Genomic DNA, 239,653 nt, shown 5'->3' with positions numbered 1-239,653 from the left:
GTTTTGTCTTCCAAAATAAATGTAGACTACATTAAACTTTGACGTTTTACAATTTTTTTATTATGTAATTATATTTAATGAGATAGGTACGGTGTATTTATTATGTTAATGAACTTTATGTAATGTTCCGCTTTTTTATTTCTCTTTTCAATTCGTATTGTAGGTACATGTTCGTGTAGGTATAAAGGTCCTATACCTATTTCGCGGAGGTCTTATACGACCTTTTTTGTTTAAATACCACATTAATTGATTATGAAACACGGCTAAAACTCACGTGATATTAGGTCAGAGTTTGCCCGGGGCCCTTAGTCATGAGCTGGTTCTTTCATCGCGGCACGATCCAAACTCCATGAACCAGCTCATGACTAAGGGCCCCGTATGGGTTGGAAACTAGTCTGGCATACTCCGACGTAATATCACGTGAGTTTTAGCCGTCGTTTCATAATCAATTAATATGAATAACACTCACGATAGTTTAAATTCTAAAATACTACATTGTTCAATTGATATAGTGCCGATTTCTGCTAATTTTATCCAAAACAAAATTAGCGTTTCAGTCTAGTTGTCAAAAATGGGAAGCAAGTCAGTGGGATTATAATGGCTACAGGTCAAAATTGCCAAGCAACAGTCAATATATAGTTAGTAAAATTGTATTAGCTACCTAAATAAAATAATTACTAAATAATTTCCAAATTTGAGCTATCATTCAACGATTACAGACTAAAGAAAAAGTACAGACGAAGTATCCGTTCCATCTATTATGCCTATATGCCTATAAACACCAAAAAAAAAAATAAGAACCCAATTCATATCGCTAAATGCACGCTCAACGCTACTAAACTAATTTACATGAATACATTTTTTGCAGAGATTTAACCTCGTTTTTTTAACAGCAATCAAAGTGTATCAAACGTAAATGTAAACACTCAGTTGGAATAAGTTTCGTTTGTACTTTAAAGTTTAAATTCAATTCACTAACCTATAGTACAGCCGTTTTGTTCGACTATTTTTGACATTTCCCATTTTAATTTGACATAACGCAAAAACGCCATGACACAAAAAATACTTTGCATAACGCCATCTTGTGTGTGTGTTTTAAAACAATTTTAGTTTTTTTCGTTTGAACATTTAATCATTTGCTTAAAAAGAAAAATACACGAGCGATGCTGATAATTTTAGAGTAAAATGTCAAAAATAGTATATATATACCACCTTAGAAAGCTTTGCTTTGTATGAATACTAGTACATAGTATGTATTTATGTGTACGAATATCGAAAGTTGGAGGGAAACATTGTCTGAATTCGGATAGTTAAGTACACCAATAAGGATTCATCAAACAACAATAACATACAACGCAACTTCAAAGTTTCTTCATCCAATGGAATACCTGTGAAGAACACTTTTAACAACCAATCAACAACTAGTACGAATAGTACTGTAAAATACAAAATTTCCTTTTAATTGGCAGTGGACATATTTTTGAAAAAAAAAATGTGGACAAAACGCCTTTAAAACATTGCTGCAAATCAAAAACGGAATCGAAACTAACTTTTTTTTTTCAAGTTATGACAGTTATAATAGCTTCAAAAGCTTCAAAAAATACTAATATCTTAAGAACTTTAAGTATTTATATATTCGTTAAATTATAATTGTACGCGAATTGCCTTTGTTTATTTTTCATAACAAGTAATGTATTAAATTAAACTAAAAAAAAAATTTAATATTTATAGTATTAACTATAATTATTAAAATAGAAAATCAACGTTTCGCCTTTTCGATTTCGCAGTAGTCTGGTTTACAAATCTTTGGTAATATACAATTCAAAATAATATGAATTTAAAAAAAATAACAAACTATATGCCTATAAATAAAACATAACGTGTATAAAATAGATACAGATCTAAAAATAAATAAATAAATATAAGATCACATAAAAAGGAATGTTCAGTTGCGACCTAAGACAAGATAAATGCTTGTAAAACAAAAAAAAAAAAAAACACTACAGTCCAACCATTCTAGTAAGTCACTTTTGACATAATTTGTTTGTATATATGAGTGTGTTTCCTGAGAAAACGTATAAGATATGTTAACAAAAACCCTTTTTTTTTAAAGCATCACCTCTAAAGATTAACTTTAAGGTACCTACTTCCATCTACTCGTAATATAATACTGATACCTCAAAACTCTTAGAATCTTCTATAATAATACTACTAATACATCGGTAGTTTATTTTCAAACGCCCGCGAACTCGACCAAATCATTGATTTTTCCGGAATAAAAGTAGTAAAAGTTCAGGATATAATGTATCTCCCACTCTTTTGCGTGAAAGTGTAACAAAAAATTCTCATTTATTATATTAAGTGGAATGGTTTCTGTCTATAGTTTGTCAATTTTTAATTATAAATTCACAAATAGGTATATAAATTACTGTCAAAAAGGGACCTATTGTAATGGCCGGACTATAGCTAAAATGCATCTAAAAATTGCAATCGACTTATCAACAGGAGACTTGTATAGCGTTAGTCTCGGAGGTTTCTTTGGTTGCTGCCGTGGTTCAGAGTCACTAGTTTTTAGGGTAAATGTACCCTGTTACAGCCCTTTGTTGAAGTAAACTTCTTTTACTTTTGGATAGTTGCTCTTGACTTTTGTCTGAAATAAATAAATTAAGCAAATTAGGCAATTAGTCTATGAAAGATAGTCGGAGTTAGTGGCGTAACGAGCCTTGAGTTTGTAACCCTGTAACAAAATTCGCTAGGGGGCCCAATAGACGAGCGGCAAATCCCAAAAAATTCTTTACTTTTTGATTTACTCCTAACTATTTCATCACGAAGTAAAATTGGTACCAAAATGTGTGTTGTAACTTATCCGCATATTTACAACATTTAATTATTTCTTTTGTATTCGTGTGTGGGAAACTTGAAATAGACAATGAAAATGCCTACATTTCGAATAATCAATATTAATAAAATTTTGATTTGTACTCTCGTTATCTCACTTCGACGTCATCAACCCACATTCGGCTCACTCGAGCTCGAGTCTCCTCTCAGAATGAGAGGGGTTAGGCCAATAGTCCACCAAGCTGCATACTAGAGAATTATGTTAATTTTCTGGTATGCAGGTTTATTCACGATGTTTTCCTTCGCCGATTGAGACACGTGATATTTAATTTCTTAAAATGCACACAACTGAAAAGTTGGAGGTACATGCCCCGGACCGGATTCGAACCCACACCCTCCGGAATCGGAGGCAGAGGTCATATCCACTGGGCTATCACAGCTCATATCTCACTTACGTCGGTTTAAATATTTCGATTTAAAAACACAAATCAATATCAAAGACTTTCACACGTAAGGGGCCCCTGAAGTCCGGGGACTCCGTATCACTGATACGGCTGATACGGCGGTGGCTACGCTGGTCGAGGAGAGCACGTTAACCTCGGTCTCGGTTATTATTATGTATTAATATCAGATAGTGATCGTTAGAGAGTACAATTATATTTGCTATCACTTTAAGCCTTCCAACGTGGATCCAAATCTCATCTCCGATACAGCGGATTGGAACTGTAGACGATCATTCAAATGGGTTGGTATCGATGAACCTGTGGAACTGAAGTATTCGGATCTTTACTTGGATATTCTTTCCAGAATCTCAAGACCCATTATTTTTAATTAGATACCTTCCACACAATACATAAATTATTTAGTGTAGGGGATGTGGATGTTAATGCATTCTAAAGGAATCCCTTAAATCACACCCAAGGTCACAAGTCCTGGGACCTGCTCGAGGTGTTTCCTCTACCACAAAATGATGACTGCTACCAGTCACGTTAAGCATACGCACCCTGAGTTCGTCCTCCAGGCTGTCGACGGCGAGCGAGGCGCGCTGCTCGAACAGCGCGCAGCAAAGCGGCGTGGCGAACGTGACGCAGAGCCCCACCAGCAGCAGCTGGAACGGCACCACCAGGCGCGGCCGGCGGCAGAACACGCCCTTGTTGATCGCTATGTTCGTGATGATGGGCGTCACCGCTGCCAAGCAAGTGGACGGTTAATGGGCGTTTTACCTTATTGTTGCACTTTTGTACCGAATAGTTTTATATAAAGTGTTCTTAAACAAATTCAGAGGCGATTCACCGATTCAGAGGCGTCTTTACTTATAGTGCAAGGGTGCGTCACACCCGGGCGCCGCGATCTCAGGGACGCCCGAGCGCCACTATTTTGTTTTCGAATTAAACTTTTTTTTAAAGTTGTGTTCAGTTATTTTTGTTTTGTTAACCTTTACATCCATAAAGTTCATTTTATCCGTGTAATTACAGTGGGTGTTACATAACTTACATCTATCTTCCAAAAGTAAAACTATCACAGTTCCAAAAATTTGCTACCTGCGAGACCTAGTGTACCCACCCAGTTGTTTCCAGACAAATTATTGAAATTTACTTTTGAAAATAGGTGACCACAAAGGAATTAGTTAGTTACACTGATAGTTGTAGTAACTTGAAGTGCTGTTTGTATGTATATAGGTATTCCATTTTAACACGTGTAGGTACTAGAGGGCGCTAGGTGATGATTGCACCCGGGCGCTACGTTAGCTAGAGACGCCTCTGCACCGTTTTTTTTTTTTATTTTATTTTAATAAATAAATATACTTAAACAATACACATCACTATCTAGCCCCAAAGTAAGCATACAGAGTAGCTTGTGTTATGGGTGCTAACAATTAATATACAATTATATACTACATACAAATACTTATATAATGTATAAATACACACAGACACTGGAAAACACCCATGCTCATCACACAAATATTTTCCAGTTGTGGGAATCGAACCCACGGCCGTGGATGTAGAAAGCAGGGTCACTACCCACTGCGCCACGCGGCCGTCATACCGATTATTATTATTATAAATATATTTATCAATGTTAAATATTTTCAATGTATGAGTTTACTTCGTCCCCCTCAAAAATGACAGACAATTTTGTTGCCGAGTTTGTTTGCTGTACAAGTCCACACGCATTTGGTCCGAGACACTCACTCATGCCGGGCAGCGCCATGAGCACGCGCGAGATGACCACGAGCCCGATGCCGTAGCGCGCCGCAGTCTTGGACTCGCCCACGCGCGCTCCGTCCGCAGTGAACACCGGCGTGCCGTTTAGAAGCTCACTGTCAGTGAAAATATGGTCAAAATACTCGTAGTCGTCATTATCAACCTATATACGGCTCACTGCTGAGCTCGAGTCTCCTCTTAGAATGAGAGGGGTTAGGCCATTAGTCCACCTCGCTCGCCCAATGCGGAATGGCAGACGTCACACGCAGATAATTAAGAAATTCTCTGGTATGCAGGTTTTCTCACGATGTTTTCCTATTAATTGATTAAAACTCTAACGGCTAAAACTCACGTGAGACCTAACCTAACCTCCAAAAAAAAAATTTACATCAAAAATTTACTACAGTCAGTTAATTGTTATTTATGCCACTGTCATGTAATGAGGGCCATAGCACAAGTGGTTTTTGTGCAATGACGCGAATAATTGCACAAGAGACAGCGCGAGTGCTACAATGGCTAATTACGTGCAGTGGCATACAATACTCTTTCTACGACCATGATGAAATAAACTAAAAAACATAACAAAACTTTGGTAAATAATATATAATTGGCGTTGGGCATGGCCTTCTCGATTTTGTACCGTCTAGATTTAGTCTCTTATAAAGATGTACCTTCTGATCACTTTGAAGGCGGTGCCACAACAGTGATGCATTAACTAAAGCCGATTAAATCATAGAGTCACTGGCTTGGTACCGTCTTCAAAGTGATCAGAAGGTAGCACAATACAATGTCATTTTTCGCTTTATAGTTCTTGTGATTTTGAGGTCGGTTCAACTTCTTTGTTGAAACGTTTTTTTTTTGACTGGATGAAATAAATAAATAAATAAATATACTTAAACAATACACATCACTAACTAGCCCCAAAGTAAGCATACAGAGTAGCTTGTGTTATGGGTGCTAAGATAGTTGATATTATAATATTAATATACAATTATATACTACATATAAATACTTATATAATGTATAAATACACACAGACACTGGAAAACACTCATGCTCATCACACAAATATTTTCCAGTTGTGGGAATCGAATCCACGGCCGTGGATGCAGAAAGCAGGGTGAAAGAAAATGCGATGCGAGATAAATCGCTTATATTATGAGTATCTTGGCAACGCCCACCTCTTGCCCCACCTACTTTTTGGTCTATAAAAGACGAAGCAAAGGTCGAAAACGACACTTTGCAATTGCACGTTGTAGAGTCAACATCTCCTGAGGATGCTCCGGTTTCGGGATGAAACGTACGTAGAGAGTATTTTGTCGGACCTGGGTGACGTTGTCGCATGGGTTCGCCGAATTTTCGTGGATGATAGCAAAATAAATAAATCATTATATAATCATGATGAACTTCCGCAAAGTAACGCCTGCTTCTATCCAATATTTAGAAAGCAGGGTCACTGCCCACTGCGCCACGCGGCCGTCATGAAGCTATAAGATCAGCAGTGTGAGATACATACGCGCTCCTCATCATGGGGATGTTGATGAAGTTGGCGCCGCACACCGCTGCGAAGGGCACGAGCCGGGCGAAAATCGGATTCATGTTCTGCAACGGAATACGCACCGTCATCACTACTGGATGGTGGTGGTGGTGGTGGCTAGTGGTGGTGATGTTGGTGATGGTGACTGGTGGTGGTGGTGATGGTGACATTCAAGGTGACGTTTGGGCGGTATCGAGACGTGCGGAGCGCCTTTAGACAAACATTAAAAAGAGATAGGAAAGTAATTGTATCTATAAGTATCTATACTAATATTATAAAATTTTGGTTGTAAAAGGTTGAAAGTTTACATTGATTTCCACGCGGACGAAGTCGCGGGCGTCCACTAGTATAAATATATAACTAATCTCACTGTCACATCATACTCCCACTAATATATAATAGGATAGTAAAATTGCTAGTGACAAGTAATGGGGATGATGACTAGATTTGAATATATTGATTTATATGATACATTCGGGTAAATAGGGTCAATTTTAACTAATTTATACATAAAAAGCAAAGATTGACTGGATATTTGCAAAATAAATAAGATTATAAAATTTCAAAATCTATTAAATTTTTTTTATCGTAATTAGATGAAAATTCATACAGTTTTAGCTTCCTTACATTAAATGTGACATTTTTCAATAAATAAACTATAAACATAAACGCACAAATAACAAAGATATTAGTAATTTTGTTTGAACGCCCATACAAACCTAACGATCAGCGAGTCAACGACGTCACTAAATCGTGCCATTTTGTATGGAGCGTTTTTCAGGGATCCGCGGCAGCGCCGCAAATCTGACCCTTTAAATCTCTGTAGCTCCGAAAGTAATGATCGCAGATACCCTGTTACTTTAACAAAATTGCTTTGCTATTAGTATACTCTTAATTTATATAAAAAACTGTCATCATCCCTATTCCTTATCCAACTATGTATTCTGTGGTATAGGTTTGTATTGAGCCTTTAGGGTAGGCAGTACATTTTAGCGTGTATGAAGTGCACGCCACTGCTACTGGATGGTGGTGGTGGTGGTGGTGGTGATTGGTGATGGTGACTGGTGGAGTCATTTAAGGTGACGTTTGGACGGTATCGAGACGTGCGGAGTGCCTCTAGACAGACGCGTCTTAGATAAACATCAACAAATATTAAAAAGAGATAGGAACGTAATTATATCTATCTATAAGTACTTATAATAAAACTGTAGCAGGATCAATGGGGGTGATGACTAGGTTAGAATATGTTGATTTTTATGAAATAATCGGGTAAATAAGATAACTAATATATACATAAAAAGCAAAGATTGTCTGGATATTTAAAAAATAAATAAGAATATAAAATTTCAATTTCAATCTATTAAAAATCTTTTATTAGATATTTTTATTAAATATTATATTAGCTGAAAATTCATATTGTTTTACTTCCTTACATTAAATGTGACATTTTTTAATATTTGAACTATAAACATAAACAAATAAATAACAAAGATATTAATAATTTTGTTTCAACGCCCATACAAATCTAACGATCATTATGTACCTACGACGTCATTAGTTCGTGCCATTTTGTATGGGGCGTTTTTCAGGGATCCGTGGCATCGTTGCAAATCTGACCCTTCAAATCCCTGTAGCTCCGAAAGTAATGATCGCAGATACCCTGTTACTTTTACAAAATTGCTTTACTATTAGCATACTCTTAATTTATATACAATTTAAAAAACTCATCATCCCAATTGTGCACTCACCTTGACTTTACTGTTGAGGTAGAGCGCCGTGCTGAGTGCACCGCCGCACGCAGCGCAGTACGACGCCAACAGTTGTCTGTAACGTACAATAGTATTGTCATGATTTTTATAAAAAAGTAGTCTTTGTTCTCTATATTTTTATTCTGTGGATAAATCTGTAGTCTGTGAAATGAAAATGACAGGTCCGATGTGATTGGCTGTTACAAAAGGCGCCATTTATTCTAAGACCAATAGGAACGTTTGGCGGCAAAACGAGGGATTGGAGGGGTTGGTGGCGTGAGCAGTGTAGGAAGGGAGAAAAAAAAGAGGATTATTCGGGGAAGTGTGGTGAAGAGAGGTGGTTTTGGTGGAGTGTAACAGAAGAGATATTATTATTTAATTTGTAATTGAAAAAGGTGGAATAAAGTGTTGTAAGAACTAGCGAAATATAATTTTCATCACAGTACCATTGGATAAATTAGGACCATAGACATAGGCGTATATAGAGGGGGCTGGGTGGGCCTGCTCCTGTGCCCACCCTATGATTCTGGGCTATCAATTTGGAATTCTATTAGGGACTTTGTCCCCACACAACGTACACAAGTGCGTGACTCCATTCAAGGTCATTCTCTCTCATTCTATGGTCTCATTTTGCTTAGTTTGATTTGTTAATTAAGTTATCCTGACAAATGTTGTGAATAACCATTGTCAGACATAGGTTTTCTTATTTTTGTAATCCACTTCTGTCTCTGCTAAAAGTAGATAATATTTAGGTATTATTTGTTTATAAGCGACTAAATGAGATTAAGACAATTATGCACATTTGTCCTCCTCAGTTTTGATGCATTAGTGCCCTATCTCTAGTGTTAAATATCGTTGCAGTGTACTCACGAGGTGGGCATGGGCGCGTCGCCAGATCGGTTAGTGTAGTTGACCACGGCGTTAAAGGTCTGATTGACCCACTGCCAGAATGCTATCGCACTAGTCGACTTGTAGAACGTTATCATACCTGCAAATTAAAAATTCAAAATGAAATAGACTTATTCGTCAATAGATATTCTGACTTTGGACGTGAAATAAAGTGAAATAAAATAAAGTGATCGTATTTTTTTTAAACATTTTTATTATTTAATCCTTAATTTCTTTCATTCGAAAGATAAAGTTCAAATAAAACGAAAAAAATACATTTGGTAATTGTATTTAATCATATTGTATAACTGACATTTTTAAATTTAATTATTCTTAATTTTAATTATAACTAGCGGACGCCCGCGACTTCGTCCGCGTGAAACTCGATGTAAACTTTCAACTACCCCTACCCTACCCCTACCCTACCACTACCCTAACCTACCCCTACTCTACCCTACCCTACCCCTACTCTACTCCTGCCTTACTCCTACCCTACTATATAATAAAATATCAAATTGTCATCCATACGTCATTACATAGGTATCTGTCATTATACGTCAATTACATAGCTTTCATTTGCGTTTTGCGTTTCATGTCAAGTCACACGGGAATGCTGTGGAACGGGATAAAAAGTATCGTATGTCCTTCTCCTGGCTCTAAACTACCTCCCTGCCAATTTTCAGCTAAATCAGTTCAGCCGTTCATGAGTTATAAGTGGAGTAACTAACACGACTTTTTTTTATATATATATATATATATAGATTTTACTTAAAATAGTATTTACTTCTCTTCTAGAGACTTCTCTTTTAGAGACTTCTCGTGCCAAACTTGTAATATATTGTACCTATAAATTAAATTATTTGCATATTAATTAAATTACTTATTAGGTACTTTTGTGAATCAGCTTATTATTGTGATTTCTATATATACCTACTTGATATCTTAGATTATGTTGTACTTATGAATTAATGGATATCTATAGCTAAGAAGTGTACATAATATGTAAAAATTGAGAAAGTTGTAAAAATCTTTTATAACTAAGCAATAACCTAATTTATCAATATAATTAAATGTAAGCATGAATTTAATGTATTAGCGGCTGATTTCCTTAATAAATAAAATAAAAAAAAAATAAAAAAACAAATATTACAAAATCCAATTGTATATTTTTCCTAAACCTCGTCAGGTTACCTCACGATGTTTTTCCTTCACCGTTTGAGACACGTGATGTTTAATTAGTTAAAATGCACACAACTGAAAAGTTCGAGCTGCAGGCCCCGGATCGGATTCGAACCTGCGCTTTCCGGAATCGGAGGCAGAGGTCATATCCACTGGGCTATCACGGCTTATTTATCATCATCATCAATCATCATCATTATAACTCACAGCCAGTGATGATGGTGTTCATGGGCGCCTGGGCGGACATGCGTCCCACCGCGATCATCTTCTCGCCGGTGTCGGGGTGGTACGCGCTGTCGTACAGGTACTTCGCGCTCCACAGCTTATCTACGTCGTAGCCCGCTGGCATTTTGCGCGATTTTCTGTAACAAACAATCCAAACTTGTATTATTATAAAGTCAAAGTCAAATTTTATTTATTTCAATCTAGCGGACGCCCGCGTGGTATTCAGTTTATCACAAATCCCGCGGGAACTATGGATTTTTCCGGGATGAAAAGTAGCCTATGTGTTAATCCAGAGTAAAATCTATTTCAATTCCAAATTTCAGCCAAATCGCTTCAGTTGCCGCAGCACAAATGGGGGAACAAACATACTTACATACTTACACACACACATTTATATACATACTAGTAGATGCCGCGCGGTTTCACCGGCGTGGTTCCCGTTCCCGTAGGAATACAGGGATAAAATAGCCTATAGCCTTCCTGGATAAATGGGATATCTAACACTGAAAGAATTTTTCAAATCGGACCAGTAGTTCCTGAGATTAGCGCGTTCAATTAAACAAACAAACAAGCAAACGAAACAAACTCTTCAGCTTTATAATATTAGTATAGATTAGTGTGATGTGATTAGGCTTCGTTTACAATCACTTTTGAAACTTCAGGTAATGCTATGAGCATAATATAATGCTGAAACTTAGGCCTCATTCGCACGAGAGTTAAGAGCGCGCAACGCATTGGTACGATATAGATAAAATTCGCAGCGCGAACGAGACGCCGAATTATGTTTTTCACGTGAGTGAAAAGCACGGAGCGATTGACGCGCGACGCAAATTTTATGACGTGAGCGCCAAAACCATTTTTACCTAATTGGAAGTGAATTAAACAACATAACGAAAAACAAAATGGCCATGTTCATGATATATACCTAATCTATACTAATATTATAAAGCTGAAGAGTTTGTTTGTTTGTTTGTTTGAACGCGCTAATCTCTGGAACTATTGGTCCGATTTGAAAAATTCTTTCAGCGATAGATAGCCCATTTATCGAGGAAGGCTATAGGCTATATATTATCCCTGTATTCCTATGGGAACGGGAACCAAGCGGGTGAAACCGCGCGGCATCAGCTAGTTTTCTATACAAAACAAAAATATAAGAAAATAAGTTTGCTTTTCCTGAGATTGAAAACAAAATGTGAGCAAAACGTGTACTTTTCAAAAAAAATAAGCTATCGAAAAAAGTTTTACAAATTGTGTATTTTGTGTAGTCATAACGAAGCTAACACTTTGAAATATCATTTACCCAAATATGAGGTTCCTAAGTTTTCCAGAATCTGAGATCCAGAACAATTTGTAACCACCAAATTACATATTGCACACTCTTAAAAAATGATGAGACAAATGATAGGCACCTGAACTCTGTAACAACTCGCTTGGCCTCCTCCAGGTCGGCGCTGCTGGCGAAGGCATTGATGGGATTGGTGAGACGCAGAAAGTGCTTCGCGCGCCCAGAGTACGTACTCTGGTCGTAGAGGGGCTTGTCCAGGTTTATATCGCCCATTGTGAGGAGTTACTTGACTGGAAAATAAAAAAAAAATGTTAATTAAAAAAAAATATGAGTCGTCACGGGACGCCTGGCAGATGTGAAACATCGACATTATTTTGTAAAAAACATACATACAGCCGAACGTAGAACCTCCTCCTTTTTGGAAGTCGGTTAAAAAGTTATACAACACTGTATACACTATAGGTATCAGAGCTCAGTGTAGCGAGAGAGATGGCTTAGCGCCGGATGGAGTGGTATGGGAGGGTTCCCATAAGAAATTAATTTTGAGAAATAAAAAGATTGAAGTGAAACTTCAGTCTATTGTTCCTGCTGTAACATAAACCCGATCACACTTTTCGTAACGCTAGTCATGCATTCACCAATTTACGTACTCCACAAAACAAGCGTACGTACGTTCAACAAGTCTAAATAAAAAAAATAAAAAACCCGACTGCCTAACCTGATCGCACCTATAGTCTCTGAGACTCCGCCTCGCGAATTTTGTATAGCGATTAATAAATAACGTTTTTCTTATTCCCTTAATGATCCCTTGACTTTGATACCCATATCGCATATGGGTATCAAATATCGCATTGATACGCGTTGTAAAATACAATTAGAAAAACTTTATTTATTAATCGCTATACAATGATGGAATATGGAATGAAGTATCATAATCAATAGTGTCCAAAAGTCAAGTAAAGAGTACCGCAAACCAAAGATTTTATATTATTAGATATGTGACTAACGCGTCGAAACTGACGCGCAGAAAGTGGATAAATTGTCTTAATTAAATGTCGCATAGTAAGCAACGAAAGTTATTCAAACAACAACAAGTTATTTACCCAAATATTGTATTAAACGTCGAGTTGTGTGTTCAGGAATTGTAAAAACTATTATTATACATATATCCGCAGGTTATATATATGTCAGAGAAAACGGCTTGACATCAGATTTAGAGAGCAAAACAAAATCAAGTGGCAGAGTATGACCTTGAGTGAAGTCACGGACTTGTGACCGTTGTTTGTAGGGTTAAGGACGTCTTTGACAGTTAACTAACACTCCCCTTTTTCACTCAAGTCACTCTCCCCGCCTATACCAAAACAATCCCTAAAGGATTATTATCCAACGATAGGGGTGGATGAATAGAGCGCCACGACAAGAATGAGCTAGACCGCCCGAGAGGTCACTTATATCGCCAGCAGTTGGCCCCCCACTGCTCCCCACCTATTTCACGGAACACTTCGCATTATCTTGGCTCATGACGTCATGAGCCGACCGATCGAATGACTCACTCGCGCCGACATATACATAAATATATAATGTAAGTAAACACAAAATTGTACATGTGTACGCTCAGTGGAGTAGCTAAATTCGTATCAACTTTTTGCAATGATTTTGTAGGCACATAACACAACTATTGTATAAAATTTCGTTGCCCTAAACCGACAAGCGTGTTTGAAAGAACTGATAGGAATGAAAGAAGCAAGGAAGATCGTATGAATTGGAAGGACACAGTTATTAAGGAGGGAGGCTTTACCTTGTAGCGTGTCATTTTATAATAACGACTTAATACATCTACTTGACGATTTTTTTAATGACAAAGTAATTTGGAGGCAATCTGATTAACCTTCGGATAAATAATCCAAAAATATTATTAATATCATCGTATCTACCAAATCTTATAAGACCCCGCGATGCTCGAGTAAACCCTCATTTAGAATCACAGTATCACCTACCACAAGGTTGGCGGGGCCTTGAGAGGTTGTCCCTACCCTGTCAACCGATAAGATTTCAGCCGTATACTAGTAATCAGTTTCATTATCAACCCATATTCGGCTCACTGTTGAGCTCGAGTCTCCTCACAGAATGAGAGGGGTTAGGCCAATAGTCCACCACGCTGGCCCAATACGGATTGGCAGACTTCACACAAGCAAAGAATTAAGATAATTCTCTGGTATGCAGGTTTCCTCACGATGTTTTTTCTTCACCGTTTGAGACACGTGATATATTAGTATATCAATATTATAAAGAGGTAGAGTTTATTAAATTGTAAAGTTGTATTTCTGAACTGATTTTGAAAATTCTTTTACCAATAGAAAGTCACTTTATTTAAGAATATCGACCCCCCACCAGGTGGACTGACGACATCAAGCGAGTCGCAGGGATTCGCTGGATGCAGGTGGCTCAGTATCGTGAGTATGGAAGTCCCTACAAAAGGCCTATGTCCTGCAGTGGACGTCCATCGGCTGATATGATAATGATGATGTATATAATGTTATCGCCGCGTTGCAACACTTGCGGTACAGGCGGCTTCAGTGTGCTCGTGGTGTTCGAGCCCTCCACATCTCTTGTTGTATGTATTGTTGTAATTCTTTATGGGTTACTTGGGATAGGCGGGGAGAGTGACTTGAGTGGAAAAGGGGAGTGTTAGATATCTGTCAAATGATCCTTTAACCCTACACACATCGTTCACAAGTGCGGTACTCTACTCAAGGTCATTCTCTGCCATTCTAGGGTCTTATTTGTTACAGTTTGATTTGTTAATTAAGTTATCCTGACAAATGTTGTGAATCTTAACCTTTGTTCGACATTAGTTCAATCAAGATAATTGGGAAAATATGATACTTCTTTTGAAAATTTTAAAACATTAGTTAATAATTTAGTTATTTATTTTAATTTCAATATAATTTTTTATTATATATTAAGAACTACGTACACTTCATATTATAAATTTATATTTAACAACATTGTCATTTTTCATTACATACTCGTATCACATTATATCTATAGTTTAATTAATAATTATTTATTTTAAATTGTAACACATATTTGCTGCTTATTTTAATTTTGTTTATTTGAATGTATTCATATTAACTGTGACGTCACACGGGTCTCAGCTGAAAATCAGCGCCGTGTAATTATGCTTGTATGTAGTGCACGGCATATGCTGAGCTGTACACCCTTTCTTGTTAAGGGTTACAGACAGACATGCTGTCATAAGGATAAGGTATTTATTGACTGTCTGTAACTTTTAGTTATGAATAAATTTATTTTCTTTCTTTTTTTTTCGTTCTTAGTTTTCTTATTTTTATAATCTCCTCTGAGTCTGCTATCTTTTCCATTACGACGTTGTTTTCATAACATTATGTACAGTTTCAATTGGTGTCAATGTGAAAGGTAAACACGCTAATGCCGTATCGTGATACAATGGAAACGGCTTTCGTAAACATTTGTTTGATATTAGTGAGTCAAACAATTATATCATGATCAACGTCTTCATCATTATCAGCCAGATTTAACGGACTCCTTGTAATGGAGGGGATAAGGAGCTTAGACCAGTGGCGTGCACTTCATAGATGCATAAATGCAGTGCATACCCTGAGGATTCATTACGTCCCTGTATTGGAGGAGGAATTTCCCATTTTGTACAATTTATACGTATAGTGCATACCCTAGTTAAATGCCTTGTGCACGCCAATGGCTTAGACCCACCATGCCTTAATGTTAGATTGACGGGCTAATGGTGATAATGTTTCTAGCGATCGAATATTTAGATACTATCCACAGAGTGAGTCTTTACAAGCAGTGTGATGAGGCGGTGAAACCCATAAAACCCCAAACGTCACGCGTCTCCTTGACATCCGCTTAAACGAACTTTTTTCATAATTACCGACTTCAGAAAAAAGGAGGAGATTCTCAATTAGACGCGTATGTATGTTACATTTTTTTCCCTCATCATCATCATCATTCCTATTTCGTAAATTAATATAATAATCAATAATTATTAATAAAAAATACTCTTACTTATTTCTTTAGTTCGATGAAAGGTTGAGTATCCCTGAGGAAATCACGTGGTTTTCTCAAGGATACTCAACCTTTCATCAAAGCAGTTTAATACATATTGTCTGACATTCTATAAAGGTTCGTTATTATTACAGGCTCGTATCCTTGAAAAAATAGTATAATAGGGATAATTTAAATTGTGTATAAATTAAAAGTATGCTAATAGTAAAGCAATTTTGTAGAAGTAACAGGGTATCTGCGATCATTACTTTCGGAGCTACAGGGATTTAAAAGGTCAGATTTGCGGCGCTGCCGCGGATCCCTGAAAGACGCCCCATACAAAATGGCACGAACTAATGACGTCGTAGGTAATGTAATGATCGTTAGATTTGTATGTGCGTTCAAACAAAATTTATAATATCTCTGTTATTTGTGCGTTTATGTTTATAGTTAATTTATTAACGTCACATTTAATGTAAGGAAGCTAGAACTGTATGAATTTTCAATTACGATAAAAGAGTTTTAACAGATTTTGAAATTTTATAATATAATTTATTTTGCAAATATCCAGAATATCTTTTGTTTGCTTTTTATGTATAAATTAGTTAACATTGACCCTATTTACCCGAATGTATCATAAAAATCAATATATTCAAACCTAGTCATCATCTCCATTGAGTTTACTGATAACTGATATGTCGTAGATGTGATCTTGTTAACTTGCTCCAAGCAATAAAAACGCGACACAAATACGCGATGTGTTTGTGTATTTATCGTGTATCATCAATCAAAAACATACGTGTACACATATCTGTGTGTATCAGAACAGCGTACGTTGATAATAATCGCGTAATTTCAATAATTTATTATGTTCTAGGTAAGATAAGTGATATGGGTTGCGATTTTCATAGAGGCGCGTCAAATTTTTACTGATAACCAAGATAATGAGCAAAAATACACAAAACATGTGAGGAAAATGAGTATACTGTGACGTAAGTTTGCTCATCATCATATCAGCCGATGGACGTCCACTGCAGGACATAGGCTTTTTGTAGGGACTTCCAAACATCACGATACTGAGCCGCCTGCATCCAGCGAATCCCTGCGACTCGCTTGACGTCGTCAGTCCACCTTGGTGGGGGTCGACCAACACTGCGCTTACTAGTGCGGGGTCGCCATTCCAGCACTTTGAGACCCTAACGCGTAAGTTTGCTACGTAGCATCAATTCGTGGTTACGAATCCTGAGTCATTAATGATCTTAGAAAAGATCGTTAATGACATATTCATTATATCATACTGTATTTGATTACCTATAGGTAATAAATGGTCAAACTTATTAAAAAATTATTAGTATTAATTATTATTATTAGTATAATTCGCTTTTTTTACTATTGTTTGGGGGCCCCATATCATTGATAAGGCGGATTCGGTAGCTACGACCCTGGAGGTGGCTTAGGCGATGTCTACGTGGCATCTTACCGGAAAGCGAAATCGCTTAGCTGTCGATAGGTCGTGGCTAGGTTACTAGACAAGGCCGATGCGTCCCGCCAGACTAGAGCTAAGCCTATTTAGTAAATAGGTATAAAATGATGAAAAGCTTATATCAAGATTATAATTTGATCAGTAATTAATATCTAGAAATCTTTGAAATGGAGGTCGCGAATGCTTATAGCTAAAGAATTAGCAATTTATTCGTTCTTAGTTTTATACTTAGTTCTAAGTGTTTATGGATATTTTAGCGGTAGGTACAAAGTCTACCAAGTCAAATAGTTTAATAACAAAGATACCGGTCAAGTCCGTGTCGGGCCAAGCGCAGTGGAGGGTTCCGCATTTGTACGCCTCCATTAAAGACTTAGGTTATTTAGGTAGACTTAGGTAAATCCGTTTTTGGTTAGTAGACTCTTTTAATTTTAATGTCTACTTAAATGTTAGTTTTCCTATTAATTTAATTATACGTACACAATAATAGGCCGTGATAGCCCAGTAGGTATTCCTCTGTCTTTGATTCGGAGGGCATAGGTTCGAATCCAATACGAGGCATGCACCTTTAAAACTTATCAGTAATTGCATTTTAAGAAATTAAATATCAGGTGTCTTAAACTATGAAGGAAAAACATCGTGAGGAAACCTGCACACCAGTGAATTTTCTTAATTATTTGCGTGTCTGTCTGCCAATCCACATTGGGCCAGCGTGTTGGACTATTGGCCTAAGCCCTCATTTTGAGAAACTACTCGAGCTCAGCAGTGAGCCGAATATGGGTTGATAATGATGATAATAGAGTGAGTGAGTGAGAGTGAATATGGGTTGATAATGATGATAATAGAGTGAGTGAGTGAGAGTGAATATGGGTTGATAATGATGATAATAGACCGGTAGAGTGGTAACTATTCACGACCGACGTCTGCAAGACAATTTAAACATATTTTTATACATAATGAGATAGATAAACGTGTAGGTATGTCGGTTGAGTGAACTGTGAGCAAATATCTGAACTGAGATAAGTATAATTAAGACGATAAACACTGGGATGTCACGAACAAAGTCTTATCACGAAACTTGTGCTTGACCGATGACGGAGGCACACGATAACGATTTAGTATACATGTTCAAATAACTGGGTAATCGATATATTTATTAGATCATTGTGACACTGAGATGAGATCCTGGTATGGTATGACTTTGCAGTGGCGTAGCGTGCTTTGAAAGGGCCCTGTATCAAAATTACTTGGGGGGAGGGGGAGAGACAAATGAAGGTACCTAAAGATTACTCGTACTCGAGCATTTTGTTGTTGTATTTTATCGAAAAGCCCGTCTTGAAGAAGCCGGCAGTCAGGGAATGCGGTTTTAATCTACCGTTGTTAGCCATTTAAAAAATCTTTATATTCCTCTATCGCGCGGAGCATGATACTGTGCTCGCCTAAAGCCCTTAGTTTACTTTATATTTTTTTACATGTCACGTAACGGATACGATGGGCGACCGGTCGTCCATTTAGGAGTCAAGTGGTTAAAATAAATATGATACGATGTATAATAATTTGTTTATTTTGCTATTATGCGCGATACTCTCTATGTAGAGAGTATTTTGTCGGACCTGGATGACGTTGTCGCATGGGTTCCTCGGCTTCTCGCGGATAATAGCAAAATAAATAAATTATTATATATTCATGATAAACTTCTGCAAAGTAACACCTGCTTCTATCTATTGATAGGATGTTTCTAACTTGTGGACGCTTAAAAACCCGGAAAATAAGAGATTTCTTTTTTGACTTTTGTCATTTCTGAGGTGAAAACTCTGCAGTTTTTTATGTTATTTTCCCGGGACCAGATTAACGGCCACTTTCTTCATCGTAAGTAACCGTCAAAGTAACATCATAAATCAAAAGTGACGGTCTTATCACGGAAAAATAGTCTTTTTTACTACTTTTACTGTTACTTTAGCTTTACATAAAGAAACTGGCTGTAAGTGAGATTGTGGATAACATATTGCTAATTTTTGGGAATATCGGTAATATCTGGAAGATATGGCAAAAAAAAAATATGAAAAACATTTATATATGACATATCTTTTGCCGGCTCAGCTAGATACCTAAGTATAGTTTACTGTTATTCTAGACTTGAGTTTCTTTTACGTTATTGATTGCTCGTTGAAACCAATCAATCACTTATTACCGTGATTTGTCAACTGCAGGAGGATCTATTATCGTATTCTATAAATAAAAAATGTATCTAGACAAAATTTATTGCCCCCAAAGCAATCGTGAGCTTGTGTTATGGGTGCTAAGATAGTTCATAAGTAATAACTAATAACCTATATTCAGCTCACTGTTGATTGCTCTCAGAATGAGAGGGGTTAGACTAATAGTCCACCACGCTGACGCCATGCGGATTGGCAGATTTCACACACGTAGACAATAAGGAAAATTCTTAGGTATGTAGGTTTCCTTACGATGTTTTTCCTTCACATAACTGAAAGTTGGGGCTGCATGCCCCAGTCCCTAGACCGGATTCGAACCTACGCCCTCCAAATCGAAGGCTGAGGTCATATCTACTAGGCTCTCACGGCTGTAATTAATATATAATACATATAAATACCTAATTATAATACACATACAATTCCAACTAGATACTAGAAACAAATCATCACACAAATATTATGCAGTTATGGGAATCGAACCCACTACCCACTGCGCTACTCGGCCGTTACCTACAAGTAAATACTTAGTATTCATAGGACGCAGACAGTACTTGTATTTGCGAAAACGTAAGTATTTTGTGACCATTTACCCTTGGCATTTTAGCAATTTGCTTGTTTAATTCATTATGTTTTTCTTCGACTTGTCCCCAAAGGACAAGCAAAGGTCTTTAACCATAGAGTCTGTTCAATTTTGTTGAATGTCATTTATTACTTAGTAATTTAGTAGACGTCCCGCGGCTTCACTCGCGTAATTCCCATTTCCCTTAGGAATAATGGGGATCAAATATAGCCTATGACACTCGCAAATAATTTCAAAATCGGTTCAGCAGATCCTGAGATTACCCCCTACAACCTCATGCTTTACCTATTTATAATATTAGTCGGTACCTAAGTATAGATTTAATGTAGACCAGAAATTGAGTTTGTCTCCCAATCATTGCGAGCAAAGCACAGGGCAATAATCTGTCTATAATATTAGCCTACGTTAATTAATATAAGTATTGTGCTTAGACTAATAACCTATAGACTCGCAAAAGCCATCAAATTTTCACCTCAAACGTAAGCCATTTTTGTGACAATGTGAGCGTAAGAGCTAAGCTAATTACCCTCACCCACATACACACAAGCGTACTTAGCGTAGCGTAGCGATGCGTCAAGGGCTCCCATTTCAGGGCACATAAAACAGCTTATGAATTCTGCGACTACACACTATCTATCTTCTACTATGTGTTATAAATCTATGGTAGGTATTGTGGGGTAAATATCTATCGCAATTTTAGATATTGTAATTAATTGGCTTAGTCAAATCAATGAATGATGTAACCGGCCTAAACTCTGCAAATCAATAATTTTAACGCACGAGTTACGTAAAACATTGGATGTTTTTGGTTCAAATTCAAATAAAAATATTCGTGTATTCGTGATCACCAAAATTATGTTATCAAAATTAAACAATGATGCATAATTTGTTTTGACGAGTTCTTTAACATTGCTTCCGTTGTGATAAGCAAATTTGGGTATCTAGTCAGGGTCATTGATTTTTTTAATTATTAAAAAATTAAGTTAGTTTACGCGTGATCAATAATATGAACAATACGTCACAATTATTTTAAATTAATAGAAAAATAACGTGAATTGATCAATAAATTTACGAATTTGGTAGCACATTTTAATATCGATGAGTATTTATCGTTTTTTATAATATTTTGATGGAATAAACGAATGCAGAAAAACGAATATCAAAAATATTTCTTACTTACCACTTATACACTAGAACAATTTTTATTTAATAATAATATAATTTGTAAAATTTTTTTGAACACTACAGTGGGATTGCTACACTCATGATTTCTTGATTTCTGATCTTCACTTACGAATTTATAGTAATTTTAAGTTCAAATGTTGCGCCGTCACAAGACCTTTACAAATGACGTAAAAATCAATTTTACTGCCTTAATCTGCCACCGACAGCGCTCTTTTCAATGTTGACAGCATTTAAAATTCGGTTAATTTTTTCCTTTTTTTTAATTTTATGATTTCAGTATTAAAAACAGTGACAAAAATATATAATTTCAATTCTCAGATGATTAATTCTATCATTTCAATAATACCAATTAAGAATCAAACTATTAAATTTTGATTTAATGTACGTGTTTTTTCATTAATGGCAAGTTAATTTCTTCGTTCCGTTGCAGGCTGCTTGTCTTTTTTTTATGTAATTCAAAAGAATACCCCCAAAAAAAACAGGGATTGTTTGTATTATAATTTTTAATGTTTGTTTGTGAACTATATATATTTATTTTTTTCATAATTGTTCCATTCCTTATGTTGTTGTATTCGCCAACTTAGTTTGGACCGGAATCCTAGGGAAAGGTGGACCGTGAAATGGAACATAATTTTCAGTTGTGAGGTTGTCTTATCACTGTCATCTGTCAGTGTCACTGTCAGCTGGGAACCAGGGAATGTCAGACGCAGTTCCAAAATCCAAAAATACTTTGCTGAAAAAAATTAGCCCTGAAGGTTTCTAGAAAGAATTAAGCATGTCGCTTATTACTAGAAATGTTTTCCGTACATTGATACAGGTATCGTATAATTTTTTAGCTAACATCTATATAAAAACCGTGAAAAATCTTTTTCCGAAAACTGTTTCGTAACTACTTGTTATTATCCCCATACTTGATATATTTATACAATAATGTGTCGCTTTTCGTCTATAATGTGTTAAAATTTGATGTTTTTTAATTTAATTTCCGTTTTACCAATAAATCCTTGAGGATATCAAATAACCTCACGTGATCTTGTATACCTACCAGATTCATGTCATCCATATTATATTGAAGACAATGTATTACTGCGTATTTAAATCCGGAAACAAAATCGTCAAGCATGTGACCATAGGATAACACAATTAACTTCTTTATATTAATTAATTTATGATTAATATATTAATTACATATTATATTGTTTAAATTAAATTAAATAACATATTAATTAAATTAACGAGAAGCATTACATGCATAACTCGAGTTTAGAATGATACAATACTCATTTTTGTTATTACTGCAGTAATTAATCATAACATAATTGTATTTTGGCCGTAACACCAAACGATTAAGTGTTCCGATACTATGTAGTGTAGAAACCAAAAGGGCTGTGGATTTTCATCCTATCCCTAACAAGGTAGCCCACTTCCATCCTAGATTGCATCATCACTTACCATCAGGTCAGATTGTAGTCAAGGGCTAACTTGTAAAGAATAAAAAAAAATGATTTTAAAGACATTCTTTATTTTTTTCAGGGATCCCAACATGTAGGCAAAGGTTTGCACACAACATCGGTAACAGCTGACAAAAACGTATGTTTCGCGCCCCTTTCAATCAGCACCCTGGTGAGATACTAACTAACTAATGGTTGCACCCACATTGATGCAATAAAGCAGTATATATGTGCTGAAAGTCAGTACTGCAAACTTTTTTTTTATTGAGAGTATGTAGATAAATATGTAGAGTTATATAATTTTTTTTGTCACTCCTTCCTTCTGGGCCGTTTCTGCACTTGGCCATGTAATTGGCTGTTGTACATGGGACCTTTGGTGTAGGTTAAGGCTAGATTCACTCCATCAAGCCAAGCTCGTTCCAGAAGCTTAGTAGGCTGCCCAGGTCGTCGATAACCTCATAGAGTATCAATGAGTGACCAATGTAGGTAGTTTGTTGTTCCGTTACACTTCTGCAACTAAGCATAAAGTGTAGCAGTGTCTCGTTTTCCTCCATGCAGGCTCTGCACTTTTTATGTCTCACATTACAAGCTAATTTTTTTTTAAATATAAATTGGTAATTCAAATATTGTGGTGTGTGGCAAAACTTATAAAGTGTGTTTTTTGGGTATATCTTCCTAGGTCTTTTCCGCACTCCAACATGATGTTGGCTGTTTTGCATAAGTCTACTGGTTCTGGTCCCTGCCTGAGGTACTCCAACCAAGCTAACTCCAGAATCTTAGCAGGCCACCCAGGTCACCCCCCCAGGGTATCATTTAGCCACTGAGTGTCGAATTTAACCTCTATTTGTTTGAGAATTTGACACTCAGCGCAGATGATCCTCTGGGGTTGCCCCTAGAACGTCTATGAATTCCACTGTTAGATGATAAATGCATAACATAACTTGATTTTTCAACTACTGCTTTATTGCATTAAATCCTTAAATGTATTTCTGATAATATATATTGTTAGTTTCAATGCAAATCATTCAATGTGTTTGACCAGTGTCAATTTGATTAAATAAAACAAAAAAAAAATAGATGTGCCAAATTAATTTGCATTAATTTCAAACAAGCCTTATTAGCTTTTAAGGTTTTATCCTTGTCTCCTGTCACTCTTAATAAAGGCCCTTTGCATATCTGGAGGGTAAGAGAAATATTAGTTATTGTAATTTATAATAGCTAACATTTTTTTCATAAATTATGAAAAATATTTTGCATTGAAACATACAATATATTTACTTGAATATGCATTGGCAACCAAATTTTCATTATAAATATAATTTAATTTATAATTGTGTGAAATTGGCATCAAAATTATGTTATGAAGAAATAAAACTTATAGGTATTTCTAAAGTGATTTTTTGTCAGGAACAACATTTATAAACCAAAATGTAAGTGAAATGTTTTAAAACTTGCATGTATTTTATATTTTGTATTGTAATTATATGCCATTCTATTCAATGCAAGAAGTAATAACAATTTGTTAATGATAAAATAATAATTGTTAAAATAATTAATAGTTAATGATATTCTTTATAAATAACACAACTGCTGAGGACTTTCTTCAGTAGAATCTGCTTTTCAAACTTGTAGTGATTTATACTTTCACTATAAAGTGATAGGGAAAGTTGTCTACTATGTCTACTTGAAATAAACTAATTTAGATTTGCAATTGTATAGGTATTTAATAATTTCAACTACAAACATACTATATGTATATTAAAGAAGTAAAATCACATTAAGATAGTTTAGATAAAATTACTAAATTTAATTTATTTAAAAGAATAGAATGGCTTAATATGATTAGCATGATCTATGGGTTATAATAACAGTAATCATGTACCATTATCCCATCATATATCTCAATTGATATAATATTAGGCTTAGGTTATATGTTTGCAAATATGTAATAATTAAAATCATGAAAATTTGTGCTCTACCAATTTTACAATAATAGCATAGCATAAAGTTAACAATTAGTCTTTTAAGTCTATTGCAGCTGCATAATTGCATTACATGCAAACATAAGATTGATAGATATTAAAATATACAGACTAATATTTTTAAACTCTAATAGCCAGCATATATCTGGCGTGAAACACATCAAACAGTTATTTGCCATTATTAATACACAAAAATACATAACACCAAAAAATACAAACTGCAGCAAATATACCAAGTTCTTTTGCTTAAAAAATTTAATTGAGTTATAATTATACTCGTACAAGCAGTAATAGTTAAGGATACATATGTTAAATAACCAACACTATGGAGAATCAAAGACTATTATAGAGGCGCAAGCTAGTCTAAAAGTGATGGGAAATTTGATATTATTATTAATAATCTTTTTAACATGAAAATTTAACTGACTTCAATAACATATTTTAGTTATTTTGACATTTTTGTTTAACACAAAATTACTAAACCAATTTTCATGAAAATCAAATGGGACCAATCTGGAAGTATACTCTTTCAAACAAATAAATAATTTTCAAATTTGGTGTAAAAATGACGAAGTGATGAGGTAACGCACATATGAAAAAAAAATCATACACGTAGAATTGAGAACCTTTTTTTTTTAAGTTGGTTAATAAAAGCTGCGTCTCGCCAGATATATGCCAGCCTTTATTGTTAACTTCTCAGTGCTAGTTCCGAGTGCATGAATCGATGTGTCATGTTACATGCAAGCATTTGTGTTGTCCAATGCAATGTAACAAATAACACATGTTGTGTTTTGTCCACATTCATGAATAAGCACATATAAATGTTACACACAATTTGTATTTTTGTGTTAACTATTAGGAATTTATTATTATAATTTCCCTAAAGCATATTATGTAAGATGTGTATTATGGACTGAAAACAGTGTTCCCGGATCTTCTTGTTTTTTGTAAAATCTGAACGTTTTTCGTTTATCAGCCTCTCACCATAGGTAAGTATGAGCAGTGGCGTGTACAAGGTTATTAACTAGGGTAAGCACTGTAAAGACTATTCAAAATTGATTGATCTGATCGTGTAAATGCCGTAAGCTCCTTAATGGGACCTTAGCGGCATCACCGGGGGTTTTGAGCTAGCTCAGAAGCATCATCTGATGGAGTCCGAAGGCAGAAGCAGAAGAGATGGACGGAACGACTCTCGTAAGGGCGTCAATTCTCCAATATGGGTTCATAACGAGTCCTCAAGATATGTAGTGTTTTTTGCATCTATGAAGTGCACGCCACTGAGTACGAGCAATGATGCCTTGATTCCATTGGATGATAGCCCAAAAATTAACTTCCAATAGGAACAGGGGAGTGAAAAAAAAATATAACACACAGCTCTTGAGGTCAATATCTGCCTGTTGAACTAATGCAAAAATAGTTTTTAGGACTAGTTGAAGAAAAACGCGAATAATCATATTATATAAAAAAATATAGCAAATTATCCCGCCAACTCGCATCATGGTGGGTTTAAGCTCCATATCCCCTCTTGTAAGGTGGGCTGTTCTAATAGGCCGATAAAGATAACAAATATTCTAATACAGAGGTAACTAAAATTAGTAAAGATTTATTGTGCTAAGTTTAATGTAATATTTTTTTAAAAACAGCAAACTAGCAAGGAGGGTCGTGTTAAATGCACCCTCATTCCTGGCGATGGCGTCGGCCCAGAGCTTGTCTATTCCGTTCAGGAAGTTTTCAAGGTAATCCCACGATTATGATTTCATATTACATCTAAGTAGTTTATGCCCACATTTATGACTTTGCAATATATTATTTCTAGGTAGCCCATAGGAATGGTTACTATTGATTTTATTCAGGTGGAGTGAAAAGTGTGTTTTGTAGACACCACTAGTTGGCCAGACATAAGATATTAAGTGGATTGAAGTAAAAAGAAATAGGTACATACCTACAATGATTATTGAAGTAATCTGATTTTCAAGTAATCAACATATTATAAATAGAATTTTTCTAAAATGGACTCTAACAAACATTTTAAGAGATCATTTAGATAATACCAGTTTTTTTTAATTAATTTTTCGTTTAATTTTCAAACAGTGCTTAAGTGTAAGTTTGCCCACGATTTTGGCACCTTTGAATTTCATATTTAAAACAAGTTTATTTTAGATTAAAATATTAGCCATAAAAGCTTCTTCTTGTTCAATATCTTGCTATGTAAATATGAGAATATTATTAAATTCTATCGTACATTACTTAAATAAAGTCGTACTTTTAATGAATTTATTTATTATTTAGTAGTCCTAAATTTAAACATGTAAATTTTTAATTAAACTTATGATTAAATAATAAATAAGATCCATATTTAATAGATATAGTTTTAGATTAACCTACCTTGAAATTTCTTGTGCCTTTTTAATCATTAAATTCATTCATGTTTTCAGGCAGCTGGCATCCCGGTGGACTTCGAGTCATACTTCTTCTCGGAAGTTAATCCCACGTTGAGTGCGCCTCTGGAAGATGTCGTCGGTTCCATCGCCAGAAACAAGATTTGTATCAAGGTATCGGAACTTTTTAATATCATCATCATATATCATAATTGACGAATGTAACGACTAGCAAATTCAAAGGGTTTCACCCGCGTAGTTCCCATTCCCGGGACAATACGAGGGTATAATGTATCCTATGCAGCTCGCTGATAATGTAGCGTTCCCTTTTATTTATTATATCGCACAAGGTTTTCCACTTGAGTATGCACTGTTGGGTATAATTTGTACAAAATGGAAATATTTTTGATCAATACAAGTTTCCTGAAGACTCATTAAGAACTTATTTTGTACTTGTAGACAGTGCCGACGACATGTTGTATTTTCTAGTCCTTGGTTCGATTTTCTTAATTGGTCCAGGGCTGGCTAGTTAATACCCTATCAGCAAAGACGTACCGCCAAGCGATTTAGCGTTCCAGTAGGATGTCGTGTAGAAACCGAAAGAGGTGTGGATTTTCATCCTGCTCCTAAAAAGTTAGCCCGCTTACATCTTAGATTGCATCATCACTTACTATTACTTGTAATTTTTTTTTGTAGGGCATTTTGGCGACCCCTGACTTCTCCCACACTGGCGAGCTGCAGACCCTAAACATGAAGCTGCGCAATGCTTTAGACCTGTACGCTAACGTCGTGCACGTCAAATCTCTGCCGAACGTCAAGTGCCGCCATCACGACGTGGACTGCATCATCATCCGAGAGCAGACCGAGGGCGAATACTCTGCGTTAGAGCACGAGTCTGTGCCTGGTTAGTGTTATACAATTAAAAGTGTTCTGTGTGTTACTTTATATAGCTATCGTTGTCATCAACCCATATTCGGCTTACTGCTGAGCTTGAGTCTACTCTCAGAATGAGAGACTGCTTTTGTAATAATTTACCGAAGAGTCCCAATCACATACATGACAGATCTTGAAATGCTTTTTTGTAATGTTTTGATTTAGACTTTATAAATCATCATCATCATTATCAACTCATATTCGGCACACTTCTGAGCTCGAACCTCCTCTCAGAGTGAGAGGGGTAGGCTAATAGTCCACCACGCTGGGCGCTGGCCCAATGCGGATTGGCAGACTTCACACACGCAGATAATTAAGGAAATTCTCTGGTATGCAGGTTATCTCACGATGTTTTTCCTTCCTTTTTTGACACACTAGCTAGCTAGTTACACTAGCTATTTATCACCCTGCCGACAAAGACGTATCGCCAAGCGATTTAGCGTTCCAGCACGACGTCGTGTAGAAACCGAAAGGGGTGTGGATTTCATCCTCCTCCTAACAAGTTAGCCCGCTTCTAACTTAATGACCAGTTATTTCGGACGGCAGGCGTGGTGGAGTGCCTGAAGATCATCACAGCGGCGAAGTCGGAGAGAATCGCCAAGTTCGCATTCGACTACGCCGTGAAGATGCGCCGTAAGAAGGTGACCGCGGTACACAAGGCTAACATCATGAAGCTGGGCGACGGGCTGTTTCTACGCAGTTGCGAAGAGGTAAATTATTGAATTGTTTATTGAGCTTTTTAGTATCAAAAGAAAGGGCTTGGTAAGGACATTGCAAATATGTATATTTGTTTAAGTCAAAATATATCTATAGAATGCGGTCGTAAAGTTCGCGCGGTCCAATCATTGCACATCAGAATGCGACGATGTAGATATTGCACGGCTAGTTTATATTCCCAATCGGGAAATAGAAAAGTATTGAATATTTTTTAATAAGTTAAAAAACTATAACCCGGCTCTGTAAATGGGGTCTAAAAAGGACGAAACAATAAAATAATTCAGAGAGAAATCGAGAAATGCATAGGTACAAATACAAAAATGGTAAGAACAATGTTACCACTTGATTTTAAAACTTTCTTTATCTATTCTGCAAAAATAGGCTTTTGTATTTTATAAAGTATGCATCAAACATAAGATTGGTCGTTTTGGAAAAGTTGATTTTTGAATAATAAATAACACAACTTATTATCATTAAATACAGATGGCAAAGCTTTACCCGCGCATCCAATTCGAGAAGATGATCGTCGACAACTGCACGATGCAGATGGTGTCCAACCCCAACCAGTTCGACGTCATGGTCACGCCCAACCTGTACGGCAACATCGTGGACAACCTCGCCAGTGGGCTGGTGGGCGGCGCTGGTGTGGTAGCCGGCGCCTCTTACAGCGCTGACTGCGCGGTGTTTGAACAGGTGAGTTCTACAGGTTTGTGGTAGAAAGCAAGATCGTGGGCAAAAATGGAGATTTTCTTTTCGAGAGGAGGAGTCTCATTTCTATAATGAACATATTTTTCTATCCAATATTAATTAATTAGAAATTATATGTTATACTGAAAAAACGTTATATTTGTTAACAGTAATTAGAAATAAGCCGTGTTGAAAATTATTTATGTTTGTATTCGGTAAATTATTCTCGTAGTTATATTAAAATTTTATAGTTATGAATTATTTATATATATTTAGTTTACTTTTATTTGTGTTATTAATTAACTTTCGTAACATTAATCCTCATATCATGTATCATTTATTTTTAGTTTGGTTTTTGGTTTTAGTTTAGTTTTATGTCGCTATGTGACTACGCACTTCGGTGGTCTCACCTGGTTCAAGGTTGTCAGCTGAGAATCAGCGCTGTATGTCCAATATTTCCTTGGTACATGCAGCACAATGCTGAGCTGGATCCTTTTTCAAGGTTGTGCCAAATATAAGATAGTGATGTTCTGATGCTTAGACGGTGAGTATCAGGCACTACAATTAATTATATTAAGTGGTTAAGTGTGGCACAATTTTTAAAATAAATGTTTTTTCTTTCTTTCTTTCTCCCGATCCCACGATTTTCGAGATTACCACGATCTTGCCCAACGGCCGATTTTGATATATATTTTAGATACTAAAAGAAGTGTGTACTCAGGGCGCGCGGCACATCTTCTCCGGCGCGGTGGGCAAGAACATCGCCAACCCGACAGCCATGCTGCTGTGCTCCGCCAACCTGCTGGCGCACGTCAACCTGCACTCCTACTCCAAGATGATCAAGAACGCCATCAACAAGTTTGTACCACTTCATCATTATCATCATCATCATCATCATCATCATCATCATCATCATCATCATCATCATCATCATCATCATCACCACCACCACCATCACCATCATCATCACCTTCATTATTATTATCATTATCACCATCATCATCATCCATCATCGATCATCGATCATCCATCATCATCATCGGCATCGTCATCATCAATATCATCATCATCATCATCATCATCATCATCATCATCATCATCATCACCATCATCACCATCGCCATTATCATCATCATCATCTTCATCATCATCATCATCATCATCATCATCATCATCATCATCATCATCATCATCACCATGACCATCACAATCACAATCATCACCATCACCATCAGCATCGCCATCATCGTCATCATCCATTATCATCATCATTATTAACACCTGATTGATGTCCACTGTTGGACATAGGCCTCTTGCATGGACTTCCAAACGGTCTCGAACCGCCAGCATCCAGCGGCTCCCTGTAACCCGGTTGATGTCCTGGGTCCATCTAGTGGGGGGGAGGGTTGACCAACACTACGCTTTCCGGTGAGGGGTCGCCTTTCCAGCACCTAGGGACCCCAACGTCTATCGGCTTTGAACTAGGTGGTCTGCATATTGCCACTTCAGCTTCGCGACGCTGACCTATGTCAGTGATCTCTTCATTTCTGATTCCTCATTCCAGGGTACTGACGGACGGCAAAGTGAGGACCAAGGACCTGGGCGGTCAGTCCACTACCAAGGACTTCACCTACGCCGTGATCCACTCCCTCGCGTAAATGTACTCAGTAACACTTAGCTCGTGCTGTGAAATATATCTGCGTACCACGGAATAATATTTAGCTAGAAGCCGCTCGCATTTTGAAATATATCTGCGTACCACGGACTTATATCTAGTTGGAAGCCGCTCGCATTTTTAAATACATCTGCGTATCATGGACTTATATTTAGCTAGATGCCGCTCGCACGAGTATGACTGCGTACGTACCACGGACTTATATCTAGTTGCAAGCCGCTCGCATTTTGAAATACATCTGTGTATCATGGACTAGAAGCCGCTTCAACATCAACTTTCACACATTTTTTTTTGCTATATTCTACGACGTCACGAGAATTTTACAGTTTTAACTATTGAGAAAGTTTTTCATAATCTATATATACTACTAACGTTATAAACGCGAAAGTTTTTATAACTGCATAAATATTTGTTAAACATCATTATCAGCCTATTTCAATGGCCAGCCAGGCTTTCTTCCTTATAGTTATAGGAATGAATTTGGCTGTTTGGTATGGAGATAGAACGTACCCTGGATTAACATATAGGCTTACTTTATATACTTTCATCCTGGATTAATCCATGGATGAAATCGCAGGTGTACACTAGTATAGTATAATGAAATTTATTGCTTTACCCAGTGACAATAATATTTTTCGACTATAATATAAAAAAATGAATCTTATTAAAATAAAGCGTATTGCGCAAATACAAGCTCGTAGGAACACGGTAAGTTTAAAACTGATCTATCTTACACGTTATCTAGCTAAATATGAGTCCGTGAACTAAACCGTATTGGACTAAGCAAGTCGGTATGTTTAAAAACGAAAGTTCATTTGCCATTCAGGTTCCAGTTGTTAAAAGGTCAATTGATATCCAATAGTCCTAGGTTCAATTCTCGTTCAGTATTTGCAGTTGTATTTCACAGTGCGTACTTACCCCGAGTGCAAATACGTATATAGAGATAAATAAAATCATCATGACGGTTAGACTGTTGCTTAGTACCATGTAGTCTGAGAGACGACCGCAAAATATTATACACATTATATTATATATTTTTTTTGTACAATGAAGTTGTTTAATGATATATTTACTTCAATTTTAAATAATTAAACCTAACGGTACCTAAAAATAATATTGGTTGTCTCTTACACGGTATTATCAACTTACTTTGACACTGAAATAATTTATTTATTTATTTAAAACAAGTACTATAATTTTTTTTCCAAAATTGTCATTTTAAATACAAAGGAGTAGATGACGTAGTAAACAGTTTGTCATATAAATTTATATCATAGAATAATACGTATGTATTGCTTTAAAAAAATGGGTAAAAATTATTTCATGATCCATTCTCATATTTAATCATAATTTTTTCATCATTATCAACCTATATTTGGCTCACTGCTGAGCTCGAGTCTCTTCTCTGAATGAGAGGGGTTAGTATACTTACATATATCTTACTTAGTTACTATATATCTACAAAAATGTCATCAAAATCGGTCGATTCTTATCCTCTTTAACAATTGATAAGTTTTCAGTGTCATAAGTAAAAATGTGTTTTTAAACATACCAAATTTAGTAAAATTTCCTATTAGAATACCTATACTAAGCCTTAAGCGTAATTTATTTTTTATTATTAATAATTTTTATTTTGAAAATTATGTGATCTGCAATCGAAATTAAAATAGGAAACAGTATTGTATAAGTATTTAATGTTACCATATTTAATAAAATAATGACAATGACATTTTTGTTTAATTTGAAATTGATTTTTACGGCCTCTGTGGCGCAGTGGTATTAGCGTGTATTTACAAGATGGCTCCTGGATTCGATTCCCGGCTGGGCCGACTGATGTTACTAATTAGGGTATTATTAGGGTATTCTTAATTAAGGTATTCACTATAAGTAAAAATCCGAAACTTGTAATCTATGGTCAAACATAGGTTTATATTGAATCTAGTGGTAGGCAGTGCTTTTTTGCATTTATGAAGTGCACGCCGCTACTAGTTACCACCCGACCAGCAGAGACGTACCACCAAGCGATTAAGCGTTCCGGTACGATATCGTGTAGAAATTTAAAGGGGTGTGGATTTTTATCTTCCTCCTAACAAGTAAGCCCGCTTTTATCTTCATACTACGTACAATGACGTTATGAGGATTATAGAATTTAAACTGTTGCATCGTCACTTACCATCAGGTAGGACTGTAGACAAGGGCCAATTTCCAATTAGGATAAAGAGAACAGCCCCAATAAAGCGGTCGGACTCATCACCGAGGGGTGGTGGTTCGATCCCCGGATGAAAAAAAAATATGGCAAAATCTTTTTTTCATCATAAAAAATAAAAGAGATACATTGGACTTTGTAGCAGTACCTACTTCTCGGAAACGGGCGAGCTGATTTTGATAAAATTCAGGGCCAAAACTAGGTCTTCAGAAGAATATACCTAGAATATCATCACCATAATTTATAAACGCATATTCGGCTCACTGTTGAGCACGAGACTTCTCTCAGAATTAGAGAGTTAAGCCTTAGTCCACCACGCTGGTCAAATGCGGATTGGCATTCACACACGTTGAGAATTGTCAAAATTCTCAGATGTGCAGGTTTCCTCACGATGTTTTTCTTTCACTGTTTGAGACAAGTGATATTTAATTTCTTAAAATGCACATAACTGAAAGTTGGAGGTGCCTCGGACAGGATTCGAACCTACGCTCTCAGAATCAAAGGCAAGAGGTCATACCCACTGGGCTACCACGTGTAATAAAAAACAAATGGAATGTTTATAAAACTTTATATAGCTGATTATGGAAATAATTATTGAATGAATGCTTCAGTCTTAAGTTCCTTTGCTTTATTCTACTAATCGTAATATCGATAATATATCAATAATATATTATATATCGATACTATATTGTTGAGTTGTATAAAGTAAATATGACTGATTAATGTACTGCACTTTGGACCGAGACGTAAAAAGTAGAATGAATGCGGGATGGATGAAATGGCGACAGGTCTCAGGTGTACTATGTGACCCGCGAATGCCTCTTAGACTTAAGGGTAAAATATACAAAACGGTTGTAAGACCTGTCGTGCTGTATGGATCAGAATGTTGGGCGGTGAAAGGGACGGATAGTAAACGAATGCATGTGAACGAAATGCGTATGTTGAGATAGATGTGTGGTGTGACAAGAATAGATAAAATAAGGAATGAGTAGGTATATAAGAGGAAGTCTGAAGGTGGCGCCAGTGACAGAAAAATTGAGGAGTAGAAGGTTAGCTTGGTATGGACATGTAATGCGTAGAGAGGAAAGTCATATTACTAGAAAAATATTGAATGTGCAAGTGGAAGGTCATAAGAGGAGAGGAAGGCCAAAGAAGAGATGGTTGGATTGTGTGAAAGAGGACATGTGTGTAAAAGGAGTGGATGATGAGTTGACGAGAAATAGAGACGAATGGAAAAGATTGACATATTTTTCCGACCCCACTTAAGTGGGATAAGGGTAAGGAGATGATGATGAAGTCGTTTTGAATTATTATACTGTTGATGTACAAATAGATCATTCGGCCTGCGGTATAACTCTTGGAGTAGCTAGCTTCTTCACTCGGTCCGATATTACGTATTTCAGCGCGTTTGGTGGTACCTGAAAATTAAAAAAAAAGTATTAATATTAATTATAAAAAAAAACACATTTATTTATCTATACTTATAATAAATCTGTAGAAAGGTCAATTCTGTACATGAAATATATTTCCAAAATAACTATCAGGGGGTGATTAGTGATCGATACTGATGCCTAAAATGCAATCAGTAAAATTTTTGTCTGTCTGTCTGTCTGTATGTTCTTTATAGAAACAAAAACTACTCGACGGATTTTAACGAAACTTGGTACAATAATTGTTCTTCATACTCCTGGGCAGTATAGTATACTTTTCATCACGCTACGATAAATAGGAGCAGAGCAGTGAAGGGAAATGTTGGGATAACGGGAGAAGGTACTCCATTTTTACAGCGATACTACTGTAAGGACTGGATTAAAGAGGTTAAAATGTCGGTCGGGAGCATATTATTATATCAGTATTTTTTTAGTTAAACATGAAATTATTAATTACACTCGATCAACTCGTCAATATTCTTTTTCAGCGCGCTTTCATTTGAGACCCCACTCGAGTATATTTTCAGACATTCGGTTATTTTTCGCCAATTACACCCAACACAACTTTTAAACGGCTTAACAGATTTTCACCAAACATGTCAAAGAACACTCGCACTTGTCACCTTTAATACAAAAAAAAATAGAAATACAGTGTAAACTCCTGGCTTTTGGTCCTGGGTTCGATCCCCGGCTGGGTAGATTGAGATTTTCTTAATTGGTCCAGGTCTGGCTAGTGGCGGGAGGCTTCGGCCGTGACTAGTTACCACCCTACCGGCAAATATGTACCGCCAAGCGATTTAGCGTTCCGGTACGATGCCGTGTAGAAACCGAAAGGGGTGTGGATTTTCATCCTCCTCCTAACAAGTTAGCCCGCTTCCATCTTAGATTGCATCATCATTTACCATCAGGTGAGATTGTAGTCACGGACTAACTTGTAAAGAATTAAAAAAAAATACAAAGTAGGTACCTTAATGGGATCTCTGTACCATGCCTCTTTAGACAATCTTCTGTACCATTTGAATTCTGGTAGCATGGAGATATTCTTGATTCTCGGCAAAAGTTTCTCTAAGGGTTTGCATTCACCTCTCTGCGAAATTAAAAGAAAAATAATATCATTAGCTTTTAATTAAATATCACGTGTCTCAAACGGTGACGGAAAAACATCGCGAGGAAACCTGCATACCTGACAATTTGCTCAATTCTCTGCGTGTGTGAAGTCTGCCAATCCGCATTGGACCTGCGTGGTGGACTATTAGCCTAACCCCTCTCATTCTGACAAGACTCGTGCTCAACAGTGAGCCGAATATGGGAACTGATGATGAAAGTACTCGGGAATCCAAAATATAAGTAACAATCAGACGCCGCGTGGTTCCCGTTCCCGTAGGAGTACGGGGATAAAATACAGTAGTAGTAGGTACTACTAGTACCTACTTATTCAATGCAAACAAACAAATCTTTCCTCTTTATAATATTGGGGTCAAAGTTGCTCGCGTCCGTACATCCCACCGAAGTTAGGTTCAACCCTCAATACTGTACACGTGGCCCCTGGGTAGTGCAAAATGAGCAACCAATTAATAGGTGGTAGGCTTCGGCCGTGGCTAGTATGACCACCCTGTGAGTAAAGACGCCTCGCCAAGCAATTAATTAAGTGGCCCGTGCCATGCTATTGATTGTGTTCCGGAGCGATACTCACAGTAGCTGTTTATGGGGATTGAGTTTATGCAGTTGTGCTGCACTCGATGTTAGGTTCTGACTTAAGTTTATGAGACGCCGGATGATTCAGCTCGAAGATCAGCGGGATCCGAAGCACGGTGCACCGCTGGCCGACCGCAGGTAGCAGGGGGCCCGATCATACGCTAGCCACCTATGATTGGCTGCCCCGCCAACTGGCGAAAAATCCTGGGATGGCTTCCATCGTGCCGGTTGGCAACCGGAGAGAGGACGCGATGGCGATTTCCAGGGGGGTTCGGGTGTCCCCGCGGTCTCCAGCTGAGTCAACCATCAGCGTCTCAGAGACGAAAGTCACGATTTCTAGATTGCAGCACCTCGTATAATTACCACATCCCCATACCTATTCACTCCTTTTAAATTATCCTATGAAACGCAAAAGAACAAGAATCAGTTATACACAGCGGTTGCACATCCTCTCTTTTTCAGTGCACCTCGCGAACATCCGAGGTCTGCACTCTAATCTCGTTGCGGTCCACCACCACCTTGAGTCCGAAAAGCCGCATTTGTTCTTCCTTACGGAGACGCAGATTAAAAGTCCAGCAGATGTAGCATATTTGCAATATCCGGGATACTCGCTTGAACACAATTTCAAGCCTCACGCTGGTGTTTGCTTATATGCTCGTGACAACATCTGCTGCCAGCGCCTCCGTAAACTGGAGGTACCAAACTTCTCTGTTCTGTGGTGTTTGGTTGACAACGGCGTAGAAAAAACCGCGTACGCCTGCATTTATCGTTCGCATAGCAGTGATCAGGAGACCACTCAGTTATTTAATTATTTAGGTGAAACGGCGGACATTGTCCAACGACGTTATCCGTGTGCTCGTCTGGTTTTTTTTGGGAGACTTTAATGCCCATCACCAGGAGTGGCATTTCCCATTTTTAAAAACTGACCACGCTGGGAGAGAAGCGCTTAAATTTGCGCTCTCACTGGACTTCTCTCAGCTAGTTCGAGAAGCCACACGGGTACCGGATGCCGACGGACATACTCCCAACTGCTTAGACCTTCTGCTGACTACTGATCCAGATAGTTTCTCAGTGTCCGTTGCTGCTCCCCTAGGCACTTCCGACCACTGTTTGGTGAAGACTGTATCAAATTTTTATCCTCCCATCCCTAACCCTAATGCTAAGAGGCGGGTGTGGCGATACAGGTCAGCAGATTGGGATGAGATGCGGCATTTCTTTGCCTCTTATCCTTGGCAGCGAATTTGTTTCTCTTCCAACGACCCCTCGACCTGTGAAAGCGCTATATCGGATGTGATTCGTCAGGCAATGGAGTACTTTATTCCTTTTTCTGACGTGTCACCTGATAGCAAGGTCTACCCATGGTACAATGCTGATTGCGCCGCTGCGGAAGCGCAGAAGCGTTCTGCATTTGTGACGTGGGTTAATGCGCGCGCTCACAAGGCTCCAGACGTCAAAAAACTAAAAAAAGAATTCAACTTGGCTGCCAAGTCACGCAAAAGGGTTTTAAAAAGAGCTCGTTTTGACCGTACTAATCGCATTGGACGTAAGCTTGCTACGTACCCCAGTGGTAGTAAAGCTTTCTGGTCCCTCGCGAAGTCGGTCGAATCGAATTTCTGTCGTCCTTCTCTACCGGCCCTGCAAAAACCTGATGGGTCTCTGGCTGTCACTGCAACAGACAAAGCTAACTTGCTAGCTTCTCTGTTTGCAGAAAATTCACGACTCGATGCTGGGAATACTCCACCCCCGACCCTTCCTCTCTGTAACTCAGTTATGCCGGAAGTTCGTATTCGTCAGCGTGAGGTTCTGAAAATACTACGTAACCTCGACGTGAATAAAGCTAGTGGCCCAGAAGGCATCCCTGCAGTAGTTTTACGGAATTGCGCCCCTGAACTGTCTCCTGTCCTGACACGTCTTTTTCGCCTTTCTCTGGAAACTGCTCAAGTCCCTCGGTCCTGGAAGGTTGCTAATGTGCAGCCGGTACCCAAAAAGGGAAGCCGTGCCGAACCGGAAAACTATAGGCCAATAGCCATTACGTCCTTACTTTGTAAAAGTATGGAACGTGTGCTCAATGGCAAACTCCTTGCATACCTAGAAGAAACCGAACTTTTATCCGACCGTCAGTATGGCTTTCGTACAAATCGGTCCACTGGCGATCTTCTAGTATATGCCACCCACATCTGGGGTGAAGCCATTGAGAAACAAGGCGAAGCCCTTGCTGTTTCCCTCGATATTTCCAAGGCTTTCGACCGGGTATGGCATGCTAGTCTTCTTAGCAAACTACCGGCGTACGGGATACCTGATGGCTTCTGTAAATGGATTTCTGACTTTCTGAAGGAACGGTCATTCCGAGTAGTAATTGACGGATGCTCATCTGACCTAATGGCTGTCAATGCCGGTGTACCTCAGGGGTCTGTTCTCTCCGCTACACTGTTTTTGCTTCACATTAACGATCTGCTGAATCCCGGTATCTTTGGGTACGCAGATGACAGTACGGTAACGGAGAGATACATGTCCAACTCAAGAGCCAGCGGTGCTAAAGTCCTAGAGCTTAGAAAGGCCCTGGTTGAGCGCGTTAACTTGAACCTGGAGATGGTGTCTGACTGGGGTGACGCTAATTTGGTTCAGTTTAATGCAGCAAAAACTCAGGCGTGTCTTTTTTCTGCTAAAAGGAGCCCTTTCACCTTGGCTCCCACTTTCCAAAGTATATCCATTCCCATCTGTGATAGCATCGAGCTATTGGGTGTTAACATATCCTCCAATCTCAACTTCGGGAAATGCATCGAGAATAAGGCCAAGACAGCAGCTAAAAAGTTAGGCATCCTAAACAAGGTAAAGCGGTACTTCACATCAGAACAACTTCTCACCCTATATCAGGCACAAGTTCGAACCAGCATGGAGTACTGCAGTCACCTATGGGATGGCTCTGCTAAATACCAACTCGCTGCATTAGACTCGGTTGATCGTCGCGCTAGGCGTATCATAGGTGATGAACCGTTGACAAGGGCAAAATTGCAAAGTCTTCAACACCGACGCAACGTTGCCTGTCTATCGGTCTTTTATCGCATATACTTTGGAGAGTGTGCACAGGAACTTTACGATCTAGTTCCTCCGTCCCCATTTTACCACAGAACAGCGAGACGCCGTGAAAAATGGCATCCTTTTGTTGTCAACGTGCAATCAACCCGCACGAAACGTTTTGCGTCAACGTTCCTAATAAGAACTGCCAAAATGTGGAATGCCCTTCCGGCGTCTGTGTTTCCTGACACGTATAATTTGTGCACCTTCAAGGCAAGAGTGAATAGGCATCTTCTAGGCAAGCGCGCTTCATCTTAGACCTCATCATTGCTTTCCATCAGGCTTGATTGTGGTCAAGCGTAAGCCTATACAACATAAAAAAAAAAAAAAAAAAATATTAGTACCTATTAGATAGTATAGATAAATTGAAATTCACTAACAAAATTGTTTATCTATACTAATACTAGCGGACGCCTGCGACTTCGTCCGCGTAAAATGTAGTTTTTCACAAATCCCTCGGGAAACCATGATTTTTTCGGGATAAAAAGCATCCAGGGTCCAAACATCTGTACAAATTTTTGCGTTTATAATATTAGTAGGATAAAAAAAAGCTGAAGAGTTTGTTTGAACGCGCTAATCTCAGGAACTACTGGTTCGATTTGAAAAATTCTTTCACTGTTAGGTAACCCATCCATCGAGGAAGGCTGTAGGCTATATATTATCCTCGTATTCATACGGGAACACGAATCACGCGGGTGAAACCGCGCGGCGTCAGCTAGTAATAATATAATAGATTATAATAATTAAACAAAAACCTTTAAAGGTGGTGGCTTGAATTCCCGCCTAGGTCCCGCGATCTGTCCTATATAATCCATGTGCTTCTTCCACTCGCTCTCAGTCCATCCTCTCTTCTTCTTCATATCCTTGGTATCTTGCTTCTTCAGGTCTAGGACGCAGTTGGCGAGCTTGGCGTAGCAGGTCACGTTGGTGGCTTCGATCATACGGTTGATTCTTTCTAGACGCTCTTCGCTGAATTTATTCTTGTATGCGCGTTTTGTTAGCAGGAAACGGCTAAGTTTATTAAAATAAATAATTAACTAGCGGACCCGCTCAAGCTTCACTTTGACTTATTAATTTATTTATTTGCACTTCTTCCCTATCCCTACTTTACACTACCCTACTCCTACCCCTACCCTACCTCTACTCTATCGCTACCCTACTCTACAACTACCCTACTCCTACCCTATCACTATACCATAAACCTACCCTTCCCCTACAAAAAAAAAGTATCCTATGTCCTTCTCCTGGCTCTAAACTATCTCCCTGCCAATTTTCAGCTAAATCGGTTCAGCCGTTCTTGAGTTATAAGTGGAGTAACTAACACGACTTTCTTTTATAAATATAAAGACAAACAATTAGCAATAAATTAAAATTGCGACTATGATTTGAGATTTAAACTATCCTATCTCTCAAGTTGGATCGAACTGCACATGGTGTGCGAATTTTATAATAATCGGTTAAGTGGTTTAGGAGTCCATTGAGGACAAACATTGTGACACGAGATTTATATATATTAAGATGCGACACATTCATAGAATAAAAGCCGTGATAGCCCAGCCCTTGTAGCCAAGTGGCACGTCGATTCTATTTCTAAGATCGCAAACGCCTTGAAAAGTAGAAAAATGTATGGGACTGACATTTGCTATCGACAGGTCACGTGATCAAGATCTGTCATTCCCAAGGAACATATTTACTCAGGAGGTCATTCCCATCGTCCCATCAATCGTAGAAAGAGAATTGACATGCCACTTGGCTACAGGGGCAGTGGATATGACCTATTCCTTCGATACAGAGGGCGTAGGTTCGAACCCGGTCCGTGGCATGCACCTTTAATTAAGTTGTCCTGACAAATGTTGTGAATTATAACCTTTATTCCTTTATTTTTGTAATCCACTTCGGAGTATGCTAAAATATTATTATTAATATTGGTGAAGAAAAAACATCGCGCGGAAACCTACCAATCCGCATTGGGCCAGCGTGGTGGACTATTAGCCTAACTGGCTATTAACTCTTATTCTGAGAGGAGACCCGTGCTCAACAGAGAACCGAATATGGGTTGTTAATGATGATAATTCCTAGAATAGCTACTACACGAAAGTTAAAGATCCGTTAGGTAGAGTTTACAGGCCTCTAGCGAAGAGTTCTTAAGCTAGCAAGAAACCATGATAATCTGGTTAAAGCTGAAAAGGAAAAAGTATCAAAATACTTGGACCTTGCTCACGAGTCTGCCTTTTCCACGATTGTAGAATGTTGAGTCAACTATTATTGTTCCGATAGTCGTTTCAGTCAATGGTCTTATAGCGAAAAGCTTCGACCAACAACTTAAGAAGCTTGCGCTAAACTGCTGGATCAAGAATCAAATACAAAAGGCAGTTATTCTCGAAACGGCGCGTATAGTGAGGAGGTTCCTCACTCTGGAACTCTGACCACCGGTTGCTTGGGCACATAAATGTTTTAATAGTTTATTTTAAAAAAAGGATAAATCAATAAGAGAATTTACAACTGAATTACTAACTGAATGTTTTTAAATGACTTACCGTACGTAAGGCCAAGCGGCATCATTGACTCGATCAGAAATTACACCTCTCAATGCAGACTGCCTGATTCCTCTAGGATTTATTGCCGGCATCCCCTCTCCAGTGTCTATTATATACCTTCGGGGTACACTTAGTATGTTCAACCTCTTGGAGATTTTGTATGGAAACGTAGCGGTTGGGATATCGTATTTCGGCTTGCCCATTTTGATGTTAACGCTAGCTCATCAAAGAGTTATACTATTTAGGAGGGGAGATGGTTTGGGTGGTTACATTTTGTCTGTTTTGTTATTATTTCGTCATTTTTTTACTGTTTATTTGTCGTGTTGTGACAGATTTTCGGGTGAGACGAGATTTGACAATTCTGTCGAAGTTTGATTTTATTTTAATTTTTGTTGATTTTAATGGCAAAGGGTAAAATAGATATTATGCTAGTATCCACTTTAGAGTTTAGTGAGTGCATTTAAGTAGTCTTTTCTATGACGCCTTTTGTGAGTAGAAATAAAAGATTTTTTTATTGAATTAATACCAAAATATCTAGGCGGCAAAGCAGCGCTTAATTTTTTGTTAAACCGTTATTTTGTAGCACAGATTAGTCAATAATATACAGATGGAGCGTACGGAATACGACAGTGTCGTACCCGTCACAAATACAAAATTCAAAAAGTAATACATTCTCGAGTCGCCACGGAGGCCGTCAAAATATGGTGATGAATTATCACTGATAATGTATCATGGTGAACGAATTTTGATTTTGATTAAAATAAAACCACTACATTTCCTCCAATATTTGTATTTCCACATCCATAAAATCGATATTACATAACAAATACTGATCTCGTTACAACCATTTGTACATAACAATGTAACATAACAATCTATTCACATCTGTTCCACCTATAAAACCAGTCATGTGAAATATACCAACAATATTCTACAACAGAGATCCATTTACATTAGTTTCTTGTTCTAAATAAAGTTAATAGAAAAAGTTAATTAACTAAAAGTGCCAGAAACTCGGTTTGGGGTGATTAGAAAAAGTTAATTAACTAAAAGTTGCCAGTAACTTGGTTTGGGGTGATTAGAAAAAGTTATTTAACTAAAAGTTGCCAATAACTCGGTTTGGGGTGATTAGAAAAAGTTAATTAACTAAAAGTTGCCAGCAACTTGGTTTGGGGTGATTAGAAAAAGTTAATTAACTAAAAGTTGCCAGCAACTTGGTTTGGGGTGATTAGAAAAAGTTAATTAACTAAAAGTTGCCAGTAACTTGGTTCGGGGTGATTAGGAAAAAGTTAATTGACTAAAAGCTGCCAGTAACTTGGTTTGAGGTGATTAGAAAAAGTTAATTAACTAAAAGTTGCCAGTAACTTGGTTCGGGGTGATTAGGAAAAAGTTAATTGACTAAAAGCTGCCAGTAACTTGGTTTGAGGTGATTAGAAAAAGTTAACTAACTAAAAGTTGCCAGTAACTTGGTTTGGGGTGATTAGGAAAAAGTTAATTGACTAAAAACTGCCAGAAACTCGGTTTGGGGTGATTAGAAAAAGTTAATTAACTAAAAGTTGCCAGCAACTTGGTTTGGGGTGATTAGAAAAAGAGTTAATTAACTAAAAGTTGCCAGTAACTTGGTTTGGGGTGATTAGGAAAAAGTTAATTGAGTAAAATTTGCCAGTAACTTGGTTTGGGGTGATTAGGAAAAAGTTAATTGACTAAAAGTTGCCAGTAACTTGGTTTGGGGTGATTAGGAAAAAGTTAATTGACTAAAAGCTGCCAGTAACTTGGTTTGGGGTGATTAGAAAAAGTTAATTAACTAAAAGTTGCCAGTAACTTGGTTTAGGGTGATTAGAAAAAAGTTAATTAACTAAAAGTTGCCAGTAACTTGGTTAGAAATAAAATTAGGTCTCAAATAGTTTTGTTAAACCGAAAAATATCGGCTAAAATGCATTCTCAAATTTTGAAAATCCCCATTTTTGTAAAACCCCAAAATTTAATTTTTAATTGCAGAATTAACAAAACTCAATCATTAGACTACGATTTATAAAGAAAAAGTTAAAATAAAATTCTTCAACCTCTTACAAATACATAATAATAATAAGACATTCAATAAACATAACCGCAACTCTTTCAAAATTTTCTTTTGTATATTTGTATTTTCCCGCCATAAAACAATTTTAACAAATAAATAATAAATAAAAAATTTAAAAATATATTATGTCCAATAATTAACAAAAATGTTAAACATATTCACCGACATTTTATAGATGAAATTTTATGAAACCAATTATCTAAAATTTTGTAAGAGCGCATTCACATTAGCGTACTTAATTTTATTCATCTTTTTTGCTGTATTTTTTTCATTCTTTACAAGTTAACTCTCGACTACAATCTGACCGGATGCTAAGTGATGATACAATCAAAGGTGGAAACGGGCTAACTCGTTAGGCGTAGGATGAAAATCCACACCCACTTCGGTTTCTACACGACCTCGTACCGGAACGCTAAATCACTTGCCGGTAGGTCTTTGTCGGTAGGGTGGCCACGGCCGAAGCCTCCCACCGAAATGAACGAAATTTGAATATATATTTTTTTAAAATAGTAAATTTGAATTTTGACTGATTTTTGGGCAGGATTTAACCCTGGCCGTAGGTGGAACATACTTTCAGGTGTATAAAATTGGGACCTTATCTTCGACCGACGACGTCGTACAAACAATGCAGACTGTGTTGCCATGAGAGCATTGTCTATGGATATGTCAGCGTCTCGACTACAAAGAGATAGGCCAGTGTGAAAGGGCTCTTACAGTTCGCTTGATATGCAATAAACGATATGTATAAGTAAAAATGTTTGTTTTTTACCAATTATCGTATTATGCCAAAACATATGAAGGCTTATTACGAATTTAGCATTTCTTGAATTCATAGTTACAGTTTGTTAAATGAACGCGTCTCAAAATACCAGATTTTTTGTAATATTTGTGTTTTATAAATTTAATAAGTAAGTTAATTATTATTTCGGTTGAATCTTTGACGTTAATTATTATTTATGATGATGTATTAATGTACCTTCATACCAAAATAAACCACAAAATCTAGAAGTCCAATAAGGCTTCTGATAATTTTCAAAATGGGTCTAAAATTTGTTAAGGGTACAGACGAAAATTTTTCAAAAAATCATTTCCTTGTTCCAAATCTGGCACCTGAGAAAACATCCCCTATAGCCTCCCTTATCTCAAAGATATATACCATAAAATATAATATAAAATTGTAGTACATACATTTGGAAGCATTAAAAAATATACTTCATAGTAAAGGTGTTCAAAAATCCCCAATTTTACAATTTTAAAGTCTTAGCTGTCAGGGAAATTTTAAAAGTAGTTACAAAATTGGACGTAAATGAAGCAGTGGCATGCACTTTGTATGCAAATGCACTGCATACCCGTTTTTAAACACGTGTATTGGAGAAGGAACTTTCTATTTTGTACACTTTGTTTAATGCCTACCCTAGTTAGAAAACTTGTGCACACCACTGAGTAGAAGTAACGCTTTGAGACGCTTACAGTATCATTAATTACTATTTATATTTATAATATAACTAATCCTTTGAGCCAACATACGAAATTATTTATGAAGATGACGACCAATTCTCCTCCTGCGGAAAGAATAAATAAAAAAGTATTAAGTAACTACGTGGCACATCGATTCTCTTTCTACGATCGCTAACGCTTCGAAAACTAAATCAAAATCAAAATTCATTTATTTCAAGTAGGCTCAATTTACAAGCACTTTTGACACGTCAGTTGACTATTTGTAAAGATTCTACCACCGGTTCGGAAGGCAGGTTCTGCTGAGAAGATACCGGCAAGAAACTCAACAGTTGCTCTTTTGAAATGAAAAAGTCATACAGTACTATAATTTAAAATTGATAACAATTACAATATCTTATAGTTTTACTTCCTGTGTGAAGGTGGAAGCTGATCCAACGGCCTCCAAGCATCTTTATCGTTAAGGAACTCATCAATAGTGTAGTAACCTCGACTAAGTAAATGTTTTTTAACACATTGCTTAAAGTTGTGCATTGACTAGAAAAAAATATGGGAATGACAGATCTTGATCACGTGACCTGTCGATAGCAAATGTCATTCCCATACATCTTTCTAGTTTTCGAAGCGTTAGTGAAAGAGAATCGACGTGCCACTTGGCTAGGGGGGCTGGGCCTGTAAGTACGTAACACGTCAATTCTCTTTCTACAAACGCTAACGCTTTGAAAATTTAAAAATTTATGGCAATGACATTCACTATCGAGAGGTCACGTGATCAAGTTTTCGATAGGATCTGTCATTCCGATAAATTCTGTTAGTTGTCGAAGCGTTTGTAGAAAGAAAATCGACGTACCACTTGGCTAAGGTCCCTGGCGGTTTACTGCTTTATTAGGCAGATCTCACTGACCTCTGTTATGGAACCGACGTCGTCTCCCACGATTTTTTTGTGTTCAACACAAATGGGGGGTTTAATTTAACCTATATTATTCGCTAACAATGAAGCTTTCTATTGGTGAATTTATTAAATCGATAAAGTAGATTTGGAGCTTATTCACTACAAACAAACAAAACGATCTTTGCTCTTTATTAATAAACTTCTCATGTTAATGAGAATGATGATGATGCTGATGATGATGATGATGCTGATGCTGATGATGGGGATGTTAGTGGTGGGGAGGATGATGATGGAGGTGATGGTGGTGGTGGTTGTGATAATGATGATGAAGATGATGGGGATGTTAGTGGTGGGGAGGATGATGATGGAGGTGATGGTGGTGGTGGTTGTGATAATGATGATGATGGATGATGATGATGATGATGATGATGATGATGATGATGATGATGGTTATGATGGGGATGATTATGATGATGATTATGATGATGATGATGATGATGATGATGATGATGATGATGATGATGATGGTTATGATGGGGATGATTATGATGATGATTATGATGATGATGATGATGATGATGATGATGATGATGATGATGATGATGATGATGATGATGATGATGATGATGATGATGACTGACCTGTTTATTTGACATCAATGGTAGAGATGACGCCGGGCTCAGCGGTCTCTGACGCGGGTGCGACGTCGTCTCCCACGATTTTCTTGCGTTCGGCAGATCGGTTTTTGATACTGCAACGTTCAATATGAAATTTATTTAATCGCACTTGACGTTGATACTGTTGGCCCAAAACCCATCACCTGATATCAACAATTTAGTTTTAGATTCTGTAAATCTAAAAGTCACTTTCCTATTAAATTTTTTTCACTTTAAAGTGATAGTTAAAATATATGGGCGGCAAATTTACTAGTCGGCTAGCGTCTACAATGACAGCTCCAAGTAGATACGGGCCTCATTTCTTGTGAAGACTAAATGACATATTGTCAACAAATAGCCGCCAAACCTAACATATAGTTAGGGCGCTGGTAGACTTCCGTTTTTTTTTCCACCAAATATCGGACCGTGTTTTTTATCGGATTCGCGATAGTGTATGGTTTATAATAATTAATGTGTGTCCTTGTGCATGCACCGGATATCGGTCCGGTCATATAAAACATACAACACCGCGGATCCGGTAAAATCACGGTCCGAGATCTGGTGAAAGAAACCAAAGTCTACAAGCGCTCTTAGAGCTATATTTTCAGTTCAGCCGCTATTTGTCGACTATGTCTTTTTCTCTACACTACAGGCTAAGGCGCTTCTTAGGTTCAATTAAAATATGACGATATATTGTGGAGAAAAAATCATTTTTAGTTTTTCCTCCATCACACACAATCTTGACGAATAATATACCTACGAAAACCTTCGTCTTGAAGCTCTCTATCTATTGGTTGGTGTAAATGGCATAAAAATCCGTTCAGTAGTTTTTCAGTTTCTCGCAAACGGTTAGACACACAGACTAGGACTAGGCGTAGGACTTTGGTTAATAATAAGTAAACTTATAACGATTTATAATAGATTCTAAATGCACAGAGTGAGATTACTCGAACAATATATTACAGCTCTTTTTACTAAATTGTTGAAGTATAACATAACATAAACCTCGTGCGCCCAGTAGTCCTAACGTGTGACCCACGACATATGTCGTGAAGACAAAATGACGAATGAGCGACCAAACCGGAAATGTCACACTCCCTTTTTTCGACGCTATTAGTCGATAATGTCATTATGTCTTCAAGATATATCGGGGGCCGCATGATAGGCCTACAATTGTTCCATAAGCGACCAATTGCGTTTAGAGAGAAGCGTCAGCCGCAATAATGCGTTACGTGCGTTAGAGTTGCGTTCACGCGTGCGTTGTATCAATCAATAACAAGGTCTGATACGCTGGTATGCTATCAATTAGGACTTTAAGGCAGATTTATACTCGTCTAACGTGTTGTGTCGAGATTATGTTTTTTTTAAGCAGTGCTATTATGTTTTTCTTTTTATTTTAAAATAATGTATTTTTTTTATTAAATATTATTCATAATATATTTACTATCAGCTGACACCGCGCGGTTTCACCCGTTTGGTTCCTGTTCCTGTAGGAATACGGAGATAATATATAGACTACAGCCTTCCTCGATAAATGGGCTATCTAACACTGAAAGAATTTTTCAAATCGGACCAGTACTTCCTGAGATTAGCGCGTTCAATCAAACAAACAAACTCTTCAGCTTTATAATATTAGTATAGATATCTAATTGTTCTAAGCTTATTTGTTAATCAATTGACAATAATTTAGGAATAAGTTAATAGAAATTAATATTAGGATTTATACACTCATTTTTAATTTGTTTGTTGATATAATTTCTCATCGAGTTTGGCTATACTCGTACTATAGAAACTATATAGATACTTTAGTTGAGGAACCCAAATATAATCCGAAGGCGTCAGAACATAACACGTTAATGTCTCACAAGTATAACTTACTAGCGCCACGGTCAAGACACCGGATTTGTACGAAAAGGCGAACATTGTTCATATTAAAATGAAACATAACCAGAATTCCTTAATTAAAAAAAAATGCGTGATTGAAGCGTGCCCCATTATTGGTGGGTCAGGCCTAGTTCGGACTACTTTAGTTTAGTCGAGTAGAAACAATTTTTGGATTTACAGCCAAAAATTGTTCATACTCGACTAAAACTTAGTGTTTTAGTCGAGTACGAACGAGTACGAGTAGTCTGTACGGCCTCTCAGAGAACGCAAACTTGAACGCAACACTGGAAACGCAAAATTGAACAGACGATTTAGGTTTAAAGCAAGACGTTGACTACGTTCCACTTCGGTATCTTAACGATCACGCTTTGACCAGGTTTTCCCCTTCCCCTAAATAATACAAAATGGCGAGTTTAAAAAAAAAGATTTTTTTTACAATTTTTGATTTTCCATTAAAATAATTTTAATAATTTGATGTTTTTAGACTGGTTATTTTGTATAATTGAATTTAAAAACTGCGTTTATTGTTTTAACGTCCACAAATTACTAGTAAATGTATCAAATATGAACGACCGCGTTGATCCATCTCTTGATATAGAAAATGTGAGCCTTTCTTCAGCGAAGTAAATGACGTCATCAGTGACGTTTTCGCTCACCAAAATTTCGACCAAATGTGGATCCCAAGTGGAACGTAGCCGTTTCGTCACGTTCTTCAAAAGCCATTAAATAAGCGCAGAAGCTAAGCACCGCCACCTCCCGTGTGTGTATACGTACGATTACATCCCCAGCTATGACGTCATGGTAACATGATGGTGACATTATATGGAAAACGCAAAAATACACACTCAGTGAAATAGAAAACATTATTGTAATTAAACGGTTAAAATATCAAGTTTATTATACTTAATAAAGCTATTTTTAACTTTCAAAACACTTTTCAAAATTATTAATTCTTCTTTTGCATGTTAAAAAAGCTTTTGTAACAGAGAATATGCATGTAAATCGTAAAAAACAAAAACCAGTTATTCTTATTTTGTATACTTATTATCCTTGGATTTTAATTTTTAATAATAGATTAAAATATTCTAATCATAATTCTGTTATATCAGAAATCGATTAAAAATATAATAAAATATGCATATTCTCTATTATTTTGACAAATTACTTCAAAGATTTTAGAATGATGCAGTAAATAAACCAATACTAATTTAATAGGTCAATGGAAAAGTAGACATTTCCTGACCTGAGGTCACTCATAAATGGTATATTATATCTATTATTACCCATGATTTTAACAAACCATATCTGAATTCTATGGAGTAAAACATAAAAATCACTTCAATTAACAGTCCATAACCATCGATCTCCTATTAAAAAGTGGATGCACAATCAGCGACCAAAAAACTTCCCCACTCAATGAGTGCCAAACACAACTTCTTAGCACTCAATTCATAGTAGTCAAATTTGCAAATTGTACCTTAAGCTCAATCCTTAAGGTTAAATTTGCTCTGAATTTGGGATTTTATCGAATATTGGACACGTTGATTACGTATAATTTTCTTTACCAATAATTCTAAAACTGTCAAAGCGAAATTGGCCAGTTTTTAAGTGAAATTTTCTACATGATTGTGCGTCCTTTTATTATAAGAGGTCAATGTCCATACGCGACAATTTCATTTATCTTTTTATAACATTGAGTACCCAAAAACGACAAACTCATCCATTATATTATCCCTTATATTTCGACAATGGAAAAGCAAAAAAATCAACAATTTGCGTCATAATTATTGTTTTCTATACAACATATAAAAATCAGAAATCTGTGTCTTTGAAAGTTTTAATAGTAAAACAATGAATTTTGTTGTTGTTGGAATAAAGTTAAAATATTATGATAGAATCACACTGAATACGTACCATGCTTTCACCCTCTGGTATATGAATATGCATATCATGGGTCCGGGGGTCATGATAGCTATTGACACTGGAACCACTGGAAAATAACACAAACAAAATAAATTACTATTAAGCCGGAGGGTGTAGGTTCGAATCCAGTCCAGGGCATGTACCTCCAACTTTTCAGTTATGTGCAAGAAATTAAATATCATCTCAAACGGTGAAGGAAAAACATCGTGAGGAAACCTGCATACCAGAGAATTTTCTTTGTGTGTGAAGTCTGCCAATCCGCATTGGGCCAGTGTGGTGGACTATTGGCCTAACCCCTCTCATTCTGAGAGGAGACTCGTGCTCAGCAGTGAGCTCAATATGGGTTAATAATTATAATTATCAATAGCAGGAAACGTCGAAACTAACATGGTGATGATGATGATGATGATGATGATGATGATGATAATGATGATGATGATGATGATGATGATGATAATGATGATGATGATGATGATGATGATGATGATGATGATGATGATGATGATGATGATGATAATGACGATGATGATGATGATTATTATTATGATGATGATGATGACCAGCAAGTGCTTTACCTGTGGTGATGTCGGCCTCGGGCTGCGGCAGCGCGTAGCGCAGCAGGAAGATGGCGATACCAGTGTTCTGTATGCCGGACTCTATGGAGATGGTGATGATGATGATGATGATGATGACTAGCAAGTGCTTCACCTGTGGTGATGTCGGCCTCGGGCTGCGGCAGCGCGTAGCGCAGCAGGAAGATGGCGATACCAGTGTTCTGTATGCCGGACTCTATGGAGATGGTGATGATGATGATGATGATGATGACTAGCAAGTGCTTCACCTGTGGTGATGTCGGCCTCGGGCTGCGGCAGCGCGTAGCGCAGCAGGAAGATGGCGATACCAGTGTTCTGTATGCCGGACTCTATGGAGATGGTGATGATGATGATGATGATGACTAGCAAGTGCTTCACCTGTGGTGATGTCGGCCTCGGGCTGCGGCAGCGCGTAGCGCAGCAGGAAGATGGCAATACCAGTGTTCTGTATGCCGGACTCTATGGAGATGGCGAGCGCGTCGCGGTGTGGCTGACGGAACAGCCGCGCTACCGTGTAACCAGTCGCATAGCCCAGCCATGGCACGCCCATACCGGCTACCAGGATCTGGGAAACGTTTGGGGTGCTATAAAAACCTTATATATAAATTTCTCGACCTGCCAAGTTATCAACTTAAGCAGCATTACAATTGGAATAAAAGCTTTGTAGCTTAGACACCAGCTCCAAAACCCTCACTGCTATTAACTACAGTACTGAACAATTTAAGAATGCAGACTTTCAACTAACCTGCTGAGTTATCAGCTCAAGCAGCGTTGGATCAAAAATTTTAGACACAAGCTTCAAAACCCTCTGTGCTATTATTTAAAGTGAGTCCCAAATAATTTAAAAATGCAGACATCCAACTAATTTGCTAAGTTATCAGATTAAGCAGCATTTGAGAAAAAATTTTAGACACAAGCTCCAAAACCCTCTCTTATAATAATTTCAGTGAGTCCACAAAAAACTAAAGAATGCAGCAACCCAACTGACCTGCCAAGTCATCAGCTCAAAGATGTACACGTTGGTGACGATAGCGAAGGTGATGATGAATAGCAGCAGCAGCGTGGAGAAACCCTTAAGGATGCGCACCATGAAGGCGGATATGCGCGGTGTGAAGCGCTGCATGGCCAGCCCGATGGCCAGCGGGATGAAGAGCCCTATGACGAACATGGCGATGCGGAAGTACGGGACCACTATGTTCGCATTTGCAAATACCACTTGGCCCAATGAGAACAGCCATGCCGGCATCAGACCTGAGGAGATAAGAGAGGATATATCAAAAGGGAATGCCTATCCCCGGTTCAGGCCAACTCTAATCACTCGGCAATTCACATATTAATTGATTATGAAACACGGTTAACTCACGTGATATTAGGTCGGAGTATGCCCGACTAGACTGAAGATCACGATCCAAACTGAAGTTGTCTCAGTTTGGTGCCGCGGTAGAAGAACCAGCTCATGACTAAGGGCCCCGTATAGGTTCGAAACTAGTCGGGCATACTCCGACCTAATATCACGTGAGTTTTGGTCGTGTTTCATAATCAATTAATATGAATAACACTCACGATAGTTTAAATTCTAAAATTCACATAATAAAAAAAAATCTTGATAATTCTACTTTAATAATGAAATCATTACTTTATCAAAAAAAGTTTGCTAAAACGTTTCACGACATTAATTCATCTTTAATTTGTCCACAATGGGGACGGTTAAGAAATAACATGGTGAGGAAACCTGCATGTATTTCAAGTAGGCTCAGTTTACAAGCACTTTTGACACGTCAGTTGACTATTTGTAAAGATTCTACCACCGGTTCGGAAGGCAGGTTCTGCTGAGAAGATACCGGCAAGAAACTCAACAGTTGCTCTTTTGAAAAAGTCATACAGTATTACAATTTACATTTGATAACAATTAAATTACAATTTCTTATAGTCTTTAATTATATATGAGAATTTTCTTAATTATCTACGTGTCTGAAGTCTGCCAATCCGCATTGAGCCAGCGTGGTGGACTATTGGCCTTGCCCCCCTCATTCTGAGAGGAGACTCGTGCCCACTAAGCCGAATATGGATTGATAATGAATGAATGAAATGGTCTTTCAAAAAAGGTTGATAATGAATTCTCACCAAACGCAGCCAAAGTGGATATAGAGGTCATGGCCAGGGACAGGTCCAGGTTGCCGCCCAGGATGAAGGTCCAGATGTTGGAGGCGCCGCCAGCGGGAGACACGCCGGAGAAGAACATGCCCAGACGCAACGCGGGCGAATCGGGGAATATGAGGAACCCTAGCCCGAATGAAATCTGAGGAGGAAATCGTTAAAACCTGACAGTTTCTTTTCATAATTAATCGTTATTAGCCGCAGATCAATTCAAATTATCCAATTACTCTTCTGTCAAAAGTATATGATCACGATCTAACGGGTCTATACAAACTGCGTCTATTGGATCGATGTTTCGTTGTGTGACACACTTGTGTGTATTACGATTAAAAGGAGATGGTTCATTTCAGGTCCACTCTTGTCGTCGTCATCAACCCATATTCGGCTCACTGCTGAGCTCGAGTCTCCCCTCAGAATGAGAGGGGTTAGGCCAGTAGTCCATCACGCTGGCCCAATGCGGATTGGCAGACTTCACACACGCAGAGAATTAAGATAATTCTCTGGTATGCAGGTTTCCTCACGATGTTTTCCTTCACCGATTGAGACACGTGATATTTAATTTCTTAAAACTCTTGTACCCCGTATCATTAATATTTAAAAAATACAAGGATTTTATTAAAATCTAAATAAGTGAATAAATCTAACTAAATAAAATTAAACCCCATGTTTTTGATGGCGCCCATAAAGCAACTATGACATGACAATTGACAGCAAACTTCAAATCGACTTCTGCATTGAAAACGTCATCAATCCGCCATTATTACCCATATTAGTGTTGAATTTCTTGGGAGAGAATGAATATTATTTCGAAAGAATTAAAGTAAATTCGTAGATTTGTATAATCAAAAGTAGTTAAAAAAATATTTTCTTTCATTTCCGCCAGGGTGCAATGACTGATCCTGGGCTTCATACAATTTTGGACCATTTTATTTGTGTGTAATGTAAGGACACGCAATATATTTATTGGTGTGAAATATTTTTTTTAATTACACACCAAAATTTACCTCTTCCCCCTCAAAAAACGACAGACAATTTTGTTAGTGAATTTGAGTGCGATAAAAAGTCAAAGTCAAAGTTCAAAAGTCTGAGGTATCAACCTATAGCAGACGACATCGAGGCAGTTAGTCTTTACGACAAATTGTAGAGGAAAGTAATTTGATTAATTTTATTAAAAAAAAAAGAATCCTACCAAAGGCATGAAGAGGTACTGTCCAGCCAACCCTATGGCGGGTCCTATAGGCTTCTTGAGGCAACCCTTCACGGTGGGCCAGTGCATCGCGCACCCGAAGTTTATGAAGATCAGGGACACCTATGAACATACACAATCATGAATAAGTCAGCAGAAAATAAAGACAATTAGCGCGTCACAAGAGATTTATATATTTTTATTAAAGTCCGGACGCTCATAGATTTTCTAACAGGTCGTGATCGAATGGGACAAATATCATCATCATTAACAACCCATATTCGGCTCACTTGTTGAGCACGAGTCTCCTCTCACAATGAGAGAGGTTCGTCAGACTGCCCACACGTAGAGAATTAAGAAAATTCTCATGTGTACAGGTTTCCTCACGATGTTTTTCCTTTACCGTTTGAGACACGTGCTATGAGGCAAACAATTTACAATTGCCTCGTTATTTTGTCTCACAGTTGGAACACAAAGACAAACAGTTGGCATAACCTTGAAACAGCGCCGTCCAAAACTTTTGTACGCCAGTTCGAAGTAACTTCGAATTTTAACTTCGTAATTCGATCAGAACTTGTCAGAACCGCAATCTCTGAGCGGCCGGACTTTAGTCTACGTGTGTTTCTGCCTTTGAAGAATAAAGATTAAACGCGTGGACTGATTTTGTTGATTCTTACGGTATTCGATTCCTTTTAGTCAGTCACGCGAGTGTCACATGACAGTAAACACAATTCAAAATGGCGGCACCAAGACGCCATATTGATATTCGAAAATTAATAAATGTACGGTAATAATAATAATAAAGCCCTTTTAAGCGATTAATTAATTAATATTATTATTATTGCTATTGCAGCAATAATTAATCAAGATGGCCAGAACGTTGTGGTCTCTTAATAGTTATAGAGTGGTTCACATGCTATTAAAAAAAAACTCGCCTGCATAAATAGCTTTAGCGTTCTGTTATTACAAACATCAGTGCAAACAGTGATGATGATGATGATGATGATGATGATGATGATGATGATGATGATGATGATGATGATGATGATGATGGTGATACTCACAAACACGGCGACGCTGGTAGTGAAGACAGTATCCACCACCCTCACGGGTCGTATCACTACTATGGGGAGGCTACCATTGGTTATGGGGCTCGACTGACCGTCCCGACGTCTGCCCACTGTTAAATCTGTTCTACCTAAAAATAAGAAAAAAAATATTAATAAAAATTAAAAATAAAAAACATTTATACATAGAGTTCATTTTTGCAGTTCACATTGCAGTCAGTGACCGCCGTCGACCGCCGCCGAGAGTCGACTGCAGTCGGCGACCGCCGTCGCCTGCCGCCGAGACGTCCCTGACTGCAGTCGGCGACCGCCGTCGACCGCCGCCGAGAGTCGCCGACTGCAGTCGTCGGTAGCAGCTGCCGCTCGTGCAAATGAACACTAAGTCATTGCTTCCGATCTTACATGATATTAAGGTGACGATGAAGTTTAAGAAGAAAGTGGACTATTTATAATAATAAAATGCTTTATTTAGCGTACATACAACTGAGCTGAGCTGAACTGAGCTGAGCTGAGCTGAACTGAGCTGAGTACATACAACTGAGTAAAATACAAAAATACAAATTAAGTAAAAAAAAATAAAAAGGGACTCTTCGTACATGCCATTGAATCTAACTTATAATAGTAATTACATTATGATATAAGTGCGGTAAGTTGAAAATTACAGCCGAGGCGATATTGCAGCTCGAGCCGAAGGCGAGAGCTATAGTAAGGAAGCAGGGGCTGTGTTTATCAAAGCGCACGTATGTCATACAACGTTTTATAACACACTAGCCCACGCCCGCGACTTCGTCCGCGTTAAATTCGATGTAAACTTTCAACTATCCCTACCCTACTCTTACCTACCCCTACCCTACCCCTACCCCTAAACTAAAAAATTCAAGATTTTTTAATAAGAAAATGGTTGTTGTGCCTCACTCGACATAGATTGGTATAGTGTGTCGCGGACTTTTTTGTAGATATTTATAAGATCTACAATTAATTTGAACATTTTATGGTTTTATCTTTTATAGTTTAGGCAGCGTACGCAAAACAAATAACTTTTCTGGTTGAATTTTTTCCACCTTATGTTCGAAAAACCCAAATATCTTACGTATCTAGTATATCCTATTTTTTTTTTAAATAAAATTTAGCCTATGTTACTTGTGGATAATGTAGCTTTCGAATGGTGAAAAATATTTAAAATCAGTCTAGTAGTTTTTGAGCCTATTCATTACAATCAAACAAACAAACATACAAACTTACAAACAAAGTTTTCCTCTTTATAATATTAGTATAGATATAAAAATCCGTGGATCCCGCGGTATTTAAAAAATATATATTTCACGCGAACAAGTCGCAGTTGTCTGGTTTACCTATCTATACTAATATTATAAAGCTGAAGAGTTTATTTGTTTGAACGCGCTAATCTCCGAAACTACTGGTCCGATTTGAAAAATTCTTTCAGTGTTGGATAGCCCCTTTATCGAGGCTATAGGCTATATATTATCCCCGTATTCTTACGGGAACGGGAACGAGAACCACGCGGAAGAAACCGCGCGGCGGCAGCTAGTATTTACCTAAAAAGTGACAGTCGACTCGCAGCTTCCCATCAAACTGGCCCTTATCCAAGTGGTCATTGGTCAGATTATAGGTAGAGTTCCACACGGCAGTTGCCACGTGTGTCTGCTGTGTCTGCACTGTGAACTGGTCCCCGGCGAGCAGGTCCGTCCCTGGACAGATAACAACTTTGTCATTGTGTGCTGAGGTAAAGGTACATTGATACATGGGGCACATTGATACAGTCAATATTCAACGAAAACAAAATATCTGTCATTACATTATACAGACTTAAAGGACATGTCCCAAAATGTCCCAAAATATAAATAATAAATATTTATAATTTACAAGCGGTACGTGTACATATGTTTTCTGTGCAAGCGGGTTGATAGTGTTTTTAACGGATAGAAAACACAAATTATTGCTTAAAAAACAATTTTCAGAATTTTTGGAAGTTTGTTTTCCAAAATCAAAATTCATTTATTTCAAGTAGCCTTAGTTTACAAGCATTTTTAAAACGTCAAGTTTGACCCAACCCAAAAAATTACAACAATTTTGAATTCGTTCAAAATCGATATCTGGGCACTGCGTGCAACATGAAGACAGATTCTCCAAGCTTTTTCCATTAGGAATGTATTATGTGCTGCCTTGGCATAACCAAATGCCATTAAAAAAAAAAGAAAATCAAAATCGAAAATATAGTAGCTGTCGTCCATATGCATCTCTAGAGTGTCTGCGGAGAAGGTGGCTAGCAGTTCGGGCGCTGCCTGGCACAGCACCAAAGCGGGCACAACACCAGCAGGTATAGGATGATCAGTCATATCTGTTCTGTGGTACACACCTGTCACGTTGACGTACACGTAGTAGCTGTCATCCATGTGCATCTCCAGGGTGTCTGCGGAGAAGGTGGCTAGCAGTTCGGGCGCTGCCTGGCACAGCACCCATAGCGGGCACAACACCAGCAGGTATAGGATAATCAGATGCAGCGGCCATATTGGACACATTTTGCTTGGGTACACTGTAAAAAATAAAAAAAAAACATAGAATCTTCATTTTTAGATGAAAATCAAAATTTGTAAAACCGGTTCGGAAGGCAGGTTCTACCGAGAAGAACCGGCAATGCACCCTGTATGACCGGTTCAAAATGAACATTCTCTTTTATACTTATAACAAAACTGGTCGAATTCTATACACTTATCAGTGTTACCAACTCTCCAAAATATTTATCCCTAAAGTTTGTGTCAAAGACCCCTAAAATCACCTTAATTATTGAGTTGTCCCCCTAAAAATATAAATTCATAATAATTTAGAAATAAAATGCTGTAATTAATATGTTTCAAAAGTCTATATTTAACACAGACAAAATATTACGTCTACATCTGAAGATTCAGATTTTTTGAAATCATACATGTATAGGCAAATTTCATTGAATAAGAAAAATTGTTAAATGAATAAATTTAACAATTTTTCTTATTCAATGAAATTTGCCGCCAGTTTCCTCAAAGTGGTTGTAGAATAACTTATTATATATCGTTATAAGTCGCTAGGTCAAGAAAAAAATATTAAAATTATCATCAATTTAAAAATATCAAAAAATCCCTGAAAATAGGTACCCCTAAAAATTTCAGACCCCTAAAAAAATCCCATTTTACTTATTTGCCTCCTAAATCTGGGGGGAAAACCCCTAAGTTGGGAAGCCTGACACTTATTCGCAATTTGAGATTTTACTTATACCATTTGTAACAACACACGTTAGCGTCGTGGCATAACGGACGACAGCGCCATTTAGAATCTGTACTTATAATACGAATTCTGTACATTTTGTACATTGAAGATATTTTGAAAATTTTTGTTGGGGGGCATTATATAATCGATATTGAAGCTAAAAATATTTTTTTTCGATTCTTTGTCTGTCTTGAAAATTTTTAAAATTCAAACTCTAAAGTGGTGAAATAGGGCTTGAAAGTTTACATTGTTTTCCACGCGGACGAAGTCGCGGGCGTCCGCTAGTATTGAATAAAGGATTTTTGATTATCATAGATTAAGGATGGTTGAAAACTTGAAAGTGAAGTGATTCAGATGAAGATGATTGATGACCTTTTCCCATCTATACTAATATTATAAAGCTGAAGAGTTTGTTTGTTTGATTGAACGCGCTAATCTCAGGAACTACTGGTCCGATTTGAAAAATTCTTTCAGTGTTAGATAGCCCATTTATCGAGGAAGGCTATAGGCTATATATTATTCCCGTATTCCGACGGGAACGGGAACCACGCGAGTGAAACCACGCGGCGTCAGCTAGTTATACAGCTTAGGTAGAGTTTTCCGCGGGTAGAGTCACGGGCGTCTGCTAATGCTAATCTATACTAATCTTCTATACTAATATTAAAAATGCGAAAATAACTGTTGTCTGTCTGTCTGTTACCTTTTCACGGCTAATAGGCTGAACCGATCAAGATGAATTTTGGTATGATCGTAAATGGGACCTTGGAGTAAAACATAGGATACTTTTTGACCCCAAAATAAAAATAGAAGGGGGTGAAATAGGCGTTGAAGGTTTGTATGGAAAGTCCTTCATTTTTAGAGTTACTCTTTTAATTGTTCATCCTACGCTCCTACTACGAGTTACTCTTTTAATTGTTCATCCTACGCTCCTACTACGAAAGTTTCTATGGATGTTTGTTACTCTTAAACACCGAAACTACTAAACCGATTTCGTTGAAATTTGGAATGTCTTTTTATCTCGGAAAAGTTCATGGTTCCCGAGGGATTTGTGAAAAACTAAATTTCACGCGGACGAAGTCGCGGGCGTCTGCTAGTATAAGTATAACAAAATACTGTTCGATGCGGACAGCTTTGTCCTAAAACAAGATTTTGAAGGACTCTAAAGGACTTCGAAATATTTTGCATTCTTTATTCATATATAAGAAAGGTCACCAAAAATTCACTAAATGCTCACTGTTTTAATAAGAATAATCCTCCTTTTATACACTATAATTTTTAAATAATTCACTATAAACTAAGTTAACTTTAATTAAAAATTAGTTACAAGTTAATTAAAAATTCAATTAATGTTTTGTTAAAAAAGACTTCTTGAGTGTCCATCTGGCTTGAGCGCCAGGCTTAAAGAGATACGCAAAATTTAAATTTTCATTATGTAAATACTAGTGTAAGAGCACACGGACAATATCTGTTGTTTATTTATACCAGTTTAAATAGTGCAAATGTATCAAGTAATCTTGCTAATTAGCACTTTAGTTTAATCCTAAGCTTATTATTATACATTTAGTAATTTTGTCAGAACCTTTGGATTTGTATCGCCAGCCTCCGTGGCTCAGTGGTAAGCGCGGTGGATTTACAAGACGGAGGTCCTGAGGTCGATCCCCGGCTGGCCCCGGCAATAATAATAAAAAAAAACTCAAATTCACCAACAAAATTATCTGTCTACTATAAAAATTTTAATAAAAAAAATTCAACCGACTTCCAACTTGAAAATTAACCTAAACTAAAAAGCAAGAAATAACTTCTTACCTATGTGCTACCTTCTGATCAGTTTGAAGGCGGTGCCAAGCCAGTGATGTTTTAATTCAAGCCGTTTAAATTACAAAATTTCTGTGGTTCTTTCAGAAACGGCTTTAATTAAAACATGACACTGGATTGGCACCGCCATCAAACTGATCAGAAGGTAGCACATAGGTAAGAAGTTATTTGTTGCTTTTTAGTTTAGATTAATTTTCGAGTTGGAAGTCGGTTGAATTTTTTTTATTAAAATTTTTATTTTTTAATTTTTAGTGTCAGCATAGAATATCCAGAAAAACGTAAGAGGTATCATAACTAGTGAGAAGTGGTCTTAACCCCTATGCAGTCACAATCTTTATGGGTGGAAAGTTCTTATCAATATAAAATTAATCAAGTCCAAACACAAGGTAGCTACTGTGAACCGTCGAGGAGTTCCCTTAACTCTCCTTCATCTTCATCACCAGACCCCTAATACAGTCACAACCTATCCAGATGGAAAGTTCTCATCAATACAAAATTATCAAGTCAAAACGCAAGGTAGCTACAGTGAACCGTCGAGGAGTTCCCTTAACTGTCCTTTGTCTTTATCACCAGACCCCTAATACAGTCACAACCCATCTAGGTGGAAAGTTCTCATCAATACAAATTTATCAAGTCCAAACACAAGGTATCTACTGTGAACCGTCGAGGAGTTCCATCGTCTGTGTTTCGGCTCCATCATCAGACCAACTCCAGACCTTCATACAATTGTAGTGGTTTAAAATACCTTATGGAAACACTAACAAACGCACTAGCCATCTCTACGATTTTTGAAAGTTTCCCTCAATTTCTCCAGGATGCCATCATCAGACCCTGACGTGAAAAAAATGGGACCACCCTGGAATCAAACCCTTCAAAACAAAAAAAGAATTTTTAAAATCGATCTATAAATGACGGAATTATCGCTGGACATACATAAAAAAAAAAACATACATACAGCCGAACGTAGAACCTCCTCTTTTTTGGAAGTCGGTTAAAAAATCATAAAAATCGTAACACACACGTGTAATTTTAACATAATGAAACGTCGATTCTATAGACGCAGTTTGTTTATAAACACGGTAATTCGTGATCATATAATTTTGAAAGTGTAGTATCGTGTAGCTAGGCAGGTTCTAAGGTAATTTGGTCTGACAGTATTTTAATCTAAAAATTGTTGTGTAGACTTAATTTTTCTTAAAATCGTACTGGCACGAAAACATTAAAGCATTCTCATTGCAAACTTGAACTCTCAAAATTTGGTTTTTCTAGAGAATTATCTAGAATAAGGAAAATAAGAACAATTTAATTTCAATATCATTGATAAGTAATGATGAATATAAGTAGGCTGACAAACTTCAAGCTTTTAGAAAACTGTACAAAGATCTGGACAACACGGGCTTAAAATTTAAATAAATTACCTTAAAAATAACTATTAATTCATTTTGAATTGTCAGTTTTAAAAGAAAATATTTACAAGTAATACCCAATATGCTATTACACCTCTGGATGGCGAGGCTTATCAAGTTATCCTTTGGTCCAAATAAGCGCTAGCTCTAGAGTCATCTAACGTATGGATCAACTTTTCAGAGACCATGTTTTTTAAATACATAGAACATTATCACATGACACTAACATTATAAAAGCGAAAGTTTGTGCGTATGCATGTTTGTTACTTCACGCCAAACCTACTGAACCGGAAAGTAGATAGGTAGAGTTGACGGAGATTAACAAAAAGGCTACACGTTATCCTGGAAAATCCATGGATTCCACCGTATAGAAAAACTAATGTGTAAAATTTTTGTCGATTGAAATCGAATAAATAACCACCGGCTCTCCGACTATCTCGCAATCAACTTTCATTCGACGATCAATCATTAGACACTAAGTCAACGGTATAAGGTTCATAATCATAACAAAAGCGACGTATATACCCGTGGCCGGTGTCACGTATTGATAACCGTAGATAACCGTACCAAACGGAATTACATCACTTAATTAATTGCCGATTAAGTATATCTATCATTTGCAAATTTTGTGGGAAAAGAAATTAAAAAAAAAACTATTTTAAGCCTACCGGCAAAGATTTAGGGTTCCGGTACGATGTCGTGTAGAAACTGAAAGGGGTGTGGGTTTTTATTATCATCCTAAGAGAAAGCCTCAATAGCTCAACGGTATGAGCGGTTGGATCATCACCGAGGGGTGGTGGTTCGATCCTTACCCCGTTGGTCTATTGTCGTACCCACTCCTTGCACAGTCTTTCCGACTAGTTGGAGGGGAATGGGAATATTGGTCATATTATAAAAAAATATGGCAAATATTCTTTTTAAACTAATAAAAAAAAAAGTTAGCTTTGATCATACTCTGTCGTCTCGTCACTTAACGTCAGAAGACATAGCAGTCAAGGGCTAATTTCTCATTGAATCTATACTAATATTATAAAGCTGAAGAGTTTGTTCGTTTGTTTGATAATAGGAACTACTGGACCGATTTGAAAAATTCTTTCACTTTTAGATAGCCCATTTATCGAGGAAGGCTATAGGCTATATATTATCCCCGTATTCCTACGAGAACGGGAACCACGCGGGTGAAATAAAAAATAAAACTGTACGCTTACGTAAAGGATCGGCGACTTCTTTAGAAATTAATCTTAATTTAGATCGTTTATGCGCCACTATGGCGTCCTCCCAAAGTCAATATTATTAAAACGAATATCTACTGACGTAGGGTAAAAGAACCGATTTGGGCAACAAAATAGTTTTTTTCATCGATCGTAGATATTTAGATGGGCCCCGAAGCGTCCCGGAATTATCATTGGTTTCGCAAATACTTACGCATGAAAAGTAACAAAATTCGTAAATCGTATTGAAGCTAGTGTTTTTACATACTTCCAAAATGAACACGCAGGCATAATTAAGGGATTAAACAAGAAAAAAACAGTGAAATATTTTTTTAGGACCAAGTCCACTTACAGCATGCGCTTGTTGCGTACTAAGATGAGATGTGCGTGCACGTCTTTTAGTAATGACATAACATTGAGCGTTCTTTAATATGGAGGGGCCCATCTAACGATTGATATCGATGGTTTTTTTAACCTCCGTACTCAGATCAATTACTATATGACCTGCCTCGCTAAACGTTACCCCTCTGTCAAAGTACATGATCACGATCTAACGCTTTTGTTATTAGTTAGTAAGGGGTTCGCTGTCACTTGGAAATTTTATCGGGGGTAAAATACTATACAGAGCCGAGCTGAGAATCCACCCAGGACCTCTGAGTTGAGAACAGTACACACAGTACTACCAACTACGCCAGAGGTCGTCAAACTCACACTTGTCCGGTTTGGAGGTTACGGACCCCTAAAAACGGTCAAAGGCAACCTCCAGAGATATTTGAAAATTTCTTTCATTTGAAAGTTACATTATTCAATGCGTCGTCTGTAGTCCCTCATAAATAATTCCGAGTTTGAACGGCAATAATAAAATTTGCCGTGCAGAAAAAAAAAATATTTTATACACGACTAGGTGTCGAATAAATGAATACAGATTTGGAAAAAATAAATGGCTGCACGTTGGCTTGCTAATTCTAAAGACGTTTTGGATTTGCTTTCACAAAATTTCAAAAAACGTGTCTAAATCCATTTACTAGGTCGATGTTACTATAGTTATATTTATATTTTCGCATGTGATATATATAAAAAATACTCCACTAATCATTTTTAACCGACTTCCAAAAAGGAGGAGGTTCTACGTTTGGCTGTTTAATTCCAGGGTGGTCCCATTTTCTTCATGTCAGGATCTGATAATGGCATCCTGGAGAAATCGAGGGGAACTTTCAAAAATTGTAAAGACGGCTAGTGCGTTTGTTAGTGTTTTCATAAGGTATTTAAAGCACTACAATTTTATGAAGGTCAGGAGTTGGTCTGATGATGGAGCCGAAACACAGACAATGGAACTCGTCAACGATTTACAGCAGTTACCTTTTGTTTGGGCTTGATTAATTTGTATTGATGAGAACTTTCCACCTAAATAGGTTGTGACTATATTAAGGATCTGGTGATGAAGACGAGGGACAGTTAAGAGAACTCCTCCTTTGACGGCCTCCGTGGCGCAGTGGTATGCGCGGTGGATTTACTAGACGGAGGTCCTGGGTTCGATCCCCGGCTGGGCAGATTGAGATTTTCTTAATTTGTCCAGGTCTGGCTGGTGGGAGGCTTCGGCCGTGGCTAGTTACCACCCTACCGGCAAAGACGTACCGCCAAGCGATTTAGCGTTCCGGTACGATGCCGTGTAGAAACCGAAAGGGGTGTGGATTTTCATCCTCCTCCTAACAAGTTAGCCCGCTTCCATCTTAGACTGCATCATCACTTACCATCAGGTGAGATTGTAGTCAAGGGCTAACTTGTAAAGAATAAAAAAAAAAAAAAAAAACTCCTCAACGGTTCGCAGTAGCTACCTTGTGTTTGGACTTGATAAATTTGTATTGATGAGAACTTTCCACCTAAATGGGTTGTGGCTGTATTAGGGGTCTGGTGATGAAGACAAAGGACAGTTAAGGGAACTCCTTGACGGTTCGCAGTAGCTACCTTGTGTTTGGACTTGATTAATTTTATATTGATGAGAACTTTCCACCCATATGGATTGTGACTGCATAGGGGGTCTGGTGATGAAGACAGAGGACAGTTAAGACTTGTGGATAAAGGGGGAGTATTAAGGTAGTATTTTGGGATTGTAGGACTTAGGTACTTATCATAAGAAAATAACGTTTCAGCTAATTGCTTATTAATTTTTGTTCACACTCAGTAGGTATGCTAACACTAAAAATGAAAAAATAAAAATTTTAGTAAAAAAAATTCAACCGACTTCCAACTCTAAAATTAACCTAAACTAAAAAGCAAAAAATAACATCTTACCTATGTTCTACCTTCTGATTAGTTTGAAGACGGTGCCAATCAAGTGTCATGTTTTAATAAAAGCCGTTTCTGAAAGAACCACAGAAATTTTGTAATTTAAACGGCTTGAATTAAAACATCACTGGCTTGGCACCGCCTTCAAACTGATCAGAAGGTAGCACATAGGTAAGATGTTATTTTTTGCTTTTTAGTTTAGGTTAATTTTAGAGTTGGAAGTCGGTTGAATTTTTTTATTAAAATTTTTTACACAACTATAACTCAACACACCTTTTTAACTATTTCATTATCAACTTCTGCTCACTGTTGAGCTTGAGTCTCAGAATGAGAGGGGTTAGGCTAATAAACCACCACGCTGGCCCAAATCGGATTGGCAGACTTCACACACGTAGAGAGTTAAGAAAATTCACTGGTATGCTGGTAAGTTTTCTCACGATGTTTTTCCTTCACCGTTTGAGACACGTTTTAACTATTTATTTGAAAAATCTTGAATGACATCATTTTTAGTATTTTTTTTGTAGCAATAACATTTTACCATTACCATTTTACAAAATGTAACTTGAAAAAAATCAAGGACTAATTAAGGAATTTTCATTGACGTAAGAAATGTGAACAGTTTTTGATGTAATTAATTTCCATTTTCAATTTTGTTATCATCCATACAAATAAAGTCACTTATTACAATGAAACACGTCGGTATTCATTAAACAGTTTGGAGACCTTGAGCCGCATAAGACAATAAAAAGTAAAAACGATACATTTACTTAATTAAAATAGTTAATCATTGAATAAATTTTCCATCTGTATCAATAATAAGTAGGTGTGTAGTGTAGACATTTAAAAAAAAATTTAAATAACCAATATTACCGTTTCTGTTCTAATTAGTCGGAAAATTGTTAAGAGTGGGTACGAAAATAGTCAAAAAGGCGGGGATCGAACCTATGGCATCTAACCGAGTCTGGTACCTTTACCGTAGAGCCATGGAGGCTTATAAAAATAAAAAAAAACGATTAAAAATTTTTTTTTGGTCAGGTTTTTTTCAGTTTCATGGGATGGCTGGTGGGAGGCTTCGGCCGTGGCTAGTTACCACTCTGCCGGCAAAGACGTACCGCCAAGCGATTTAGCGTTCCGGTACTATGCCGTGTAGAAACCGAAAGGAATTTGTTTCATCTTCCTAATAAGTTAGCCCGCTTCCATCGTAGATTGCATCATCACTTACCATCAGGTGAGATTTTGTTAGCATAGTAGAGGAGACTACAAGGTCTCAAAGAACGGTACTCAGAATTGGTAAGCTTTTAATACATTCATAAGTATCTTGAAATCGATGTTGTATAATTTGTGTAATTTAGTGATTTGTGACTAATCAGTGCATAGTAATTAGCTACATTTACAGCTTTATTAATGTACTGTTATCAATCAGCAGGTATTTGATAATATATCACGTTTCCTCCTGCAAACACGTGAAGATATGTTTTTCAAACAATAATAATTACTGATTTATACTGATAGCCCAGTGGATATACCTCAGCCTTCGATTCGGAGGGCGTAGGTTCGAATTCGGCTCCAACTTTTAACTTATATGCGTATTTGTAAAAGTATCACGTGTCTCAATCGACGATGTAAATTTTCCCAATTATTTGTGTGTTAAGTCTGCCAATCCGGATTAGGATTAGGCGTTGGTCGACCCCCCACCAGGTGGACTGACGACATCAAGCGAGTCGCAGGGATTCGCTGGATGCAGGTGGCTCAGTATCGTGATGTTTGGAAGTCCCTACAAAAGGCCTATGTCCTGCAGTGGACGTCCATCGGCTGATATGATTATGATGATGACTCATTTTAAATTAAAAACTTTATAGTAAGTATATAAGTAGTATAGTAATAGTCTAATAAATAAATAAATATACTTAAACAATACACATCACTATCTAGCCCCAAAGTAAGCATACAGAGTAGCTTGTGTTATGGGTACTAAGATAGTTGATATTATAATATTAATATACAATTATATACTACATATAAATACTTATATAATGTATAAATACACACAGACACTGGAAAACACTCATGCTCATCACACAAATATTTTCCAGTTGGGGGAATCGAACCCACGGCCGTGGATGCAGAAAGCAGGGTCACTACCCACTGCGCCACGCGGTCTAATATAGTAAAGCTTTACATATATTTTAGGTGTTATATTGTTTGGACTATAACTTAACAATAGTTACATAATAATTGGCATGGCTCTGTTGAACTTTGGAGATAAAGATATTAGTTTATTATTCGCGTGTGTGTAATATTTTGATAATAAGACAAAATGTCAATGCATTTAAATATTACGATATTTTTTACAGATTTGATTCGTGTTTGTTACGAATATGCTCCGAATCTACTGGACCGATTATAAAAATTCTTTCACCAATGGAAAGCTTTATTTTTTTTATTTTTTTATTCTTTACAAGTTAGCCCTTGACTACAATCTCACCTGATGGTAAATCTCACCAGTCTAAGATGAAAGCGGGCTAACTTGTTAGGAGGATGAAAATCCACACTCCTTTCGGTTTCTACACGGCATCGCACCGGAACGCTAAATCGCTTGGAGGTACGTCTTTGCCGGTAGGGTGGTAACTAGCCACGGCCGAAGCCTCACCAGCCAGACCTAGACCAATTAAGAAAACCTCAATCGGCCCAGACGGGGATCGAACAACCTCCGTCTTGTAAATCCACCGCGCATACCACTGCGCCACGGAGGCCGTCGAACTAGATTATAAAAATTATTTCACCAATGGAAAGCTACATTATCAGCGAGTAATATACGCTATATATTATCCCCGTATTCCTACAGTAATAGGAACGCGAATAGGAATGCGGGCGAAACCGCGGGGTAATAAAAGCAAAAGTGTTGAAGGATTGAGCAATATGTAGTAAAGAACCGTGTGCGAAGGTACGTAGCTACTAAAATAAGAGCATTGCAACGTCATTGCAAACTAGCCCTTATTACTATAAGTTTAAGGTACAGAGAGATGTGGAAAGTCGGCACCTTGAGAACCAGCCTTTAGTATTATTATAGTCTGCTTGTTGAATAGTTGAATACCATAAATGGCAATGTGCGAGTCATTTTATATACTGTCAATGTTTTTTTTGAAGTGATTACTTCTTGTGGAAGGGTAAACGTAACGTAACGCGTTACAGCTGAAGTTGGCACGTTTGACACTTGCACTTGACAGAGCGAACTTCGGACTGACTTTACGAGCACAGTCCACGGACTATTTTGAAAATTTCTATGTCATATCAGAATGTTTTTCACACCAAACACATAGTGATTGTCTCGGTTTTATTTTGTCGATGTTAGAATCGTCGTCATCAACCCATATTCGGCTCACTGCTGAGCTCGAGTCTCCTCTCAGAATGAGAGGGGTAAGGCCAATAGTCCACCACGCTGGCCCAATTCGGATTGGCAGACTTCACATGGCCAGAGAATTAAGATAATTCTCTGGTACTCGTATGCGGGTTTCCTAACGATGTTTTCCTTCACCGATTGAGACACGTGATATTTAATTTCTTAAAATACACACAACTGAAAAGTTGGAGGTGCATGCCCTGGACCGGATTCGAACTCACACCCTCCGGAATCGGAGGCAGAGGTCATATCCACTGGGCTATCACAACTCATCGAGGTTAGAATATGGTTTAAATTCCATCATATATATTTTTTTATAAAATTTATATTAGCCTATTTATATAAGCCTATGTCTCAATTTGTAGTAATACGAATCTTTTAACACCTTTTTCATTAAAATCTGTTCCGTAGTTTAGGCGGTACGGTAGAACAAACATCCATACATAGACTGCCAAAAGCATTACCCTTCCTTTTGGCTTCGCCGTAGTCGGTTAAAAAAGTCAACAACTGATTATTTTTTGCAATTAAAGTTGTAAATAAGTAGGTACTTGCCTACACAATCAAATCTTATCACTCTCACTTCACGCTTGCCTAACCTGCCATATTTATTTAAGAAGATAAAAAATATTATGTACTTAAATAATAATATTGCTACAGAAGATAATTATTGCTACTTGAATCAACGAAATTTTACACTAATAGATACACTTAAGACTTCACTCAATTAAGAAAATTCTCTGGTATGCAGTTTTCCTTCACCGTTTGAGACACGTGATATTTAATTTCTTAAAACGTACACAACTAAAAAGTTGGAGGTGCATGCCCCGGACCGGATTCGAACTTACAGCATCCGGAATCGGAGGCAGAGGTCATATCCACTGGGCTATCACGGCTAAATGGATGGACTAAAATCCGAGGTCTTAGATTTCATCTCCGCCCTTGTACTATTTTCGTATGCACTCTTAACGCGAGCTTTTCGCTTAGTTGGATTATTATGTTCACTATAAAAGTGAATAAATATTTTACCATAACAAATGAACTAAGTAAAAAATTTTAAATTTTGAAAAAACGCCCAAAATGTCATGAAATTATTAATTACACTCTCGATCAAGTTGTCAATATTCTCTTTCAGTGCGCTTTCATTTGACACCCCACTCGAGTATATTTGCAGACATTTCGGTTAATCTTCCCCACTTTCACCCCCACAACTTTTAAACGGCTCAACCGATTTTCATCAAACATGTCCAAGAACACCACCACGTCACCTTTAATACAGAAATAAAACTGAATTGAAATCGCTTCATCCGTTCGGGGGCTATGGTGCCACATACAGACAGACACGTCAATCTTATAACACTTTTTGCGTCGGGGGTTAAAAATGGCTACGTAGGTACCTAATCTATACTTATTATAAAGCTGAAGAGCTTGTTTGTTTGATTGATTGAACGAGCTAATCTCAGGAACTAGGTACTGGTCCGATTTGAAAAATACTTTCAGTGATAGATAGCCCAAAAAATTAGGTATCCTTCCTGAAACTCCAATAATGTAACCCAAGGTGTACAAAAGTTTTGTTTACATGGCGTGCGCTGCAAAAACTATTGATGTTAGAATAACATAATGTACTACAACTTTGCAGAACACATCATTTTCTTCTAAAACGTCGGGGGCTACGTAGGTACCTAAGTACTAAGTAGTTTATATGCCGTAGAAGTGGGTGCGATAGGTATACCAGTATAATAACTTGCTTAAAGACCTTGGCCTTTCTAGAAGCGCAAGAAGTTCTATAGTAGAACAGGTAGGTATCCAAAGCTGCTATAATAGGATAATACCAAATTTGGCTAGACAGGGAGAACAACACGAGCGGAGAATGGGAGTGTTTAACTGGTTTTAAACAAGCTCCTTAAGCCTACACCTGCAGTGGCACGCACTTCGTAGATGCCAAAATACACTGCCTACCCTGAGCACTCAAAACGAACCAATAGAGAAGGAAGAATTATCCATGTTTTTCCATTTTGTACGTATAGTGCCTACCCTCGTTGGAAACTTGGAAACCTTGTGTGTGCTACTTACACTCGTGGTTAAGAATCCCGGGTTATTAATATATCAAATCACACTAATATTATAAAGGCGAAAGTTTGTGTGTAAGTATGTTTGTTTCTCTTTTACGCTGCGGCTACCGAAGCGATTTGGCTGAAATTTGGAATGGAAATAGATTTTACTCTGGATTAATACATAGGCTACTTTTCATCCCGGAAAAATCCATGGTTCCAGCGGGATTTGTGAAAAACTGAATTCCACGTGGACGAAGTCGCGGGCGTCTGCTAGTATATAATATGTATAATAATCGTAATATTTTTCTCACATCTACCGGAGCTGAAACCGGCACGGTGAATCCATGGAATAAGATAATCGTCTAATTAAAAAAAAAACAATAACTTAAGTGCTAGCAATTATAAAGTCATGTTTCATACTTAACAACAATTATCTCTACCTACATATAAGCCCTATAACAGGATATTTGCAAAGCAAATATTGCACATTGGGAACGGATGCATTGCATCGAACAAATACCTAAACATAAAAACATTACGTATCACAAAAAAAAGGTTCTTATCATGTCATTGAACTCACCTAATCGAGTGACGTATTAAAGAAACAGGCTCCGAATTAAAAGAGAAAGTTACACTATAAAGGAGCTAGCAATACGCGAGACGGCAAGCGCCGGCTTGCATCACGTCACTGGTATGAAATAAAGTTCGCAGTAACGGATCGCCAATGCGATCGTGTTGACGCAGTTTAGCAAGCGTACAGTATGGTCAAGGTTTCGTCGGAGGAGTTCAGACACAGTAGAGTATGAAACGGTATACCTATATGAATGAATTTGTAAATGCATATTTTCGTTTATTCTGTTCTTCACAAATCCCGATTTTTTCCGGGATAAAGTAGCTTGTTTTCTGTCCCAAAATTAATATAAATCGGTTCTACGGATTGGCCATGAAAATGTAACAAACAGACAGACTTAAACTTCATTTTTTTAGAATTGCAAAATCAGTAAGTAAACAAATATGGCTGTATTCATCACTGACATTAGTTGTGACGTCATCCTAGGGATGGGCCGTTGATGAACTATATCGAGAATTAACTTATACTAATCGAATTTTATATCAATTGTAAAAAAATCACTTTACTTAAAAACTCACTTCTAAGTTGGCAACACTAATCACACAGTCAAAATACGCGCGATATTAACTATCTACCTCTTTCTGTTGCATATTAATTAATACCTATCAAATAACATTTTTTTCACTTGTATCTGTTTGTTATAAATTAAAAGAGTACTAAAAAATTTAGGCAGTACTTGTTAACGCATTATCTTTTTTTAACATATAAGTACGTAACTAACTAAACAGCGCTATGAAAAAAATACTTTATTCAAATTACTCAATTACGATATCGATACTGAACGGAATACATTCGATATTTACAATCGGTATCGTTCATTTTTAATCTGTGGTGACAATTTTACTTGGCACAACCTTAGAGAGACGAAACGTCAAATTAACATTTAAATGTAATCTGTGTGCATAATATCGTGTTTAATTTCGTTTATTTCTAAAAATTTTGATTAAACCCTGTGTAAATTAAAAAAATGTTACGTTTGTATGATTCTCCATAGGTGGATTGTAAAGAACAAAGTGTTTGTGCGTGTTTTAATAGTTTGATGGTTCTGAAAACTATTATGAAAGTTTGGCATCGACAAAAGGGTTTGTTTATTTACCAAATAGCGCAATTCAATCTGGACATGGTATACTATCGCATTCATACCTAATTGGTTATGAAATATTCAGCTGATGAAATTTTATTCTCTTTTATAATCTATCATAAACAGAAAGTGAGAAAAGAAAGAAAATTTGGTTGTCTTTGCGCTATTTAATTTTGACAAGAATTTCCAAGAAAACAAAAAATGAAAAATAATCTGTTTTATTGGTTAACTGTATTTTAACTAATCTGTGGTATTTACCGGTCCCCTCGCAAGCATCAAGACACCAAGGCTACCGAGTATTGAGTATTGTAGTCCATTCCAGTGCCGAGAAACTAATGACTCAGGCAGACTTGGCGAAAAACCCCATACAAATGGTTGCAAACAAACTGATTGTGTTGTAACAAAACATCAAAAATACCTATGGCTTTGCAACTTCGTTAGTAACACTCCCGATGGTCCACGCGGGTCGGGGGGCATGTAGCGATGAATGCACGATTTCACACCCGCGCAGTCATTCTCTCCCGTCGCCCGCATATCGGGAGTGAGGTGCATCAGTCGTGGGTTTTTCATTCATCGCTACACGTCCCCCGACCCGCGTGGACCATCAGGAGTGTTACAAACAAATTCAAAATTCATTTATTTCAAGTAGGCTCAGTTTACAAGCACTTTTGACACGTCAGTTGACTATTTGTAAAGATTCTACCACCGGTTCGGAAGGCAGGTTACCAAGCTACATACGTACATACATAGGTAACGAAGTTACCAAGCTACATACATCATCAATTTCAACATAGGCATTTTGTTTGCCATGCATTTTGTTTAATTGGTTAATGTTAATGTTCACTCATTCTATGTGGTCCTGTCACTTGAAGTTTTTACAACAAGATATTTTAGGGTTTATTCAACTGAGTGTGGTTTTTGTTGCAGTTAATTGAAACTGTTGAAAAAATTAATTCATTAAAAAAAGTTATTGAACTGCTCTAAAGAATTTAAATAACTTAAACAATATCTTGGAAGCAGTTTAGAGTTAATACATTTATACCTACAGTAGTGGACTCCTTGCAACTTCACCCACATACTTTCTGATCCTGTGTAAATATGAGGATGAAATATAGCCTATGGTACTCACAATAGAGTACCGTTATATTTTATCCTCAGTAAGTAGACTGGTGGGAGGCTTCGGTTGTGGCTAGTTACCACCATACCAACAAAGACGTACCAAGCGATCTAGTGTTCCGGTATGATGTAATATAGAAACAGAAAATGGTGTGGACTTTCATTCTCCTCCTAACAAGTTAGCCCGCTTCCATTTTAGATTGCAGCACTTAAAATTAGGTGAGATTGTAGTCAAGGGCTAACTTGTATAAAAATAAAAAAAACAGAGGTTGCTTTCTAGTGGTAAAATCTTATTAATATGTTTTAATAAAAAGAATAGTAAGATACAAATAGTGGATATATGTGACTTTTGTTTATTATAATCCATCATGATAGCCCAATATGGATTGCCAGACTTCATACACATAGAGAATTGAGACAATTCTCAAATAAATGCAGGTTTCCTGTCAATGTTTTCCTTTACCAATGACATTTAATTATTTCTTAATATGCACATAACTGAAAAGTTGGAGGTGCATACCCCAGACTGGATTCAAACCCACACCCTCTGTATCAAAGAGATCATAACCACTGGGCCACAATTTGTGTTATAGAATACTGTATACATAATATTAGATTATTTTTCATGGTCTTAATATAACCATGTACGGTAAACAAGAGAACAAGTCTAAATAAAATATTTATATAATGTAATAATAACCAGAAGTTTTAAATGTATGTAACAAAACGTTCGAGTTAAAGTTTGACAAATCGATTTATTCCTATCCTTATCCTAATTTAATTACAAAATTAGGCACAAGTTATGTAAAAGATAATCCTATTAGGATCCTAATTTTAGATAAGTAGTTAAACTGGGTTATATCATCAAATACTAAGACTTTTGTAAATGAAATACACAGTAAAATTGCGTCAAAATAAATATTATAGCTTTAAAATTAAACTTTATTTAGAAAAAAAATTGGAAAGTATAATTTTTATCACACAAACTTACCCTAAGTTTTTCCAATGCTGTAGATGATTAAAGTCACTGTACTACGTGTATATTTTAATTTACACTTACGTAGGCACAAAGTGTTATTTACGCTAACATTATGCACTTTTCAATTACGTTTGTTTATCTAAAATCAGTTAATTATTGCGAAATTATAGAAAATCACGTAAGTGTACCTAAACTTTGCAAGTGTTAAAAACGACAACGTCAGTCCGCAGTCCTCAATTTTTAATGTCAAAATCACCTGATGACACTGACAATAGGGTTGGCACCTGTCAAAGTGACGTTATAATCGCTGGTTCTTAGTGACTGTAACTAAATCTACGACAGAATCTTTACAAGCGACTGCAAAGTCCAAATTCCAAATTCATTTTTAAACCTTGTCTATTTACCTGTCTCACACCTAAATTCACCAGCAAAAACTCTGACGTCTTTTGGAGGGGACGAGGTAAACAACGAAAATATTTGACATCAATAAATATATTTTGTATCCTTACATGATTCTTACCTTTGACGAAATAGATTATATATGACTATCTATGATCCTTACAACACAATTTTATATCGCATTTAAACGCGCTACTTCTTTTAAATTTCCTGCTATAAAACGCCACATACCATAGTATACTAAGGAACCAAATTGCAGAAGCGCCATCTGCGATTAGCTATTAAAACGCAAATATTGCTTGAATGGGGTTAGCCGGTGAAGGCTAACCCCATTCAAGCAATATTTGCGTTTTAGTAGTCTGTGGATGTGTGTCAGTAGATTGTTATCTGTCAAATTCAAAATTTGAAACATCACTCTCCTTTGTCAATGTCACCAAATGTCAATGTCAATAAAATTGTCAAAACTCAAATTCAAATAGTGATTTGGAAAGTCGCACTTACGGCGAATGACGAAAAAAATTAACAGATTGATTACAAAAGTAAAGTAACACATCACAGCTTGCCTTTATTGATGAAACAATTTTGTTGTCGTTGTGATACAGTTGTACCTCCGCATTCTTGAGACGCGTACATAAAACGATAGTGAGTGAAAATCAAAACAAGTTTTCTGCTTTCGTAAGCAGTGAGCAGTGTTTGCGACTTTGCGATGGCTAGTGAGGACAAAGTTGGAGCGAGTGCTAGTGCTCTACAACCTACTGATGATGAGAATTCGAAGTCCTGTTGGGTATGCTTTGCCACTGAGGCGGACGACAGACTGGCCGCTTGGGTACAACCTTGCAAATGCATTGGCACCACAAAATGGGTAAGCTGTCTATGTAATTGCTTATTAAACCAACGACTTCCACAACTCAGTAGTACCATGCTACCTTTATTGAGGTAAAATTATCCAGTAACTTGATTGTTATTAACTATTCAGCATGTATATTTACTAATATATAATAATATTATGAAGCTGAAGCGTTTGTTTGTTGGCTTGAACGCACTCATTTCAGGAAATAGTCTGATTTGAAAAATTCTTTCGTTGTTAGATATTATTTATCGAGGAAGGCTGTATGCTGTATATTATATTATCCCCATATACCTACGAGACCGGGAACCGGGCGGGCATTATAATAATAATAATAATAAAAAAGGCAAAAAACCAAAAAACAAATTATAAATGCAAAGGAAAGTTTGTTATTTCTTTGTTTCTGGGCTTTTTCCCTCTTCGTCATGATATTGGTTGTTCTGTGTATGTCCTTTGATGCTGGTCCCTGCTGCAATCACTCTGAACTCGCTTCATAAGCTCAGAGTTTGCTTATCACAGTTTTTTTGTTACACTTTTACTGAATTACTAAATCATCATCATCATCATCATCTCCTTACCCTTATCCCACTTAAGTGGGGTCGGAAAAATATGTCAATCTTTTCCATTCGTTTCTATTACTCGTCAACTCATCATCCACTCCTTTTACACACATGTCCTCTTTCATACAATCTCTTCTTTGGCCTTCCTCTCCTCTTATGACCTTCCACTTGCACATTCAACATTTTTCTAGTAATATGACTTTCCTCTCTACGCATTACATGTCCATACTAACCAGTAAGTAAGTTAGTCCAAGCTAACCTTCTACTCCTCAATTTTTTCTGTCACTGGCGCCACCATCAATTGTCACAAAATTTCACATACTTAGATAGGATTCCCGTTTACCCCTATAAACTGGAATCCTATCAAACTATGTGGGTACTTATTACTAATATTATATCTTTGAACTACAATATTCATATTTATTTAGGAGCACTGCTGTAACTATTAGCTACTTGTAGTAGTTGTAAAAACAATCTTAAGTAAATAAATATTTACTTAGATTGTTTTTATAAATTACAATTTTCTTGTAAAATATCATGTTAAATAAACATAAATAATAAACAAACAGTCACAGATGTCATTTGCAGTATGTTTATGAATGATTTTATTATCCATTGATAGGGTTAATTAGTTAGTCATATTTATTAAGATGGTGCTAGAATATGTAGGAAATGAACAAGTTAATAAAAGACACAGTTATTCTCATTATCTTTCAATTGCTTAGTGCAAAGTACAGATTTCTACTTTCAATAGAGAGGGTATTTAGAACTGATTTATTCAGTCGAATCAAGATAATGTACCACACAATTTGTAAGATATTATGGCTATTGTATAACTATTAATTAAGCAACAGTAAGAAAAACATCTGGTAGTTAGCTGGTGGGAGTCTTTGGCAGTGGCTAGTTACCACCCTACTGACAAAGACGTAACGCCAAGCGATTTAGCGTTCCGGTTTGGTGTTGTGTAGAAACCGAAAGGGGTGTGGATTTTCATCCTCCTCCTAACAAGTGAGTCCACTTCCATCTTAGACTGCATCATCACTTACCATCAGGTGAGATTGTAGTCAAGGGCTCACTTGTAAAGTATATAAAAAAAAACAACTTTTGGTAAACTCCCCTCCCAACTTGTATCAATAACAAGGATATCAATAAAACTTGTATCAAAATCAAAATCAAAATCAAAAATCATTTATTTCAAGTAGGCTCAGTTTACAAGCACTTTTGACACGTCAGTTGACTATTTGTAAAGATTCTACCACCGGTTCGGAAGGCAGGTTCTGCTGAGAAGATACCGGCAAGAAACTCAACAGTTGCTCTTTTGAAAAAGTCATACAGTATTATAATTTACAATTAATAACAATTACTGTTTAGATTTCTTATAGTTTTACTTTCTGTGTGAAGGTGGAAGCTGATCCAACGGCCTCCAAGCATCTTTATCATTAAGGAACTCTTTTAACTCAATAAAAGTTGTCCCCACTTGGACATACCCCATGTTCAGTGTGGCATCATCAAAATGAGTTATCATCGAGTCAGCAAAATATGTCAATCTTAACTTATCATACACATGTCCTCTTTCAGTGTATCACGCGCTAATTTATTGTTGGCTAAATGAAAATATTGCACCATTATTTCGATATCTAGAAAATTATGTAGAAGTACTGACTCTGGTGTAACAAATTAAGCAAAATTACGAATAAGTATGTGTAATGTGTATTAAGTAATGAACTCAGCAGAGTTTTTCAACGGGTGGGCCTGAAAGTGAATATGAAAAAAAAATAAAAATAATGTGTAATGCTCATGTATCGCTCTACCTAGTTTTAGTTGAGGACACTGCACTCGAAATTGTAGACAAATACATATATAGGTCCAGTTAGGTAGGTCCAATTTCGAGAAAGAAGTGAACCACCAAATCCAACTCGACTGGGCAGCATTTGAAAAGCTTTTGGTCAGCAATCCCTCAGTGCCTGAAGACAAAAGCCTTCAAACAGTGCATGTTGCCTGTGATTCTGAGACTTGGTTGTTAACTATATAGGCCTCATAAGAAGGCTCAGAGCCAGCTATGCTTTGAGTTTTTCTGTGAGATTGAATCAGGAATGAGGTGGCATTGGGCAGGGCACATAGTTCAAAGAGTTGCTGGATATTGGGGTCCTAAAGTGCTGGAATGGCAACCCCGTACTGGACAGCACAGTGTTAGTTGATCCCCCACTAGGAGGATATCAAGATAGCCGCTGGATGCTGGCGTGTTTTGTTTTGAAATCCATTTAAGAGGCCAGCGGTAGACGTTTGTCAGCTGTTTAGATGATGACGAATCAGTTTATTTGCGAAATTAAGGACTATCAAGATAAGACGGCGACTCATAATAACATTTATAAGTAAATCAAGAAAAGGGACAACTATCAGTCCCTGATAATCTGAAGATTAAAGCCATGTAGAGTGCTGACTCATCAGCTTATCTGACAGTTGTTTTTGTCTTATGGTGAAGCTTTGTTCTTTATTGTTAAGAATGCTGTTGACCCATGTAATGTAATGTTAAATGTAGCTTCCTAGCAGGTTTCGCCTGTGTAGTTCCCGTGGCAACACGGGGAAGAAACATTCGCTAATAACGTGACTTTCTATCGGTAAAAGATTTTCGAAATTGGTTCAGTAGATCCAGAGATTAATCCCTCATTAGCATCATCATCATATCAGCCAATGGAGATCCACTGCAGGACATAGGTCTTTTGTAGGCACATCCAAACATCACGATCCTTAGCCGCCTGCATCCAGCGAATTCCTGCGACTCGCTTGATGTTGTCTGTCCACATGGTGGGGGGTCGATCGCCATTCCAGCACATGGGGACCCCAACGTTTATCGGCTCTTCGAACTTTCTTGAAATTCAATCTACCTAACTGGACTACGAGTATATATGTCCTAGGTATATGTATTCGTCTACAATTTCGATATATACATGTTGATACAGTTGAATATGTAGTTTAAAAGATCTAATACTACTAATATTATAAACGCGAAAGTTTGTATATATGTTTGTTACTCTTTAACGAAGTGATTTGACTGAATTTGGAATGGAAATAGATTTTACTTTGGATTACAAAGGCTACTTTTTATCCCGGAAAAGTCCATGGTTCATGCGGGATTTGTGAAAAACTGAATTCCACGCGGACGAAGTAGTGAGAGTGCGCTAGTAAACATACAACAGAAACAACTTCATGTATTCTATACAATGATACGTTGTTTACGAATTGATAATTATAAAACGCACACTTTAAATCACTGCCGAAAAACAGATTATCAAGTTGTCGATAATTGCGCAGAATTCTGATAGTTTCCATGTTGATGCGATACCTACTTCAATACTGAGTAAGTTTTTTTATTGTAATTATTTTATTAATTATGGCAGACGCCGCACGGTTTCACCCGCGTAGTTCCCGTTCTAGTGGGAATACGGGAATAAAATATAGCCTATAGCACTCGGGGATAGTGTAGCTTAACAACAGTGAAAGAATTTTTCAAATCGGTTCAATAGTTTCGGAGCCTGTTCAATGCAAATAAACAATCAAATCTTTCTAATATATATAGTTTAGCAACTTCGTTACACTCCCGATGCGGGCGGGCTGGGGGGCGTGTAGCGATGAATGAAAACCCCTCGACTGACGCACCTCACTTCCCCGCACGCACGAGTTCATACCCGCGCAGTTTTTCCGCCCGTCGCCCGCAAATCATGGGAGTGTTATTAACGAACTTCTAGACTATAAAGTTACCGCCACGATATCTTTACCGCATGACCCTGTAGCTGGTTAGAGTCTCGGATGAGACCCTTGGAGTGTCAACTTCAAGCCTGTTATCTTCTACTTTTGGGCCCTTCCAGGCGATGCTTCTGTGCTCGCACAGACCCCTGGTGACGCCGCTGAAGTCCAATTAATGCTAGCCACTCACCATCCAATGAGCCCACATGCCTGTAACTCTAACGACTTGATATCCGATAAAACTGATCGTGTGTTGATCGCGATACGCATGACATCATGCAGATGGTGATAAACACACTATCATTTTTGTCGGATGTCCTACCGTTAGCGCTGCTCGTGGGCTTATTTGACGGTGAGTGACTAGAATAAGGAGCTTACGGCAAAAACACGAACAAAAAAAAGTGTGTGTCGGTTCCGACGCACGAATGGTGTTTACTCTTTCAGATCGACTGTCAAATAGGTGTATGTTGCCCCGCAGCATACTATGTACGTCTCAATATTGACGCCTGAACAGTGAAAGGTGCCAACGCCAACAGCGTGCACTATTCAGCGCACGGTGAAAGGTGCGCAAAATAGGTTGCGCATAAAAACGTAACGCTGTCATTCGTTCATTGAATTTGACTACCCATATTTTTTTCATACCGGCGGCTATATATGACTCTAGCTGGCGCCGCGCGGTTTCACCCGCGTGGTTCCCGTTCCCGTAGGAATATGGGGATAATTTATAGCCTATAGCCTTCCTCGCCGGCCTTGGTTCTTCTGACCAAGGCTTACCGCTCGAACAGCGCCGCTGCGCTCGCCGTTCTGGCGGGCGTGTTGCCGGCAGATCTCGAGGTGATCCGTGCTGCCAGGCTGGATGCGGCGCGTAGTACCGCGGCCAAAGGGGAGTGGAGCAGGCGTAAGCTAGAAATCGGGTCGGCCATGACCCGCGAGTGGCAGGAGCGATGGGCGAATGAGACGAAGGGAAGTGAACTACGTCGATTTTTCCCGGACGTGGCTGGCCGACTCAGGGCGACCTGGGTCGCGCCGGACTATGAGACCTCGCAGGTCCTGACGGGTCACGGCTGCTTCCGGAAGCGCCTGCGTGACATGTGCCTCAGCGAGACTGGCGACTGTGTGTGTGGGCTGGCGGAGGAAGACCTCCACCATGTCCTGTGGGAATGCGGCGAGTACGAGGACCTCCGGAGTGCAATGTTGGAAGGAATCGTCAGAGAAGAGGAGGGACCGGTGTACTACCAGGATCTCGTTAGCTCGGCGGTCAACTTCGGCAAGCTACGGGAGTTCGCGCATCGGTGGCACGCGAGGCGGAGCGCTCTGGACCGTTGACCACCGGTCGAAGGTGATGCATGGACCGCGGCGGGCAAGCGGATCTCAACGTCGTGTGTCGTCCAGCCCCAGAAGGGGGAGAGTGAGTATCAAGGGACAAGGAGCGAAAAGAGAAAATAACTTGTAGGGAGTCAAGAAGGCGTCCCGGGAACACGCAAAGAGCAAGTACCGGGTTCGCCCTCCCTCGATTCGGCCCAAATTACCGAGAGGTTGAAAGGGCCATGGGAGGTGGTGGGTTGTCCCTATAGCCTTCCTCGATAAATGGACTATCTAACACTGAAAGAATTTTTCAAATCGGACCAGTAGTTCCTGAGATTAGCGCGTTCAATCAAACAAACAAACTCTTCGGCTTTATAATATTAGTATAGATATTGATTCATACGAAGTAAACTCCAAAAACTATAAACTTTAAGACTATTGTGAATACACAGTTTGTTCTAGTTTACGCAGATAATAGCAAGTTAAACTTGTTTGTCATTTTAATAAAAGACTATTCAAAAATAATTAACATGTTAATCTAAGACATTACATTAATTTAATTTACATTTAAATTATTGTTGAAGCTATTTAAAGAATATTTGCCACATCCCGCACCGGAAAGCGCAGTGTTGGTTGACCCCCCATTAGGTGGATTGAGGACATCAAGCGGGTTGCAGGGAGCCGCTGGATGCTGGCGGCTCGAGACCATTTTGTTTGGAAGTCCATGCAAGAGGCCTATGTCCAGCAGTGGACGTCCATCGGCTGGTTAATGATGATCATGATCTCTTATTTTTAACCTCTGGCGCAAAAAGAGAGATGTTATAAGTTTGACGTGTCTGTCTGTCTTTGTCACCATAACTCCCGAGCGGATGAAGCGATTTCAATTTTGTTTTTTTTTATATTAAAGGTGAATAATGCGGGAGTATTCTTAGACATGTTAGATGAAAATCGGTTGAGCCGTTTAAAAGTTGTGGGGGGGTGAAAGTGGGGAAGAATAGCCGAATGTCTGCAAATATACTTCGAGTGGAGTCTCAAATGAAAGCGCACTGAAAGAGACTTGGTCGAGAGTGTAATTAATAATTTCATGACATTCAGGGGCTATCAAAATTATCAATTTTACTAGTAGATGCCGCGCGGTTTCACCCGCGTGGTTCCCGTTCCCGTAGGATAATATAATATAAGAGATAAGTAGGACAAGAGGATAAAATATAGCCTTCCTCGATAAATGGGCTATCTAACACTGAAAGAATTTTTCAAAGTAGTTCCTGATTTTAGTGCGTTCAATCAAACAAACAAACAAACTCTTCAGCTTTATAATATCATTTATTTCAAGTAGGCTCAGTTTACAAGCACTTTTGACACGTCAGTTGACTATTTGTAAAGATTCTACCACCGGTTCGGAAGGCAGGTTCTGCTGAGAAGATACCGGCAAGAAACTCAACAGTTGCTCTTTTGAAAAAGTCATACAGTATTATAATTTACAATTAATAACAATTACTGTTTAGATTTCTTATAGTTTTACTTTCTGTGTGAAGGTGGAAGCTGATCCAACGGCCTCCAAGCATCTTTATCATTAAGGAACTCTTTTAACTCAATAAAAGTTGTCCCCACTTGGACATACCCCATGTTCAGTGTGGCATCATCAAAATGAGTTATCATCGAGTCAGCAAAATATGTCAATCTTAACTTATCATACACATGTCCTCTTTCAGTGTATCACGCGCTAATTTATTGTTGGCTAAATGAAAATATTGCACCATTATTTCGATATCTAGAAAATTATGTAGAAGTACTGACTCTGGTGTAACAAATTAAGCAAAATTACGAATAAGTATGTGTAATGTGTATTAAGTAATGAACTCAGCAGAGTTTTTCAACGGGTGGGCCTGAAAGTGAATATGAAAAAAAAATAAAAATAATGTGTAATGCTCATGTATCGCTCTACCTAGTTTTAGTTGAGGACACTGCACTCGAAATTGTAGACAAATACATATATAGGTCCAGTTAGGTAGGTCCAATTTCGAGAAAGAAGTGAACCACCAAATCCAACTCGACTGGGCAGCATTTGAAAAGCTTTTGGTCAGCAATCCCTCAGTGCCTGAAGACAAAAGCCTTCAAACAGTGCATGTTGCCTGTGATTCTGAGACTTGGTTGTTAACTATATAGGCCTCATAAGAAGGCTCAGAGCCAGCTATGCTTTGAGTTTTTCTGTGAGATTGAATCAGGAATGAGGTGGCATTGGGCAGGGCACATAGTTCAAAGAGTTGCTGGATATTGGGGTCCTAAAGTGCTGGAATGGCAACCCCGTACTGGACAGCACAGTGTTAGTTGATCCCCCACTAGGAGGATATCAAGATAGCCGCTGGATGCTGGCGTGTTTTGTTTTGAAATCCATTTAAGAGGCCAGCGGTAGACGTTTGTCAGCTGTTTAGATGATGACGAATCAGTTTATTTGCGAAATTAAGGACTATCAAGATAAGACGGCGACTCATAATAACATTTATAAGTAAATCAAGAAAAGGGACAACTATCAGTCCCTGATAATCTGAAGATTAAAGCCATGTAGAGTGCTGACTCATCAGCTTATCTGACAGTTGTTTTTGTCTTATGGTGAAGCTTTGTTCTTTATTGTTAAGAATGCTGTTGACCCATGTAATGTAATGTTAAATGTAGCTTCCTAGCAGGTTTCGCCTGTGTAGTTCCCGTGGCAACACGGGGAAGAAACATTCGCTAATAACGTGACTTTCTATCGGTAAAAGATTTTCGAAATTGGTTCAGTAGATCCAGAGATTAATCCCTCATTAGCATCATCATCATATCAGCCAATGGAGATCCACTGCAGGACATAGGTCTTTTGTAGGCACATCCAAACATCACGATCCTTAGCCGCCTGCATCCAGCGAATTCCTGCGACTCGCTTGATGTTGTCTGTCCACATGGTGGGGGGTCGATCGCCATTCCAGCACATGGGGACCCCAACGTTTATCGGCTCTTCGAACTTTCTTGAAATTCAATCTACCTAACTGGACTACGAGTATATATGTCCTAGGTATATGTATTCGTCTACAATTTCGATATATACATGTTGATACAGTTGAATATGTAGTTTAAAAGATCTAATACTACTAATATTATAAACGCGAAAGTTTGTATATATGTTTGTTACTCTTTAACGAAGTGATTTGACTGAATTTGGAATGGAAATAGATTTTACTTTGGATTACAAAGGCTACTTTTTATCCCGGAAAAGTCCATGGTTCATGCGGGATTTGTGAAAAACTGAATTCCACGCGGACGAAGTAGTGAGAGTGCGCTAGTAAACATACAACAGAAACAACTTCATGTATTCTATACAATGATACGTTGTTTACGAATTGATAATTATAAAACGCACACTTTAAATCACTGCCGAAAAACAGATTATCAAGTTGTCGATAATTGCGCAGAATTCTGATAGTTTCCATGTTGATGCGATACCTACTTCAATACTGAGTAAGTTTTTTTATTGTAATTATTTTATTAATTATGGCAGACGCCGCACGGTTTCACCCGCGTAGTTCCCGTTCTAGTGGGAATACGGGAATAAAATATAGCCTATAGCACTCGGGGATAGTGTAGCTTAACAACAGTGAAAGAATTTTTCAAATCGGTTCAATAGTTTCGGAGCCTGTTCAATGCAAATAAACAATCAAATCTTTCTAATATATATAGTTTAGCAACTTCGTTACACTCCCGATGCGGGCGGGCTGGGGGGCGTGTAGCGATGAATGAAAACCCCTCGACTGACGCACCTCACTTCCCCGCACGCACGAGTTCATACCCGCGCAGTTTTTCCGCCCGTCGCCCGCAAATCATGGGAGTGTTATTAACGAACTTCTAGACTATAAAGTTACCGCCACGATATCTTTACCGCATGACCCTGTAGCTGGTTAGAGTCTCGGATGAGACCCTTGGAGTGTCAACTTCAAGCCTGTTATCTTCTACTTTTGGGCCCTTCCAGGCGATGCTTCTGTGCTCGCACAGACCCCTGGTGACGCCGCTGAAGTCCAATTATTAATGCTAGCCACTCACCATCCAATGAGCCCACATGCCTGTAACTCTAACGACTTGATATCCGATAAAACTGATCGTGTGTTGATCGCGATACGCATGACATCATGCAGATGGTGATAAACACACTATCATTTTTGTCGGATGTCCTACCGTTAGCGCTGCTCGTGGGCTTATTTGACGGTGAGTGACTAGAATAAGGAGCTTACGGCAAAAACACGAACAAAAAAAAGTGTGTGTCGGTTCCGACGCACGAATGGTGTTTACTCTTTCAGATCGACTGTCAAATAGGTGTATGTTGCCCCGCAGCATACTATGTACGTCTCAATATTGACGCCTGAACAGTGAAAGGTGCCAACGCCAACAGCGTGCACTATTCAGCGCACGGTGAAAGGTGCGCAAAATAGGTTGCGCATAAAAACGTAACGCTGTCATTCGTTCATTGAATTTGACTACCCATATTTTTTTCATACCGGCGGCTATATATGACTCTAGCTGGCGCCGCGCGGTTTCACCCGCGTGGTTCCCGTTCCCGTAGGAATATGGGGATAATTTATAGCCTATAGCCTTCCTCGCCGGCCTTGGTTCTTCTGACCAAGGCTTACCGCTCGAACAGCGCCGCTGCGCTCGCCGTTCTGGCGGGCGTGTTGCCGGCAGATCTCGAGGTGATCCGTGCTGCCAGGCTGGATGCGGCGCGTAGTACCGCGGCCAAAGGGGAGTGGAGCAGGCGTAAGCTAGAAATCGGGTCGGCCATGACCCGCGAGTGGCAGGAGCGATGGGCGAATGAGACGAAGGGAAGTGAACTACGTCGATTTTTCCCGGACGTGGCTGGCCGACTCAGGGCGACCTGGGTCGCGCCGGACTATGAGACCTCGCAGGTCCTGACGGGTCACGGCTGCTTCCGGAAGCGCCTGCGTGACATGTGCCTCAGCGAGACTGGCGACTGTGTGTGTGGGCTGGCGGAGGAAGACCTCCACCATGTCCTGTGGGAATGCGGCGAGTACGAGGACCTCCGGAGTGCAATGTTGGAAGGAATCGTCAGAGAAGAGGAGGGACCGGTGTACTACCAGGATCTCGTTAGCTCGGCGGTCAACTTCGGCAAGCTACGGGAGTTCGCGCATCGGTGGCACGCGAGGCGGAGCGCTCTGGACCGTTGACCACCGGTCGAAGGTGATGCATGGACCGCGGCGGGCAAGCGGATCTCAACGTCGTGTGTCGTCCAGCCCCAGAAGGGGGAGAGTGAGTATCAAGGGACAAGGAGCGAAAAGAGAAAATAACTTGTAGGGAGTCAAGAAGGCGTCCCGGGAACACGCAAAGAGCAAGTACCGGGTTCGCCCTCCCTCGATTCGGCCCAAATTACCGAGAGGTTGAAAGGGCCATGGGAGGTGGTGGGTTGTCCCTATAGCCTTCCTCGATAAATGGACTATCTAACACTGAAAGAATTTTTCAAATCGGACCAGTAGTTCCTGAGATTAGCGCGTTCAATCAAACAAACAAACTCTTCGGCTTTATAATATTAGTATAGATATTGATTCATACGAAGTAAACTCCAAAAACTATAAACTTTAAGACTATTGTGAATACACAGTTTGTTCTAGTTTACGCAGATAATAGCAAGTTAAACTTGTTTGTCATTTTAATAAAAGACTATTCAAAAATAATTAACATGTTAATCTAAGACATTACATTAATTTAATTTACATTTAAATTATTGTTGAAGCTATTTAAAGAATATTTGCCACATCCCGCACCGGAAAGCGCAGTGTTGGTTGACCCCCCATTAGGTGGATTGAGGACATCAAGCGGGTTGCAGGGAGCCGCTGGATGCTGGCGGCTCGAGACCATTTTGTTTGGAAGTCCATGCAAGAGGCCTATGTCCAGCAGTGGACGTCCATCGGCTGGTTAATGATGATCATGATCTCTTATTTTTAACCTCTGGCGCAAAAAGAGAGATGTTATAAGTTTGACGTGTCTGTCTGTCTTTGTCACCATAACTCCCGAGCGGATGAAGCGATTTCAATTTTGTTTTTTTTTATATTAAAGGTGAATAATGCGGGAGTATTCTTAGACATGTTAGATGAAAATCGGTTGAGCCGTTTAAAAGTTGTGGGGGGGTGAAAGTGGGGAAGAATAGCCGAATGTCTGCAAATATACTTCGAGTGGAGTCTCAAATGAAAGCGCACTGAAAGAGACTTGGTCGAGAGTGTAATTAATAATTTCATGACATTCAGGGGCTATCAAAATTATCAATTTTACTAGTAGATGCCGCGCGGTTTCACCCGCGTGGTTCCCGTTCCCGTAGGATAATATAATATAAGAGATAAGTAGGACAAGAGGATAAAATATAGCCTTCCTCGATAAATGGGCTATCTAACACTGAAAGAATTTTTCAAAGTAGTTCCTGATTTTAGTGCGTTCAATCAAACAAACAAACAAACTCTTCAGCTTTATAATATTAGTATAGATTTAACAGGAGGCAGGAGGAGGTTCGATGTCGTGTAGAAACCGAAAGGAGTGGATTTTCATCCTCCGCCTAATAAGTTAGGTCGCCTCCATTGCGTCATCACTTACCATCAGGTGATATTGTAATCAAGGGCAAAAAAAAATTAAAAAAAACAATGGCTCAAAAAAATAAAGAGACTTGCTCAAGTTAAAAATGTTTTATAGGCATTTTAGTTGTTCTTAATATGAGAGTTCTCAAGATTGAAACACTATAAGATTATGTTTTGTAGTGGGCTGACTCACCTTGACTTTCAACGGAGAAAGGTCAATTCAGATAAAATACTATTGACTATTAAGAAGCGAATGGACTTTAACAAGAAAGGCGATTTATCTAGAGTACTTTAATCTCGAGAAATCTTTATAATATTGAGATTTATTTGTACAATCCATCGATCAATCGATCGATCATGTTATAATATTTTTATGGTTCCGTACGTACGTGATGGTGCGCTGGTGGGAGGCTTCGGTCGTGGCTAGTTACCACCCTACCGACAAAGACGTACCGCCAAGCGATTTAGCGTTCCGGTACGATGTCGTAAACCGAAAGAGGTGTGGATTTTCATCCTCCTAACAAGTTAGCCCGCTTCCATCTTAGATTGCATCATCACTTACCATCAGGTGAGATTGCAGTCAAGGGCTAACTTCAAAAACGGAACCCTAATAAGACCACTCCCGCACATCCGAAAGTCCGTCTGTCACAGTCAATCTACTGAACCAATTAAGTTGAAATTTGGTACACATATCAATTTCTATGACCCAAACGCAGAGGTGTACCGTGAAAAGATGAGATCTGAATATTAAGCAAAATGGAAAGTTGAAAAAAAAAACTTGAGAGGCGTCAAGGGACACCCGCATGGAACGAATTTCGCTATCGCTATCGCTATAGCTGTCATCGCTACCCTGGTCCTTACCAGCTGTCTTCAGGTCACGGTTTACATTATAGTAAAAACATTACCCTCCTTACGCAGTCGGGTAAAAAGTGTCGTTACAACTTTTAGTCTTAACTTTTTCCGTCTAGCCCTCTTTTGCAATGCGCGAATAGGATAAGGATCGTTCCAAAAACTCTTGCAAACTGCTTGATAGGAGAATCTTAAAACGATTACAACAATGAAACATCGTTTCTATAGAAACAGTTTTTCTAAACGTCTTAGATCATTGATCTTTGACAGAAGGGACACGTCTAGCGAGGCAGGTCCCTAAAGTAACTAGTCTGAGCCAAAGAACGATAGTTTATGAGAAAATTTTCAATTTTCAGGTGCACCAAAGTTGTCTCCAACGCTGGGTGGATGAGAAACAGCGCGGCAACATCACCAGGAAAGTGTTGTGCCCACAGTGCAAGGCGGAGTACATCGTTGTGTTCCCATCCATGGGCGCCTTCGTAGCGTTGTTGGATGCGCTGGAGGAAATCACGCACAAGATCAGCCCCTTCATAGCCGGCGGGGTTCTACTGGGGTCTATATACTGGATCGCGATCACGTATGGTGCTGTCACTGTTATGCAGGTTAGTGATATCTATCCTTTCATTCTATCGTCTTATTACCATCCATGGGCGCGTTGGTAGCGTTGTTAGATGCGGTGGAGGAAATCACGTACAAGATCAGCCCCTTCATAGCCACCGAGGTTTTACTGGCGTTTATATAATTAGACTAGCGGACGCCCGCGACTTCGTCCGCGTGAAACTCGATGTAAACTTTCAACTACCCCTACCCAACTCTACCCCTACCCTACCCCTACCCTACCCTACCCTACCCCTACCCTACCCTACCCCTACCCGTACCCTACCCTACCTCTACCTTACGTTGAAATTTTTCCTGAATTTTCTTTGCTATAAACCTCACGGAGCCTGAGACCTTTCCAACGAATGCAAAACCGTGGAAATCGGTTCGTGCGTTCTGGAGTTATAGCGTCAGAAAGGAAAACCCGACTAATTTTTATATAATTAGATAGCGATCATGTATGGTGCTGTCACTGTTGGTTAGTGCTATCTATATTTTCATTCTATCGTCTTATTACCAATCATGGGCGTCTTCGTAGCGTTGTTGGATGGAAGAAATCAAACATAAGATCAGCCCCTTCATAGCCGGCGGGGCTCTACCGGGGTCTATATATGGTGCTGTCACTGTTATGCTGGTTAGTGCTATCTCTCCTTTCTTTCTATCGTCTTATTACCATCCATGGGCGCCTTTGTAGCGTTGTTAGATGCGGTGTAGGAAATCACGTACAAGATCAGCCCCTTCATAGCCGGCGGGGTTCTACCGGGGTCTATATATGGTGCTGTCACTGTTATGCTGGTTAGTGCTATCTCTCCTTTCTTTCTATCGTCTTATTACCATCCATGGGCGCCTTTGTAGCGTTGTTAGATGCGGTGTAGGAAATCACGTACAAGATCAGCCCCTTCATAGCCGGCGGGGTTCTACCGGGGTCTATATATGGTGCTGTCACTGTTATGCTGGTTAGTGCTATCTCTCTATCGTCTTATTACCATCCATGGGCGGTTTTGTTATTGAATAAGATGTACCTAAGTTATATACTAGATCTGTAATGTATAGTTCTGTCACTGTCATGCAGGTTAGTGCTATTTAACTTATCTTTCGTCTTATTACCATCCATGGGCGCTTCTGTTGTTAGATAAGTTATAGAGGAGATATTATTAGTTTTGTCACTGTCATGTAGATTACAAGGCTATCTTTGCGTCATGGTTAGGCTTAATTAAAATATGTATTTTGTAGAATAATAAATCTATATCTATACTAATATATAAAGCTGAAGAGTTTGTTTGTTTGTTTGATTGAACCCTTAATCTCAGGAACTACTGGTCGAATTTGAAAAATTATTTCAGTGTTAGATAGCCCATTTATCGACGAAGGCTGTAGGCTATATATTATTTTTTGTTTCACGTTTTGCTACGGGAACGGGAACCACGCAAGTAAAACCGCGTGGCGTCAGCTAGTAAGTTAATAAAAATAAAAATATTCTACCTTATCGCATTATAGTATCCCCATCCATGGGCGCATTCGTAACTATAAAAAGCTTTAGAAGAGATCATATGAGACTTATTATCAATGTCTCAGGTCGCGGGGCTCTGCAAAAAATACTAACGGCTTGTACGGTTCATTATCAGTTAGAATCTCAGACCAATTATAGAAGGACCTGCATCACACTCATAGTCACGAACAAAATTGTCTGTCATTTTCTGAAGAAAACGAGCTTAGATTTGGTATAAATCTTATACTAAACTAGAAGTTTTTTCCCGTTTTTTACACAATTCAATTACACAAAAAGATATTTTTACGGAGCTCTTTAACCGACGAACACGATTACAACTATTTAACATCGACACTATAGAGACAGTTTCTATAATCACATTAGATCGTCGATCATATACTTTGACAGAAAAGTAACGTCTAGCGAGGCAGGTCCTATACAATAATTGGTCTGAGGTTAGAATAGAACTATAAGATTTTATCAAAAATATAATAATTGTTAACTCGTAACAATGGCCATTTAACGAAGCAACGAGCCGATGTAACAATAGTTTACAAAGTCATTACACACTTAGTATTCAAATGAACTGTGTTGAGAATATAACAGAATGGCTTTAATAGATAAAGATACATTTGCATACATTATCAACCTATTTTAACCCACAACAGGGGCAGGCCTTCCTCGAGAAGGGATATAGAGCACCGACCACGCTGTTCCGATGCGGGACGGCGGGTGATAACTTTGTAGTTATTTATGCCACTGTAATAAGGGCCATTGTAGCTCGAATGTCGCCCAATGAGACGAAACCGAGTTGCACAATAGACTACAAGAGTGCTACTATCGCTAATTACGTGCAGTGGCATACAATAATTTTCTACGACCATTATAAGAAAGAAAAGAATTAACAATAGTTAATAAATAATAATTGGCGTTGGGCATATATTCCTCGATTTTTGTATCTGCATTTTTGTAGCCATGGAATGGGACTATTTAAAAAAAAAAGACCTGAAGGAATGAATGAATAGCTTTGTTATATGGTTTGAGGTTTTATATTGAGAAATTGGAGTAGAAAAAATTCATTAAAGACCACAATCACTTTTCACTGAAACAAGATTATTATTTATTGACCTCAATGAATGCTCGCTCCTATTATCTACCTAAATCCGATTTTGATAATAATTATAATAATTATATTAGTGATTAAATACAGACATGATTAAGTTAGGACAAATACGTACATATAGGTTTAGATACTTAGATTTTCGACCTACATTCGTAAAAAAATTCTTATCAATGAAAAGTAATTTTGTCAGTTGTCAGTCGCCAGACCGTTAGCTTCGTGGCAACCAGGGGTGTACAAGGTATTTAACGAGGGTAGACTTCAAACTCTGTAGGGATATAAAAATCTACATTATTTTTACAATTAATGTAACTTGAAAATTGAAGGACGTTCCATTCAAACTTTCAACCCTTATTTTACCCCCTCCTCATTTTATTTTCGCGATAAAAAGTCTCCTATAACCTTCTTCTCAAATCTTGTTTCATTTGAATTCATTTAGTAGTTTCAGCGTGATGCCCAGTCAACGAAAAGACGGACAGACAGACAAATAAAAATATATATATAATATCTTCAGTATCGATTATGTAGCCCTCCAATAAAAATTTTCAAAATATCTTTAATGTCCAGAATTTGACCTGTTACAGTTTTATTATAAGTATAGATTGCCTCCTACATTATTTGAAAAAAAAAGTCTGTAATTGTAAGGAAATAAAGCTATTTTTTTATTATTATTATTATTATTTTATTTTATTTTACTTCCTACAATGTCTCGAACTGTGTATTATACTTAAACAAGGACCTCATTCATAGCTTCACCATATTGTCATGTTGATTAACAGGCAGACGACAAAATCTAGACAATAAGTTTAATTTTAGACAGACATCTATGTGAATAGGTACGAATACGAAGGTCACTTCAACACAAAACTCGAGGTTAAAAAAATTTGTTTCAGTTGACATTGTTGTTAATAAATTCTTATAACGGTAGGGGAGCCCATGAGACTAAATAGGGATTCACTTGAGCGTCGCGCTCACGGGGATATAAGAGATTTGGTAAATTAGATGATATGAAGAAGAAAAAAAAGCTAGGAGAGACCATGATGGAAATGGAGATGGACTCGAGCGTTGCAGAGGCCTATCAGATTATAGGAAGAATAAATGGTTATTTTTCATTATTTATTCTTCAAAATTAAAATAAATTAATGAAAAGTAGCTCTAGAATAAAAAGATGACGGTTTTATTTTGCAACTTCGTAACCTCCTTTAGAGTACGCTTCGTCAAATTCTCGAAATATTTAATTTTGAAATGCATAGAAGAAGAAGAAGAAAGAAGAAATATACTTTATTGTACATTAAAAACAAAAATAAACAATAACTTATAATAACACTTAGAAACTAATGTACAAATGGCGGTCTTATCGCTAAAGAGCGATCTCTTCCAGACAACCACTGTGGAAGAGAAAAAAAAAAACGTAAGCACCGATTCGGGTATACGCACACAAAAATAAGAAAAGTTAAGTAATTTAAATACATAAATATTAAGCAATAATACATAATAATAATACATAGACTATACTTAACTACATCATACATATATACAAAGAAATACATATATACATACATACATACATACATACATACATACATGAAAACCTGCAAAACAAGACGGCATCTAAGGGAAGACAAAAGAAATTAAAAGATCAGGGAGGAAAAAAGTGCATGTTTACCAGCCGTTTGAAAGAGGTTAGAGATTGGGCACGCCGAGTGTCTAAGGGCAATGAATTCCAGAGCCGAGCAGCTTTAACAGAAAAAGATTTAGAATAGAAGGAAGTATTATGGGAAGGAATTTTTAAGATTAGGTTGTCTTCAGAGCGAAGGGAGCGACAGTGAGTATCACTTAGAAAGCTAAAACGCTCTTTTAAATAAATCGTAGTCGTAGGATTAAACAGGACATTATACAAAAAAGACAGAATGTGAGTATTCCTGCGAAGGCGGATCGAGGGCCACTTGAGTTTTTCGCGAAATTCGGAAACATGGTCATATTTGCGAAGTCCAAATATGAATCTAATATGCATACATTCTAGCTAGTAACTAGTCTCGTCTCATCTATTCACTTTTGTGTATTTTTGACTTCACGCAGTCTGTCTGATTTTTGGAACACCTCCTCCTTTGTGCAGCGGCTTCGGAAGCGATTTGGCTGAAATTTGGAATGGAAATAGATTTTACTCTGGATTAACATCCATGGTTTCCGAGGGATTTGTGAAAAACTGAATTCCACGCGGACGTAGTTGCGGGCGTCCGCTAGTTTATAATATTTTAAACAAAGCCAGACCGCCCCAGTGTTTAGTACATTGCCTAGGCATTGTATAGTATACCTGAATTATACACATTGCCGGTAACATAATAAAAAACTACTATTTTTTATATTTTTATATGATTAAATATTGTAAAAAATTACAAAGGTATGTTAAAAATATGCCTTAAAAAAATAATAAAAACATAATATTTTTTATTATTATTAAAAATGAAAATAGTAAAGACTTCCAACGCTTTTATGTCGGTTAAAAACAAAACTATAAAAAGCTAACCTAACCTAAACCTAAACCTAATTAAATAATAACTATAACCTAACCTAAACCTAAACCTAATTAAATAATAACTATTTTGTTATTTGCCAACTTATGTATTATAGGAATTACTATTTCAAACTCGTAGACTATTTATACAATTTATTAAAGAAACGTATGGTTATACAAATCAAAAATTGGGGTTGTTACTAATATATCGTAATTAGTGCACTCGACCCCGAGTACGTATGTTCACGTATCAACGTTGTGGTCGACTGCCTAATGCCTATGCGCGACGCGCGGTCGCCGCGGCTTATAGTGTTGCGAAACGTTTATAGTGATGTGCTATAGTATATAATTAAACATTTTCGTTTCCAGGTAGTTGGTCACAGAGAAGGGCTGGAGATGATGGAGTCTGCGGACCCGCTGGTGCTTCTGGTGCTGTTGCCCACCATCCCAGTCACGCTCATCAGCGCCAAGATGTACAACTGGGAGGACTCGGTGCTGCTCTTCTTGCGCAAGTACTGTGCGAAGATACCAGCGCTGGCGTATATACTGCCTTTTGGAAAGTAAGTATTTTTTTTCTCTCATTTATTTATTAGTTCTTTTTTTTTTAATTTGAACAATGTCAATATAAATATAAAATACAAAACACTATAAAAATTAAAAAAAAAATCAATCCTCCCGCTGCGGGACATTTGAGTGCCCAAGCAACCGGTGGTCAGGGCTCCAGAGTCCGTCTCAAGAATCACTGCCTTCTGTATCCGACTCTTGATCCAACTTTTTTTTTTATTTTTAATTTGTTTAATTTGTGGATAAAGCCACTAATATAGCTTAGCGAGTCGCGAAGTATCGTTCGAAGAGCCGATGGACGTTGGAGTCTCAAGGTGCTGGAAAGGCGACCCCGCACCGAAAAGCGCAGTGTTGGTCGACCCCCCATTAGATGGAAATCAAGCGGATTGCAGGGAGCCGCTGGATGCTGTCGTCTCGAGACCTTTGTGTTTGGAAGACCATGCAAGAGGCCTATGTCCAGCAGTGGACGTCCATCGGCTGATAATGATGATGATGATGTAATCGTGGATAGTGTTTTTGTTTACAAATTTAATATGTACATGCTCAGACCAATTATAGAAGGACCTGTATCGCACTCATAGTCACGAACAAAATTGTCTGTAATTTTCTGAGGAAAACAAGCTTAGATTTTTTATATATCTTAAATTATACTAGAAGTTTTTGCCTGTTTTTTACACAATTCAATTACTCAAAAAGGTATTTTTACGGAGCTCTTTAACCGACAAACACGATTACAACTATTTAACATCGATTCTATAGAGACAGCTTTTATAATCGCATTAGATCGTTGATCATATACTTTGACAGAAAAGTAACGTCTAGCGAGGCAGGTCCTATACAATAATTGGTCTGAGTGTACATGTAATATGTAAATGTTTTCTGTCATGGGTTCACCGTGGGGGTGCTGGGTCCATCGTCCAGATAAAAATCCAGATAGTCAGGTCCAGATACAAAAACTCCGAGCAGACTTGTGACCAACGGTTGTATGGTTAAGCAGCTTGTTTGTAAATTATCTAGCGGACGCTTGCAACTTCGTCCGCGTGGAATTTAGTTTTCACAAATCCCTCGGGAGCCATGGATTTTTACGGGATAAAAAGTAACCTATGTGTTAATCCAGACTATATCTCTCTCTACTTCAAATTTTAGGTGATTCGGTTCAGTAGCCGAGGCATTAAAGAGTAACAAACATCCAAACATCCATACAAACTTTCGCGTTTATTATATTAGTAGGATAGGATAGGATTTTATAGCCTTTAGGTATAATTTGCTTTGCCAATAATTCTAAAACTGTCAAAGCAAAATTGGCTAGTTTTTGAGTGAAATTTTCTACATGATTGTGCGTTTTTTTGTTATAAGAGGTCAATGGCAGTTTGTTTATAAATTAATAACAAATTTTCTTTACAGTGTTGAAGGTGACAGAGGCGCCATAGTATCCGGACAACACAACAACACAAACCAAACCACCACCCACCATTTATCCCCCACCAGGATATTCTGTTCCGCCCTCCTCCTCCCCACCATTTCCACCATAATCGGCAAAATATTCTTCAGGTCCGTCCAAAACAACCTCCACAGAACAATACTCGGAGGTCTAACATACATAACAATAAAGGGTGCTCTCAAAATATACCACAAACAAATGTTGTACATAAGGCATTCTAGTAGAAAAATTCTAGATTACACTGAAACAAATTTGAAATTGTATAGAAGTAATATTAGTAGTAATGAAGCAGTATCTAATAATGATTCTGAACAGGTGATATAGTTGTGGGTGTATATGTAGGAGTGAAACTTCTATGGTATGCTATTCGTGGATTGATTGTATATCCAATGATATTTTGTACTATTAGATATGGCATTACCGCGTCGTAACTGAGGCGAACGTTATCAACCCGTATTCGGCTCACTGCTGAGCTCGAGTCTCCTCTGAGAATGAGAGGGGTTAGGCCAATAGTTCACCACGCTGGCCCAATGCGGATTGGCAGACGTCACACACGCAGAGAATTAAGAAAATTCTCTGGTGTGCAGGTTTCCTCACGATGTTTTTCTTCACCGTTTGAGATACACCGTTTCACCGTGTGATATTTAATTTCTTAAAATACACACAACTGACAAGTTGGAGGTGCATGCCCCGGATCGGATTCGAACCCACACCCTCCGAAATCGGAGGCAGAGGTCATATCCACTGGGCTATCACGGCTGTAACTGAGGCGAACAATGGCGCCTAATTGACATTTAGTCGCATAGTAAACAATTAATATTGTCTACAATGTCGAGTTGTGTATTCAGGAAGTGTAAAATCTATATATACATAAATATACAGGGTGCTCGGGAGTATTTCCCATAACTGCATAACTAATATTTTGTTTATGATTTATAATTTTTGACGGCCTCCGTGGCGCAGTGGTATGCGCGCTGGATTTACAAAACGGAGGTCCTGGGTTCGATCCCCGGCTGGGCAGATTGAGATTTTCTTAATTTGTCCAGGTCTGGCTGATGGGAGGCTTCGGCCGTGGCTAGTTACCACCCTACCGACAAAGACGTACCGCCAAGCGATTTAGCGTTCCGGTACGATGCCGTGTAGAAACCGAAAGGGGTGTGGATTTTCATCCTCCTCCTAACAAGTTAGCCCGCTTCCATCTTAGACTGCATCATCACTTACCATCAGGTGAGATTGTAGTCAAGGGCTAACTTGTAAAGAATAAAAAAAAAAATGTAATATTAATATGTAATTTTTATAGTGCAAGTAAAAAATAAAAACTTTTTACGATTTCATACAAAGTAATTCAAATAATTCCATCTATATATGTAACACACGCCTTTATCTATCCTTGCATTTTAAAATTTTAAATTTTGGCTACGTCATAATTATAAGGGACACATTTTAAGATCTGTTAATAAAATGAATATTATTTACTCTGTATATATTAATTTTAAAACACATCTGTACTAATATTATAAAGCTGAATAGTTTGTTTGTTTGTTTGATTGAACGCGCTGATCTCAGGAACTACTAGTCCTTTCTTTCATTGTTAGAGATAGCCCATTTATCGAGGAAGGCTATATATTATTCCCGTATTCCTACGGGAACGGGAACCACGCGGGTGAAACCGCGCATTGTCAGCTTGTGTCCTTTGAAAATTTAAAATTCATTTTTGGTAGAATGTTATGAGTTATGGAAAATACTCCCCAGCATCCTGTATAATGTAAGTAAACGCAAAACTGTGCATGTGTGCTCAGTGGAGTAACTGAGTTCGGATCACTTTTTGCGGTGATCTTGTAGGCACGTAACATATCTAATAGTATGAAATATCGTGGTGTAAATCTATACTTGAATAGATATAAAACTATAAATGCTACATTTATAAACATTGAATAAGATTAAATATTTTTTTTTAGAATTCAAACTATTGTGAGTGGTATTCATATTAATTAATTATGAAACTAACTTGATAAAACGTCGGAGTATGCCCGACTAGTTTTGAACCTATACGGGGCCCTTATTCATGAGCTGGTTCTTGCATCACGTGAGTTTTAGCCGGGTTTAAAATTTACTATAAATGGTAGTGTTTTAGTCCACTTTGCTTTGATGAAAATTTAGGTTTATTTTTAATCCATGTTTATAAATATGGCTGTAAATGTATTATTTGAAAATTAAAAAATAAAAACCAGGCATCGTGAGAAGTGAAATTATTATTATATGAATTGGAAAAATAATAAAAAGCTTTATTCTTGGACCGAAAGCCTGCGTTAGCCACACATATCTCATTTTAGGAAAGCTAAACCCAGTGGAGGGTTAACTATAGCTGATATAGTTAATATATACCATGAGATGCGGGCGACGGAGGGAAAGTCTGCGCGGGTGTGATATCGTACGTGCGGGGAAGTGACGTGCATCAGTCGTGGGTTTTTCATTCATCGCTACACGCCCCCCGGCCCGCGCGGGCCATTGGGAGTGTTATGAACGAAGTTGCCAAGTTATAACACAATTGTGACAAATCTTCAGCGTTCATAATATAAAGTAAGTCTGAAGAATTAAATGAAAAATTTTAAAAAATATTATTATTTAGCCTTTAAACCAAAGAAGTTTCATTTCGGGAAAGTATCATGTATTTTAATTGTTATAGATATACAGGAAGAAAATTTTTTTAGTGCGGATATTTTTATATTTTGTACATAAACAAAATTTAATGATCACGTATTTTTTCTTTTTTTTTTTAACTCAAAAATAACAAAATTATCATTAGCTATTTACTTTTGAACAGAATTTTAGGGTTTCCCTATTGTGCGTTTATTTTATTTTCGTTTGATACCTAAAGGACGTCACCAGATCACTTTTAAGCTGAATATATCTTGTTTAGTAATAATATGTACATTATTTTGTTATTTTAGAGACATAAATTAAAAAAAAAAATTACATAAAATGTATCGAACTGTTTGTAGATTTATATTCTATTAATGATACAGAACCACGAAAAAAAATATCCGCACTAAAGACCGAATCACCCTGTAGATAGAGCTCTACAAAAAAATATGTTTCATAGTAGTTTATTGATGAATTAACCCATACTGATAATATTAACCAGACTTTTCTCTTTTTGTAAATGATCAAAATTTGTCAGTCCATGTACTATTAATAGAAGATTCGTATTAGAAACGACCTTTACCCACCTGTTTAATGAATGAAAAGTGTTTTATACCTATATCGAATTTTATCCATAACCATCATTAATGATAGTTTGATATACAGGGTGCTCGGGTAACTTCAAGGTATTAAAGACACCATTTATAGGAAGTGCCGTGATAGCCCAGTGGATATGACCTCTGCCTCCGATTCCGGAGGGTGTGGGTTCGAATCCGGTCCGGGGCATGCACCTCCAACTTTTCAGTTGTGTGCATTTTAAGAAATTAAATATCACGTGTCTCAATCGGTGAAGGAAAACATCGTGAGGAAACCTGCATACCAGAGAATTACCTTAATTCTCTGCGTGTGTGAAGTCTGCCAATCCGCATTGGGCCAGCGTGGTGGACTATTGGCCTAACCCCTCTCATTCTGAGAGGAGACTCGAGCTCAGCAATGAGCCGAATATGGGTTGATGACGATTATAGGAAGTGAACTGCATAACTAATATTTTAGTAACTACAAAAAGATATGTTTTTATACAAAGTAATTCAAATAATACCGACCATGTAACATACGCCTTTAGGTAACAAATTGACAATGTTGTATTTTAAAATATAAATACATCATTATTATAAGGATGCGTATACGGGACAGATTTAAGATCTATTTACAAAAGAAATATTATTTACTCCGAAAATATTCATCTTAGAACACATGTTCCTTGAACAATTTGAATTAATTTTTGTTAAAAAATATAACCCTGATGATATGGGAAATACTGCCGAGCATCCTGTATAGTTTGAGAGCCTTTCTGCCTCCGATTCCGGAGGGTGTGGGTTCGAATCCGGTCCGGGGCATGCACCTCCAACTTTTCAGTTGTGTGCATTTTAAGAAATTAAGTATCACGTGTCTCAAACGGTGAAGGAGAACATCGTGAGGAAACCTGCATACCTGAGAATTTTCTCAAGTCTGCCGATCCGCATTGGGCCAGCGTGGTGGACTATTGACCAAACCTCTCACATTCTGAGAGGAAACTCGAGCTCAAAAGTGAGCCGAATATGGGTTAGTAACGATTAATGATAGTTTGGCCACGAATTTTTGAGACAATATACTAAATTTGATGTAAAACATGGTATGAAGGTCGTTTCAAATACAATCTGAGACTATATTGGTAAATATGGTTGGTATACAACTATGGAGTATGGACCATGGTGGCCTTAGGATGACCTTAATATGAATTAGGTTTAGTCTATGCCTATTTATTGTCCAAGTATAAAGAATTAACCTTTACGGGTCAGCAATTCCCACCTCCCAAAGCCACGATGGCCTAAACATAGTTGCCTATCATATAGATTGCGGCTTCTAGATAAATATAAGTCTGTGCATTGCTAATGACATCTATATATAACGACTGGTGCGTACCCGAATTTTCTAATTGAACTGTATATATGCAGCGTTTTAAATATTTAATAAATATTCACCGTTTCGACGGTAGAAAAATAAAATTAAATAAATGACATGAAGATAACTTACTTCAGATCAGTGGCTTAAGTTTTCATGCACAGGGGTTTAACAAGGGTATGCTCTAAATGTACAAATTGTACAAAATGGACAATTGCTTCTTCATAATATCTTCGTAATATTTATTTAGGCTTGGCAATGCATTTCTGTATCCATGAAGTATTTTTAAAGAAAATTAATATGGCGACTGTGTCATAGTATTTTTTTTCTTTTTTTAAACTATATCTACTACTTGTGATTGTAATTTCTATTGAATGATTAACTTGATGACGCAAATTGTCATTGTCGCTTGATTAATTTTCTCTAACTACCGTAGATTAATAAAAAATTGCAATAATATGTACCTACTAAAGTATTTTCTATTCAATTTCGAAAATGAAATTATTGTTAGGATTATTTTTTACCGCACATGCACATTTTACTATATGTAAAATACTCTAGCCCAATCGGTTTGTTCAGCATTGCTGATAGCTCTTTAATGACGTGTATAATATAATGTACTAGGTATTATAACAACAATGAGCTATAACTTGAGACCGCGGACTCATTAGCGAGACCACTGTATGTATGTGCTATGACGTCATTGATTATTAAATGATATAACTAAAGCAAATTATTTCTATCAGATCGCGTCAGTAGGGATGATTGGTATCGGTATTATAAAAAAAATCAATATCTATAAGAAAAGCGCTTAAATAAACCGCAAACTAAAATATGCGCTTCGCATTCATTTTTCGGGCTTGCGGTGTCTAGCTAAATATGAGTCCGTGGTCGAGACATTTGTTTGAATGTGAGAAAGGAATACTAATGAATACATTGGTATGTGATATGTATTGGACTGTATATTTTTTTAAATTAATTTTTTTAAGGTCAATTTATATTTGTAGCGGTTATTGTTAATGCGCTAGTGTAATTTAATGGCAATATTTTTTTATATATTCACATACGACGTAGACAGGGAAAAAAATAGACGAATGATTGGTATGCCATTGTCAGTCAAAGGATTACACTGATCCAAATATTTCAAACTAGCATAGCCCCATGGCTTCATCCGCGTAGACCCATTACCATGAGAATACGTTATACGGATATAAAATATAGACTGTTACTCGCTAAAAATGTAGTATATCCGTAATAAATCCTAAAATCTTACCACCTTATAAAAAACTAGCAAACGCTGCGAGGTTTCACCAACGTAGTTCCCGTGGGAATACGGGGATAAAATATAGCCTATAGCCTATAGCCTATAGTGTAGCTACCAAACAGTGAAAGAATTTTTTTAATCGGTTCAGTAGTTTCGGAGCCTATAGAATGTAAACAAATAATCTAATCTTTCCTTTTTGTAATATTAGTTTAGAACTTTAAATTCGTCACTTAAAATTTGCAAGAAGTTGGTGCTGTAATTTTATGCTCACATTACATTACTTTTGTTTTATATACTTTTTTAATAACAAAAGCATAAAAATATTTTACCTACTAATTGACAACACTTGTTTGACCCGTAGCTGCTGGCCTATTCACCATTTTGGTCTTTATTATCAACCTATTGAAGTGGACAACAAAGTGTCATCTACATACTATACGATATCCACCTTAAGCACTGGATGACATTTGTAATTTGTATCATAGAATGTGGATGACATTTTGTCAATTGAATTGTTTTTTATTTTGATGGGTTGACAATAAAGACCAAAATAGGAAACAGGCCAGCTGGGCCTGAAAAAAGCTGCACGCGTCCTAATACAGAGTTTTTGAAGTGATAACTTCTTAACTGAAGGTTTTCCGCTTCGTAACGTAACGCGTTACGTCGCCACTCTGGCTTCCCTTTCTCCCATACGGTAGCTTTAAGTTATTACTTCTGTCGAGCGTCCCGAGGTGCACACGTTTTTTCAAGGAATGCGACTGATGCTGTCTCTTCGTCTATTACTTTCTCTGTCTACGCGGCAAGCGAACTTGCGTTTAATTTTTCATTAATATGGCAACTTTAACAATAAATCTGATAAATATTTTTGACATTGTCTTTTTTTTTGTTTTTGATGTACCTTGCCTTGAAAATATACTTTTCTATTTTTAACCGACTTTAGAAGCGGTGGTTGTGACTAGTGTATGTTGGGGAATTTAACAAAAGTACTAATTCCTTTTGGAAGGGGTTTTCGTGCATATTTTTCATAGAATATTAAGCATTTAAGATATTTACGAGTAATTTCGATCTGCCAATTTGCTAAATTGGAAGAAATTTAAATTACAGAATAGTACCCAGGACCTCCATGTTTACAACTTGCTTGGCTACTCCGTTCGTAACACTCCCATGTAGCGCGCGGAGCGGAGGGCGTGTAGCGATGAATGAAAGACCCACGACTGATGCACGTCACTTATAACACGCTAGTTAACCTTTGACTGCTATCACACCCGATGTTAAGTGACGATGCAGTCTAAGATAGAAGCAGATTCACTTGGAAAGAGGTACAAGTTTATTCTACTCATACCTCTAACGGTTTTTACGGGGCATCGTACCGGAACGCTATATCGCTTTCCGGTACGTCTTTGCCCGTAGGGTGGTAACCGAAGTCTACCACCAGACAAATACAGACTAAAACCAAGTCTTGGAATCGAAATCAGGATCTTCTGGTTATGAAGTAAAACATACACAACTACACTGGAGAGGTCCAAGCCAAGCCAGTGATGTTTTAATTCAAGCCGTTTAAATTACAAAATTTCTGTGGTTCTTTCAGAAACGGCTTTAATCAAAACATGACACTGGATTGGCACCGCCTTCAAACTGATCAGAAGGTAAGATGTTATTTTTTGCTTTTTAGTTTAGGCTAATTTTTGAGTTGGAAGTCGATTGAATTTTTTTATTAAAATTTTTATTTTTTAATTTTTAGTGTTAGCACACCTACTGAGTGTAACCAAAACTGATACTAAAACCCTCGAGAAGTTCTCTTCATTGTCCTTCGTCTTCAATACCAGACCCTTAATTCAGTCACAATCCATCTAGGTGAAAAGTTCTCAGCAATACAAATTCATAAAGTCCCAACAAAGGTAGCTACTGTGAACCGTCGAGGAGTTCCCTTAACTCTCCTTCATCTTCGTCACCAGACCTCTAATACAGTCACAACACATCTAGGTGGAAAGTTCTCATCAATACAAATAAATCTAGCCCAAACACAAGGTACCTGCTGTAAATCGTTGACGAGTTCCATCGTCTGTTTTTCGGCTTCATCATCAGACCAACAACCTTCATAAAATTGTAGTGGTTTAAGATACCTTATGGAAACATTAACAAACGCACTAGCCGTCCCTACGATTTTCGAAAGTTCCCCTCGATTTCTCCAGGATGCCATCATCAGATCCTGACATGAAAAAAATGGGACCACCCTGGAATCAAACCCTTCAAAACAAAAAAAGAATTTTCAAAATCGGTCCACAAATGACGGAATTATCGCTGGACATACATAAAAAAAAAAAACATACATACAGCCGAACGTAGAACCTCCTCCTTTTTGGAAGTCGGTTAAAAATACAAAACTGACCTTATGGCGCCATTATATACATTATAATCGCAAATAATAACTAACCTCACAATGATAATCTGAATCTTTATCACAAAGGAACCCTTTATCTATGATAACTATATCAAAATCTTTGAGTAACACATTTAAGAGAAGACGTTTATAAATGCTTTATAGAAGTTTAGGTGTTATTGAAAAAACACTCAAGATAGTAGTAGTAAAAAAATTTAAAAATCTTTTAAATTTTTAGGTTTTCGATAAAAAATCAGATTTGTAGTTAGGTCCGGCATTCTTGATGAAAAGTATAGTGAACCAAAAAAGAAGAAGTATAGATGACAATTGAACATGCAGGTATCATACAGATTATTTTAATTTTGACTAATTTCACAGATTAAATATATAAAATACCTTCCTAAGTTACGTAGTATTTTATTTTTGTTATAATATTAAACTGTATCGCCATACTAGACCATTTGGACGTATACTTTTACAGTTTGAAACAACATCCCGTCTCGCTTCAAAAAAGTTAACTTATCATTATCAAGGAATATCACTTGATATGCTAAATCTAAATGCAGTATACAACAGTTAGCAATTGGCGCCGGTTGTTATCAGGTGCTAAAATACTGCATTCTCAAACAAGCTTATCATTATCAGTACAGAACGTCGCTAATTAGACGCGTTACAGATTTGTGTGTGTTTACGTAGACTGCTAGAGATTTTAGTGTTTGTTTTGTGTTGGTTTTTATAAAAAGAGTGTTTAAAAGGATCCCAATTGTAAGTATCTTAATCATTATCATTATATCAGCCGATGGACGTCCACTGCAGGACATAGGCCTTTTGTAGGGACTTCCAAACATTACGATCCTGAGCCGCCTGCATCCAGCGAATACCTGCGACTCGCTTGGTGTCGTTAGTCCAAACTGGGGTCGACCAAAACTGTACTTTCTAGTGCCCACCTAAGTATCTTCGGTAGATTATTATTATTGTTTTTTTAAGGATGATGGACCTTAGGCTAAAGTGGACAGTGACGTATCGATATGGGGGCAGGGGAGAAATGCCCCGGGCGACAAGAAAAGGGGGCAAGCACCACGATTTTGTCAATTCATACTAATATTGGATATGCATGATATAATATTTTGACGGCCTCCGTGGCGCAGTGGTTTGCGCGGTGGATTTACAAAACGGAGGTCCTGGGTTCGATCCCCGGCTGGGCATTTTGAGATTCTTAATTGGTCCAGGTCTGGCTGGTGGGAGGCTTCGGCCGTGGCTAGTTACCACCCAACCGGCAAAGACGTACCGCCAAGCGATTTAGCGTTCCGGTACGATGCCGTGTAGAAACCGAAAGGGGTGTGGATTTTCATCCTCCTAACAAGTTAGTCTTAAAAGTGCTTGTAAACTGAGCCTACTTGAAATAAATGAATTTTGATTTTTGAAATTTAGTATATTATTATTATTAAATATATATTATTTAAGCCCAGCGTAGGCTACATTTTATCCTGAAAAAACATGAACAAACGGAATCGCGGGCGTCCGCTAGTTGAAAATAAAAGAATTTGGGAAATCCAAATATGCACGCCTCGTAAAGATAAAAACTAGCACAAAAATATGCTTCAAAGCAGTAGGTAATGCAAATCGCTACTTAGCGATAAGGCAGCCTTTTGTATGCTGATCTCTTCTTAATATGTTTTTATTTCACTTGTATTTGTCTTTGTGGTGTGCAAATAAAGTATATCCAGTCCAGAATCCAGTCAGTCCAGAGTCCAGAATTAGATAGATAGATAATCTATCTAATTCTGGACTCGCTCGGTTGGCTATATTTTCTCACAGATAGCCCAGTGGATATGACCTCTGCCTCCGATTCCGGAGGGTGTGGGTTCGAATCCGTTCCGGGGCATGCACCTCCAACTTTTCAGTTGTGTGCATTTTAAGTAATTAGATATCACGTGTCACAAACGGTGAAGGAAAACATCGTGAGGAAACCTGCACACTCGAGAACTTTCTTAATTCTCTGCGTGTGTGAAGTCTGCCAATCCGCATTGGGCCAGCGTGGTGGATGATTGGCCTAACCCCTCTCATTCGGAGAGTAGACTCGAGCTTAGCAATGAGCCGAATATGGGTTGATAATGATGATGGTTTTAAGGAAAGCCCAGTGTTGGTCGACCTTCCACTAGGTGGACCGAGGATATCAAGCGGGTTGCAGGGAGCCGCTGGAAACTGGTAAGTACATACAACAAATCTATGTCCGGCAGTGGACGTCCATCGGATGTTAATGATGATAATGATGATTTGAAGGACATTTTACCAGTGCCTGCCCTAGTCAAAATCCCTGTGCACGCAGCTTAATAAATGTTCTTACTTCCAGAAAATTAGTTGAACAAGTAGAGAACTCAGGGCATAACGCCCTAAGCTCTATGGCGAAGTTCATAAAGTCATTCTTCTCGGCGGATCGGAGGAGGTCCCGCAACGAAGAGTGCGAGGAGGACAAGAATATCGCTCTGTCTTTGGACGGAAGGAGAAAGCTGTCTCTTTCGCGGTCAGGGCGAATGAAACAGGCCAATAGGAAGCGACAATCTCTATCATTGGATGTTTATAATCATGTAAGTATCCATAATCAATTTAATTAATTTATTTTTGAGGGCCTCCGTGGTGCAGTGGTATGCACAGTGGATTTACCTGGAGGTCCTGAATTCGATCCCCGGCTGGGCCGATCGAGGTTTTCTTAATTGGTCCAGGTCTGACTGGTCTGGCAAAGGCGTACCACCAAGCGATTTAGCGTTCCGTCACGATGCCGTGTAGAAACCGAAAGGAGTGTGGATTTTCATTCTCCTATCAATAACTATTTTCAACATTTCCAGGATATACAAATGTCAGAGAAACCAAAGACAACAGAAATCCAGACCGCTCAACGGAAGTCAGTCATAGAGGAAAACAAGACGGAAAACGTGCGAAGAAGTCTCAACGCCGAAGAGGAAATAGACACCGCTTTCGAAATTATCAACAAAACTATAATAACTGACTTATAATAATTAGGTGACTGTTATATTAAGGAATTCTAGTACTATAGACATCGATCCTATTAAAAAGTGGAGCGACCAAAAAGTCCCCACTCAATGAGTGCCAAACCCACCTTCTTGGTACTCAATTCAAGTAGTCGCATTTGCAAATTCAACCCTAATCTCAATACTTAAGGTTGACTTTGCTCTGAATTTGGGATTTTATTAAATATTGGACTATATTTAAAGAACTTTAGGTCTAATTTTCTTTACCAATAATTCTAAAACTGTCAAAACAAAATTGGCCAGTTTCTAAGTGAAATTTTCTACATGATTGTGCGTCTTTTTAATATAAGAGGTCAATGACTAAGCAGCAGACTAAGACTTATACAGCAGGCTAATTTACTAAGTTTGACGTATGTTGCTTGACATATACGAAATTGAGATTCTATGCAACAAATATCATCCGGTGCCTACTGGTGGATATCATACAGTAGGTAGATGACATTTCTCAATTGACTTGTTGTTTATTATAATAGGTTGATAATAAAGACCAAAATATATGTATTATATAAAGTTATGATGAGTGAGTGAAAATAGATTTTATACTATTACATATGTCACTAAAGTCCAGCCGCTCAGAGATTGCGTTACTGACACCTGTTAATGTCATCTTTTATATTTGTTAATTAATGCATTGTTAATAATTTTGGCCCAAGACTTTTACGTCTTTTACGTTTATTGTAGGTAAGTTGGCATGATTATTCAATTTTTAATGTTATTACTCGATATTAAGGTTAATAAAAGATATTTAAATATCTAATAGACATTGATATTATTTCTCTCATTGACATTGTCATTGCCAGGTGTCAGAAACGCAATCTCTGAGAGGCCGAACTTTAGCGCGTCGAAACAAATGTGGCTAATTGTCTTAATTTCATTTAGTCACACATAAACGACGAAAGTTATTTGAGCATAATAATATCTAAATTTTGTTCTACAATGTCGAGTTATGTATTAGTGTATAAGTAAAAATTATACATAAATATATAATGTAAGTAAACACAAAATTGTGCATGTGTTTATTTTAATTAATTCAAGACAAAGTTAATTATAATAAATATTAGGTGTGGAATGACTAGTGACTTATGCCCTCATGTTTGATTTGTTTGTTGGTAAACAGTACTCATCAAGAAAGGCTATATTATAGTAGAGTAGCTGAGTTTAAAACACTTTTTGCGGTGAATTAATAGGCATCTAACATATTTAATAGTATAAAATCATTTGTTTTAAGTATTTTTAGTCGTCCTTAATTTGAAGGTAGTTGGATGATAATGGTATTTGATAATGGTATTTGAAAACAATTATTTATTTATTGAAACATGGGATTTACCTAATATCGTTGTAATATGTTTCAAGTGGCCGTAAGCAGCCATATTGATTAGTTTATCATGCTTATCAGGAATTGATTGTATAGATTTAAAATAATAATAGATTATGTTCTTTGGAACCATTAATGGTGCCCTTGAATCAGTACCTAAGTACTAATAATAACTTTAATGATAGGTTATTATTAGAAAACTGTATTATTAGCAGTAGCGTGCTAAAGGTTTTTAACTAAATTTTGGACGCTCAGAGATTGCGTTTCAGATGGGTCGTGCGAATCATCATCATCATGATCAACCCATATTCGGCTCACTGCTGAGCTCGAGTCTCCTCTCAGAATGAGAGGGGTTAGGCCAATAGTCCACCACGCTGGCCCAATGCGCATTGGCAGACTTCACACACGCAGAGAATTAAGAAAAATCTCTAGTATGCAGGTTTCCTCACGATGTTTTCCTTCACCGTTTGAGACACGTGATATTTAATTTATTAAAATGCACACAACTGAAAAGTTGGAGGTGCATGCCCCGGACTGGATTTGAACCCACGCCCTCCGGAATCAGAGGCAGAGGTCATATCCACTGGGCTATCACGGCTCTAATAGGACAAACATATTCAATTACAGTTGCCTTGTTTTTTGTCTCTCTTGATTTTTACTTGTGGGAATACGGAAATAAAATATAGCCCATATAATGTAGTTTTCCATTGGTAAAAAAACTTTTTAACACGTTCACTGCGGTACGAGGTCAATTAATCTCGTACCACACCACAGTTTTAGTGCGAGGTCAAAAAACCCCGTATTGTACGGTACGAGGTCAATTAACCTCGTAACACACCACAACAAGTTTTAGTGCGAGGTCAAAAAACCTCGTATTGCACGATACGAGGTCAATTAACCTCGTATTGTATTGGTAAAGTACTGAAAAATCAGTGACGCAGCAAACGTGTTAAATTGGTTTAGTGCTTTAGGTGTGAAGTGAAAGTGAAACAAACATAGTCATCTTTCACATTTATATTATACGCATAGATATTTTGTTATAATTGAATTGTCATGTCCAAATGAATTATATAGACATCTGATAAAACTCAAGTATCATTTATCTTCAAATTGATACTGACATTAATTTTAATCTAGAGAATCTTCAATGGAAATCATACGTCTATACTAATATTTAATGTGAATGTAAGTTTGTTTGTCTGTCTGTTACCTTTTAAGATACATACAAAGTAATTCAAATAATTCAGACTTTATCTATCCTTGTATTTTAAAATACGTAAAACATCGCTACGTCATAATTATAAGGATGCGTGTAAGGGACAAATTTTAAGATCTATTTACAAAAGAAATATTATGAAAATGAATATGAAAATATTATTTTTTAGGACTCATGTTCCTTGAACATTTTTAAATAATTTTCGGTAAAAAAATATAACCCCTGAGTTATCAGAAATACTGCCCAGCACCCTGTATGTATATTTTGAAATCTCGGAAACGGGACGAAAAATTATTATCAAATGCATTTCAATGATTGGTTTACAATTTTATTAAAAAAAAGTATATACCTACCAGTATTTTTTTATAATATAAGTAGATATATACTTATTATATATTCAACAGGGAAATATAACATTTTTCATTTTAATTCGATAGTTTATTATGAAATTGTTCAAAATTATCAACATAGCTCATACAATGAATAATATATTGTTATACTTTACATACCAGGTCTGGCTGGTGGGAGGCTTCGGCGGTGGCTAGTTACCGCCCTACCGACAAAGACGTACCGCCAAGCGATTTAGCGTTCCGGTACGATGTCGTGTAGAAACCGAAAGGAGTGTGGATTTTCATCCTCCTCCTAACAAGTTAGCCCGCTTCCATCTTAGACTGCATCATCACTTACAATCAGGTGAGATTGTAGTCAAGGGCTAACTTGTAAAGATTAAAAAAAAAACTATAACAATATATTAACCTTCAAATATCCTGTATGTAATAAAATCGGAAAAATTCTTTGATGTAAATAATAAAGACTGAATGAATGATAAATTGTATGCATTTCTCTTATCATTTATAACCTGATAAAAAATAAATTAGCTGATAAGTGTCTCTACCTAGCAGAACATAACTTGTATATTTATAGTGTATTTAGGTAATAAAATGCATTGCTCTAAGCCAAAGTCAAAGTCAAAATTCATTTATTTCAAATAGGCTTAGTTTACAAGCTCTTTCGAAACGTCAGGTAATAATATAATGGTGATAATAATCATTCGAAAACTTAAAATGAAAGTAACGAGAAGTTACGAGAATTAGCATTATATCTAGTTAATCAGCTGGCAGCTATACTTAAGTTGAGTTTTTCACCAATTGATACTTAATTGATTGAATTGATATTGTCCGACCAAACCAGTTTTTCTGGCCTAAGCCGAAACTGGATTTCAGATTCAGCCTCAGTTTAGGTTTCGGCCGGTTTTCAGTCGAAACTATTATTTCTTAAGTAACCGGTCGCTCTGCTAAGGAGGGCAGCTGCCCTGCCAGAATTTTCTTAATTCTCTACGTGTGTAAAGTCTGCCAATCCGCATTGGGGCAGCGTAGTGGACTATTGGCCTAACCCCTCTCATTCTCAAAGGAGAATTGTGCTCAACAGTGAGCCGAAAGTAGGTTGCTAATGATGGACGTCCACTGCAGGACACAGGCCTTTTGTAAGGACTATAGTCACTAGGAAATGTCATATCTTGATCACGTGACTGGTCGATAGCAAATGTCATTCCCATACATCTTTCTAGTTTTCCAAGCGTTAGCGATCGTAGAAAGAGAATCGATGTGCTACTTGGCTTAGGGGGGGGCTGGTTAATTAATTGGCTTGAAAAAAGTATGTTCCATGAAGAAAAATACATTTTTTTATTACTCTCCTAGGGCAAAATGTTCGCCAGTGTACCAAAGCGGCGAAGTAACATTTGAAGCTGTATTATTGGTTTCTGTTACCAACAACCTCAACAAACTTGAAAACGAACAAACAAACCAATCGTTTCTTAAAAAAATATTGTAAATCTCAGGTTGTATGGTCAACGATCTTAGCTTGTCCCCGTTGTGGACAAATTAAAGATGAATTAAAAATGTCGTAAAATGTTGTAGCAAACTTTTTTTGATAAAGTAAAAATTATTTCATTATTAAAGTAGAATTATTAAGATTTTTTAGATTTACGTAAACTGCTGGGTGGTTAGGAGGCCTGGGCCCTTTCATCTTTATACGTCAAGCGGTTTTCGATATTTGGTGTGATTTTGTGACATTTTGTTTTTGTATTATGTAGATTTTAAAAAGAAAACCGCAAGAAAAGATGGTAAAAAAACACAAAAAAATATTGTATTTTTTTATTATTTATAAATAAGACTACTTTCTCCACAGGAGACAATAAAACAGAATACTTCTTTACACAATCGGTTAACCAAACAAACACATACATAAACAATATTACCATATTTTTGAGAATAATTCTGTACAGTGAATGCATAAAAGCCTAAAAGTGAGCCGTAAAATAAAAAAAAATACAGGGAAATTAATTAATACATCGAATTAAATACTATAATAAGCGCAAGCTAAAAATACAATCTCAAGATTTCGAGGTATTACAAGATGGCGACCTTCAAGCCATTTGTCATTTTTGACATGTAAGTGTTACCAGAAAACGTCAAGTCATTATTATCTATATTAGTGTTGCACTTATAAATAATATAATAATAAAAATTATAATATCTTCAAATTAAAAGTAAAATCGTAGTTTTCTATAATCAAAAATACTTACTTTTATTTGTTTTTTGTACTCCACGCGAGCTTCATGCAAATATAGACACACTTTATTAGGCTTTTCGTAGCCACAAAATAGTACTTGTATGTAATATTTTTAGTTTGGTAAGAATTTTACAAATTAACTCTATTTTACCATGTTTACCACCACTATATACAATGTTCGAGTTAAATTTTCATTTTCTTCTTTTTCGGCTTGATCGCGAGCGGTCCGGCGATTTTGAAAACGGTACTGAAAAAAAAATATTAATTTAAATTAGTTGCTATAGTGACATACGTAAAATATTTGGGAATATGGCTCGATAAAAGCTTGGAACTTTAAAAATATTGAGGAAGTATCCTAAAAATGGCCTACAAAATGAGCGGCGGTTGGTACTTTGGGGCCTAGGACGGCCCAAGACTACAAATCCACTTCTGTTTCACTTCGATAGATATACCAAAAAATAACACGTTAAATTGTAATCAGTATGTTCAGTTCACAATACATCGACAGGTTACAATATCGCGAGTGAGATTATAAAATAACGTATTTTATAATTTAAAGGTAAGATATATAGATTACTAACAGACCCGGTCAAGCTTCGTTTTGCCTTATGTGTATTTGTTCCCTATCCCTTCATCATCATCATCATTATCATATCAGCCGATGTTCGTCCACTGCAGGACATAGGCCTTTTGTAGGGACTTCCAAACATCACGATACTGAGCCGCCTGCGTCCAGCGAATCCCTGCGACTCGCTTGATGTCGTCAGTCCACCTGGTGGGGGGTCGGCTAACACTGTGCTTACTAGTGCGGGGTCCATTCCAGCACTTTGGGACCCCAACGTCCATTCGCACTATGTGCCCCGCCCATTGCCACTTCAGCTTCGCAACTCGTTGAGCTATGTCGGTGACTTTGGTTCTTCTGCAGATCTCCTCGTTTCTGATTCGATCACGCAGAGATACTCCTAACGTAGCTCGTTCCATCGCCCGCTGAATGATTCTGAGGCCCATAGTTAGCGACCAAGACCAAGTCCTTTTTAAAAACTATCGTCGTATTTCAAGGAATATTATAAAAAAAGAAATAGCAAAATCGTTCAGCAACACATTTAGCGATTAATTTTTATATTATAGATTATATATTATAGATAGATATAGGATGTATACTCACTGACAAGTCGTACATATTGGGCTGAACTTGCAGAACACTGAAATAAAAATACATTTACAATTTAATATATGTGAAATATAGACATCATGGCTGACAGGCGTTTTGGATCGTATTGTCAAAAACTTATTTAAAAACTAAAATTTTCATGCACTCACGTCTCAAAAAAATAAAAAAAAAATCAATGTACAACGATAATGAGCTATTTAAGACCAATAAAAAAAAAACTGTCAACTAGCCTATTATTATCCGGCGGTTTTTCAACAAATCGTATTTAACAAAATGAACAACAATATTTGACATATGTCAAATACGATTATTCATCGAAATTTACTTTTTCCCATTTGATGGTTGATTCTACGAGCTAAGTCGACGACGATATCGCCCAAAAAGACATCCAAATTCACATAAATCTATTGCAAGCTTTGAAATCCGATAGTGTACACTTGTACAGTATAACGTAACGGCTAGCGGCGATAGTGATTGTAGTCAATATTTTGTAGTAGAGGAAACACCCAGGACTTGTTTCCTTGGGTGTAGGTTTAACTCCCCCTACATGCATTAAACCATCTCCCTTGCCCACAACAATTTATGACCAATAATTACAACACAAAACACTATTGCACAAAATCACTAACTCGACTGGCAGCGTGACGGCGTGCACGCTGCCTAACAAAGAACTGAAGTCAAATCATCAAATACCCTTTTATTTATATTATCACTTCCGTAACAACTTTCAACTTTGTAATATCATCCAATAGTATCTCCTTTTTATCTATACTAATATTATAAAGCTGAAGAGTTTGATTGATTGAACGAGCTAATCTCAGAAACTACTGGTCCGATTTGAAAAATTCTTTGAGTGATAGATGGCCCATTTATTGAGGAAGGCTATAAGCTATATTTTATCCCCGTGTTTATACGAGAACTACTTATAATGAATGTCAATACCATCCGAACTAGAGGAACTCGAAACAATAACTCTTAAAAGCCTCACTGCGTAGGCACACACACACGTTGCCTATAGTAAAGAGCTCTCTGTGACTAGAAGCAGGCGGCCCGGTAATACCAGCTCCTTGCGCTCACGAGCCTCCGGGAGGAACACCCACTCAATTTGGGTACGATACTGGTCCTCCTATAATTGGTCTGAGGTATTAAAGGACTCACCGCTCACGGGAGGAACACCCACTGAATTTGAGTACGGTACTGGTCCTCCTATAATTGGTCTGAGGTATTAAAGGACTCACCGCTCAAACACACGGAGCACACGTAGCCTATAGTAAGCAGCTCTATGACAGAAGCAGGTGGCGCGGTAATACCAGCTCCTTGCGATCACGAGCCTCCGGGAAGAACATCCACTAAAGGAGATGGTCTATTTCATGTCCACTCTTGTACCCCGTATCATTAAAATATTAAAAATACAAGGATCTTATTAAAATTTATTAAAGTGAATAAATGTAAATAAATAGAAAGAAATAAATAAAATCAAAACCCAAGTTTTTGAGTTTTATCAAGATGGCGCCCATAAAGATACTATGACAATTGACAGCAAACGTCAAATCGATTACTGCATTGAAAACGTCATCAATCCGCCATTATTACCCCTAATAATGTTGCATTTCTTAGGAGATAACGCATATTATTTCGAAAGAATTAAAGAAAATTCGTAGATTTGTATAATCAAAAATAGTTAAAAAAATATTTTCTTTTATTTCCGCTAGGGTATAATGACTGGACCTGGGCTCCATACAATTTTGGACCATCTCCTTTGAGTACGATACTGGTCCTCGTATAATTAGTCTGAGGTATTAAAACACTCACCGCTCAAACACACGGAGCAAACGTAGCCTATAGTAAGCAGCTCTCTGTGACAGAAGCAGGCGGCACAGTAATACCAGCTTCTTGCGTTCACGAGCCTCCGGGAGGAACACCCACTGAATTTGAGTACGGTACTGGTCCTCCTATAATTGGTCTGAGGTATTAAAGGACTCAGCGCTCACGGGAGGAATACCCACTGAATTTGGGTACGATACTGGTCCTCCTATAATTGGTCTGAGGTATTAAAGGACTCAGCGCTCACGGGAGGAATACCCACTGAATTTGGGTACGATACTGGTCCTCCTACAATTGGTCTGAGGTATTAAAGGACTCACCGCTCACGGGAGGAATACCCACTGAATTTGGGTACGATACTGGTCCTCCTATAATTGGTCTGAGGTATTAAAGGACTCAGCGCTCACGGGAGGAATACCCACTGAATTTGGGTACGATACTGGTCCTCCTATAATTGGTCTGAGGTATTCAAGGACTCACCGCTCAAACACACGGAGCACACGTAGCCTATAGTGAGCAGCTCTGTGACAGAAGCTGGTGACGCAGTAATACCAGCTCCTTGCGATCACGAGCCTCCGGGAGGAACACCCACTAAAGGAGATGGTCTATTTCATGTCCACTCTTGTACCCCGTATCATTAAAATATTAAAAATACAAGGATCTCATTAAAATTTATTAAAGTTAATAAATGTAAATAAATAGAATGAAATAAATAATATTAAAACCCAAGTTTTTGAGTTTTATCAATATGGCGCCCATACAGATACTATGACATGACAATTGACAGCAAACGTCAAATCGATTACTGCATTGAAAACGTCATCAATCCGCCATTATTACCCCTAATAATGTTGCATTTCTTAGGAGATAACGCATATTATTTCGAAGGAATTAAAGAAAATTCGTAGATTTGTATAATCAAAAATAGTTAAAAAAAAATATTTCCGCTAGGGTACAATGACTGGACCTGGGCTCCATACAATTTTGGACCATCTCCTTTGAGTACGATACTGGTCCTCCTATAATTGGTCTGAGGTATTAAAGGACTCACCGCTCAAACACACGGAGCACACGTAGCCTATAGTGAGCAGCTTCTTTGACTAGAAGCAGGTGGTAAGCAGTAATACCAGCTCCTTGCGTTCAGCCTCTGGGAGGAACACCCACTAAATTTGAGTATGATACTGGTCCTCCTATAATTGGTCTGAGGTATTAAAGGACTCACCGCTCACGGGAGGAACACCCACTAAATTTGAGTACGATACTGGTCCTCCTATAATTGGTCTGAGGTATTCAAGGACTCACCGCTCACGGGAGGAATGCCCACTGAATTTGGGTACGATACTGGTCCTCCTATAATTGGTCTGAGGTATTAAAGGACTCACCGCTCAGGCACACGGAGCACACGTAGCCTATAGTAAGCAGCTCTCTGTGGCAGAAGCAGGCGGCGCGGTAGTCTACGCGCCCGCGCCCTGGCAACACCAGCTCCCTGCGCTCACGAGCCTCCGGGAGGAACACCCACTGGACAACATAGCAAACGTCATTTCGTCACACTCACACCATTGTCCACACACGCATATTCACATAATATATATTGTAATTATTTTGAATTATATAAACTTAGCACTAACTTACCACCTTTTTTTTTTTTTAACGTGGGGCAATCTAACTTAACACCTAACTTAACTTTACTACCTAATTTAAATTGTTTGTCACACACTTGATAAACTGTTATATTCTTGTTTCACTACTGTGGAAGAAAGTGATTACCACAATACAGGGAATTCTAGTGTGGAGATCACAGACTTATGTAAATTATTTTTATGTGTACTAGTGAATCAATAAATATTATTCTTATTTTTAAATATTATTATTATTATTGTAATCTCCTGTCATCATCATCAGCCTTATCCTTAGTACATGCTGTTAAACAATAAGTGGGTCTGCAATAATTGGTGTCCTATTTAAATAAATAACATTTTAAATAGGTTAAAAAAACTACTTTTTTTTTATTCTTTACAAGTTAGCCCTTGACTACAATCTCACCTGATGGTAAGTGATGATGCAGTCTAAGATGGAAGCGGGCTAACTTGTTACGAGGAGGATGAAAATCCACACCCCTTTCGGTTTCTACACGGCATCGTACAGGAACGCTAAATCACTTGGCGGTACGTCTTTGCCGGTAGGGTGGTAACTAGCCACGGCCGAAGCCTCCCACCAGTCAGCCCTGGACCAATTAAGAAAATCTCAATCTGCCCAGCCGGGGATCGAACCCAGGACTTCCGTCTTGTAATTCCACCGCGCAAACCACTGCGCCACGGAGGCTGTCAACTACCTACGCTTTTAGCACGCACTAAAAATTACAAATATTGGATTTAAGTCACGTGACGATTTTTTTCGTATTCTTAACAGCAAACCCTTTCATTTGACATCCATATCATGGGGGTGGATTTCAAACAGCTAGTACGCCATCTTTGGGAGGCCGCCATATTTTTTATTTTATTTTCGCAATAAAAAGTATCTTATAACTTTCTCCGTATTATAGTCTTAAATCGTGCTAAGTTTCATTTGAATTCATTCAGTAGTTTCAGTGTGATGCCCGAATAACAAAAAAACATGGACAGACAGACAGACAAAAATCGAAAAAAAAATCTAAATGTATAGAATTCGACCAGTTTTATTATATAGATAAGATATAGATAGCTATAGATGCTAAGGAGCCCCGTGTGTGCGAGGCCGACTCGCACTTGGCCGGTATTATTTCCTTAAGGTCAAACTCACCAGTAAGTATTGAAGCAGTCCATCCAGCGAAGGTACCTTCAGGTACAGACCTCCTGTGATGTCACAACCCTGCTGCAATAGACTCAAATGCTTGTCCAACGAACAAACATCCAGTAACACTTGCTGTTTCTGTAATCATTTATTGACATATTTTAATTGCAATAACACAATACATCTGTACTAATATTATAAAGCTGAAGAGTTTGTTTGTTTCTTTGTTTGATTGAACGCGATAATCTCAGGAACTACAGGTCCGAATTCAAAAATTCTTTCAGTGTTAGATAGCCCATTTATCGAGGAAGGCTATAGGTTTATATTATCCCCATATTCCCACGGGAACGGGAATCACGCGGGTGAAACCGCGCGACGTCAGCTAGTTATCACATATGGGAGTCTTTTAATTTGATACCCATATCAGACAGGAGGGAATGATATGGGTATCAAATTAAAATGTTTGCCTTGAAGAATATAAAATACTAGCGGACGCCCGCAACTTCGTCCCGCGTGTAACTCGATGTAAACTTTCAACTACCTCTACCATAACCCTAACCCTCCAATTTTTAATTTTTTTTCTGTCATATGAACCTTCTCCTGACAATGACAATTGACTTAAAAAAAAAAAGAGTTACACCTTATACCTACCCAACAAATATAGCTGGAATTAGTTCCCTTATTTTAATTTTAACACAAAATTACTGTAATAATTCACCGATTTTCATGAAAATTAAATGGGACCAATCTGAAAGCTTGCTCTTTCAAACAAAAAAAGAATTTTCAAAATTGGTTAAGAAATGACGAAGTTATGAGGTAACAAACATAACAAAAGAATACACGGCGAATTGAGAAACCTCCTCCTTTTTTTGAAGTCGGTTAAAAAGATTTTCTGATATTAAAAACACAATAATTAAATTATATTAGCACTGCTATAAAGGCCTTACAGAGCGGCATAGTCCAAAATGGACTCTGTTCTGGAATGGAATAAAGATTTATAAAAACCTCAGACTAATTATTGTATAGGACCTGCCTCTCTACTTTTCTGTCAAAGTATATGATCAAAGATCTAATGCGATTACAAAAACTGTCTCTATACAATCGATGTTAAATAGTTGTAATCGTGTTCGTCGGTTAAAGAGCTCCGTAAAAATTCCTTTTTGTATAATTGAATTGGGTAAAAACCGGGCAAAAACTTCTAGTTTAGTATAAGATATATGCAAAATCTAAGCTTGTTTTCTTCAGAAAATGACAGACAATTTTGTTCGTGACTATGAGTGCTATACAGGTCCTTCTATAATTGGTCTGAGATAAAAACACAATCTGTGCACCTGTGCAGTGAAGAACACATTCATATAGTTGATGTACTGTGCAGCTGTGTCCGAGCTGCCCGTTATCACCAGGATGCGACTGCACAGGCGCAGGCCGGGCGGCGCCTGCTTGCGCATCTGTGCACACGTTATACATAGATATATTCTTTATTGCACATAAAAAAAATATAAAACAACTAGCGGACCCAGTCAATAGTCCACCACTCTGGCCCAATGTAGATTGGCAGACTTCACACACATACAAAATTAAAAAAAAACTCAGGCATCTAGGTTTCCTCATGATTTTTTTTTCTACACAATTTTCCTACACATATTAAGACATGTTAAATTTCTTATAATGCACATATAAAAGCTGGAGGTGCATGCCCCAGAATATATTCAAATCTACACTAAAGGCAGAGGTCAGATCCACTGGGCTATCACAGCTTTGAAGGGACAATTAAAAGTCAGATACAGCCTAAAAATCAAATATAAAAAAAAAACACTGAGGTCACCATCCATAAAACATTTTCAACTTCTATAAGGACAGAATTCTCATTTCCTGCCTCTATTTGGGGATTCAACAGCCGTGACAGCCCAGTGGATATGACCTCTGCCTCCCGGAGGGTGTGGGTTGGAATCTGGTCTGAGGCTTGCACCTCCAACTTTTCAGTTGTGTGCATTTTAATAAATCAAATATCACGTGTCTCATACGGTGGAGGAAATACATAATGAGGAAACCTGCATACCAGAGAATTTTCTTAATTTTCTGCGTGTGTGAAGTCTGCCAATCCGCATTGGGCCAGAGTGGTGGACTATTGGCCTAACTCCTCTCATTCTGAGAGGAGACTCGAGCTTAGCAGTCTGAATATGGGTTTATAATGATTTGGGGATTTAATGCTGCTGAAAATACCATATATAAGATTTTTTATTTTGGGATTGATGTGGGAACCACAGAAGAATTTTTTATCTTTTAAATATGACCCATTCTCTTCCACTTGGTAAATTTGAATAACATTACCCGTGAAATGAAACAGAGTGCCATAGCCAAAGCACCTGCCAGTAAAGACTCCCCGGGCCTCTCCTCTTGTGGCTGACTCTTTATTAAGTTTACTAATCTGTAACAATCAAATAAAATGATGAAATAAAAAAAAATAACCATTCTGTCAAACCAGTCTATAAAACTTTATTTTATCATGTTCCCTTGGGGATATACTTGGATAACCATGTTCATCAAGGAGCCAGAGGCATATACACTGGGCTATCACCACTTTTTGTGGGATACAGCTTGTAATAAAATAAAATACAGCACAACCACAATGTCTAAATAGCTACTTCACACCAGAAAGCCCAGTGCTAGTCCATGGATCCATTGGTGATAAAGATGATGATAATATACAAAAGTTTTATTTTTTTGTTTTTATTTTTTTCATTTATTTATTATCTACAAAACACACATTTAAATTAAGCCTAACCAAAGTGCAACACAAACCACAGTTGGTTTTACTGTGCACTGGTTATTATTACATAACACAAAATACAATATTTAAGAACAAAAATAATTAACAAACAAAAGAGAATAAAATCAAGAACAATCATTAGCGGGTAGGGTTAATTAAATATCAATTATAAAACTCAGAAGTGGATTAAAAATGTTGAACAAAGGTTCACGATAATTGTCAGGACAACTTAATTAACAAATCAAACTGTAACCAAAATAAAACAAAGTTCATTACTCAAGATAGAGAGAGATTACTCCACATGAGCTGTTGACAGATGACCGCCACCAGAACACTCTAATGGACCGTACGGTGAGCGCCTTATGTCACAAGCCACTCCTGCCAGTTTATTCTAACTCATTATTTCCCACTCATAACGGAAACAGCACCTAGCATCAGCACAAGCCCACTGAATGATTCCAACAATAGTCGAATGACATCATATCCTTCTCAGACTTATTTTTTATTTTATTCTTTACAGGTTAGCTCTTGACTACAATCTCACCTGATCGTAAGTGATGATGCAATCTAAGATGGAAGCGGTCTAACTCGTTAGGAGGAGGATGAAAATCCACACCGCTTTCGGTTTCTACAGGACATCGGACCGGAACGCTAAATTGCATAGCAGTATGTCTTTGTTGGTAGGGTGGTAACTAGCCACGGCCAAAGCCTCTCACCAGCCAAATCCATTCTAACAAAAGAGAGAGAGCTTTGTCTGTGCAAAACAAGCTGTTTGAAAGGGAGTTGAATAGGATGAAAATTACTATTTTAGCTAATTGTTACGAGTAATTTCTTTGTTAGCAAGAAAGATGAAAGATCTTAGAAGATAATTTTCTTTAGCTTACCTCATTTTGATAGTTTTCTCTACAAGTGTGAAGAGTTCATACTGGCCATCAACTTGTCGTACATCCAAAGGCTTGCCGGGAGATGGGTACAAGTATTCACTGGAAAATATAAGATGTTTTTGAATGACAAACTCTAGGCTTCAATCAAAGTCTTTTTACTATTTTATAATGCAATTATAGGCTACTTATTACTACTAACACCCAGTTTCTTTAAAGCTAAAGTAACAGTAAAAGTAGTAAGTAGTAAAGAAGACTTTATTTTTCAGTGAATAAGACCATCACTTATGATTTATGACGTTACTTTGACTGTTACTTGCGATGAAGAAACTGGCCGTAAGGAATGGACATAGATGATTAAGCTGCAGCAGGAGGAGCAATAAAAAAAATTTAAAATAAACAAATTTCCATTCTTCTTCATCTTCTTCTTGTACGGGCTCTGCAGGTCTTCTAAGACCTATTATCTCTATTATGACCTAACAAATGAACTAACTAAAAACGGCTATGTAGTTAGTCTGTACGCCGTAGAAGGTGGTGCGAGAGGATTACCAGCAAAATCTCTCTATAACTTGCTTAAAGACCTTGGCCTCCCTAGAAGTGCAGCCAGTTCTATATTAGAACGAGTATCCAAAGCTGCTCTAATAGGATCTTACCAAATTTGGATAGGTAGGGAGAACAACACGAGCAGAGAAGGGGAGTGTTGATTGATCGTCAAGGAATTCCTTAACCCTACATCCAGTAGTCACAAGTCCTGGACTTTGCTTGGTGTTTTTGTCTCTACCACGCGATGGACCCGGCGACCGCACGGTGAATCCATGGAATGCTAAGATATTTGTCTCCCTCTAACATATTAATCGTCCCCTATCGATTGTGATCACGACTGACTAGATTTCCCCTCCAACACTGGTTGCCGCCAGGTACAGCGGTTGTTTAACAAATAACCATATCTCAATATTGTTTTCACAGCTCATGCCCACCATAACCCTAGTCTTTGTAGGCAGTGCTGCAGACTTCTTCAGTAGCTGGTGTAAGTAGACAGACTATAAAATGTTCATACCTTTTATGAAAATGACAACCAATTACCGCTAATTGGTTCCTAGATTTCTGCATTAAGTGTGAGTTGGCAAACGCAATGATGGCATCAAGACATCCAGTCAGCACCTTCGGGTCTTCAGTGATGTAGCGCTGGTTGGGGTTTGTATCCACTATTATTACCAGTAGACTGCTGTCAGATGGAACTGAAATATGAAAAATTATAGTGATAATTTTGACAGCCTCTGTGGCACTGTGGTATGCATGGTGTATTTACTACTGTCAGTTCCGGTCCTGGGTTCGATCTCTGACTGTGCCAACTGAGGTTTTCCTAATTGGTCCAGGTTTGGCTATTGACTTTGGATTACCCTATGGCCAATTCATTTTTTATTTAAATGACAGTAAGGTCAAGTGATTCACTTTTTATATATATAAATACTAGTAGACGTGTTCGTTTTCGTTAGATTCCCGGCTAGTCTCAAAATCCGTTTATTAAACTACTCTTTTTGTAAACTACGACTTTTAAAATTTTCATCTTTGTACGTCTAGCGGTTCGCGAGATTTTGCGATGAGTGCTTTTGATTTTAGCTGAAGAAGATAAGCAGAAGGACTTCTTTATTTTATTAGTTTTACGGTTAACTTTTTGTATTATTTATGTACAAGTGAGGTTATAAAACAAACATTTACTAACCATCATCGTCCGCCATGGTTAATTACTATTTGCTATGTCGATTAAACCACTTTAAACAAGATAACACAGATTTTATGGGAGTTTCCTATTTTGTTAGATTATTTTCCATCACAGTTTAATGTTTCCATTTCCAATTCCATTTTTTGGTAAACACAAACAGTGAAACAGAAGCAAAAGAAACGTTACATTAAATGTCAATGTCAAAGTCAAACAGACTTGACACTTGAGCACAGAGTCATATAAGTATTGGGGCACAGTATAAAATGTGAGACCCCAATCAGAGTAAAGATATACTCTGATTGGGGTCTCACATTTTCGATTGAAATTAATTTTAGTTAAACAGAACATTTTCGAGTTTTATACCTTGTATTTTGTTGGCTCATCTCACCATCTACTAGGACTAAGTAATTTTAATCTTAGAAAGATTTCTAAATTATACCTACATTTTTGTAAATCGCCTCAGGTATTTCGAATTCATGTGATGCTTATTGAAAGATTGCTAAAGAATTTTCGAAGGCGTATCTATTTATATAGGTATTTAATTCAGGTGCGTAGCTACCGCCGTATCAGCCGTATCAATGAAACGGGGCCCTCGGACTACAGGGGCCCCTTACGTGTCAAAGCAAAAATTAGTAAAATGTAGATAATCCACTATGTCACTTAATCTGGTGCTTCCCGGAAAAAAAAGCAGCCTATAGTTTCACTTCAGAAATGACAAAATTCAAAAAAAGCAAATTTTTTTCCCGGGTGCAGCCAAAAACATGGAAACATCATGGTCTAAGAAACATCCTACATGGGTTAAAAAGGGGTTAAATCACTGTCATATTTATATTAAGCAAGCATTTTTGTTTGAGATTTAATTATCAACCTTAATAAACTTTAATTGCAGGTAATATTAAAAAGCTTAGGTAATATTAAAAATCACATTTGTTGGGAGCCCTTAGAATATTTATTTTAAGCTGATTTTTAACTAGCAGTATTTGTTGTTAAAGCGGCAATCTAATTTGTAAAAGTCTAACTAACATGGTTCTTGAGGTACAGCCGTGGCATATCTACGGTAAGATGAACGGATGGATGGACAGATAGTAACAATTTTAAATCTCCAACCAAATTTTTCTAAATATTTTCAATGTACACAATTTGACCTTACGCTTTATTGTGAGTATAGGTACTCGTAGATCAGGGTAGGTATCTACCTGACGCTGTTAGAGTTTTTATGTTTTGGTTTTGCCCTTTAACTTGTTCTTCCGAATCCGTGTGCTTACGCATCAATACAGAATAAAGAAAGCTCAATATGAGCTCAATCAGATATGGATAAAACAAACTGTTGTACAAGTAATAAAGGGTAACAACCGAACATCATCTAATTACAAGTTAGAAGTTGGTTCGATGCTATCTAGCACGAGGCACAAGTCCATGCGACGTCGTTACATGATGGATTCGTGCAGCTAAAAGCGTTTAGATTATATAACTTAGGGTTGGCATTCATGAATTTTTGGAGTTAAGAAACGATATAAAATAAAAATAATAATCGATTGAATCAAAAGTATTGCATTTTAAAAATAATAAGTTAATCATAAGTTTGCATGTTTGATTAGGTAGGTACTTACTTTTTCTGACACAATGGATTTCTGAGAAACTGAATTTCACGAGACTTCGTCCGCGTCATCGGATGGTAAAATATTATATCTTTTTAGATCGAATAAACAAAATATAAAGGAAAGAAAGAGAGAAACTCATCAACTAGATGCCTCTCTCCTTGGTTATAGGAAAAGGTTGAGAAGTTTAAGAAAGCGTGTGAGCGGGTTAAAGGTGATTTGAAAGTTAAACTCTTCTACGATCACTATCAGATGTTTAAGATGTTATCTGGGACCAACGTTTCAACGTGTTAACCGAAGCTCCAACTCCGGACTGAAAGTTTCTTATAAGAAGCACATTATTTTACAGCTAGTCCTAGGACTCCCAGGATCCAGGACCTCGTTATCTAAAGCCACATAGGCTAACCACTGGACCAAAGAGGCAGTTACTTATCAAGGAGATGTAGGTACAACAAAAATAACAAGAAAATAAGAAATTATTAGTGACAACCCTAGTTCTAAGCCTTTGGTTGCGTGGGCAAGAATGTTAGGAATGACCATTTGACAAATATGAATCTATGACACTATGACATCTGTCCACAGGCGGCCGTCACACAATTAATTATATATTTAAATTCTTAGAGCATTGAGACCTCAGGTATGTTTTGTTAAGATCTATAGAAAAAAAAATTATTTATTGACATAAAAAAGCTCTGTGGTTTAAAAAAAACCACGAAACAAATGAAACAGTGGGTGCCACTCCGTACCGACTCTTCAATCTATGGTGCCAACATATTGACCTTGGCTACTATGCCGAGCGTCTTTCACATTACCCTTATTTCGCGGCTGGACAAAAAATGAGGCGGTGCAACAATCAAATTTTAAAATAGAAAGCTTTATGCTATCCCTCAGTGACTAAAATCCCTAATGTACTAATTTTAATAATAACTATTTATTAATAAATACTAGGTAATCTATCATTCTTTTGAGCAAATTCAGAAAATAATTAAAATAAACAGCTTTAATTCGAACATCACACTTCCATTTAAAAAAAATCGAAAATATTAACTTTCGAATGATTGATGACCCTGGAAAAAAAATTATCTTCTAATTAGTATTAAAACATGACGAAAATACTATTAATTAAGCAATAACTCATTATATCAACAATACGATACAATGGTTCGGTAAATAATATTTTTTAAAGTCCCCAAAAGATCCCGTTTTGTTTCTTTAAGCGAGCCATTAAATTGATTTACCTTACCGCTTTATCAGACGTAAGACAGGAGCTTATTATTGCTTTCAAATTGTATATCATCGGGCCCGATGACGCGAGGAGATATGACGCAAACTTATGTCATCTGTCAAAATACATGTTAACAGTGGGTATACTGATGACGACGTTTGATAACGAGAATGTAGAGTCGCCATGTTTTGTTTATCGAACGTATTAAACGATTTCCATTTTAATAGTTTTAAGACAAAGATCGAAAACCCTACAGCCTATTTTGTCAATGAATTATTCTGTCTATAACTTATCTCCAAAATTTAGCAGTAAGTAGATTCGGAATAAAAAAAATGAATGGGAAATCCTTTCCGATTTCTATTCAGAATTTTCCAAAGTTTTTCTGCTATGGCCCATGCTAGGCCCTCAGAATACAGTGTTTTTCTCTATTCTGAGGCTGGGCCCATGGTATAGTTTGCATTTTAAGACACAGTTCTTAGTTGCCTACAATAGCTACGGCATTAAGCAGTTAATTTCGTCCGTGGTTGGTTTTGGGAAGTCGCATGATTCGAGTTTGGATCAGCTTCCACCTTCATAAAGGAGGTGAAACTAAAAGAAATCGATTTTTTGGATTTGAATGTTTTTTGTTAAAGAGCCACTGTTGAGTTTCTTGCCGGTACTGATCAGCAGAACCTACTTACTTGAAATAAATTAATTTTGATTTTGATTTTGAAAGTTCAGATCCTCTACCGTAGAAGTTAAGAGCGTATTTTTTACATTTTCCTCTGCATAATATTAGAAATTATGTCCACTATCACTTACTCGTAGTTTTGTTTCGAACCCTTGGAAAAACACTTAGAAGGGTTGCTAAGATTTATTAGCATGATAATTATAGGCATAGGAGTCATATACTTACCATTAGGTAAATTAATAAGAAATATCCTACAGAGTCAAGTTACCTAAAATTAACAACACGGTCACCCTACAACGATATAATATGGGATTTTGACAAGCACTGGCTGCTGTCATTTCATAACATTGTGTGTACAAGGCATTATGTTTGTATCCTCCGAGGTTTAATGATATGGCTCATTTCATTTGAATGCGCTGGTGGTCGGGTATAGAAAAAACGTCTCCGTTACTTAAATATTGCTAAGGAATTGGTTTTAGGTACATTGATTAAACTGAAGGTTCGTTTTAAGATAAAGTAAGCTATTAAGTAAGCTATAAAGTAAGCTACAGAAATATATCTACAGAAATAAAGTTTTTTTTTATTCACTGACAAGTTGGCTGCGATCTCACGATGACTGATGTTGGGTGACAATGCAGTATATGATGGAAACGGGCTTACTTGAAAAAGGTAGGTAGAAATTGATTACTTTATTCTACCCACTTTTAAAAGTGGGCACATTTTGGCTGTTCGCTATCTGACCTTTGCCTCTCCGTCTCCCGTTCCCGTCTGGATTTAAAAAAAAAAGGGAAGTGCGTCTGCGTACATTTAGGTAGTGTTTTATAATTTTATTGTAATTTGCATGCAAAAATAATTAGGTAACAGTTCGCGATTTATCTCTTTGTGAAGCCTATTAAAAGTAGTATTTCGTCGGTAATTGAATGAAATTTTATGAGGACATTGTTTACACTCATTTACAATGCTCCGAGTTCGTGCCAAAGGCCAGCGTCGCCACATTAGCGCGCGTTTTCGAAAATCGAACGCCAGGAAAAGAGAGAAAAAAAAGAAAAAACCGGGAACGAAATAATTATGCACGTTCCGTTTCGTAATGGCGTCGCGCTACCGTTTCGATTTAAAGCTGTGTTTACAATGTGTAGTTACACTCGTCATCTAAATTAATCTATATTTTGGCATAGACTAATAAAATAGGCAGACCGTATCTCCCTGTCAAACAACTGAAGCAACTTTATATACCTACATTTTAAGAAATTAAACATCAATTGAAAATCAATTGAAAATTTTGCCTCGGACTGGATTCGAACCTACGCCCTCCGTATTGAAGGTAGAGGTCATATCACGTGGGCTATCGAGGCTATTCTAATCACTCCGTAGATAGGAACGTACTTTAATTAAGCGTGTTTTGCGTCTTAGTTTTTTATACATGACATTAGGTACTTATATTGTGAGTATGACGAACTGAACTGAATTCAGGGGGAAATTCCATACCAAAGTGATACTTAGATAGCATGTAGGTATATAGTCGCCTGTATGACGTTAATAATACGTAGGTACTATTAACGTGAATCGCGGCAAACTTTCAAGAGTGAAACTGGTGAAACTAACTTTCACACGCACCATCCTACATGAAATGAACTGTAGTATGGAATTTTCCCCCGAATTCTGCCCCCCTAGCCAAGTGGTACGTCGATTCTCTTTCTACGATCGCTAACGCTTCGAAAACTAGAAAAAATGTATGGGATTTCCTAATTCTCACAGGTTAGGCTGCGGAAGATTCTGTAATAGACATTTTTCTAGGTAAGTGCGTTCCACCTTAGACCACATACACTTACCATCGTGAGATCGTGGTTAGGCGCAAGCTTATTTAAAAAAAATGTTTTTTTTCAAAAAAAAAAAAATCAAAATCAAAAATCATTTATTTCAAGTAGGCTCAGTTTACAAGCACTTTTGACACGTCAGTTGACTATTTGTAAATATTCTACCACGGATTCGGAAGGCAGGTTCTGCTGAAGAAGAAACCGGCAAGAAAGTCAACAGTTGCTCTTTTTAAAAAATCATACAACATTGTAATTTACAATTGATGACAACATTACAATTTCTTATAGTTTTACTACCTGTGTGAAGATGGAAGCTGATCCATCGGCCTCCAAGCATCTTTATCTTTAAGGAATTCAACATTGTAGTAACCTCGACAAACCTCGTTTTTTTAAAGAGACTTTGTCTTTGACACACAGTGTGTACCATTGCTTACAACCGGCTTGTTCTGAGAATTTAATTATGCCCACAGCCCAGATTAGCCGGCGCGCGTTCGTTTTGTTAATAACTCTAATAATGGATGACGCGGCCACTTTTATTATGCCTTTATTATTTGTGTTTAATTAAAATTAAACAAATTTGAAATTTAAAGTTCTGTTGATTCTCTGGTATCCGTAAATTGAGCTAGAAGAAATGTGCCAGAAATTCATCATAATTGAAAAACATCAATATCTTCGGATTTGCTTATGTAAGATACATCATGATCGGTCCATACGTATAATGTGCTACAAACTTATATGACCCGGTGGCCTAAACTGGAAGTCGCCTTTTGCAAATAATTATAGAGTCCTTTTCATAAAAGGAGTCCCGCGGCTAAAACCAGAACTAAAATTGACAGCGCCTTACACAAATGACAATAATACCGCCATTACCAAATGACAATGAGCGGCATTATGACATTAGCGCCGTGTCTGGGGGACTTTTTTCATGAAAAGGACTTTACATAAAGTCGCAGACGTTCGGCAGACACGTCAAACTTCTGGGGAGGCTAAAAACAATATTCTCGAGTATGTAGGCAAAGTAGTAGGCAAACCACAAAGGAAATCGAATAAAATTTAGATTATCGGTTTGTCGTTGTAATCGAAATGCGTTTTGGCTTTTTATTCTGTCTGTTTTGCAATAGGACTGCAACAACCAAAAAAAATCATAATTCATTTATTTCAATTACGCTTAGTTTACAAGCACTTTTGAAATGTCTTCGCTTAGACGAGACTTTTTAAGGAGGTCTGCTTTGAGATTACTGATATCTTAAACGAGTTACAGGGGCTTTGAAAATAATAACTTTAAATATTAAAAGAAAATAAAAAACACGCTTTTAGCTCGCATTAAAAATTACAAATATTGAATTTTTTTTCGTATTCGTATTCCTGACAGCAAACCCTTTCATTTGATATCCATATCATGGTGGATTTCAGGCAGCCTGTCCACCATCTTGGTGAGGCCGCCATATCGTATTTGTAATGACGTTACTTAGCTAGTCATGTATTGTTATCAGAACTCAGAGCGTGTGCAAAATTTCATCCTAATCGAAGACCGGGAAGTGGGTCAAATTAATATTCCAAGATTTTCTAATGGTTACAAGTGAAGCTAATATAAAGCGTGTAAAAAGCACAAAATATCTTGGTAGGTAGTCTATATTAATATTATAAAGAAGTAATGTTGTGAGATTGTAGAGGGTAATATCTGTTTCTACTAAACCGATTTTAAGAATGTCTTACCTTTAGACAGCCACATTATTTGCGAGTCACAGACTATGTTTTATCCCCGCATTCCTAGGGGAACGGGAACAACGCGAGTGAAACTGCGGAGCGTCAGCTAGTTCTTTATAAATAGCAGTTTAATTCTTTACTTTTTAATAGCTTCAAGCTTTTAAAATCCTGTATTTTATTGCCTAATTATATTAACTTTCCTATATCGGCTTACAGTCAGACGTTGCTAATATAAATTATTCAAAAAAGCGACTCACCAAAAACAAATTGCGCGTCCGATAAGACGTCCAAATGCAAAACAAAAACAACCGATCCATCCTTAATAAGAACCGGGAACCCGAGATGAACACAAAAGAAGAAGATAAAGGGGCCCCTATTGTTTTTTATCATGTCAATATCACGCGGCCAAATTTCCTATATTGGAATGCCACGATTCGCCAATACAGCCAATAAGAAGCGGGGAAGAATTGATTTATTGTCCAATTAGGGTCGGTCAGGTGTGCCAAATGCCAAGATAGGCATCGGGCTGGCCAAACGGGCTGGCCAACTACTAGCTGAGTATTTCTTTTGGCATTCGTCTTTTGAAATGGCATATTGGAACTAGTCAAGGAGCCAGTGGTTGTCAAGTCTTGGCTGCTGTTCCAGATTCCGTTTTTGACGCACACTTATCTGGGGGAGTAAGCTGGTGAATGCGTTACGAAAAATGTAATCGGGTAAGACGAACGGACTATGAGAGAGAGCTAAGGAAGTTTTACTTCAGTCGTGTGGTGTAAAAAAGCACACTATTTTTTTTTCTGATTAGTTTGTGTGATCGAAATTGGTTAGGAAGCTCTTTTAATTATAGCCTAAATAGCCACGGTATAAAGTGTACAACCCATCTAACACAGTGAGGTCATGCATTCAAGCAAAAAAAGGCAAATATTCTAAAACAGCAAATTGAATTGAAGCAGGTGTCGATCATAAAAAAAAAACTTTAAAATGAAGGTGAACTAGGTGAGGTGACACTTAGGTATACAATCATGAAAGAGGTAAACGGAATTCCCAAAATATACGAAAACAGAACAGGGCCTGTAGCTATATAGCATGTCAATTTTCTTTCTACAAACTCACTCGCTTCGAAAATTTACAAATGTAACTAGAAAAAGGATCACGTGACCTGTCTATAGTGAATGTGGGATTGACATTATTATAAGTGGGATTGTCGATAGTGAATGTCAATCCCACATTCACTATTACGTGATCAAGTTGTCGATCACTCACAACTTACTCACTCGCATACATTTTCTCAGTTTTCGAAGCGTTAGCGTTTGTAGAAAGAAAATCTACATGCCACATGACTAAGGAACCAGTAGCTCAATTGCGAAATGCCGATTTTAATCTCATATTACATCCTGTCAACGTCAAAGTATGATTTTCGTTTCGCGAGTTTGTGTTGCAATCGCTATTAGAGCAATGCGGATAATGCCACAGAAGAAACATGTTTCTAATGCGCCTAAGTCTAAGAAGAAACCCATTAAATTCTCTAGCCACTAGCTCTTGTATCAAATGCTAATAGAACATTTACACGGTACATCCACGCAACCTGTCGAGGGTACATTTAAAATTCTGATCGCTCGCCAGTTTGCTTGAGTGGAAATCGATTTGAATTAATTGCGCGCCATTTTTTGTCGCTTAGGAACTTTAATTTGGACGCCATTGTTAAACTTTATTACGTAATGCTGTAAAACTGTAACGGGTCCGTGTCTGGATTCTGGATTTGACGGTAGATTTGAAAAACTAAATGGAATCTAAAATATGGAGCATAGAGGTTAGAAATTTTTATCTCGTGTGGGAATTATAATCTAAAAAAAGTGTCCATTTCTAAACAATAAATTAGAGTACACACAAACAGAAACATGAGAATGACAGATCTTGATCACGTGATCTGTCGATAGCAAATGTCATTCCCATACATTTTTCTAATTTTCGAAGCGTTAGCCGTTGTAGAAAGAGAATCGACGTGCCATTTGGCTAAAGGGGCTGTTCTGGAGTTCGTCTGCGTAACATGTTCTGTGTTCCGCGTTCTTTAATATGTTTACCTTTATTAACCGACTTCAAGAAAGGAGAAGGTTATCAATTCGTCGAAATCTTTTTTTATGTATGTTCACTGATTATATTAAAATAATTTTAGTTACTAAGACATTTCCTGTTTTTCTGGCGTTTAAGCCTAGTTACGTACTAGTAGTAGTAGGTAGTTACTACTAGCATTTTAGTCGAGTAGCGTGCAATTAGTAGCTACTAAACATGTCTCAAATGGTGAATGAATTTTCAAAATCAGTTCAGTAGATCCAGAGTAGAGCAGATTTGGCTGGTGGGAGGCTTCGGCCGTGGCTAATTACCACCCTACCGACAAAGACGTACCGCTAAGCGTTTTAGCGTCCGGTATGATGTTGTGTAGAAACCGAAGGAAGTGTGGATATTCATCCTCCTCCTAACAAGTTAGCCCGCTTCCATCTTAGATTGTATCATCACTTACCATCAGTTAAAGGCTAACTTAAAGAATAAAAAAAAATACCTCCGACAACCTCACAAACTTTACCCCTTTATAATATTAGTATAGAGTGCAACTCAATAAAGATAGCCTTACTAGCCATCAATTAAAGAAGGTGTCGACTAGCCCCTAGCCAACGGACAGTGATTTCATTTAGCTGTCCCCTAGCCTTCTTAAGTTACCGGCTAAATGGCGTCACTCAATTAAAGCGTGGATTACATGTTGACACTCTTACTCATTTACTCGATGACACTCATCACTTAATTGATTGTTAATTCTTCCTGTAGGAATACGGGGATAGAATATAGCATATAACATTTGGGGTTAGTGTAGCTTCCTTAATAGTGAAAGAATTTTTCAAATCGGTTCTGTAGTTTACGAGAAATTAGTATCGTTATCAACCCATATTCGACTCACTGCTAAACTCGAGTCTCCTCTCAGAATGAGAGGGGTTAGGCCAAATAGTCCACCACGCTGGCCCAATGCGGATTGGCAGACTTCACACACGCAGAGAATTAAGAAAATTCTCTGGTATGCAGGTTTCCTCACAATGTTTTTCTTTCGCCGTTTGAGACACGTGATATTTAATTAAAATGCACACTACTGAAAGGTTGGAGGTGCATGCACCGGACCCGATTCCACTGGGTAATCAGGGTGATTCTATTAATAAACACAAAAAACCAAAATCACATTCGTCGTCATCAACCCATATTCGGCTCACTGCTGAGCTCAAGTCTCCTCTCAGAATGAGAGGGGTTAGGCCAATAGTCCACCACGCTGGCCCAATGCGGATTGGCAGACTTCACACTCGCAGAGAATTAAGAAAATTCTGTGGTAAGCAGGTTTCCTCACGATGTTTTTCCTTCGACACGTGATATTTAATTAAAATGCACACTACTGAAAGGTTGGAGGTGCATGCCCCGGACCGGATTCGAACCCACCCTCCGGAATCGAAAGGCAGAGTCATATCCACTGGGTGTAAGTTGTATTAAATAATACACCATGTTATAGTTCACTATAGTTGTACTTTATTACAATATTAATATTTAATATAACACACAGTATAACCATCCCATCCATTTTATAATTCTCGACCTCAGGCCTTCTGCCACAGACTACACCTCTACTCCCAACCATAGACTATATAATAATGTCGTAGTAACTACTCTTACACTGGGCTACAAAAAACCAAAATCACATTCACATTCATAATATTTAATTAGGATAGTAACATAATATTCCTACGACCCCTACCATAATAATATTTAATCCAATAGCCATAAAACGGTCCTTCGTAACATTAAAACAGTCGTAACTGTTCAAAAATCATCTCGTTTTGGGACAGGGAAGGTAATCCCCTCAGCGCCCTCATGAATAACACTAACTGTGAAAAAGCAGAGGCGTAGCTTGTGGAGTTTAGTGGAGGGGTCGGTATCCCATTTACAAGCAATTTAATATGTTTTTAAACAAGACAAAGTGCCAAAAATTAGATGATAAAGAAGAAGAAACACTTAATTGTATACATTAGATGAAAAATATGAAATGAAATGAATGAATGAAATGAATTCTACTTTATTGGATAGGATTCATTACATCAATAAGCCAATAGGGATTATGACAGTTTTTTAAATTGTATTTAAATTAAGAGTATGCTAATAGTAAAGCAATTTTGTAAAAGGAACTGGGTATCTGCGATCATTACTTTCAGAGCTACAGGGTTTTAAAGGGTCAGATTTGCGGATCCCTGAAAAACGCTCCATACAAAATGGTACGAACTGATGACGTCGTAGGTAATGTAATGATCGTTAGATTTCTATGTGCGTTCAAACAAAATTACTAATATCTTTGTTATTTCTGCGTTTATGTTTATAGTTCATGTATTAAAAAATATCACATTTAATGTAAGGTAGCTAAAACTGTATGAATTTTCATCTAATTTCGATAAAAGATTTTTAATAGATTTTGAAATTTTATAATCTCATTTATTTTGTAAATATAGAGACAATCTTTGCTTTTTATGTATAAATTAGTTAACATTGACCCTATTTACCCTAATGTATCATAAAAATCAATATATTTAAACCTAGTCATCATCCCCATTGTGACCGAACCCTCATGACAATCATTATGTGGAGGAAAATCGCATTTATCGGGCATCTGCAAAGGGGATCCTATGAGTTTCCTAGGTTGATCCTAGAAGGTAAGATACCGGGAAAACACCAGGAAAACAGCGAAGAAAGTGGATAGATGATGTCAAAGAGTGAACCAAGTTAACATACACACAGCTTGAAAATATTGCAAAAGATCGGATGAGTTTTTTATACATGATCGCCAAACTTCAGCTGGAAGAAGGCACCTAATGATGATGAATAAAGCTGTCTTCGCATGCCTTTTTCAGTGTTTATTTTGCCCCATATTCATATTCATATTCATTTTCATATTCATATTCATATTCATATTCATATTCATATTCATATTCATATTCATATTCATATTCATATTCATATTCATATTCATATTCATATTCATATTCATATTCATATTCATATTCATATTCATATTCATATTCATATTCATATTCATATTCATATTCATATTCATATTCATATTCATATTCATATTCATATTCATATTCATATTCATATTCATATTCATATTCATATTCATATTCATATTCATATTCATTTATTTGTTGTACACAGATAATTATGCATTTGACCATTTCTGGCGTACAACAATTTATAAAGACACAATTAAAATTAAATTAAATTAAACTTAAATTGTGAAGGTACCTATGTTCAGAAATTATATTATAAATGTCAAATATAAAAGTAATTGTATATCAAAATGTCATAAAAATAAAATATAATAATTGAATTAATAAATGTACCAACATATATGTATAACAATAGAGACTAAATCAAACTTGTGAAGGTATGCTTAAAGAAATATTTTGAATGTCAAAATATAAATGTACCTTCACAGGAATGTGCCTTAACCACACAATACATACAAGACTTAACCCCCCTTACAAAAAATCTCAAGCTACATCTACGTCTCAGCGTATAAACGCGTATAAATTCAAATTTCCTCTCCGCCACACGCTCATTTCCATATCTCGGCCGCCCCCTATGCTTTATTAAAACTCCGGCAAAAACCGACACCCCAGTTATTCGCTATCTACATTCGGAAATAGCATTATCGGCCGAGCGAGCGAAATCGCACACGTTTCAGCCAATAGGGCATTCTTATCAGAAAATGACTCATTTCAAATGACAGAGTGTTCTAAAGAGTTCCTGAACGCAAAACGCTTGAAACCATCACTTTTCGCACACCCGATTTTCTACCCTAAATTCTGTAACAGAAAGTAAAATTTTCTGTACTCGTTTACAAAATACTTATGTCTTGTAATTTGGAGGACGCTCGTAGCAAGAGGAAATTGGAATAAGAAAATTTGGGGTGTAAAATGAAAGATAGACGAGTGCTAATTTCCGGCTATTACTACGTCTCTTTCTTTCCCGCACATTTATTGCGGCGACGCGTTTGTGTCGCCGTCCTTGTCCCGCGTGGAGAGTGCGGTGAAAGGGGTGTTTTGGGAAGCAAAACAAGTTTTAAAATGGGACGCGAATGAGCAAATTTTGATTTCGTTTTAATTCTCAACTCAATGTTATTGTCGTTTCTGTTCATAGAGTTTTGTAAGACTTGTGTAACTTTTGTGGAATTTTATCGAACGATTTAAATAATAACAGTCCACCAATTAGTCGGAAGAAACTATTAAATTCTATTGAGTGGGTTTCTAGTTGTCGAAGCGTTTGCGATCGTAGAAAGAAAATCGACGTGCCGCTTGGCTACAGGGGCTGATCTTCTATTATTTTTAGAATTCTATTCACTCAGAGTCATTTTTTATGTATTGTAATATTCATAATCAAAATATTCATAATCTGATTGTCTTTGAAGGTACATACTGGTCCCGATCAGCTATGGAAAGGACACAATGGAATAGGAAGGGGGAGGCCTTTGCCCAGCAGTGGGATGAAATTTAACTATTTAGCATGTAGTATATATTATGTAATTTAGATTGTGAAAGGCTTAAATAAATAAATAAAATATTCATAAATAAGTAATAAGTATTCATCTATTTATGAATGAAGCCTTAGGTATATATTTATGATTTATTGTAATATTCATAATCATATATTTATGATTTATTGTAATATTCATAATCATAATATTCTTAATCTGATTGTCTTTGAAGGTACATACTGGTCCCGATCAGCGATGGAAAGGACACAATGGAAGAGGAAGGGGGAGGCCTTTGCCCAGCAGTGGGATGAAGTTTAACTATTTAGCATGTATATTATGTAATTTAGATTGTAAAAGGCTTAAAAAATAAATAAAATATTCATAAATAAGTAATAAGTATTCATCTATTTATGATTGAATCCATCTGTCCTGCCGATTTTTAATAATTCTCACACGAAGTCTACTTTAGCTTAAAGAATAAATTGCAAACATTGATATATTCTATCATATCCCAAAGTTAAATGGCGCGTAAGAAATCAGTGTACTACAAACGGATTCCCATTCCTTCCCACGCTGTTGAAAAGTGGCCATTTTATAACTCCACCTGTATTGTAGAATTGAATGGAAATGTCACAGTTCATTTAGATTATATATATTTTTATAACATAAATAATCTAAACATCCTGTCAGATGGGAAATTGCAATACAATAAATTTTAAGTAATATTCACTAAATAATAATAACTAATATAATAAATAAATAAAAACACTATAATTAAATATTTCCATATTATAAAAATATATACTTTGTACAATTGTACACAATTATGATAAAAACAGCAAAACATGAAATATACATAACATACACCTACATCTACATAGATACATACATACATACATACATACATACATACATACATACATACATACATACAATATACATACATACATGCATACATACATACATTTAATAAACACATATATATTACAATGATAGATAGTGATTCCTTACACGATTTTTAAAAATAGTCAGGAATTTGGACCGTCAATGGTGGGAATGGTGGAGGTGATCTTTTTAGTTGCACACCCATTGGACCCTATTGTAAGTACTAAGTAGGTATAGTGTTTTTTTATTTATTTATTCTTTACAAGTTAGCCCTTGACTACAATCTCACCTGCAAGTGATGATGCAATCTAAAATGGTAGCGCGCTAACTTGTAAGAAGGAGGATGAAAATCCACACCCCTTTCGGTTTCTACACGACATCGTACCGTAACGCTAAATTGCTTGGCGGTACGTCTTTGTCGGTAGGGTGGTAACTAGCCACGGTCGAAGCCTTGTGTGGAGAGGATTTTTTTATTTTTAATTAGGAAACAAATAGCATTAACATAAAAACATTAATTTACACATTTAATAAACACTAAGCCAATTAAGTTTCCATAGAAAGATCGTACATACACAATTTAGGGAGTTGGCAACAAGACATAAAGAAGACAAGAATAGAAAACAAATAACATAATAATAAAAAATAAATTAAACAGTTGGTAGGTAATTTACGGTCTAAAATCAACATCCAAATTGATTATATATCTTTATATTTTATGTTTTCACAAAAAATACAAAATATTGCTAGCCATTCTAATTAAATTGAACCAATAAATATTTTATACGGAATTCACAGCAAAGCCTATATGGCATATTTCTCGCCATAGATGCGTCACAAATAAAGACTGCGTATAAAAGCTAAGCCATAAATAATAAGACTCTTAACAAAACAAATTTTTATAGTTTGACGACTTCATAGCACAAGTGGGTGCTTTCGCTTCATTCACTTCATTCACGGACACTTCATTCATTTGTGAAATGCAAAAAATGACCACTGTTCATTTATTTTTATAGTTATAACACGTTCTGTGCGTTCCACCATTCCATTTAAACGACTTCAAAAGTTCTGAATTTATCGCAAAATCCGTTCTTAGTTGGCATCGTTCTCCTATTAAAAAGTGGATGCACAATCAGCGACCAAAAAACGTCCCCACTCAATGAGTGCTAAACACAACTTCTTGGCACTTAATTCAAGTAGTCGCATTTGCAAATACAACCTTAAACTCAATCCTTTTGAATTTGCACTGAATTTGGGGTTTTATTGAATATTGGACTACATTTAAATGCCTTTAGGTATAAATTTCTTTACCAATAATTCTAAAACTGTCAAAGCAAAATTGGCAAGTTTTAAAGTGAATTTTTTTGCGTCCTTTTATTCATCATCATCATTATCAACCCATATTCGGCTCACTACTGAGCTCGAGTCTCCTCTCAGAATGAGAGGGGTTAGGACAATAGTCCACCACGCTGGCCCAATGCGGATTGGCAGACTTCACACACGCAGAGAATTGTGAAAATTCTCAGGTGTGCAGGTTTCTTCACGATGTTTTCCTACAGCGTTTGAGATTTGATATTTAATTTCTTAAAATGCACACAATTGAAAAGTCGGAGATGCATGCCCCGGACCGGATTCGAACTCACACCCTCTGGAATCGCAGAGGTCATATCCACTAGGCTACCACGGCTCCTTTTATTATTAGAGGTCAATGTTGGTGGGACACCTACTAACTATAAACTGCCTGCCTGCCAAATTTCATCCTCGGAACGTCAAACTGTTTTCGTGATTTCGTGACGAGTGACCTTTCGCATTTAAAATATTTTAAGCAAATATTGAAATATATTGTTCTCTCTCTCTAACTTTCAATGATACGACTGTACATGTTGCGCGATCCGTTCTGTACAATAAAATCTCGACTAATGGACAGTTGAAGGTGTCATTCATTGTGTAGAGTTAATCTATACGTCTTCATTCTGTATCCCGTGGGACCCCACAGTGATGATGCACGACCATTTGTTATTTCACAAACCATGAATTTAATATTTATACGTGTGAGCATTGCTTTTTATAAAGAACCTTTTTTATAATACTAGAAGACGCAGGCGATTTCGCCCGTGTAATTTTTTTTTTTATTCCTTACAAGTTAGCCCTTGACTATAATCTCATCTGATGGTAAGTGATGATGCAATTTATAATGGAAACGGAGGAGGATGAAAATCCACACCCCTTTCGGTTTTGATCTTTCTAGTATCCAGTATCAGAATTAGTTATGGGGCCCAAATAGACGGGCGAAAAATTTCGAATAACTTCTTTAGTTAAAAATTTTACTTTGCGGTGAAAGCTTTAAGGTAAGGTTTAGATTAAAGGAGATGGTCCAAAATTGTATAGAGTCCAGGATCAGTCATTGTACCCTGGCGGAAATAAAAGAAAATATTTTTTTAACTATATTTGATTATACAAATCTACGAATTTATTTAATCTTTCAAAATAATATTCATTATCTCCCAAGAAATACAACATTAAAAAGGATAATAATGGCGGATTGATGACGTTTTCAATGCTGTAGTCGATTTGAAGTTTGCTGTCAATTGTCATGTCATAATAGCTTTAAGGGCGCCATCTTCATATAAATCAAATACTTGGGTTTTAATTTTATTTATTTCTTTATAATTAGTTAGATTTATTCACTTATTTAGATTTTAATAAAATCCTTGTATTTTTTAAATTTTAATGATACGGGGTACAAGAGTGGACTTGAATAGGACCATTTCTTTTCACTTGTACAATTTTTTTGTTTCACACGTAAGGGGTCCCTGCATTCCGGGGGCCCCGTATCATTACCCCGATACGGCGCGCCTGGTATCTATACTAATATTATAAAGCTGAAGAGTTTGTTTGTTTAAACGCGCTAATCTCAGAAACTACTGGTCCGATTTGAAAAATTCTTTCAGTGTTTGATAGCCCATTTATCGAGGAAGACTATAGGCTATATATTATCTCCGTATTCCTATGATAACGGGAACCAAGCGGGTGAAACCGCGCGGCGTCAGCTAGTCTAATAATAATAATCGATGAAAAACAGCATCCAAATCGGTTCAGAGCTACTTTAGCTCAGACGTAGATACACATAGCGGTAAAACTTATCCAATATTTTTACATCAGAGGCTAAAATAAATATATTTTCTCTTTCAGTATTATAAATAAATATATTTTCTCTTTCAGTATTAATGAATTTACATACCAAGTTAATTATCTTTTTAATATGCAATGCATTACGACGTAACATTAAAAACCAATTTCGAGAAATTAAATGCTAAGGACATTCAGTGCAATTAATATTTGCTTATGGTCTTGCAGATGTAATTAATATTTGTTTATAATTACACTTTTTGTGGCAATCTTAATTAGTGTGTGTTTTAAATGCCTAATTACCTTTATCCAATTATAAAAGCTCGCGGCGCCTAATTGGTCGAGTGAACTTTTAGGTAGACTATTAAGTGGTATGTTTTACGACTGGCTCTTTTGTCCAAAGGTTAGAGCGGATTCAGATCACGAGGTCCTGGGTTCGACTCCTGACGGAATAATGAGATTTTCATTCGGGTATAAAATTTTCTCAGCTGGAGTTGGAAAGAAATTATCTAACATAGAAAGAATTTTTCAAATTGGACCACTAGTTCCTGAGATTAGCGCGTTCAATCAAATAAACAAACAAACTCTTCAGCTTTATAATATTTAGTAATTAGTAAAATTAAAATTTCACAACAGAAAAAATGGAAACTTCCTACAAAGGTTAGGTTACTGACATTTTTATTTCAAGCAAGCATTTTTGTTTCTTTTGTGAGAAATTTTTACCCTGGGCCCCTCCGAAAGATACTAGCCGACGCCGTACGGCTTACCCCGCGTAGTTATGTGTAAATACATTTGAACAGATTGAAAATTATTTTACCAATGGAAAGTCACGTTATTTTTTAATGTAATAGGCTATATTTTATGTGCTCATTCCCACAGGAACTCAGACTACGTGGGTGAAACCGTGGGGCATGTGTTAGTTACAAAGAAACAAATTATCCCGCTATATAATATTAGTATTGACAGCAATAATGGTTACCACAAAAACGATTTTCCGACCCAATTAAGTCAATGCGTACACACAATACAACAAATAGATACAATTAAATCATGTAAAAACGCAAACGCAGCTCCCGGCAATTTCACAGCGCCAATTTTCCGTCAACGGTGCATCTAATTCTAAGAACTTTAGTACTAGCACACACTTAAGACTTTAAGACTTTTTGTTTTGAAACTTAATGTCTATGTATTTATTTTGTTTTTTTTTTTAATATGGCGATGTAATAGCCAGATCTAAAGATTGTCAGCCAATGGATGAAATATAGGTAATCTATACTTATGATATGTAGATAGGTCAATTCTGTACATGAAATATATTTCCAAAATAACTATTAGGGGGTAATTAGTGATTGATACTGATGCCAAAAATGCAATCAGTAAAATTTTTGTCTGTCTGTCTGTTACAGAAACAAAAACTACTCGACGGATTTTAACAAAACTTAATACAATTATTCTTCAAACTCCTGAGCAGGTTATAGTATACTTTTCATCACGCTACGATCAATAGGAGCAGAGCAGTGAAGGGAAATGTTGGGAAAACGGGAGAAGTTACACCATTTTTACAGCGGTAGTTTTAAATATAAATAAAATTAATACACTTAAACAATACACACATCACATCACTATCTAGCACCAATGTAAGCATAATATAGTGTAGCCTATGTTATAGGTAGCATATGCTCCTACCATAGTACTTAGTGACTTTTAGAGGATGTTTTCAACTTTTGGGCGCATGCTGAATCCGGAAAAACAGATTGTTATATCTGAAGTGTATGAGAATAAAAAAAAAGAAGTGTAAAAATAACACACAATAAACAGATTGTTTTTATTTTTGTTATTTCAAAAATAAAGGTGAAAACTTTACCTGTAGACAATATTATTTTTATAATACAGTATGTTTTTTTTCGGGAAGCATCAGATTAAGTACAATTGTAGATTACCTACATTTCACTGATTTTAGCTTTCCCTCGTAGTCCCTGTAGTCCCAGGGCCCCGTATTATTAATACAGCAGATGTGGCGGCAGACCTACGGCCTAACCTAACTACGCCCCTGTCAATTACCTACTATTGTCTTGCGTCTCGTCGTCCGTGTATCCTTATGTCTATAGCCGTCGTCATTGTGATCGTGCCGAGCAAAACCGCGGGTCGAATGTTAGCTAATGACTCTGAACACTCGCATTCTTTGTTCACCTCTATTATTAAGATGCCGGGAACGTCTCAGTTTTATTAAATTAATTAGTCTGTTGTTCTCCGTAGGGTTGCTAAATATGGGGATAATAATAATTGATTGCTCGTTTGTTTGTACACATACTGTTGTTTGTAGTAGTGAATACATTTACTGTAATAAGTAGGTGTTTTATTTATCAGCATTGTTAAATAAAAAAAAAACTTGAGAGGTGGAACGAAGTACGCTATCGCTATCGCTATCGCTATCGCTATCGCTATCGCTATCGCTATCGCTATCGCTATCGCTATCGCTATCGCTGTTATCGCTATCGCTATGGATATCGCTATAGACATCATTATCGCTATCGCTATCCCATTCTATCCCATTAAATGGGGTCGCGGGGCTCACCAGCTGACTTACAACTATAGCAAAAACATTACCGTCCTCCTTACGCAGTCGGGTAAAAAGTGTCGTTACAACTTTTTGGTCTTAATTTTTTCCGTTTAGCCCACTTTCGCAACGCGCGATAAGGTACTACATTCCAAAAGTTATAGTAATCTTTTTAAAATAAAAATGGAACCGACTTCAAAGACGTGTATCAGTTATATTTATTTTAACACAAATTTACTAAGCCAATAAAAATGAAATGGGACTAATCTATCAATCAAAAGTATATTCTAGCCAAATAAAAAAAGAATTTTCAAAATTGGTTTATAAATGACAAAGGAGCCGCTGGATGCTGGCGGCTCGAGACTGTCATGTTTGGAAGTCTATGCAAGAGCCTATGTCCATTGTCCAGCAGTGGACGTCCATCGGCTGCGACTATGTGTTATAAATCTATGGATATAGCTCGATTGTCCGCTGAGTGACCATTTGCATTATAGTGCCTACTTAAACACCTCTTGCACGCCAGTCGACGCTTACACAAGAATCCTCATTACACAGACACATTAAATTAATTAATTGTTTATAATAATAAAAAACGCCGCAGGTGCAACCCTATCTCGAGGAGGGCTGAAAAACAGACATTTCCCAGCAAGAATGTTAACGACAACGTCTGCTCGGTGGCGATCTGCTAACGAGAATCGTTATCGACTGACTTTTTGCAGCATCTTCTATACAATGACACAGCTAGGTACAATGATATATACTTTTTTGTAATGACAAAGAATTAACATCACAGTATTAAAACGCTTCACGCTAATATTATACGCTTGTAATTTGTGTTTGTGTGTGTATGTTTGTTACTCCTTTACGGCACAACTACTAAACCGATTAAGCTGGAATTTGGAATAGAAATAGGGCATACCCCAAGTACCATTTAGACAGACCCAGATAAAGTCTATGGTTCCCGCGGAATTTGGGAAAACTTGATTTTCGATTATTTAGTAGTGTTTGCTGTCACTTGGAAATTTTAACAGGGGTCCGTGGAGCCGAAAATTTGAGAAACCCTGGATACATTGGCCCTGGATTAATACAGTTCCCACGCGGGATTTATTAAAATCTTAAACGAACGTCACTGGCCTCCGTTAAAGATTATAGCTTGGTTTGGCAAATGAAAAGATAGTTTTTCGTGTTATCCCGTAAAAATTACGTTTTATATTCGGACAATTGCGTATCTACACTGTGTAAATCATAATATGATGTTCCAGTTATAGCCCAGAAGCAAAAACTATTGTGGACTATTAATAGTTCAGTGAAACGAGTTCATCTTAATGTGTACTGCCCGCTGTGGTATTGTGATGCGCGCTCATTCATACAATCGTTTTATATACGGATCGCGTAGTCTTGATATTTGAATTTATTTAACTTTCTTTTTTATTTATATTCCTAATTAAGCCGATAAGTACCTTAATGGGACCTCAGCGGCGTCACCAGTCACCTTTTTTAATAATTCGTTATTGATACAAGTTGGGAGGAGGGTAGTTTACCAAAACATGAGTGAATGTAATGAACACGGTTTAGCAATGACTTCCGGTTACGAACGAAGACCAATAATGGCGGCAGACGCCATATTGGTGTTTACACAGAGTGGGTATTTATGACGATGATAGCTGTCATTTTTTGTGCAACTGTCTTCGCGGGAACAACTATCTATGGTTATAGTACCTAGGTATGTATTGCAATATTATTAAAATATCAAGAAACATAGAAATTATAGTGTGACAAATTAGTTTGATTCAACACAAATATCCAAACATCCACGTTTGTGGATGTTTGGATAATAGGGATGATGACAGTTTTTTAAATTGTATATAAATTAAGAGTATACTAATAGCAAAGCAATTTTGTGAAAAGAACAGGGTATCTGCGATCATTACTTTCGGAGCTACAGGGATTTAAAGGGTCAGATTTGCGACGCTGCCGCGGATCCCTGAAAAACGCTCCATACAAAATGGCACGATTTAGTGACGTCGTTGGCTCGCTGATCGTTAGGTTTGTATGGGTGTTCAAACAAAATTACTAATATCTTTGTTATTTGTGCGTTTATGTTTATAGTTCATTTATTGAAAAATGTCACATTTAATGTAAGGAAGCTAAAACTGTATGAATTTTCATCTAATTACGATAAAAAAAAAATAATAGATTTTGAAATTTTAAAATCTTATTTATTTTGCAAATATCCAGACAATCTTTGCTTTTTATGTATAAATCAGTTAACATTGACCTTATTTATCCGAATGCATCATAAAAATCAATATATTCAAACCTAGTCATCATCCCCATTGTGTGTGTTTTTATTTTTTATATATTTTATATTTTATTTATTTGATTTTGATATTTCCCGTGTTTGTTCCGGATTCGAACCCACACTCCGGAATAGGAGGCAAAGGTCATATCCACTGGGCTATCACGGCTCTTCCCCATACCTACCTATAATCTCTCCTGGCAATTATCATCATCATATCAGCCGATGGACATCCACTGCAGGACCTTCCAAATATCAAGATCCTGAGCCGCCTGCATCCATCTCGTTTATTAAATTTGTTGAATTCATTGATCAAAACTATTTATTCACTCTATAAGGATCACCAGTACAATATAACCGTATTTATTGTCGCAAACACTGAAGTTATTCTTAAACCGTTTCCAAGGAATGGTTAAAGTTAACCAATGTTTTGATTATGCCCACACGCAACTATTTTGGGTTATCACTTACATTTTGACAGCTAACCTATTTATTGAGAGACATCTAAAGTACCATTATTGTCATGTACTTATTGGACAGTATGGGTGTTTTGTATTGTAATCTATATTATTATTTTACCTAGAAGAGCCGTGATAGCTCTTAAAATTTAAATGTAGCCAGTATTTTTGCCACCATTCTACGAGGGCATGATGTGTAGTTATTAGGATAAGTTAGCTTAACTTTCCTATTGTATTCTTTCTCTATAAAAGATAAAATAAAATACATGATTATCTTTAACTACAACAAACGAATAACTACAAAAAAAAAACAGATTAACCATTTGACTCCTAAATGGACGACCGGTCGCCCGTCACGTGACATTTAAAAAAAATATAAAGTAAACTAAGGGCAATAAGCGAGAACAATATCATGCTCCGCGCGATAGAGAAATATAAAGATTTTTTAAATGGCTAACAACGGTAGATTAAAACCGCATTCCCTGACTGTCGGCTTCTTCAACGCAGACGGGCTTTTCGATAAAATACTCGCGGTCAGCAAATGGTTAAAATTTAAATGTAGCCAGTATTCTTGCCACCATTCTACGAGGGCATGATGTGTAGTTATTGGGATAAATTAGCTTAACTTTCCTATTGTATTCTTTCTCTGTAAAAGGTAAAATAAAATACATGATTATCTTTAACTACAACAAACGAATAACTGAAAAAAAAAACAGATTAAAAGCCTTAAAGGTTTACCTGTTTTCCATACCACTCCATCTGCAATAACTCGGAATAACAAGCGAATATACTTGTATAGTTTTCTCACGATTTGCATCGCGTAACGATCTCATCCCGGTACGTTTTTGTTTGTACAACATTTGCATACGAGCCCAAAGTCTACCTTATTTGGATACGTCCTATAGAGCCTGTGGTAGCTAGACCTTGGGGTAATGAAACATCGAGGACCGAAAAGCCTACCTAAAATCTCTCCTGGCAATTATCATCATCATATCAGCCGATGGACATCCACTGCAGGACCTTCTGCAGGGCGTTCCAAATATCAAGATCCTGAGCCGCCTGCATTCAGCGAATCCCTGCGACTCGCTTGATGTCCACAGTCCACTTGGTGGGAGGTCGACCAACAATGCATTTTTAGTGCGGGGTCGTCATTCCAGCACCTTGAGACCCCAACGTCCATCGGATCTTCGAACTATGTGCCCCGCCGGTTGCCACTTCAGCTTCGCAACTAATTGAGCTATGTCGGTGACTTTGGTTCCTGCGGATCTCCTCATTTGTCTACCTCTTGCATAGACTTCTAAACACCGCGGTTTTGAGCCGCCAGTATCCAGCGGCTCCCTGCAACCCGCTTGATGTCTTCGGTCCACCAAGGGGGCCGACCAACACTACGCTTTCCGGTGGGGGATCGCTATTCCAGCAACTTAGGACCCCAACGTCCATCAGCTCTTCGAACTATATGCCTTCGCAACTCGTTGAGCTATGTCAGGGAAGTTTGTTTTCCTTATTTCTGATTCGATCATGCAGATAAACTCCAAACATAGCTCGCTCCATCGTTCGCTGAGTGACTTTGAGCTTTCTCAAGAGGCCTAACAATAATTTATTTCAATACCTTTTCAAGCAGTTTTGAAACGTCAGGTAATTGTAATAGTGGTGATAATTCAAGTCGAACGCTTAAAATCAATTTTAATACAACGAAGGTCTGGTCACCACAGGCTCTGACCTCTCTACAGACGTTAAATATACACGGTAGCTGAATTGTAAAACGAATGTAAAACACACAAAAAACTGCTTTTTAAAACAGATTTCCGAACGTTTTATTAACTGGGTAAAGGAAGTTCGAAATTAGATACATAATGACCTGCTCCCCTAACCAAGTGGCACGTCGATTCTCTATCTACGATCGCAAGCGCTTCGAAAACTAGAGAGATGTATGGAAATGACATTTGCTATCGACAGGTCACGTGATCAAGATCTGTCATTCCTATACATCTTTCTAGTTTTCGAAGCGTTAGCGATCGTAGAAAGAGAATCGACATGCCACTTGGCTAGGTGGGCTGCCTCGCTAGACGTTATCACTCTGTTAAAGTATATGATCAGCGATCTAAGACGTTTTTAAACCTGTCTCTACAGAATCGATGTTTCATAGTTGTAATCGTTTTCGTCGTGTAAAGAGTTTCGTAAAAATGTCTTTATGTAGTTACTATCTGACGCCGCGCGGTTTTACCCGCGTGGTTTCCGTTCCTGTAAGGAAACGGGGATGATATATACCCTTCCTCGATAAATGGGCTATCTAACACTGAAAGAATTTTTCAAATCAGACCAGCACTTCCTGAGATTAGCGCGTTCAATCAAACAAACAAACTCTTCAGCTTTATATATTAGTATAGATTTTAAATAATGCCATTAAAGTTTTTCCAAAATTCTATCCCTAAAGGGTTAAAAAGGGGATAATGTTGTCTATGGTATGGTGTCTTCTAACCTGTGGTAGGTTAAAAATCACGTACCATAGACAACAAATCGGATCTGTCAAAACGAAGGTTCTGAGAAGCGATTCCCATCTCTACCGCCTTCGAAAAGTCTTCAATTAATGAACCAGCACCCAGAGATCGGTTCGGCCTCTAGAGACGCCATAAACAAAAATGTCGCTTTATTTAAATTCCAAATGCGTCCTTAAATATATATGCTTTCGAAATACGTACTCGTATGTTTGCATGCTGATATCTACCTACTCGTACAAACTTTGGAGGTAAGTTTTATAGAATAATTTTTTTTTTTATACAGACATCACTTCATCATATCAGCCGATGGACGTCCACTGCAGGACATAGGCCTTTTGTAGGGACTTCCAAACATCACGATACTGAGCCACCTGCATCCAGTGAATCCCTGGGACTTGCTTGATGTTGAATAAAAAAAAAGTATGCACTTGACCCAGTAAAGGTTAAAATAGGCTTATAACGATGAAGAATCGAACTCCGAACCTTTCGTTTAACTGCACTAAAGGTAGTCAACACATTAATCCGACACGGTTTTTTTGACTCCGACTTATCTCGAGAACCGATCAAGTGTGAACAGTAGCATCCGATAAAATAACGGGACAAGACATCCGACAAGTGGATACGCGTCTGCTACAGTGACTTTCGTGAAGAGTGTATCAAAATTAATTAAGGGGAAAGAAAGAAAAAAACAAAGTGTCTTTCAATAACAGTGTATCAAAATCAATTAAGGGGAAAGAAAGAAAAAAAGAAAATGACTTTCATTAAGAGTGTATCAAAATTAATTAAGGGGAAAGAAAGAAAAAAACTAAGTGTCTTTCAATAAGAGTGTATCAAAATTAATTAAGGGGAAAGAAAGATAAAAAGAAAGTGACTTTCAATAAGAGTGTATCAAAATTAATTATGGGGAAAGAAAGATAAAAAGAAAGTGACTTTCAATAAGAGTGTATCAAAATTAATTAAGGGGAAAGAAAGAAAAAAATAAGTGACTTTCAATAAGAATGTATCAAAATTAATTAAGGGGAAAGAAAGAAAAAAACAAAGTGTCTTTAAATAAGAGTGTATCAAAATTAATTAAGGGGAAAGAAAGAACAAAATAAGTGGCTTTCAATAAGAGTGTATCAAAATAATTAAGGAGAAAGAAGGAAAAAAAGGAAGATACTTTCAATAAGAGTGTATCAAAATTAATGATGGGGAAATAAAAATATCTAGATGTAAAGAAAATGAGTTTATTCATTTTAGTGTAACAAACGGTACGTCATATCTAAGATATTATATAATTGTCTTTGACTCCAAACAGAAAGGGTTTACCCGTTTACAGCTCAGCATAAGCCGTTAGAGAGCTGTGATAGCCCAGTGGATATGACCTCTGCCTCCGATTTTGGAGGGTGTGGGTTCGAATCCGGTCCGGGGCATGCACCTCTAACTTTTCAGTTGTGTGTATTTTAAGAAATTCAATATCACGTGTCTCAATCGGTGAAGGAAAACATCGTGAGGAAACCTGCATACCAGAGAATTTTCTTTATTCTCTGCGTGTGTAAAGTCTGCAAATCCGCATTGGGCCAGCGTGGTGGACTATTTCCTCTCATTCTGAGAGGAGACTCGAGCTCAGCAGTGAGCCGAATATGGGTTGATAACGAAAATATCTAGAAAGAAAGAAAGAAAATAAGTTTATTCATTTTTAGTGTCACAGTACATCCTATCTAAGATATAATATGACTGTCTGTGACACCAAACAGAAAGGGTTTACAGCTCAGCATTAGCCGTTAGCTCTAGGGGAAAATTGTAGGAATCAAAGAAAAAGAAACACAATAGGGAGTGGCTAAATTCGAATCACTTTTTGCGGTGATTTTGGCACGTAACATGTCTAAGTATAAAAGTCGTTGAGGTAAAGAGATATCAAACACAGCCCTTTTATTATTTAAACCTGTTAAGCTATAGATCAAGCGGGAATGGCTGAGTGAAAAGCAAAAAAAATTATAATCTTTAAGCCCTATTAGGGGCCGAGATGGACGAGAGACGTCGTGTCGAGTCTCGACCAAATTTATTGCGCCAATTAGTAGAGCCAAGCTCGACGGGTTTATCTTCGGTTTCGATCACACTCTATTTGGGAGGTAACGGTCGATAATGGTCGAATTTCGGGGAACGACTCTTTGATATGCCCCCACACTTTAATTTTTTTTTTACAAGTAGCTATTTTAGGATGCAGGAATGTAACAAGTTAATTGGGCGAAGGTATTCCGGCACTAACTGGTTGCATTACTCGAGTTATTGGTATGGATTAACGAGGGATTTTTGTTGTTGAGTGACGTTTGCGACTTCTGCTATAATTTTGTTTTTTTTTTTTTAATTTTGAAGATAACTTCTCATGGGAGGGTAAACGTTTGGTAACGTAACTTGTTACGGCGCCTCTGTGTCTATGCGCTCGCGACCCCAAGGAAATGTATAATTCAAATTCAAATTCAAATTTCATTTATTTCAATTAGGCTTAATTTACAAGCACTTTTGAAAAGTCAAGTTATGTCATGATTTAATGGTGGTAATTGAAGTCGAAAACTTAAAATTAAAGTTACGAGGGTTCCAAACGCGCCTCGCATCTATATACTTAATCAACTTTGAAGATAAAACATTAAGATATACACAATTTTAAAGCACAATTTTTTTACAAAAATATAATATATTACAAATATTGAAATATTCAATAAAATCCTCTAAAATTTACTTACGAAAGAAATAATAAATATACCCACAGAGTGACAGAAACTATACTCCGCGCCACGAAATAAGTCTCGTAGACGCGGCGCTAAAGTCATAATTGCGCTCACTGTCATTTGGTAATGAAAGTCATATAAATAAATAAATAAATAGAGATGTTCTGTTCTATTTAAGATTTTTATTAATTTTCAAGCAAACTGAGAAACATTGTAACAAAATGCAAGCAGTATTTAAGAATTTAAAAATATACTGAACTAAACCAAAGATTTCTTATTATAAAATCGTTAAACTGTAAATACTTGACTGCGAGGTTTGTTTTTATCATGCGTATCTTGTATGTATGTAATATTCTTTTTTATTGATTACAAATGTTCAGTCTATATCGAAGAATAGAATAGAACAATAAACTTTCACACAAGCAATTAACTGTATTATGATAATAATTTTAATCAACCTATATATGTAGGATACTTAGTGGATACTTAATATTTTTAATTACCTACAGTTCTATTGATTGGTTAACCAAACCAATAAAAATGTAACGTCTATAGGAGTTATAAGCTCATTATTCTATACAAATACGAATAATGAGTAATTATGGGAATTTTTTATATCATAATTAGCATTTAAGTGGCAGTGGGCTTCGAGTTGCGATATTCTTACAAATTAAGTATAATTATCAGGTTTATATTACGTCTGTTGAATTCTTCACCCCCCTTGCCCCTCCATTTCGACTTGGACTCGACAAAATTCACGAATTTTAATTTGGGTACAAAATTTTAAGTGATACTTTTTCTTGATACGGAGGTTTGTGTCGCGGTGATAATGCTTTATTGGACATTTTGGTAAGTTCCCTAATTTATTAATAGAGATGATGACAGTTTTTTTTTAAATTGTATATAAATTAGGAGTATGCTAATAGTAAAGCAATTTTGTAAAAGTAACAGGGTATCTGCGATCATTACTTTCGGAGTTACAGGGATTTAAAGGGTCAGATTTGCGGCGCTGCCGCGGATTCCTGAAAAATGCCTTATACAAAATGGCACGAATTAATGACGTCATTGGTCATAATGATCGTTAGATTTGTATGGGCGTTCAAACAAAATTACAAATACATATCATTGTTATTAGTGCGTTTATGCTTATAGTTCATTTTTTGGAAAATTATCACGTTTAATTTAAGGAAGCTAAAACTGTATAAATAGGAATGATGACAGTTTTTTTTAAATTGTATATAAATTAGGAGTAGGTATGCTAATAGTAAAGCAATTTTGTAAAAGTAACTGCGTATCTGCGATCATTACTTTCGGAGTTACAGGGATTTAAAAGGTCAGATTTGCGGCACTGCCACGGATTCCTGAAAAATGCCTCATACAAAATGGCACGAATTAATGACGTCGTTGATCGTTGACGTTAAAAGATTTTTAATACATTTTGAAATTGGTGGTTTGAAAAGGTGGCAGCTGATCCAATGACCTCCAAGCACCTTTATCATTAAGGAACTCATCATTGGTGTAGTAACCTCGACTTAGTAAATGTTATCTATCACATTGCTTTAAGTCTCCACGCAGTCTGGTCTGCCCTACACCTAGAGTATTTTTAGAAAGTGCGAAGCCGAAGCTCACGAAGGAGGTCCTGAATGTAGCAAGCCTAAAAGGAAGCGGTTGAACGAAACGAGCCAGCGACGTGTAGCGCTATTTTTTATCTGATTTTGTAAGTGCCGTAGGCTCCATAATGGGACCTCAACGACGTCACTGGGGGTTTAGGCGAGCGCAGGAGCCTGATGGGGCCTGAAGGCAACTGAGTAGACGGGCGGAACGACTCTCTAAGGGCGTCTTCTTTGAGACTCGGACCTCGGCTTAGAGGGCCTTTGGTGTTTTGGCCTGAGTGTATCAGTCCGGGCACCCCTGAGATCGTGAGCTAAAAAGCTACGTCTTGGTGACGTCAGATAACAGGGACCTGTGCGTTATTATGTAAAAATGTTTTTATAACTCGCAAGTGCGAGTGTCGTATTCACCGATATCTCTCTGTTTAACACGATACTATAGACTGAGAAAGAAAGAGGTGATTTCAAAATTCGCACTTGCGAGTTATACAAAACATAGTTACAGAATAGCACTGTTGTAGCAAAAGGAAAGAAGCTGAATAGAGGGGTGACGGAGCGAATGTAACAGATCTAGTCAGAATATTGTCTATTGTCTAGAAACTGTATTGTATTGTCTTACAATATAATCAATACTGTAATCTGAATGGCCTTAGTTGTAAGTTAATGTATTCTATCATGTAATGTAACGGTGTTGTAAAAAAAAAAAAAAAAAGTTTTTTTGTTTTGTTTGTAATTTGGCTGTGTTTTATCTGTCTGTCCCTGTTTTTGTTGACCGGGTATCACACTGAACTTCTAATTAATTCAAATAAAACCTGGCACGACTTGAGTCCATGATACTACGAAGAAAGTTATAAGATACTTTTTGTCGCGAATACAAAATCAAAAAGGAGTGAGGTAGAGGTTGGAAGTTTGTATAGTAAGTCCTTAATTTTTTCAAGTTACGAGTACATTTAAATCGCAAATCATTCCCGCCAACTGATCGCTACCCCTCTCTAAATCCCTTCTCTTTACGAAACAAGTCGCGCCACCTAGCGTCGGCACTAGGCAAACAAGATCGAGCGACGTCATATCCGTCCCAGACTACTATTTCCAAAAGTATATAAACATGCGAAAAAGTTATTAGAAGGGGGTGAAAAAGGGGAAGCTTACTCCGAATTTCACGCAGACGAAGTCGCAGACGCCCGCTAGTGATGAATAAAATATAATTGGGAAATCAATATTTAGTCTTTCCTTAACCAATCTTCGCATCCTTATGGCATATACACATCGGTCGAAGAACAATGGGAAGATATTTAAAATGGCTGATACAAAACACACCCACAACACAACATTGGGTTGGAGACACATTTATACCTCGTTTTTTGTGTCTACCTGCACCTTTACCACCTTGTCACACTAACTCATGTAAACCATCTCCTATATTTCTGTGCGTTTGGTGTGGTGCGTTTATTTTGACAAGGTTGGATGTGTTGTCCGGTGTCGATCTTGAACTCCGGTAGCTAAAAGTAATTTGTGAAATTACTTTCTTAGAATTGGGAGTCAATTAAGGGCCCCGTTGGACAGACCAGTTTCGGATAAGCGTAGCTCGCTTTTATTTGTGTACCCACTTTTGGAGTAATTAAGGAAATGTATTTAAGGGTGCTACCATACCTAACATAAGGAGCCGTGATAGCCCAGTGGATATGACCTCTGCCTCCGATACCGGAGGGTGTAGGTTCGAATCCGGTCCGTTGCATGCACCTCCAACTTTTCATTTGTGTGCATTTTAAGAAATTAAATATCACGTGTCTCAATCGTTGAAGCAAAACATCGTGAGGAAACCTGCATACCAGAGAAAAATCTTAATTCTCTGCGTGTGTGAAATCTGCCAATCCGTATTGGGCCCGCGTGGTGGACTATTGGCCTTACCCCCCCTCTCATTCTGAGAGGAGACTAGAGCTCAGCAGTGAGCCGAATATAGGTTGATGACGACGACCATCCCTAGCGATGGTCGGCATTCGATACATATATAAATAGTGGATAGCTAATAGACCAATCTCATTTTATGAATGCTGAATGTTTGTCGGGCTTGTTATCGCCGCGTTGCAACGACTTGCGGTACGGGCAGCTTCAGTGTGCTCGTGGCGTTCGAGCCGTCCACATCTCTTTTTGTGTAATTCTATATGGGTTACTTGGGATAGGCGGGGAGAGTGACTTGAGTGGAAAAGGGGAGTGTTTGTTAACAGTCAAAGGCGCCTTTAACCCTACGCACATCGTTCACAAGTGCGTGACTTCACTCAAGGTCATTCTCTGCCATTCTAGGGTCTTATTTTGGTTACAGTTTGATTTGTTAATTAACTTGTCCTGACAAGTGTTGTGAATCACCTTTGTTCGTTATTAGTTTTTTTTTATTTTGTAATCACTTCTGAGTCTGCTAAAAGGCTGATGGTTGCTTCTGTTATAGGATCACACTCCGTGGCACAGTAGTATGCACGGAGGATTTACAAGATGGAGGTCCTGGGTTCGATCCCCGGCTGGGCTGATTGAGGTTTTCTTAATAATTTATCCATGTCTGGCTGGTGGGAAGCTTTGGCCGTGGCTAGTTACCACCCTACTGACAAAGATGTAACGCCAAGCGATTTAGCCTTCCGGTACGATGTCGTGTAGAAACCATAATGGTGTGGATTATCACCCTCCTCCTAACAAGTTAGGTCGCTTCCATCTTAGATTGTTTCATTACTTACCATCAGGTGAGATTGTAAAACAAATTTGGCCAATGTAGATTTGGCCAAATTTTTTTGGCCTCATGAGATCTCCAATATTATTATAGTTTATAGCCAATTTTCAGCTCTTTAGTTTATAAAATTTTTAAGCCCGAGTTTGTATGGAAACTGGGTTTTTTATTAGTTTATTACAAAGTAACCACTTATTAATGGTTTGTTATGACTTATTATTTATTAAATGAAATGAAAATATACTTTATTGTACACCACACAGAAACATACGATACAGAAAAATAATGGAAAGAAAGAAAAATGCACAATAGGCGGCCTTATCGCTAAAAAGCGATCTCTTCCAGGCAACCTAACGAAGAAACTAATAATAAAAATTATAAAGATGTAGGCTAGGGTGTACAGAAGTAATATAAAAGAAAATAACGCATAAAAAAGAAAATAGTTAAATACTTATGTAACAAAATACTAAGAAATATCAACATATATAATATACAATACAATACATATACCATATAATACATATTGTATATTTACAATATTTATACATACGTATACGAGTATATATATAAATATAGATATATAAATAATAAATATAAATGTATAAACATGTAAAAAAAAAATATATATAAACATGTCATAAACACAACAAACCATGACGATAATTAATTAAAAAAAAATATACAAAATTTAAGGTGGAAAGTAATGTTTAGCAATGAGCCCCTTGAATATCGGTAAAGATTTCGCACGTCTGATATCAGGAGGGAGAGAGTTCCACAGCCTTACGGATTCGACAGCAAAGGATCTAGAGAAAAAAGAAGTACTATGAGTGGGAATTTTTAAGATAAGGTTATCGTCAGAACGGAGTGAACGACAGTGAGTATCACTAAGAAACTCAAACCGTTCTTTCAGATAAAAAGGAGTATAGTGATGGAAAAGAACAGAGTATAAAAGAGACAGAATATGAGTATTCCTGCGAAGACGAATCGGAAGCCACTTGAGCTTAGTCCGAAATTCAGAAATGTGGTCATATTTTCGAAGTCCAAATATGAACCGAATGCAGAGATTTTGAATACGCTCAAGTTTATTAAATTGCTCAATAGTTAAATCTAGATAGCAAGTATCAGCATAATCAAGAATTGGTAAAAGGAGAGATTGAGCCAACGTAATTTTAGTAGGTATAGGCAGGAAGTTACTGAGACGTCGCAAAGAATGTACTGCTGCAAACATCTTCCTGCTCACTTCGCTAACCTGAGGGACCCAGGAGAGATATTTATCAAATACAACACCTAGATTTCGTACTGTATCGCTAAATGGTAGTTGAACTCCATCAAAAACAACACAAGGAAGTGTTGTCCAGTTAATACGGGCAATTTGTTTGTGACTGCCTATAATGATGACCTGTGTTTTAGAAGCATTTACTTGCAGACCATAAGATCTACCCCACTCAACAATTCCCTGTAAATCTTTATTTATTGAATTAATTTTAAGGGGTAAGTCTTCTATTTTAGCTTGGGCATACAATTGAAGGTCATCAGCGTACAAGTGGTAGAAAGAAGATAAATTTAGAGTTATTGTACTAATAAAAATTGAAAACAAGAGAGGAGACAACACGCCACCTTGTGGTACACCAGCACTCACTGAACACCAGTCGGAGTGTGAATCTTCAACTCGTATACGCTGCTGGCGTCCATGCAAGTAACTATGAAACCAGTCAATGACTGAAGGAGATATGTTAAGAGAACGCATAATGGTCAAAAGTAGATCATAATCAACGTTATTGAAAGCATTGCTGAAGTCTAACAGTGTCAGGATTGTCACACACTGGTTATCCATACCAGAGCGGATATCATCAGTTATTTTAACTAAAGCAGTAGTCGTGCTATGACCGGAACGAAAACCAGATTGAAATGGGTTGAAAAGGTTACACCGAGACATGAAAAGAGTTAGTTGTCTATGAACTATACGTTCAAAGACTTTTGACAGGAATGGGAGAATTGATATAGGCCGATAATCAGAGAAGCTCGAGGGATTAGGTTTTTTAGGAATTGGAATTACGTGTGCCCTTTTCCAAGATGTTGGAAAAACACCAGTAAGAATGGAATTATTGAAAATGAAAGAAATTACAGGGATTAGAAGTTCAAGGAGAGGTAAGATCATTTTACGACTAATGCAATCAGTTCCAACAGCATCAGAGTTGACTTCCAAGATACTTCTCTTAACATCACTACAGTCGATTTGACTAAAGATTTGACTATTACTCGGTTATAGAGTGACAATTTCTTGCCCTCACTGCATACCGTAGACATATCCAGGGGCGTAGCTACCGTGTCAGCCGTATCTATACTAATATTATAAAGCTGAAGAGTTTGTTTGTTTGATTGAACGCGCTAATCTCAGGAACTACTGGTCCGATTTGAAACATTCTTTCAGTGTTAGATAGCCCATTTATCGAGGAAGGCTATAGGCTATATATTATCCCCACATTCCTACGGGAACAGGAACCACGCGGGTGAAACCGCGCGGCGTCAGCTAGTCAATGATACGGCTGGATACCAGACCTGGACCAGGGTTACTTAGTTTGTGTAAGCAATAATTGGAAAAATGTAATCTACTTACAATGTTCACTTAATCTGGTGCTATCCAGAATCGTATAAAAACTGCTTATAAAGTTTTACTTCAGAAATCAAGTCAAAAAAGCTATCTTTTTACCCGGGTTAAGCGTGCGCCTAAAAAAATGGAATCATCAATAGGATAAGTCACTCTCATTGTCATATTTATTTAAAACGTTATTGTTTCTTTTGTGATAAATCTTTTTCACTGGCTCTCCATTTGAGGGCCTCCGTGGCGCAGTGGTATGCTAAGTGGATTACAAGTGGCGTTTTGATCCCCGGCAGGGTCGATTGATTTTTTTTTAATCAGTCCAGGTCTGGCTGGTTAGAAGCGGTGGCTAGTTACCACCCTACCCGCAAAAGCGGACCGCCAAGCTATTTAGCGTTCTGGTACTATGTCGTGTAGAAACCGTCAGAAATATGAACGTGGACTAACAAGTTAGCCATCCATCATGTAAGATTGTAGTAAAGGACTAACATGTGAAGAATAAATAATTAATTAAAAAAGAAGAATTAATTTTGATACAGGGCACAATACGAGGCATGGCAGGGCCCCTCCAAGACACGCTACGCCACTGACTATGTTGTTGTTTTTAAATTCAACCATCATCACATAAAAGTGATGTCCATATATGGATATGTATGTTTTTATAATAATTATTATTAACTAACAAAAAACATACATCCTATTGATGGAACAGATGGACCACCTGGTGTTATGTGGAAAGCAATTGTCATTTAGTCCAGTAATTAAGGCTTAATAGCTCAGTGGTAAGGACTCATCACCGAGAGGTGGTGGTTCGATACCCGTCCTCTGGTCTACTCCCCCTCCATTGAAAAATCTTAAGTCTAAATTCGCATTTAAAAAACTGCTAAAGAGATTTCTACTTGAAAAGCAGATTGAATTCCAACATCATGTGGCGGAGTTTTCTTTCTTATAGGTAAACAACTGTATAAGAATTGCATAAATTTGTAAATACCTTTGTATAAATGATATAATTTTATTTTTAATATTTTTTCTTCTCACGTTGTTATTTTTTAGTATGGTATTTTATTGTCTTTCCCTTTTTTTATTTTAGTTAATTGTAATGTACTATTTTAAGTTTAAGTTATTATTATTGTTTATTTTAGTTAATAAGGTTGTTGTGTGCTGTGTTTGTGGCGGCATCTGGTCAACGGTTCCAACTGAAAACCAGCGCTGCATGCTCTTTTTAACCGACTTCAAAAAGGAGGAGGTTCTCAATTCAGTCGGTATTTTTTTTTTTTTTTTATGTATGTACACCGATTACTCAAAGACGCCTGGACCGATTTCAAAAATTCTTTTTTTGATTGAAACGGTATAGTCCCCATTTGGTCCCATTGCCATCATGACAAAATCTGATGATGGAATCCTGGAGAAATTGAGGGAAACTTTCGAAAATTATATGGGTGTCTAGTGTATTCGTAAACTTTTCCATTTAGTATCTTTAAGAAATACAAAATTATGAAGGTTTAAAATCGATCTGATGATGGAGTCATAAAACAGACGAGGGAACTCCTTGGCGATTTACAGCAGTTACCTTGTGTTTGGGCTTGATTAATTTGTATTAATGAGAACTTTCCACATAGATAGGTTGTGACTGTCATTTAGGGGTTTGGTGATGAAGACCAAGTACAATTAAGGGAACTCCTTAACAGTTTACAGTAACTACCTTGTGTTTGGCCTTGATTAATGCGTATTGCTGAGAACTTTCTACCTAGATGAGTTGTGTCTGTTATTAGGGGTCTGATGATGAAGACCAAGGTCAATGAAGGGAACCCCTTGACGGTTTACGGTAGCTACCTTGTGCTTGGGCTTGATTAATTTGTATTGCTGAGAATTTTGTACCAAGATGGGTTGTGACTGTCATTGGAGGTCTGATGTATTCGTTTGATATGAAATTTTACACTAAAAATTGAAAAATAATAAAAATTTTAATAAAAAAAAATACAACCGACTTCAAAACCTAAAAACTTACCCACTAAACTAAAAAGCGAAAAATAACATCATAATATGTTCTACCTGCTGATCAGTATGAAGTCGGTGCTTAGCCGGTGTTGTCTTAATTTAAGCCATTTCTGACAGGACCACATGAAACAACACTGTCTGCAAAATCTAAATCTATAAGATATGCTCACATGGCTTGAATTAATACATCACCGGCTTAGCACCGCCTTCATACTGATCAGCAGGTAGAACATATTATGATGTTATTTTTCGCTTTTTAGTTTAGTGGGTACGTTTTTAGGTTTTGAAGTCGGTTGTATTTTTTTTTATTAAATTTTTTATTATTATTTAAAGAGTATGTAGCATTATGGTGAGTTGGATCCGTTCACTGGGTTGTGCCACACATCGCAGGATATTGTTCAAGAACAAATTGTGTTGTGTGGCATAATTCACTAATAAAGCTTTTTTCTTTCTTTCTTTCTTACTATCGTAGTACATTAACAGTCTTTTCCAACGACTTGGAGGGAAACGGATATATTGATCGAATCAGTAATGAGGAGATCCGCAGACGAACAAAAGTCACTGACATAGCTCAGCGAGTCGCGAAGCTGAAGTGGCAATGGGTAGGCCATATAGTTCGAAGTGCCGATGGATGTTGGGGTCCCAAGGTGCTGGAATGGCGACCCCGCACCAGAAAGATCAGTGTTGGTCGACTGAGGATATCAAGCGAGTTGCAGGAAGCCGCTGGACGTTGGTGGCTCGAGATCGTTGTGCTTGGAGGTCCATGCAAGAGCAGTCCAGCAGTGGATGTCCATCGGCTGTTAATGATGATAAAAAGTTATGGCATATATTCTTTTAAAAAAAAAAGAAATTAAGGGTTAAATCGAAAGTTGGATATCTATACTAATATTATAAAGCTGAAGAGTTTGTTTGTTTGTTTGTTTGTTTGATTGAACGCGCTAATCTCAGGAACTACTGGTCCGATTTCAAAAATTATTTCAGTGTTAGATAGCCCATTTATCGACGAAGGCTATAGGCTATACATTATCCTCATATTCCTACGGGAACAGGAACCACGCGGGTGAAACCGCGCGGCGTCAGCTAGTATATTTATACAACCTTAATTTTGGTGATTTATTTGTTCTTTGTTCTACTTGATATTGTTGTTTTATTTTGTAAATTATTAACCGACTTCAAAAAAAGAGGAGGATCTCAATTCGAAGCGTATATATATATTTTTTTATGTTTGTTACTTCATATAACTTCGTCATTTCCTAACCAATTTTAAAAACTCTTTTTTGTTTGAAAAAGTATACTTCCAGATTGGTCCCATTTAATTTTCATGAAAAATTAAATGATCTTCCTGATTTTTATGAAAATTAAACACTAGGACACACGAAAAATAGAAAAATAAAATATTTTTAGCAAAAAAAATTGAACCGACTTCGAAATCACAAAAATAAACTAAAAAGCGCAAAATGTCATCGTATGTGCTACCTTCTGATCAATTTGAAGGCGGTGCCAACACAGTGATGCATTAACTAAAGCCTATTGAATCATAAACTTTTAGGATTTAAAGACAGTTCTTTCTCGTGATTCTTTCAGAAACGGCTTTAATTATTAAGTCACCGGCTTGGCACCGCATTCAAACTGTTCAGAAGGTAGCACATACGATGTAATTTTTCGCTTTTTATTTTTGTGATTTTGAAGTCGTCTTAATTTTTTTGTATTAAAGATTTCTTACTTAAATTTCGTCTCAAATTGTACTTATAATTAATTAATTACCTACTCAGTGAAATTGCGGGGCGTCGGGTTATTAGATAAATACGAAAAAAAAAACGACGAATTGCGAAGTTGGTCTAATATTAATAACTAGCTGACGCCGCGCGGTCTTACCCGCGTGGTTCCCGTTTCCGTAGGAATACAGGGATAATATATAGCCTATAGCCTTTCTCAATAAATCGGCTATCTAACACTGAAATAATTTTTCAAATCGGACCAGTAGTTCCTGAGATTAGCGCGTTCAATCAAACAAACAAACAAACAAACTCTTCAGCTTTATAATATTAGTATAGATTTGTTTGAACGCTGCAAATGTGATGTTTTACCCTACAACAAAGTATTGCAACGAACGCGATTGGATACAACTAACATCGAACTTGCAACATCGGTCGAGGCGTCGATTTATATGTATTATTCAGCTGTATTACTTGCCGTCTGTACATCACTCGACGTAATAGGCGTGATGAACTGCGGGACACCATCGTTTATAGACGTATGTACTTACGATGCGATGTTTCACTTTTTGTAGCTACGCCTTCAAGGCGAGTCATTTCGAAAGTTTAATTGGTGCCAAAAATGGCATATACCTTACCTTACCTTTATGTGCGGGATGGGAAAATTGTCAACTGGTCATTAGTACAAATACTTCTTCCGCGTCATTGAGATGTTACTTACCACTAGAGTTTATTTGACCTTTTTTTTTTTTTAATTAATTAAAAGTTAGCTTTTGACTACAATCTCACCTGATGGTAAGTGATGATGCAATCTAAGATGGAAGCGGACTAACTTGTTAGGAGGAGGATGAAAATCCACACCCCTTTCAGTTTCTACACGGCACCGTACCGGAACGCTAAATCGCTTGGCGGTACGTCTTTGCCGGTAGGGTGGTAACTAGCCACGACCGAAGCCTCCAGCCGAACTGGACCAATTAAGAAAATCTCAATCTGCCCAGCCGGGGATCGAACCCAGGACCTCGGTTTTGTGAATCCACCGCGCACACCACTGCGCCACGGAGGCCGTCCAAACCACTCCTGAGATCTGTCTTTAAGAAAATGCCCATCACCGGCCCAGCTGGTGATGGGCCCTTTTTGGTCTTTATTATCAACCTATTGAAGTGGACAACAAAGTGTCATCTACATACTATATGATATCCACCGTAAGCACCGTATGACGGCCTCCGTGGCGCAGTGGTATGCGCGGTGGATTTACAAGACGGAGGTCCTGGGTTCGGCTGGGCAGATTGAGATTTTCTTAATTTGTCCAGGTCTGGCTGGTGGGAGGCTTCGGCTAGTTACCACCCTACCGACAAAGACGTACCGCCAAACGATTTAGCGTTCCGGTACGATGTCGTGTAGAAACCGAAAGGAATGTGGATTTTCATCCTCCTCCTAACAAGTTAGCCCGCTTCCATCTTAGACTGTATCATCACTTACCATCAGGTGAGATTGTAGTCAAGGGCTAACTTGTACAGAATAAAAAAAAACATTTGTAATTTGTATCATAGTATGATGATGATGATCATAATAGATGACATTTTGTCAATTGATTTGTTTTTTATTTTGATCGGATCAATAAAGGCTATACAAGTCATTCGGATGACTTGTATGAAATGAAGGTGTTTTCGAATTCGGAAAATGAAATTCAGATTTAGTTTCTAACAGATACTTGCAGAATTCTCCGACTCGTATCACATGTGAAGCAGGAAGAGATTAAGTTACTTATAAAATTAATGATTTTTTGACCGAAAAACGATAAATCCGCCTCCCTACTTATTATGTTATGTTAAGTTAAGTTAAGTTTTACTTTGTAATGTTAATAAAGTGTTGTAATATATATTTTTTTTTTTATTCTTTACAAGTTAGCCCTTGACTACAATCTCACCTGATGGTAAGTGATGATGCAGTCTAAGATGGAAGCGGACTAACTTGTTAGGAGGATGAAAATCCACACCCCTGTCGGTTTCTACACGGCATCGTACCGGAACGCTAAATCGCTTGGCGGTACGTCTTTGCCGGTAGGGTGGTAACTAGCCACGGCCGAAGCCTCCCACCAGCCAGACCTGGACAAATTAAGAAAATCTCAATCTGCCCAGCCGGGGATCGAACCCAGGACCTCCGTCTTGTAAATCCACCGCGCATACCACTGCGCCACGGAGGCCGTCAAAAATAAATATGAAATTTAAATAATTATGAAATTTTATTTATGACATGTGGAAATGTAACTTAAATGAATAAATAAATAAATAAAACTACTTTGATGGTAGCGGAGTGAGGTATCTACCGATCTCTAACGGTAACATCTCACTGGTCTATCTTTTCCCGTTAAACGGAGTACTTCGTAATTGGGCCAAGGTTCTTTATATGTCGATTCATTAAATACAAAAATGTGGCTACCATAAAATTATAAGTAATTGTGTTTATTTTTGTTACATTGTTTGTTTTATCTTTAAAGGGTTAAAATGTAGACGGAATGTTGGAGATACTGCCATTGGTTCAGTGGTTAATTTGTTGGGTACAGGTCATTAGGTTCTGGGTTCAGGTTTTTCAAATCGGACCAGTAGTTCCTGAGATTAGCGCGTTCAAGCAAACAAACAAACTCTTCAGCTTTAAATAATTAGTATAGATCCGTCAGTAATCACACTACCAGCGAGTTAATCTCGAGTTGATCTTAAATAAATCGTAAAGGCGTGGCACAATCAGCTGCCGACTGATTGTTGGAGATACTGCCTTTGGTGCAGTGGTTAATTTGTTGGGTGATTAGGTTCTGAGTTCAGGTTTAGGTCATGCCTGGATCGCATTACTGAATCTAGAATCGGTTTTCTTTCATCAAACAAATTTTCAATTGCAGCACATTGCAATTCATGAATTTGGTGGTGGTAAAGGTGAGATTTAGAACGAAATTACGCGCGATACGTTATGTTAGTGGAAAACGTACCGTTCAATAGTATCTCTGCCCTCTGGTTCAACTAAAAGTCTTCAGAAAATTTATACCCAATTTTATAATAAAGGTAAAGTTTGTGGTATAATCACTGGATCTACAGAACCGATTTTGAAAATTCTTTTGCCACTAGAGAGCCACGTTATTTGTGAGTGTCATAATCTATATTTTATCTCTCTATTCTCACGGGAACAGGAACTACGCGGGCGAAACCGAGGCGTTGAATACACAATAAGAAGAAAAGATTTTTCGAATATTATCGCCGCCTATTTCGCGAACAATCATTCATAATCGAATTCGATTAAATACATACACTCGAGCAAATAAACATAATTGATTCGAGATCGGTATCGATATTAAAAACTCGAATGGAATCGATTAATCGTTCGAATAATAAAGCGGGCGTCTGTTTTAATTGCTTTGCGCAAATGAAACATAGCCTTTGATAACTTACTCTGGGATAACTTGTGGGTTGATACTGGGTAACTTAAATGCGTATTTTTTTTGTTCGGCTCCCCATATTCGGCTCACTGCTGAGCTCGAGTCTCCTCTCAGAATTACAGGGGCCAATGCGTCGCAGACTTGACACACGAAGAGAATTACTAAGAAAAATCTCTGGTATGCAGGCTTCCTCACGATGTTTTCCTTCACCGTTTGAGACGTCTTATTTAATTTCTTAAAATGCACACAACTGATAAGTTGGAGGTGCATGCCTCGGACCGGATTGAACCCACATCCTCCGGAATCGGAGGCGGAGGCCATATCCACTGGGCTATCTACACACAAAATTTCGCCTTTATAATATTAGTGTGATAGTCTTGATCTAGAAACTGTGATATCTAAGCAAGCGTATTTCTCTCATTAATAAATATTTTCTTAGTTTATCCCTGCGCGGTTTCACCCACATAGTTCCCGTTCCCGTAGGAATACAGAGATAATATATAGCCTATAGCCTTCCTCAATAAATGGGCTATCTAACACTGAAAGAATTTTTCAAATCGAACCATTAGTTCCTGAGATTAGCGCGTTCAAGCAAACAAACAAACTCTCCAGCTTTAAATTATTAGTATAGATCCGTCAGTAATCACACTACCAGCGAGTTAATCTCGAGTTGATCTTAAATAAATCGTAAAGGCGTGGCGCAATCAGCTGCCGACTGAATAATTGTGCGAATACCTTGCTCTCGCATCGTAACCATTCATTTGTCAGCTCGAATATTGCTGTACGAGCTCTAATATAATAGTTAGTTGGTTATGGTTGTCTGTCCATATCAAAGATTATGTACTGTTAGATATGGTGCCTATGAAATCACCCCAAAAAGTGATCTGCGCTTAGCTAGATACTCGACTGAGCGTACTTATGCATAATTTTGTGTTTACTCACACTATGTAACTACAGGGTGTCCCGTAATTAATGGATAAAACGAAAATGGTAGATACATCACCTAATTTATTATCTAAAACTCATTTGAATAGTTTTGAAAAATCCTTAGGGTGACCAAGATACTTTTTTTTTTGGATTTTAATTTTTTTCATCTTTGTTATAGCCGTTTAGTGTTGGAAATAGTAGTCTGTGACGGATATGACGCCGCTCGATCTCGTGTTGGCTTCAGTGTGCTCGTGGCGTTCGAGCCACATCTCTTGTTGTGTAATTCTTTAAGGGTTACTTAGGATAGGCGGGGAGAGTGACTTGAGTGGAAAAGGGGAGTGTTAGTCGACTGTCAAAGGATCCTTTAACCCTACACACATCGTTCGCAAGTACGTGACTCCACTCAAGGTCATTCTCTGCCATTCTAGGGACTTATTTTGGTTACAGTTTGATTTGTTAATTAAGTTATCCTGACATGTGTTGTGAATCATAACCTTTGTTCGACAATAGTTTTCTTATATTTGTAATCACCTTTAAGTCCGATTATATATTAGATATGTTACGTGCCAATGAAATCACTGCAAAACGTGATCCGAGTCAGTTTTTTGTGTCCGAGTTTAACTACTCCACTGAGCTTTTGTTTGTTTTTAACCGACTTCCAAAAAGGAGGAGGTTCTACGTTCGGCTGTATGTATGTTTTTTTTTTTTTTTTTTTTTTTTTATGTATGTCCAGCGATAATTCCGTCATTTGTAGACCGATTTTGAAAATTCTTTTTTTGTTTTGAAGGGTTTGATTCCAGGGTGGTCCCATTTTTTTCATGTCAGGATCTGATGATGGCATCCTGGAGAAATCGAGGGGAACTTTCGAAAATCGTAGGGACGGCTAGTGCGTTTGTTAGTGTTTCCATAAGGTATTTTAAACTATTACAATTTTATGAAGGTCTGGAGTTGGTCTGATGATGGAGCCGATACACAGACGATGGAACTCGTCAACGATTAACAGCAGGTACCTTTTGTTTGGGCTTGATTTATTTGTATTGATGAGATCTTTTCACCTAGATGGTTTGTGTCTGTATTAAGGGTCTGATGATGAAGACGAAGGACAGTTAAGAGAACTCCTCAACGGTTCACAGTAGCTACCTTGTGTTTGGACTTGATAAATTTGTATTGATGAGAACTTTCCACCTAGATGGGTTGTGACTGTATTAGGTGTCTGGTGGTGAAGACGAAGGATAGTTAAGAGAACTCCTCGACGGTTCACAGTAGCCACCTTGTGTTTTGACTTGATAATTTTGTATTGATGAGAACTTTCCACCTGGATAGGTTGTGACTGTATTAGGGGTCTGATGACGAAGATGAAGGGGAGTTAAGGGAACTCCTCGACGGTTAACAGTAGCTACCTTGTGTTTGGACTTGATAAATTTTATATTGATGAGAACTTTCCAACCATATGGATTGTGACTGCATAGGGGGTCTGGTGATGAAGACGGAGGACAGTCACCTTTCACGTTTATAATTATATATATTCATATTACGTGTGGATAAAGGGGGGGGGGGGGTGAAATTTTGTAAATGAGTTAAGGTAGTATTTTTAAAATTGGGATTGTAGGACTTAGATACTTATCATAAGAAAATAACGTTTCAACTAATTGCTTATTAATTTTTGTTCACACTCAGTAGGTGTGCTAACACTAAAAATTAAAAAATAAAAATTTTAATAAAAAAAATTCAACCGACTTCCAACTCAAAAATTAACCTTAACTAAAAAGCAAAAAATAACATCTTACCTATGTGGTACCTTCTGATCAGTTTGAAGGCGGTGCCAATCCAGTGTCATGTTTTAATTAAAGCCATTTCTGAAAGAACCACAGAAATTTTGTAATATAAACGGCTTAAATTAAAACATCACTGGCTTGGCACCGCCTTCAAACTGATCAGAAGGTACCACATAGGTAAGATGTTATTTTTTGCTTTTTAGTTAAGGTTAATTTTTGAGTTGGAAGTCGGTTGAATTTTTTTTATTAAAATTTTTTGTAAAAGACGATTTGTTGTGCAGTAATTTTATTTTTCTTTCATTAAGACGACGCGATTAAAACTCTTTAAATAGCAATTGCTGCTTAGCTGTTATAGTTTTCCTTGCAATTTCATTATATTTCATTCCTACTTTTGTGAATTATTCACGTATCCATAAATAACCGTTTAGAAGGTAGAGCAGAGGGTATATTTAACAATAACAAAAATCAGCTCTCAAAACTTTAATATTTTACAAACGGTTCCATAAATCGAAAAAATGTAAGTGGTAATAGACCCTCATATCTTTTAAAGATACCCCACACTATTAGATAAACGAGTAAAAAAATTCATTCTCACTTTACATAGGGGAGGTAGGTAGGTAGGTATCTACCCTAAAAAAATATTTTATTTTACGACTTTGTTTACATTTTTAATGTACATACTCATGCTAAATTACATCTATTTTTCTAGTAGTAATGGTCTTTGCACTTTCTAGTAGTAGCGGCGGGCAGTCGGACGGACAGACAGACAGACAGACATAAGGATTAATTTTTTTAATTCTTTACAAATTACCCCTTGACTACAATCTCACCTGATGGTAAATGATGATGCAATCTAAGATGGAAGCGGGCTAACTTTTTAAAAGGAGGATGAAAATCCACACCCATTTCGGTTTCTGCACGACAACGTACCAGAACCTTAAATCACTTGGCAGTACGTCTTTGTCGGTAGGGTGGTAACTAACCTCCAAAAGCCTCCCAAAGTCTTCCTTGTGGACTACGGAACCCTAAAAATCGATTGAAAATCCCCACAAAAACAATACCGGGCAAAGTCGAGGCATACAACTTACAGAATCCACACAAATGAGCATATACCTGTTTATTGGTCTGCCACGCCCCGCGGCTGTATCAGGCAGCTAAGACAAAATATGAAAGATTATGTTCGGCGGGAATACGCCGCTGATGTTTTAATTAGCCTACAGGCTACGGCACTTAGTCAGACAGCCTATTGCATTCTTAATTTTCAGGGCTGCCTCCGTTGTCGGAGACAACCGTCTGTTACTCTAGGTTGGGTGTACTCTTTAAAATTAGGGCCCTAATTGTCTAACGCAAATATATAGCCTATAACCTTCCTTGATAAATGGGTTATCTAACACTGATAAAAATTTTGAAATCGGACCAGTAGTTCCTGAGATTAGCACGTTCAATCAAACAAACAAACAAACAAACTCTTTAGCTTTATAATCTTCTAATATATAAAATTCTCGTGTCACAGTTTTCGTTGCCATACTCCTCCGAAACGGCTTGACCGATTTTGATGATATAGGATAAGCACAAAAAATTTTGTGCTTATCCTATATCTATGAGAATAGGAAAACATCTATTTTTTATACCCCTAAGGGTAGGGTAGGGGTAGGGTAGAGGTAGTTGAGTTTCACGCGGACGAAGTCGCGGGCGTCCGCTAGTATTAGTATAGATTTCCTTTTCAAAAGAGCAACTGATTGATCGTCGGGACACAATGTAAGATCAATTTACAAAAGGAATATTTTTACTCCAAAAACATTCATTTTTGGCTGGTGGGAGGCTTCGGCCGTGGCTAGTTACCACCCTACCGACAAAGACGTACCGCCAAGCGTTTTAGCGTTCCGGTACGATGTCGTGTGAACCGAAAGGGGTGTGGATTTTCATCCTCCTCCTAACAAGTTAGCCCGCTTCCATTTTAGATTGCATCATCACTTACCATCAGGTGAGATTGTAATCAAGGGCTAACTTGTAAAGAATAAAAAAAAATAAAAAAAATCATTGCCTACTCTGAGGTGTTATTACGAACCGGAATCGGAAAAGGGATTTTACATTTTGTGCAAACTGAACGTGCCTTGTGCAGGCCACTGTGTATACTTGTTATTAAAACTAGTTAAAACGGCACTGCTCGTAGTTCGCGTTACATTTAACAGGTATTACCCATTTACCATACAACAGATATGTACCAATTAAATAAACTAAACTTTGTAAGGTGGCAACCCTGAAGCAGGTTCGGTTAGTTAGTGTTAAGAGGCAATGAAAATTGTTTTACGCCTTTCCAGTGTCGAAGTACCTCTTCATCGAGGCTCGGGCGACTAAATTGAATCCTTCGTTTGTAGCTTGCTATAGCTATAGCATTGTATAGCTCAGCTACAAGCAACGTACTGAAGCCTGTGAATCCCATTAAAAAAACAAATGTCACGCGAGTCCTTGACAACTGCATATACAAACTTTTTTCATCTATACTAATATTATAAAGCTGATTAGTTTGTTTGGTTAAACGCGCTAATCTCAGGAACTACTGATCCGGTTTAAATAATTCATTCAGTGTTAGATAGACCATTTATCGAGGAAGGCTATAGGCTATATAATATCTCCATATTCAACGGGATCCACGCGGGTGAAACCGCGCGGCATCAGTTAGTAATATATAATACATAACACTATACTAATAGCATTAACAACTGAGTCTTAGGGCCATAAATCATTTCTCTATATCTATCTCGCTTGCACTTATGGGTCTTATGGAGCCGTCTAGTGAAGGGTGTAACAATGAAAGACATATTATCGATAAGTAAAGTTTATTATCGTATCTTGTTCACAAAATTAAAAAAATTAACAATATTTGATTTAATATAATACATATTTCATATTATATAATTATTAACTAAATAAAATTAATCTTCATCTGAGTCTTCATCATCAGAATCTTCGTCTTCTGCCAAATTTATTATATATTAGTATCCATAGTGCGCAACGAGTAACACATGAATGTATTTATTTAATTGCAGTAAACACATTTATAGCAAAAAAAATACGCAATGCAATTACATTAGAAACCGACCAATCAGAATCGTCCAAATCATTATTGACTCATCATTAGCACGTGCGCAGGTAGCCGTTTATCGATAATTAGGGTGCGCAGGTAGGCGCGCTGCACATTCCTATCTTTTTTGACTTTTATGACCGGACGACTCAGATGATAATGCGCATACTATAACAACAATTACGTAAATTAATATAATTATTAATAATTACCAGTAAAAGAATACTAAATAAATAAGATGTTATTTAGTTCTTATGAACAGTTTTTAAAATATTTAAAAACATAAGACGCCATTTTTTTTTAATAATGAAAGTTACTGATGCGACGCTTCGTGTTGTACTGACTCGAAATGTATTCGTTTTTGAATTTTGTATTTGGAGCGGCTATGACACCATCGTGTTCCGTACGCTCCATCTGTATATTATTGATTAATCTGTGAGCTCAGCTTACGTGAGAATGAGCAATCAAAGTACTGTACAAATGCTAAGAGTTTAGTAACGTATCTTTAATCAAACAGCTGTAATTAATTTAACTAGATTTAGAATGATACGTGATAGCCCATTGGATATGACCTCTGCCTCCGATTCCGAATGGTGTAGGTTCGAATCCGGTCCGGAGCATGCACCTCCAACCTTTTTTTTTATTGTTTACAAGTTAGCCCTTGACTACAATCTCACCTGATGGTAAGTGATGATGCAGTCTAAGATGGAAGCGGGCTAACTTGTTAGGAAGAGGATGAAAATCCACACCCATTTTCGGTTTCTACACGACATCGTATCGGAACACTAAATCGCTTGGCAGTACGTCTTTGTCGGTAGGGTGGTAACTAGCCACGGCCGAAGCCTCCCACCAGCCAAAAACTCTTCGGTTATAAGCAGAGGTCATATCCACTGAGCTATCACGGCTCTTCAAGACTCTCAGTATTGAGGAATACTACGCAAGGAGGAGGTAAGATAATTTGTCGTTCATGTGTATAGACCCTAATCCAAAATGGCTATCTGTCCGTATTTGATCAGATAACGAAATGAATGCTAAATTAGTTCAGTAATCATTGTCCTAATGAGGCACATGTTGAAAGGCAGTTTCCGCCCCGCGACTGTCAATTTAGCAAAACGTTTAACATTTTTGACAGGTGTCAAAAGTCAAGCAACATAATTACAACGACCTCGACTGGAAGTTATTAGCTTCAGATTAATTTTAATTTAATTTATTTAATTTGATTAATTTTAGTTACATTTTCATTAATAAAAAACGGGCTCTTCTTGGACACGGCGCGTTTGGAACTCTCGTAACTTATATTTTAAGTTTTCGACAAATTATTATCACCATTTTCCAATAATTTTATTATTGGTAAATGGTGGTTGTTACCAATCTAAAACCACCAAAAAAAAAACTAAATACTTAAGTTTTATTTAATAATTTTTTTTCGAAATCGTTACATTTATGCCCCATATAACCAAATGCAATTTGATAGCTTAAAGGGCTTCTTACGTTTCCAGTGACAGGGTTATATTTTAGAATTTAAACTATCGTGAGTGTTAGTCATATTAATCGATTATGAAACACGGCTAAAACTCACGTGATATTAGGTCGGAGTATGCCCGACCAGTTTAGAACCCATACGGGGCCCTTAGTCATGAGCTGGTCGCGGCATGAGCCAAACTAGGGTTATATTTGTTATAGTCTATACCCACTGTTCAAACCACCACGTTTTACTTTGAATACACAAAAATAAATACCCGCGATTGGTTGTAATTAGTTATACTTAATTACCAATAACTATCACGCAGCGGCGTTCATTCGCGAAATAATTACTGGACTAATTTAACGTGAGCTATCAGATCGTACGCACAGTACGACGTTGATATGGTCTGAGAGCATGCGTGACCACGAGGTGACCACTGACCAGGAGCCTTAGCCAAGTGACACGTCGATTCTCTTTCTACAAACGTTTTATGACGGCCTCCGTAGCGCAATGGTATGCGCGGTGGATTTACTTGATGGAGGTCCTGGGTTCGATCCCCGGCTGGGCCGATTGAGGTTTTCTTAATTGGTCCAGGTTTGGCTGGTGGGAGGCTTTGGCCGTGGCTAGTTACCACCCTACCGACAAAGACGTACCGCCAAGCGATTTAGCGTGCCGGTACGATGTCGTGTAGAAACCGAAAGGAGTGTGGATTTTCATCCTCCTCCTAACAAGTTAGCCCGCTTCCATCTTAGATTGCATCATCAATTACCATCAGGTGAGATTGTAGTCAAGGGCTAACTTGTAGAGAATAAAAAAAAACGCTAACGCTTCGAAAATAAAAAAATGTATGGGAATGACATTTGCTATCGACAAGTCACGTGATCAAGTTGTCGATCGTATCTGTCAATACCATATAATTTGTTAGTTTTCGAAGCGTTTGTAGAAAGTGAATCGACGTGTTACTTGGCTAAGGCCAAAAGGTTACCTTCGCTAATTTGTAAAAGTTTTTGAAGTGATAACTTCAGGGAGGGTGAAGTGTGTAACGTAACGCGTTACGGCGCCACTCTGTCTGGCTTCCCTTTCTCTCACGCATACGGCAGCAGGTAGGTAGGTTTTTTTTTAATTAAATGACTAGTATTATTATCATCCTAAGCTCGCAAACCCACAGCTGTATTTTTTTTATTCTCTACAAGTTAACCCATAACTACAATCTCACCTGATAGTAAGTGATGATGCATAAGATAGAAGCGGGCTAACTTGTTAGGAGTAGGATGAAAATCCACAACCCTTTCGGTTTCTTCACGAGATCGTACTGGAACTCTAAATCGCTTGGTGGTACGTCTTTGCTGGTAACTAGCTACGGCCGAAGCCTCCCACCAGCCAGACCTGGACCACTTAAGAAAATTTTACCAGCCGGGGATCGAACCCAGGACCTCCGTCTTGTAAATCTACCACACCACTGCGTCAAGTGTGGTGGTAGACCCACCACACTTGACGCTCCATATCCCCTCTCCGTAAGTGGGCCTGTACACTGTTTGCTGCGGCACTGAATTTTCTGTACTTTCCCCTGGTGCGGAACGAGGTTTTTTGACCTCGTACTAAACTTTCTGTAGTGCGAAACGAGGTGTATCGACCTCGTAACTTTTACGAGGTCAATTGACCTCGTTCCGCAGCGAACGTGTTAAAGTAGGCTGATAATGAATACAAAAAACTATTCGATATGTTTGTTTGTGCAATATATTGAAGATATATACCAGCGATTACCTGGAAGCCATCTTGCTATTTTTACACGTGAAACCAATTGGCATAATCGACACTCCACCTTAAGCTACTTACATGGGAGTAACAAGAACTTATGTCACAGGTCACATTGGCGACTTTTTGTTGCATGATTTTTGTTGCTTTTTAGTCTTGACTCTTGAAAGGTGCATGGCGTAATTACACAATAGCAAATTTAATACCTAGATTTTCAAGTGGTTCTTTTTACTAAAGTTATTGTTGTATAAGTTGTAGCTTTCAACCGAAATTCTTTATCTTCATTAGATGTCGATTTATTTCATAATTTGTTTATTTGAATTATAGTTTTGAATTCAATAAAAATCCTTTAGTTTGTAGAGATTAAGTAAAATAGATATGTTGACATCGAGTGTTTTTATAAAATAATGATCAAAATTTTACATAGCGATAACAGGCTTTAGTTTAGTTAAAAAATACTTATTAAAATCAACCTTAGAGCTTTATAACTAAATCTATTTTCATAGACAGCTTTTCATTAACATTAAGTCAGCCATCCATAATTATTTTGTCAACTTTTACTACAAAAAAATCAAGACGTTTTAGGCCAATAAGTGAAGAACATGTAGCTTTTTGTTGTACGACATGTCGTCAGTGTGCTCTAGCACTTAAACTACTTACTAGTAATTGGAGGTATGTCGTAACGTATAAGGAGTATTCACGGTTGGCGGCCAGCTCGCGAGGAGCTTTCCAATTTAACATACTCGCCTCACCACTGCTGTCTCGCTGCCCAGGATAAACGGACAGATAGACGGAGCATTCGTTGTGACACGCGATCTTGACGCAATCGACAAATATACAATCACTCTTGTCAAAAATTAGTAATAAGTAGTAAGAGTCGTAAGTTGATTTTGTTGGAGCTTAATAGAATGCGCCCATTCTTACATGTGGCAGGTTTTCGATAAGTATCAGAATCTTAAGCAAGCATATGCACTTTTTCTGTAAGCCCACCGTGTACTGATGCGACCAATTATGCAAACTATTTTTACTTTAGTTTAAAAAAACGTTCAATAAAGAAACTATAATATTTTGTAGGTAACCACGATAGACGTTATGTCAATAAATAAGTTATGTCAGTCATTGCAGCGCTTGTATTATATACATAATACCTATTCGTAACGAAGGGTAAGCTTGCCTAAAGCTTCACCACGTCGTACCCAGTAGGTATTACATCCTTTACTTAATTTTAGCCTACTTTGTGAACATTTAACGTGTGGTTCCCATTTCCGTGGGAATACGGGGGTCAAATATAGCCTATGTTCTTGATGATGTAGCATTCTATTGTTGAGAGAATTTTTCAAATAAGTACAGTAGTTTTAGAGCTTATTAGCAAACAATCAATCAATCAAATATTTCCTCATTATAATATGAAGTATATAAGTAATATTGACAAAATTACCTATTATGTACAGAGCATAATATTGGCTCTGTGCAAGAAACTAGATTAGCCTCGCCTCCTCATGAATAGGTCTTTCCGTTCTCTCAAGGTCTTATCCATTTGTTAAACTACGGTCAGCCATCTCCTTGATAACGATTTCGCTATGATCGCCCCCGGTGCGATTTGTCCCAAAAACTTCGAAGTCTTATAGCCATCACATTTCGTCTATCATTTCCGACTAGTCTATGTCCGCCACTAATTGCAAATACAAAAAGCGCGTACAAAGCTTCAAGAGTTGATGTTAATTTGGCGTTAATTCGTATAAATCACATATTTGTATGCCTCAGCCGCGGTTAATTATTTATTTATTTATTAACCAAAATGGCGCGCTTATTGCAATACGCCAGCAATTTATTGTAATTGGTCAGTTTGTTCGTAATGACGGGAGTGGACGCGAACGATTTCAACCTCCGGGTCTTCTGTTTTTAGGGTTCCGTCGGTGAATATGTTCGGCTCACTGCTGAGTTCGAGTCTCCTCTTAGAATCAGAGGGGTTAGGTTAGGCCACCTCTGCTGGCCCAATGCGGATTGGCAAACTTCACACGCGCAGAGAATTAAGAAAATTCTCTAGTATGCAGGTTTCCTAACAATGTTTTTCCTTCACCGTTTGAGACACGTGATATTTAATTTCTTAAAATGCACACAACTGATAAGATGGAGATGCACGCCCCGGGCCGGATTTGAACCCACATGCTCCGTAATCGGAGGCAGAGGTCATTTCCACTGGGCTTCACCGCTCTCTATATTGATCACCCCAATGATATTTTACACTAGAGATAGGGCACTAGCGCATCAAAACTAAGACGGACTAATGTGCATAATTGTCTTAATTTCATTTACACTGTCTGTGATCAGTGAGGTTGACAGCCTGTCAAATGTCATCTGTCACTTTTGAAAGGGAAAAAAGCGTTGACTTTTTCCTTTGAGTGCTTTGAGTCTTGGTCTTAGAGTTTTTCGGTCGTTAGAGGTTATTTCTTTTTATTGCGGAACTATTTAATTACACCAAGACGAATAAGAAACATTTAATGTCGTTTTCTGCTTTCAGGTGAGTTAATGTGTTCATAAAAGTTGTGTATTATTCTAATATTAAACTATTGTCTTATATAATTACATATTAAAATACTTTATAAGTAGTTACAGAACCTTCCTTGCAAGAGTCATAATCGTGCGTGGCTCACAGTAAAATTCATATTTTTTTTCAATACACATCGATGGATTACCAAGGCCGGTACAGATGGTTGCTGCCAGTGAGATGTTACGACCTCCAGAGTAGACCTCTAGTGTGAAAAAAAAACCATCAACCGCCACCATAATTTGACCAGGACCGATGGGCATCATCAATTACAACCCATATTCGCCTCACTGTTGAACACGAGTCTCCTCTCAGAGTCAGAGTTAGGCCTTAGTCGACCACGCTGGCCTAATGTTTTTCTTCACCGTTTGAGACACATGATATTTAATTTCATGAAATACACATATCTAACTGAAAAGTTGGGGGTGCACGCCTCGGACCGGATTCGAACCTACGCCCTCTGAATCGAAAGCAAAGGACTATCTATTTGGCTATCACACACACACAAGTATCTGTCACCGTTAAATTGTAAAATACGTTAGTTCATAATCTCACTCGCGATATTGTAATCTGTCGATATATTTTGAATTGAATATATTACAATTTAACGTGTTATTTTTCGGTATATTATAATCTATCAAAATAAAACCGTTAAATTGTCAATAAAGATGAATTTACCATAGAGTAGATACAGATTACAATATCGCGAGTGAGGTTATAAACTAACGTATTTAATATTTTACTATTTAACGGTGACATATCCATTACCAACTAAAAAGCCTTAAAAAATTTCCAACCAATTTTTTTTCATTTTTTTTTAAGAATATTTGCCGTACCTTTGAAATATGACCAATATTTTCATCCAATTGTAATCCAGAATGTTGTGACCCAAAGCCACTCAAGCCAACCACTGGAGCTATCAAGCAAAACGGTGAAAAAACTACCTATAAACCTAATAAAGTGATTTCTATGTAACGAACGCGTTAATTATCTTTAATTATACCACAAGACAAGTATTCGATAGTAATTAATTAAGCTTTATATTTGCGAAATATTCCATTGAGAGGTTTAATTGCAAATATTTGTGCTAACGACTGTGCAGGCATCCGTTATATGCAATGGTGTTTCTGAATAAGGTAAAAATGCTTTTTAATACATTGGTTGACGTACTTAGTTGCAAATTGTCCTAGGTTTAATTTTTATGATTTTTATAACCAACTCCTAATATTAGGTAAACAGGCTTGCTGCAAACTTTGGTTTGCTTTATAAAAATTGTGGACAACCCCTATTATTTAAGGGTATGTCGCCCGATTCTCAGACCTACCCTGATATGCGCACAAAGGAGGTGGTCCAAAATTACCCAGGATAAGTTATTGTACCCTAGCGGAAATAAAAGAAAATATTTTTTTTAACTATTTTTGAATATACAGGAAGAAAATTTTTTTAGTGCGGATATTTTTATATTTTGTACATAAACAAAATTTAATGATCACGTATTTTTTCTTTTTTTTTTTAACTCAAAAATAACAAAATTATCGTTAGCTAAAGTTATTTACTTTTGAACAGAATTTTAGGGTCACCCTATTGTACGTTTATTTTATTTTCGTTTGATACCTAAAGGACGTCACCAGATCACTTTTAAGCTGAATATATCTTGTTTAGTAATAATATGTACATTATTTTGTTATTTTAGAGACATAAATTAAAAAAAAAAATACATAAAATGTATCGAACTGTTTGTAGATTTATATTCTATTAATGATACAGAACCACGAAAAAAAATATCCGCACTAAAGACCGAATCTCCCTGTATAAATCTACGAATTTACTTTAATTCGTTCGAAATATATAATATTCAATAACTTCCAAAAAACACACTTGTGTTCACAGTCTTCCGGTGACATACATATCACATATTGCATCCATCTGCTAGGAAGTAAAAATTTCAGTATCTGGTCTAGGGTTAGCGGCACAGATTAGCCATCATAGAGTTCGTTAAATTATTTATTTATTTAGTTTATTCTCTATTATCTTAATCATCATCATATTAGCCTATGGACGTCCACTGCAGGGCATAGACCTTTTGTAGGGACTTTCAAACATCACGACCACCACCTGCCACCTGCATCATGTCGTCAGTCCTATGTGCCTTGCCCATTTGGCAATGCGCTTTAGTTTAGCGACAGTAGGAGCAGGTTCTTGGACCTATCTAATACATATACTGGTGCTCGCAGTCTACCGGTGACATATTACATATTGCATCCATCTGCTAATCCAAAAAATCTCGGTATCATATTACTTCAATTTAATTGATCTATGCTGGGCTTGCGGTTAGCGGTACAGATTATTCAGCATACAGTTGGTTAGTTAAATTTTTGGTTTATTTAGTTTATTCGAATACAAACAGATATTATATATTATGTTGATGCAACGATAACGACTGTTATTGCTTAAAACTGTGTTAGTTTAAACATGTTTTTAAATAAAGAACTATTAATACAAATACACGATTTTTTTGTTACTTAAAAACATCTATACTTACTCTAATTCATATAAAATAATAAATATTTTTCGATATATAATTACTAGTGGACCCGGTCAAGTTTCGCACCGCACGCAGTTGACTTATGTGCACTTCTTCCCTATCTCTACTCTACACTACTCTACCCCTACCCTACCCTACCCCTACCCTACCCTACCCTACCCTACCCCTACCATTCCCCTAACTATTTGCAACTCTAAACCAACCCTACCCTAGATACTATAATGTCTACTACGCTGTATAATATTTAAACTGTGTCATAGTAAGGTTCTAATTTGAAATGACTACCGCAACCTGGTCTGCGGTTTTGTGACCTTCAGAGGTCAAATTACCACGATTTCTTATCGTATGTTAAATAACAGATTGTGTTGAGTGGTTTTAAACCTCAATCAGTGCCAGATTAAGCAAACTTGATGCCCTAATAAGTAGTAATTTGCAAGCTTCTTAAGTAACTAGCTCATCTAAGTAGCTTTTTAGCAAAATTTTGCTAAATTGGAAAAGAGAGGAAAAATTACAATTAAATAAATAATATATTCGTCGTCATCAACCCATATTCGGCTCACTGCTGAGCTCGAGTCTCCTCTCAGAATGAGAGGGGTTAGGCCAATAGTCCACCACGCTGGCCCAATGCGGATTGGCAGACTTCACACACGCAGAGAATGAAGATAATTCTCTGGTATGCAGGTTTCCTCACGATGTTTTCCTTCACCGATTGAGACACGTGATATTTAATTTCTTAAAATGCACACAACTGAAAAGTTGGAGGTGCATGCCCCGGACCGGATCGAACCCACTAACCTCCGGAATCGGAGGCAGAGGTCATATCCACTGGGCTATCACTGCTCCATATCACTGCTCCACTGCTCATAAATAATATATTAATTATTTGAATACCTTTTAATGGTGAGAATTTTTTACCAGTACATAAGAACATCTTCGTATCTAAAATGTTTGATGCAAATCAATAATTCTGATTCTGATTCTCATTTTGAAATATTGGTATCCCTTGCACTAGTATTCCTCCTGTAAGATGAGCTTCAAGGCTTAGGCCATTAAAAATCATGTTTTTATAAAATTTACTTTAAAGTTATTTTTTAAATCACAGTTTTGAATGCAGTAATATACTCGTAACTAGCGGACGTTTGCGCGTGAAATTTTGTTTTTATAAATCCCGCGGGAAATTTTCCGGGATTAAAAGTAGCCTTTGTTCTCCAAGATCTGTCTACACCAAATTTCACCAAATCGGTTCAATAGCAGACTCACTTTGGAATTTATAATATTAGTATGGAATAATAAATAAATATACTTACACAATACATAGCCTGTGTTATGGGTACTAAGATAGCAGATTTTATCATATATATTTACTGATACCGCGCGGTTTTACCTGCGTGGATCCTGTTCCTGTAGGAATACGGAGATAATTTATAGCCTATAGCCTTCCTAGATAAATGGGCTATCTAAGACAGAAATAATTTTTCAAATTGTAGCAGTAGTTCCTGAGATTAGCGCGTTCAATCAAACAAACAAACAAACTCTTCAGCTTAATAATATTAGTATAGATAAACTAAATACTTATATAATTTATAAATACAGCCAAAAACGGAAAACGCCCATGCTCGTCACACAACTATTTTCCAGTTGTGGGAATCGAACCCACGGCCCTGGATGCAGAAAGCAGGGTCACTGCCCACTTTACCGCCACGAATGGATTTTGAGTAGCACCATACCATCACCATATATTGTGTAAACTTCCGGATTCAATAAATTATAACTAAATGTGGTCAATAAATCTAAATTAATAAATAAAAAGCTCCGATAAATAAATTATTATTCGTATAGAATGTGACAAGTCATAAATTATGACCATTTATTGGCGTAAACCATAGACATAGACCGGTTAATTGGAAGTCGGAACGATAATTGAATATAATCGGAACTTGACGACGTGCCGGAGTCATCAAAAATTAATTACTACACGGCCTATAGTTTAATATTTATTTTATTATTTCGTATTAGTTATTTAGTAGGTATAACTAAGGATATAGTATAATGTTTGCGACTCTACCTATTAATAAAAATTTATAGGTCATCATTATCAACAACAACCCTTATTTGGCTCACTGTTGAGCACGAGTCTCCTTTCAGAATGAGAGGAGTTAGGCCTTCCACCATGCTGGTCCAATGCGGATTGGCAGAGTTCACTCATGAATAAACAGAATGGGGATGATCACTAGGTTTGAATATATTTTTATGATACAATCGGGTAAATAAGGTCAATGTTAACTAATTTGTACATAAAAAGCAAAGATTGACTGGATATTTGCAAAATAAATAAGATTATAAAATTTCAAAATCTATTAAAAATCTTTTATTGTAATTAGCCGAAAATTCATACAGTTTTAGTTCCCTTACATTAAATGTTTTTAATATTTTAACTATAAACATAAACGCACATATAACAAAGATATTAGTAATTTTGTTTGAACGCCCATACAAATCTAACGATCATTATGAACCTACGACATCATTAGTTCGTGCCATTTTGTATGGAGCGTTTTTCAGGGATCCGCGGCAGCGCCGCAAATCTGACCCTTTAAATCCTTGTAGCTCCGAAAGTAATGATCGCAGATACCCTGTTCCTTTTACAAAATTGCTTTACTATTAGCATACTCTTAAATTAAATACAATTTTAAAAACTGTCATCATCCCAATTAAGACAAATTCTCAGGTATGCAGGTTTCCTCACGATGTTCCTTTATCGTTTGTGACACTTGTTAACGTTCTTAAAATACACATAATGTTATGTTATGTGCATTCCCCGGACTGGATTCGAACCCACACCCTCCGAAGCTAAGGCAGAGGTCATATCCACTGGACTATCACGTCTCTAACAGTTACAGTTTTATTCATTACAGGCTTAACACCTACGCTTCAGATTAATGGACACAGGGAAGGGTTGCTCTGTTATAGGCCATTTATCATCAGGTGGGGAGTCAGGTAGGCCATCTACTTCGTACGTCAATTTATATCATCATCATCATCATATCAGCCGATGGACGTCCACCGCAGACCATAGGCCTTTTGTAAGGACTTCCAAACATCACGATACTGAGCCACCTGCGTCCAGCGAATCCCTGCGACTCGCTTGATGTCGTCAGTCCACCTGGTGGGGGGTCGACCAACACTGCGCTTACTAGCGCTTAATATGCAAAATAACCATGTCACAGTGTTAATTTCCATCCTCCCCCGATATGGCTTGGCAGATTTTGATAGTTTTATATGTAGGTAGTACTCAAAATCCACACCCCTTTCGGTTTCTACACGACAGTTTCTACACGACATCGTACCGGAGCGCTTAATTGCTTGGCGGTACATCTTTGCCGGTAGGGTGGTAACTAGTAAAGGCCCAAAGCCCCCACCAGCCAAACCTGGACCAATTAATTAATCTTATTTATTCTGCAAATATCCAGTCAATCTTTGCTTTTTATGTATTAATTAGTTAACATTGACCTTATTTACCCGAATGTATCATAAAAATCAATATATTCAAACCTAGTCATCTTCCCTATTATATTAAGTTGGTAATTTTTTAATCAAAATAATCCCTAAATAGTTAACAAGGCAAAACACCGTTTGCTGGGTCAGATAGTTATAAAAGTCTCAAGGAATAAATTAATAACAAATTATATGTCCAAATTTATCGGAGGATATCTAAAATACGTGAGTAAAGAAGACATTATAGGCTTTTAAAAAATAATAAACTTGTTATTACGAAGGATATCACCCAATAAAACTATTTTTAATTTAGCGATTCGTAATGTCTTTTATTACATGCCGAGTTCCAAATAGTTGCTTATTAGGAATATAAAAACCGTAAATTTAACCTTTAAAAATAAATAAGATCATAAAAATCATTTTTTATATGCATTTTACAATAATCAGTTCCGAAATTAAGTGATTAGCGATTGCCATTAAATAAATGTTCTATTATATTTAATAACGTACTTAAAAAAATAAATAAAATGTTATTAAGTAATAAGATATTTTATTACCGTTATTATTCGAAAATTATACGTAATTTTATAACAAATCGACTATAAACTAAATATTTTAATTACGATATTTACAAAAAAAAGGTAAACTATTCAGTAATGTTACATTTATGGCTATTTATCGATTATTATCTATGTGAAATTGCACTTATTTTATATAAAAAATAATTACCTAATTGTAAAAGGAAACATACGCATTAATTCTCTTTTCTATTATTTACCAATATTACAATAAATTAAATTAAGTACTGGCACAATACACCACAGATTTTAAATCACTTTCAATAGTCCGTGTATTCGATTGTCAAGTCACATTATAATACTTGGTTAAATAATTTACTAAAAATGCACAATAATTGAGATGTTTTATGGTCATTTGAAAAATTTACAAACCAATAAAACGTTCACAATTATAAACAGATTTTTTAATATTAGAAAAACGTCTTAAAATCGTTTATCTTTAGTAAATTATTAACTTACACAACAAAGTACGAGTATCCGATTTTGTGTTGTAAAATCACTTTAATTAGTCTGAGTAACTGATTATTTAAGTTACAGTTAAAATCACTTTTAAACCGAGATAATTTATTTACTAAAAATAGACAGTATTCGAGGTGTTTTTGATCATTTGAAAAATGTACTACACCTTACACCAATAAATCAACAAGTTTTTAGTAAGTAGATTTTTTATTAAATATTGTTTATTTTTAGTAAATTATTAACTTTGTGTAAACTACAGTCCGAGTATCCAATTACGTGTATTCAAATCACTTTCAGTCTGTGTATCCGATTGTAAATGTCACTTCTGTCCGCCATGTTAGGAAGATGGCGGATTGTCACGCGTCATCGCGTGGCCCTGATGTCAATGCGGTTGCAAGGAGTTCAGGATATTCATGTTTATCGCGTGTTGGTGGGAGGGCGGGCCTCCCAGGAAGCTCAACTGAGGCCTGGAAGCCGCGGCCATGGCTGCAAACAATGGCGGGGCCCCTCCACCACCGAACAGGGCGAAGGATGGTGGTAAAAGGGGCCTCGCGGATAGACGAAGCTTCTCGATTTCCGCTTCTTGGAGCCGCTTGGCTTTTGCGCGCCGGTTCTGGAACCATATTTTGACCTGTAATAAAAAAAATATTGATTTATTTGGGGATTTTTAATACAAATGCTAGCTGTTCCCTGGAATTTAGCAGACGCGCTCCGCACGTCTCGATTAAATATGTCGATTAGACAATTTAGCTTGATGATGATATTTTTTCATTTTAAGAATTCTCAGGCAAAATCTAACCTATTATAGAATTATCTATTTATTATTGGTTACGTGATAGCCCAGTGGATATGACCTCTGTCTCCAATTCCGGAGGGCGTGGGTTCGAATCCGGTCGAAATTATGCACCTCCAACTTTTCAGTTGTGTGCATTTTAAGAAATTAAATGTCGCTTGTCTCAAACGGTGAAGGAAAAACATCGTGAGGAAACCTGCATACCTGAGAATTTTCTCTGCATGTGTGAAGTTTGCCAATTCGCATTGGGTCAGTGTGGTGGACTATTGGCCTAACCCCTCTCATTCTGAGAGGAGACTCGAGCTTAGCAGTGAGCCGAATATGGGTTGAGAATGGCAGTTTATTATTTATGACTATGATAGATTATTCTACTAATATTATAAACGCGAAAGTTTATATGAATGTATGTTTGTTTGGATGTTTGTTACTCTTTAACGCCGCTACTACTGAAATTATTTAGTTGAAATTTAGAATGAAAATAGATTTTACTATGGATTAACACAACAACAGGCTACTTTTTAATCCCGAAAAAATACATGGATTCCCGAGATTTACGAAAACCAATTTTAATAGTATGAAAGTTTGTTACTCTTTCGCGCCTCGGCTACTGAACCGAATCACCTGAAATTTGTATCTGAAATTTGAAGTAGAGATAGATTATAGTATGGAATAACACATAGGCTACTTTTTATCCCGGAAAAATTCACGGTTCCCGAGGGATTTGTGCAAAACTAAATTTCACGCGGACGAAGTCGCGGGCGTCCTAGTAAACTCATAATCGGCTCACTGTTGAGCACAAGTCTCCTCTCAGAGGTGTTAGACCCTAGTCCATCACGCTGGCCAAATGCAGATTGGCAGACTTCACACAAGCAGAGAATTAAGATAATTGCCTGGTATGCAGGTTCCCTCACGATGTTTTCCTTCACCGTTTGAGACAGGTGATATTTAATTTATTAAAATGCACATATTAGAAAAGCCGGATTGGAAGGAAGGAAGTCCCCAAACCGGATTCGAATCTAAGTCCAACGAATCGAAGGCAGAGGTCAAATCCACTTGGCTATCACGGCTGTATTGCGTTTAGCTTTCTTTAATGCGTCATTATATAAGAAGTATTTCCTTATCCGATACTGATTACCTTATTTGGCCAATTATTAATTAAAATATAACATAATCAGCTTACTAATTAATTCAAATACGAAGGTGCGGTTTGCTAATAAATAAATAAATCTGGCAAAACATTGCTAATGCGGCTTAGCAATGTTTATTTATAATTAGAATTTAAAATCGAATTAGTTGATTCAATCAATTACGCTGTTTAATCTTTAAATTGTAAATTCGTGTTGACATTCGGGAAAATATTCACTAGTCACATACTATAGGCGATTGAGTTAATCAATTTATTAAATAATTTATTATTGTCATAAATATTTTTAATAATTAATTTATTGTGTTTGATTTTTTTGATACTTTACGAATAAGTGCCTTTGGACGTCCTTACAGAAAGTATCGCGACTTTGTCTGCGTGGAATTCAGTTTTTCACAAATCCCGCGGGAACCATGGATTTTTCCGGGATGAAAAGTAGCCCATGTGTTAATCCAGAGTGAAATTCATTTTTATTCCAAATTTCAGTGAAATCGCTTCAGTAGCCGCATTACAAAGGAGGAACAAACACAAACACACACACTTACACACAAACTTTCGCCTTTATAATATTAGTGTGATAAGTTCAATTTCCACGAGTAGAGCTTCAATGAAACAACGGCTTCAGAAAAACGACTTTGACGGCCTCCGTGGAGTGGGTGAGCCGATTGAGATTTTCTCAAAGTCCAGGTCTGGCTGGCGGGAGACTTCGGCCGTGGCTAGTTATCACCGGCAAAGTACCGCCAAGCGATTTAGCGTTCCGGTACGATGTCGTGTAAAAACTAAAAGGGGTCTTAGGGGGGGTAATAACAATAAATAATTAAAATATACTACGACTAGCGGGCGCCCGCGACTTCGTATGCGTGGAATTCAGTTTCTTACAAATCGATTTTTCTGGCATGACAAGTAGCCTATGTGTTAATCCAGAGTAAAATCTATTTTCTTTCCAAATTTCAGCCAAATCGCCGCAAAATTGACAAAATTCCATACAAACTTTCATCCCCTATTTTATCCCTTTGGGGGTAGAACTGATCAAAATCCTTTCTTAGCGGATGCCTACGTCATAACATCTACCTGCATGCCTCAGCCCGATCCGTCCAGTGGTTTGGGCTGTGCGTTAATATCTCACTATGTCATTTAGTCAGTCAGTCAGTCAGTCAGTAAGTCAGTCAGTCATTCAGTCAGTCACCTTTGAGTTATATATATTTAAATACCTAGCTACTGACCTGTGTCTCTGTTAGTCGCAGTGAAGAAGAGAACTCGGCTCTCTCAGCGATGCTCAAGTATTGCTTGTCTCGGAACTTCTTCTCCAGCGCCAGGAGTTGCTGCGTGGTGAAGGGAGTGCGCGGCTTTCTGTTGGGTTTGTGCTTGCGGAGCTGGCAGCGTACCACTGGTGGACCGGCAGGGGGACCACCTGGAGACAAGAGATACTAATTGAGACTCCAAATAGTAGTCTGTTATGGGGGCTGTTATGGGGGGGTGGTTACAAGACGCAAGTCTTGGGTTCAGACCAATTGAGACTTCAACCAGTACCTAGTCTGTTAAGGGGGCTAGACATTGACGGAGTGGTGGTATGCGCGGTGGTTTTACAAGACGCAAGTCCTGGGATCGATCCCCGGCTGGGCCTATTGAAGTTTTCTTAATTGGTGGGAGGCTTCGGCCGTGGCTAATTACCATCCTAAAGGCAAGCGATTTAGCTATGTCCATCGATGTTTGACGGCCTCCGTGGCGCAGTGGTAAGCGCGGTGGATTTACAAGACGGAAGTCCTGGGTTCGATCCCCGGCTGGGCCGATTGTGGTTTTCTTAATTGGTCCAGGTCTGGCTGGTGCGAGGCTTCAGCCGTGGCTAGTTACCACCCTACCGACAAAGACGTACCGCCAAGTGATTTAGCGTTCTGGTACGATGTCGTGTAGAAACCGAAAGAGGTGTGTATTTTCATCCTCCTCCTAACAAGTTAGCCTGCTTCCATCTTAGATTGCATCATCACTTACTATCAGGTGAGATTGTAGTCAAGGGCCGTGTGAATAATAAAAATAGGCAAGTCAATATAAGGATTAAAAAATAAACTAACTAAAACTAGGACTAATTATTTGAATTAAGATTTATCCAAAATATATTTTACCCGACTATGCCCGACTAGAAGATGACATTAATGAACCGACGGAGAGTAAAACGGAACCTTCACTCCCCACCAACTGCGCAGTTTGGGTCGTGCGCGTTGCAAGAACCAGCTCATGACTAAGGGCCCCGTATGGGTTCGAAACTAGTCGGGCATACTCCGCTCTTATATCACGTGAGTTTTAGCCGTTTTTAGAGTTGTTTCATAATCAATTGATATGAATAACAGTCCCGATAGTTTAAAATTTCTAAATTCAGTTCGATCGTGATTTTCTGGTAAGGGTCCCCCTGAGTTTGAGAGCCCCGGGGCCCTACACCGTCTAGCCCCTGGGTAGCCCACCATTGGTCAGTACATTGCCAGGGAATGGGTGCTTCGTGTAAGGAGACCTCTTTTAAATAGAAAGACAACAAAATAATTAAACCTATAGGTACTACCGTGTGTGTGTCTGTGCCGTGATAGCCCAATGGATATGACCTCTGCCTTCGATTCCGGAGGATGTGGGTTCGAATCCGGTCTGGGGCATGCACCTCCAACTTTTCAGTTGTGTGCATTTTAAGAAATTAAATATCACGTGTCTCAAACGGTGAAGGAAAAACATCGTGAGTAAACCTGCATACCAGAGAATTTTCTTAATTCTCTGCGTGTGTGAAGTCTGCCAATACGCATTGGGCCAGCGTGGTGGACTATTGGCCTAACCCCTCTCATTGTGAGAGGAGACTCGAGCTCAGCAGTGAGCCGAATATGGGTTGATAATTATGATGATGAAAGGTACTACAGCCTTTCTTGATGAGTACGGTTTACCAACAAACAAATTAGGAATGAAGGTAGAAAACGCACGTCATTCCATAACATATTTATTGTAAATTGTGTATTGTTTGCTTATAAAATGTTTTATAAAATATACTAATTTAGTTTTGTTAAATTTAGTTTTTCACAAATCCCTCGGAAACCATGAACTTTTCCAAGATAAAAAGTAACTTTTGTCTTAAACCAGACTAATATCTTTAATATTTATTTCCATTCCAAATTTCAACGAAATCGGTTTAGTAGTTTCGGCGTTTAAGAGTAACAAACATCCATACAAACTTTCGCTTAGGATGTACAATTAAAAGAGTAACTCTAAAAATGAAGGACTTTCCATACAAACTTTCAACACCTATTTCACCCCCTTCTATTTTTATTTTAGGGTCAAAAAGTACCCTATGTTTTGCTCCAAGGTCCCATTTACGATCATACCAAAATTCATCTTGATCGGTTCAGCCGTTAAGCCGTGAAAAGGTAACAGACAGACAGAGTTATTTTCGCATTTATAATATTAGTATAGATTTAACATATCTAATGGGGATGATGATTGGGTTTGAATATATTAATTTTTATGATACATTCGGGTAAATAGGGTCAATGTTAACTAATTTATACATAAAAAGCAAAGATTGTCTGGATATTTGCAAAATAAATAAGATTATAAAATTTCAAAATCTATTAAAAATATTTTATCGTAATTAGATGAAAATTCATACAGTTTTAGCTTCCTTACATTAAATGTGACTTTTTTAATATTTGAACTATAAATATAAACGCATAACAAAGATATTAGTAATTTTGTTTGAACGCGCATACAAATCTAACGATCATTACATTGTCTATGACGTCATTAGTTCGTGCCATTTTGTATGGGGCGTTTTTCAGGGATCCGCGACAGCGCCGCAAATCTGACCCTTTAAATGCCTGTAGCTCCGAAAGTAATGATCGCAGATTCCCTGTTCCTTTTACGAAATTGCTTTACTATTAGTATACTCTTAATTTATATACAATTTAAAAAACTGTCATCATCCCTATTGTTCGAAGCTTAATAATCAAATTTATTTTAATTAATTTAAGACAAAGTTTATTATAAGTATTATTAGATGTGAAATAACTAGTGATTTTACCCTCATTTTAAATTTTTTTGTTGGTAAACAGTACTTATCAAGAAAGGCTATAGTATAGTTTGTTATTAATACTTGGCCTTGTATACAGACAGACAGAATGTGAATTATTTCTTAATTACACATTTATTGGATGACAAATGCGTGTGTTTATTAAGCTGTATATTATAATTAAGGTTTAAATTAAAACTAAGTTTATGTTAATGGCCTTATATAGCGAACTAATCAATTTCGACTACTGTATCGTGTATACATACTTAGTACCGTAAATTATTGCTTTTATTACTTTTTTAAATTAATTTGAAAACCCCTTTGGCGCAGTTAGTAACGATGTCAAAACAGAGGTCCAGGGATCCATTCCAGGGATAGACAATTAAATACTGAATGAAAAAAAATTCTTCTAAAAAAAATTTTCCCTCTCTTTCAGATAGAAGACTTGAGCTCATCAGTGAGCCGAATATGGGTTTGATAATGATGTCACCTTTTCTTTTATCCACGTTATTCCTCCTCCTAACAAGTTAGCCCGCTTCCATGTTAGATTGCATCATCACTAACCATCAGGTGAGATTGTAGTCAAGGGCTAACTTGTAGATAATAAAAATCCACCGGTCCCGGTAATTATAACCATTAACATCCTCCAACGATGCGAAGCGATGACGCAATCTAAGATGGAAGCGGGCTAACTTGTTAGGAAGAGGATGAAAAATCCACACCCCTTTCGGTTTCTACACGACATCGTACCGAAGCGCTAAATCGCTTGGCGATACGTCTTTGTCGGTAGGGTAGTAACTAGCTGCGCTGGTGTTGTAAGGGGTAATCTCTGGATCTACTGAACCGATTTTAAAAAGTCTTTTACCACTAGAAAGGCACGTTATTTCTGAGTGTCGTAGGCTATATTTTATCACCGTATTCTCAAGGGCACGGGAACTACGCGGGTGAAACCGCGGGGCGTCCGCTAGTTGAATAATAAAAAGAAAACTCCCACTTGTTTTTAATTTGCTATCAGACTGCTCATAAATAACAAACGTTTGTTGTAGGTCAAGAAACTATTATGTCGTTAGACTTTTAACTAATTCTAAAGTCACAATAAAGTCAAAATATTTATAACTTGGAAGTTAATTTATGAATATTCATGCGGCCCAGTCTGACCGCTGGCGGCGGGAATCTTTTATTCATAACCACAGATTAAAGAATAATAGGCAGATAGAGCGTACATAACACGACGCTGTCGAAGGCGTTCCAAATATAAAATTCAAAAACGAATATATTCTCGAGCCAGTATGATACGAAGCGTCGCATCAGTAACTTTCAATAGGTTATTCAAAAAAAATGGCGTCTTATGTTTTTAAATATTTTATTAATTAATTTTTAAATATTTTGAAAACTGACCAGAAAACTATAGAAATAAGATGGAGTATTTTTTTTATTGATTATTATAATATTTACCTAATTGTTGTTAATGTTAAATTTGAATATACAAATTATGAAAAAAGTTAGTTGCGGATGTCAAGGAGACATAATAAATAGCGTGACTTTTTTATGAGATTACCAGCTTCACCACGCTGCTTGTAAAGACTAATTCTGGATCATTCTTTATTCTGTGTTCACAACTAATTTTAGACACCGCTCGCACTTGCGATGCGATAGTATTGAAACTTTTGGCGACTGTCTTACCGTAGGAATGATGAAATATAAATTTATAAATATAATTATATTTATATAGTTAAAGAACTTGTTTGTATGTTTGTTTTTTATCTCTAACTACCACTCTCGATTGTGAAAATTCTTTTTATACCTATTTAATGTCTGAATTACGAGGTGTGACATAGACTATGTAGATCAAACATAAGATAAGCAGTAAGATTTTTTCCATGTATGGATAATCTATTTTTAGCAGACTCAGAAGTGATTACATAAAATAAGAAAACTAATATCGAACAAAGGTTATGATTAACTTATGATTAAATTAACAAATCAAACTGTAATCAAAATAAGACCCTAGAATGGCAGAGAATGACCTTGAGTGAAGTCACGCACTTGTGAACGATGTGTGTAGGGTTAAAGGCGCCTTTGACAGATATCTAACACTCCCCTTTTCCACTCAAGTCACTCTCCCCGCCTACCCCAAGTAACCCATAAAGAATTACACAACAAGAGATGTGGACGGCTCGAACGCCATGAGCACACTGAAGCCGTCAGTACCGCAAGTCGTTGCAACGCGGCCATAACATTATACATGGAGAAAATCTTAGTGCTGATTATTAATGTTTCTTATTGCTATTGTTAATGTATCAATAAATAATAAATTAAAAATAAAAATGAAAAAAAATTAAAAAAAAAGATTCTACAAGCTTCTTATATTTTTTACGTGCGAGTAAATTAGCAAGGCTCAATTAGTTGTATAGGTAATAAATTAATACTTTCTAGAGTACTTTCGCTAACTATGAGTTTTAAAGTTTACCACAAAAAAAGTGCGTGAGACACACTTGGCTGGATGTTTAACAGAGTTTGACAAAAGAGGTTTTATGATCAACCATTATGTATATGTAATACATAATGGTTGATCATAAAACCGCTTTTGTTAGTACAATGTTCTGTTTGTGTTTGTGTAATGAGTTTTTTAAGTACAATATATTGATCGATCTATATTTGTATTTCTGCGATTTTTTCAAAAAAACAATGATCCGACTTGGAATTGACTTCTTTAACAGAATTATGTACATTATGTAAATGTACAATAAATGAGTTTACCTTGTATTTACGCGATTTAAAAAAAATAATGGTCCTACTTGGATTGGATTGTTTTTACAGAAAAAAATCAGGGAAGGTTTTAAACTTTAGTACCTATTTAAGTATTATTGGATGTAGGTTCTTTAAATAAAAACAATGTCTTAACTGAAATTATTAATATTCCGCAAGGATGATGACAGTTATTTAAATTGAAAATAAATTAGGAGTATGCTAAAGTAAAGCAATTTTCTAAAAGTAACAGGATGTCTGCGATCATTACTTTCGGAGCTATAGGGATTTAAAGGGTCAGATTTGCGGCACGGCCACGGATCCCTGAAAAACGCCCCATACAATCTGGCACGAATTAATGACGTCGCTGATCGTTAGATTTGTGTGGGCGTTCACACAAAATTACAAATATCTTTGTTATTTGTGCGTGTGTGTTTATAGTTCAAATTTTGAAAAATGTGATATTTCATGTAAAGAAACTAAAAATATATGAATGATCATTAATTAGGATAAAAGAATTTTAGTAGATTTTGAAATTTTATTTATTTTGCAAACATCCAGCCGCTCTTTGGTTTTTACATATTAATATTGACCTTATTTACCCGAATGTCCCACAAAAATCAATATATTCAAACCTAGTCATCATCCCCATTATAAAGAGTTTGAACATCATATTTTTTTAAATGTCTTATGCTTAGTAAGGAGGGATATCTTTAGTGTGCGCAGGCTCTGTTACCACCAAAGTGACCGCGTACTGAGAAGGTTATAATATTACACATAATAATTAATTAACACAGCGGGTACCTAACCAGTGTTAGGTTTGAGGTAATGAAAATGTTTTTATCTAGATTTTTGAGCATACCTACATTCAGTGGTGTGCACTCCATAGAATCAAAAATACACTGCCTATACACTGAGGGTGAGGTTTATTACAAATCTGTATTGCAGAAGAGTTTTTTTGGATTTTACAATATATATACAGGGTGCTCGGGAGTATAGGGATGATGACAGTTTTTTAAATTGTATATAAATTAGGAGTATACTTAGTAAAGCAATTTTGTAAAAGTAACAGGGTATATGCGATCATTACTTTTGGAGCTACAGGGATTTAAAGGGTCAGATTTGCGGCGCTGCCACGGATGCTGAAAAACGCCCCATACAAAATGAAACGATTTAATGACGTCGTAGGTCATAACGATCGTTAGATTCGTTCAAACAAAATTACTAATATTTTTGTTATTTGTGTAATCTAAAACTGTATGAATTTTCATCTCATTATGATAAAAAATATTTAATAGATTTTGAAATTTTATAATCTGATTTATTTTGCAAATATCTAAACAATGTTTGCTTTATAAGTATAAATTAGTTAACATTGACCTTATTTACCCGAATGTATCTTAAAAATCAATATATTCAAACCTAGTCATCATCCCCATGTTTAAAGAACAAGAGTGTTTTAAAATGAATATTTTCGGAGTAAAAAAAATTTCTTTTGTAAAAAGATTTTGTGTCCCTTATATCGCATCCTTATATTATGAACTAGCCCAACTTATTCATTGATAAATGAATTAGCTAAATAGTGTACAGAGTGCCAGTTGCAATATCTCGTCGATATCGACAGTCTGACCACTACGATCACGTATTTTAAATGCAAGGATAGATAAAGGCGTGTGTTACATGGATAGTCGGAATTATTTGAATTATTTTGTATGAAAACATATTTCTTTTTATTTAGTTAAAAAAAATGTTATGCAGTTTGGCTCCTACAAATGGACTTGTCACCCAATCAACTTGAAGTTATGGGAAATACTCTGCAACACCCTGTATAATGCCTATTTTGGTTAAACATGCTCATTTTCATATTCAAAGAGTACCTACGTTTATTTGAAATAGGCTTACTCGTAGTTACTTTTAATGTATTCTAAGTTCTATAATCTATAATTTGGCACCCACTAGATATCATTTATTTTGTAGTTAAGACACTTTTGTAATATTGAATTTGGCTCCCATTTTCATAGGATTTTTGTTTTGATAGTATTGGAATTTTACATCTACAGCGTTGCTATAAACGGTATGTAATGCAACATAAAACTTTTTTGTATACCTAACCTTTTCTTCGCTGTAGTGAATATAAAATTAAAAAAAAAAACACAACTTGGCCGGCTCGTGCCCTCGGCTACCTCGCGGAGTTCAGGATTATTATTATTTTTTTTATTCTTTACTAGCTGACGCCGCACGGTTTCACCCGCGTGGTTCCCTTGCCCGTAGGAACATGGGGATAACATATAGCCTTCCTCGATAAATGGGCTATCACAGAAAATTCACTGAAAGAATTTTTCCATTCGGACCAGTAGTTCCTGAGATTAGCGCGTTCAATCAAACAAACAAACAAACTCTTCAGTTTTATAATATTAGTATAGATAAGATAGCCCTTGACTACAATCTCACCTGATGGTAAGTGATGATGCAATCAAAGATGGAAGTGGGTTTCTACATGACATCGTACCGGAACGCTAAATCGCTTGGCGGTACGTCTTTGTCGGTAGGGTGATAACTAGCCACAGCTGAAGCCTCCCACCAGCAAATCATCCCTTTGCTCATGATTAAATCTTAAAATCCATGCTCAGATTGTTTGCTTGCTGTATTATTAAAATCATTTTCCTGCTTACGCCTAGCATAACAAATAACTATTGTATAAAACGTTTAAAACTAATTAAATATTCCTTGCGCCTACCTGTAGTTTTGTTGCATTGATATGAAACCAAACAACCTGTGAAATTGTAATTTAATCGTATTAATTATAATAATTACCGGTAACCGTCCGCCCATTATGCATTCCTTAATACAGAGTATTATAACGTAGAGCGAATTAATTATATGTCTTATTGTTTTAGGCTTGTCCGAGTGAATCAATTGTTTATGGTAATTTATCAATTTCCTGTTTAGACTTTGTTTGGATTCATGAATATCGGTCGTTGACATTTGTTTTATAGCGGTGTGACCTTAATTTGCAAACAGAATGCCTATCGGCTTTGTACACTTTCATGAAAACTCACAGAGTAAAAATCATACAGAGTGAGTTTTACAAGCAGCGTGGTGAAGCCGGTGAATCCATATATCCAATCGGCCATAAAACACACGTCACGCATCTCCTTGACATCCGCATGTACAAACTTTTTTCATAATTTGTATTTCAAAATTTAACACTACCACCAATTACGTAAATTAATGAAATAATCAATAATTACCAATAAAAAAATACTACATCTTATTTCTTTATTTCAAAATTAATTCTTTAGTTCAACATTAAAATTCATTTATTTCAAGCAGGCTCAGTTTTTTACAAGCACTTTTGATACGTCAGTTGACTATTTGTAACGATTCTACCATCGGTTCGGAAGACAGATTCTGCTGAGAAGATACCGGCAAGAAACTCAATAGTTGCTCTTTTAAAAAAAAAACATACAATAATATTACAATTGATGACAACATTACAATTTCTTATTTTACTTCCTGCGTTAAGGTGGAAGCTGATCCAACGGCCTCCAAGCATCTTTATCATTAAGGAACTCATCATTATTTCTTTAGTTTTTGTGAACAGTTTTTAAAATATTTAAGAACCACCCTGGAAGTAAACCCTTCTTAACAAAAAAACAATTTTAAAATTTCGTCCATAAATGACGGAAATATCGCTGGACATACATAAAAAAAAACATACATCCGAACGTAGAACCTCCTCCTTTTTGGAAGTCGGTTAAAAACAACAAAACTATCATAATACACCAATCGTAGGTACCTACAGTATATATTCCATACACAAACCATGCAAACGCCTATACAATGGCACAAAAAGAGACCACAGATCACTTCCTTCGCAAGTGATATAAAACAAACTATTCAATAGTCCACATCTAGATCCTAGGAGACATATCAATGCGCTCACTTAATGAAGATATAATATCCTATAAACGTATTTATTTCGCCGGCCATTTTGTTTCGTTGACAGACTTCGCAGTAATGGCGCCCAATTATTGAGATTTAGTTGTCAATGTCGGGGCATAATTGGATTATTGTTATCTATTTATGTTTAACTGAATTATGCAAATGGTGATGTTTGGGTTCATTTGAAATTAATAGATGAAAGACGCACATGGTAGTTAGAACTTGATTTTTTTTAAAGATTTTGTTTTAACACAGATTAATCAATAATATTCAGATGTAGCGTACGGAACAAGACGGTGTCGTACCCTTCACAGATTCGAAATTCAAAAACGAATACGTTCTCTTGTCAGTACGATACGAACCGTCGCATCAGTAATTTTCAATATTATTCAAGAAAAATGGCGTCATACGTTTTTAAATTTTTTAAAACCGGTTCAAACCGGAGTATTTTTTTATTGGTTATTATTGATCATTACATAATTTACGTAATTGTTGTTAGTGTTAATATACAAATTATGAAAAAAAATTGTATATGCAGATGTCAAGGAAACGCGTGAGTTTTGTTTTTTTTTTTATGGTTTGCACCAGCTTCAGCACGCAGTTTGTAAAGACTCTCTGGTTGCTCTGGGTGTTTTTACCCCTACCCGGTACCCTACCCCAACCCTAAGTACCCCTGGTTTTAAGCTACCTCTCCACCAATTTTCAGCTTAATCGGTCCAGCCGTTCTTGAGTTATAAATAGGGTAACTAACACGTCTTTCTTTAAATAAGTTCATATAGATTTAATATAATTAACTTAGAAGTACCTACTTTCAAATAAAACATTACTTTATGTTTTAGTACCTAAACTAGAAAGTGTTGACCTTGAGTTGAGATTTTTTTATGTCATTTAATTCAATGATAATTTTATACCATAGATTGGTTACGTCCCTACAAAATCGTAGTAAAAGTGATCCAAATAATAGGCTACAATACTGAGCACACATGCACAATTTTGTCTTTAATTCCATTATATATTTGTGTATTTATAATTTTTACACTTCCTGAAGACACAACTCGACATTGTAGACGATATTTGGGTATTATTTGTTCAAATAACGTTTGTTGTTTTTTTTTTATTCTTTACAAGTTAGACCTTGACTACAATAATCACCTGATGGTAAGTGATGATGCAATCTAAGATGGAAGCGGGCTAACTTGTTAGGAGGAGGATGAAAATCCACACCCTATTCGGTTTCTACACGACATCGTACCGGAACGCTAAATCGCTTGGCGGTACGTCTTTGTCGGTAGGGTGGTAACTAGCCACGGCCAAAGCCTACCACCAGCCACACCTGGACCAATTAAGAAAACTTAACTGGCCCAGCTGGGGATCAAACCCAGGACCTCCGTTTTGTAAATCCACCGCGTATACCACTGCGCCACGGAGGTCGCCGGTTGTTGACCACAACTAACATTGAGTAGACTATAAATCCTCTTTTGAGCGCCTCATGCTCATGCGCTAGTAACACATCTAACAGTATTTTTAATATCATTGATTTAACTACACAAAACGGGATTTTTAGGGAGCTCTTTACACGACGAAAACGATTAAAACAATGAAACATCGATTCTATACAGTTCTTATAAACGCGTTAGATTATTGAAACTTGATTTTTTACATATATGTAACGTCTAGAGAGGCAGGTTCCTATACAAGGTCTGAGTGGCGGACAGACAGACATACCTATAAAGGTTGACTAAGGAACCCTAAAAACCACACATCTACCCCTTTCGATCGTCTACCTACCGCATACAATAATACATAGGTATAAACATAGGTTCATAGGTAAATATAAAAATAGCCTAGACAAAACCATCTTCACTGAAAAATATACTCTATTTATACTAAATTAGAGTGCAAAATAGCTGTTTATTACATTTAGTATAATAATGGCAGGCTTCAATAAAAACTTGAAGTCCGTTGATTGTATAATTTTGTGCTGGCGTTCGACTTTACTTATCGCTTTATCAACACAATGCCTGTCCTTTTCTCGCACGCACTAAATTGTACAAGTGCGAAAGGGACGGAAAAAGAAAATGGTTTTTATCGTTTTTCCACGGGCATTTAATTCCCTTGTATGCAATAGGTCATTTGATATTGTATGTTTTATAGCTATTTATATTTGTAAAGATATTCGAAATACCCATAAATAACTTCGTCGTTATCAACCTATATACGGCTCACTGCTGAGCTCGAGTCTCCTCTCAGAAGAGAGGGGATAGGCCAATAGTCCACCACGCTGGCCCAATGCGGCTTGGCAGACTTCACACACGCAGAGAAATAAGATAATTCTCTGGTATGCAGGTTTCCTTACGATGTTTTCCTTCACCGTTTGAGACACGTGATATTTAATTTCTTAAAATGCACACAACTGAAAAGTTGGAGGTGCTTGCCCCGGGCCGGATTCGAACCCACACCCTCCGGAATCGGACTATCTATCGGAATATTAAACTTACCATCTAATAAATATTTTAATGGATATTTTTTACTACTAACTTCAAAAAAGGTGGAGGTGCTTAATGGTGGATGTACACAGATCCGCACCGTACGCATCGGACGAATCGCATCAAACGGATTTTAGTATTCTTTGTACAGACAAGTGTGTCCACTAATCCGCGATAAAAATAAAAATATGTAGGTATATTCGAAGAGCCGATGGACGTTGGGGTCCTAAGGTGGTTTTGGCTGGTGGGAGGCTTCGGCCGTGGCTAGTTACCACCCTACCGACAAAGACGTACCGCCAAGCGATTTAGCATTCCGGTACGATGTCGTGTAGAAACTGAAAAGAGGTGTGGATTTTCATCCTCCTCCTAACAAGTTAGCCCGCTTCCATCTTAGACTGCATCATCACTTACCATTAGGTGAGATTGTAGTCAAGGGCTAACTTGTAAAGAATTAAAAAAAAATATATATATATGGTCGTTGTATATTAGGCTGATAATAATGAATAATATGGTCTACAGTTGTTGCGACCGTCCGGGTGAAATTCCATTTTTTACGACGACTCAAGAAAATGTATAATTTTCCGCACTCTTGCTACGTACGTCTGTAAAAGGTAATCTGTTCCTCATTAATTTCTTATAGCAACTATAAATTGTAGCAATTGGATGATCAAATAAACCGGACAAGTGCGACTCGAACTCGCGCACAAAGGGTTCCGTACTATAACTAGCGGACGCCAGCGTCTTCGTGCGCGTAAAAATTCAGTTTTTCACAAATCTCGGGGGAACCATGGATTTTTCCAGGCTGAAATGTAGCCTGTGTGTTAATACAGAGAAAAATCTATTTCCATTTCAAATTTCAGGAGACCAGGACAAATTAAGAAAATCTCAATCTGCCCAGCCGGGGATCGAACCCAGGACTTCCGTCTTGTATATCCACCGCGCATATCACTGCGCCACGGAGGCCGTCAAAATTATTATGACACGAGCTGTGATAGCCCAGTGGATATTACCTCTGCCTCCGATTCGTGTGTGTGGGTTCGAATCCGGTCGGGGGCATGCACCTCCAACTTTTTCAGTTGTGTGCATTTTAAGAAATTAAATATCCCGTGCCTCAAAACGGTGAAGGAAAAACATCGTGAGGAAACCTGCTCAGAGAATTTTCATAATTCTCTGCGTGTGTGAAGTCTGCCAATCCGCTTTGGGCCAGCGTGATGGACTTTTGGCCTAACCCCTCTCAGAATGAGAGGAGACTCGAGCTCAGCAGTGAGCTTAATATAGGATGATAATGATGATGAAGATGTTATGCCATAACAACAGATCCAAATCGATGTACACTTTCAACCCCTCCACCCCTTCTATTTACCTTTTCGCATGTTTTATGTGTAAATAAATAGACCACTAATCATTTTACAAAAAAGGAACTCAAAACATGAACGGCCGAAGGCCGCGCGTTTTATGTGCTTGGATAAAATGCCTAGCCGAAGCCACGGTTGGAGGCCCTATCAAAAACCCCCCGCCAAAGTGCTCGGGTAACGTGCCCAGCCAAAGCCACGGTCGGAGGCCCTATCGCAAACCCCCAGCCGAAATGCGGTGCACAATCAAGGCGCGCGACCGCAAGCAACGCGTTTTATGTGCTTGAGGGTTCAAAAGCGCCTTGGTCCGAGAAGAGCCTACGATAAACTCAGTAAGTTTTTTATAGAAGAGGGGTTTTTATAGAAGAGCTTAGATCTAACATGCTGCTTCACTATAGGTTGTCGGACGGGCGTGAAAAACCACCAACTTCTCAACTCTGGACCGAGAATTTTTACTGAAAATTTCTTAAAAGAGGGACAAACTCAGTTTCTCACTATGAGCCTGACCCAGGATTCGAATCCAGGACCTCGTGATGCCACCACCATACCACTGTAGTTAAGAGCTAACTTATAAAAAAAAAACTTCGCCAATCCGTACGCAGCAACATCGTAGGTCTAAGCTCCATATTCTTTAAAGAAGGAGATTGTTGCCTATACAGGCTATTCATGATGATGAATTAACGATGAATAGAATAACAAACACCAATAAGGAATACAAAGAAAACTATCATGCCATGGATATACCTTATTGTTAGCAATGATCTATCAAATGGCAATATATTGGTAGTTAAAGACGCGAAGTGCGTAAGAAAATCAAGCATGGCGGACAAGTCAGGGCGAGTGAACAATTTCACAATTTGTCCATTTGTTTTTGCGCGCCGATAATTGGCGCTCACCTGCCTCCACAGTCGACATAGCGCGCCAAATATGGCGGCGGGCTCGGACCAGCTTTTTGCGGCATCTGACAAATGTGTAATTATTTATTTAATATCATCCGTCGCGACCAATTTGGTAGCAATTGGCGTGCCTTTGGGAGCGTGCTGTGTATGATCTGGAGGTAATACGGATCGAGGAAACTCTGTCTATAAGATGAGGAAGTATAGATCGAAGATATGAGGATCACATGAATATATGGGACACATTTCTAACGCGTCTTAGAAACGCGTTAGGTTAGTAATTTGAATTTATGTAGTAATTCGTAGAATGCAGCACGTGGGAGGAAATAGGGATCGAAGATATAAGGATTACAGTAATGTGTAATGCATGTTTCTAATATACCTAACGGATGAAAGTCTGTAGGTATTTTCTGAGATTCTGACGAATGTTGAATTATTTATTTAATATCATCCGTCGCGACCAATTTGGTAGCAATTGTCGTGCCTTTGGGAGCGTGCAGTGTATGATCTGGAGGTAATACGGATCGAGGAAACTCTGCCTATATGATGAGGAAGTATAGATCGAAGATATGAGGATCACATGAATATATGGGACATATTTCTAACGCGTCTGATATATTGCACGAGTTCTTGATCTGTTATTGATCTGTTGAAGTCTGGTTTTCGGTTAGTAATTTGGATTTATGTAGTAATTTGTAGAATGCAGCACGTCAGACAAATATAAATCCGGCTTTACATACATGATATGTAATTATTTATTTGATATCATCCGTCGCTACTAATTTGGTAGCAATAGGCGTGCCTTTGGGAGCGTGCAGTGTATCGTGATTTTGAATATCGAAGTTATCTTGATACGGTATTACTTAGATGCGGGATTCTGACTCAATAAGTGTATTCAATTATTATCTAAATAGATTTGGAGAAAGGAAATGGTCCATTTCAGGGGTCCACTCTTGTACCCCGTATCACTAAAATTTAAAAAATACAAGGATATTATTAAAATTTAATAAATATAACTAAATAAAAAGAAATAAATAAAATTAAAACCCATGTTTTTGAGTTATATCAAGATGGCGCCCTTAGAGCAACTATGACATGACAATTGACAGCAAACGTCAAATCGATTACTGCATTGAAAACTTCATCAATCCGCCATTATTATTGCAACATTATTACCCTTAATAGTGTTGCATTTTTTGGGAGAGAATGAATATTATTTCGAAAGAATTAAGTAAATTCGTAGATTTATATAATCAAAAATAGTTTAAAAAAATATTTTCTTTTATTTCCGCTAGGGTATAATGACTGGACCTGGGCTCCATACAATTTTGGAACATCTTTACTGTAATATAGACGAACATTCGGATCTTACAAGTTTTAATATGATTTCGCAATATATTTAGCCAGTCATCAAGTAATAATTTTTATCAAATAATTTGCCCTTTTAGAGCGAAAGTTATTGGGAGAATGAAAATTCCCGCCATAATCCCAGCTTTTATTTAACACATATATAATTTGAGCTCAATCGACTCTCCATTTCGTAGTCAGTCACATTTTCCATGGAATAATTTCACATAATGGACCACATAAAGCTCACCTGTCGTAATGTTTTGCTACTGTGAGACAATTTCAAACGGTGTACATATGTGGGTATCCTTAATTGTATCATGCCATACTGAAGAACAGCTGTATGTGACAGGACAGGTGATGTGTACGAATTTTGGGCAATTAGGTACACAATTTTTCTATAGGTATCCAAGAAATTTTCGCCCACAAGCATCGTGCCCAGCGACATACAGGGTGTCCCAGAACTCCTCATCAAGTCAGCAGCTTGAGAAATTTTTCATTATTTTATTAATTTTACATACTTTTTGACATTGGTATAAATGGCGTCACTATTTTCTCGCTCGCTGATGACAATCATGTCGAGATATATTATAGCATGGATTAACACATAGGCTACTTTTTATCCCGGAATAATTAATGGCTCCCGATGGATTTGTGAAAAACTAAATTCCACGCGAACGAAGTCGCGGGCGTCCGTTAGTAAATAAATAAATTGAAAGAGATACCTACTTCCAGATAGGTCCCATTTTATAAAATCGGTTTAGTATTTTTGTTTCACAATCAAAATTTAATACGTCTTTTAAATCGGTTTCATTTTTATGTTTAAAAGATTGTGTTGTGTTATTAATGTTTTGTACATTGTGTGTAATCGTTATGAACCCATATTCGGCTCACTGCTGAGCTCGAGTCTCCATTCAGAATGAGAGGGGTTAGGCCAATAGTCCACCACGCTAGCCCAATGCGGATTGGCAGACTTCACACACGCAGAGAATTAAGAAAATTCTCTGATATGCAGGTTTCCTCACGATGTTTTCGTTCACCGTGACCGTTCAAGACAAGTGATATTTTTTTTTTTAATGCAATGTGCAATAAGAATCTATACTTATAATAAATCTGTAGAGAGGTCAATTCTGTACATGAAATATATTTCCAAAATAACTATCAGGGGGTGATTAGTGATCGATACTGATGCCAAAAATGCAATCAGTAAAATTTTTGTCTGTCTGTCTGTCTGTCTGTCTGTCTGTCTGTCTGTCTGTCTGTCTGTATGTTCTTTATAGAAACAAAAACTACTGGGCGGATTTTAACGAAACTTGGTACAATTATTCTACATACTCCTGGGCAGGTTATAGTATACTTTTCATTACGCTACGATCAATAGCAGCAGAGCAGTGAAGAGAAATGTTGAGAAAACGGGAGAAGTTACTCAATTTTTTAAGCTTCCGTCGCGTGTACAGCCTTAATGGTTAAAGCTACATAGAAATCATGTATGACAAAAATGTTCTCCCTAAAATATCTATAAAAACACAACAGCATCTATATGTCTATCTTTTATGGTTGACTCACAATAACACGTGTAACTCCCAATAGCTTAGCAGTTCGGAGCTTTCTAATTATATTTGTCTACTCTTATGTTTATAACACTCATCACTCATCCCTAATAAGAAAGTTAACATTATTACCTATTCAATAAAAAAAGAATCATAAAAATCGATAAAGAAACACCAAAGTTATACAAGAAATACGCTAAGCCATCGCGCGTGAATACTAATTCATGCTATATGGATTATTTTTATGTAACGGTTTCCGCGCTCGATAGGACTCGCGGTGGGAGGAATAAATAAAGAAGTGCAGCCTTAATGAGTAGGGTAGGGGTAGGGTAGGGTAGGTTAGGGGTAGGGTAGGGGTAGTGTAGGGTAGGGGTAGGGCAGGGGTAGGGTTGGGTAGGGGTAGGGTAGAGGTAGGTTAGGGTAGGGTAGGATAGGGGTAGTTGAAAGTTTACAACGACTTTCACGCGGACGAAGTCGCGGGCGTCCGCTAGTTTTAAATAAATCTCCCTGACGCTTCAAGCAGGTTGTACCAGATCTTAGTCATTCATCTACTTTTCCCTGACGAGTGGCGCATACACTTAAGTGTTTATAAGATTTTCTCATTTCCCGACATGTGCATAGCTCTTCAACAAGTTTTACTTGTGACTAGTACTTTCTAGTTAATTGTGGGAAATAGAGATGATGACAGTTTTGTAAATTGTATATAAATTAAGAGTATGCTAATAGTAAAGCAATTTTCTAAAAGTAACAGGATATCTGCGATCATTACTTTCGGAGCTACAGGGATTTAAAGAGTCAGATTTGCGGCGCTGCCGCGGATCCCTGAAAAACGCTCCATACAAAATTGCATGAACTAGTGACGTCGTTGGCTCGCTGATCGTTATATTTGTATGGGCGTTCAAACAAAATCACTAATATCTTTGTAATTTGTGCGTTTACGTTTATAGTTCATTTATTGAAAAATGTCACATTTAATGTAAGGAACCTAAAACTGTATGAATTTTTATCTTAAAAAATTGATAGATTTTGAAATTTTATAATCTTATTTATTTTGCAAATATCCAAACATGCTTTGCTTTTTTTGTATAAATTAGTTAACATTATCCTTATTTACCCGAATGTATCATAAAAATCAATTTATTCAAACCTTTTGGCTATTGAACGCAATTCATCTACTTTTACTCTTATAGCCGTATAGCCGTGCTGGATAGCCTAGTGGACATGACCTCTGCCTTAGATTCGGAGGGTGTTGGTTCGAATCCGGTCCGAGGCTTTTCAGTTAATTGCATTTTATGAAATTAAATATCACGTGTCTCAAATTGTAAAGATCGTGAATATTTGGTAAACAATATTATCTTGTACTAAATTAGAAGTTTTTGCCCGTTTTTGACACCATTCAACTATACAAAAAGGTATTTTTACGGAGCTCTATAACCGACGAACACGATTACAACTATGAAACATTGATACTATAGAGACAGTTTTTATAATCGCACTAGCTGACGCCGCGTTGTTATACCCGCGTGGTTCCTGTTCCCGTAGGAATATGGGGATAAATAGCCTTCCTCGATAAATGGGCTATCTAACACTGAAAGAATTTTTCAAATCGGACCGGTAGTTACTGAGATTGGCGCGTTCAAACAAACGAACTTTTCAGATTTATAATATTAGTATAGATTAGATCGTTGATCATATACATTGACAGAAGAGTAACACCTAGCGAGGCGGGATATTAGTATAGATTTTTTTTTTTTTTATTCTGTACAAGTTAGCCCTTGACTATAATCTCACCTGATGGTAAGTGACGATGCAGTCTAAGATGGAAGCGGGCTAACTTGTTAGGAGGAGGATGAAAATCCACACTCCTTTCGGTTTCTACACGACATCGTACCGGAACGCTAAATCGCTTGGCGGTACGTCTTTGCCGGTAGGGTGGTAACTAGCCACGGCCGAAGCCTCCCACCAGCCAGACCTGGACCAATTAAGAAAATCTCAATCGGCCCAACTGGTGACCCAGGATCTCCGTTTTGTAAATCCACCGCGCATACCACTGCGCCACGGAGGTCGTCAAAATTAGATCGTTGATCATATACATTGACAGATGAGTAACATTAGTGAGGCGGGTCCTATACAATAAATACCTAATTGGTCTGAGCAAGCAACTATGTTTCTCACGGGGCCTGTTCTAGCAGTATTGGCAAGTTTCTCGAAAGTTGACTATTGACTAAGTGCTGTAATTGCGAGGCTTTTAAGGCTCAACCATGGAATGCAATACTGGAATACTGTAACGCAGAACTGGTTCAACGGATCGCTTACTAATAACTAACCGCGTGCCTTGAAACTAATTTGTATTAACTTTAATTGGCGAATAGTCGGCTAACTGCCTGGTTATTATTAATTTATTACGGGTCCATGATTTAAACACATGCGGCTAAGTACATGTTTTTTACTCGTATATCAAACTAGACGTCTCTCGTATCTAACTAGACGACCGTAGCTTCGATAGCTTTATGCCAACTCCAATGCCAACTTGAAATGTATATTAAGTCCGTTTATAAGTTTTCACTAGCTGACGCCGCGCGGTTTCACCCGCGTAGTTCCTGTTCCCGTAAGAATACGGGGATAGCTTTCCTCGATAAATGGGCTATCTAACAATGAAAGAATTTTTCAATTCGGACCTGTAGTTCCTGAGATTTTCACGTTCAAACAGACCAATAAACTCTTCTAGCTTTATAATAATCATCATTATCATTATATCAGCCGATGTTCGTCCACTGCAGGACATAGGCCTTATGTACGGACTTCCAAATATCACGATACTGCCACCTGCATCCAACAAATCCCTGCGACTCGCTAGATGTCGTCAGTCCACATGGTGGGGGGTCGGCCAACACTGCGCTTACTAGTGCAGGGTCGCCATTCCAGCACTTTATAATAATAGTAAAGAGATTTTATTAAATCTAATCTATACTATCGCGGTCCACATCACATTGGAGATTTACGCAGAATAAGTGTATACAATTTCCCGACTAGTTGGAGGGGAATGGGAATATTGGTCTTATTTACAAGATATGGCAAATATTCTTAAAAAAAAACTATTCTGGTATGAAAATGCAGTCTCCAATGACAGAATAACCTGCAGCTCTTCGAAGTTTTCCTGCTACCGTTCTGCTGATTCGTTACATTCAGCTGATTCGTTACATAACATCACGTTATAAATAGGTTCAGCTGGCCATTCACTAACTTTCAATAACTTGAGTGGATATACACAAAATTTAACAACTAGCTATATGAGTAATTCATTAGTCACGTTATTTCATATTCAATCATTAATTGATTGCTAACTGATCAAAATTACTAATCAATCTTTGCCAGGGATTTACCGAACAATGCGGCTGTTATAGATTTGATGTTAATTTCATTAGGTTTGTTATATACCAAAGTTAGTGAATAGGCCAGCAAGTAAGATCGAAGACAACTAACTTGCCATTAAATAAAAACAAATACATACGTAATAAGATGTTCGTGACTACTTAATAAAAAAAAACGTATGCAAATTACGTTTTTCTTCGCATCCGCTCTCCTTAATCATGGTAGTTAGGTTTTTGCCTTGACATTACTTGTGGAATAGGCTTAATAATTACAGTATAATCCGAGCATAGATCTCTTCAGGCTTCAGTGGAAATAAAGGTTGTCGCACATTGAGTGCGTAAGTAAGCTATGTCATTTATTTGATATTTACAACACATTCATAAAATAAAACTGAGGTACGTAGGTACCTATATTTGCCATTGTAATGGAGATGATGACTAGGTTTAAATATAATGTTTTTTATGAGACATTCGAGTAAATAAGGTAAACGTTAACCAATTTACACATAAAAAGCAAAGATTGTTTGTATGTTTACAAAATAAATAAGATTATAAAATTTCAAAATCTATTAAAAACCTGTTATCGTAATTAGATGAAAATTCATACAGTTTTAGCTTCCTTACATTAAACGTGACATTTTCCAACATAAACGCAGAAATAACGCATTTAACGCCCATACAAATTAACGATCATTATGATCTACGACGTCATTAATTCGTGCCATTTTGTATGGGGCTTTTTTCAGGGATCCGTGGCAGTGCCGCAAATATGACCTCTTTTTTATTCTTTACAAGTTAGCCCTTGACTACAATCTCACCTGATGGTAAGTGATGATGCAGTATAAGATGGAAGCGGGCTAACTTGTTACGAGGATGAAAATCCACACCCCTTTTCGGTTTCTACACGACCTCATACCGGAACGCTAAATCGCTTGGCGGTACGTCTTTGTGGGTAGGGTGGTAACTAGCCACGGCCGAAGCCTCCCACCAGCCAAATTTCAATCAGTTCACCAGTTTAGGAGTTACGATGCCTCAAACATACACACCTATCTTTCAGTATGGATTCAAAATGGCGTAACCAAGCACCAATGTGTACAAACTCTATTGCGTGCAGATTCCATATAGAGCACGTATCTCATTTGCATATATCCACAAGCAAACAGGCTTAGGCAATTTTTTCTAGATAGCAATTAGTTAACTGTTTAAACCAGTTACCTTTAACTATTTAGTGAGAATTCAATGTTTTTGTTAAACATTACTGAGTTATCCACTTATGTGTAATGGATTTGAGATGTTGAGATGTCACTGTGAGAGGTTCTTAGTAAATAATTTGTATTTAAAAAAACTCGATAGTCTTGTATATATTTTTTTTAACACACTCATATTAGCTTAACTTGTAACTAACTATGTTTGTTAGAAAATCTTGGAATCTTAATTTGACCGACTTCCCAGTCTTCGATTAGGATGAAATTTTGCACACGCTCTGAGTTCTTATGGCAATACATGACTAGCTAATATGGCGGACGTCCAAGATGGCGGACAGGGTATTTGAAATGCACCCCCATGATTAGGGTATCAAATGAAATGGTTTGCTGTCAGGAATGCGAAAAAAATAATTACGTGACTTAAATCCAGTATGGCGGACGTTCAAGATGGCGGACAGGCTATTTGAAATGCACCCCCATGATAAGGGACCAGTATGTTAAATTAGGTAATAGTTGCTCTAAACAGTATTTAGTTGGAAAAACCTTCAAAGCCTTGTAATAATTGCGTTACATAACTAATTTCGATTTAGTATTTAAAAGGTATTTAAATACGTATACTAATTAAAATATAAATTTAAATACGTAAGTACCTATCTACTTATGTAAGTAGGTAGGTACTTGTAAGAAAAGCGATAACATATTCTTAATATGTTTGGAAAAAGACATTGGTTTAAGAACTTCTGTAGACTAATACAATACATAATATGTAATGTAGTTACAACATTGGTAAAGCTCTGGTCATATAATAGGCTCAGCTTGTTGTTTAAGCATGTATTTGGTAAATTTTGTAGGTTGTAGGTACTGAGAAATAGCTATTAGTGAAACTTTTTCTTTACAATTTGTTTACATTATTTTAAATTCACCTATCAGATGTGTCACTTGTCATGATTGTCAATGTCATTTGTTATTCATCTGTCAATTGTCTAAGTCATCTGTCAACTGTCAAATAATTGTCTACATTGTCTAATACCTATGACTTTTAATTTTGATAACAAATTTCTCAGTTCTGGGATCGAGCAATTTTGAACGTTTATTATTATTATTATTATTATTATTATTATTATTTTTTTTTTTTAATTAATGTTGTAACTTGTAGTTTTTATTACTTCACTAAGTGTGTAGTTCTAATTGTCTGTCACAGACCTGAATTAGTTTAAATATTAGTATAGTAAATTATACAACTATACTAATAATTAAACACATTTAACGTTTGTTGTTTAATTGTTGTGTTATTCTAAAATTTAGATCAGCTGAAGTTTACAGTATATAAAATTTATGCTTTGTATTAAGAGCAAATAAGTATTCCAAATATGATCAAATGAATCTGTAGGTATGTTTTACGTGGAATAACATAATCTTAATAATTAACTGACTATTGATGTTTGGTAGGCTCAATAGTATATTGATGTATAAATACTTTGTTTTTTCTTTGGGTCCAGCATAATACATCTTTTCAATGATATTTTAAACTAGTTATATACCCTTTGTTTGCCTATTTAAGTAGATTATTTTCATAAATAGCTTTGTACATGGATATAATTTGTATTTATAATTGTTTATGATTTAAGCAAAGCGATCTCCTACAGAATTTGTTGGTAGGTGGAGGAGAAATACCATTAAACCTTTAATCTTAGTTAATTATATATACATATTATATAATATTTTTAACATATATTATTATTTTATAATTTATTACATTTATATTACTATATTTTTAGTATATCTATTATTTTTATTTAACTGAATAATATGAATAACTTTGATCTGAATGAAAGTAGCTCGGGTAATGAAGATGTTTATGTGTCAGACTCGTCGCAGTCTGGCTGTAGCGACAGCTTTCACAGTGCGGCTATGCCACTTAATTCTGCTCTGGATGTTACATTTTCATCTTTTCGCAAAAATTTTAATGTAGTACATATTAATGCGCAAAGCATTCCCTCACATTATTCTGATTTATTGACTTCATTTGAAAGTACGGATATTCATGCAATTTTAGTATCAGAGTCTTTTCTAAAACCTTGTCTACCTTCTACTTCTTATAGTTTGCCTGGCTTTCACCTCATAAGGAATGATCGTACGGGAAAGGGTGGCGGTGGTGTGTGTATTTATCTGCGTAGTCATATCCCATTTCGTATTTTAGATAAATCTCCATCGGCATACTCTGAATCATCTGAGCATTTATTTATTGAAGTACAGTTTGGTTCTAAAAAGCTTCTTCTTGGTGTTTTTTACTGTCCTTCTCTGCATATTAATTATTTCGGCAGCTTTGAAAATTTACTGGAATTATATTCGTCCACTGTTGATCATACTATCATTATGGGTGATTTTAACACTTGTCTCATTAAAAATGATCATCGCTCTAAACGCTTAATGTCGATAGTTAATAGTTGTAATCTAGCCTTTCTCCCAACACACGCTACTCATTTCTTTCCCAACTGTATTCCTTCCCAATTAGACCTTATGATTGTTTCTTCTTCCAACCTTATTGCCAGTCATGGACAACTCCCTGCTGAGGCTTTCTCTTACCACGATTTGATTTATCTGTCCTTCAAAATACGTCCACCTAAGGTAAAGCCAAGTATAGTTATGCGACGTAGCTTTCGAAATTTTGACAATGACAAGTTTATGGAGGATCTCGGTAACATTGATTGGGACCCTATTCTTAATGCTTCAACTGTAGACGAGAAACTGAACATTTTTAATTCTTTATTGACCGATCTGTTCGACGTTCACGCTCCAATAAGACCAATTAAAATTAAACATCTACCTGCCCCATGGCTTACTTCTGATATTAAGTTGTTAATGTTTAGACGTAATGTTGCTAAACGTAAATATAAATTTCACCCTAATGATAACAATTTGGAAAAATATAAAAAACTTCGAAACCAATGTAACAGAGTGTGTCGTGATGCACAGCGTGAATATATCCATTCTTCCGTGGACCAGAATAATTCCGGTAAGACTTGGCAGTTTTTAGCTTCGCTTGGAATAGGTCGGCAGTGCCTTCAGGTTTTGCGTATCACTGATTTGGACAATATAAACAAACATTTTGCTTTTATTTTAATAATATTTTATCGCTATAGTGGTAATAAATTAAATCAATTTTCTCCGTCACGAAGAGCGTTGAGTTTAATTAATCTCTTCGATTCAATAATCGATAAAATTAATAATCGATTAAGGCGAAACGATCGCGTAACTCTAATTTGATGGCATGAATATTTCGAAAATAACACAAAAAAAAATAAGAATAACAATAAGAATAAGAATCATTTATTTGTAAGAAACATTACATTTAGTTATACAAATTACTGTGTTTACGTGCCGCGCGGCTGTAGGTATTTATTTCAAAAATACGGCCCAGTTACTATACTGCTTATTATATCTACTGTGACAAAGATGTTCTTATGTATTAGGTAAGAATGTTTCACCATCAATAGGTATACAAATGTTTATTGTTTAATTAATTAAATTAAAATTTAATGACATTAAGTTTAAAAGAAATATAATTAATACTATTTTTTGAAGCATCAGCAAAGTACTCTTCTATGGAGTAGTAACATTTTTCTATTAGAAACTTTTTATAATTTTCTTTAAGTGTAGGTTTGCTTATGCTTCTGTTGAAATGGTATAAAATTATAAAAAAGGCAATGGAATAACTCTTTCGAAGCAATTCATCGGTGAATGAAAACTCTGTTGATACTTCTTGCAAACTGTTTTTACACGCTTGGCGATTCACAGACGATTTGTTACCGGCTCAAGAAGTAAGAAAGATTTAGCCCTGATACCCAAGTATCCCGAGTAATACTTGGCAATACTTGGGTATCAGTACTCCCTCTTCCGTAATTTTTCTCCTTCTGTAAGACACTTTCCTGCTATTTGCGTATGGCTAGTTAGTTCTTCTCCTCCATTGTTTAATATATTTTTTCAACAAAAGTACTATTTCTGTATTTAATAAGATTCCAGGAAAACTGTGAGTGAGTGAGTCTGATTTAGATAGATAGATAGATATACTTTATTTGTAAATAGATATACTTTTTTAAAAGTAAAACTTTAAGAAATTGTAGAAGAAGAAGAAGAAGAAGAAATATACTTTATTGTACATTAAAAACAAAAATAAACAATAACTTATAATAACACTTAGAAATTAATGTACAAATGGCGATCTTATCGCTAAAGAGCGATCTCTTCCAGACAACCACTGTGGAAGAGAAAAAAAAAAAAAAACGTAAGCACCGATTTGGGTATACGCACACAAAAATAAGAAAAGTTAAGTAATTTAAATACATAAATATTAAGCAATAATACATAATAATAATACATAGACTATACTTAACTACATCATACATATATACAAAGAAATACATATATACATACATACATACATGCATACATACATACACAATTAATTAATTAATTAATTAACATTACAATTAATAAATTGTAATGTTATAATCAATTGTAAATTATAACACTGTATGATTTTTTTAAAAAGAGCAACTGTTGAGTTTCTTGCCGGTATCTTCTCAGCAGAACCTGTCTTTCGAACCGGTGGTAGAATCTTTACAAATAGTCAACTGACGTGTCGAAAGTGCTTGTAAACTGAGCCTACTTGAAATAAATGAATTTTGATTTTGATATTGATTTTATTTTCACACCACAAACACAAAGACAAAGTGAAATAAAAACATATTAAGAAGAGATCAGCATACAAAAGGCGGCCTTATCACTAAGTAGCGATTTCTTCCAAGCAACCTTCGGTTTAGGAAAACTTAAGGACATCAGCAGGTGGCGTAAACCAAAAATAACCATAGTATTAGTAATACACATACATACAAATAATTTACATCATAATACTTAAACAATATTGCACAAATACCTACAATTTACAATGAATATTTAGATCGGCTAAACGTGGTTTAAAGCAAAAAATCCTCCAAAAAATGGCCGACAGTCTTTGTGGCGTTCAGAAAAATAGATAAAATACGCAACTTTCAACTTAAGTTTCAAATGTAATTCTTTACTGTTTTTTATTAAGGCTGGTATATATCGGACCTTTATATTAATATTGTTTTTATTAAGTTTGATATGAATTAACTACCCTATTGCACTCATTTCGACAAAGAACTATCTCTTTGTCTATCGAAATGAGTGCGGATAGTTCTCAGTCGTAAAATAAACTCTAAAATAAATTTGCAGTACCTGAGTGGATGTGCTTTAACTTATCTTTATTGTAGCTAATCAACAAGTAATCAAACTAGAATGTATTAATTAATGGAGGCTGAAATTAGCTTCAGTCACGCTAACCACGGCGAAAATAGTGAAATTCGTGTTCACATTTGAATTAATTTAAGAACACGGGTAAAATCTTTGTATCAAAAATTACAATTACTCGTAAGTACATATTACCCAAAAGCCGTGATAGCCTAGTGAATATGATCTGTGTCTTTGATTCAGAGGGCGTAGCTTCGATTTCGATTCAGAGCACGCACCTCCAGCTTATCAGTTATTTGCATTTTAATGTTAAAATATCTCAAACGTTGAAGGAAAACATCGTGAGGAAACTTCATTACCTGAGAATTAAGAAAATTCTCAGGTAATGAAGCCTCAATATTAGCTCAGGCTTAAGCCTCAATAGCTCAACGGTAAGAGCGGTCGGACTCATCACCGAGGGGAGGTGGTTCGATCCTCGCTCCGTTGGTCTATTGTCGTACCCACTCCTAGCACAGTGTTTCCCGACTAGTTGGAGGGGAATGGGAATATTAGTCAAATTGTCAAAATTATTAAAATTAAAGAATGTTTTTTATTATATTTTAGTTCACACAGTTAATTTTATTAATAAAATGTTGAGCACTTTTCTGACATAAAACCTCTTTTCCAAGATCTAAAAAAGTACCGTTCGTTATTAGACGGATGATAAAGATTTTATATTATATTACGGCACATGTGCATTTTACTTTACATTACAGCACATGTGCGTAATGAGATACATTACGATTTGGAAATTGGTGAAATAATTGATACTTTACGAGCAAATTAATAAAGTAAACCTCTCCTGAAAAAATATTAAAAATACAGAATCTCGTTTTTTAAATTGGTTAAATATACAAAAATACCATATAGAGAAATGCTACCCCATAACGCTAATTGTCAGTAACTGGTATTTTAACTGGATCTCGGATACTCGCAACTTAAAAAAAACCGTTCCTGGTCACAATCAGTGCAATCATTACATACTTGACAATGTTTGACGTTTTGTTCATACACCCAGTAGGGTGACTATCTTGACTGTATCGAGTGGGACATGTCCTTAAATAAAAAGGATGTGTTATATTATAATTTCTGCAATTTTATTATTGACCAAGTTCTGTTAATTTTAGTAATTTTATGAATAACTTTAAAGACGTATGTTATTTATTTATTATTCGGTAATGTACATTTTTTTAGATAATAAGAATCTTGTAACTTACGTTTACGTCGCAAAATGTCACGAAAATTTCAAAATCTGTTTTTAATACGTGTAACGTGCCATATCAATAAACAAAATAATTCGCACTTGCATTTACATTATATACTCGTAGGTAAAGCTTGAAGTTTATAACTTTCAATCAATGAAGTAACTTTATCTACACTGTTACTGGACAACAGTGTATGAAAAAAATTCCTAATGAACTCGTGTTTTAAGCAAAGTCAAAGTCAAAATTCATTATTTCAAATAGGCTTAGTTTACAAGCTCTTTCGAAACGTCAGGTAATAATATTAATCTTAAGATAATGGTGAAAATAATATTTAAATATAATAATATTTAATTAAAAGCTTATTTATTAATGTATTTTAATATTGGAAGGTAACATAGTATAACAACTCAGGAGTCAAGACTTATCCTGCAAAAGTCCATATGATTGTCACCCTACTTATAATAGAATCCCTTATTAACGTTCCGTTCAATCGCCATTCAGTTTTTCTCCGTTCATTCGTTCATTGAGGGTATCATTCATTCGCAAGAATCCCGTCGGAAATGACAAGTCAATGATTGACAGTTCAATGTGCCCGAGTGGTGTTTCGAGAAATTGCAATTAGTTGTAATTAGCTGTGACATCGCGGAGCCGTTCTAAAATGGCATGGTGGGTTAAACAACCGATGGATGTTGATTCAGATTTTGATGTAGGGGATTGTTGTTTTTAGGCCTTTGTCCTCGGTTTTGCTTGCATTAATTAAAATACAAATGAAACAAAGAACAGGTCGTTTTTTTCATAATGACTTTTCTTAATGGACTAAGCTAAGAGATTGTGATGACCAGGACCTATTCACTATTTTGGTTTTTATTATTAACCTACAGTTCGTTTCCTGTAGGATGGTGCGGGTGACAATCTCTTGAAAGTTTGCCGCGATTCACGATAATAGTGCGTATTATGAACGTCATACAGGCGACTGTCACCATACCCATGCTATCTGAAAAACACTTTATTAAGAGCGCGCAGCGCGTCGGTACGATATGGATAAAATTCGAAGCGCAAGCGAGACGCCGAATTATGACTTTCACGTGAGTGAAAAGCACGGAGTGATTGACGCGCGACGCAAATTTTATGACGTGAGCGCCAAAACCATTTTTACCTAATTGCAAGTAAATTAAACAACATAACGAAAAACAAAATGGCCATGTTCAAGATATATACCTAATTTTCTATACAAAAAAAAAATTAAGAAAATAAGTTTTGCTTTTCCTGAGATTGAAAGCAAAATGTGAGCAAAACATGTATTTTTCAAAAAAATAAACTACCAAGAAAAGTTTTACGAATTGTGTATTTTGTGTAGTCATAACGAAGCTAACACTTTGAAATATCATTTACCCAAATATCAGGCTGCTAACTTTTCCAGAATCTGAGATCCAGAAACATTTGTAACCACCAAATTACATATTGTACACTCTTAAAATAAACATCAAATATATCGACAAAACGTCATTTACCTACTGTATGATATCCACCAGTAGGCCCCGGGTGACATTTGTCAAATTGAATCTCTATTTCGTATACGTCAAAGATAGTGTTACACTGCTGCTGGCCTATTCTCTAACTTTGAGTAACTGTAGTGGATATAAAAGAAAATTACCAACTAGCTATTGTTAGTGATTTCGTATTCATATAATCTATTGCTAACCATGTTTGGCACTTTGACAATGGGCGTCCTCCGTGGCGCAGTGCTATGCGCGTTGGATTTACATGATGGAAGTCCTGGGTTCGTTCCCCGGCTGGGCTGACTGAGGTTTTCTTAATTGGTCCAGGCCTGGCTGGTGGGAGGCTCCGGCCGTGGCTAGTTACCAACCTACCGGCAAAGACGTACCGCCAAGCGATTTAGTGTAGTGTGTAGTGTGTTAGGTGTAGAAACCGAAAGGGGTGTAGATTGTCATACTACTCCTAAGTTAGCCCGCTTCCATCTTAGATTGCATCATCACTGAGATTGTAGTCGAGGGCTAACTTCAGAATAAAAAAAGGGAAATCAACCCTTAATATAGGGGTTTCTTGCAAAAGGTATTAAGCTTTATAAACGCTTGTCTCTATTTAATATATAGTGGTAACACTATTCAATTAATAGAAGCAATTGGTTAAACCAGATGGTTACGTTTCAAATCAATACAATTGTAGAGAGTTATTTAATTCAATTCAATCACAGTCAGAATTAAGCGGGTCTATTTCTGAATGTGATTCTACTTAATCATATTTAATATGCTTAATTCAGTCTGATTTATCTTACGCTGTTAGAGCCGCTATTGAAAGCGGACTGTTTATCAACTCAGTGGCTTGCTCGGGGTTCTGGTTAGGGTAAGCACTATACTAATGAGCAGGTACAAAAACGATAAATCTTTCTTTAACATAGGTCATCAAATCCTTTGGGGTAGACAGCACATAATATGCATAAAGGGTTGCCACTTAACTCAGGGCTTGGCGACTGGAGACGATTTCTCACGATATTCGTAGAAAATAAAAAAGTTGTCTTATTTTTTCTTGCCCAAGAAAAGGGGATGATTAGGTTTGATTATATAGATTTTTATGAGATATTTGGGTAAATGAGGTCGTTATCAACCCATATTTGGCTCACTGCTGAGCTCGAGTCTCCTCTCAGAATGAGAGGGGTTAGGCCAATAGTCCACCACGCTGGTCCATTGCGGATTGGCAGACTTCACACACGCTGAGAATTAAGAAAAAACTCTGGTGTGCAGGTTTCCTCACGATGTTTTCCTTCACCGTTTGAGACGTGATATTTAATTTCTTAAAATGCACACAACTGAAAAGTTGGAGGCTAGTTACCACCCTACCGGCAAAGACGTACCGCCAAGCGATTTAGCGTTCCGGTACGATGTTGTGTAGAAACAGAAAGGAGTGTAAATTTTCCGCTCGCTTCCATCTTAATACATCATCATCACTTACCATCAGGTGAGATTGTAGTCAAGGACTAGCTTGCAAAATAATAATAAAAAAAAACTAAGCGCGCTGCAGACTTGACTGTAAATTGATAGTGTGTGGATAACTTAAATCGGAAGCAAGGCGTAATAATAGCTCAACGCATTATAAATCGCGGAAATCGGCTTGTTAATTAACAAATTAAAAGATTTATAAACCTGATTTGTTCCCAAAACACATGTCTTTACCGGTGTCATAGACTTAATAATGAAACGATAGAAATGGCGTGTAAATGGCGTCCACTTATCCGCATCGTACGTATCGAACGCATCGCATCGAATGATATTTAATTTTACGGAATATTACGACAAAAGTCTTCGAACAGTGCGTGTTGCCAGTGATGACCTATGGTTCCGAGACTTGGTCGCTAACTATGGGCCTCGTAACAAGGCTCAGAGTCACACAGCGGGCAATGGAACGAGCTATGTTAGGAGTATCTCTGCGTGATCGAATCAGAAATGAGGAGATCCGCAGAAGAACCAAAGTCACCGACATAGCTCAAAGAGTCGCGAAGCTGAAGTGGTAATGGCCGGGGCACATAGTTCGAAGAGCTGATGCACGTTGGGGTCCCAAGGTGCTGGAATGGCGACCCCGCACTACAAAGCGCAGTGTTGGTAGACCCCCCACCAGGTGCACTGACGACATCAAGCGAATCGCAGGGATTCGTTGGATGCAGGCGGCTCAGTATCGTGATTTTTGGAAGTCCCTACAAAAGGCCTATGTCCTGCAGTGGACGTCCATCGGCTGATATGATGATGACGAAGGGGATAAAATATAGCCTACAGCGGAGATAGTGTAGCTTTCCAACAGTGAAGGAATTTTTCAACAATTGGACTTTGCAATTGCACGTTGTAGAGTCAACATCTCCTCGAGGATGCTCCGGTTTTCTCCGGTTTTTCCGGGTGAAACGTACGTAGAGAGTATTTCGTCGGACCTGAGTGACGTTCTCGCATGGGTTCGTCGGCTTTTCGCGGATGATAGCAAAATAAATAAATCATTATATAAAATATTATTAAAAGATAATTAATTTATAATAGGTATACCTACTTAAACCATAGATTTTATATTATCTATTCAATATGTATAAATGATTTTGTAGGCACGTACAAAATCACCGCACAAAGTGATCCAAGTTTAACTACATCCACTGAGCGCACACATGCACAATTTTGTGTTAACTTACATATTTATGTAGGTATACCAATGATAATTTTATACTATAGATCGGTTACGTCCCTACAAAATCACCGCAAAAAGTGATCCGAATAATAGACTACAACACTGAGTGCACACATGTACAATTTTGTCTTTAATTCCATTATTTATTTATGTATTTATAGTTTTACACTTCCTGAACACACAACTCGATATTGTAGACCATATTTATCTACAATGATCTTCGTATTATTAGTTTAAATAATGTTCGTTGTTGACCACAACTAACATTGAGATGTGGAAATTTCCTCTTTAGAGCGCCTCATTTTTCATAACCTAGTAACACATCTAACAGTATATTTAACATCATTGAAGTATACATAGTTTTTACACTTCCTGAACACACAACTCGATTTTGTAGGCAATATTTAAGCATTATTTGTTTAAATAACTGTTATTGTTAATATTTTTGTTAATTATTGTTAATATACTACCAAACGAAATTAAGTAAATTCATTATCATCATTATCAACCCATATTCGGCTCAATGCTGAGCTCGAGTCTCCTCTCAGAACGAGAGGGGTAAGTAAATTAGACACCTTTATTTGCCTCAGTTTAGACATGACATATCTAACAGTATATAATCTTTGACTTAGAAGGTCTAGAACCTTACAATGGGCACAAGCTACCTTCCACGTTAACAAGGCATTTCTATTGCTTGTAATTAAAATATCTATGGAGTTCACACATTAGTTGGCTACGTAGAATTTATTTATTGAGGTCAATAAAATACTTTACGTGTGTCCACTAATTTATTTTGATTTAGTGGTGGATGGACGATTTATGGCTGTAGTTACGTCATTAAAAATATGTCTTGTTTGTTTAGCAAACAAAGTATTTAACTATTTATTTATAATTAGCGGACGCCTGTGATTTCGTCCGCGTGGGAATCAGTTTTTCACAAATTCCGTAGGAACCATAGAATTTTCCGGGATGAATGGTAGCCTTTGTGTTAATCCAAACTATAATATATCTTTACTTCAAATTTCAGGTGATTCCGTTCAGTATCTGAGGCGTGAAAGAGTAACAAACATTCATACTATCAAAATCATCAGGTTTACGCAAATCTCGGGAATCCATGGATTTTTCCGGAATGAAAAGCAGCCTATATGTTATTCCAGAGTAAAATCTATTTCCATTCCGAATTTCATCGCTTCAGTAGTCGCAGCGTAAAGGCGGAACAAATATAAACACTAATACACACACACACACACACACACACACACACACATAAACTTCCGCTTTTATAATATTAGTGTGATAGGTTGAAAGTGTCAGCTTTAGCGTTTGCTGTTCTGTGTGTTGATGCATAATTATGGTAGGTGTCCACAGATACGCAACGTACGTATCATTATTTTATACAAAGAATATTAAACGGATTCTTTGTTTAGAAAATCATACAAGTGCGTCCACTGATCCGCATCGTAAGGAAACGGTAATTGGAGCAGCCGATGACTACGCTACCGTTTTTAAGCTAAAACCCCTAAATAAACGTTCTGCACCTGACTGTAAGCCATTCAAAATAGCCTAACAATGATCCTTGTAACTGTACAGTTGCAAACAAAACTGTCAACATAAAAAATGCCACCATTAATGACTCCAATCATTAACACATACCTACACATCATTTCAATGCGTCGTACTATACATACGAAAAGCAAGTCTAAACTTAAAACTCTAAATAGACGTTCTGCACTCGACTGTAAGCCATTCAAAATAGACTAACAATGATCCTTATAACTGTACAGTTTCGAACAAAACTGTCAACATAAAAAATGCCACCATTAATGACTCCAATCATTATGACATACACATCATTCCACTGCGTCGTACTATACATACGAAAAGCAAGTCTAAACTAAATACCATAGTTAGACGTTGTGCACTCGACTGTAAGCCATTCAAAATAGACTAACAATGATCCTTATAACTGTACAGTCGCGAACAAAACTGTCAACATAAAAAATTCCACCATTAACTACTCCAATCATCAAAGACATACCCTTCATTCCACTGCGTCCTACTATACGAAAAGCAAGTCTAAACTAAAAACCCTAAATAGACGTTGTGCACCCGACTGTAAGCCATTCAAAATAGACTAACAATGATCCTTGTAACTGTACAGTCGCAAACAAAACTGTCAACATGAAAAATGCCACCATTAATGACTCCAATCATTAAGACATACCTACCCTTCATTCCACTGCGTCGTACTATACCTACATACGAAAAGCAAGTCTAAACTAAATACCATAGATACACGTTGTGCACTCGACTGTAAGTCATTCAAAATAGACTAACAATGATCCTTGTAACTGTACAGTCGCGAACAAAACTGTCAACATAAAAAATGCCACCATTAACGACTCCAATCATTAAGACATACTCATCATACCGCCGCTTCGTACTCGGAACTATGCGCAGACATGAAACAAATGAAAATCGACCAGGAAATCATAATTGGCCAGCGATCTCTGCGACGATACCTCTATGTGATTGCGATCGCATTTTTAGATAACAAAAAGGCATTTCTGATTGCGATTAAGTAACTCTGTTGCAATTAATTACTATCGCTGGTGGTTTCATCCTATGGGAATCTATAGTAAATATATATACAGGGTGTTTAATTATCTAAAACTAATTTGAGTAGTTCTGAAAAAAATCCCTAGGGTGACCAAATTATATTTATTTTTCAGATTTTTAAAATTTTTAATTTTTTTAAAATAAATGACTGTGTAACTGAAGTGTATAAAAGCAACGGAATAAAATAACACAAGCTGGAATGTATAAACTGTATTTCAAATAACTTATTACTCATTCTTAAACAAATCGTTACTTTGGTAGATGGATAATACATTAATTAAATTTTCTTCACGCCACATAATCGCATGTTCCCCTCTTTTTTCATAGAGTATATATCACAATACCCTACCAACCTCAGAATAAAACCATAATCATTAATAAACAGTACAGATTAAAACATTTATCTGGAAGAAGGAGTTTTTATATGTTGTCTTATGTATTTATAATTATTTAAATAATTAAAAATCTAACATTCGGCCATACTGACTACAAGTTTGTCCTCAAACTTTGTAAACACAAATAAATTCTAACATTACATTATTATAAAGATTCACTGAACTATGTCTCATAGTATTTAAAATTTTAATTTATGTTTATTACCACAACTCATTAATTCTCCAATAATTTCTAATTATAACAAAAGTGAGTCCCAATTAATCTATTATTATTACTACTTGCTAAATTCACTGATTTACAAGTAGTAAAATTCAATTTTGTCATTACAGATATTTTCTAATTTTAAACCTTGATTTAACAATATGTTGAAACACCCTACAATACATTTAATTATTCTTTAAGAATTATATAATTATAGTTTAACAGATTTCTCATTCAATATTTACAAATTGTGAATACAGACCTATACAGATTTTGATAGTGATTCTATTGATAAAAATCCAAACACTTAAATTCAGTTAAACTGGTATGTTAATTCTTGTTTTTACAAATTTGAAATAAATTCAATCTTTAATCACTTCCAGATTCAGTCCAATTACCCAAATTCATGACAAAATTGTCTGTCATTTTGTCATTCCTAAACTAAACTAAAAGTTATGTTAATATAAAGTTATAACTATGAAACCTCGATTCTACAGAGACAGTTCTTATAATCGCATTAGATCATACAAGTAAATCATGTACTTTGACGAAAAACAACATCTAGCGAGGTAGGTCTTATGTATGTCTGAGCTTCCAGATGACAAGAGGGAACTTTACTCTAGACAGAGACTTATTAAATATTGTAATTACTTAGACAGAGTAGTAGATTAATTTAAAGCAATAAATACATAGACGATATGTAATATTTACAAATGTAATGTCTTTATCTTCTAATATTTGTCTGAGCTTCCAGATGACAAGAGGGAGCTTTACTCTAGACAGAGACTTATTAAATATTGTAATTAACTTAGACAGAGTAGTAGATTAATTTAAAGCATTAAGTACATAGACGATATGTAATATTTACAAATGTAATGTCTTTATCTTCTAATATTTGTCTGAGCTTCCAGATGACAAGAGGGAGCTTTACTCTAGACAGAGACTTATTAAATATTGTAATTAACTTAGACAGAGTAGTAGATTAATTTAAAGCATTAAGTACATAGACAATATGTAATATTTACAAATGTAATGTCTTTATCTTCTAATATTTGTCTGAGCTTCCAGATGACAAGAGGGAGCTTTACTCTAGACAGAGACTTATTAAATATTGTAATTAACTTAGACAGAGTAGTAGATTAATTTAAAGCATTAAGTACATAGACGATATGTAATATTTACAAATGTAATGTCTTTATCTTCTAATATTCGGCCATCCTTACTAAAAGTTTGTCCCCAAACAACACAAGAATATCATGAAATTATGACATTACTATAATATCAACTATAAATAGAACAATGTTAACAATAAAATTTTATAATTAATTATCACACAGCATCCCATAAGTTATTTAAAAGAATCCAATGAAACTATAATGAAATTCTTGATTTCTTCTATATACTTTTATCATAAAAATGTTAAATAAGAATAAGAGTGATACATATTATAAATAAACATAATGTTCATGTGAAGCTTTTGTCAATCAACTTATCTATTTTCATCATTTCAAAACATTATTTATATTTGTCAAATTCGTCATCATCGATTAATGGCATCTGCACCGAACCCCTCACCACCCAGTCCAGAACTAGTAAAGTTACAGGACTTTGTGATCGTGTTAGACTTCCAGATGATGTGTGACATCTGCACCGAACCCCTCACCACCAAGTCCAGAACTAGTAAAATTACAGGACTTTGTGATCGTGTTAGACTTCCAGATGATGTGTGACATCTGCACCGAACCCCTCACCACCAAGTCAAGAACTAGTAAAGTTACAGGACTTTGTGATCGTGTTAGACTTCCAGATGATGTGTGACATCTGCACCGAACCCCTCACCACCAAGTCAAGAACTAGTAAAGTTACAGGACTTTGTGATCGTGTTAGACTTCCAGATGATGTGTTGCATCTGCACCGAACCCCTCACCATCAAGTTCAGAACTAATATAGTTACAGGACTTCATGATCGTGTTAGACTTCCAGATGACATGTGATAGAAGATAATCAAAATATAAAATCAGATATAAATACATATACATACATTTTTAAACGACTTCAAAAAAAAGGAGTTTATCAATTCGTTGGAATCTTTTTATATTTATTTATTTATTTTATTTTGCTGTGTAATAATCAATAGAGAAATTATTATACAACAAATATATCCATAATCATTCACAAAACAAATAACGGTATATTAGTCGTCATAACACTACTATACTATAATACTGTCTAAAATATTATCGATAACACCGGCCGACAAATGAATACTTTTTGAACGTTGTTTTGATTTCAGTAAAAATTATCAGTAATTTATAGTATTTTGAACACAAAAATACCTGCACAATTACTCTATCACATCAATTTTTTTTTTACAAAAAGGAAAACAAATTTTACTTTAAAAGCTTCTAACATACAGCAAAAATAACAATATCTGTATGATTGTCTTGCTTTCACTATATCATAGGTAGTACCAAAAGGTAGAGATTGTCTTTTGCTGTATGTCCAGTGTCCACTGCCTTAATTGTTCAACACGATTAGTACAAACTGCAGAGTCCACGATTTTATTTGTATTTTGAAGTCAAAATAAGCTACATATTTACTATACATATTTTCCACAAATTTTTCAGTTTTTGCTTAGAATCATAAAGTTTCAACAAATGTAACAAAATATATCTGGACTATTGTGACACTTTATAGAAGACGTTATGTTTATCAGACGTTTTCCAACAACAAAAAAAACCATTAACTAAAATATATATATATATTTTTTTAACAAAGGCACTATAACAGCTTATTTCCACGAAACGCGTTACAAATAGGTGTGTCGTTGTTATAACTGAAGTAATTTCTCATGAGAGGTTGCTTAATTCAAAGAAAGAGTGCCAAAACTCGAAAATTTCACTGAAAAATCAAAACTAGCGAATATATTAATTTTACTAAAAATCTGAGGTGATATGATAAAATTAGGTCTGATTTCGTAATCAGCACTACAAAATCAGTAGAAAAAAAATAATTATATCTTGGACAACAAAAATCGTGTCGGCCTGTGTAATACATCTATCCTTATATTAAAATTTTACCAAAACACAAATCGTCATCAGTAAGTCATAATTAATGAATAACATCATGGATGTGAGCAAATATTTAAAATATATGTACATATGATATCAAAACTAATAACTCTCAATATAATACATAATTATAATATCATCATATCATAAATAAAAATACTAAATTTAAATCGTGTGTTATCAATACATAGTGTAACTTCTCTCATCTTTGTGATTTGGGTCAACTGTCGAATAGGGCTGTGTTCAACCCAATGATTATCATGAGAATCTCATATATCCCATGTTCATCAATCAATATCCATGCATCTCGGATCTGTAATCAAATATTTTCACACAGTATCACATAGCTCAGTCACTTAATCGTTCAGATAAATATCATACTTGTTTGACAAATAATTTAATTTAACATAACTAGCATACCTAGCATCCAAGAGAAAATCAGTCTATAATTGAATGAACCTTAGACCCGGTACATAAAATGAAATAAAATGTTAAACATGTCTATTATCTATCAATTTACTTTAATTCAGACAAAACTCTTTCTCTTAAAGAAATGTTTTTTTTTTTTTAATGATAATAAAGACTTCTTGAAAATATTGCGATTTATGATTGTAATAATTTTAGTATGTAATCCAATCCTAGTAGTTATCACTAGATAAGAAAAGATGATATTTGACTATGTATTGTATAATTATCTTCAGACTACCCCTTTTTTTGTAATAATAGTAGCATAAACCTGTCTTAGACCAGACCACCCCCTTTGTTATATACCTCTAGTTTGCTATCAGAGGTTTTACCTATTCATTAATTTTAGTATATTCTTTTTTTTTTTTAATTCTGTTAAATTTCTTTTTTTTTTTTTTTTTTGGCTATATCCATTAATTATTTTACTGATGTAATGATTTAAGTCTCTATATTGATTCATACTTGATGCAGACCACCCATCAGTTGCATGCAGGTACCAACAACTCGGTGGCGTGCACTTTGTAGATGCACAAATGTACTGACTACCTAAGGACCCAATACAAATCTATATTCAAAACCTATACCACTTAATATGTTGGCCAAGGAATTTTCTAATTTTTTTTTTTTTTACCTTTAGTGTACTAGTATACCCTAGTTAAAACCTTATGCACATATCATTGTAACCATCCGAATATATAATTCTAACCACAACCCCATAATAATTACTAATTTTCATAATTATACAAAATGTTGCAATCTAATAAAATGCTAGAAATAAACAAATGAGACATGGATTAAATACACTAGTGTATCTGCAAATAATAAACTGATTGATTGAATCTAAAACAACAGCAATAGTATGGTTAATTTACTTGTATGTAGAATCTATACATCTGCACATGACCATTAATGAAAAGAGAGCCCAACGTCACCCACCCACAAAACTGTCAAAATATGTCTTAGACAAATATTTTACAACCTATTTATGGCAATCTGTGTCTCTTTACTTGAAGTCCATACAGACTGGGCTCTAAGACAATTTGTGATCAATGATATTATTATAATTAATTATTTATTACTCAATTGTCACACAAGTAACTTTTTAATATCACCCTAAAAAAAATCTCCAATTTAATTAATTATAAGATTTCATTAAGATGAATATCATAATATCTCTTAGTACTCTTGTAGATAAGCCGAATATAATAATATTCATGGATAAGAATCATTTACTGTGTTGCTGCAGATTGTTAATAACTGTTCTATACTAAATAGGCTGAAGGCATGTTGTCAACGCTTGAATAGTTAAATAGGTTTTCAAACATAACTACAAATTTATTTTTCAAGAAATCTATCAATCCAATTTCTTAAAAGATTTAAAAAAATTTATATTAAGTACATACAGTAATCTACATAATGATATATCTAAGCAAATCCTATCTGAAAATATTGTAATAGCTGTCTCAAAACTTGTTATCAGGTACCTACATCAAGGCCTAAAATAATACTTGAACCATTACATAAAACTTCATATATTTTTAATTTTTATGTTATTCAGTCATAAAAACTCACATATAACAAATGTATAGTTTGAAGTTACAGGCACAAAAAAAAACAATATTTTAGTTAATTCATTTTAGTCCCATGTCAGCAACGGATGTAATGTAGTTCTATAATTAAGATTTCTCAATATTACATTATGCCAGTGTCCTACATCCTAACAACCCTAGAGTGGTCTGTCTTCATACGTTAATTTCTTGAGCAGTGTGTATGTGTGTGTGTGTGTGTGTGTACTTTTCACTTAAATGATTTTGGTTTCCTAGATATAGTCATCTAACAAAAATGTTTTGACAATAAGCCAGACAAACTGACAACCTATCAACCATACTTAGTTTCACCTAGTGATTATTTATTCTTTGTAATTTTATTTCATATTCGTCACAACTGAATAATTTATGAGGCTGTTTAATCAAAATAATAAAACTCACCAGACACCTAGTTTAATATATTTAGACATCATTGGTATTTCTCATCCGTCAAACCAACAGGATTCCATCTCATATAACTCTGCAGCTAACACCACACATGCATCTTTGTATTTTGTTATTAATTTACACGTTCTTCTCTGTTCTCTCGCAGTTTTTCAAATAATATCCTCTTATGAGTGCTGTTGGACTGTTTGACTGTTTTGCTCATAAATATCGTCAACATGGTATAAGTGTGTTACGTTTACGTTTCTTCATTCTTGTTAGATATTGTAAGCATCGACAACCGACATCGCATAAATACTTTTACCGGGACCAGTGCGGCGTGCGTCCCATAGCCGTCAGTGGTATACATACTTAATGGTTGTACACACGTATGATTTTTATCGCATTTCTCGTAATGTAAACCACTGTTTCCCAAATTCACACTTCATTTAAATGCCGTTACATTTTCTTTCTGTAGATCGACTTTAATGTAGGTAATGACATCGTGTTCGTAGGTACTCTCACTTCTGATAAAAGCAACGGAATAAAATAACACAAGCTGGAATGTATAAACTGTATTTCAAATAACTTATTACTCATTCTTAAACAAATCGTTACTTTGGTAGATGGATAATACATTAATTAAATTTTCTTCACGCCACATAATCGCATGTTCCCCTCTTTTTTCATAGAGTATATATCACAATACCCTACCAACCTCAGAATAAAACCATAATCATTAATAAACAGTACAGATTAAAACATTTATCTGGAAGAAGGAGTTTTTATATGTTGTCTTATGTATTTATAATTATTTAAATAATTAAAAATCTAACATGTACGACCATTTTGAAAACTTGTACAGTTATCGAGGTTTGTAAAGTATAAACATATGTGTCTACTCTAAGTAGTGACTAAGTTGCTGATAAAAATGTATGGGAGGTGCTGAATTTCCAATACAAGAAAAAAATTTTAAGTGTGCACATTCCAAAGTTTTTCTTCAAAATGTATCTACCTTAATTCACTAATGTAGTCATTTATAATTTGTTATAAAAAAAAACTAAATAAAAACTTACTCTTATTAGATCTGTAGTAAGTATGTCAAAATGATTGTACATCTATACTAATATTATAAAGTTGAAGAGTTTGTTTGTTTGTTTGATTGATTGAACGCGCTAATCTCAGGAACTACTGATCCGATTTGAAAAATTCTTTCAGTGTTGGATAGCCCATTTATCGAGGAAGGCTTTAGGCTATAAGCCAATAGAATGGCAGAGAATGATCTTGAGTGGAGTCACGCACTTGTGAACGTTGTATGTAGGGTTAAGGGATCCCTTGACAGTTAACCAACACTCCTCTTTTCCACTCAAATCACTCTCCCCGCTTATCCCAAGTAACCCTTAAAGAATTACACAATCTCATCTCAATCGGCCCAGCCGGGGATCGAACCCAGGACCTCCGTCTTGTAAATCCACCGCGCATACCACTGCGCCACGTAGGTCGTCAAAATATATATTAGGGAGGTATATTTAATAAGTACCTAAAACTTATAAAACTTCGTCGCCGTTTATTATCAAAGTTGTCCACACAACTGTGGCTGTCTAAACAAATTTTATCACCGCATTAAAATCGTCAAGCGAATCAATAATCAGTAATTAATATAACAGCCGATGACAGAGTTAACGAACGCGGCGAGCGGCCGACCATTAATAACACAAGGTGTTGCCGACACACAAAGGTGTCTTGTCTTCGGGGCAACTATTTAGTGGATCATTAATAACATAAACAACTAATAACTACCTATTAGAAGAGCCGTGATAGCCTCCGATTCCGGAGGGCGTAGGTTTGAATCCGATCCGGGGCATGCACCTCCAACTTTTCAGTTGTGTACAGTTTAATAAATTAAATATCACGTGTCTCAAACGGTGAAGGAAAACATAGTGAGGAAACCTGCATACCAGAGAATTAAGAAAATTCTCTGCGTGTGTGAAGTCTGCCAATCCGTATTGGGACAGCGAATGTTGGACTGATATGAGGAGACTCAGCAGTGAGCCAAATATGAGTTGATAGTGATGATGATTAGTAAAGGATTCGAATATAAGACAGAAAAAAAAGTCAGTCCAGAACATGATTAATTTAAAAGCCTCAATAGCTCAACTCGAATCAACCCACCACCCTTCATCACCGAGGGGTGGTGGTTCGATCGCCGCCCCGTTGGTCTATTGTCGTACTCACTCCTAATAGGTACAGTCTTTCCCGACTAGTTAACGGAATTATTGTTCATATTTTATAAAACATGGCAAATATTCTTTCTTTTTTAAATTAACAATTTAATTTATTTTTAAGTGAATACTTCTTTAGCGGCGTTGTGGCGTTGTGTAATTTTTGGGATGGTTAAAAATAAATAAATAAATAAATGTTAATCTCGTGTCAGGGTCACGTGACCCTGATTGGTATTTTGCTAAAATTGGTAATACAATGACGACGATGAGACGGTCGACATAAATATATAGGGTTGACATACTGGGCTTTTTCAGTAAGTAACCTTCTTTTACATTTTTTCGGGTTTTTTGGTTTAACAGGTTCACGGTCGCGGGTTCTGTCAGGGACATCGGATGCGCTGAAGGTCACCAGACAACTGACTAATTAACTATTAATAAATGCACTGAATACAATACTTCACATAAAAGTATTAAATACTTGCAAACGCGCTTGGAGTTTAGCGATCATACAGTTGTGCTTTGAAGAGGAGAGTTTATAGCTAAAAAAACTAAAGTGATGTAGACGCTATACTAAACTGCGTATGAGAGAGACACTAAAATGAATTCCATTGAAGCCCTATAGTTTGAAATGATATAGTTTGATGTGAAGTTTCTCAGTTGTTACAGTTGCGACACAAGTCAAGTTTAACTAAGAAGCATTCACAAAAAAAAAAACACACATACAGCCGAAAGTAGAACCTTTTTGGAAAAGTCATCGTACGTAATACAGCACTAACTTTTGGCTTTGTCAGAGGGGATCAAGTCATTTTTAAAGGCATACCTGTTATTATAAAAAAAATACGTTTTTTAATACTTACTGCAGAGAGGCAAACTCTAACGCTTAACGCTTACATGCCTACTATACCTATTTTAAAACCTTATAAAAGTGTTTATAGGTTTTTACAAGATTGTTATCAGAGACAAACGAAAATATTAAGAAGATATTTTAAGCAATGTTAAATTGTCAAAAAATAATATGAATTAATTTTATTAAGTCTTCTAACAAATAACTTCAATTTTATACCTAAATGTCAACTACTTTGTTGTGGAGACTGGGACACGAAAATCTGGCTATGTATGTATATATATGTGTACAAAACTGTATAGTCGATAAACTGTAACAATATTTTAGGTACCTAAGGTCAAAAAGTATGTATACAAATTAATTACCAGAAGGTTTTTTGGCAACGTTCCGTCGACACAAAGTTTCCAAAATATTTTAGTTAGGTAACAGAGTAGGTATTTGAATAATTTAGGACTTATTATCATACTTTTTGATTAATTGTTTGATGCATGATGTAGGTACCTACTCATATTACGTATATACTAGCGGACGCCCGCGACTTCGTCCGCGTGGAATAGTTTTTCACAAATCCCTCGGGAACCATGGATTTTTCCGGGATAAAAAGTAGCCTATGTATTAATCCAGGCTATAATATATCTCAATACCAAATTTCAGCTAATTCGGTTAAGAAGTCGAGGTGTGAAAGAGTAACAAACATTCATATCAATAAAATCATCAGTTTTCGTTCCTGTATATTAAAAGTAATTTTTTTTGTATATTTTACATAAAGTGTACAAATAAAGAATTCACAAATGAAATTAACTAAATAATTGAACTCACGACCTCTCCACGAGGAAGGTGCTTCAAAAATAAATAGAAGCTAATTTCAATAGGTCAATCGGATAACAACGTTTTGTGTTACCGAAAATACAGATAATTACCATACAATGAGTGTATTAAATAACCCTGTGACATAAGTTTAATGTGAATTTAATAGCTGTACCCAATGATTTTGATGAGTACCATAGACCACATCCATACGCTGCGGCAGATTATACAGAAGACCCAAGAGTATAACCAGCCACTTTGCTTAGCGTTTGTGGACTATGAGAAAGCCTTCGATTCGGTGGACACCTGGGCTGTGCTAAGATCATTGCAGAGATGCCGAATTGATTACAGGTACATCCAAGTGTTGAAGTGTTTGTACGAAAGCGCCACTATGTCAGTCCGTATTCAGGATCAGACTACGAGGCCAATCCAATTGTAGCGAGGAGTGCGTCAGAGAGATGTGATCTCTCCGAAGTTATTTACTGCCGCATTGGAAGACGTCTTTAAGCTTCTGGACTGGGACCGACTTGGCATCAACGTCAATGGCGAGTACATCACTCAACTGCGGTTCGCGGACGATGTAGTCATTATGGCAGAGACTCTGGATGGCCTTAGCACCATGCTCAATGACCTTAGCGGAGTTTCTCAACAGGTGGACCTGAAAATGAACATGGCCAAAACAAAAATTATGTGTAACGCATTGTCATGTTTCGCATTGTAGACGAACACATATACCTACCTAGGACATATGGTCCAGTTAGGTAGGTCCAATTTCGAGAAAGAGGTGAACCGCCGAATCCAACTCGGCTGGGCTGAATTCGGGAAACTCCGCGATATCTTTTCGTCCGAAATTTCTCAGTGCCTGATGACAAAAGTCTTCGAACTTCGGTTCCGAGACTTGGTTACTAACTGGGCCTCTTAAGAAGACTCAGAGTCACGCAGCGGGCGATGGAATGAGATGCTCTGATGCTATGCTCGGAGTATCTCTGCGTGATCGAATCAAAAATGAGGAGATCCGCAGAAGAACCAAAGTCACCGACATAGCTCAACGAGTTGCGAAGCTAATGTGGCACTAGTTTGAAGAGCCGATGGACGTTGGGGTCCCAAGGTACTGGAATGGCGACCCCGCACTAGTAAGCGCAGTGTTGGTCGACACCCCATCAGGTGGACTGACGACATCAAGCGAGTCGCAGGGATTCGATGGATGCAGGTGGCTCAGTATCGTGATGTTTGGAAGTCGCTACAAAAAGCCTATGTTTTGCAGTGGACGTCCACCGGCTGATATGATGATGATGATGAGACAAAAGAAGGTGAGACGGGCAATTTCGTCATTTTCATTTTCATTTTATAACACGAAATTTTCCGAACCGATTTTCATCAAAATTAAGTGGAACCTATCTGGAATTATACTCTTTCAAACCAAAAAGAATTTTCAAAATTGGTTAAGAAATGACGAAGTTATGAGGTAACAAACATTAAAAAAACAAAAAAAAAACAAAAATGCGTTGAATTGAGAACCTCCTCCTTTTTTTGAAGTCTGTTAAAGATAAATAAATAGAACCTACAATTCTAGAAATGGAGCAAGCAGGTAACACTCTGGTACCCAAGAGATGGTACAAGACAACGTGGACGTCCAACAAGAAGGTGGGAAGACGACATTTTACCTTGGGCCACGCTGGACCAGAGTTGCCGAAAGGGTGCAGTGGAAGCAGCTGGAGGACGAGGAGGAGCTATGTCAGGAGACACTGTGAACAGCGGGACATAATATAATCAGATCAAACACAACACTCATGTATCTAAACGCTGTTTGAAATAAAAGGCTATTTATTACTTAATTCTACATCAACACTCGACAATAGGGTTAAAAAGGGAACCCTAAAAATAGTTACGTATACTCGAAGGAACGTGTCTAATGTCACCTCGATCCCCAGAACCCGAAGCCAAATAACTTGGTTGTTATTTACATATTTTAATTTAGAGAATAATATTTTAATGTATTATTTTTATTACCTACCGTTTAACAATTAAAACGTTTGTATAAATGAAGGCTTTTTAAATCCTTTATAGTTTGCACATCAAAATTGAGTCGGATTTTAAAACTGTCATCATCCCTATTATGGGATGAAAGAATATGAAAAGGACGAAATCGCGGGCGACTGGTAGTATCTGACATGTTGAGTGATCATTTGTTTTATTTAAATTAGTATAATAATTTTAATGTATTTTCCGAAGTAAATTCGTGAAACAAAGAATTTTTGACTTGCAAAGGTTATATCGCTACCTAATCGCTAAGTCGTTGCCCTCTAATAAAGTCATTTTGAAAAGCAAATTTTTAATTTGTCTGTTTTGTGGTTTTTTATTGCATTTTTTTTTGGAAACATGACGTTTCAGTAGCCTTTGTTTTAACTGCATTACGCGGTCAGGTTAGTTATTACCTACCTACATATTACATGATAATTGGTTTACCTAATCTTTAAACCGTAACTAACAGTTCGCAGTTTTACCCTCGTAGTTCTCGTTCCCATAAGAATGTGCGGTTGAAATATAGCCTATGTTATTCGTTGATGATGTAGCTTTCCATTGGTGAATTTTGAATTTTTAAAATCGGTCAAGTAGTTTTGAGTTAAATTGTAACAAACAAACAAACGAGAAATCAAATCTATAGAGAATACTTGCAGATGCCTCGTGGTTTAAACCTCGTAGTTCCCGTTACCGTAGGCGTATGAGGTTGAAATAAAGCCCTTGTTACTCGTTAATAATGTATCTTTTCATTGGTGAATGAATTTTTAAAATCGGTCTAGTAGTTTTTGAGTTAAATCGTAGCAAACAAGAAATCATATCTTATCTCTATAGACTTTTAGTTGATACTAATTGATTTATGTTGCTATTATGTATAACCAATACTTTCGGCTCACTGTTGAGCACAAGTCTGCTCTCAAAATAGGGATAACGCTATTAACAGTCCACCACGCTGGCCCAATACGAATTAAGAAAATTCTCAAGTGTGCATGTTTCCTCACGATGTTTTTCCTTTACCATTTGAGACACAACACGCAACACACGATCAGTTTACTGTCAAGCCGTTAGCTCTGCGGGCATGTGAGCTTACTTGATCGTCAGTGGCTGACATAATACTTCATGGATTATTATTTTAGGATAAGCGGGGAGAATGGCTTGAGTGGAGATGGGGAGTGTTAATTACTAGTTTTAAAAGAAGTATTTAACCCTACATACAACGGTTGCAAGTCCGGGACTTCACTCAAGGTATCTGCCACTCGAGAGTTTCTTGATAACATTCATAGTGAGAATTGTTAGACCTCATAGGTTTCCATTCAATAATCGTGTTTTGCTCGTTAAATCCGTTTCCAATGTCAACCCGCAACACGCGCGCGGGGTGACGCCCTGCCGTCGCGCCCTTACGTAACCTGTGATACCTAAAATCTAGAATTGCCCAGCTTAACGCACGATGTTCGGAAACGTCAAAAAAAATTGCAACCCGACTATAAATAAAGCTGTCGCATACGATGTCGATACGAGTCGCGAAGATGAAGTGGCAATGGGCGGGTCCCAAGATGTTTGAATGGCGACCCCGTACTAGAAATCGCAGTGTTGGTCGACCCTCCACCAGGTGGACTGACGACATCAAGCGACTCGCAGTGGTTCGCTGGATTCAGAATGATGATGGAAGTTCCTACATAAGGCCTATGTCCTGCAGTGGATTTCTATCGGCTGATATGATGATGGTGATGATAGGTAAACCTCGAATCGTCTTCCCAAGCTACAAGTATCGATTACAATAAAGTTAATGAACATAATTAACACCTCTAATATGCTCTACTTAAAGTTATGTAAATAAACAAATGAAATGACGCATCCAAAGTATCAACTTTTTGTTTATTTTAAATACGCGTGGCTTAAATTTGAATGGTAGATTAAACAAATAGGTCGTATTAATTTAAAATTAGTTCCGTAGTAAGTAAACATTCGAACTCTTATAGTTTCATCATGCAATAATTTTGCTACGACCATGATAAAAGAAATAAAAGAATTAACAAAAATTGGTTAAATAACTCGATTTTGTATCGGCGTGGCCTCCTAGATTTAGTCTCGGCGTGGCCACCTAGAGTTAGTCTCGCCCGTGGATTCCTAGATTTACTCTCGGCGTGGCCACCTAGAGCTAGTCTCGCCCGTAGCTTCCTAGATTTAGTCTCGGCGTGGCCACCTAGAGTTAGACTCGCCCGTAGCTTCCTAGATTTAGTCTCGGCGTGGCCACCTAGAGTTAGTCTCGGCGTGGCCTCCAAGATTTAGTATCGGCGTGGCTTAGATTTTGTCTCTTAAAAGGAATCCTGAACTTTAGTAGTCAGTGCCATGAAACTATTTAAAAATTATAAAAAGAATCAATGTGTGATATGCTTTGAGGTTTTATATTAAGCAGATTACGATATGACAGTAGAAACTTCAATAGAGAAGGTAAACTTACCGGGCGATCCAGCTCGAAACATGGGGTTAGGAGTCATCCACGGAAACCCCCCAAACGGCCAACTCGGCGCCGCATGACCCTGGTACAACCTAGGCAGAAGGGGTTGTGGCACCACCACCCCCTTAACTTCAGTTTCATCACCATCATTAGCATCTCGTTCATCGCGTTCATCACCGACATTCGACTCCAAGTCCTCTATATCTACATCACTATCATCCGTTTCGACTGCGCTTTCCGCGTCATTGCTTATCGCGTCCGGAGTGTCTCTAGGCGTCTCGCTCTTACTCCCCAGGAGGGAATCTACGCTGAAGGATATCCGTCCCTTTCCCCCGCTCTCCGCGGCTTCCGACCGCTCACATTCTATCGACGTCTTCATTTCATCTGTATCATGTCTTAACGCCGTCGGGTTTTCGCATCACCATTTTAATATTTCACCGATCATTTCTATATTCAAAATAGATTTGTTATCGATTAATATCCATTAGTAAATTAGTGATGTGCTGTTTATAAGTTGTTAATGAGCTATACAGAGCTGGATGTTTTTATCTATCACTCGAAGTCATATTTGGAGATATTTTTATAGGTATTATTTTATTGAAATTTAAATCGCGAAATTGTTCTTACATAATCACAAGTTAAAACACTCATTAAATGTCAACAAATTAAGTTATTCGCCTTAGTTAGGTATGTTAAAATTGAAACGGTTTTTTGTAAATGCAACGATTTTTTTAATTAAACCACGCATCCGACTAGTGTTGTAATAATGACCACAAGTTAAGCCACAGTTTACCACTAAAGTCACACTTCGATTTTCAAATAAGAATGTTTGCGTGCGAATTTGTCTGTTAAAAAAAATACACTTCGATTTTCAAATGATTGATAACGCAATTTGAGCGTGTCTTCGCCGATACGCAACTTGTAACACTTCTCCGTTAGTGGTTCCGCGTTTTCGGCGTATTTTGCGCAACGCGTATGCTCGCGAATACGTTGGGAAACGTTTGTCCGCGTAATGATTCGCGTGGCGGCGGTGTGGAAATCGCACCGGCATTGGGGGCCAGACTGCAAGCGACTTCGCACCGCCTCTCTCCTCGATACATTCGAGAGGGACGCAGCTATCGAGCGAGGAATTTTAATAAGCGACGCGGTTAGAAAGAGACCACAATACCGATATGTGTGTCGAGCGTTATCGGGTAGGCGGGGTTCGTCTCGCTCAAATTAATCGACTCTATAGAATACGCCTTATGACGTCACTCTGTTTTATTGCAATTTGAATTTTATTTCCAGAATGATACAGTCCATTTCAGTGAAGTATGAGCTGGAAAATAGTGATGTTCTGGTAAAAGAGGTATCAGATTGCAGTG

At 36.9% G+C, this 239,653-nt stretch overlaps 8 protein-coding genes across 11 annotated transcripts; 3 read left to right on the top strand and 5 right to left on the bottom strand.

Moving 5' to 3' along the window:
• Window positions 1-745: 745 nt before the first annotated feature.
• On the bottom strand, window positions 746-21,568 carry LOC112047848 (sideroflexin-1-3). Its single transcript, XM_024085117.2, has 9 exons — window positions 21,408-21,568; window positions 12,032-12,197; window positions 10,605-10,759; window positions 9,201-9,318; window positions 8,331-8,406; window positions 6,562-6,647; window positions 5,034-5,161; window positions 3,842-4,026; window positions 746-2,650 (listed from the first exon to the last, which is right to left on the bottom strand). The coding sequence occupies exons 2-9, from the start codon at window positions 12,178-12,180 to the stop codon at window positions 2,591-2,593; spliced, it is 957 nt and encodes a 318-aa protein (XP_023940885.1). The 5' UTR covers window positions 12,181-12,197; window positions 21,408-21,568; the 3' UTR covers window positions 746-2,590.
• A 503-nt stretch (window positions 21,569-22,071) lies between these two features.
• LOC112047847 (isocitrate dehydrogenase [NAD] subunit beta, mitochondrial) lies at window positions 22,072-32,962 on the top strand. Of its 2 annotated transcripts, none has more exons than XM_024085116.2 (9): window positions 22,072-22,229; window positions 22,946-23,002; window positions 26,489-26,581; window positions 27,281-27,397; window positions 27,920-28,127; window positions 28,703-28,866; window positions 29,357-29,566; window positions 30,282-30,418; window positions 31,125-32,962. In XM_024085116.2, exons 1-9 carry the CDS (start codon window positions 22,188-22,190, stop codon window positions 31,216-31,218), a joined length of 1,122 nt encoding a protein of 373 aa, XP_023940884.1. In that variant the 5' UTR covers window positions 22,072-22,187; the 3' UTR covers window positions 31,219-32,962. The 2 variants fall into 2 exon arrangements, with proteins under 2 accessions (XP_023940884.1, XP_023940883.1); XM_024085115.2 differs by having other exon boundaries at window positions 22,946-23,035.
• A 1,059-nt stretch (window positions 32,963-34,021) lies between these two features.
• On the bottom strand, window positions 34,022-42,479 carry LOC112047850 (uncharacterized). The gene is made up of 4 exons (XM_024085118.2): window positions 42,179-42,479; window positions 40,397-40,652; window positions 35,839-35,958; window positions 34,022-34,859 (listed from the first exon to the last, which is right to left on the bottom strand). Exons 1-4 carry the CDS (start codon window positions 42,379-42,381, stop codon window positions 34,776-34,778), a joined length of 663 nt encoding a protein of 220 aa, XP_023940886.1. The 5' UTR covers window positions 42,382-42,479; the 3' UTR covers window positions 34,022-34,775.
• Window positions 42,480-42,952: 473 nt separating this feature from the next.
• On the bottom strand, window positions 42,953-75,528 carry LOC112047846 (ileal sodium/bile acid cotransporter). 3 transcript variants are annotated; one of them, XM_052888964.1, is made up of 12 exons: window positions 75,321-75,528; window positions 58,449-58,625; window positions 57,628-57,780; window positions 56,069-56,202; window positions 55,008-55,127; window positions 53,786-53,960; window positions 52,650-52,912; window positions 52,040-52,226; window positions 51,060-51,135; window positions 49,920-49,933; window positions 47,247-47,356; window positions 42,953-45,820 (listed from the first exon to the last, which is right to left on the bottom strand). In XM_052888964.1, the coding sequence occupies exons 2-12, from the start codon at window positions 58,609-58,611 to the stop codon at window positions 45,794-45,796; spliced, it is 1,422 nt and encodes a 473-aa protein (XP_052744924.1). In that variant the 5' UTR covers window positions 58,612-58,625; window positions 75,321-75,528; the 3' UTR covers window positions 42,953-45,793. The 3 variants fall into 3 exon arrangements, with proteins under 3 accessions (XP_052744924.1, XP_052744923.1, XP_052744925.1); XM_052888963.1 differs by lacking the exon at window positions 75,321-75,528 and adding an exon at window positions 72,082-72,234; XM_052888965.1 differs by lacking the exons at window positions 49,920-49,933; window positions 75,321-75,528 and adding an exon at window positions 72,082-72,234.
• A 640-nt stretch (window positions 75,529-76,168) lies between these two features.
• LOC112047858 (E3 ubiquitin-protein ligase MARCHF5) lies at window positions 76,169-104,057 on the top strand. The gene is made up of 4 exons (XM_024085132.2): window positions 76,169-76,569; window positions 89,971-90,216; window positions 95,705-95,895; window positions 97,304-104,057. The coding sequence occupies exons 1-4, from the start codon at window positions 76,414-76,416 to the stop codon at window positions 97,662-97,664; spliced, it is 954 nt and encodes a 317-aa protein (XP_023940900.2). The 5' UTR covers window positions 76,169-76,413; the 3' UTR covers window positions 97,665-104,057.
• A 3,870-nt stretch (window positions 104,058-107,927) lies between these two features.
• Window positions 107,928-108,791, top strand: LOC112047856 (uncharacterized). Its single transcript, XM_024085125.2, has 2 exons — window positions 107,928-108,156; window positions 108,415-108,791. The coding sequence occupies exons 1-2, from the start codon at window positions 107,971-107,973 to the stop codon at window positions 108,580-108,582; spliced, it is 354 nt and encodes a 117-aa protein (XP_023940893.2). The 5' UTR covers window positions 107,928-107,970; the 3' UTR covers window positions 108,583-108,791.
• A 4,643-nt stretch (window positions 108,792-113,434) lies between these two features.
• On the bottom strand, window positions 113,435-125,018 carry LOC112047860 (general transcription factor IIH subunit 3). Its single transcript, XM_024085134.2, has 9 exons — window positions 124,859-125,018; window positions 124,193-124,373; window positions 123,139-123,237; window positions 121,816-121,912; window positions 120,816-120,932; window positions 119,494-119,622; window positions 118,098-118,233; window positions 114,886-114,922; window positions 113,435-113,967 (listed from the first exon to the last, which is right to left on the bottom strand). Exons 1-9 carry the CDS (start codon window positions 124,872-124,874, stop codon window positions 113,904-113,906), a joined length of 876 nt encoding a protein of 291 aa, XP_023940902.1. The 5' UTR covers window positions 124,875-125,018; the 3' UTR covers window positions 113,435-113,903.
• A 59,893-nt stretch (window positions 125,019-184,911) lies between these two features.
• Window positions 184,912-239,364, bottom strand: LOC112047859 (muscle segmentation homeobox). The gene is made up of 3 exons (XM_024085133.2): window positions 238,293-239,364; window positions 188,808-188,995; window positions 184,912-186,278 (listed from the first exon to the last, which is right to left on the bottom strand). Exons 1-3 carry the CDS (start codon window positions 238,666-238,668, stop codon window positions 186,030-186,032), a joined length of 813 nt encoding a protein of 270 aa, XP_023940901.1. The 5' UTR covers window positions 238,669-239,364; the 3' UTR covers window positions 184,912-186,029.
• Between the last annotated feature and the right edge of the window lie 289 nt (window positions 239,365-239,653).

The sequence above is a fragment of the Bicyclus anynana genome, chromosome 24, assembly GCF_947172395.1.
Source record: "Bicyclus anynana chromosome 24, ilBicAnyn1.1, whole genome shotgun sequence".
Lineage (NCBI taxonomy): Eukaryota > Metazoa > Arthropoda > Insecta > Lepidoptera > Nymphalidae > Bicyclus > Bicyclus anynana.
Note: the sequence above shows the minus strand (reverse complement) of the source record. Positions and strands in the feature narration are given on the sequence as shown.

What these genes read in the sequence shown, in the direction of transcription:
- LOC112047848 (XM_024085117.2), bottom strand. Translation starts at nt 12,180, where the DNA reads ATGGGCGATATAAACCTGGACAAGCCCCTCTACGACCAGAGTACGTAC. An exon ending in ACCTCAACAGTAAAGTCAAG is followed by an intron (nt 6,648 to 8,330) that starts GTGAGTGCACAA and finishes ATTCCGTTGCAG; the next exon opens with AACATGAATCCGATTTTCGC. An exon ending in CATGGCGCTGCCCGGCATGA is followed by an intron (nt 4,027 to 5,033) that starts GTGAGTGTCTCG and finishes CTTGCTTGGCAG; the next exon opens with CGGTGACGCCCATCATCACG.
- LOC112047847 (XM_024085115.2), top strand. Translation starts at nt 22,188, where the DNA reads ATGTCGCTTATTACTAGAAATGTTTTCCGTACATTGATACAG. An exon ending in CCGTTCAGGAAGTTTTCAAG is followed by an intron (nt 26,582 to 27,280) that starts GTAATCCCACGA and finishes TCATGTTTTCAG; the next exon opens with GCAGCTGGCATCCCGGTGGA. An exon ending in TTCTACGCAGTTGCGAAGAG is followed by an intron (nt 28,867 to 29,356) that starts GTAAATTATTGA and finishes CATTAAATACAG; the next exon opens with ATGGCAAAGCTTTACCCGCG.
- LOC112047850 (XM_024085118.2), bottom strand. Translation starts at nt 42,381, where the DNA reads ATGGGCAAGCCGAAATACGATATCCCAACCGCTACGTTTCCATACAAA. An exon ending in GCCGCTTGGCCTTACGTACG is followed by an intron (nt 40,653 to 42,178) that starts GTAAGTCATTTA and finishes TAATAAACTTAG; the next exon opens with CCGTTTCCTGCTAACAAAAC. An exon ending in TCAAGCCACCACCTTTAAAG is followed by an intron (nt 35,959 to 40,396) that starts GTTTTTGTTTAA and finishes TTAATTTCGCAG; the next exon opens with AGAGGTGAATGCAAACCCTT.
- LOC112047846 (XM_052888964.1), bottom strand. Translation starts at nt 58,611, where the DNA reads ATGTGTCCAATATGGCCGCTGCATCTGATTATCCTATACCTGCTGGTG. An exon ending in CGTGTACGTCAACGTGACAG is followed by an intron (nt 57,781 to 58,448) that starts GTGTGTACCACA and finishes TTATCTGTCCAG; the next exon opens with GGACGGACCTGCTCGCCGGG. An exon ending in CGAGGCCGACATCACCACAG is followed by an intron (nt 51,136 to 52,039) that starts GTGAAGCACTTG and finishes GTTATTTTCCAG; the next exon opens with TGGTTCCAGTGTCAATAGCT.
- LOC112047858 (XM_024085132.2), top strand. Translation starts at nt 76,414, where the DNA reads ATGGCTAGTGAGGACAAAGTTGGAGCGAGTGCTAGTGCTCTACAACCT. An exon ending in GTGCTGTCACTGTTATGCAG is followed by an intron (nt 90,217 to 95,704) that starts GTTAGTGATATC and finishes TTTCGTTTCCAG; the next exon opens with GTAGTTGGTCACAGAGAAGG. An exon ending in TATATACTGCCTTTTGGAAA is followed by an intron (nt 95,896 to 97,303) that starts GTAAGTATTTTT and finishes TTTTCTTTACAG; the next exon opens with TGTTGAAGGTGACAGAGGCG.
- LOC112047856 (XM_024085125.2), top strand. Translation starts at nt 107,971, where the DNA reads ATGGCGAAGTTCATAAAGTCATTCTTCTCGGCGGATCGGAGGAGGTCC. An exon ending in CATTGGATGTTTATAATCAT is followed by an intron (nt 108,157 to 108,414) that starts GTAAGTATCCAT and finishes CAACATTTCCAG; the next exon opens with GATATACAAATGTCAGAGAA.
- LOC112047860 (XM_024085134.2), bottom strand. An exon ending in GACTGCTTCAATACTTACTG is followed by an intron (nt 118,234 to 119,493) that starts GTGAGTTTGACC and finishes TATGTTGTCCAG; the next exon opens with TGGGTGTTCCTCCCGGAGGC. An exon ending in GTGCTCCGTGTGCCTGAGCG is followed by an intron (nt 114,923 to 118,097) that starts GTGAGTCCTTTA and finishes TTTTTATTTCAG; the next exon opens with TGTTCTGCAAGTTCAGCCCA.
- LOC112047859 (XM_024085133.2), bottom strand. Translation starts at nt 238,668, where the DNA reads ATGAAGACGTCGATAGAATGTGAGCGGTCGGAAGCCGCGGAGAGCGGG. An exon ending in GTTTCGAGCTGGATCGCCCG is followed by an intron (nt 188,996 to 238,292) that starts GTAAGTTTACCT and finishes TCTTGTCTCCAG; the next exon opens with GTGGTCCCCCTGCCGGTCCA. An exon ending in TGCGACTAACAGAGACACAG is followed by an intron (nt 186,279 to 188,807) that starts GTCAGTAGCTAG and finishes TTTTTATTACAG; the next exon opens with GTCAAAATATGGTTCCAGAA.